This window comes from Maniola jurtina, chromosome 9 (assembly GCF_905333055.1).
Source record: "Maniola jurtina chromosome 9, ilManJurt1.1, whole genome shotgun sequence".
Lineage (NCBI taxonomy): Eukaryota > Metazoa > Arthropoda > Insecta > Lepidoptera > Nymphalidae > Maniola > Maniola jurtina.
In genome coordinates, this window is record NC_060037.1 from 8,118,533 (window position 1) to 8,406,890 (window position 288,358).

A 288,358-nucleotide genomic window follows, 5' to 3' on the forward strand; every position below is an offset into this window, starting at 1 on the left:
TTGACGGTTTTCAACACTTCGATTTGAAGGCATAACTTATAAGAGACCATGATCAACTACTGCAACTTAAAGGGTTAATACGTTATTACAAGAAATTAATAGATATTATATTATTTTATCCTTAATAATAAGAAGTTTAATTATATTTTTATTGATACCTTCCTATTTGAAATTGGCGTAAACCGTAAAAGTTTTTTTATTTATTTAATTATTTTAATTTATTTTTAGTTTTAATTTAGATGTAAGTTTATTTTGTAAAAAATAACTGTTATGTTGCCGTCAATACTCAAATAAAAGTTTAATTGTTATTTATTAGCTGATGCCCGCGATTGCGTCCGCGTGGATTTAGGTTTTTAAAAATCCCGAGGGAATTTTGATTTTCTGGAATAAAATTAGCCTAGGTATGTCATTCTACATTTTACAGGTCTTTGACCATGTACCAACACAAAAAAAAACCGGCCAAGTGCAAGTCCGAAATAACACGTTATAGTCGCAAACAGATGCTTTACTGTTTGCTTTTTTGCATTTATGTTATGGGTGGTGATAGTGCTTGACAGTAGAACTTTGTAGTATTGACAGGAAACAATTGGACGTCAGTTATAATACAACTTAACTTACCTAACATTGAAATTATTTTATTAATATAGTAAAAAATATGTTGATAGGACGTAGGAGTAGCAGTATAGTTGACTATCTATTCCCATAGTTTCCTATCAAGGCTCAGTAAGATAAGCGACTTCCAATAATAATTGATAAATCGGCTTTCATTGCAGCTAAAGACCAGAAAATAAAATTCCTCGCCATATTGCAGCGCTAGTGGCGCCCCCGGAGTAAGTTTTTTAGGGATCCATGTCAAAACTAGTTAACTAACTAGTTTTGACCTGGATCAAAAAATGGTATGGCATCCGGTATTAGAAATATTATCTACCGATTGGCATTGAGAAAAAATGTGACTTGGATGATTGGATCCCTTTTACATGGACCGATTCCATAATATTGCACTCAAAGAGTATGTAATCACTACATTTGCACTCTTATGTTTGTACTTGCTAAAAATTTAGATATTTCGAAATGAACCTTTGAGGTTCTCATTATCGATACTTAAATATCGATATTTTAGCAATATCGATATAATTGACATATCGCCAGACGTGAGACGCCCGGCCATCCCTAGGTAACTCTTTCTTTCAAAAGTTCTGCGATTGACAAGACGTTGTGAGGTTAGAAAATTTATAAATCCATTTTAATCCGTGTGCGAAAGTGCGTATTTTAAATATTCTTTTCTAAATTTTCGTACTACAAACCTTTTCTTTTGAAAGCTAGCAGTTATTTTTGGCGATTTCTTTAAATTATGTCTCATTTACCAAAACATCACTGTCGGCATTATTTACAAAATAGTCGTTCTTTGTTGATGAAACTCGTGTATTTCAGGACGTCATGCCTTTTGAGCGTTACGTAGAACCGGGGCGCGTCGCCCTGGTAGCCGACGGTCCTTTGAAAGGCAAGTTGGTGAGTGTGGTGGATGTCATCAACCAGACAAGGGCTCTCGTCGACGGGCCTGGTAGCGGTGTCCCGCGACAACAGATACGTCTGAACCAGCTTCACCTTACGAAGTTCCGCCTTAAATACTCCTTCACAGCGCCCACACGCGTCGTAAGGAAAGCATGGACAGAGGCGAAACTCAATGAAAAATGGGCTGACAGCCAGTGGGCTAAGAACCTCGCAAAGAAGGAGAAACGTGCGCAAATGACTGACTTCGATAGGTTCAAGCTGACCTCTGCGCGCGTTAAGAGGAATCGCGCCAGAACTGCAGTGTTCAAGAGCATGAAAGCCAAAGCGGCGCGAAGTGGCACTTTCGGCAAGAAGAGGCTTCCCAAGACGCCAGCGAAGAAGGTCCGCACGAAAAAAGCGTCTGCCGCCAAGCCAGCGAAGAAGTAATTCTAATTTTGTGTCAGAATAAAAGTGTAATAAAAGGACAAGTGAAAATAAAGAATTACTTTTTAAGCTACTTTCACTGTTTAATGTTTCATACAAGTTTTTTATAACCTTTGAAGTGATAGCAGGTGAGTTTTTTAATAACACTGGAGCATGGTGTTTTTTCTTTACTCAATTTGTTTTATGTTTCAGATGTGTATAGCTGGCATGTGGGGTTTTGAGGTTATTTAATTTGAGGTAATTTTTCATTTCTTAGTTGATCTCTACGAATTCCTAAATAATGTTAGTTAATTTTGTATGCAACTTGATTAACTCCATTGTCAATTTAAAATGATGATTTATAAAATTAGTCTCGTTCGTATGAATTTTATTGATTACAAAATTACCGAATAAAACTGAACTTACAAATTCAATTTGTTCATATGAATCTTAAGATTATCTTTTTAATTCTAAATATGTATTATTATTTTCTACAGGGTTTGAATGACCAAAAGGTTCAAAACAGCGAGTGATGCAGATGTTAAAAGTTGTGGAAAATAAAAATGTAAGTTATTAAAATTATCTTGATATTAGGAAAATTATTATTTTTTCTTCTAACTGGGCACATTTCCACACTGAAACATTGTCATCTTTTGTGCAGTGCCCCTCCTCATAATGATGATTTATAAAATGTCTCGTTCGTATGAATGTTTTTGATTACAAACATACCAAATATAACTGAATAAATCCATCATGAGTAGTTGTTTTGTAATATTATAACTCAAATTGATGTTAAAACAATCAATTTTTTTCAGATTTGTAGTATCTGAGCTGCTCGAGAAATACTGAGATGTAAGTTACTAGATTTTATTTTCTAGTCTTATTTTACTAAATAGCTGTCGAATAAACTATATTGATGTACCACAGTGCAAAGAAGTTTTATAACAAATAGGTGTATTCTGATGGCAGGCATTGTTTCAAATCAAAATATTATCTATCTTAGGTTGAGATCTAGACTTTTCTTTAGTTAGGGGCTTTTGTAGTTATCTATATGGCAGCCCCATTATAATCTAAATATTTGAAAGAAAAAGAAATTCTTAACCTAACAAACAAGAATAAAATAAAAGTAAAGACTACTTAAACTTAGGATGAGATTGAATAAAACGAGACAGATGTGTAACTCATTCATAAATATCTTGTTTTAACTCAATTTTAAGTCTGAGCAAAGCTAAAGTGTGCCCTTCAGATCTCAACCTGAGGCTGAGATTCATAGAGCATGCCTATTTCGACTTGGCTCAAACTTAAGTTTCAAATAAAAAAGATAGTTTTATTTCTGGGATTTGTTTCTGCCTCAATTTAACAGTGTCTTGAGTCTGAGCAAAATTAAAGTAGGTACACTATAAATCTTAGCCTAGTTTCAGTTAATAAGAGAAAGATATTTGTTTTTGATATAATGCTGTCTTGTTTTAACCCGTCTTAAGTCTGAGAAAAGCTAAACTTTGCTATATAAAGATATTAACCTTAGAGTAATTAACTATTCCTAAGTCTGAGCATTTCAAAGTTTTCTCTATAGAGCTCTGCATTAAGACTATGTTATGTATGTATGTACCCTAAAACAATGTTGCAATGTGGTGCTTGCAAGAAGTATGCTTCCATCTTTACCCTACCAAAGCCGATGTGTGTTCAGACAATCTGACTCACTTGACTCTGGATAGGAACATTATTACACTCCGTGTAAGATGTGCAGGTTATATATGACTGCACTTCCAAGGGTTGAGTGTTACAAACGTATGAAACCTGTTTCTTGTCATCAAAATATCATGTTAAAGTAGATTATGTAAAGTATCAATTCTGTTGTACACAATCCCAACAAAAATGACCTGTCCGTCTGTCTGTTAGGAGTTGATTCTTTTGAACTGTAATAGGTAGAGAGTTGAAATTTTTACAGAATGTGTATTTATTACTATTGCCACTGTAACAACAAAAATGTCAAAAATTGATCGATTTTTATGTTTTTAGTTGAAAAGGGTAGCTATTAGCAATTAGCATCGATTTAGTTTAGCTTGACGATTGTTTACAACTGGAATGGCACCAATGCTCATTTTCATTATGCTAGTTATCTTTAAAAGTTAGTAGTTCATTTTAATTTCAGTGTAAACTCTCTGTAATGGATTTAATGGATTTTCTTTTCATGTAGTGTATAACATTCTATAGGGTCAATTGAAATAGAAAGATTTTTTTTATTCAAAATACTTTTGAATCATGAAATGCATCTACCACTGATTCGGAATACTTTTCTTACTGATAAGAACCATAATCCAAAGTAAACCAACAAAGCTTAAGTAATGTTTATAATTTGAGAAGTTTTTGTTATCATAGAGATGTTCGTTACAGGGACTAGCCTGTATTTTCATAAGAATAAAAAAATATTACAATCATCTTTAACAAATTGATACACGTAACAATAAATACTAGCAAATGTGTCCTTACTTCAAATTGCTGAATATAATATTGTATCTCTCTTGTTACAGGAAATACAAAATGGTTTCAATGAAAAAAATCTAGAAGAAAATTATATGTAAGTATTAACACAAGTTTTTTTGATTCTTAGGACCAATTTTTCATCATCCAATAACTTTTATCTTCTGAGGAATAAATTTGAGGTTTTGACAGATTTCCTATTGAAAAAATGTCAAAACCTCTAATTTATTCTTCAGATAAAAGTTATTTGATAATGAAAAATCAGCCCTTAATTGATTAAAATTTATTATGATGAATTACTTAGTTATCCCTGTCTTACAAAGCCATGGGGAGAATATGGTATGGTAACAACTGAAATATAAAAAAAGTACTCCATTTATTGTTATTTAATTGTGCTTAGTCTGAAGTAAGATTTTCTCTTTCAGTATAAAGTTCTCTATGAAACTTCTTGAGGTGATCGAGTTGATCTAGGCATTGCTGGTAACAGGATTTCTAATCAATTTTATTGAAGGTAGGTTAATTACTACTACCAGTGATTCATAATCATAATGAAACAAATTTCGTAATAAAAATTTCCAAACAGCCGCCATGAAAGTCAGCCATCATACAAGAAATATTATATTTTACTAGCCGATGCCCGCAACTTCGCCCGCATGGATTTAGGTTTTTCAAAATCCAGTGGGAACTCTTTGATTTTAAGGGTTAAAAAGTAGCCTATCTGCTAATCCAGGATATTATCTATCTCCATTCCACACAAACTTTGGCCTTTATAATATTAGTGTAGGGCTGCCATACGTCCTCGTACACTGGGACATGTCCCGGTCTGAAGCGTTCTGTCCCGGTCAGTAAGTTAGTTGTCTGTTTGGTGTTAAGGCGTTTGTCTACTGCCCCTATGAACGAGACGGCAGCGAGAAACAAACAGTGGTTGGGGTCCAAACCCGCTCCGAAATTCCGTACAAAGAGAAATTGGTTCTAAAATGCTTATTAGACTAGTTCTCAAATGTACGAATTTATCAATCTTTTTTAAATATGTATATCAAAAAATCTGAGATAATAGTTATTTGATAGTGAAAAATCAACCCTTAATTAACATTTATTATGATGAATTACTTAGTTATCCCTGTCTTACAAAGCCATGGGGAGAATATGGTATGGTAACAACTGAAAAATAAAAAAAAGTACTCCATTTATTGTTTATTTAATTGTCTGAAGTAAGATTTTCTCTTTCAGTATAAAGTTTCTACGAAACTTCTTGAGGTGATCGAGTTGATCTAGTCATTGCTGGTAACAGGATTTCTAATCAATTTTATTGAAGGTATGTTAATTACAACTACCAGTTATTCATAATCATTTGCTTGATAAATTTGTTACACAACCCTACCAAAGCCGATGTGTGCACAGATGATAACTGGCATGCTTGACTCTGGATAGGAACATTAACACACTCTGTGTAGGATGTTTAGCTTCTATAGATAAATATCCAAGGGATAGACTGTGACATTTCATCTTTATAATGATTGTATTTTAAAATTAGTATCCTAGTTTATCCCTAGACTAAATCTTCTTATATTTTTTCTAGATACTGATGCAACAACTCCAAAATGAAGATATTTATGTAAATTGTAAGTACATAAAATAGTGATAACTCATAGAGATCATCCTATGCCTACACCAATGTTTTAAATGTGAAAGTGTGTTGCTCTGCTACTATTTCATGGCTCAACTGCTGGACTGATCTTGATAACAGGAACCGAGTTATTTTGAATCCAGAAGTTATACATCATAATCATCATCATGATCAACCTATCTACTTACGAGCGAGCGAGCTTACTACAAAGCTTGGGTCTCCTCTCAAAATGAGAAGGGTTTTGGCCAACTGTGGATTGGTAGACTTAACAAAGCTTTGAGAACATCATAGTGAACTCTCAGGCAAGCAGGTTCTTCACTGTTAAAGCAAGTGATATTTAATTGCTTAAAATGCACATAACTCAAAGGATTTGCCAGGTATTGAATCCCCAGCCTGATTAGGAGGTGAACCTCATAACCACTAGGCTATCACCGCTATCCTGTATGACATATCTGGCTGTGACAGTGAATATGCCTTGTTGTATATTAGATATGTCCCAGAAAACTAAGAGTTTGGGATTTTTATACAAACTATATTCGCACCAACCATTCGGGTTAGTGTGAATGTGTGGAATACGATTGCCTCTGGCCGCACAATTCGGGATATCACGAATCACTTGCCGAATACAGAAAGTGGAGCCATACCACAATAGCATTTCAATGATGATTTTTTATCGCCCCAGTCTGAAATCAAATGATGAGCGATTCTCTGAAGAAATATTATTTATAAAAAAATGTAGTTATTTTTATATTTATACTATGTTAACTAGATCACAAATTGTTGCAGATTTTCCTGAGCCTCTAGACATGACTCATGTTGTACTAGTACATAATGTAAGTAAAATATCATAACTTATTAACCTTATCCATACATAACTTCTTTCAGTTGTTTTTATTAGTATATAATAATCTATGTAACAAGTACAGTTCACTAAATGATGATCTTATAGACAAGCATATATCTTAATTTTTTTGAAGACAATTTATTTACTGATAAACCCAGGTTTCATATAAAATGACAACAAGACTGAACTGTCTATATCAATTGAACTATATTTTTATTTCAGGTCAATTTGAAGACGGCAGACTGCAGATAGCTCAATATTATGAAGTATACTGAACTAATATAGGTAATAAATCACAACATATCCTTTATTAGATACTTTATGGTATAAGTAGAAAATCTTCCCATCCCACTGGAATTTTATCAATATGAAACGAAGTTGCAGTCATCCGATAATAATACTTTTGTTTTAGTGTTCTACTGAATTTTTCTACTTAGACTGATAAAAAGGTTTCTAAAAAAAACTACATTGATCAATCCTAGTCTCAGTCTACCTGCCTGTGAAAATCCTATTAAAAAGTTTGTCTTGTAGAAAGATCCCACTAACAGCTAATAAATAATTTTATTTATTTACAGTACAGAATATAGATAGTCACAATATGATGTTCATTGTATCGCCCCTAGCTGATAGTTGATGATTGATAATACTGATTGTTTAATATAATAGGTATACTATTTACATATATTGAAAGTTGTACTGTACATACTAATAACGTTCAATGTTATTTGTCTCTGCAGGTGCAAATTGGATTACCAAATGGCTGTTGAATAACTCACCTTAGATTGGGGATTGATAGGTCCTAAGTTCTAATATCATCAAAATCTAATATCATCCTAAATTCTAATATCTAATATCATCCTAAATTCTAATATCTAATATCAGCAAAAATATTTGGAAGCGAAAGGGGAGCAGTAATTCTGGTTCATGGCTGACAAATCAAGTAAGTTTGGGTAGTCAATTCTTAATATTATGAAAACTACTGCTTATAATGAGAGCCCTACTATCGGGATTCGGCAAATGATCTAATTTGTGTTTTTATCATAATAGTTCAGCATTCCCAAATCAAAATCAACTGGCCACACTTTTGGGTTACAGTAATTGTGTTTGACGAATCTCTATACTAATAAATAAAATTGGAGTGTCTGTCTGTAATTTCGAAATAACTACCTCATATTAAGAGCCCTAAACGCCGCCATCCGATGTCGATGGTAGGTATCATAGCGCGAGTAGGTAACAACCGGCTCGCTCCCCTATTATTTTATGAAAGCACAGTGGGCCGCCGCGCCGATTTAATCGACTATGACAAAATTTTCAATTTTCGAGTTTATAATAAAATAATTTATTTGCTTTTGTGATATAAACCAGGGGTAAGTATATATTATAGATAATTATCTATATTAAAATTATAAAAAGGTAAAGTGTGTAAGTTTGGTTGTAGAGAGTAATCTCTGGAACTACTGAACCGATTTTGAATTTTTTTTCACCAATAGAAAACTACATTAATCCTGAGTGACATAAGCTATTATCTAATTTCAAAAAAAATAGAGATCCTTACGAAAACTTTGATAAGCTACCCGTGCGAAGCCGGGTGGATTGCTATCACACTAATATTATAAAGGCGAAAGTTTGTATGTGTGTGTGTGTGTGTGTGTGTGTGTGTTTGTTACTCCTTCACGCAAAAACTACTGGACGGATTTGGCTGAAATTTGGAATGGAGATAGATAATATCCTGGATTAGCACATAGGCTACTTTTTATCCCGGAAAATCAAAGAGTTCCCACGCGATTTCGAAAAACCTAAATCCACGCGGGCGAAGTCGCGGGCATCGGCTAGTCTATGATAAAACTATAAGATTCGTAGAAAAAACTAGATGGTACCTCGTAAAATAAGTTTAATACCGTCCACACGTCATGGTATACTATGGCAGTTCTTATTAGGTTCACGTGAAGGTGATAATGTTACAAAAAACTTTATCGTAGCACGTGGTCAAACAAAGTAGACGTTCCGTCATAAATAAGATGTAATCTGCATGAAAATGCACTTCACGTAAACAAATTTAACGGTAGCACTCAACTAATACGTTTGTGAACCTACAAGAATTTTTTAAATATTTTATAACTGGTTGACGTCCGCAACTTCATCCGCGTGGATTTAGGTTTTTCAAAATCCCGTAGGAACTATTTGATTTTAAGGGTATAATCTATACATGGCTGTAGGCAGGGGGTTTGTACTCCCAACCCCTCCACCCCCTGAAATCCCAGACAACAGGAAATTGTTATTAAAATGCATAATAAATTGTTCTGCGATTTTGTGCTCGCTTCACTCGCGCTGCAATCTGTCTCTGAATAGAATCAAATTTTGGGTAAGAAGATGATCCCTGAAAGGTACTTTCGCTAATATTAATATAGATTTTTTGTAAAAATATAAAAAAGTAGGCTCGCTTCGCTCGCGCGTTTATTGCGCATTACTTGATACCCGGACCTTCACTCACATGGATTTACGTTTTTGCCAATCCAAATAACAAAAATTTCAAAATGGCCACCATGCTAATTAATAAAAATATTAAAAGTTGGTACCTAGGTAAACAGTGTTATATCGTGTACCAAGATACAGAACCCTTCGTGTGTGAGTCCGACTCGCACTTAGTTAGTTTTTTGACCGACCTCCGAAAAACACTCAAGTTAGAAAGAAAAACCCAGTCAAGTGCTAGTCAGACTAGCAAACGAAGGGCTCCGTACCATCGTAAAAGATAAAAACTTTATATACTTTTTGAGGAGGCTCAGTAGTGGGTCAGGAAAGGGGTGATCATGATGACGATGATGTATTTTTAATTTTAGCGAAGGCTTAGGGTTCCATTGACATTCTTTGGCTGCAGAACCATAAAAATGCCAAAATTTATCTTAGTAAATAAGTAGTTTCGATCTAAATACGTTATAATTTTATCAAGTAAATTTTTATTTATTTCTCGTTTTTGCTCCAATGTGCAAAAACACGGCGAGTCGATCTAAATTTCGCGGGAAATCCTGACGGGGCGACGAGCGGCGTGCGCCTGCTCCGAGAGCCCTTGGCGGAATGAAATTCTAAGCCAGGCCGTGTCTGTATTATATCAGTGACAAAGATCCCATACGATTTTGTATGGGGAATTTTTGTGGAAATATTTAGAATGTTAGAATATTTTTCATTAAATAATGAAAGGACTCAAGTAAAAAATAAGAACGCTAATTCTACTTCATTTTCTTACATTAGTAAAAACGATTTTTGTTTCGTGTTTATTGCAGTAGGCAAATCATATTTACGGAAACTTTACAATGCGTTTTGGTTGATTTTTCGTGATTTTAGCAATGTGTCACATTTTTTCTTTGGATAAATATGGTATTTTCGTCAAATCCGAAAGACTAAAAGAAGATCACCTTTTCAACTTACTACACTATTTTTTGTTTCTCAAAACGTTGCTGTTTAATACATTAAATAAGGATAATTCGTGAGCATGTTTAGTGTATAGGACCGTTAAGCTCATAGCAGAGTAACATAGGCTACTTTTATCCTGGCAAATCAAAGAGTTCCCACGGGATTTTTAAAAATCTAAATCCACGGGGACGAAGTCGCGGGCATCAGCTAATTTTTGAATATTCTGGCAAATCAGCCAGCCGGCAGATGTGACATTCTGTGATAGCGAATAGTCTTCCTTATTATTAGATATTTATTCTGAAAAAACAGAGTTCCAGCGGAATTTTCAAAGTGGAGCTTGTACCATTTCAATGATGATTTTTTATCGCCCCAGTCTGAAATCAAATGATGAGCGATTCTCTGAAGAAATATTAGTAATAAAAAATTGAGTTGGTTATTTTATAAGTACTTACTATGTTATTTAGATTACAAATTGTTGCAGATTTTCCTGAGCACCTTTGGAGATGTCTTATGTCTACATAATGTAAGTAAAATACCATCATTTATAACTTTGGGATCAATATAAGAATAACATTAACCATTACATACTTATTTTGACAGCTATTCTGTATTGGTTATATGTATATAGGTTTTATGTAACAAGTACCTATTCAGTTCACTAAATGATGATCTTATAGACAAGCATATATCTTAATTTATTTGAAGACAATTATTATTTACTGATAAAACCTAATTTAAATATAAAGAAATAATTAACAACAAGAAATTATCCATTTTAATTTATGGTATTTTTATTTCAGGCCCATATGAAGACTGCTGTTTTTTTATGAAGTATCCTGAACTAATAGGTAATAAATTGTATTTCCTCTTTATAACAGCCAGCGTCTTCAGCAGAAATGAAATAAAAATCAATAAACAGTAGAGATTATGCGATTTAAAACAGTAGTGCTTTTCAGTACCAAACTTGTTGTTGCTTGTGCTACTAGATAAGCCTTGCTAGATGGCTCAAAGTTTTATAGTTCAACTAGGGACCCGCCCTTGCTTCGTACGGGTAGCTTATTACAATTTTCATAGGGATCTCTAATTTTGTTGAAAATAAAATAAAGCCTATGTATGTCACTCAGGAATAATGTAGCTTTCTACTGGTAAAAGAATTTTCAAAATCGGTTGGGTAGGAGATTACTACCTACAAACAAACTTACTAACTTTTCCTCTTTATAATATTAGTAGGTACCTATGTATTCTTATTTCACACAAAATGAGGAATTACTGTTGTCCCGGTCTCACTAAATCCTGGGGAAACTATGGTATGGTAACATCTGAATACTAAAGTCAAACAGAACTTTGCTTTGTATGAGAAGCTGTTGTTTATTTTAAAATTTTATTTTGTTACAGGTAAAATCGAGGGACGTAAATGTGTTCTAAAAGTGAATATTAATTATTATTATTTTCAGTCTTAAAATTATATTTTAAATTCTAAAAAATCTATTATGTAATTTATACTTTAATGTTGAATTTTTTGACAAGCATATTATATCTCGAATTTATTTGAAGAATCATTTATCCTGATAAATATTTAAATGATTTTGTATTGATATATTAAAAGTTGTAAATATTATTTGCTTAAATATGGTTTTGTTAATTTTCAGCTGAAGTTGTGTTGGAAGTTTTATTATGAATCAATAAAATATAATAGACTAAAAAACTTTTTCTTTCATTTTACTGATAAATCTTCCCCATAAGTATGTTATTCTTAAGAAGTTGATAATAAAATTGACTAAAAATTGTAATCACTTTTCAATTGCTCAGAATACATTATTATAGTACCAATCCTTGATGTGTGAGCGACGCGACGATTGTGTTTGCTTGCAGTACAAATCCACACTCCGGTAAAAAAACGATGGCTAGAAAGCATGAAAGTTAATGTGATGATCAAAATCCCCTTTGGTTAGTTTTAGAAACTAAATGTATTGCTGCCTCTATTATAATACTTCCCGCGGAAAAGGATAGCAATAGTTTTATGTATGACAGCTATTGAGTGCCACAGAATAGAACCCAGGATTCAGCTCGACTCGAACGACGATGATACTAAAAGCTATGAATGAAGCCACACGGGGTACCTACATAATATTACGGATGACGTGTTATCAATAGTAGCGATATATTATATTGATATCGTTTGCCATGCGAATAGGAATAATTTTCGGATGTGGTCTTTGCGATAAAATAATAATTATCACATGGCCTCATTAGTTCATGAAAAATGTTTCAGCATTTTGCACAAATGCATATCACAAACTTGCTTTGCGAAACGCGAGCAATCATATTATCATCGTGAGTGCTGTGTTACCAACGTCAGTTAAATAAATTCCTACTTTTTGTATGAAAGATGCATTATATTAGTGTTACCGAATTACTATCACCGGCAGAAAACCCAGTGTGTAAAATTCAGGTAAATACTCATATAGCTCTTTACCTACTAGTTATGTCAGATACCTTCTTCATGCATGTGCCGACAATAATAACTACAAAATTTCAACTCAACTGTTATTATAACTAGTTACTTTTTTATTCATTATCTTAGGGCCTGCCTTCAACAGATCTTAATACTTTGGAATCATGTTTTTTGGATCTTCATCTAACATGCAAAAATCTTGAAAACTTCATTGAAGTAGATTTTTCTGGTGTTGATGTTCTGAATATACTTTGCGGCTTAGATTTTCGGTAAGTGTTATAGAAAATCTTCTAGTTTATTTAGGATTTGGTAGGTACTTTATAATAATATTAAGTAACCTAACGTTTGCCCTTATAACTTACTAGCAGATGCTCGCGACATCGCATGGATTTAAGTTTTTTAAACTCCCTGGGAACTCTGATTTTCCGGGATTAAAAGTACCCATGTCATTCTCCAGGTCCTTAACTAGTATATCCAAGCAAAAAATCACGCCGATCGGTTGAAGGACAAACAAACAAACAAACATACTTTCACATTTATAATATTAGAAGTGATATTTAATAGGTATGATTAACTATTCTATTAGGTAGTTGCCTAACTATGGAATTAGTTACAGAGTTGTAAGTCAGTGTATGGCAATCGAAGTCACTGCGATTGGAGGAAGGACAATGAAAATTCAAAAGATTTTTTGGACAATGGCTAAGGAATGAATAGTACCTAAATGATAAGATCCATTTACTACATAAAATTACATTTATTGAATAAAATAAAGATCTTCAAAAAATTAGTTTTCGTTTTCTATCGTTAGTTCACTCTTGCAGTCACTTGGCACCCTATCTGTAAATAGTTCTGGAATCTGTAAATAAACATTTTTTTTAGTTCTTGCCTATTAGTATTTTAAACGAATAATTTTCAACACAGGAAACTAGTTTTATACAAACCTGAGGTGTATAAGCCTCCACTCTATCAAGCAATGAATCTGAATAACCCGGAGAATAGTACCTAGAAGAAAAAAAGCGGGAGCTAGTATCCATAAATGATACTTACTTAAGTTATAGCTTTTATGTAAATACCTAGTTACTTAATCTTTTTTGTATTTTAACAATTTATTTAGTTTTTCTAAAATGGAGCTGGCAACCCTAACAATCACTTCTTTTATAATTTATTCAGTTCATTTCTGATTTTGTCATGCGCTATCAGCTCTGAGTACCAGTGCCTATTATATTTTTGGCTTATTTTTCACTGTTACCTGCCGGGCGTTTCAGAACACTCGATTCGGTAAGTTATCGTTCGATATTTTCAATGAAAAACTGATAACTTACCGAATCGAGTGTTCTGAATCGCCCGGTTGACAATAATGGGATAAGCATTTATTATTTTTGAAACATATGTAAGTACCGTACTATTTCTTCAGGAAAACAGCTGTTTATTATGTTAATATATTCTTTCAATGATGTCCCTGGGACGGTGTCTATTTCTTGTACTCTTTTAAGTGCACCTGTAGTTACAAATAGTCTTCGAGCTCTGGCATCATTTGGTAATATCTGCATATTAAATTAACCTTTTATTTTTATATAACGACATAGCAAAATATTAATGAGACTAGTTACCTAGGTACTTCACTCTAAAATCTTTTAAAGATTGATATGGTTTTTACAATTACCATCAAAATGTTTACTTAAAAATAAGTAAATAATTAATACATTTTATTATCCATTTAGGTACTACGTTTCCCGACGGGTTACAAGACCTAATTTTTTTTTAAATTTGCCGCTATTTCTCGCAGCTTTCACTAGCTAATAGATAGCTAGCTAATAGCTCCATACAGACTAATAAAAAGGACTTGTATCCAAGGCCGTAAATAAAAAAAATATGGTGATTATATATTCTGTGCTTTGTCTACGTCTGTGGTTATTATTGCTAGAACCCAGAGCCGTAGAGCCAGTTGGAAAAAATGCAGTTGTTATTTGTCATTTCAAAGACAGATGCTAGATGTTTTGATGACTTTGACACATTTTTAAATTTTAAAATCAATAGGTTTAAACAAGAAATCAAGTTTAAGTTTCATGAAAGTATTATTGTTGAAAGAAGTATGGCAGGTAGAGGTAGAGGTAGAGGCAGTACATCGTCTCTAACTCATGAACAGTTACAAGCACTAGGAATAGCCCGCGGGGACAACACGACGCAAGTCCTCGCGCCACCGCCTCTGTTCCCGAAACTCGAGGCTAAACCTCTACCGTTGATTTGCGACGCCGCGACCGACTACATGGTGATTGTGAGAGACCAGTTCATAGAATATTTACATGAGTCCCCCGCGTTTGTCAAAGCTAACACACGCACTGACGGTATCGAACGGTACTCCGATAAGTATAAGCTTCTTGCTCTTGACGCGAAGAAGGGTAAGATATTAAATTGTATATGGGACAATATGCCGCTAGAACTGAGGCCACACGCGGGCCGAGTACGTACTACGGCGCGGAAAAGAAAACTAGATGACCCAAGCGAAATAGCAAAGAGGTTACAAACTTTGGAAAAGAAAGAATCGCAAGAAGGTGATGTCATGGACGTAGATGCGACTGAAAGTAATATAAAAAAAGAAAATGAGGACAATGACGAAGAACTGGAGGATGAACAGGAGCAAGAGGAAGAAATTGATGATGGGACAGATTATGCTAACAACTACTTTGATAATGGGGAAGATTATGAGGACGAGGAGGGGGATGATGATGGGCCAGTCTATTAGCTGCAATATAAACACAAGCTACTGTTACAAATCTGTGATATTAATATTAAAACTGAGTAACATGAAAACTTGTTATTTTCCATTTTCTATTTCAACCAGTTCAGAAAATAGTAATTGTAAAAAATTTCAATATAATTTACTTTGTACTCAAAGAGCTTGTAATTTTTTTTAAGTAGTTGGTCAGTAAAATCTCTGATTACCTTTACTATCTTTATATTTGAAGAATTGAAGCTGTCTTTACTACTTTCTTAATTAAAGTAGCAGGTACAATAATAAAATACCTTGGCATATTGTGCAAGTACATATTTGAGGATACAAGCTGGGGCAGCGTGCAGCAAAGGCTCCAGTGCAGGTCGGTGTAAGCAGCATTGTAGGGATTGCTTCAGTGCACAGGATGCTCGGGCTCTGACCTCACTTGATGACTTTGGATTTGTGTATAGCTATATTATATAGTATAATTGAAAAAAATGACTACCAATATAAATTCATTCTAATATCAAATCAAATGGAATTAATAAGACTATTACTCTATCCAGGGAGAGAAGTTAGTATTAAGCTCTCTGTTATGTTATCCCATACAAATGACAGACAAAAAAGTCAGTGAATGTTAACCATTTTGATGAATGGTATACTTGTATCCGAATTACACAGTGCATTTTGACAGCTCCGACTTATAATACTGTTAAAATGAGACAGTGTGATATCTCTGACATAAAGTCTAATTTTAACCAATATGTCTGAGCGAAGTCAAAGTACGCTCTTTTCTGGAGAGGCGTCGCGTTTCGTCGTGCGTATAGATCGCAGCCTAAGGTCTCATTCGAACGAGAGCTTTTTTAACGACCCTTAAAAATGCGTTCAAATAGAACAAATGCATTCCCAAGTATCTGTTCACACCTTGTACTTTTAGCGCAACGCCGGGTTTTAACGCAACGCTTTTGTAACGCTCGCGCTAATTCGGGCTTAGAATTGTACAAAAATGTGCGCATTTGGTATGCAGAAGAAGGCTTAATTCCTAACTTGCAACAGTCTGGGCAGAGCATTAGCCACGGCGACGGCGAGGCTGTGCTGCGGCGAGTGCTTGGCGACGTGGCCGAGCGTCCACGCGGCGGCGCACAGCTCCGCGTCCTCACTGTCGCTGTTCTGCAGTATGTTCACCAGTACTACCACCGCCTGCAACCATTAAGAAAGTACGCTGCTTCTACACTTGAGATGGCAATCGGGGTACGAGGCGAGGGGGGACGCTCCGCACACCCACGCCCGCATCGAGTTAGCGCGGGGGGTGTGCGGGGCGTTCCCTCCCCGATTGCCATTTCAACCTGTCGCGTACTATGGTTATTAATCACAATTTTTTTCTGCGCGCGTGCCATGCGGCCCAATCGGAAACCAACTGAAACCATAACCAGTACCTACTGAAAATCACTACCACAGCATTATATATCAGGTTTATGTTGAATTATATATTTAAAACTCCTACTCCTCTTTATGAAAATAAACAGGAGGAGTTCCATTGAGATATTAATTGAGTGTCTCTCTCATTGAACTATGTCTAGGCAGGAGTCAAGGGCATAAAACTATATGGTATTAGGCTGAAGGCAGCCCTATGTTCCATGGAGAAATAAAATATGACGCCACGGTCGGGTCTAGCCCATGTACGAGTGTAATCAATACCCTAGTGCCCTCTTAGTGCCCTTTAATAGCTTCTTGAGGGCAATCAAAATGGAAAAATTAGTTCTACAAGAAAACCGAATTGCTGATCTCACTGGTGGAAATATCTGGTGATCGGAAATTTAGCTGCAGCAAACGGGGTACTCAGTTATAAGATGTTCGGTTGGGAAGCAATAACCAAAACAGCAATACCTACTTCGCTTGCGGTCTTTGAGAACGCTACGAGCGACGCATACCTATTCTTTGGAGGCATCACGAGTGGCACTAGTCGCGCCTGTGCGCTGCACATCTTACACCATAGGTAAAACCGGCACTGAACTGGATCGTCATTATCATGAAAATAATAACCTTGGCTTCTATAACAGCCATCGCCAGCTGGTCCGACTGTCCGGCGATGTAGCCCAGAGCCATGCATGCCGGCACGCGCGCGCCTCCCGCGCCTTCCGACAATAGCTCCACTAGGGGCCCGCAGCCACCCGTATTTACCACCAACTGCGCTAACTGGAATGTTACGATTAGGCACTAAGATAAGGTTGAGATTTATAGAGCGCACTTTGACTTTGCTCAGAGATTTAAGACACTGTTAATTGAGAAGCGATAGACCGCTGATATAGGTACATCTGTCTCGTTAAAACTGAAACTTAAGTCCAAGAAAAGACAAAGCTCGCTTTAGATATCAGCCTTGAGCGCTATGTGCCGTGGCGTTGCAGCCGAGATAGCTCGTACATTGGGGAAGCCGCTAAGTATAGGTATATATTATTACCTTCACGATGGTCGTAAAAAAACTAAACTTTCTCCTTTTCACGAAAATGTAGTTTGCGAATTGGCAGACTTCACACAAAAACATCATGCCAAATTCCCAGGCATGCAGGTTTCCCCGAAATGTTCTGTTTCGCTGTTAAAGCATGTGATAATATTGAATTGCTTAAAACGCACATACCTACTTACTTAACACTAAAAAGTTTGAGGTGCAAACTCGGGATCGAACCCACTCCTCAAGTAGGTAGAAGGTTGACATCACCACTATTTTTGTTAAAAACGTGGTTAGGTTATAATTAGAATAAGAGCATTAGGTGACATATTTACATCAACGGAATGTTTGACAATGTCACGCAGCAGACAGGCCGCCGCGCGCCGCACGGGCGCCGAGTCGTGGCCGGCGTGCAGCAGCGCGGGCGGCAGCGCTCCGCCGGCCACCGTCGCCTCCGCCAGCTCCGCGCGCGCGCCGGCCACCGCCCCGAGCGCGCACAGGGTGCTGCGCTGTACATATACCTACTATTTTGCTCAACCATTCTTTCTTTTAGGATTCCATACCCGAAAGGTGCCAACGGAACCCTATTACAAGTCTCCGTTGTCCGTCCATCTGTCTGTCTATCAGCGGGCTGTATCATCTAATGAACTTAACATTTAGGTAGAGAATCGATTGAAATTTTCAGAGATTGTCTATGGCCGACAAATAATACCTAATAACAATTTTAAAATGGCCGCCATGTGAATTAAAAAAGAAAGTAAGTACTTAGATAGATACCTACATGGTGCTTGTATGATGGTGTGCAACACTTGTGCTACGCGCACTTGATCGGTTTCAATTATTTTCAACATTTTATTGTGATAATTGAAAATATGGATCACAAAATCCCTGAAAAGCCGGCAACCGGAAAATCGGCAGTTTCACTGGTGTCGTAGGTAAATGTTCAGAAGCGATGACCACTTAACATTCATTGGTTCGCCTGTTCGTTTGCCCGCATTTTATTTTATTAAATAAATTTCTATAGCCTAATTAAATTGATTAACTTAGTCAGAACTCTGAAGTCTATACCAATTTCCAATATAGGTAGAAAGTACATGGTACAAGTTATTAGGGTTAAACATCAATTCACGGAAGGATTTCCTTTAATGGAAAAAACTCGAACCGACCTTCAACTTGGGATCCTGATTGTCTAGACCTCGCACTAGGTGGCAGATGGCTCCCGCGTCAACTACAGCTTCAGGTTTGTGCTGAGCCAAATCCACGAGCGCTCCAGCAGCAATCTGTTACATTTTTAACCGACTTCAAAAAAGGAGAAGGTTCTCAATTCGTCGGAATCTTTTTTTTTTAATTATGTATGTTTCCTCTCTCTCAAGGTCTCTTGTAAGGACGCCTGAATCCAGCGGCTCCCTGCGGGTAGCTTGGTGTGGTTGCATAGTCACGCTTACCGCCAGTGCCGGCGGTAAGCGTGCGGGACACGAGCCTGATAGTTCTTATACATCGTTTATTATATCGTTATGTATATCGTTTCATAGTGAAATTGACCCGCGGCCCGCGCTGATAGTAAACCGCGCGCGATTCGTCCATCACGAATGTCCAAGCCGGCAAACCGCGCGATACTAAACACGTTTCATAGGTTTGCGCGGGTCATCAGCGCGATTACGAGCCGCGCTTGCCGCCCGCGCTGGCGATAAGCGTGACTATGCATAATGCAACCACCCTTAATGTCGTCTGTCACCTAAAGAGGGAGTCTGTCAACACTGCGCTTTCCTGTCGCGGTATTAATTACGTACTTACGTTATCATTATTTAGTTAGCAACGCTGAAGCTACGCAGCTTTGGGGCTCCAGCATTGGAGGGGTCTCCCAACGCTGCGTTTTCCGATGCGAAAGGGCCATTCTAGCACCGTACCTGGGGGACCCCAACATCTATCGGCTTTTCGAGCTATGTATGTACCCTACCCAGGCAGTTTAGGGAAAAGTATACTGGTATCTAATGAGATACCATCTATGTATACTTTCCCCTAACCCGTTGAACTATGTCGATTAGCTAGGATTACTCAACTTCTCCAGTATGATCACCCGCAGTGATTATGAGCAGCCATCAGAGGTTACATTCATTTAATAGGTAGGTAGGTACCTAAATACCTACCTGTTTTAAACTGATTTCGGGTTCTTGAAAAGCCAACACTAATAAGGGCAGCGTCCCCGCGTCAACTACCAATCCAGCTAAATGCTCGCTGTGCTTCGCTATATATCCTAATGCCCAGGCTGCATTTTCTTTCACCTATAATAAGTAATTATGAAAATATAAAATATTACTTACCTACTGTAGGTACCTACCTACGCATCACCAAAGTTGAAAATGCCAATACCTACTTACTCAAAAGGTATCTACTTACAGGTTGTCTAATCATGTGCCATAAAAGCAGGTATACGACTTTATCCTGGGTAAGTATAATTTTTAATTCAGATATAAGTTAGCCCTAGACTGCGATTTCACTTTGTGGTAAGTGATGATACAGTCTAAGATGGAAGCGGGCTAACCTAGAAGGGGTATGGCAGTTCTAATTAAACCCATACCCCTTTGGTTTCTACATGGCATCATACTAGAACGCTAAATCGCTTGGCGGGACGGCTTAGCCGGTAGGGTGGTAACTAGCCACGGCCGAACCTCTCACCAGACCAAAATTCCATATGTTGGTGAAATTAGCTCTAAGTAGTTATGGATAGTAAGCTGTAAAAGGGGTAGATAATTCACATAAATACATGCCTGTGTATCGAAATCTTCTAAACACGAAACAATATGTTCCAACGCACCGAGCCGGACAATGGCTGACGCTAATTCCTCATTGTGCCTGAATAAATTTTATTATTGAAGCGGTGTTTTAAAAGTACCGTAATGGATGTAGGTACTTACTTATAGTAAATTTAAAAGTTTAAAACCGGCCAAGTACGAGTCAGACTCGCGCACCGAGGGTTCCGTACTACAATTTTGCAAGGTAAATCAAAAAGTATTTGAGCATAAACATAAATAAAAATCTGTTTCAGAATGTACAGGCCTGCACCCTTTCATATGATACCCAACTTGGTATAGTAATCTTACTTTGAAAGTTGAAAATACTAATTATTTTTTCATCACAACATTTTAATTTTTTTTTTGTGATGTAACCACAAATTCAAGGTTTTCGGATTTTTCCTCTTATCTGTGCTATAAGACCTAGCTACCTGCCAAATATGATTCTAGGTCAACGGAGTATCGTATTAGGTTTCTTGACAGACATGACAGACAGACAGCGAAGTGACCCTATAAGGGTTCTTTTTTTTCTTTTCTTACGGAACCCTAAAAACTAGTTGGGTGACAGGTAATGATTTTTTTTTCTTACTTTGCAACCGCCCTCATTAGATACAAAGCTGACCGCTTGTAGTAAACCTGTATGAAAGCATATCTTAATTAATAAACACGAAAAAATCTGTCACGTAACCTGTGGCTATAAGAAATTTGAAAGTAACTAGGCTACATTAATTTGTTTCCAAGTTTAAAGTTATTATCTAGGTCATGCTTGATAGACGCAAAAAACAATAAAAACTTCCGCGAGCCAATAGATAGGTACTTAGTACCTACTTAGGTATTAAAATCTATACTACTAATAAATAAAATTGAAGTGCCTGTCTGTTTGAACGGGCTAATCATCGGAATGGCTGAACCTATTTTGACGGGACTTTCACAGACAAGTAGAGGATTAACCAAGGAGTAACATAGGCTAAGTACTTCTTTAATCAATCGACTTTAACAAGTGTAAATTAAAAATTTATTACACCCCCGATAAGTGAAGGTTACAGTAACTAGAAAAAAGCTGACAACTTTCAAACGGCTGAACCGATTTTCTTGGATGATAGCTAAGAACACTCTCGATCAAGCCACCTTTCAAACAAAAAAAACTAAATTAAAATCGGTTCATTCGTTTAGGCGCTACGATGCCACAGACAGATACACAGATACACACGTCAAACTTATAACACCCCTCTTTTTGGGTCGGGGGTTAAAAAATGGAGGAATTGTCCTACCTAAGTACACTGGATATCTCCGAGATTTCTGAACTGATTTGCGTAATCCATACAGGAACTTTGCGACATAGTTCCATAAAAAAATTGGATTAAGCAACTCCTCAATCCGGATGCTGCAAGTGATCTGACCAACCCACGCGGACGAAAGCCTGATTAGTTTCGAACCCATCCGGGGTTCTTTTTAACCCCCGACCCAAAAAGAGGTGTGTTAAAAATTTGACGTGTGTATCTGTGTGTTTGTGTTATCTCTCTGTGGCATCGTAGCTCCTAAACAAATGAACCGATTTTAATTTAGTTTTTTTTGTTTGAAAGTTGGCTTGATCGTTTGAATGAATGAATGAATAATTTATTCAATAAAATGAAGGTACAAAGTCGAAGTTGTAGGTTGAAAGTTATAAGCTCTTTTCTAGTTTTCTTATTAGACCTGTCATTACTATCCGAAAAATACAATACAAATTAGTGTCCAGCCAAATTCTAATAGAAATGTGTCGGGTGTTTTTAAATTTTGAAAATTTTGTTATTCATAGGGACTCAGCTCGCTGCGCGTCGCGATTGAGACTGCTTATGTATCATTTCCAGTAGTAGGGACCTATCAGAAAATCACTTAACACCCTGGCTATATAGCAAAGGCTAAACTTAATGATTAAAGGATACGTGAATAAAATGAAATTACGTTGAATTTGTTGAGGTTCTCAAGAGTGGCGGTGAGCATGCCGCTGTTGAGCAACTGTCGGGCGATACCCTCCTCGTGTTCGGCGAGTCTCGCGGCCGCCACCACGGCGCACTGGCGCACGGTGCTGCACGGGTCCGACAGCAGAGGACGGAGGAAATCTGCAACGTACGTTGGGCTCATTCCCACAGCCATGCAAGAACATCTTTTTATCTATTGTTAGCACCCATTGAGTAGGTACCTAAGCACCGAGGAAATAGTCTCTGTACCGAAGCCTCCGCTGTTCGTCCGTCTTTTCATCAGATCAGAGGGTTGTATCTCGTGAACCGCGATAGGTGAGAGGTGAAATTTTCGTAGAATGTGTATTTCTGATGCCGCTGTTCCTACCAACAAATAATAAAAAGAACGAAATGGCCGTCAAAAAAAATTTAAGTGTTATTTCTTGTACGATGGTACGGAACCCTCCGAGTGCGAGTCCGACTCGCATTTGACCGAGTTTTTTCCTATTGGGAGGATTCGGGCGCGCAACTTTAACTTTTTGAATGTCACATGCGGCGTTGGAAGGTGGAACCTCATCAGGTAAACGAACGAGTCGGAGGGAGCCGCTGGACTAAGGCGGCGTCGCAAGACCGTGATAGAAATCCCTACAACAGACCTATGCCCAGCAAGATGATGAACCGTGAATGCAGACATGAATGAAAACATAGTAGGTAAGGAAACCTGTGGGTCTCTATAATGTTTTCAAAGTTCTGTGTAGCCTGCGAATTAGCACTTGGTCCGCGTAATGGAATACGTCTATAATTTAAACTGTAAACCCTTCGTTTTCTGTGTACTAAACCTGTGCTCAGTCATAGTGTGCCCGCGATGGGTCGAGATGATGACGATGATCCATAACACCTATTAGTATATGAAGATGTCAGGATATCAACTTACCCAACACTCCAGCACTCTCCAAACATTTCACATTGCTGGCACGAGTGGCCAGTTCAGCCATTGTCTGAACGAACAGCAACCGCGCCTTCTCATAAGTCTCGAACACTATCCAAAGGTTAATTAAGAGTAGGAAGGTATGTGTTCTAGGCAGATACCAGGTTAAATGTATAAGGCTCATTCATCAGACAATTGTACCTACATTTTATTGAATAAACCATTCATTCATTCAGGCCAGGCAACCTACCTAGATATGTAATACCTGGACACGAACCTTATATTTAGAAGACTTATGTAAGATCCTACAGCGATTAGTAACATAAATAGAAGTGGAGCCAGGGGTGTCCCCTGAGTGGTACACCTTACATCTCCCTAATAAAATAAAAATGTTTTGAACAAAGTAGGATTAACTAGAACGAAAACAGGGTGGGATACCTACCTAGGTACCTATATTGCGTTTTACGATTCTATTTCTATTAAAATATAGAAGATGTATTTTATTTTAGATCCAAATACATAGGTAGAATTATTGTGAGCACTAACATTTACCTAGTTGAATATTCCGAGGACTGCTCATAGAGTGACTCATGATTAATAATTATAAACAGTTATTCAACTGAAATAATGATACAAAATATCGAATGTTATTGTAATTTTTTTTTGATATTTCATCAAGACAGAAGTCATTGATCTGCCATTGCTGCCTTGTCTGTCAACAGATGATCAACAGCCAACATTGTGGAGTTTTAATATACCTACCTAAATATCTATTAACTACTAATCGGTATAAAATATGTAAATATATTATAGGTAACTAAGTAGGTATACATACTTACATAAATATGTACCTCTATAAGTATTTATGCCTAGGTAGTTAGTATAATATGTACCTTGGTAGGTACCTACTTACCTTTTAAATCTGAGGTACTTACGCTACGGTAGATACTTTGTTAAATCCCGTAAATTCGAAAAATGCATTTTAAAAGAAGGGACCTACTATAGCGAAATCTTTTTCACGCAATAGGTCCCTACTTGGCACGGTGTGACGGTGGTTACATAACTACATTGCAATTTCTGCATTGCCATAAATAAATTTAACATTCAATATTGCATAACTCGGGCTTCCCCGTAAAGCATTATCTAAGTATACCTACCTAGCTATGAATAGTAACACAATAACGCTGTGATGACAAATCATGATATAGTTCCGCTGGTTTAACATTACCTATTACTTGGCAGGTAAAGATACTTAGGTAATATTCTATAGTTGATGGTAGGTAGTTGTTCTATAGTTGGTACCTTAATGCGCCATGCGCGGACGCAGGTCGTGCAAGCACCTGTGAAGGCCATGTGACGTGTGACGTCAGGACCTCCACACACGCATTGTATTCATACTGTGAGGCTCGTACCTGGACCGCACACATAGACAGCCATTGTGAAGCGCGGACCACGTCGGCGGTACTAACCTGGCAAAGTTCACTCACACAAGAGTGTACAACCTGTCGCGGCCGCGATCGCCGCGTGCTCACATTTTCCTTTCAAACGCCCGAAGATTATTATAACAATGAGCTCAGTTAATCGGTGATGAAAATTTTTTAACACCTTAAACAATTCCTAAGCTGGTTCAACCGGCTAAGTCAGTAGTGTTTGTGTGATTGAAAAATTAATTATGCCTTATATCATGGTGATGGGCAGCCTGAGCGCACCTCATCTGTCCAAGGATGAAGGTGCTACTGTGTATGGGCTGAAACGTGATGAACGAGCTACGCTTGTAAGGGTAGGTTTACATGATTGTACTTATACTAAAAAATAAGGATCTCTAAAAATAAATTAATCTGACCTTTCACGAAATACATATTATATTTATGTATACGTTTCAGCTACGTACTAAATAGCAAGATTGTTACTATAGTCGTGAAAATATTGTTAGGACTGAAACATGCATTCACTAGTACCTAAATTAAAAATGCCCAATAGAGATACATAATATCACGTCTTTTCAAGTTGATGCTGTTGAATATATTAAAGCAAGTACCTAAATTAATATAAAAACTTTTAAGTTACTTAAGCAGTGTTATTTTGACCGGCTACCTAAAATTAAGATAGGTAATTAATTAAAAATACAATTACATTTTTTGTCTGTTGTTTTTACCTTAGTCATTCATGACTGTACACAGAATACTTATACTCCTAGTGTGACTGTACATCTACGAGTAGGTACCTACTTGGAATAAACAGGCACTTACGAGGAAACAGGTCACTTTTTTCTAAAATTTTGTTACATAAGTAGGTATTTAGGTAGTACAAAGCTAATCTAATATTTCTAATAGGTGATCAGTACGCAGGGTTCCGTACCTCAAAGGAAAAATGGAACCGTTATAGGATCACTTTGTTGTTTGTCTGTCTGTCTGTCCGCCCGTCCGTCCGTCCGTTCGTGTCTGTCAAGAAAACCTATCTAGGGTACTTCCCGTTGATCTAGAATCATGAAATTTGGCAGGTAGGTAGGTCTTATAACACAAGTAAAGGAATAAATCTGAAAACCGTGAATTTGTGGTTACATCATTTAAAAAAAAATTAAAATGTGTTTAAATTTTCAAAGTAAGATAATTATACCAAGTGGGGTATCATATGAAAGGGCTTTACCTGTACATTCTAAAACAGAGTATTTATTTATTTTTATGTACCTATACCTAATAGTTTTTGATGTATCGTGCAAAATGTCGGAAAAAATACCCGAGTACGGAACCCTAGGTGCGCGAGTCTGACTCGCACTTGGTCGGTTTTATTTCATATGATACTAACTATTACATAACCCTTCATTTCAGGAACTGAATTCGTCCTTCGGCATGTCGGTAGCAACGGCAAACGAATCGGAAAGAACAGTTCGCGTCACCCAAAAAGGTCTGACTCTAGTCGTTGTCAACCGGATCCACGGCCTGCTGGGATACGACGTGGTGTCACACGCAATGGCCATGACCAACGCCAACCGGGAACTGATCTCCTTCACCATGTATAAGAAGACGAGCGCGAACTCCCACGGCCAGGCACATGGGCAAACACACGGGCAGAAACACGGTCAGACACACGGTCAGTCACACGGTCAGACACACGGTCAGTCACACGGTCAGACACACGGTCACGGACACAGCAGCTCGCACAACAAAAGTCACGCACACAGCAGCGTTGTCACTCTTTGACGGACCTTATTAGAAAATAAGTAGCTATGTACTTAGATTTGAAGACCACTCGGGAAAGAACAAGGAATGTCAGTTAATCATAAAGAATAAACTGCAATCCAAAGTACAAAAGTAAACTATATGAAATTTCAATATTTACCTTATAACGATGTGAATAAAATTTAATTTTCTACGAATAAAATAAATAATTAAAAGCGTCATAGCCACTAACAGCGAGTTGCTAATAAAGCGACGACGATAGGATGAAAAGTATTCTCAAAAGCTATTAGATGGCATTGTTAACTCAATTTATGATTTTAACTGACTTTCCTTGTTTTTCCCGCGCGGTCTTCATTTTATAGGCGCAACTGTAGATGCATACCTACTTAGAAATTTGTTTTTTTTTTTTAATAAATCTTTTATTGGAATTTTGTTCAGTACTTACTCAACTTAAAGTTGTGCTGTGTGACACACTCTTACAATGTTTAAAATCTGTGTAAATAATCCAAGAGAATTTGAGATGATTTTATATTGTAAAAAAATTTATCTCATTTGTAAATTCCAGAAAGAAAATATTTTAGTGGTTCGAAAATGTACTAAAGCAAAAATGTGCAAAAGTTACTCTTAGTCTTAACCTATTATTAGCTGATGCCCGCGACTTCGTCCGCGTGGGTTAAAGTTTTCAAAAATCCATAGGTAAGTATCTAAACAAGGAATAAAGCGGGATTTGTCAAAATTATCCCAGGATAAAGAGGGATAAGTGACCCTTGAAAATTGCGACATAGATTATTTTTATTAAGTAAATTGTGTATGTAGGTACGTTTGTAAATGTTATTATAGTTGAAATAAAAAATGTATAATGCTTACGTCATGTTTAAATTTTATTTTATAATCCTCATACAAAAGTGCATAAATACAAAACAAGTTTATCTCAGTCTTCAAATATAATATGGAATGGATGAGTTTTTAGTTAACTTAATAACTAATTATTTATAGTTATTTTGACTGCAAAGCTAACTACAAAGTAGATAGGTCTAGTCATTTGTATAGTCATAGCATCGCTAGTTAATAATCTAGTAACATTGGCAAATTAGTAAGCTGACGAAAAAAGTATCGTAAGCGGACAATAAAATATTGTTAATCGATTACAAATAGTACAATGATCGCAAAACAAGTCGTCCAATCTGAATTTGCAATATGGCGGTCTGCGCTGGTCATAGGCTGAAATCTACAGAGCGCACTTTGACGTTGCTCAGATTTAAGACACTGTTAAAACGAGACAGCGAGACGAGTTATATAGCTGGCATAAATCTGTCTCGATTTAATTGAAACTTAAGTCTGAGCGTAGTCCAAGTCGCTCTATAGATTTTAGCCATAGTCTGGGGATCAAATACACAGGCCCACCTAGGTATCTGTTTTTGTACAATGCGCAGTTATACACCTCGTGCCCAGATTTGTCTACTTGTTTAGCATTTTAGCATGCACTAAATCAATTCCATAATGCCTCGTTGGTCTAGTACTTAGTTTCGATTACGGAAGACGAGGTCCTGGATTCGACTCTCAGGTTAGGCCAAAAATAGGTAAGCATTGGGTTTTTCGGTCACGGAATTCTCCTAGCAGCCCGTAGTTGAGAATTTGGCAGTGTTCCGTGCTTCGGAGAACATCTAATTCTAATCTCTCTCCGGTCGTGTCGGATTACCGACCCATTGGACTAAAGGAAAAGACTTAAGAGAAAAGTAAGGCAATAAGTGCACCTGTTTGCATACATTACTTGTACAATGTAATATCTCGAGCAAAAACGGTAAATCTCTGTAGAGGTAGGCCGCCGTGGCCGAAATTCGGTCGAAAGGACATTATCAGTTCCATACAACTAAGGTTCGTCCCTACCAAACTTGTGTCTCTCTTCTGCCAACTTCTTCAAGGCAGCAGCATACTGTCTTTGCACGTCCATGAGTCTAGAATATTCTGCGTGTAGCGCTGCTTTCTGTTCCTTTTCATGTTTGTACTTTTGTTCGACTTTCTTGACTGTTTGGTTCACCCATTCCACTATTGACTCAAACTGGACCATGAACTCTTCCCTCTTCCGTGCCGATGACATCACCCTAAAATTAAACTATTATTGAAGGTATAACTTTTTTTTAACTTATAGACTAGTGCTTGGCTGCAATCAGACCTGCTAGAAAGTGATGATGCAGCCAAAGATGGAGCGCGCTTGCCTAGAAGTTTCCTATTCACTCTTGACTTGAAGGTACCCATATTAAAAGTGGAAGGGAAAGCTGATGCCGGAAAGGCGTTCCATATCCTAGCAGTTCGGATTAGAAACGAGGAAGCAAATCGCGTTGGGCGATTTCGAGGTCGCGTCACCGACATACTAATGTTAATAGTGCTCGGAGTGCCGATAGATTTAAAAACTGAACTTATGTTAATGGTGTTAATTTACAAATTATAAAGTTTTAGATCACGGTGGACATGACATCATGAGGATTGACGATTTAAAACTCGAAATTTAATGACGACTATATCTTTCCAAAATATCAGTTCACATTTGACAGGTTTCTATTCTTCACAGCTTAAATCTACAGTACTCTTTCAGCATCAGCGTTGAGGAGTGGGAGTTTACACAAGATTGTATTGGTTTGGGAACAAAATTCGAATATGAAGTTTCGAAGAATCGTTTCAATAGAAGTCATTAAAACTCTGTCGGAACATTTGAAACAAATATCAATACGAAAGTAAAACTATGATAAAACAGTTTAAAAATCTACTTACTCATCATAATTATCTAAGATAGAATTCAACAGACTCAGCTCTTTGGAGGTATAGAGTTTAACTTCGTACAGAGTGTTATAGAATATGTAGTATTGCTTGGTTTCCTTATGCTTTGACGCAACTGCAACAAATGCAATGTAATAATAAAATTGCTTATTATGCATAAAAAAAAACCTATTTTAGAAAATACAGGCAAAGCTCTTTCATATGATACTCCACTTGATATAGTTATCTTACTTTGAAAATTGAAACACATTTTAATTATTTTTCTGTGATGTAAGCACAAATTTCTGGTTTTGGAATTTATTTCTTTACTTGTGGTATAAGATTTACCTACCTGCCAAATTTTATGATTCTAGGTCAACGGGAAGTACCCTATAGGTTTTCTTGACAGACACGACGCGATGGATGGACAGACAGACAGACGGACAACAAAGTGATCCTATAAGGGTTCCGTTTTCCCTTTTGAGATAGGGGACCCTAATTATAAAAATAATGGTGTAACTGACCTTGGTTGTAAAGCTCCACGAACCTCTTCTCGTACTGCAGCAGCTCCGCCGTGCCCGGGACCTCGTCTATAGCCACCGAGTAACGCAACACTTGTCTGTTCAAGTGCCCCAGCTCCACTCGCACACCACTGATGTAATCTTTCAACTTTTTCTCTCTGTCTTGGAACTCTTTCAATTCTTCAGGAGTTAATGGTTGCTCTTCCACAACCATGTCGGGTTCTTTGGCAGTTCTAAAAAAGCAAGATGGCTAAGAATCATACCATACTTTTTTGCAGGAAACATTATGTAAAGGATGGTAATATAACACCATAGATAAGTTAATCTAGAGTTGAAATATTTTAATTTTTTTTAAATAGATTTTGTCTATAGATTTCTATTAACACCCATAACACACATATAATATACTAGCGACCCGCCCCGGCTTCGCACGGGTGGACATTTATTTTTTCTTTTTTCCGGGATAAAATATAGCCTATACAGATTCGGAAGAATCCCTCTAAGTAATGGTAAAAGAAATTTTGAAATCGGTCCAGTAGTTTTTGAGCCTATTCAATACAAACATACAAAAATACAAAGTTTTCCTCTTTATAATATTAGTATAGAAAGGTATCACCATATAAAATAACATGATTGCATTACAGAATGTAGTAAGAAAATGGTCAAAATAGTAATACTTAGTCTAAAAAGTAATAAACAAACACAGACAAACGCTGATTTTGCAACATATATCAAACTATTTTAGAGAAGAAACGTCAAAATCTTACCTCAATAGCTCTTCCAATTTCCTATGTTCCTTTTCTCTGTGTTCAATTAATTTTAACAGTTCATTTCTCTCCTTCGCTAGTTCTTTCAATGACTTATAAATATCTTTAACATTTTTATCACTGAAATAAAAAACACTTAACATTTAGTAAGACTATAACTGAAAAAAAATTCTACCGCGCGGAAGTCCACGATTAGTTTATTATTCGGCTTTTGTTTCGCGCTATGCAGAGATAGCAATCAAGGGCTAGTCTGTCATAACATAACAATAAATAAAATAACTGTGTGGTTTTGACTGGCGTTTTAAACATTTTGGAAATTAATAAATTTACATACCTATAATCATCAGTTTTCATTAACTTTTTAGTTATTGTCTGCAAACTATTTATAATATCCGCATATTGCGCCTTAGCACTATCCATTCTTGCCTCATGGTCTTTACGAACTACATCTATATCCATCTCCATAGTCTCAATAATTTTAGTTAATCTCTCAATGTCTTGGGAATATTTGTTCTTCTCTTTCTGCTCTAACTCTTTGGGGACGTCTCCAGTTAGTTCTGAATGTAGAACTGCATAATGGATTTTTGTATTGGCTATGTCTTTGTTCTCTTTGTCCTCAGAAAACATGTCAGTCTAAAATTTTAGATATTATTAATAAGGCATAATAAAAGGATCATGTACACGAATTAAAACATCAATTTTATCAAGCTTGTTTTGTGTTGTATTGAGTGAAGCAAAAAACGAAAAATGCCATTTTTGCATATAATATAAATACTCTCTTTTTTAAATACTTAATTATGTTATAATTATTTAGAATGTTCATCAACTTACTTCTGTTGTCATATCAGAAGGATCAGCCAGACTTTTTTCATAATCATACTGAAAAATAAACAAACGATATTAATAGCAATAATGCTAATTCTGTTGTAATCAAATCTCTAAACTTTAATGGGGGTCAATTTTCATATATTTTCTATTTTATTTTATTTTTATTTTTATTAATTAGGTTCACTTACAGCTACTTACATTAAATATTAAAAATAGTACATAATCTAAACTTATTTGCTAAATGTAGTCGCTATTTACAAGTGAACACAACATTACAAAAAAAAAAAATATTAATAGGTACAACGATGATAATTAAGTGGATAAAGATAAACAAAAAAGAAAGAATGAATGAAGTGTATCTAATAGTGTAAACTTATGGCTAAACGTAAAGTGTGGTTCTAAAAATATAACTTTAAAACTTTATTCTAAAATTGTAAGTCCTCACAACAAGCCCTTTGATTTGATACATGACATGGTACAGTTTGCAAATTTTTTTTTAAATATTTTAATTTGATCAAAAATCAAAATTCATTAATTTACTTGCATGTTCATGTTTGAGTCACATAATTACAAATGTGCACCCAATTTCAATTTGATTGGACACGTAAATTCTGAGCAAATAGGCTCTGACAGACAGACACACATGATCCTATAAGGGTTCAGTTTTTTCATTCAGATGTATGGAGCCCTAAAAATAGTAAGTTCACTCACCAGGAAATCAAGCCCCTCATCCTGTTTCTCCTTATCCTTGTGGTTAGACACATGCATCAACATCCGTTGGTCGTACTCGGACAACACTCCATTCACTTGCTCCAACTCATTGGTAGGGAAGGCGCCTTTCCGTTTCCTCACTCTACATGGTTTGTATAAGTTCTAGAATAAGTCCCAGATCTAAGAAAATGTTTGTATAATTTTATAAAATCGGAAATTATATGAATTCTTATTTAGCAAACTCAACAAAAAAATGGTATGAAAAGTGTCTCTGTCAATATCAATACCTCACAAACACCACAAGAAATGAGGAGATCCATATAGGAGAACCAAAGTAAGCAAGATATCTCAACGGGTTGCCAAGCTGGATTTGCAAACCAATATAGAGTCCCAAGGAGCGAGGATGGTGGCCTTGGACCAGAAAGCGCAGTGTTGGAAATAGATATACACTTTCATGAAGTTAGAACTGCATACTTTTTCATCCATGCCACTTCACTTTAGACAATCTTTATAATAGTTTTATCTATATGTACTATAGAGATTTTTTTTTCTCTCTCTCGCCTGGCTTTACACAGATTAGTCAATGTCAAGTTTGTAGTTATTTATAAGTTAGGGAAACTATACAAGTATGGACTTGGATGGATCGTCTGTGCCAGCGCTTCCCAGTCAGTTCCACCACCAAAAAACACCAGCAAAACATAAAAACCAGCCACTTCCAACAAAAAAAAACACTCCCAAAAAGGCACCGCACGCGCGCCAGTAAATGCCAACCAAAGATAAAGTTTGTAAGTTTGTTTGGAGGTAGGTCTGGAACTACTGAACCGATTAGGAAAATTCTTTCACATTAGCGTGCAATTCTGATAAGGGCATTCAGCGTGAACTTGTACCGACCCTTAAACTTATAAATTTAGTTTAGAGATAGCGTAAAACAGAATTAACCACATGGTAATATTTTAAATCAATAAAGCTATAATACCTGAACAATAACAAGATTCCTCAATAGCTTTTCATTTTGGATGTAACTAGCACGATCAGATTCAAATATATGATCTTTTTCATATTGCATCACAGCAAACTTTCGCAGCTCATCTTCTTTAGCTTCTCTGAATTCACTTGAGTATTTTATCAACCACTGGATCAGTGGGAAGATGTTGATAAAATCTAATCCTTGTATTTGATGTGGTTCAATAATGTAAGGGCATTTCATACTTGGTAGAATTTTTACTATTTTCTCTGTTAATGCTCTGCAAAAAAATTAAGGATCAAGTCTCAACTCAATCTAAATAAAAAAAACTCTATGGAAAGAGTTTGCAAGGTAATATTATAAGGCCTTTGGACAAATCTTGAAATAAATTTTGGTCAAAGTAGGTATTTTCATTAATGTTTAGACTTTAGAGTAACCCCTCATATTATAGGAGATGATTCAAAGAAACATTGGAAACTACCAAGTACACATTACAAAAATTTATATTAGGTTTTAGGTGATAAATTAATATTGTGTTCAGGAATACTTACATCTTTTTCCCAATGGTAAGATTCTCCTCAAACAATAAACTAATATCAACATCTATATCACACAGTTCAATACACCATGTGATACCACCAACTATTTTATCAAAAGATGACAAGCCCTGTAATTGGGCCCTATAGTACCCGGCAGCTACTAGTGCATCTGATATTTCATGCCATTTAACAAGCTGCTCTGCATCTTCACGTACTTCCACCTGGAAGATTAGTATTTTGGTATATCTATTCATACTAATATTATATTAGAATGTGCTAGACCCAGATTTTTTTTAAATTCCTTACTAGGAAATAGGGAATTTAAAAAACTAATAATGCACATCAAGTCGCCGGCGGCGTTAACTAATCCTGCTCTATGGCGTTAATTAAATAAAACATGCTATCTAATACATATTAAAAAAAGAATAAGATGATATACTTACCTCTTTGCCTTCCTGATCCACTCCACTGTAAATGTTCATCAAAGGTTTACTTCTAGTAAAAATATTCTTCTGTTTAGTGGCCATGGTCAATTATTTAAGTAATTTATTATATCGCAATAATGTTGATAGTTTAATAGCTTGCACAAGTACTTATTCTCAAGTAGAACTACTTTAATAATATGATTCTTATATCGTAGTTTAAAAGATAATACCTTCAAAGCCTTTAAAATTAAATAAAATCAAGGCATTTTGATTTTGAAATTGACAGACAGCTCAGAGCACCAAAGAATAAATAAATATAGACACTAGACAGCACCTTATCAAAGAGCAAAGAGCCTAGAGGACTTCGTTTGTGTTGGTGTTTGCTGGCGCGCGTGCTCTGCCTTTTTGGAGTGTTTTTTTTTTTGTTGAAAGTGGTCGGGCTTCGGGCACAAACAAAGTCCATAATTATCACTTTATATAGTTCCCCTAACTTGTTTCTACAAACTCGACATTGGCTAATCTTTGTAAAGCCAGACGAGAGAGAAAAAAAAAGAAAAAAGTACTCTGTGGGTGGTTTCCTGGGTTTGCTAGGTACTTTTCACTATGTTTTCACTTTTGCTAGTTATTTATCTGTGGTTTGCATTTGTGAAATAAGAACTTGCATTTTCCAATAGGTACATTTCTTTTATGAAAATTGATGCCTATTTAAATCAACTTATCTATATAACAAACTGGATTCCCGAAAAAATTTGAAAAGAGTTTTGAGTTTGCAAAAAGCGCAAAGCTTTTTTGCAATCGTTCCTTTGAAACTTGGAGCTGGAATAATTTGCCATGAATAAAATTCCAAGGGCTTTAAATTGTAAGTACCTATGTCATGCAAAAATTCTAATTTGTAATATAAATCTAAATACATCATCATCATCATACATCTAATTTGTTTCCATATTTTTAAATAACCGAATCACTGTAAAATAAAAATATAATAAATAAATGTTCTTTATTTCAGGCAATTTTACTTGTAAAACTGTTTTTTTTTTCTTTTTATAGTGGCATCATTTTTAATCAGTTTAAAATAATATGGAAATAAATAGGTACTTAATATTATTAATGTGGACAAGTAAAGATTGTACATCCAAACTAGAAAAAAATAATATTTACAACTAGTAATGTTTTTACAGTATCGATACTTAATTTCAGAGGTCAAAGTTCGGAATTACAAGCTTACTTTCCACACCTCATCATGGAACAAACTGTAGATGTTGTGGATTTTGTTTCTTCGCTACTGGATTCTGGCAAATATAAGGAAGCTCTCACTGTGCCCATTGAGGATAAATATGCTAATAGCTTTAAAGATAACTGTTGGGACTTGATATCAGTTATAGTAGGCAAGATTCAAAATGAAACAATGGTTATTAAACCCTCGCTTTATAGTGCTTGCGAGGAATTGTTAGCCATAATTGTGCAGTCAGCCACTCCTGAAGAAGCTCTTTTGGAGTTTATTGAACAGATAGAAGTAGCTAAGAATGATGCCCAATTTGCCATCATCTTAGAACCACTACAACAGCTTCTACTGAAACTGTCTGCTAAACGAGGAAGATCTCTGGAATGGTGTCTTAACTCTATAGCAACATACATTGATGCCATACCAATCCCTGAACATAAATTAGAAGGGCAAGAACGTCTCTTGATGGATTCTGATCCTAATATTAGAAGGATCATTAAAGTTTACTCACTGTTACCACCGTTTTACAGTCCATTTGTTATAGAAATGGCAGCAGTTGATGCAAAAGTCAGAACAAAAGAAATTATATCAGCATTTCTAATAAGTTTGCTTGGCAAGCCTTTAATCTATGTAGACTTAGATCCAGATTCAAACAAAAGTAGTGAAGCTAGGCTTTGTTGTATTAATATTATTCAAGATATAAGTACTTTGGTGAAAAATGTAATGAAGCTATTACCATATGTGGAAGTACATCACAAAGAAAGTGGCAAAACTAAGTCCAATAAAGCTGTTACTGATAATGAAGAAGAATTGTCTCCATTTGAGCACAAAGAAAAAATCAATCTTACTACATTATCAGGATTATATTATTCAATCTTTTCTGCACATTTCCCTGTGCCAGACTTAGCACTCCCACTTGTATACTCAAATGAATATGTGGTCCACATAATGTTGCTATGTGTTATACATTTTCTAAGCTTTGTTGAATATGGACCTCAAGCAAAGGGTATATCTTTATGTAAAGAAATATTAAAAAAGTACCCCAATAATGTTTCCTACAAAATACTTAAATTACCAGTTCATTACAATCTATGTAAAAGCTTAATAAATACTTCTATATACAGTAATTATGAGTCAATGCGCAAAGAGTCTGTTAAAATAATATCTGATCATATAAATAAGTTTGAATATAAGGGTAGATCTTTACTGATCAAGTACATTTTAAGTGTGGCTAATCATTCTGGTATGATAGGCTATGCTATCACATTATATAAAAATTCCCTGGATGAAGCTTTTAAAGAATCTGAGTTGCCAGATTGTTTTACTGGTGCAGAACTACAGGATATGGTTAATAAAATTTGTTATTTGCCTCATGGTGCAGAATCTGATCTAGTAGAATTAGCAGATCAAATAATCACTTCATTAAATTTTCTACGTTACCTTGCACTGAAAGATGTTTGTAACAGGACTGGTATTAGAGAATGCTTCTCATTTATTCAATCAGATTATTTAGAAAAGTTGAGGACTGGCTTAAATATGTCTAAAGCTCATTACGAAGTTAAATTAAAGGATATTGAAGAGGCCCAGAAAACTAAGAAAATTGATGAAGAAGTGGATATTGCAATAAATGTAGCAGGAAACATGTTAGACAAGATACCTACAGAGAGCAAAAAGCAAATACTGCGCTCAGGACTAAATGCTTTTCATTTGATAGAATGTTTGCTAGCAAGATTATCTGAATGCATATCATTGAATAAATCCCAGGAAATGTGATTGTTGATACTTTTTAAATAAAATCTTAAAAACATTACCTAGTTCTGTTTTTTAACCCCCGACCCAAAAAGAGGGGTGCTATAAGTTTGACGTATCTGTCTGTGGCATCATAGCTCCTAAACTAAGAAACCGAGTTTAATTTAGTTTTTTTTTGTTTAAAAGGTGGCTTGATCGAGTGTTCTTAGCTATAATCCAAGAAAATCGGTTCAGCCTTTTGAAAGTTATCTGCTCTTTTCTAGTTACTGTAAATCTTCACTTGTTGGGGGTGTTATAAATTTTTGATTTACACTTGTTATATTTATTTATTTGGCCATTACTCATTATTTTAATTCAACTACATTATAGATCTACAAAGGCTGTTAATGAAGCTGCCTGTTGAGCTGTGCTTAATGACTTCTAAAATATGTTTATACTCTTAAGTAATTACATATTATTAATGGATTTTGATAAAATTTTGTTAACAGCCATGAGGAATAGTCGTAGACTATTTATTTCTCTTCGACTCACAACTAATGCATTAAATGACACACAAAAGATCGTTCGAAGCTATTGTCAAGGAGTAAAAAAAGAAATTGTGGTGCCAGCTACTTTAGATCAGGATGACCATCAATATGAAGAGGATGTTAAAAAACGCATTTTAGCAAAAGCTTTAGACTTCGTCACAAAAAGTGGTTGGTCAGTTGACTCTCTAGCCCAAGGAGCTGAGGCTGCTGGCTATCCTGGTGTTAGTCATGGCTTATTTCCAAATGGAGGGGGAGATCTTGTACATTATTTCAACATAACATGCAACGAAAAACTTGTTGAGGAAATGAAATCTGTGAGTAATTCTCAGATATCCCTTGATTGCAGTTTTTTATATATTTGTTAAATCTATATACCTAAATCTGTAATTTTTTTCACTAGTGGCCAAAAGAGGAGTTAAAGGAATCGAAAGTACCAGCTCAACAAATAGAAAATGCAATAATGACAAGACTGTTGATGATTGAACCATTCAAGTATGTACTCACACTAATATTATAAAGGAGAAAGTTTGTGTGTGTGTGTGTGTGTGTGTGTGTGTGTATGTTTGTTACTCCTTCAGGCAAAAACTACTGGACGGATTGGGCTGAAATTTAGAATGGAGATAGATTAGCACAGGCTACTTTTTATCCCGGAAAATCAAAGAGTTCCCACGGGAATTTTTAAAAACCTACATCCACGCGAACGAAGTCGCGGGTATCAGCTAGTATTTAATATAATTATTTATTTATTCAACTCTTAGCATACTATTCGATTGACATTGTACCTGAAGAGTGTGAGAGAGTGAAAGTAACTTAAAATAAAAAAATATTCTGAGCAAAAAAGTTGGTCAGTAGGTAAAAGATTGTTGTGTACCAAGAAAGAGATGCCAATAATGACTATAATGTGAACCGAAAATCAATTAACATTTTTTTTGGGAATTTTAATAAAAAGAAATATTTTTATTTTAGGAGCACATGGCCAAAGGCAATGGCGATACAAACTCTTCCAAATAATGTTCCAAACTGTCTAGCCACTCTCCTCTCTCTAGTTGATGATATTTGTTATCATACAGGTGATCGTAGTGTGGATGTAAGTTCTATTTATTATTGAATTTCTATTTTTTTAATAAGAAGTTCTTGTTATTAATAATTTATTGTAATTAACTATTGTTATGTTTTAGTTCAACTGGTACATTCGCCGAGTGGGCTTAGCTGGAATTTATAAAGCATCAGAGTTGTTCTACCTGACAGACAGTAGCCAAAACAGTAATGCTACGAGAAGTTTTGTTAAATCACGTATACGAGATGCAGAATTGATTCAAATAGCCCTCAACATGAATCCTGTAACTGTTGCTCCTCAAACCTTGACCGCAGCATTTGTTACGGTAAATAAAAAAACTGTGTCTTCCTAAAGATTTTCACCAAAATTAATCATATGGGAAAGATCATCAAAATCAGTTAGGAATTTATCAAGGATTACTGCCAAAAAATTGCCTTTTTCTTCTATTAATTGAATAAAATGAAGCTTTGCTGATGAATTGTATCCAGAAAGCGCAGCTTTGGAAGACCCTTGCACAAGTTGGACAGACATCAAACAAGTCGCAAGGAGCTGCTAGATTGAAGTGGCTCAAGACTTGCATGTGGAAGTCCCTACAAGAGACCAGGCAGTGCAGTCCTATCAGTTGACAATGATGATAAATTGCAATCTTAATTTACAAGTAGACAACCTGCAACTTTCTTTTGGCAGTATAGTTATAATAGATGTAATTTTTCAGACCAGCACAAGTTAAAAGATATTAATAATTAATATAATAAATAATTTTTATTATTGTACTTTCAGGCAAAAAACATGTTGGGAATAAATAGTTTGAAGTAGAAGTATGTTCATGATGCTTTAGAAGAAAAACGCTTGCAGTATTCTTATATTTTTCATTATTAATAATAAATAAAAAGGTTTATGTTTTCAATCAGGTTTTTTCTTACCTTTGTTAGATATTAAGAAAACTGCTTATATAATCACAGTACAATCATTTATTTCTCTTTAACAAAGATTTGTATAAAATTTATAAACATTTTACATAGTCAATTGTAATAAGTATAGGATATGTCTTAGATTAATAATGGATTAAACATACCATAAGTGCATTGAAGATTTAAGGCACAAAGCATTTTTCTTTTCTGTATGTCTATAAAGGGGCAATGTAATCACTGCCAAGTGACACATAAGATATAAGATTGGTTGGTAGTGGCAATTTATTCCATAAATTTTCTGAAACTGTTTGCCTTATCACAAATCTGCAGATCTTTTGCAAGGAATCTAACTTTGCAAATCTGAAACAACAAAATTTTACAATTTAATATTATAGCTGAAGTAGTAATAGGCAAGGCACATAGTTTGAAAATATATAAATATTTAGCATGTAGTTTATAAATATTGGGGTTCCAATGCACTCTAAAGGGCAGCTAACCTAACCCCACCACCATGTGGATGGAAAAGATCAAACAAGTCTCAGGGAGCAGCTGCAACAGAGCTGCTACAGAAGTCCCTACAAGTGACCTATGTCTAACAGTGTACATCTGTCAGCTGATAATGACATATATGAATATTCCACAGAGGTTTCTTAATACCTGTTCAAGGGTCTGGCTAATTTTACGGGCATTTCAAACAATTTTGATTTAACGGCAACAGTAGCACAATGTTCAGATATTCTGTTTGCTGGCACATAAGTTTCATTATTCAAAGAAAACAGTCCATTGGCATGTCTAAGTCGCGCATGTAGGGTGCGTCCCACACAGCGGAAAGAAACACAAAGGATGTGCCTTGAGTCATATGAATCTCGCACCAAGAAAACATTGTCATGTTGTCCAGCAAGAAGCTTTTCTGCCTCACTTGAGGTTATTCCACCCCAGTACCACCCATGTCTGAAAACAAATACAATCAATTTAGAATTACATTTTGAAGAGAAGTAAGAAGTATTTCTAAAATAATTTTATCTGAATATATTAAAGGATGACCGACTGGCTGATCTATCAATGCACAGCTCAAACTAGTGGACATATCAGGCTGTTTGGCATGCAGATAGCTATATTGTGATGTAGAAGAATGAACAAAGCTAAGAAAGGATTTTTGAAAATTCAACCCCTAAGAGGTTTAAATAGGGGTTGGATAATTGTGTTCGCAACAAAGTCATGGGCATAAGCTAGTAACTATAAAATCACTTTATTCACAAACTTTTCAATAGATTGAGACAAAAATATAACAGTTCAAAGCTATTGACTTAAATTCTGTTTTAAGTCTGAATCAGTTGAATATCCATTCAACTGATTCTTAAGACAGAATGCTAGTGATATTTTTTTATAAATTATATACATATATTACAAATATGCGTCATGCTTTAATATCTTTGCTTGCAATATTATAAGCTATAGAATAGAATAAAAAGTTCAGTGTGGTTAATGTCTCTAAACTTACTTGGAAAGTTGACAGTATATAGCGCAACTCTCAACTGACGCGTGCTGGTGATGACCTCTGAGTACTGAGTGACCATCAGCATGCTGACACTTGATATTCGACTTCTCAAGTTCCAGATCCTTCTTTAAGTCATATTTAGTAACCATATGCTTCTCCGTCGAAGTTGAGGGTTCGTTTGTCTTACGATAATTACATAAATGCTCACCACCACTATTTTTATTTCCAAAATATCTCTGTAATGATTGAACACTGCCAGTAATGAAAAGTTTATTCTTCCAAAACCTAACGAACTTATTCGTATTGACAGGGGGCTTACGATCAGGCAAATAAACACGATTGACTATATCTGTGTTATTAAAGTCCCTTTTGCTGTCTACAGTTCGTTGAAAATGTTTACATTCCATCGGTTTCAACCATTTTCGAAGGCATCCAGTGGCAAGCCATTTGCGTCGGTTGCAGTGTGTGCATCTTTCGTAGTTTTTATTCATTTTTCAAACTGCTTGAATATTATATTGTAACTTGTAAAAGATAATTATTATAGAAGTGATCATAAAATGCACAAATGTTTTTATTTGCTAAATTCGTCACACAAAAAATTCGATCAACCACAAAGTCCACAAACACAAACCACCACCACAATCACCACAGACCACAGACCAATAACATATAGGATAATATCTTTTTTTTTCCCCTCTCTCGTCTGGCTTTACAAAGATTAACCAATGTCAAGTTTGTAGTTATTTGTAACAAGTTAGTTAAACTATACAAGTATGGACCCCGTCTGTGCTGGCGCTCGCCGACATATGTACGGCATCCCCTTAGAGCGCTTTCCAGTCAGTTTTAACAAAAAAAAAAAAAAAACACTCCAAAAAGGCAGAGCCCGCGCGCCAGCTAACACCAACACAGACGAAGTCCAGGATAACATCTGGATAATATGTATTGGTCTGTGGTGACAATCACACCACCATAAATAGAATATACTTTTCTTTTATATACTTACTTTTCACGGCTCTGGAATCTGGATTATGGATAGGGATAGGTAGCTAGTAATTTATGGTCTGCGCTCAAACGAAGAGCCATGGAGTATGTATTATAGAAGGCAGATGGGGTGGGATCCATAAATTTAGTATGTACTAGATGAACAATGACAGATTACCGGTGTTACAAAAAATGAAACGTAAATGTGTGCGTGAAATAGAGTTGTCTTGACTGTAGCATTGTATTATCGATAGTCTTACTGGCGAAATCATAGGACACTAATGAGTTAGTTTAACGACGTGAAGTAAACAGTATCTTATAATCTTAAAAAATCAAATGGTGTCAGGACATAGATTTTACGTTTTAATCGTAAAATTATTTAGTAAATGCAAAAAATCACCTCGACTTGGAAGAGGCCGAACTCTTACGGACCGATACTCACGTAAACAATGACTTATCGGCATCTTGTTTCGCTATCCCGCTTTCGCTCGTGGCAGTTGGTCTTATCTAACTACTCTCGCTCCCTCGCTTTGTCAGTCTTTGAGCGAAGCGAAAAATCGTAGGTCTATGGTGGGATCAAGATATGGTCATTTATTTTATACCAACTACGTTAGAAGGCTAGATAACTTTGATTGATTTTTGACTGATTTGATGACCCTTTGACGGGCATTGACATTGACGTATTAGAGTACTACTATAGTGCGATTCATCCGGTTTCATCGAATATCACCTATGGCGTTATGTTGGCTTCGATATCTGTCCAAGTCATTGGCACCATATTTGCATAAGAAGACGAAGATTTTGTTTATTTTCATTTGATTTTCCTGAATGAATGAAATGAAAATCAAATGAAAATATACAAAATCTGCGTCTTCTTATGCCAATATGGTGCCAATGACCATCCAACAGACAGGGGAGCCAACATAACGCCATAGGTACTATTCGATGAAACGCACTATACTACCTATATCTATTAAAAATCATTGGGCATTGATTTCTTTCTTCTTTGGAGGAGGCGGTTATATTGGTAGCCATATATTATGTGGAAATCATAGAACCCTTGTCTATGGGGAAAATTGTGTGTGGACTATCCTATATATTATTAGTCTGTGGTGTGGACTATATAATAATTGATTACATACTCTTTGGTGGACTATAATGGGCGTTGTTCATCTGTGATTGGTTATGTTATATACTCTTTGATTTGTGTAAAAAAAAGTTACGGCTGAGCTACCGACACAAGGAGATGTATTGTGGATTTTTTAGTCAATACCAATATTTCTTCAAATAATAAAGTGAAATGTGTATGTTTAGTTTTCGATATGGCTAAATAATTTTATCTCTTTTATATATTGTGCTCTGAGCATGGATGTAGTAGGCCATAAAAAAATATAATTTTCGTAGTAATGACATTAAAGAAAATCCTGAAAATGTCAACAAAATCCCAGATATCCACAGAATTAAATGGTATGTTTTCATTTTCAGCCACTTTACAATTTTCTGAATGATATATTTAGCACAAAATTATGAAATGTTTTGTAAATTACACAAAAATATTAAATATTATTTTATACATTTCTAGAGAGCATCAGCAATGTCCTAGGGAAAAATGTTAGAATTCTTTACAAATCACTTATTCGTATGGAATCGAGAGGAGATAAAGTTGATAATCGTGTCTTGGTAAGTAATTATTTGGTCACTTTGATAAGATATGTTTTTAGATAATTGTTCATTTTTCGTTAAGTAATTAATTACGTCCTAAGCGATAAATAGATCAGGTTACTAAAAATAATTGTTATTTTTATTTAATTTGTTACAACCTTATTTATTTAAAAAGAAACTGATTTTATACAATTTATTTTTCATATATATTTAAACTTATGAAGGAATGGTTAAATTAAATAAACAATACAAAAAGTAACTTAGTTTTTAGTTAGCTAGTACTAATGAGTACCAATTTCCAATGCTCATTGATAAGTTGTAACAACTGTGACTGATTAGATTCTGGACAATGAAATGAGTCACTTAGGTGTGTCTTGTGGTTTATTATGTATTTACTGTTTATGTTTGTCCCTGCACCCACACCCACAGCAACAACCCATTTGAGCTATTTTGAGATAATAGTGGCTCTTGCTTATTGTTATATGATCTTATGTATCCTTTATCAACAGCATATTGTATAGACATTATTATTATAGTATGTGTTTGTATTAATAATTCATATATTGCAGTAATGCATTGTAGTAATATTTGAAATACCACCTATTTCTGTGTGATTTATCTATACTATAATAATATATAATATTATAAAGAAGAAAGATTTCTTTCATTGTAATCAATAAACTCTTAAACTACTGAACTGATTTTAATAATTCTTTCACTATTGGAAAGTTAAGTTATCCAGAAGTAACACAGATTATATATTATGTGATTAAAAAAATCGTTTATTGTATTGATTTTCATAAATTACTTATTCTGTCTTTTGTAATTTCAATAATTAGTTTATAATTATGATATTAATTTCAATAAGATTTTCTAGTAATATTTCATCTTATAAACCTGAAAATGTCAAAATATTGTATTTTTGCAGGTTGTGACATCATTTAGAGTATTTATTACTACAACAAAAGTGCCAACAAGGGTAAGAAAAATATAATCATTTTCTTAAACACATAAAATTCAATAAATTCCTTATGGTATTACACTTTACAGGAAAGCTTACTGAAATTAAATTCCCTGTATCCTCTTTCATGGTTTGTCATACTATCCTAGTTAAAGATATAGTATTGATTAATAATATAATAATTAAAGTTAGACAAATAAACATGCTAATTAGAGTATTTAAACTTGATAATTTAAACTATTATAGCTGTTACTTCATGATTAATATGGGTAGCTAGAATGAAATTCTTTAAACCACTGTTAAAACTTTAAACATTCATTAAAATTGCGATATAAATGAATGTGTCTTGACTTTTCACCACTTCGAAAAAAAATTGCAAATTGAAAGTTTTTCCATTGTAGGTTTTCCATCAATATATTTTATTTAGAAACATATTGACCTTGTTTAGTTTTGAACAAATAAAACAAACTCAAAGAAACAATGTGATTATGCAATCAGTGCAAGACATGTTTATGTTTGGTTAGCAGTTATTGGAAAAGGGTCACTAAACTTGCATTTGTCTGGAAAAAGGTTTTTGCAATGTCTTTTGGAATATTTCGACTTCACTAAGCTCTCTTTTTTTGGTTAGTTAACTAAAAAAAAGATTGATTAAGAACATAAAAAGCAATAGTTATGAGTGCGCCACCAAGCAATTTTAACACACTTTTGTAATCGAGGCGGCTATTTGACCAGCCGTTCATTAAACCGCCCTTGCCTTGCGTGCAGAATGCTTATTATTCAAAAAAATTGATCTATTTTCATACAAAATTTTGCATGTAGCATGGGATTACATGGGAGTTAGGGCAGAGATTTCTTTAAGTATTTCTATAAAACGTACCTCGTAAACGGCGATCGTCAGTTATTTTCTTTTAAATCTAGTAAAGGAAAAAAGATCTCCATCATCGTCATAAATCGATAGAAGGCCAATGCTGGACATAGGTCTCCTGTAGATACCTCTACACGCCACATTCTTGTATGGGATAATAGACTCTAAAAATAATTTAATCAAAAATCGCTCTCGCATCTCCCGATCCGAGAGTTCTGTATGTTCAATACTTTCCTGACCCATTTCTAATAATAATAATAATATGTCACTTTTGTTGTAGATCGACAATGGATTTCACTTGATGGAGATAGAGGCTCTCGAGAGTAAGAAGGCGAATCATTTGTCAATAACTCTCATTCATGAGCACAAGCCAGTGTCTATACTTATAGGTGAGTTATTCATTTGACTACAGGTCGATTTACTTTGTTTGCTAAGTTAAACTACTGGTTATTTTTATATAATAACTCTGGCTTCTGTGTCATGGCCAGTAACTCTTTTGCAAGTTTTGTTTACGTTGTTATTTAGATCGCGATCCTGGATAGTTTAGACGCACAACCCAAAAACGCAAAATGCCAAAGTTAAAATTGTCGCTTTTTGTTTTAACGAAATCGCTGACACAAAAAATACGAAACAAAAATAACGCCAATAACGCACAATACCAAACTCAAAATTTCGTAGTTTAAGTTAAGTGTTTTTAAATACTAAGACTTCTTAAATGTTAAGGGTGTCTTTTTTAAGAACATCACAATATATCAGTCAAAATTTATAATTATCATAATATATATTTAATCAAGTAATTATTATCTATGCGTTTTTAACCCCCGACCCAAAAAGAGGGGTGTTATAAGTTTGACGTGTGTATCTGTCTGTGGCATCGTAGCGCCTAAACGAATGAACCGATTTTAATTTAGTTTTTTTTGTTTGAAAAGTGGCTCTATCGAGAGTGTTCTTAGCTATAATCTAAAAAAATTGGTTCAGCCATTTAAGAGTTATCAGCTCTTTTCTAGTTTTCTTGTAGAAAAGAAGGTTAGATAACCGTTAGGTTCATAATATTATGTCAATAGACAAATGTCAAGCTGTCAAGATGGACGTTGCCTAAATACATAATTATTTATTTGAAAATGATGTTTTGGAAAACTCAAATACTTTGGATCGTCGGGGGTGTTATAAATTTTTAATTTATACTTGTGTTCAGTGTAGTTCAGTGTTGATAGATCTTGGTATTTTCTAAATATATACAGATTCAAATAGATAATATCATTATACTAAGGTTATTATGATTCAAATATCACGATTTGAATTCTGGTAGTGTAGCATACATACGCCTTAAAGGACTTAATAAGACGTGTACACGGTGCATCTGACTGCCTTGAGGTACTTGCGCGAGTTACATATGTATACTATGTGTCAGCACATCACACATATGTACCTACTTGGTTATTGTCAACAGTAGGTATATAACTTTTGGTATTTGGTAGATAAAACTTATGTTTGAAGCATAATTTTATATTTAAACACTAAAGAATTAAGATAGTAACTTGGATTGTTTCAAGGATCTTTAATTTCGCGATTTTACTGATACTATATTGCGTTATTTTATCAACAGATAGGTATAATTCCATATCGTTCTAATCAATACCTACTAATACCTACTAATTTTATGTTATTAATTTGGTTTGAAAACTTACAAAATTTAGGTGAAATAGAATACCCTACATGCATAAAAAATTTTACCAAATGATTTTAAGATTAAAAGATTTTACCAAAATTAATTTGTAACAATTATAAGGTGCTCGCAGAAATGAACTTCGATCTATTTATTTTGCAATTTCTAGATGCAATATAGTTGCACAGTTGCCTGAATTAAAGAAGAAACTATTTTTATTGCACGATTGACAGTGCTACAATTTACGGGCCGTAAGCAAATAGCCGATTTACGGGCCACTTGGTACTTGACATGCCGTGAAATTGATGTTTGAACAGAAGTTTTACGACATTACATAAATTAGGTTGCTATGCTAAGTGTGAAACGAAAGAAAATCCAATGTGCAAGAATCGAAATCAAAAGCGCGGAACGAATGCTCAATTAGGCCTCTTTCAAACGAGATTTAACATATGTAAGCTTGGCCCATATTAATTATCTATAAACGTGTAGAAGTTACTGATTAGATAGTTGGCGCCACTCAAATCATAACAAATCATAACATCATATTAGAAGGCGTCATTGATTGGCTGAAGTTGTTCAACATCTGATCGATAAACGTACTGTATATAAAATTCTTATAGTTTCTAGTTGATGAATTGTAGCATAATAAAGGATAATATATGTAATCAATATATAAGATGAAAACATCTTTATTACTTAGATGATTTGTTAAACGAGCTTGATGATTTGTATATTAGTCACTAAGTTTATTCATTGTACAATTTGGATTGGCCGATAACGATAAGATAAAAAGGGGAGTGGCTAATAAACGTGGAGAGGTTACCTGTAAGAGTGGTTTTAAAACGACGACATTCGAAAATATACTAACGTAAGAGGAACAACATTTATTTGACACAAATGTAAAAGTTAATAAATTTAAATATGAAATAAAAGTGTAATAATTTATCATAAAGATTGTGTTTGTGATTTCGTCAGACCTTACCCAAAAGGTCAGAAGAGGGACATCAAGAAAATATAATATTTTCTTGTCACGCTCACGACTCAGAGAAACAAGTGGAAATATACAGAGGAACGAGAAAGAAGTGGAGGTCTAGTAGAGCACAGACATTTTGGAGCACAAGGCCAATATTTGGGCCTCAATATATCAAAGTACCTAGTCATGGCATCAAAGGATTTCTGGATAAACGGGTAGGATCTTTCCATGATTTTATTTTTATTGATACCTATTAATGGTAATTTTTTTTTTATTTGTGTGGGTTTTCGTTTTGTTTGTTCTACATTTAGTTATCATTTTGTTAAAAAGCTTTGCTCCGAGTTGGAATGGAAATTATATAACGTTATGATACCTAGAATTACCCACATTTTTATAATTCATCTTGTATATTGGTTATACAAATGCGATCGACCTTCAAATTGTGGTTTAAATAACGTTGAGGTATTTAGAAGGCTTATTTTACAATGAAAAATGAAAAATGTTTATTTACAAAATACAGTCTTGTACAATTTTCCTGTGTCTGGTGGTACCCGCACTAGGTTATCCTGTATCGTGGGTACAATGGAATAGATAGTGAACATAGTGTTAAACAATATAAAAAGTGTGGTTTACTTAATGATGGGCGTTATTGTTACTTTTAAATAGTTTTCAGGATGTATCTACTATGTCCTGCCGGGGTTTTTATTTCTCATTAAATGATTTCACAGGTGAATATCTCACGGAACGTGGTATTTCAATCTTCACACTTGTAATCGTGTGCCGAATTAGTTTGGTTAAGAGTTACGATAGGGATTTATTTTCACATAGTGGTTTTGTTTTACGGAAGGTGAATTTCTGGATTTAGGTTCAATCGTTTGCTGCATTCATTGTATAGATAGATGTTTTCCTTTTTCTAGCACACAGTGACGCGATATTATCACACAGCACTCATTGGGCATCTTGAATGTTGTTTTGTGAAATTATTATTTTTTGTAAACCGCTTTGGGATAAGGTAGAAAAAGTTACATGAAATAGCTTTTCGTTTTACGCCTGCCAGTGAAATAATCCGTCTCTACTTGTAATGGTTACTAAATGATTGGGGATATAAAATGTTAATTGATAAAAATGAAGGTGATCCGTTGTAATAAAGTAATAGTGACCAGGGTTAATAAATTGAGCATTTTGAGAAATATAAATCCTAAAATGGGTGTAAAAGTAGATTTATCTTATCTGGTTATTCTTTAACTAAATTTAAAATTATGGTAGGTAGGTAGTCAGATAGTTTTAAATACGGGGTGCATAAATAAGTGTTTTTTTTTTACAAAAGTGAGGAGAAATGTTTTCATTTATCTATTTTTACCACTTGAAACGCGTAATGTTTGAGTTTCAAACATAACTTTGTTGACAACAGCTCACCATGAACAACCCATGGCCGGCCCACTACTGAGCAACAAGTGTCTCCTCACAGAATGAGAAGGGTTTAGGCCGTAGTCTACCACGCTAGATAACAGCTAATTTACTTTTAATACTGACACAATAATTTGAGTACTACGAGTAGTAGGTAGGTATAGTATATGAGCAGCGGGGTTTTTTTTTTACCTGTATTCACGCAATTAACTGTGTACTGCCGCATTTAAATGCAATATGATTTTGTTTTTATTGGATTAACATCGCTTGGCGGGTTAAATTCCTGGCAAATGTTCTATTAAAATTAGAGTAAGTTTTTTTTTAATGGTAATATACCTACAGTACTGCCCTTAGGGCAGGGCGCGATAATAAGTACCTACTACCAAAATACTATTTTCTTTGTTGTACGAAAGAAATTTTAGGCAAATATCTTTGCACTACGCTCGCGTTTGTGGCATGACATTATCCCAGAAATATATTTAAAAAAAAAATTCACGCTCGCTTGACTCGCTTCGCGATAGTTCAGTTTCGATATGCATTTAGTTAACAAAACTCTCAGGAAACCACGTTTGTTGTGCTCTCGAAATTGATCAGTCTGTTTGATAAAATCGAAATGCGGTGCCTTATAAATTTCGCTTAGGAGCGCCGGTAGTATCTCATGATAATAATATGAATATTGATCATAATTATTTTTTTTAGGCTGATTAAGCATTGAAGGTTTTTCGGCTGGTCTGGCATTTCGCCTGATTTTATGTTTTTGCTTATTTAGCGCGTTCAGGAAAGCTTTGACAACGTTTTATAACATGAGTATATATATTTTTTTGTTTTAGTTACCCAAACAGAAAAAAAAAAAGCATTAAAGATGTGGGACCGAGGGATAAATCTAGTGTGATTTTTGGTTGGATTATGAAGTTGTAGTCAGGGTATTTAAAATAGAAAGATTTCAATTGTAGGAAATGATGTAAAACATGTTGAGGATAAGTTGTGTAATAAAGTCGATAATTCACTTGTTAGATGTCACGCGATCTATTGCGAGGAGGAATCTTTTTCTTGTCTTTTTTTTTATAAATACGGTGTTCTGACGGGTTTTTATTTACGTCTCGGATTATTGAATACTTTCGGTGTTTGATTGGACGGTTAGAGGTTGCAAAAGCAATCGCCCTCTAATTAAATTGTTTATTTAGGCATTAGTTCAATTTGGATTAAATCTCGCGAAAAGCCACGGTGGCTGTCTCTCGCGCGTCTTGGAAAGACATTCCTAATGCCTGTTTTTCTGAGGGAGGAATGCATTATCAAGTGAGATGAGCTGCAATGTTTGCGGCTGATTATTTTGGAGGCACAGTGGTTTAAACTGGTTGGTTTGAAAATTTGCAATCGTGGCAAGTGGAGTAAAGTTTGACTAAACTATTTAATGAACTAAGTATATAATGGATTTGGTGAATGGTTATATTATATAACATTTTGATAAATGGATGAATTTGAAGAGTGTATGTATGTGGTTGATGCACATTTGTTTCATATTTTTACTTAAGTTATAAAGTATTACATTTGGTGAGTAGTTATTTATATTTGGTAGGGTAGGTTTGATTAACAGGTAGTTATCTTGATTAATAAATGAGTTATCATTTTATAAATGCGTACTTTAATGTTTGATGAACTGGTATACTTGATAAATGTGCATATTTTCATACTTCAAAGACAAGTTGTACCTATTAGTTTCTTCAAGCTTTTAGTTGCTGATAATTATATTAACATTCTTTAGAGCGCATGTCCTATGGACGAAATCGTTTATACATACTTTCACTGTTTGAAATGTTACAATCATAAAGATAGTTATGACTAGAGGGGGTCATAGCTTGTTGCCGCTCTTGTACATCCATATGTCAACAAGGTATTGTTATCTCAGTATATTTCAGGGAACCTCCGTTCGGGTGAAAGCGATAGCTGTTGGATAAATGCTTGTTGGGTTATCAGAAGACCGTGTAGTCTTCGATGAGGTTACTTGTAAATATTATAGCGAAATAGTAAGTTTAAAAATAGAATGAGGCTAAACTAAAAAAATGAGACAAAGATAAAAATAATAACTTAAAGCATTGAAACAGCATAAAGTGAAATAGTAACTTACAAACTATACATACATATTTACGAATTATGTAGATAGATATAGTATTACTGGATTACGTATATCAAATAAGAATACTGTCAGCTCATGTTTTGTTTTCGGCGTGGTAATTTTACGCTTAAAACTCATAAGAGATATCATGAGGTTCGCTTTCTGTAAAAGTTATTAGCTTTAACAGTTAATTGATTTATTACATTATTTATTTATTATACACTCAACAAGTAAAAGTATTTTGTTTTGACAAAATCCAAAAAAGTACCTATTGGATTAATAAAGCAAGGTACGAAGCATTGGCTGGATTTTACAACATTTAAAGTTTCCTGTTCATTTTTATCATTGAGTTAATTTGAGGCGGAAGGATCCTCTTGAAAATTTTTAAGATTAAGTTATTAGTAAGAAAGTATATTTTGCTTAGGTTAGTTTAAAATGTACAGCCGGTAATTAAAAAAAATATATATATACATTTAATTTTACATAATAGGTGAAGCTGGTTGATGCACCAAAAATCGAATTATCATAGGAATTTAATTAAGCTAACATTTTTATTTATTATCAACTTCAAATATACAGTAGCAAACTGATTAGTTGGAATGCATGCAGTGATTGGAATATTTAAGTTCCGATAGAAGAATCTATATCGTGGCTTGTTCCTTTATGGACAAGAATATTTTTTTTTTGACTCGTGGGACCACTTACACAAAATATCAACGTTCGGTTTGGAGGTCTTCCATGGCTATTCCTACAGTTCCATGACGTATTGAAGAGGTTAACACTTTGTCGCTCATCACATCAACCAGCACGGCATTTGGGTATGATGGATGGATGTAGATAGGTACACATTTGATGGGGGGGGGTTTAGTGGTTTGTATCAATAGGAACCAGGGGTTGAATGAGGAAGGCTGAGGACAGTACGTGTGGTGCTTACTAGGGAAGGTTTATGTTCAACAGTGACCTTATGATGATGACGATGTAGATGACGATGATGATGATGATGGACGTACGAGGATGAATCTTTTACGAAACGAATAAAGGGAAATCGAACAGATGCGGGTCATTACGATTAACATATAAAATAATGTATAAGGTACCTACTTTCTTCTAATCTTTATGATCGATCAGCTTGTGATAGAGATCTTGATGTCGTAGAGAATAGAGATGTATCGAACGGAATATTTATTTCATTTTTTTTCCTGCTATTATGTTGATATCGCTTTTCTCTATGAAAAGGAATTAATGATAAACTAATAGGTATCATTCGGCGGCGAGTCGCGACTGTGTCGTTCCCAGGGTCGAATTTGGTAGTTCTGCTTATGTTACTCGAAACGACAAAGTACGCCATATGGTGCATATTATGGCTAAAATAAAATATATAAGTATCATGTGAAATTATAAATCAAAGATTCTTTTTGCATGTAGATATTATATGGTTAAGAGGCACAAGTGACGCAACTACTGTACCCTGGCGTTTGTTTAACATTGTCCATTAGTACTTCAGAATGTCGATTTTGCTAGAAAAAAAACAATAGGTAATTGTAAGAAATATGGGAAGCGTAATCTGCATTAAAAGAAAAAGTTTGAATTGGAAGCAACCAGGCATAGGATTTTCATACATCCGTAATCACGTTCCTTTCAACTCTCTATCTATCACGGTTCACGATACGCCGTTCGCGGTTCGGGCCGTGACGCACGTGCAGACGGACAGACGGACGGAGAGCAGAGGTTTAGAAAATAGGGTCTCGTAGGCACCCTTCGAGGGGTACGGAACTGGAGAAAACTAAATTATAATAATGATAATAGGTTTTCTAGGTTACCAAGTAAAATTACTTCTCTTAGGTCGGATTGTATTATGATGGATGCTTATGAAACAAAATTAAATGAACGGTCTACTCAAAGTGTTTTATGTTTGCAGGATCCAAGGATGTTGGAAATGAACAAATGAGGGAAAGGAAGACCCAAAACTAGGTATGGGTCAGGGACACAAAGTCCCAAGGAAGGAAAGGATGGAAAAGCCCCGAGGTTACGGGCTATGGACAAAAAGTCCTATAGGAGGAAGGAGGTGGACCCTAGGATAAGGGTCATTAAAAATTTGGATCTGGAGGGAAAGGACCCTAGGATAGGGGTCATTAAAAATTTGGATCTGGAGGGAAATAAGGACAATCATATATGTATCCCGGTAGAAGAGAGACGCGCCAAGGCTCGGAATCCGCGATTTTCCAATAAGAAGGGAAGAAGAAAATATGTGCGTAAAACTATTGCGTTGAAAGTGTATGAAAATGTTTTGTGATTTAAATCGAGAACTGGCGGCGATTAACTTTAAGTTTAGAGAGTTTATTTTATCAAAAGGACAAGAAGTTCACTTACACATATTCATATTAAGAATCGCTCCCGATTCTAAATATAAATATAGAAGAAAACATAATCTTTAAAGGTATGGTGACTATACAATAATATAAAAAGTCAAAAAACGTTATATTCGTTAACAAACTATACCTACATCTAGCTAAGATATCTATGGTGTTTGACACTATTTGATTAAACTTTAAACTTTGTAAAAGATTTTTCCTCCAGTATGAGTTTCGGCAAGTACATTATGTAGTAGAGCTAGGTAGTTTACATACCATAATTAGTCCTAGCTTTATGTAATTGTAGCATAATAGGTATGTTCGTTTTGTGTACCATATTTATGAGATTTAGCTTTAAAGTGATGCGTGTATGTACGGACTTTAATAGTATTTTCCTAACAAATAGACATATTTTGAATTTGTATAATTGACTTATATAATATAGTTCATCAGTTTTCTTATATAATTCTTTAGTGGGAAGGAGAGTCTAGTTGGAACAGAACTTTTAACAATTTATTTTGAGATACTTGAAACCCTTTAAAGTAGTTTTTAGTAATTAGTTTTACATGCTCATCCCCAAATCTCTATTGAGTGTTCCTGTAAAATATTGGCTTGTGAGTTATAATTGATACTTCGGACTTTATGCATGTACCTACCTTCTTTGATTAAATGGAGGCCTCCTTTAGTTGCTACTGGTCTCGCAATTTTTGATATCTTTATGATTTTTGAAAAATTATTTATAAATTTAGAGTGTCTGCATCTTTTTATTTTAATATTAGCGGAAGAGAACAGAAAAATGAATTTTAGATTAAAGGCTAAATTTGAGTGCTACTGTAGACTGGCAGGTAAAGTTGCGAGGGTAAATAGTTTGGAATTGAATTGAGTTTATCTGCTATTTTCTAATTATATCGGATGGAAAGGGTTGCTGCGAGTGCTCTAAAATTAAGTTGCAATCATAATCAATACCAATGTATCAATAAAACTGTATATTCCTTCTAGTTAAGGTTAGCAAGAATATTAATTTAATTAATTACTATCTTAATTTTTTTTGTTTTGTTGAACTAAGTCTTTGTCATTTTGGTTGTGAAGTTTACATGTTACTTAAGTTTTAATTTTTTTTTTAAAAAGCGATGAGACTCGCTTAAAACAGGATGGCCGAGCTGTAAGCTTGGCCCATATTAATTATCTATAAACGTGTAGAAGTTACTGATTAGATAGTTGGCGCCACTCAAATCATAACAAATCATAACATCATATTAGAAGGCGTCATTGATTGGCTGAAGTTGTTCAACATCTGATCGATAAACGTACTGTATATAAAATTCTTATAGTTTCTAGTTGATGAATTGTAGCATAATAAAGGATAATATATGTAATCAATATATAAGATGAAAACATCTTTATTACTTAGATGATTTGTTAAACGAGCTTGATGATTTGTATATTAGTCACTAAGTTTATTCATTGTACAATTTGGATTGGCCGATAACGATAAGATAAAAAGGGGAGTGGCTAATAAACGTGGAGAGGTTACCTGTAAGAGTGGTTTTAAAACGACGACATTCGAAAATATACTAACGTAAGAGGAACAACATTTATTTGACACAAATGTAAAAGTTAATAAATTTAAATATGAAATAAAAGTGTAATAATTTATCATAAAGATTGTGTTTGTGATTTCGTCAGACCTTACCCAAAACATAGCATCGCTTTTTAACCCCCAACTCAAAAAGAGGGGTGTTATAAGTTTGACGTGTGTACCTGTGTATCTGTCTGTGGCATCGTAGCTCCTAAACTAAAGAACCGATTTTTTTTTAATTTTTTTTTTGTTTGAAAGGTGGCTTGATCGAGAGTGTTCTTAGTTCTTCTAAATTAGCAGATGTAAATCTATTGTTATCCTTTTCCCCTTTATTTCTGTCATGTACACCGCTGCTGCAGGTTTCAGATGCTGTAGAAACTATAGTCGTGGTTCGCATAAGTTTAATAACAAGCCTCAATAGCTCAACGGTTATAGAAGCGGACTGAAATCCGAAAGGTCGGCGGTTCAAACCCCTCCCGTTGCACTGTTGTCGTACCCACTTCTATCGCTTAACGCTTAGTTGGAGGCGAAAGGAGAATGTTAGTGACGATTAAAATGACTAATATTCTTTAAAAAAACATTAGTTTATTTTACTTATAATATCTAGCGTAGTTCTCTATATACATGACCTTTGTTGCAAGAAATAATCTTCGATTTATTTATCTAAGAATGCTCGTGCGAACATGGTTTAACAGAATGCTCAATTAGGCAAATATTACGTTTGCTTTCAGGCGAGGAGGGGTCTGCGGAAGGCGTTATAAATGCCATTCACGCGCTGATTGCTGCGTTTGATGACTTATTTCCTAACGTGGCTATGGAGGACATTGTGTCCAAGGTACGAAATACGACCACAGGCTGCTTTATTGATTTTAGTGTCAAAGTATCACTTGCCCGCACCTTCGCTGCCGCAAATTTAAAACTATTACACTTTTAAACAAACTATATACTTAATTTAACGAGTATAATATAGACGGCTTTGATTGACGGTAATTTTTGAAACCTAAGAGCGTGCTTCAAAACGTGCTTTAAATAATTGCGATTATGAGTTATGACCTACACTTACTTAATCTAAGTAATTATTCATCGAACAGACTCCGTTCAAATCAATCTTGCTTAGCGACATTCGCCGCTATGACAGATAGATCCTCCACTCTGCTTTTATAAAACGAATAGATGAGGGCCGTAACCAGACTTCGTCCGCGTGAACTTAGGTTTTTTAAAATTCCAGTGGATTCTAACAAAGGCGGGATTACACTTGATCGCTTTCCAGTACTTGACATCAGCTTTCTTTCTTACTGTCTTGCTTCTTCCTGGGCAGGTTTCCGTACTTAAACGTTTCCGTCTATTGTGCGTGCATTGGCCTTCCCCGTCAGAGTCTTCACTCCAGCCATCCAAGCTCGCTCCAGAAACCGAGTAGATTGACTTGACATCTTAATTTCAGCGACCAAGTGTATGCAAATTAAGGATGTCAAGTTTAATCCTAAGTTAAGTTAAGCCCTAGCCCCAATTCCACAAGCATCCGAACCCGGGTGAACGACCAAATGTAGGTCCGCCACTAAACTTTAGGTACTGTAGATAGGTATAATATGACTGTTAAGCCCGTGAAATGCGTCAACCATATTTTTTATTTGCTTAATTACTTCGTTAAGTCCGCTTCCATCGCGATTATTTTAATTGAGATTGACTACGGTAGGTCACTGGCGTGCGGTAATGATCGCTGTATTGTTCCTATTGTACTTGAGTAAAAGTTATTCCTTTGTTCAATTACTGCAGGATTTTTCGGGAATACCATTACAAAGCTCTGAATTGTTTTTAGGCACCTAGGTACTGGAATAAAGAAATTAATCATGTTATTCAATGAGATAGTACGCAAAAAATTAAGATATTTGAATAACACTAGCGCATGCAAAACCAGTAGACAGTATTTCAGTAGATTTCCTAAACCAGTAAGAAGATTGAGACTAAAATAGGTTACATACTTAGTAAAAAAATCGTATCTAGATTTTGTAGAATCAGTAGATTGAGAAAAAGGTGTCTAAAACATGTTGCATAATAAAAAAGATTTTTTGGAACCAGTAGATGGTTGAGAAAGAAGCCGAGAAAAATATGTTTCAATAGTAATTCGTAAATGATATCACCACCTGCGGTTAGTACAAGTTTTAAATAGGAGGATAAAGCTTATGTTATCCTCAATATTGCCGATCGTGCTTATCTATGTGCCTATATTGTGGTTGTTATTAGATTGTATAGGAAAGTAATAGAAAATCTATGAGTTCCGTAGGTATGTTCGTCATCTACTATTAGTACCTATTGTAGTAATTATGTATTGGTAGTAGAATATGGAGTTTCACTTTCATACGAATCGACGACTCATGAATCATGATATCCAAATTGTACAAATACGTGACTGTTTTATAAGTGAGAGTAGGGTAGCCATATTTAAATTTTGTGAAGGACATAGGGGAATATTCTTTGTGAAAAAATAGAACTTTGTGATGTAGCAACTATTTGTTTCCACTAGCGCTACATAATAAATACTATAGTTATTTTACTTTAAGCCACCTATCGGGTAACAAGCGTATTAATATTACTAACGTGAAAGTGTGTCTGTCTGTCAACTTTAACGGCCCATCCATTTAACCAATTTTTACGAAATGAAAGTTATTTTGCTAGTGATTCTCTCAAATTGTTATGGTTTTTAGTTTGATGTTTTATTGTGTAAAACGATAAAGCTGGCATTGGAGGTCACCTGTAAAAACTTTTTGAAGTAATAACATTAAAAAATGATTTAGACAAAGGTACGGAAATAGAAAATCGAAGATTTCCCACGGGATTTTTAAAAACTCAGTATTTAATTTGAAAGATTAAAACCACAGGACCATTCAAAATCAGATCTGTTTTAGGAATTCAAAACGGTTGGTCTCTCTAGTCTTAAACAAAGCGTATTTTTTATTGATTTACGAGTAGTCTAACTATCTGACAATAGTGTTTTGATGATAGGTATTCTTTGTGCGGAGGTAATAAATTTCATTTTTTTAGTAACGCCTAATCAAAACGAAAAAATAAGGTCAATAAATTTACATTGTTATACCTACCTAAAGCAATGTTTAAATCATTAGTAGGTATGTCTAGAGTCGATTTCACCAACGTAAAATAAGCCTTAACAGAGAGTTAAGATATTTTGGCAGGTTTTCAATACAAAAACTGTCTTTACGCCCAATTTATTCCTCAGTTAAACGTCACCCGACATTGGTGAAATCGGCACTTAGGCTGAGATCTATAGAGCTCACTTTGACTTTGCTTAGACTTAAGACACTGTTAAAACGAGACAGCGTTATACCGCTGGCATAAATCTGTCTCGTTTTAACTGAAACTTAAATCTAAGCAAAGTCAAAGTGCGCTCTATATTCTACTAGGTTATGCCCGCGACTTTCTCCGCGTGGACTACACAAATTTCAACCCCCTATTATTTTACCCCTTTAGTACAAATTATTATGCATTTAAAGCAATATTACTTAAAATTGCAGGTTCATCTACCATTCCAACTCCAACCGGTTAGCGGTACAAGAAAACATTCCACTTGTGGCGATTTTTCCAATCAGTATGCAGCTATGTGTGACCTTTATCAAACACCTTTCAGGTAAACCAGTTCATTATATTCTTAGCCCACGACGCAAAAAGAGGGGTGTTATAAGTTTAACGTGTGTATCTGTGTGTCTGTCTGTAGCGTCGTAAATAGCGCTCAAACGGCTCAAACTATTTGAAAGTAGTTTCTTTTGTTCAAAAGTTTCTGTCTACTCCTTTAATTGGTGAGCTTTTGAGGATTATCTGATGTGCTAGAGGTCTCAGTCACCTTATTGATAGTTATATTACTTGCACTTGTCTTATGGAGTCAATGCTACAATCCAATATTATGGTAATGTTTATTTTTAATTTACACTTGTGGATAAGTATTTTGAACTAAATATTTCAAAATTGCCCTTACGTTTCTAGAGCTGAAGTCGCATGGGATATTGACACAATTTATTTGGCGCACGACATTAGAATGCTTCATTTGAAAGACTTTGACCACCTGGACCAGAGGTAAGTACCTACGTAACATTTGTTTGCTAGGAAAATTCCAAAAGTAGATTATCCAAATTTGAGTGTGATCCGTCTGTCTGTGTCAAGCCCCTTTTCTCAAGGACAAAAGGAAAAAGAAAACTATGATTTTCATAAAGTGTTGTGCGGAATTGGATAATCTACTTTTGGATTTGTCTTAGCAAAGAAAATAAGGGTTCCTTTTTCCCTTTGAGAATGGAACACGTCATATCGTTTCTTGTTGTCTAGGGATCTAATCCCGCTGGTGATGGCGCTGCAACACAACACGTGGTTTAGCGGAGTGTGCGGCGACGGCGTGCGCGTCGGCGGCGAGGCGTGGGAGGCCGTCGCCCGACTGTTGCGCTCCGCCTCGCCGCCGCCGCAGCAGCTCAGCTGGCGAGCCGCCACGCTGAGACACGACCATGCCGCCAAGCTTGGTCATGCGCTAGTGCGAGCGAGACAGCCGCCTGCGATGCACACGATAGACTTGTCGCAGAACCACATTGAAGACAAAGGTTTGTTACTTGGGTTCAGTTATACTGCCATGCCGCCGAAGAAACTCGTATACAGAGGTCAACGCAGCCCAGGGACATAATCCCGCGATCATCAAGATGATTTACCCCATGCCTTGACAGACGGACAGACAGACAACGAAATGATCATATGAGGGTTCCTTTTTTCTTTTTGAGGTACGGAACCCTAAAAAAGAGTAGTAGTTGGATTTTGGTTTGTGAACTTTCCTCTCTCTCTCTCTCTCTTTTCTTAGTCTCTATGTATATTCGTCGTTTTCCCAGGCGCCATCAGCATACTAACAGGGCTAGCGAACAACCCAGATGGCATGCGTCACATCGCGCTGTCGCAGTGCGGGCTGACAGGCAAGGCGGTGGCGCACCTCGCGGCCATGCTCAACGACAGCCCCTGCCACTTGTCCACGCTGTCGCACTTGGACCTCTCGCACAATAACCTAAAAGATGACGTACACGTAAGTTTGCTGACTTACATTTTATGCCATCCTTTTACTAAAAAGTGGCCCCGCATAATATCAATCAATCATCAAACAATAATTTATTTATTTGCTCAAATGCAGGTTAGCAATAGATTTTACAATTCATTTTAGTATCACTACACTTGCCATGTAATGGCGTGCAAATATTTAAAAATTAATAAATTTACTAATTTACTAAATTTACTAATATTGAATTCAATTGAATAATTATTTATTTGTAACTAGCGCCTTACCCCGATTCGCTTTTGAACACATTTTAAAAGTAAAGTTTGCTTTAGAGCCGTTAGTTTTGTGATTTCGTAGTTTTTACATAAAAAGAGTTTAGCTTATAAAATATAATTGTTATCATTGTTTCAGAATCTATACAATTTTCTAGCTCAGCCCAACGTATTGACACATTTAAATTTGATCAACACAGAGACTACATTAGAAAACGTAAGTAAGACATGCCTTTGTCCTTCTTTCTGTATAAATCGAACCTTATAAATCGAATGTTATAAATGGAATTGCATAATAGATTTTGTGCAATTGTTAACAATAACTAGATATAAGTTAGAAACGTTGTTTTCGTAACAATCTATTATATTCTTATCTTTCAGTGCTAGTTAGGTCAATTTGTCTCTAAAAGTAGTTCAGTCATTCAGATTACGGTAAGGGAGTCAAGGATTATGTTTGACAAAATGGGCTATATTTGGCTCAGAGTTCAGACCCATTAAAAATGATTTCACATATTGCAACTGTCGTTTCTGCAAATTGGTACTAACGACCGGATGAATCTAATACACAAAACAATTTGAATGTGATTTCTTGGTTATATAGTAAGCTGTTACAATAAGTGTTATTTTTAATATCCGTTATGGTCTGGGATTTATCTTTAAAACTGTACTGCAAATTATGTTTAATTTAGATAATAATTGAAAATAACTCAACGCGCGCATTGTCGTCTCTTCACAACTGCCCAAAAAAGGAGTGTAATGTTATCAGGGTTCTTGAAGGTATAGTACGCGACAGGTTGAGATTGCCATCGGGGTATGAGGCGGGGGGACGCTCCGCACACCCGCACCGGGTCATATACATACGTATAGACCTGTCGTGTACTATGTGTGAGTTTCTTTATCTTACCTTAATTTGTGCTTGAACAAATTTGGATGTGTGGGGATCTTTACAATTCTTATATCGTCCCAAGTGACACTTTTTTAAGTTTTTTTATCACATCTTAGTGCACCCAAAAATAGATGGCGCACTTAACTCAAATTATGAAAAAAACAATTGACTTTGATCCTTCTTTCCCTTCAAGAAAAATAAAGCGAAGCACAATAAACAATATAATTTAGGATTAATAATAAATAATAATAATTAATTTCAAAAGTCAATATCATTTTTGGGACAGTTTACTTACTGCTATTTAATTTTATTTTTGTGCTCTAAAAATTCTTTTTTTTTCTCTCTCGTCTGGCTTTTACAAAGATTAGCCAATGTCAAGTTTGTAGTTATTTTGTAACAAGTTAGTTAAACTATACAAGTACGGACCCCGTCTGTGCCGGCGCTCGCCGACATACGCACGGCACCCCCTTAGAGCGCTTTCCAGTCAGTTTTAACAAAAAAAAAAACACTCCAAAAAGGCAGATCACGCCCGCCAGCTAACACCAACACAGACGAAGTCCCTAAAAATTCTTTGACTGAATAAAACTCATGATTTGGAAGCCATTTTCTTAGTGAAGTCTTATAACAAAATAATCCAATGATCCTGATATACCACTAGGTGGCGCCGAATAATTTTAAGCTTGCGCTAAATTTTGGACGTTTGAAATGTACATTATCATTTCACTACAGTCTGATGTCGACGGACGGATAAGGACGGATAGCTAACTTGTTGGCATCCTGACAAGAAATTAAATTTTTGAAAGTATCTTTCGAGATACGCGATATATAGAGAACTCATAATAATATCATAAGTCATAATAATCTGTGTAGTGTAATAATAAATCAAAAGGGATAATAAATGATAACTACTGTGCCCTGAAGTCTGAACCTAGTGTGTATTGTTTATTATAATAAGATTATGTAGTGAAATTCGCGCGTTTTTAGGTTTCAATGCCTGAAGGGTGCCAACAGGACCCTAATACTAAGCCTGCGTTGTCTGTCCATCCGTCTGTTTGTCGGCGGGCTGTATCTCGTGAACCGTAATAGGGAGAGAATTGAAATTTTCACACAAAATGTATGTCTATTGCCGCTATAACGACGAATAATAAAAAGTGGCCACCATGAAAATTAAAAAGTGTTGTTTTATGTACTTACGCACTCGATCGATTTTTACTTGTTCATTTTTTTCATACAAAGTTCATTACCTCTAGCGCTGCCAAGGGTCACTGCTAGAGATCTCTTATAGAGATAAGTGCTTCCCTGTCCACTTTTTCTCTTTATTGTTACAACTTTCTGGTACAAAAAAAAAAGTGTGTTAAAGATTCTAACAAGTTGTTATAGTTTTAGCTTATTTAGTATGTAATGATGGGGCCGGCCACCTATGAAAAACCCCTTTTAAAAAAACATGAACATTATCAGATGTGGGGCGCGCTACTACGCGGCTGTGCGGCGCGGCTGTCTACGTTGCTGGTGGGGCGGAACCCGTGGTCACCGGCGCGAAGGCCCAAAGATCCTCCACCATCCTTCCGACAGTTCTTCACGGCCTGCCTTGCCCTCACAGATCTCGACTTCTCTTACTGTAAAATGCCGCCCGACGCACTCAAGTAAGTGAACTTACACTGAGTTTCTTGCCAGCTCTTCTCGGTAGAGTTTTCTTTCTGAATCGTAAAGTTATCTTGCACAGTCAAAGGCCGTCAGTCGTTTAGCACCTTGAAGATCATATTCGCGTGGCAAGATTATGTACAAGCTTTAGGTGTATATGGCGTGTTTATAGAAAAAGGTCATAAATGCGACAGTTTTTTGATGCAATAGTTTCGCGGAATTGCTACTCGAATTCTGAGCCCGACCGTACATGTCACGTATGTTGAAACTCGAGCGTCAGAGTAAAATGGACCTTTATTCAAAATTATGCACTCAATACTCCGATTTTCATTTAGAAAGGTTTCTATCTCACTCTAGTATGTCAAGCCCGTAAATGTTGTTTGGAACAGCGTGCGCTCATGATTGACGACAAGGAGAGCACTTCTAAACATTTTAATTTATAAGCCTAGGTTAAAGTTAAACTACTTATTAGTCATAAATTAGACTAGATCGTAGTACAATTGAGTAGCTCATTAACACTCATAATAAAATAAAAAAACTCCTAAATATTTCCAATGAACTTGCAGGAGTCTCCTGCTAGGCCTGGCGTGTAACGAGAGCGCGACGGGTGTTAAGCTCAGCCTGTCGGGCGTACTGTCATCTTCGCAGGCGGCGCACGTGCTTGAGTCATGCGTGCACGGCGTAAGATGCTTACAGTCTCTGGACCTTTCCGATAATAGTAAGTGTCTTATTTTATCTTTTTCTCTTTTTTGTTAGCCCTTATTTATTCATTGGGTGACATAGGGTCACGTGCACGCTATTCTTGTCGGTGTTGCGCGAAATCTATGGAACGCACTTTGAATTTGCTCAGACTTAAGACACTATTAAAACGAGACAGCGTTATACCGCTGGCATAAATCTATCTCGTGTTAATCGAAAGTCTAAGCAAAGTCAAAGTGCGCTCTATAGATTTCAACCTAAGTCTAATGTCCTCGGTTAGCAAACAATACCGCTCAACTCAAAAGACGGATCCGTCATTTGAATATCACTGGATGCAATTTTTCTTAATTTGTTTTTTTTTTTTAAATTATAATGCAATAACAATAGTTAGGTGTATAATTTATTATTTTTAAGTAAGTACATATACATTATACATATTGTAAAATTGCTTGTACATTTACAGGTATGGAATTCGAATTATCCGGCATAGTGAGAGCAATAGGAAAAAATCATTCAATAACACATTTATCACTCAGCAAATTGACTGGCAAAAGATCGTATGCACCTCCTTTAATACAGGTAAAAAATGATTTATAAAATAATTAATTTAGTACTGATGTTAAATGTGTGTTCAGTAAAATGTTCTCTTAAAATATAGTAAAAATGTATTGTTGTTTCAGGCTTTAGTCCACGTTTTACAAGAACCTGACACAGCTTTGACTTCATTAGACCTTAGTGATTGTAAACTAAAGGTACGATATTTTTGTTACATTACAAAGGGTTATATACTATCGCTTTTGCATTTTATATTCACTATCTAGTAGGTGCTCTTGTGAACAAGTTCTGTGTTACCAAGGAAACTGTGTGATTACGATATTCTCACGGCAATAAGTAGTTTAGATTTCTCCTTGTAAAGTCGTTTGTCCCGACAAAATCAGCTAAATCCATACTAATATTATAAATGCGAATGTCTCTCTGCCTGATACCGTTTAATAGGCCATCCGTTTAACCGATATTGACGAAATTTAGCACAGATATAGCTTGCACCCCGGGAACTGATATAGACTACTTTTTATCCCAGAAAATTAAAGTGTTCCCATGGGATAATTTTATATTACAGAGTGATTTGTACGGGCTTTTAAACGCCCTGGGTGGTGCGCGAAGGCTGCGCACGCTAGACGTGGGTGGCAACCTGGCGGGAGATGCGGGCGCGCGGCTTCTGGCTAAGGCGTTGCAGTGCAATTGTACGCTACACACGCTGTATATAGACCGCAACGCGTTCAGTTTGCAAGGTTAGTGTTAAACCGTAGGAGAATAAGATGATGAGTAGTGACATTATCATTCAATAGGTATTAGCGAGAGACAGGGACCGCTGCATGCCATCCCGCTGATGAGCTGAGCACAAGCGCGCTCATCTCGCGTATTGGCTGGTGGCAGGTAAAGCACAAAGCTTCTTGTACCGGCAGGTGCAACTTCAAAGCGATCAAGAAGTATTTCATTTTATATCATTTTATTTATTTACACAGTTTACAGTTTACACCAAACTTTGTAGACCGAAGCACTAGATAAAAACTGAGACTGGTGTTTGCAATTTGCAGTCCAAATAGACCGTAGTCTGTGCTGACAAAAATCATCGGCGTCACCAATTCATTATTAACACATTTATTATTATATATCGGTTCGTTATTTAACTCATAATTTCTAAATCTTGGCTCTCATAAATCTTAAATCTCATTTTTTCCTATTTTCGTGTGTTTATATGTTAGATTACTTTCGGATTCATAACAGTATTTTATCACAACTACAGGCATTTTATCGCAAGAACATAATCTTGTATAATAACAACTATCCATTTTATTATCTGTGTGTTGTTTTTTTAAACTGTTTTCTGAGCTCTGTGTTTTGAGCCTGGTAGTTTCTATGTGTGTTGTAACTTGTAGGTTTGACGGACATAGCGACGGCGCTGCGCAGGTCGGTGAGCGTGCGGCGCGTGGAGTTCCCCGGCTGCGACGCCGCCGCGGGAGGGCGCGGGGCGTCGGAGAGGGTCGCGACACTATGGAGGGAGTTACATGAAAGGTAAACTACACCAGTCGCCATTGTTGACGGCTGAGAAATTAATCTCTAGCGCCTCGTAATGGCAGCCATATTTGGAAGTTTTGAGACGCAATAGTGCAACGGATTGGGTTTGAACCGCCGAAGTATGGGAATTCAGTCCGCTCCTCAAATATTGAACTATTGAGGTTCAACAGAAACTCAGGAGGATAAACTGTTCAATTTCATCATATCAACCCATCAGCGGCTCACTTGTGAGCATGTGTTTCTTTTTAGAATGAGGGTTTAGCCATACTCTACCACGATAGCTGAGTGCGGTTTGGCAAACTTCACACTCTTTTGACACTATACTGTGTTTGACATTGGAATTCTATCAAGGTTGTTGACATGTAAAGCCTCATACTAGGCGCACTGATTCTGTGGCTTTACGGTGGTCTGTATATCGTGTCGTATTGTCGGGCAGATTGTCGAGCAACAACAGCACGGGTCAGTGCGGGCGGGTGCGCGCGCTGGCGCTGGAGCGCGCGTGGGCGGGCGGCGAGGCGGCCGCAGCGCTGGCGGCTCAGGCGGCCGCGGCGCTGCCCCCGCCGCCGCTACCCGCCGCCACGGAGCGCGCCGCCGCCGCCGCGCACCATCTGCTGCACCAGTACTTACAGGCGAGTTACACTTTACTAAACTTATTACACGTTAATAGACCCCGTACATCTTCCTGGCTGTTCGCTAATTTCTGTGCCACGTCTAACTTTAGGTGTCAAACGGGAGTTAAATTTGGATTGCATTACGTATGCTGATTTCTTAATATAATTTTATGCATTTATCTTAGAGATTAGATGCAAATTTTGACCCATTTCGATCAGCTTCACCATTAGTGGTTTGCAGATTAATGAAATAAGTAAATAATGAGCTTATTACAACAAAATAATGTTGTTGCAGAGGTGCAGCGAAGTGTTCGCGGCGATGGGCGGCAGCGGTGGCGGCGGCGAGCTGGTGTCGCTGCAGGCCGTGCGCGACGCCATGGCGCCCTGCAACACCACGCTGCAAGACTTGCTCAAGTTAGTTTGTTTCATTATCAACCGTCACCCGAACAAAAACCTAATTGGTAAATACCAAAAGTATAAAACTAGACGTTTACTGAACTAACTGTTTCATTATTATTAACTAGATGATGCCCGCCACTTGATCCGCGTGGATTGAGGTTTTTTAAAATCCCGGCGGAACTCTTTGCTTTTCCGGAATAAAAAGTTGCCTCTGTCAATTACCGGGACGCAGACTACCTCTGTACCAAATTTCATATAAATTGGTTAAACGGATGAGCTTTTAAGAATCCCGTGGGAACTGTTTGATTTCCTAGGATGAAAAGCAACCTTATATGTATGTCCTTCTGTTATATAAATACAAAAATTAAAAATACGCATGTGTGAGTGTGTGGATGAGTGTTTGTGTGCATGTCGTGTGTATTATAATATATGACGTGTTATATTACAGTGAAGCAGTAGAGCGGTTAGCGCTGTCCGCGTGCGAGAGTGTAGAGGGCGACAGTGATCGCGGGCCAATCGTCGACCCCGACATGCCTGACTTGCTCTCGCCTATATCACACTCCGGGGTAAGAGGCTCTCTTCTACTTCTTCTAGTTGGTTTGGTGGCTATGCAGGGCATTTCAGACCCTGTATCGCTTTGATCGTTGTCGATCTATTGCGATCGCCAACTTTTTATAGTTCTCGCCCAATACTAATTGCCGCTAGGAACAGCAGCAGCTTCTGACCGAGATGTTTTCGCCTCCTCCGGGTGCAGTATGTGTTTCCCTAGGTGGAAAGTATGTTTATGCATTATTGCTTGACATTGACAGATGATGTGTAGGGGCGTTTCCACATCCTCTTTACAGAGCCCACTCATATCCGTGTCATTGTCAAGGTTTAACATATATCTGATCAATCCAAAATAGAGACTCTCTTACTTTCTCTCACTGTCACTTGGCTTTTAATTACTTCTGGTTATCGTTGGCGTATGCCCGACAACTTGTCACATTTTGCACCTACTATCTTATAGCTAAGAATTCTAGCCGGCCATACACTGACACAAACCAGACATAAGTAATAGTCAAATTTTTATCTAAACTAATATTATAAAGAAGAAAGATTTGTTTGTTTGTTTGCTTGTAATGGATAATCTCAAAAACGTAGTCAGAGTGTGATACATTGCTTTTCTTATATTTTCATGCTAACAGAAATTGGATTACTTAAATTTGGTAAGAACATATTCTATAATAGCATAACTACGGATTCCTACGAGAATAATCTTCAGTTTAAAATAGCTTGATGTCAAAAACGCGTGCTCAATATTTATTTGAGATTTTTATAGGATTTAAGAAAGCGTAGTTTGATTTGCTGTCTCAGTATAACAGGTATAAATTCCCCCTTTTCACCATTTTACCACCGTACCGCAAGATGTCGGGTGAGTATCCATCCTTACGTCGTCGACATTTAATCTACACGCACGAAACGTTTTGCGTTATCATTGCTCATACGCATGACTAAGGTTTGACCACTCTTCCACAATGTGTGTTTCCTACCAATTACAATCCAGGTATCTTTAAAACAAGAGTGCGTCCCATCTTAGGTCACATCATCACTTTCCATCAGGTGTAATTGTGGTCAAGCTCTTGCCTATAAAATGAATAAAAAAATACCCAACATGCATTTTTTTGTATGCGAAACAGTTGTGCATAATCTAAGTTAGAAACTGCGTCGTAGGCGACGCCGTTGGGGTGCCGGCGGCGCGAGCGCGGGCGGCGCGTGCGGCCCAAGTCCGTGGCGGAGCAGCAGCAGTGCAGCAGCAACGAGATGCTGTCGCTGCCGCCGCTGCACGGAGAAGCCGCCGATGCTCTTGCTGAATTGCCCGCGCATACCTTGCGACACCTTGTTAAAGGTACGCCTTTTAGACAATATTATACAGGATGTAACCAGAACGCTAGCAAAAACGAAGACAGATGATAGTACCGATGATTACTGATAAGATACCATAAGAAAACTACGAATTTCCCAATATATGCAAATAAAACATCTGACTGACGCTAGAGGTCAACGAACGTTCCGTAAATAGGCCACTTGAAGTCAATGCCTCGTCGTAGGTGGGGTATTGACCCGACTTTTGCAAGTTGTACAATGCGGGTTTGAAAAATACTAAATCTACAAGATAAGGCAAATGATTAATTGGCATTGGATTGCGTTAAGGTAGTACCACAAACCATTAATTTTATTTTTGTTATTAATTTTTAACAGATTGTTGTATTCCAAAAACCTGTTGAGAGTAATAAGTCTCAAAAAATTTAAGGAACTAATGTGTAATTTGGTGATAAATTTTAAAGATGCAAAGAAATTTTGAGTTTTTACTGTATATTGTTATTTTGACTAACAAAACTTCAACACTTTGTCATTTTCGTATGGTAAAAATTTTGTTAAAATCATCGCTCAAATCAGAAGTATTGCTGCATTTTAGTTTCAGAATGCACATTTAATTTCAGGTCGACCGAGGAGAGTGAAAACAAGAGCGCCGACACGACCCGTCACGGATCAGTCTCAGGATATAGACGAAGGTAACTGTATGTCATATTTAAAGATCCTATTTGATTGTTCAAATTCTTAAATAGGTGTGTAATTAAAATTTGATATTCCTTGCAGGGCTGGACGAGTTTTGGCGAACGTGTCGAACTCCGCCCGGCAGTGAAGAGGCATTGTCACTGTCGGCGCGCACGCCGCTCACGTCGCGCTCGCTGCACTCGCTGTCCTCGCTCGCCTCGGCGTCGCCCGCCTCGCCGGCTTCGCCCTCGCCCGCCAGGCACTCCCCGACGCTGCGCAGGGATGACACCATGTGAGTGTCACTAGCGTAGTTAGCAGATAGATTGAAAACTTTATTGCACACAAAACACGAAATAACTAAGACAAAACAAAGAAACTAAAATCTAAAAACAATTGTATGCAAAGGCAGCCTCATCACTCAAAGCAATCTCCACCATGCAACCTTTGGTGAGCAGAGTGAAGACTCCCCTATACTGCCGACTGTAAAAGACGTTTTTCGTTTTAAATTTTCACATAGCTAAATTTATTTTATACTTTTTAGTCCGTTTTAAAAACGCGGTATTAAGAAAAATTAATAGTGTTTCACATAAAAATTTACATCAGCATAATATTAAAATTTTCTCTTTCAGGTATAGTGTGACGTCAGGCGAAAGCACGCCCGTGCTTTTAGAATGCGGTAAGTTTAATGAACAGTATATTTTACAATGTTTTAGATTAGGTGATAGATAGGTAGGTAGATTTTTTATAAATTGTGTGAAAAAAAATTTACAAATGCAGAGACTGAAACGAATGTTTGCGTCAGACGTGAAACGTTATTTTTTTCTTAATTCGGTAGTATTGAGTATTTCAATTTCCTTCTAGTTTGGGCAAAAAACGAGTGCACTCGGCCGGTTTTTTTGTGTAAGAGCCTAAAGGTTGTACTAAAGAAATGCATTGATTTCCAAGTTTAAAAAAAATGCTATGAATTTTGTGTCATGTATTATTTTTCATCTAACAGAAGTATCTCGATGCAAGTCTTCCGACAACGTGGGAACTAGGGCGGCGCCAAACACACCGCCCCCTTCTCGCTCGTCAGACAATGTTAATACTATGGGTAAGATGCTTTATACTCTGGCTTAGATCTATAGAGCGTGCTTCGACTTTCCACAGACTTAAGTTTCAATTAAAACGAGACACATTTATGCTAGCAATGTAATGCTGTCTCGTTTTAACAGTGTCTTAAGCTTGCATAAAGGCAGTGCGCTGTATAGGTCTCAACCTTACTTCCCGTGTGAAAAGAAGCTAGAGTGGTTGTCCGACACTGCCGAAGTGTGCTAATCACTGCTTATGTTCCGCCTGAGATCGTAAATTAATATGGGTCGCGCTATATTTGCTAGTTCGCTTTGAACTAGAGACGAGTGGCATTGCTTTTATAATATTCAACAAAAAAAAGTGAATTGCTAGCTGTAAATAAGTAAGTAAGTAAGACCGGAATGAAAACTGTTGAAACTATACTGTAGTTGTACAGTTTGAACGAAATCACAAACTTAAGATTCCGTTAAGTTGGTGCACCATTTGATATAATCGGTAAAATGTACAAATTCCCCTTAGAAGTGCTTGTAGTCGGCTTTTATCTTCCAAATACGTATTTTTATGTAAAATAACCGGGGGATGACCTTTGATTATCATGATATTCCGCTTGGCTATTTATTGACGTAACCTATCGGGACACACGTTATCGCATACAGTACAATTTTTACAATAAAATTGAGTTAATTATGCTTGTCATGGAAATATTATAGGAATTGCAAATAAATAATTCGCAATATTATAGCTTATCTGATAAATTAAACGTATTTGAAGTTTATTGAACATATATCAATTTATAGTTTAGGATTTATATGGGATACGGATTGCAATTTTGACTTAGGGACGCTAAACGGCCACGCAATGTTTTATAGTCATAAACTGCGCGAGCTCTCTTCGAGACTTGCAACAACCTGAATTCACAATAATTGATTAGTTCAATAGACGCTTTGCAGCGCAAAATACCGATTCGTGGAAAATTAATTTAGGCAGCAAGACTCTTTGCGGCGCAAAAGTGAGTAGCGTAGTTTGTTTTAGCGATTTTGAGCAATGTCTTTAGACATTCTTCTTCTTCCTGTCCTTATCCCACGCTATGTGTGGTCGGCACAACTTTCCATTATACCTACCATTTGTTAGCGATGTTAGGTAGGTTCTACAAGATACGGTATGCGTGCGTGTGTCCCGACGGGCGCGTGAGTGGGCTGTGCTAACGCGCGTGTGGTGTGGTAGGCAACGGCTGCGCGCGCGCGGGCGGCAAGGCGCGGCCGTGGTCCGTGGCCGGCGTGAACGCGGACAGCGCGGCGCTCTGCACCACAGGTACACCGCGTCTACACGCATGCTCATTGTTTTGCACTCACATCACACGTATCCATTAGGATCGAAACGCACGGGCGGGCACGCTACTATTTGACCCGCTGGTTATTTCATCGTGTGTTTCGCAACTTATTCTATTAAGGTCCCTTATTTTCTTTTCCATACACACGAATTACGCTGATTAACTCTATTTACTTTTCTTCTTAAACTTAGTCATATATCTATTTATGTTTTCATTATCTGGTTCCGACAACAATAGTTTTTAATATAATCAAATACATTTATTATCTAAAGAAATCAATTTCTGTTTTAAGGAAAATTTTGAAGAAAATTAGTGTTAATAAACTATACAAGAAAAGAGGGACAACATGTTATTATGTGTGACTATGAATGTATGTGTGTGAGTTTTTATATATCTGTCGCTCCTTAGGCGCGGCCAAAAAATTACACACAGGCTATAACCTATTTAATTTTGTTATCGAATAAAATACTTGTAAGTGTAACACCCGAGACGATTCGATACCACGCACGCGTGTTGAGTGTAGCCAAATTACAGTATTTTCTATGACCTTCCACATTACATACAAACTAACGATAGTGTGAATCTGGCCATAGAAAATGCTGGGATTTGATTTCAATGAACATGCATCGCGTGCTATCAGGTTGGGTTGCGTGTTTTAAGTAAAAATAATGCATCATATTTTTTATTTTATTTAGAAATATCATCTTATAATAATTCTTAAAAAAAGTTTTCTACTTTGTACAGTAGGTATCTACAATCCAGTGAATAACATGATTATTAATATTATTTTGCACAAAATCAACAGAAGCGCAAGAAAACTATAATCGTGTCATTTCATGATCATAAAGTATCATTTGAAAAGTAGTCAAAATAGTCATCATTATCGTCAGAGTATTATTATCATAAAAACATTTGAGTTTCTAATTATATGGTTGAAGTGATGTTGATTGCATCTTAGGTTAAAATCTATTGAGTCCTGTTTGACTTTGCCTAGACTTAAGTTTCAGTTAAAACGAGACAGACTTATGTCAAAGCTATAACGCTATCTCGTTTTGAGTGTCTTAAGTCTGAGCAAAGTCAAAGTGCGCTCACCTTGATAAAGATTTCAGCCTTACTGGCTCGAGCTGCTAATGTGTAATCAGTCCGCAAATTACAGACACCAATCGGAAAAGAGGGGTATTGTACTCATCATTGTTTAAATAACTAGACGATACCCGTGGCTTCTTCGAGCTAGATTGACGTTTTCAAAAATCCTCTTGGAACTCCGTTGGTTTTTCCAGAATGGAAACTATTGTATGCCCATCTTAGTGGTGCGAGCTACCTCTATGCAAAATTTTGTCAAAATTGGTTGAATGGATGTCTTGTGAAGAGGTAATAGGCAGTCATGCTTTTGTATTTATCTTAGTATGGATTTTTACTTTGGAAAAACCTTTAAGTTTTAAATAATTTAAAAATATTATGCTCTGTACACTTTGTTGAGTGTTATATTGACATTTTTTGTATGGAAGAGTATCTCAGGGTTGGTCTCATACTTAAAGTTGTCACGATGAGACAGTGTATTCCACTTTTCCCCCTAAAGTAAGGGGGTAAGGAAACCTTTTCTTAATGACTGTACTGTAAATTTTGCATCACACTACATCAATGGTATTTGGTAGATAAATGTAGGAAAGATCGCGTTTATATTAAGGTCTAAAACATGGGTTATATTTGTAATATGAATTGATACCATTCTTTGTTTCCCAAAAACAAGTTGTGAAAATAGTGTATACCTACAAGTGTATACAAAACTTGCAAAAAATATAAATCTAGTTGTTAACACAAAAGAGACAAAATAATATGTTTTTCAAATACAAGTTTATCATATTTGGACGAGTTTTGTCGAAAACTAGTGTCACAAGTTGTTTGTTGGTGTAAACATGGCGTCATGTATGGGCGGTATAGTTTTGTTGCGCTAACGTTGAGCGGTGGTGGTCTACAGAGGGCGTGGAGGCGTGCGTGGGCGGCAGCATCGTGGGCATCACCCCCGGCGCCGCACTAACCAGTAACATTTCACACGCTATACTTTACTGAACACATGTGTCGTCCGCTTTTAGGTACGCTTCTCGCTTTACGTGTGCGCTGAGGTCTAGTTTATATCGCAAGAGTTGCTGAGCAGTTGAACTCTTAGGGACCGTTCAGATAGACCGGTGCGGAGAGCAGAGCTTTTGATCATATTTTAAAATTTAGTTGGAACATTACAGGGTGTAACCATAACGCTAGCTAAAACTTAGCGTTGTTATTATTATTATAATTTTTCACAATCCAATGCCAATAACCATTTGCCGTATCTTGCAGTTTTAGTGATTTAGTGTTTTTCAAACCCGCATTGTATAGTGTGCAAAACTCGGGTCAATGCCCCACCTACGACGCGGCATTGACTTCGAGTGACCTATTTACGGAACGTTCCTTGAATTCTAGCATCAGTCAGATGTTTTATTTGCGATATATTATAAGTTGTAAAAATACAGGTTTAAATTTTTTTTCGTAGTTTTTGTTATGGTATCAGTAATAATCAGTACTATTACCTGTCTTCGTTTTTGGTAGCGTTCTGGTTAAATCCTGTATAAAGTTAACTACATTCATTTTCTTTATTGATAAAAGGATGCTCGAGTACCCTCTTGTCAATGTAAAAATAAATGTTAGAATGAAATGATAAAGTGTGTAAGGTAAACCTTATTTCAGCAGCCTAAATCACATTTTTTTTTAAATATGATCATTTCTATTGCTTTCCGCGCGGTTCTATCTGAACGGATCCTTAGAGCGCTTTAAACCATTTAAAGGGTCTGCAATCATTTGCGCATACGGTTAATATTGTACTTGATAAAATTATTTAAAAGAACAACCACTGATTCTCTCGGATTCCGTTCGGAATGAAGAGTATTCCAATGAGTGGTAAATTTACTAGTCTATTCCAAAGCGTTTTGTGTAAAAAAAGTTGATTTAAATGACAGACCAGTGGTCCAGTGGTTCAAAGTCTTTACTACTCAAATTACTTTGTATTTTAAGCAAATATTACTATTACTATTGGCCTTACAATACTCGATATTAACTAGACCTAATGAGCCTTTGATACATTAGCGTTTAAATTTTAAAGCAGAAGAGTTTTTAAATATACTGTGTACATCTACTGACCCAAATTAATCTATCTGTAATCTACCGATAAGTTACTAGCAACATTGTTATTTGTCAGAAAAGACCATCAAATTTTTGACAAATTACAACGTAAGTAACTTGTCGAGAGATTAAAGAAAGATTGATTGTTAATTTCGGCCATAACTGGGCAACTAATGGGACTTATTGGGACTTTACTAACTGGAACTTTGCTGACTAGTAAAATTTTTAGTGGTGCCTCGTCAATTACAATATTCTCGGGACTTATTTTCTACTGGTACAGTTATGGTGTATGTAGTTTTTAAAGGTATACACGCTAATGAATCCTTGGCTATATTATATAGATTAATGATATTAGGCTATTATAAAAAACGGTGTAAAAAATTACATTTTTAAAATCCCTTAGTGCACCCCACGAATTCGACTATTTATATTATTATCATGTAAACAGCACCTAAATTAATTAAAACTATTATTTTTATTTATTTCTAATCGAAACGTTGATGAGGACTACAAATTATAAATATGTATCTGATAAAATTGTGTAAGTTTTATCGATTGACATTTTTGTTCCTAATTAGCAGCCATAGCCACGGCTACTGACATAAGTATTTAGTCTATGTTGCCGATTTCCTTATAATGCTTCTTTCAGTTTAAATACGCTGTACATAGTGTTTTGTAGATAAATTAAAAGCCGAAGCTATGCTTGAGCGAAGCAAAGCTAACATTAGGTACCTGTCGTAAATTGTAATTAGTTTTAAAACTAACATATGTACCTAAATGCATGGTAACGTACAAATGTAATTATTAGATTATCATGCATGAATACTTAGGTATAAAGATATAATCTCCCTTATTTATTCCTCAACTAAGTTCATACAAAAGTGTATCTAATCTTGTAAACAAAGTGCCTATTCAGTTGAGCATACTTATCTAGTCTAAGGTGAAGTCTACTATAGTGCTTCCTTTTTCGCAGGGAACATTATGAAAAGCCTAAAAGCATTGCATCAATCTTAGTTAATTTAGTCTAAGTTTTGTGTACAACTACTACATAGTTATACACAAATCTCTAAATTAGAAGTATTATGCATCATAGCATGTTAGCTTAATTTTTTTCGTTTTGAATTTTCCATATCGATAAAAAATTAAGTACTTATTAGTTTAATATATTATTTGTTCACGTTGCAGGCTCAATGATGCGAGATCATCCTTTGACTCCTGGTTAGTACCTGAGTAGATTTTATTCAACCCTAACTCCCAAGACCTGAAAAGCATTTTTTAATACAGTTGCTCAAAAAGTGGCGTATTGCAGGGACGTATAGCATTCGGGATGTGGGCTATTACATACTCGTGCTTTTTCTTTACCTTTCCCGCACTCGTGCTTTTTCTTTCCCAACTGTCAAAATATTAAAAAGAAAAACCAACCATGAAGTTTTTACTAAAAAAATTCATAGAAGTTTTTATGATTCATGCAAATACGTATCTATACTAATAAATAAAATTGGAGTGTCTGTCTGTAATTTCGAAATAACTACCTCATATTATCTATACTAATAAATAAAATTGGAGTGTCTGTCTGTAATTTCGAAATAACTACCTCATATTAAGCTCATATGGTTATTTGAACGATACCATAACTGAATCACACGTTTTTAAAATTTTTGTCTGTCTGTCTGTCTGTCTGTCTGTCTGTCTGTCTGTCTGTCTGTCTGTCTGTTTGAAAAGGCTAATCTTTGGAACGGCTGAACCGATTTTGACGGGACTTTCACAGGCAAGTAGAGGATTGACCAGGGCGTAAAATAGGCTACTTTTTTAACCGACTTTTAAAAAGGGAGTTGTGTTTTTCTACCTATGTACACCGAAATCTCCGAGATTTCTGAACCGATTTGCGTCATTTCTTTTTTAATCGATAGAGGAACTTTGCGACATTGTTTCATAAAAAATATGGAGTCCAACTCCTCAATCCTGATGCTGCAGGGGATCTGACCAATCCACGCGGGCGAAGCTGCGGGCATCAGCTAGTTTCTAATAAGAAGCTACTAATTTGTTTCAATATCAGATTTAATGATTTGATTGAATGAGTTTGGTTAGGTTTCATTTCATTTCATCTCATTAAATTTCATTTTCATTTCATATCAATAAAAAACTTCTACTGAAGACTTGGCTGTATGGGCATAGTTCCCTTTGCCTACCAGAATGGGTGAAGAAAAAAAAAACTCTGCTTATATTCTACGGTTGGCGCCATTTTTCAGAAATTTTCTTTGCGAGTTTAGTTGTTGGTTGCCTAAAATGAGTAATTTCGACCCTAGTTTTTTATATCTATTAACAATAAAGTTGTTTTAAATTAAATTAAGTTAGTTGGTTTATTGTGTTTTTATTATTTTATTAAATTGCTTCATTTTTTCGCAACTGTATTAAAAATAGTCGTTCAGTACACGTGCGGAACCGTCATTGCAACTCGTTCCGACTGTCAACCCTCGCCTTCAGCTACGCCTCGGCTCGGGTAGACATTTGTCGGAACTCTTTGCAATGACAGCCTTTCCGCACTTGTAATGAAATATACTATTAAAAGTAACGATGATCTTTACACCTACTTTTTCGCATTTTTTCTTTGCAATAAATTATTTAAAATCTAGTGCAATAAATAATTAATTTAAAAAGTCCGAAAACCGTGAAAACATCACAAAAATGATTAAAATGTGTTATTAACAAATAGTTCACTTAAATCACATGTAGATGGCGCTGTCTGTCATTAACTTGCTGTGTTGCACATAAAAGTGTTATATGTTGTACAATGGTACGGAACCCTGCGTGTGTGAGTCCGACTCGTACTTGAACGGTTTTTAGGGTTCCATACCCAAAAGGTAAAAACGGAACCCTATTAATGTCACTCTGCTGTCTGTCTGTCCGCAGACAAAATGAATTACAAGCCTGAAATTTTGGTATTTGGTGTATAACGTCGACCCGAACCCAAATATTGAATTAAATTAAATTATTTTTTGTTTCTCGTTTCAGAGGGCGGCACGGAGGCCTGAGCGAAGCGCTGGGCGACGTGAGCGCTACCGTGATAAGTTGAGCAGGGTTAACATGACACGGACTTTATCTCCGATGCTCACTATTGTGCCAGTTAGAATAACCGTAGACAGTAGAATACCCTTTTCCCTACGCGATATTATAGTTATTGCATTTCATGAGTGCGCATAGCTTACGTACCGTGCGAACGGGACGGGACAATTTCTTGACATCTTCATTTCTTGACAAAATATTATACGGAACGAGAACCAGACAGGAAGGTAAGTATCGTAAAATATAGTGACAAAATTGTCGCTATATTTTTATATGCAACGGTATCTAAAAATCGTCCCGTTCCGTCTGACACGAGGAAAAACACGTTACGTATGATATGACCCTAAGTCATATACCGATATGTGTGTGCCATGTGTAAATTGGAGTAAGTGTGTGTGTTCACACACACTTACGTAATGTACATGTATACGACGTAACCACAATAAAGTTCACGTGCGCTAGTGAATTGTAAGAACTATACATGTTTTAGTCATTTACTGATAGTCTTCTGATGACAAATAGCCATTTTTTGACCCAGCTTGTATAAAGTCTCGAAAGAATAACTAAACAACAATCTAATTGAGGCGAATTCCGCGCGGGAAGCGATTAAAATGTGTTATTAACAAATAGTTCACTTAAATCACATTAGATTGCGCTGTCCGTCATTAACTTGCAGTGTTGCACATAAAAGTGTTAGTTATATCTTGTACAGAACCCTTCGTGTGTGAGTCCGACTCGCACTTGAACAGTTTTTAGGGTTCCATACCCAAAGGGTAAAAATGGAACCCTATTAATGTCACTCTGCTGTCAGTCTGTATGTCTGTCCAACTGTCTGTCCGCGTGTCACAGCTCGCAGCGATCCGTTCGCACTCATTGCTTCGACAAAATTTTATGGGTAATTAGACATATTCAAATTGGAGTGAAACGTAGCTTGCATCCATACGTTTTGACAACCTCCCTGGCGTAGTGAGCGCTTTGGTCTTCAGAATAAGCGGGTGGTTCGGGCCTTAGATTCCCAACAGGGGCAGTTTGCTGTTTGCATTTTTAAGCTGTCTCTGATCTGTCTGGTGGGGGCCTTCGGTCGTGCCTAGTTTATTACCCTACCGGTAAAGCCGTGCCGCCAAGAGATTTAGCATTCTGGTACGATGGTGCGTAGAAACCGATGAGGGGTATAGGTTTAATGAAACTTCCCTTCCATCTCAGTCCGCTTCCATCTTAGATACTGCTAGGCGAGATCGCATTGAAGGGCCAACTTGTAACGGAATAATTAAAAAAAAAAACGTTTCGTGCTAATTCGCGTCTCGCATGTCTCACGGAATTCGCCTCAATTTGACTGTTGCTTTATAAAATTAAACTTATTATAATGTTCGATTGTATCAGATTATTTTATAAAACTCGTTCTTCGTAAACCATTTTTCAAAGTGAAGATTACGTTACAATTATTTTCGACTTGGTTTTCAGCATTTTGACCATACAATAAATGTTAAACGGACATGTTTAAGAAACTTAAAACCTAAGGGACAGAGACAGTCACTTTCAAACAAAACGGCCTAAAACTGTACTGCAATTGAGTTCAAGTTCATGATTTTGATCACTATATACAAACTTGAACTCATTTCCAAGCAAAACATCTACAATTATGCTAAAATTAATTGAGTCCAAAGCGGTACAATTACAGTCAAGTTTTGCTCCTGTGATATTTTATTTCGTGTATTTACACCGTTTTGTTAGTTTATCACCTCAATTTATAGTTAGTTAAAGTGGGTCAAAGGCTCGAAGTAGAAAAAGTGACAACGTTGAATCAATTTTTTGAACGAAGTATAGAAAGTGTAATAAGTCTCGAAGGGTCTAAAGCTAGTTCTAATCTTGTAGCGACATCCACCATTGTACTATACAACACAATTTCATTTATTATCTGCTGCATATTCATAGGTTTTAACTATTGGTAATATTAGTTTTACTGTAATAATTCCAAGTTAACAAGTAAGTGAGGTATTGAAACCATATTATTTTGTTTTATAACTGTGATGAGTTAGTATTATTTAGTTCCCGTAGAGTAGAGTACGTATATATATATATATTTAAATTGATTTTAAATTTATATTTTCACTGCTTGTTTTTATAGGTAATGCTTCTAATTTGTTCTCAGATGTGATGTATACATATTGTGTTCAATATAATATGTTATCTACAGGCATAACGCATTCCTGCGGTAGTGGGGCGGTGGGTGAGGGATGTGTATGTATGTATGTATGTATGTATATACTTTATTGCACCACAAAACACAAATGACAGATATGAATGATGATGTGATGACGTGACGCGAGAGCCCACTGAACTGATTCTAACTGACTGAGCTGATTCGTCAACTTGTGATAAATGTCTCCCCTCCCGCACCGCTCCACCACCGCAGGAGCCTACTCAGGTATGCGTTATACTTACCTGTATATAATTCTTGTTATTTTTTTTATACTCTCTATCGAATGACACATTATTTTACCTTGCGTCCGCACAGAATCGCTGGCCGTCTCCGTGTGAGAGCAAGAGTTATGGAGATAGGTGAAAGATTGGGTTACATTCGTTATTATTGGTTTATCTACATCTATTTCTAGAGACGTTTTTTTTTTGTTTTTAATGTAACACCGTTTACACCAAAGTCTAAAACAAACGGCTTCCCACTACTAAACATGCAGAAAAAGCAAGCAATATGCTCAAAGTAATAACACACCACACAGATCTTCTAGAACGCGCTCAACGTACGTTTCACTCTGATATCGAAGCATCCTTAGATTCCACACATACTCTAAAATGCACTAAGTATTGCAAATTGCAGCTGTGTCAATTGTGCATTGCAGAGTCTACATCTGAGGATGCTCTGATTTGTGTGGTGTTGTGGTAGTGGTGCATATTGCTTGCTTGCTTTTCCTGCATGCGAAGTAGTGGTAAGGCGGGCGGCACATATCGCATGCTATATGTCGTACCATGTACGTTTTGGGGAATTTAGCGAAATCAGCTTGTGTATCATGGACTTCAACACCTACTTACAACAGACGTCAATAGCCTACGCCGTGTGCCGTGGGACGGTGGCTTTACGTCGCAGTGTGGTCATGTTATGTTTTAGTACCTAGTACCTATATAATGTTATTATGTTCCTCAAACTAAATAGGTACCTACTGCGATTTTTTTCGAATTTTTAATAGTCTTCAATTCAAAAATTATAGTAATTATTGTATACTGGTATCACGGGAATGTGTGCCATATTGTTTATTTTATTGGATTATAACTTTAGCCAATAAATTAATTGGTCTTACTAGTCATATTAATTGAAGGCCTACAAAATACGCACAATTTGTTTTATAATTTATAAATATTATACCTATTTGTAGTGATACGATACGAATACTTCTTCAAAACTTTTCATGATATCTTCCAATTTTTACATTCCTTATGTCTACATTTTGCGATGGACAAATTCAAAAAATTTCGAATAATTATTCAAGTGTGATTTTAAATGAAGTTCAAAAGGAGATTATGGATTTAATAATACGGTTTGCATTCAAATAAGGTTCACTTTTACGATATTTTATAGTGAGTATAGACTCGCCCCCGTAAATTTTAAGTGTTCATTAGAGTAATTAATTATAAAATCAATTATTATTCATTTATCTTTTGAATATAAGGCTGTATTTTATTGAATTTTCATGTACGTAAAATTTATTGATTGAAAGTAGGTGTATAGTATGTATACTAATCCTAAATTATTTCATAGTATTTTTATATTCATTCCAATTTATTTGACGTCGTATGGCTCTTTGGTACCAGACTGATTTTAGGTACTTTTATTTTATGGTGCAATTTATGTCTAGAGCGTTGTGATAATCTGTTTTAAATTACAATATAATATTATACAACAACTATATTATCTTTTATTTGCAACCTTAAGACCCATTACGCACGGTCGACTAGTCGCCTGGCGACCATTAGAATAATTTAATATGGAAGTCGCCGTGTGTATACGCACGCAGTCGCCGCAACTTCGTGCGCATATACCTTACGAATTCCATATAAATTATTATAGATTTTAACTACCGAGTCTTACAAGTCACAACAAATTCTAGGAGTCTCATCTCAAACTGCAGACACAATACAGCTGTATTGTAATGCTTCAACACAATCTGTTGCGGTCATCAATCAATCGGAGAGCGCTACGAAATGCTACTTACTGTGTGCAATTGTCTTCAAATAAAATGTAAGTATGATACAGATCGCCGTGTAGCAGATAGGCCAGCACACAACCACTACCACAAAATAGATTTTTTTGCGCCACTAAACTAAACAGCGGGCGTGCAAGTCATAGGGTGAGATCCATACAGTGCACTCTGAACGAGACAGATGCATATCCCTCACGTAAATCTGTCTCGTTTTAACTCAACCAAAGTCAAAGTGCACTCTATAAATCTAACCCATAGAGAGGCATAAAATTACGGTTTATTTAATAGAGGTAGAAATGGCCCGTTACGCATTTTTCATTATGGCCTGCCATTAAATACGCAACTAACGGTGCGTTTCCGCCCACAAAAGCGGAGTGCAGGTCACATATCTTAACTCTAGCTCATTTTTTTGGTTTTTCAGTCAAAGCTCAAACCATTCGAATGATAAACCATAAGACGTGCTGCACAGTGCACACTACGTTTGTGGTAATGTGTCACGATCCTTGCCGTATGCAAGCTGCGAAGAGTAGGTATAAGTGAAAAACTTGTGCAATCTGTACACAAGTCTGACTGCGCATTGTACAAGAACATCACAGCCGGGCTTGTGTATTAATTTAATCTTTAACTAAAACCTGCGCAAACCGCCATATTGCAACTGTAGATTGGACTAAGTATTTGCATTGCGCACTTTGGGATACTTATCTATACTAATAAATAAAATTGGAGTGTCTGTCTGTAATTTCGAAATAACTACCGCATATTAAGGTCATATGGTTATTTGAACGATACTATAACTGAATCACACGTTTTTAAAATTTTTGTCTGTCTGTCTGTTTGAAAAGGCGAATTGACCAGGGAGTAACATTGGCTACTTTTTTAACAGACTTTCAAAAAGGGAGTTGTGTTTTTCTACCTATGTACACCGAAATCTCCGAGATTTCTGAACCGATTTGCGTCATTTTATTTTTAATCGATAGAGGAACTTTGCGACATTGTTTCCTAAAAAATTTGGAGTCCAACTTCTCAATCCTGATGCTGCAGGGGATCTGACCAATCCACGCGGGCGAAGCTGCGGGCATCAGCTAGTTACAAATAAAACAATAATATTCGGACACATTATGTATTCAACAAATAAAAATATAATATTTACAGTCTTATCTAATCCTGTTCCATATGAACAGTTGTTTCGTTCAACACAGAAACGAACATCACATAGCTTGTGATACAAAATAAACAGCACACGATTAGGGTGCGTTTCCACTAAAGTGGAGCGGAGTAGATACGTGTTTGTGGCGACTCTTAGTTTTAAGATTATCTGTATGATTGTCGGCTTGTCGAAATCCCTAGAAATCGTACGATTCGTTGTTACGTACCTAGGACGTTTCTATAAAAATAGTTGTACTTGTTTTTTCCATAGTCGATTCACCATCGATCGCCTTGAAACGATTCACGTTGCGTTCTATAGGAACGGATCGCGTTATTTAATGGTTGGGATCTCTTTATAGACAAGATTATAATTGTATCCCGTCGATGCTGAAAACACATCTCCGCTTCAATGGAAACGCACCCTAATTGCGAGTCAAACCTGCCATGATAATAATAGTCAAATAAAATTAGTCTAGTTACTTAGTCTAGTTACTTACTCTAGAAAAGTTTGTAGCATCAATTTGTCTTAGGAAACATTTTAAATGTTTGTGCACATCATTGCCAGCGTCACAAGGATCAACGGATTATCACATTACAAAGTAGATGAGAAATAAACCGTTTGTCGAAAAATAAAGGCAGCATAAATAAATTTGTCTAAGGCAGCTGACGAGTTTAACAAAACAAAAAATGATAAATAAATTTTGACATACTCCATTTATTTATTAGGAATCCGATTATGTTCAGTTAATTTATGTCCTATATTGTAAAAATAAGACCTATATAATCTAACATTAATTAATAACTACTTAGCAAATAAAGACTAAAATAGAAAGATCAGATAAAGACACTACAAATAACAATATCTAAGAAAATGTAACTCTCATACAATACAGCTTTAAAGGAACCATAACACGAACCAACACCAGCAATAAATAAAATATTAAACATTTACTCTTTCAACGTAAATTATTTTGGATAAGGGCTTTCGAGACATCAAGCACGTAGATTTTTGCTTGAGCCAAGCATTTTGACCGTTTACAATTTGCTTAGTGCTTGAGTCAAGCATTTACGTGCTTGACGGTCATTGATACGATTTTATATTTTTGCTTGACGGGCGCATCAAGTTGCTTGTTCAAGCGAAACAAAACTACGTGCTTGACCGTCTCGGAAGCCCATGACATCAAGGTCGGATTTCAGGGTCAAATTGGCATCGCAGGGCGAACTGTCAAGCGCTGCGTGGTGTAATTTTTCCGCCTACCACAGTAAGTTGTACGTGGTGCCATTTTTGAGCTTTAGTATTGTTATTCGTAGGATAAAGAGCTTTGCAAAGATTCAAAGAAATTAGGTTACTTTCACTTTATTAACTCGCTTTTTAAAAAATGGATTAATGATTTAAGAACGAATGATATAAATGCACGAATACGTATGCCAGGCTATCGAAGCACATGGCTCTGCTCAAAATGAGCAAAATAATGGTAATTATGTAAATCCTCTATAACGAATTGCTTTTGCAAATAATAAAAAAAAAAACAAAAAGTTTCATTTAAGTATATCCACTTTTTTCCACTCAACTCAGTCCACTAACCCAGTATTCAATGACAGTCACGAAGCTCATTTGCCATTTATTTTTAATTAATTGAAGGTTTCTTCGGAAAATCATTTTATTGTCACTCGGTGAAGCAGGAATGTAGAACCAACCAATGTCAAATGAGCTGTGGCCATCATTCATCGTTGTACAGTGAGTTAGCGAATCATCTAGCAGTAGAATGTAATCGCGCAGGGTGCGAACCGTGACGTCACCGTCATCCCATCTTTTGTATTAATTTTAATTTTTTGCCTAACTTAAAAATCAAAAGCGCATACTTCTTACTATTCAAAAAAAAAAATTTTTTTTTTTGGTTGATCCTCATTGTCTTCTGCGAACGCTCACAGTAAAAAAATATACAAGCTCACAGATACAAAAACTTGAGATCGCGTAATCCACTTAATAAAAACTTAAATTATTACTATTGTTGTATAAAACAACAGGTACATACCACATAACAGGATATTCATTTAAGGGCATACGTAGTGTTTTTCTCGTACCGGACTGGACGCACGGGAGGATTTCTTGAACTACTATCGGATAACTAAAACGTCCCGTCTGTTTTTTCACGTACATTTTGTCGCCATACTTTTAAATGTAGTATAGCGTGTGGTTGGGCGGATTATAGCAAATTAAGCTTTTGGTTTCTTGTATGTCAAAGATGTCAAGAAATCGTCCCGTTCCGTCCGGTATGAGAAAAAAATCACATTACGTATGCAGCGACCTTAATATTTTCTATATCGAATAAACCCAGCTGCGTGGATCGCGGTTACGACGGGTCTTTGTTACAGACCGAAATCTCCACAAACCATTACCCGTTCTCTTATACAATATATGTATTATGTCGTAAACCCACGAATAAATCTAAAATTATTATTTTTATATACTTACGATATTTAATTACGAAATTGGTGCCAATTTGTTTGCACAGAAATCTCAAGTGTAAATTAGTAGGCCTAAGGTCATAGGTAAAAGTACCACTATCATGTTTATTGATTCTAGAATTAGTGCAATTATAGCACTACCATTCTGCTGTACACAATCTCTAACTAACTTATTGATAGCCCCGTTATCGTAAAATGACTGGTGTGGCCATCACAAACACCTCTAATTGGCCGACACTCCCTTATTTAGCAAAATGCATTGTTATTTATTACAGTAAAAATTCAGCCAATCGCAATGGAGATTGTAGCACTGATTGATGCAGCTTTTCCGTAATCGACTAGCAGGTCTAAATGTATTGTTGTCTCTTTTGAAATGCTTCCTGCGGAAGAAGACAACACTGGATATAGATCTGATCAATTTAGAGAGCAATCTGAATTAGCCACATTAACTTGTCAATTAAGTTTAAGGGATTTTTGTACAACCGAATTAGCATCATAATTACTTAATGATGTAACTTCATTACAGGATTGTATTTTGTAAAAAATATTATTTATTTACAAGAATTTAAAAACCTTACTTTTTATTACAAAATATTACCATACTATCTAAAAATCGTGTCTTTCTAATCAATACTTGGGATCTTGTTCGCTGACATTCAAATTGTATAACGTCTAATTTGACACCTCTTCATACAAGAACAACTTTCAGTAAGGAATCGATTTTTGACTATCTTTATTGACGCTCGATATGCTGTTTGACGATAATCTTCTCTGACAGATTTAATCGATTTTATCGATCGTTACTGACGCAGGTTGATGATCAATTATTTTGTAGTATAATTACATGGCATATCGATTTGTAGTACGACTTAGGCTGAAATCTATCTTTGACTTTGCTCAGAACCTTTTAAATGTGTTTAAGTTAATTTTCCTGTCTTTTCTTATCGACCCTGGAATAAACTTGTCAAAAAGTGACAGCATTACAAAATTTTACGTGTAAGTGGGCCAACGTCTCCCGCGCATTGGGCGACCACGACTGCGACCATGGTGTCAGTCAACCAAGCGACCACCAAATTAGAAAACGTGGGTCGCTGCGACCATCGACGCGGTCGTGGTCGCCCAGTGCGCGGGAAACGAAAAAGAGATTTATGTAAATAATATCTATCTTGTTTTAATATACCAGCATGTTAAAACAAGATATATTTCAGCCTAAGTGGTAGGACCACGAACTATTGAGCTCCGCGGATACCAGTCCATCGTCTGTGGTCGCCCTTCTAGTATCTATTCAGATGACACCACAGGCTCAGAGCCGGCCGGTGGTTTCGCCGATTACGTCAGTCAGTTTACCGCACGGATCAGGCGTTAGATGTCACTTCTTTCTTTGGTTCTTCCATATTGCTCACGCTTTTCACGTCGTCCTTTGCGTCCTCAGCTAAAAAAAAATTAAACGCTATAAGAATTACTAAAAGTAGATAAATAGTACCACACATGCAATTTAAAAAAAATCTGCCGACAGGGGGTACGCACGGCAGAAGCGAAATTTCTATGCATTTTTCGGTTAGAGTAATTTTGATCACACTGGACAGAGCTTCTAATCGTCAGATTTGAACCGATCCAATCCAAATTCAATTAGACAGGTACGAAAAAGTCCCTTAGCAGTAAGAAAAGTGATATGTAAAGATAGAGAGGGAGAGGGATATAGAGGGGGAGGGATAGAGGGGGAGGGGGAGGGGGAGAGGGAGGGGGAGAGGGAGAGGGAGAGGCAGAGGGTGGAGAGAAAGAGTACCTTTGACGTCGTCTTTAGGCGCAGCGTCCTTGTCGAGGCGCGGCCGCTTGCGCTGCGGCGCGCGGTACGAACGGTTGTCGCGCCGCGCGTCGCCTTCATCCTCCGACTCCGACAGCTCGCCATCGCCCGTTATGCGCTTATCCTGAAATGCATACAATCATGCATTAGTGCTCAATTAGGCCCTTTTCACATGCGCAGTCACCGTGCAGTGTTAAGTAGTAAGGAATGAGCTATTACGAGTTACAACAGCTTTCACAAAGTACTGTGACCGTCCTTATCTACTATAAAATTGGGATAATGACTATGTCAAAAATAAATTATTTCTTAGGAATTATTGAATAGAGGGTCTTCCAAAATTCGTAAAATCCACGTCCGCTGTTAGTTCTAAGTTTGCTAACCATTTTTAACTATCGATTTAACTAAAAAAGTACGTCAAATGTTTATGACGTCACATCTGTGAATTTCATACAAGCTCCCTTACTAAGCAAGCGTTTTGACGTTTGATAAAAAGTCACTGATTTGACTAGTAAGGCTTTGACTAGGCTCGGATAAGTGTGCGTTCACCTTTACGGTTTCGATGCGGCAACCATCGCTAAACGCTTTTGATATCTTTTACTTGAATATGGGCATGGTGAGCGCAGGAATTTGTAGCCGACATGATTTTTAAAAAAATTACAGGAAAACTATATACTTCGCCTAATACTAAATAGCTCAATGATATGATGTACAAAATTGTATTCACCTTTTCACTTTGCGGTAGTCGCTCGTCTTTGTCTATTTTATCTTCGTCTTCAGACTCGTCGTTTACCGCATCTTCTGGGATGGCTTGTACCTGTAAAGCGTATTTTTTTACATTTTGCCTGAATGGCGTAGCGCTGTTGTCGGAGAGTGCGGAAAAGAAAGAAAAAGACTGAATAGCGTAAACCGCGATATGGTTTTTTAAAATATATTGCTTACCAAAATCGATCACTCATCAAACAACTATGGTATTCAAATAGCTATAGCCTACAGTTAAGCTGTAAAAATCAATCTATTACTGTAATATTGCTTTTAAATCTGGCCAAGTGGTGTTAGAACATACATAAGGTAGGTTTCCCATGCTAGTTAGCTCTAATAGTTGCTAAAAACTTTGACGGCTATTATTTCTTAAACAGTTGATCTTTCCAAAAACTGTCTATGAAACCTAATAACGATTTTAAAATACCACTTTAACGATACCCTTCGACTAAAAGGGTAACAGTAAGTAAACCAATTATTTTTTTCAAATCACGTCTTGTCATGTTGGAAAAAATTCTTTTTTTTTTTCAATATTAATTAGCTTCTGTATAGTGGTAAAAAGTTTCTGTAACTGTGCTACATTTCAACTTTACAGCTCCAGTTTTTTTTAATGGTTCTGATACACAGACAGACAAACACTAAAAATAGTCTCTAATGTAGTTACCTGTACACCGGGCGCATGCGGCAACATCCGCAGATTTTCAAACAGTCTATTCTTGATCTTCTCCAAATACTCTGGCGTGTTCTGATTGGACATATTGCTGGGCGATATGTGCAGCTTGAAGTCCGGCCCGAAGTATTCAAAGTAGTCGTTATAGGGCAACTCATTGGCTATCTCTACTCCGAGAGCTACTGACGTTTCATACGTCCAGCATCGAGATACATTGCGGATTGTGTAGCTGTTAATATAAAAAAATATAATGAATTAAGAAACTGGCAGACAAAATAGTGTAATGTGCAATTACGTAAAATACAATTTTACAGAAGCAGCAGTAAACAGAATGAAAACTATTGGACTTTACTGTAATGGTACTGTTTTGATCGAAATGGCTAATTTTGGACTCAGCATAGCATTTTAGCATAGTTTTAGGCCATTTTGCTTGAAGATGAGTTCAAGTTTGTGATCAAAATCATGAACTTTGGACACAATTTCAGTATAATTTTAGGCCAGGTTCATCCATTTAGGTGACCAGAGACAATCAGACGATTTTTTTAATTTTAAACAATAGATTAAGTAATTTTAATAATGATATTGCATGTCTGATTCATTGAACTATAAATATTTCTGCAAATAAAGAATTTGAAATGATAATAAATACGCACCCTCCTCCTCCAACAAGTAGGAACGGCAGGCCGAATCTCTTCACCAGCTCCACACAGCGGCCGTGCCCGCGTACTGTCAAATTGAAGCATCCCAACCTGTCGCCTATAAACATAATACAAGCTGTACCCAACCCATATCAAAAGTGGAAGGGAAAACTAATGCTGGAAGGTTAGAAATGATGTGAAAATATACCAAGAAAATAATGAGCCTTGTAGCATGATACCCGTGGGAGAAAGGACTGCACCTTCACTTACCACCAAGTGAGATCCTAGTCAAGGGCTAACTTTGTATACGAATAAAAAAATAAAAATAAAGTTTAGGCCATAGTCCACCATGCTGGCCAAGAGTTTGGTTCTTGTTGCCATAGTAACACTAAAATTGTAAAGAGTTAAGTTTACAAGTTTGAATGTAGTGGTGGGTAATCTCCAGAACTAATAAAGAATCCTAGTCTGAAAATTCTTCCACTGAAAGACAGCTACATTATCCCCAAGTGCTATACCTATACTAATATTATAAAGAGGTTAAGTTTGTAAGTTTGATTGTAGGGTGTAATCTCTGGAACTACTGAACCAATTTTGAAAATTATTTCACCATTAGAAAGCTACATTATTCCTGAGTAACATAGGCTTATATTTTATTTTCAAAAAAATTGGAGATCCCTATGAAAATTGTAATAAGCTACCCGTGCCTAGTAGGCTGTAAATTATGTGAACGAACTGGACAAAAGCCAATAGGAAATAAAATACTAATAATAAGCGTCTTTTTTTTGAGCTTTCATTTGAGATACATTTGAAGTCTGTTGGAATTATGATAATTTTGACCAATCATTCTTTGGATTTGATAATAATCTTACCTGTAAGCGAGTCTGCGCCGCACTGCAGCACAACAGCACTAGGCTGGAAGGTTTCCATCACTTTGGATATAATGGGCACGAAGATAGACTCGTAGGATTCGTCGTCCATGCCGTCGCGTAAGGGGATGTTCACTGCGTAGTATTTGCCTTTCCCCGCGCCGATGTCTCGGAGATCACCTTTTTACACATGAAGGCTTATTAATAAGAGTTTTGGGTTTTGGCAATATTATTTAAAAAAAAAAGACAATAATGTCTTTTCAGTTTATTGTGTCTGGTATGATTCAATTATGGGTAAGTTGAGGCCTCCAGAATTTTAGGGCAGACTTAAGACAATCTAACTCTATTTTAACCTTTGTTTTTATCAGTGAACGAATTGATCTAAGACTAGCTTTTGCCTGAAATGAAATGATTCTTTATTTTGCGAAATGTGAGTAACAATGATGGTAGGTATATTGACAGCTCCTTGGTCCTTCACATTTTGCCATTTGTGTATGGCGTGCAAAATATATAGTTAGTACCACTTAAGTAATGAAAGAATTATTTTAATCTACTTTCAGAATTTATCAATTGCAAACAAACAAATTTTTTCCTCTTTGTAAATATTATCTTTATTGAAGTAACATTATGTTTAATCTATCTACAGTGTTATCTAATTCTAAACTGCAAATTTTACAAGAAAAAAAAAAGGATGATTAACACTTACCCGTCCCTGGGAAATATTCTCCATATTTATGGAAAGACACAGTCATAACCCTGTCGGTAGTGTAGAACGCTTCTTCCACTCCGTCCCCGTGATGCACGTCAATATCTATGTATAACACCCTCTGGTGGTACTTCAGTAGCTCCAGAATCCCCAACACAATGTCATTCACGTAACAGAAACCTGATGCTTCAGATTTCTTTGCATGGTGGAGACCACCACCCCAATTTATGCAGATTTCCGATGCCTGAAAATTATTTGCTATTTATACTTCTAGGTAGCTATTACTCTCAAGGTGTCATTCTCTTGCATTCTTCAATTTATGAAATCGAACAATGCAGACGGAAAAATCCGAAATTCTGAGGCATATAAGCAGTGATGCCTAGTGGTTAACAATAAGACTTCAGCCTGTTATTCAGGAGGTTCAGGGTTCAATCATGAGCATGCCACCCCTAACTTTTCAGAGTTATATGCTTTGTTATGCAATTAAATATTACTTGCTCTAACTTTCGAAAACACTGGGACGAAACCTAGAGTTCCCCATAATGTTCTCAAAGGTGTGTGAAGTCCAATCTGCACTTGGCCAAAAAATGATTTATCACCTGTTTATTTAATTTAACAGCTGCAGCCACTGATCCTCCCGCTGAAAGCTGACAGAACTCATATAATCCATCAAACACTGGGCAATCTTCACCAACATTAACTGAAAAAATATAATGAATTGATTAATTGTTAATTTCATCATTTTGGATCAACCTGGTTGTTTAGTGGGGAAATGCAACTGGTATTCAAAGGCACACGCACACATCCACACACGCATTACAGTGGACCCCCAGTAATCTGACAAACGCTTTGAATTTGTTGGCTAATAGAGTACTGCCATTTGCCAAAGACCTCCTAATAGTCCAGAATTTTTTTTCAAAAGAGTACCTTGTAATCTGACAAACAACAGGTCCATTAATAAGATTCTATAATATGTTATACTCTGAAGTACAAATCATACTTCATTACATTAGCGAACATTGTCAAAAAAAAACAATAATATATGAATTTAATGTAATAGATATGTCGGATTACAAGGGGTGCCGGATTAGACATGGGCCAGAATACTGGGGGTCCACTATATGTAATTAAATAACGCTAGCTTTAAGTTTTATTTTAACATTTTTCATTAGAAAAAAAGGAGAAAATAGTTACTAAATTGGACTCATTGGACTCAAGATTTATGATATTTCATTTCATTAAAATAGGTACATATGTATTACAAAATAGTTACAAAGTAGTAAATATATTACACAGGTCAGTTATAAGACTTACATCTTTGCATTTGCTTATTGTATTCAGACATATTGTCAGGCCTGATGGACCTCAAGAAACGAATATAATCATCTGAATGAAACTTTGTCATCTCGTCAGCAGTTGCCTTGTGAGGTCTCTGAAAATTGAATAAAAATATTACTTTGTAATATTATTTTGTTTTAGATAAATGATATGATTTGAGAAATGATTATTGTATAATCTGTTACGACTCCAAACTTCTCTAAAATTTAGAAAATAAAACATATTTTTACTCACGTAAATTTCCATTTTTCTATATAAACCATAATTTAACAGCAAGTTATGAGTCATACGTATACGATGAGGCTTCATAGGATGACCTTGTCCGTAGTAATAATTGCCTATATCACCTAAAAATTAAGTTATTAGTAAATTCCAAAACTACATTATTATTTTTAACTTCATATACAATTATTACTTAGTTCATTTCCAAGCTTGACATATTTTAGTCTGTACTTAACACAAAAAGAAGAGTACAAAAACATTCTAACCAATAGCAACGCGGATTGGGGTACAGACGCCTTGAAATGACATGTCACACAATTCCATAAAAATGTTAATACGATTACGAATCTCAGGAAGCAATAAAAAATGTAAAAGAACATATTCTTATCAAATAACTTTGAAGAAATGAACATAATTGTGTATCAAAAGTTATAAAAATAACAATTTTATTACAGAGATCGATTTGTTGGCGGGTAACAAACTTTGTTGTACTTACTGTCGTAATAATAGCACACTCTTTTTTTACTATGAGGTTGCATAGCCATTGATGTGATTGAACAATCCAATTTTTAAATATTAAATTAGTTTTTGTACAAATTTAATTATAAAACCTAAAAAATACAGCGAGCATTTACTTTCTTGTGCCACAAACTCGAATAACTTCAACTTCACTTCATAAAATTCATTCAGTAGACGCACACTGTTCACTCTGGTAGGCGGATAATGACATGCATAGGTATGCGACTTCATTTCATTCAGGAAAGAGTGAGACTTCCCAGTAAGTAGGTACCTACTTGAGTGCACTAGAGTGAGATGGACTAGTTATGATTTTGGTAATTTTGCGCATTCCTTGAATGTTGAAATGTCGATGGTTGAATAGAATGGTGATCGAATGAATAATACGCCCAGAGCACAGATCTGTGGCATGAGCGATAGTGTGACCAGATTTAAATTGATGATTCTGCTAGCTACTGGACTAAAAACTGTAAGTTAACAAAATAAGTCATACTTTGTCGGGAAACATAAAATTAAAACTCTCAATTAATTATTTAATTTTTTAATCGTTAAAAAAAAAAAATTATATTCAGCGATTAAAAAAATATTTTTAGGGTCCCATACCTCAAAAGGGAAAACGGAAACCTTATAGGATCACTTTGTTGTCTGTCTGTCTGTCTGCCTGTCTGTCCGTCCGTCCGTCTTCCCGTCGTGTCTGTCAAGAAACCTATTAGGGTACTTCCCGTTGACCTAGAAAATCATGAAATTTGGCAGGTAGGTAGATCTTATAGCACAAGTACAGGAATAAATCTGAAAACCGCAAATTTGTGGTCACATCATTAAAAAAGGTATATGTTTCAAAATTTCTTAATTAATTTCTAGTTTTTCTTAATTTGTTCACTTGGCTACTCACCTGTCACCTGCAAAAAGTAATCTTCTAATATAAAAGGAAAAGCTGACTGACTCATCTAATAACGCACAGCTCAAACTTATAGACGGGTTAGGCTATTTAGCACGGAGATAGCTATTATAACGTAGGCATCCGCTAAGGGTAAAATAGGGGTTTATTCACGAGGGCAAAGTAACAAGCATAAGCTAGTTTTAAAATAAAAATAAAAGCACTCTTTGTAGAAGTTATCCACAAAAGAAATGAAAACATTCGATATTTTATAATTAGTAGTAATTTAGTAGAATTAATTGACCTGTAAATTTGATCGTATAATATGGCCATCGTTATCTGTGCATAGAATTACTAGTTTAGATTAGATTATTAGATTTAGTGCAGTAGTCTAAATCGCTAGGTCTTCCTATAAATCGGGAGCTTCTGCAACGATTACAACACTGTTCAATATTACATAGACAAAATTATTCATTCTAGGTCATGTATCTCATTCATTTCATTCAATAGAATGAAATATCATCAAAAAGAACGGAACAGAATCGAAGCTAGAAGGTCGGACGCCATTTTGTCTTTCTTTTAGAAGCAGTGGTCGAGGTAAGACGTGTGTAATTTTGTTTTAATTATTAAATTGATAATTCAGTTTTAAGTTTTAAACTTTTCACTTTAATTTGAATTTCGATGATCTACATCAGTTTCTCAATTCATAAACTTAAAAATTAACGACAATTCAAGTACGTTGTGTAATGTAAACTGGTGATTTCAGAAAGACCCTGCTTGAATAGGAAAAGGAACATCCTTGATAATCAAGACCATCATACAGACACATTCAAAAATTCACAATGTAAGTACTTCAACTTTATGTATGCTACCGTATTTGATTTATATTTTCATACAACTGTAAAGTTGTAAATTGCATCTTTGTCCTGAAAGTAAAATCGATACCACCTCGACCGTGTACCTACTTACGTTTCCTCGTGTGACGTGTTTATATAGTAACCAGTATTTACCAACTGTAATGTCAATTTATGAATCATTGAATGAATAATTATTGTCTTTTTTCCCCGCTAACTTAGTCAATCATGAGGGACCCCCTTTTCCTTTTACTAACGCTCTAATAACCTACAGCTGCGCCATTTTGTCGTGTCCGCGGAAAGTAGCAGAAAGTACAATTATGCTTTACGGTCTAGTTGTTGCATATTTAGATCATTTGTACTTACGAAAATTTGTTTCTTAAAATTTATTTTGAATGAAATTTACCTATTCTGTAAAAACCCTAGGTACCTACCTACGTAGGATGTCGAAATCGACCGCAACGCGCATGACTCAAACCTTAGAAATTTAATCGATATTTCCTCAGCCTTGTCATAATATCTATGCCATGGATACCTATTTCATTTTCTATCTGAATTTTATCAACTTAACATGCGTTTTGAAAGCACATTAATTAGTTTGGGTCATACCTCGATAGGTACCACTAAAGCGTTCATAATTATTTCTACTAATTTTTTTTGTTATTAGGTCTGGTAATTGGAACAATAGCCGTGGTGGGAGTGGTGGCTCCAAGTTTGGTGGTGGGGGATCCAGATTTGGAGGAGGAGGAGGTGGTGGTGGTGGTTATGGCAATAAAAAAGAGTTCTCAGGAGGCCAAAACATGAGACGACCAAACTGGGATTCTCTTTCTCTACAGCCATTTAACAAAGATTTCTACAATCCACCTCCATCTGTGCTGAATAGATCTCCATATGAAGTAGAGCAGTTTAGAAATGAACATGAGATAACAGTGAGTGGAGCTCACATCCCCAATCCTATTCAGCACTTTGAAGAGGGAAATTTCCCTGACTATGTCATGCAAACAATAAAGAGCTCCGGATACAATGATCCAACACCTATTCAGGCACAGGGCTGGCCAATGGCTATGTCTGGGAAGAATTTAGTTGGAATTGCTCAGACTGGCTCTGGAAAAACTTTGGCCTATATATTACCTGCTATTGTACACATAAACAACCAACCACCTGTGCGGAGAGGTGATGGGCCTATTGCCCTTGTCTTAGCACCTACGAGAGAGTTAGCACAACAGATTCAGCAAGTTGCCACTGACTTTGGCAATGCAGCCTATGTGCGAAACACTTGCATATTTGGTGGAGCACCAAAAAGAGAACAAGCTCGGGACTTGGAAAGAGGGGTGGAAATTGTTATTGCCACACCAGGAAGATTGATAGATTTTTTGGAAAAGGGAACAACCAATCTACAACGTTGCACCTATTTAGTATTAGACGAAGCTGACCGTATGTTGGACATGGGTTTTGAACCCCAAATAAGGAAAATTATAGAACAAATTCGTCCTGACAGACAAACTTTGATGTGGTCTGCAACATGGCCCAAAGAAGTTAAAAAATTGGCTGAAGACTACCTGGGAGATTATTTGCAAATTAATATTGGATCCATGCAGTTGTCTGCTAACCACAATATTCTACAAATTATTGATATATGCCAAGAACATGAAAAGGAAAACAAGTATGTATTTTCAACTAACAGTCACTTGTGTTTTTTTTACATAATATTCATGTGATGATATATTTAAGTAATGATATGTCTTGATTTTAATATAAATTTTTATCCTCTAAGAAGATCTGACTATGCTTATAACGTCTAACAGTTGTCAATATTTGGATTACTCATATTAACAATAATTTTGTTTTAGGCTAAATGTACTACTTCAAGAAATTGGACAAAATCAAGAACCGGGAGCAAAGACACTTATATTTGTGGAGACCAAGAGAAAAGTAGAAAATATAACTAGAAATATAAGACGCTATGGCTGGCCAGCTGTATGCATGCATGGTGACAAGACTCAGCAAGAGCGAGATGATGTTCTGTACCAATTCAAGCAAGGCAGAGCAAGCATTCTTGTTGCCACTGATGTTGCAGCAAGAGGACTGGGTAAGTTCAGTGAACATGTATTTTTTTCTCTAATTAAATTGTATAGATGATCTACTTGATAATAAATATACAGTGTTGTTATGTTTTGTACTTTCAGAGGCACTGGCGGAAAGTTATTGTGTTCTATCTGATTACTATTACAAGTTACTGCACTGGATTTGTAGATAAGATTAGTCTGATGCAGTGGTTATTTTCTTGGAGAATGCAATAACTCGTCATATAATGGTGCCTCAATGTGCCTTTCACTGTGACTGGACCCGCGGCCGGAAAACTGGAAAGTATGTCCGTAAATTCGGATACACTTGAAAGTGTGGAAAACCTGGTGATGCACTACAAGTTTAATGATTACTGATATAAAGAAACATGTGCATTGTTGAAAAACTTGACCACAAGTTGAACCATCGGCAAGAGGTCAAGGGTTTTCTGTTTCGGCCATATTGGAGTTTTCAAGAGGGCAAAGAGAATTATTTAAATATGAATCAACTTTAAATTCCGCCCATTGCAAGACTCCAGGGTTCTTAGTGAGAGGCAATATTTATTTTGCTACATATCTGTGTAACTCGATTCATGTAAGTAATGCAGTTGAGTTACCTTTTTATGTAAGACTTACATTTTGCAGATTTTAATGTCTTGAATTTTGGTGAAAAGATTTTTGTTCTTTATCTAACCAATTTTCTCTTCCATTTTTTGAAATATCATAATAATAATAATATTATTTGTATCTGATTTTAATATTTTTGTAGATGTGGATGGGATCAAATATGTTATTAACTTTGATTATCCTAACTCATCTGAAGACTACATTCACCGAATCGGAAGAACAGGTCGCTCTAAATCAAAAGGAACCTCTTATGCCTTTTTCACACCTTCCAACTGTCGTCAGGCCAAAGATCTTGTATCAGTACTACAAGAAGCCAATCAGGTTAGTAAAAAATCATAATATAATTTGGAGTTGTTTCCTCATACCTTTGGCATGGGTACGTTCATTGATAGCGTGACATGAATGCAAGTATGAGGTACATAAATGCAGCTACATGCCTTCGGTGTCCATGTATAATTTTATCTGGATCCCATCCTCAGATGCTGAGACATTTAATAAAACTTACATAATTAGTACTTGTCGGTAATTTTTTAAACATTGATCTAAATGGCAAACTTATTAAACCTATGTTGGTTTGTATTTCAAAGTATACAAAGATTAGTTAAAATTATATTATGTTCTAAATAATTTTCCCTATTTGGCCAACCCATATATCAGGTTTATTTATAATTATTATTTTGTAACAGGTTGTGTGTCCTCAACTTCAAACCATGGCTGACCGATCTGGTGGTGGTGGCGGTGGATGGAACAGGAACAGGTATGGCGGTGGACGTGGAGGTGGCTCCTTCAAAAGAGGATCATCAAACTTCGGCAGAGGCAATGGACATGGTGGTGGAGGTGGCCACAAAAGATTTAATGAATATTGAAGTAATTAAGAAATAGTGATTAAGTGAATCCTCAGAAATAAAATAAGTGTATGAATGGTGTTTAGCGAATGTACCTAAATGTACTTGTTTGGTGTTTCAACCTTTTCACTTTCTAATAGATTTTTTTATTTTTTGTGATTTATCAAAACTAGCAAATGAGAACATGAGTAAATATTTAAGTTTTTCTGTGATAATATAATATTAGTGAGGATTCTGTCTTAAATTATAAACTTCTAATATAAGTTATTATTTGTCTATTGTTCCACTGCAGGTGTATCATCCATTTATATCTATCCACACTGTTTCAACAGAATTATGATCCACAAAATGTCATTCCAATAGTTACGATCAGTCTATCGAGTATCGATATTGGTTTTAAATAAACTAGTTTAATTCAAAATGTGTTTAATTTCAGTATAAGTACATACCAACGACTTCCAAAACCACTACAAAGTAAAAAAATTTTGTTTCTACGCGTGTACTGTACGTATGAAGGTGAACGTCAGGATAGCCGGTGTAGTGCTAGAAAACTGATGAAATATCTAAGTGGCGAGTTTCACGCTTAGATTTCTCTAGTATCTTATGCTCGCCCGACTGCATACACGTAGAAATAAATTATTTTTTACTTTGTAGTGGTTTTGGAAGTTGTTTTTTAATATTTTTACGGTTCCGTACCTAAAAGGAAAAACGTCCGTCCGTCGTGTCTGTCAAGAAAACCTATAGGGTAGATAGGTACTTTCCAACGACCTAGATTCTAGAATCATGAAATTCGGCAGGTAGGTAGGGTAGGTTCACAAATCACACTAATATTATAAAGGAGAAAGTTTGTATGTGTGTGTCTGTGTGTATGTTTGTTACTCCTTCACGCAAAAACTACTGAACGGATTGGGCTGAAATTTAGAATGGAGACTAGCTGATGCCCGCAGCTTCGCCCGCGTGGATTTAGGTTTTTTGAAATCCCGTGGGAACTCTTTGATTTTCCGGGATAAAAAGTAGCCTATGTGCTAATCCAGTATATTATCTATCTCCATTCCTTTCAGCCAAGTCGTCCAGTAGTTTTTGCGTGAAGGAGTAACAAACATATACACACACACACACATACAAACTTTCGCCTTTATAATATTAGTGTGAAGTGTGATAGATTATACCCTGGATTAGCACACAGGCTACTTTTATCCCGGAAAATCAAAGAGTTCCCACGGGAATTTAAAAAAACCTACATCCACGCGAACGAAGTCGCGGGTATCAGCTAGTAAAAGAATAAATCGGAAAACCGTGAATTTGTGTTTACATTATTAAAAAACAACCAAACCAAACCACCTAACTATACCAAGTTAAACTATACTAAGTGGGGTGTCATATGAAAGGGCTTTAGCTTTACCTGTACCTACATTCTAAAACAGATTTTTATTTATTTTTATGCATAATAGTTTTTGATTGTACAAAATGCCGAAAAAAATACCCGAGACCCGAGTACGGAACCCTCAGTCCGTGAGTCCGACGGACAGACAGACAAAGTGATCCTATAAGGGTTCCGTTGACTTTATCTGTGGCGGCGTTTGCTGGCGCGTGTGTTGTACCTTTTTGGAGTGTTTTGTGTTCTGCTGTTGTTTATTGGTGGTGGAACTGACTGGGAAGCGCTCTAAAGGGGGCGCCGCGCGTATGTCGGCAGGCGCCGACACAGATGAAGTCCATAGCCATAATTATACATAATATAGTTTCCCTAACTTGTAAATAATTACAAACTTGACATTGGCTAGTGGCTAATCAGTGTAAAGCCAGACGAGAGAGAGAAAAAAATCTAAATTTCACTGTTTTTTTTTTAAATAGAGTCATTCCATATTCGTGATATATTCTGATAATAAATAATTAATACAGCATAAATGTGTCTGCATCTTATAGATATATTTAGCACTAGGTAGGTAAGTATAGTATTTAAGCAGGTAAACATATGATATGACACGTTGCAAGTCCCTGGCCTATCAGTGGTTTTATGATTCTTTCAAGTGCCAAGAAAGCCTTGTCGGACTGTTCGTAAGGCTGCTTTAAGGTGGGGTCCCACGGTCCGTGTTATCCGGCCAGGCCGGATTGTGCCACACCTATGGAATTATGGATGCCTGTGCGGCTGAATGCGTCTCACGCCCTGCCGTTCCCAAGGTGTGGTGTGTGTCGGCCTGTGCCAGCCTGTCGTTACTACCAGTCCAACAGTTAAGTGATACGGAGCGTATGGCTGCAGTGCAACTACTGTGGTTTTATTCAATGATAGGTATAGTCTCTCGTTTTAAGGGGCCTGCCCGCGAAATTCAAATTTAATTAGGTTTTACGCAATTTGTAAACTAATACGACAACGTAGGCTTATGGAATTTAATTGCAACAATGGCAGTATCATCTTCACAGGTTTATTTAAAAATCTTTACTTGAAAGGGTCCAGTTAATTCTAGTATCGACTAATTTGTGAGAATAGTCGATACTAGAATTTCAAGTAAAGATTTTTATATAAACCTGTGAGGATACCCAGTACAATATTGTAGTCTTTGCACGCGAAGCGGCAGGGGAAATGAATGAGAACGACGCGGACACACCCGTGCCCCAAACAGGCCACGGCAGGCACCGTCGCACCGCGCCTTTGAACTTACTGACTCCAGACCTGTGTGGTCTGTGTTCCAGACGGATCGGACGGGTGACAACAGGCTTCATCGGGTGCGACGGTCTGGCCTGTTATTACACGGGCTGTGAGACCTCACCTTAAGAAATGGGCCCTGGAACAGGCTGGAAACTTCCTCAATGTTCACTATAACTTGGCCCTTGACGTTATATTGGCACCATTGCAAATCGCACAATAATAAACCCTAAGTAATTTTAGAATAAAGCAAATAGCAATATGGCCAACATGACGGCAGGGGTCAAGTTATAGTGAACGTATATGCATGTTTTTCATTCGCTGATTTTTAAATCCGTCAAATACATTGACTCAAGTCAAAAGAGTCAAAATGTCAAAACTCAAAACTCAAATGTGTCTTTGATAGTTTTTATCCTCTACTCTAAATACCTATTGTTTATTAATTTTATTTGGTATCACAAGTTCACCTCTTATTCATCGAATTGAATAACCACGTTCATGCCGAATGCAAAGCTCAGTGATGGCACTGAATATTGCAAAAAAATTTATGCGACGAAATGATTTAGTAAAACTGTAAGTTGATTTTGTTTCAGATTTATAGGTTATACTTTATTAAGGTTATTATACCATGATTAACTAACTTATTTGTGATTGTGTTAATTAAGATCCATTTTTCTTTTAGACTCTATCAAAATGGTAAACAGCTTCTGCATAGTAAAACTTGTTTATTTACCATAAACCATGAGAGTTTTTATTCTACACTTGCTCGAATACATTTTGAAAAGCAATTTAAATTTGGGAGACGAATTTTAAACAGTCATTTTTACTCCGTAAAAACTGCACACGAGAGCGACGCTGAATACCATAAAGAACATAATATTACTATTGTTGGAGATGATGTACCTAGCCCATACAAAGACATAGATAACAGTTACTTTCCAGATTACATAAAAGAGTTTTTGAATGCACAAGGCTTTACAAAACCGACAGTTATACAGGCTCAAGGCTGGCCAATTGCCATTGCTGGTAAAAACTTTGTTGGTATTGCACAGACTGGAACTGGCAAAACTCTTGCATACTTGTTACCTGCGGTTATTCAGCTTAAAGAGAAGGCAGCACGAAAAGGAAGAGGTCCGAGGGTTTTAGTTCTTGCACCTACAAGAGAGCTAGCCAGACAAATTGAAGAAGTGGCAAAGGAATTTCAAACACTGTTCAATATAAGATGTTTGTGTATATATGGTGGTGTGAGCAGAATTCCACAGATGGAAGCACTGAGAAATGGAGTAGATATACTTATAGCTACGCCCGGTAGGTTGAATGATTTCCTTGACAGCAAAGTTACAAATCTGAGTCGATGTGGCTATGTAGTATTGGATGAAGCTGACAGAATGTTGGATATGGGCTTTGAACCACAAATCAGACAGGCCTTGGAAGGTGTACCACTTGAGAGACAAATCTTAATGTTCTCAGCTACCTGGCCTAAAGAAGTGCAACACTTGGCGAAGGATTATCTTGGGGATTTTGTGCAAGTTAATGTTGGATCAACAGAGTTGTCAGCTAATCATAATATTAAGCAGCATATTCATGTTTGTGAACAGGAAGAAAAAATGGACAAGTAAATATGCTTTTGATAAATATTACTTAATTTTTTTAAATCAATATTTAGTTATGTTACTAATATTTACATTTTCCCTATGATAAAGGGCAAATTTTGTCAAGTAAAGTTGAATATTGATTGTGGAGAGTTGAATTTTTGTATTTAGTAGAATCTCACTAACCCGGGACTTCAATAGATTGACACATCAAATTATCTGGCACCTATGAGGTCCTACTTAAGGACAAGTTCCACAAAAATAAACTCAGTTAATGATTGTTTTAAAACTATGTAATAAGTATTCCCTTTATGAAATGCTTTATTTTATTTATTATGAATTTTTGCATACAATCCAATAATCTGAACATTACAATAATCCGGCAACCTTTGGTTTTTAATAGTGCTAAATTAGTGAGATTCTACTGTGCACATCAATACACAAAATTCAAAAATGTCAACACAGTAAACACAGTACAGTACAGTCAACTGCTGGAACTGATGGGTAGTCATCCATTTTTTTTAAATTGTTGGGCTTAGTTATAGCTCTAGTTTTCTATGTGATTATGTGTTATTTCAAAAGTAGACTTTTTTACACATGTGCATTCTGTCCTGCCTGTCTGTCCATCAGCGGGCTGTATCTCATGAACTGTAATAGGTAAAATTTAAATTTTCAGTGCTTATTTCTATTGCTGCTATAACAACAAATAATACAGATTTCAAAATGGCCAACATGTAAATTAAAAGATTTAATAAGTACATAATCTTCTAGGATGTTATGGACATATACAGTGGTGGTCATATAATTAAGAACGATTTGTAGTTCCAGTCTTTCTTTATCAATATCCATGTTTTATGTAGCTTTGTGTTCCTTCTTAGAAGTAGTTAATTATGTTTTGACTTGGCCATATAAATCGGCAAACTGGATCAGGAATAGGAGATATGAAATCACCAAATATTTTTTAATAAATTTCATTTACTTCCAATAGTAACGAATTCAAACACGAATGTAGCTGGACAAATAATTAAGAACGAATATTAAACTGGTTTGAGAATTATTAAAGATGAAACTTAGATTAAATAAATTACATAAATATGAAAAAATAATCCTTTTAAACTAAAATTGATAGTTAGTGGCATGTCCAAAGTTTTAAATTACTACTTTTCAGCGGCGAGGCATTAACTCTATCAATTTTTGTCATTTTTCAAGAGAAATAGAGCTCCATTATTCTAACAATACGTCGTAATGCTCTTCAAATTGCCACACTGTCGTTTGATTACACTTTTCTTGGCTTTACACTAAAGATTTTCAATTGGATTTAGATCTGGACTTTAGCTGGCTAGTCTAACACAGAAACAGACTGTGTTATGCAGAATTTCTTAACGGTGTATGCTTCGAAGTTCGGATCATTGTCGTTCTGGAATATCCAAATAACTGAAAGGACTTCATCAGCTTACCGTAACATTGTTTCTTCCAGTATGATTTTGTATTTGAATTGATCCATGCTTAGACATCAGTCTAACAAGTCCAACTCTATGCCCAGAAAAGCACCCCCAAATTTTCGTGTTTCCTTCGTCATGCTTTAATGTCAGTTTTGTATACTTGGAGTCGAATGCTTTATTCGGAGGTCATCGTACGTATCGTTTTCCATACGAACACACTCTGTTTATTTTTGTTTCATCAGAAAAAATAACATTTTTCCACTGTCTGACAGTCTAGGTTTTCATACGTCCTCGCAAATGTAAGACTGGCTTACCTATGACAACGTTTCAACATGGGTACCTTCCTTGCTTTCCTTCCATACAACTTCTTTTTTACCAAACGCCTTTGAATAATGTGTGACGAGATCGCTGAAGGGTTGTTTTCACCAAAATATTCTTATCTTAGCTCGCTAGATCCTTTGAAAAGATTTTGGAACGATATTCGTATCATCTCGGCGAAATTTCTTTCTCAATTTAGGTAAGCGCGGAATATTTGACGTCGTTTCATACGTGTTAAAATGCTTCATAGCATTGAAAACTATTGTTTTCGAGCATTGGAAATGATCAGCTATCTTTTTATGCGACTAATTCTTCTCAAAATGTTTTATTATGACTTCACTTGTAGATTTATCACAAGTTTTACTTGTACTCATTATTTTTATAAAATAATCAAGTTTTATGCTTTCACAGCATCAAATGGCGCCAAAAATCATACGAAAAGAGACCTAACCACTGAGGTTCTCTATTTAAACTTGAATTAAAAAATGAACAGTTCAGCGTTCTTAATTATGTGACCAGCCATTCAGTAGGAGCACAAGATTCAGATCTAATGTAATAAATGTTTCTGTTTATTTATTAAATAATAATGTATATAAATGAATACACTAATAATATGGAAAAGTTTTGTGATACCAAGAGATATGAAAAATAATACATGCATTGAGTTATACTAGTTTATTGAAAAAATAATCATCTTTAAAAAATCGTTCTTAATTATATGACCACAACTGTATGTGTGAGTCAGAGTTGTAATTCTCCGGTTTTTACTCCTTGCATTATCTTTCAAATCATTGTATGTTTTGTGTTTTCAGGTTCAAATCAATAATGCATGAAATCTCAGGTGAAGGTTTTGGGAAAGTGTTAGTATTTACAAACACAAAGAGATTTGTGGACAGTTTGACACTATCACTCAAGAGAAATGGCTGGCCAGCGGTGGGCATTCACGGTGACAAGTCACAACTTCAGCGAGACATAACAATAAATAAATTTAGAAGTGGCGCTACTAATGTTCTTGTTGCTACTGATGTTGCAGCCAGAGGGTTAGGTATGCGTTTTTCTTTAATTATCTACTAGATGATGTCTGTAGATTTAGATTTTAAAATCTAGGAACTCCGATTTCCCGGGATGTTAGTTTATGACCTATGGGACGTCTCCAGGATACAAGCTATCTCTGCCAAGTGTATTTAGGTTATATAAATCCCTTGGGATCGCTTTGATTTTCCGGGACACATTTGCACTTATAATATTAATATGATTAGTATGAAGTAATTATTATGTAATCTCTAAACATTTGGGTTGTGAAATTTTATTTAATTATGAGTAACTAGCTGATGCCCGCGACTTCGTTCGCGTGGATGTAGATTTTTTAAAATCCCGTGGGAACTCTTAAATTTTCCGGAATAGCAAGTAGCTTATGTTCTTTTCCATGTCAAAGGCTACATGCATGCCCAAATTTCATCCAAATCCGTTCAGCCGTTTTTGCGTGATTGAGTAACAAACATCCACACTTTCACATTTATAATTTTAAGTAGGATTATGTCACAGAGAAATGATATAAAATTGACGAAATCGATTGATTGAATTGAGAAAAGAGATATAATATCTGTAATGTTAATCCTGAAAACGTGGTTTTAGATGTTGATGGTGTCACTCACGTAATTAACTACGATTTTCCGAACACATCCGAAGATTACATACACAGAATCGGAAGGACAGGTCGTCTGCAGAACAAAGGTGTCGCCCATACTATACTTACCACCGAAGATGCACGGCAAGCTAAAAGCCTGATAGCTGTTTTAAAAGAAGCAAAACAGGTTTGGAATAATTTTTCACTACTCTTTCATCATCATCATCTCAACCTATCACCGGCCCACTACTGAGCATGGATCTCCTCTCAGAAAAAAAAGAAGACCAGAGCCCTGCAATGCTGGCCAAGTGGGAACTCTTTGATTTTACGGGATAAAAATACGCAAGTCCGAGACCCAAGCTACCTCTGTACTCAATTTCATTTAATGAGTTCAATGGATGGGTCTTTAAGAATCCCTTGGCAACTCTTTGGTTTTCCGGGATAAAAAGTAGTCTATGTCCATTGCCCATCCCCGGGATGTAAGCTTAATATACTTACTGAATTTCATTAAAATCAGTTGAACTGTTGGGCCATGAAAAGCTAGCAGACAGACAGACCTACTCACTTTTGCATTTATAATATTAGTAGGAACTTGATGACGCAAGCAGATTTTTTTGCGTGGATTTAGGTTTTTAAACTGTGGGAACTTTTTGATTTTCTGGAAATATAAATTAGTCTTTACTAGTCAAAGACATTCTGTCTGTGTGATGTAAACTATCTCTGTATCAAATTTCATCAACATTGATTAGAGTATGGGCCATGAAAAGTTAGTATACAGACACACTTTCGTATTCATAGTATGGATTGAAACTTAATCAATTTTATTGTTTGTACTGTTATTTATTGAATTTTGAGCGGATGTATTTTTTTTTACTGATGACGTAATTTATTTACAGGAAATTCCAAAAGAGCTGGAAGATTTGGCTAATGATTACAAAAGCCTGAAAATAAACGAAAGACAATCAAGATTCTCACAAAAGAAGCCATGGGCCCCCAAGAAATGGAATAAATTCCGTAGTAATAGTTATAACAGATACTAGCTATGCTAGCTTTTAGCTGCTGCCTGATGTAGGGATGATATTTTACATTAGATTTGGCGTGACTTAAAAAGAGCTCTGACCCTCAACCTGTGCAGTGGACGATTTATCGATCTATTTGTTGGGAAGAAAAGAGTTACAGTTTCCTTCCCTTCTTCTTTTCTGTCTTCTAGAGTTAATTTTACCTGAAATTAATTGGATTAGTCTAGTTAATTTCAGGTAAAATTAGCTCTCGAAGTCCCGTAAATTCACTTTCTATCTAATATATGAATTGATGGTACAATGGCGTCGATTCTGATGTTTGTCTCTAAACTAAATATCTGTATCTTTTTCTTTCTAATATTGCCAAAAAGGACGGACGATGGATTTTAAATTAAAGACTAAAGGCTAGTTCAGACTACATTAGTATTTTAGTCGAGTAGCGACTAATTTAGTAACTAAAGGTGTCTGTACACGAAAAAATTTACTCTACTCTACCAAATTTTCGATGTTCAGACACTTTTAGTTACCTACTAAACTACTCGCTACTCGACTAAAATACCTACGAATGTAGTAGTCCGAACTAGCCTTAGATTTTAGTGCACTGCTATACACACGACTGGCACGAGGTTTGATAGTTCTAAATTCAAAACTGCCAATCTGTGTCTGTTCTTTTCAAATTACATTGGTAAGAAAAAGATGTGAATACTTTAAAATTAAGTTGTAATCAGAATCAGTACCATAGTGTAACAATTTATTTAAGATAATCTAGTTCAAGTAATATGTTTATGTATATGTGATAGAAATAAATTTTTTAGAAGGTTAAAATTTTCTTTCTTTCATTAAAAAAAACACTGAGAAGTTCGTCTCCTTCATATTCATGTCTTTCATGTAATCCAATTTCAACCATAATATTCTTAAGTAAATAAAGCTGAATTCCAATAATAATTGATATGTAAATAGCTATTTTTACTCCACTCTGCAAGTTTAGTAAGTCTTCAGATGGTTACCAGAATTTAGGTAGGTACATATATAGAAATGCTCGGCCCATAAAGGCTGGCACATCAATAGCTGAAAAGGCAGGTCCTTGACCGCTGTAAAGCTAAAACCTAGGTCCAGGATATAGATAAAGTCCATGTCACGTCTTCCTCTTCTTTATTTAATTAAGTCCTAGAGTAAGTATAACCGTAAAGTTCGAGATAAGTATATTTCGCTCTTACAAATCTAAATAATCAAATATTAATAATTATTAATTCTCAAGAATTATGATCTGGTTTGTATTTAGTAGCGCGGCTGCACTGCACCGTTACAAACCAACCCAAACCGATGGTTCCCTGTTATGGAACCATCGGTGGGCAAGTCTGAATCACCTATTTACCTACTACTTAGCGGGTTTTTTAAAATAAAATTTGAATTTTACATACACCCTGCGTGCTACCTCACCATAGATTACAAAAGTACAAAAAAAGGAAAAAAAGCTCAATGCTCAGGCTCAGCCATACAGATTCTGTTTGAAGCATTGAAGTTTCTGTTTCTATCATAGATTAAGGAGGTTTCTATAGTTACAGTCTGACATTTACAAATGTTGGTGTTTACGATAGCAAATAATTACAGTTGTTTACAGTCGATATTTAATAGTAATAAGTAACTTAGAAATAAATATGTGAATCACAATTATGGCATTTTTGCCAGATTTGGACACCAGAACCGTTCTCAATGTTGTAGAGGAGAACTTTGAGCGAATTGGTTTGGTTAGTAGATACAGAGTATTAATTATTCGTCCAAGTCATATCGATGGTCCAAGTAGATACAACCGTAAAGTATCACTCCTTCGAAGTGCCAGAGTGAACTATGATAATATGCTCGGATTTCGTGAACCTCTTCAAATGAAACTATTATTGGTACATTCTTGTGGTACGAATAAACAGTGTAAGAATAAATAGACCTCTGTGAAAATTTCAACTCTACTTATTACGGTTCTTGAGATATAGCCCGCTGACAGACAGACAGACGGACAGCGGAGGCTTAGTAATAGGGCCCCGTTGGCACCCTTTGGCCTTCTGGTACGGAACCCTAAAAACCGCTTTTTACCAAGCACTTCCTCAAAACTATCAGCGGCCTCATGGGCTATGTAAGTATTATTCCATTTTTACAGAAAGCATACGCAATTCGCATGATATACACTGGCGAACATGCTTTAAACAAAGAAGAAACGATAAAACTCTTCCAAGAAACGGTAAACGGTGTAAATTCTAGCTATTGTGATATAAGTGTTCGTGGATTGCTTTTGGTTTACGACAGCTACTTCGTACACGTTGTCGAGGTTAGTCTATGCTTTAGTACAGGAACGGCACAGCCACACCTAGGTATACCCACTTCACTTGCTTCACACGCTGAAATGCGTGAGGCGCACTGTACGTGTGCCCCATACGACCTTGTTAGCTTTTTACCGCGAACTGACAATAAAATAAATCATGATACGAGTGAAAACTCCAGAAGGCCTAAAGCGTCAGGCAAACACTTTACTTAAGTACGCGTTTCTTCGAGAAGGTTTCTGTGATTTACCTATTTATCTTAGTTTATAGATAGACTAGGAATGATGCTCGCGACTTCGTCCGCGTAGATACCGAATGATGTCAGGAGCACGTCTCGACTGCATGATGTGTCGGATCCGCCAAATAAATGCAAGTGACATTGAACGTACACGTACCTATACCTACCTATTACATGAGGGAGTAGGTAGGTAAGTAGTAAGTACCTACTGATAACATTCGCATTTTCATTACCCACTGAAAAACCTGTAAGAGGTTAAGTTTTACAGTAGATAGGTAGGTACTAAATTCTGGAACTTCTTGAAAGAAGTCATGAATCTTGACTTACGCAATGAGGGTCCATGTCACTGTCAGCGATTTCGCAAAGCGATCCTTGATAGCAACAAAATACTGCAGTGGATCTCTATTCTCTAGGCTCTACCAAGTGGAAGGTACTTAGCGATAAAATAATTACGTACATAAATAGATTTTTTAGGGTTCAGAAGACACTGTACATAGACATTTAAGATTCCTTTTTGAGGCTGAACGTAAACGGATAGAAGAGAAATTCAAAGACGAGGAGAAATCTTGTGAAGCATCTGAAGGCGTCGCTAAATTGTTAGACGAGGAACACACGGAACAACCTGAGAAAAAGATATTTAAACGCGCCAAGCTGTTGATGGTCTATCATTCAATACAAACAGTAGGTATCATGATATCGTCGCATTTAATATGCCTAGTTCACATGATTTTTTGCATGGATATAGATAAAAAACCTGGAGAGTTCTATGGGCTGTTTAATATTTATCCCGAAAAGTTGAGGAGTTCCCACGGGATTCTTGCACATATTAAGTCCACGTGGACGAAGTCACGGGCATGCATTATCTAGTAGGTAGATCCATGTAGTCAAAAAAATAGAACTCTCTGATCATAATAAACCTACCGACGCGTTCTATTTGGTGGTACGAAGAAAAGCGTGAGGGGCGCGGACGGTGGTACCTGACCCGCCTTGCATTGGTTCCCCTGTCAACTTATTGCTTAGCGCTCTGTAGAAAAGAACAGTAGAACCTACCATTGCGTAGACATCGCCGCCAATGTCGTCCCGAGGACTTTGCGACGGCGACGCCCCAACTGTATTACACTGGTCATAGAACATAGCATCGAAACTAAATTGCCGATACTGTTAACAGAGCTAGGTATTTATCGGCCGTATCTAAAGATGAGCCAATTTAGAAATGATACGTACCTACCCATCGATGTATCTTCTTCTTCTCTCTGGGCTGGTTTCCGCACTTAAACGTTTCCGTCTGTTGTGCGTGTGTTGCCCCTCCCCGCCGAAGTCTTCACTCCAGCCATCCAAGCTCCCTCCAGAAGCCAAGTAGACCGCCCAGGTTGCCGAGGACTTCATGGAGTGAGGTTGGGGAACCCAAATGGCGTTCTCGTTGTTCTGCCACGACCATGCACTCCAGGAGCACGTGCGTCGGCGTTTCATCGACCTCCATGCAGGCCCTGCACAGAGGACTGTCGGTAACACCTATAACGAAAAGGTGTTTGTTTAGTGGGCTGTGCCCTGTTATGAGTCCCACCACCTTCCTAAGTTTACCTTTGTCCAGGCGGAGTAGTTTGTTAGTTTGTCGTTGATCTATATTAGGGAAAGCCTCTTTGGCTTGCCTGCAGTCAGTTGCGCTTGCCCATAATCGGGAATGCTCTTTAAGTGTTAGTTCATGCAACCAAGTTTTATACTCACTGAAGGGTATGGGTACAATAGGCTGTGGCCCTGTCACCTTCAGCGTCGTAGCCTTGCGTGCTAATGCGTCCGCTGCCTCGTTTCCCTGGTCCCCATCATGTTCTTTGACCCACCGTAGGGTGATGTCATTCGACATGGCGAGTGTTTCCAGAGCCTTATGGCAGTCTTGTATGAGTTCGGAGGTTGTCGAGAATTTAGCCAAAGCTTTGAGAACAGCTTGGCTATCTGAGTTAATGTTAATCTTAAAGTTTTTTACCTGTCGATTTGCCATTGCTATGGCTGCGGTTGTAATGCCTACACACTCTGCTTGGAAGACAGAGTTGTCCTTACCGAGTGCGTGACTTATTCTCATGTTTAGTTCTTGGCAGTAAGCTCCTGCTCCTGTGCCAGTTTTTGTTTTGGATCCATCGGTGTACACTTCTATTGCATCTCGTGTTGACTTCGGATCTATGTTTATCTCTGGATATATTTTGTATGGTTTGTCCAGTATGTGTTGTTTCTTGGTTCTGTCGCATTTCCACTCCAGGCGTGGTTCTTTGGTTATGCTTTGCACTAGAATTTTAGTGTGCCTTGTGTTCTGTTCTTCCATCGATGTATATACGTACCTATCTTTTTAGATATTGCCACCCAGCTGAAAATCGAACTTGGGACAAAGTAAGCGACAAAGCACAATGCTGCTGGCTGCTGCACTACTGGTCCCGTCTTTAGCAATAGATTACAGAATAAAATAATATCGTTTGCTGTCAATTTTGTTTCTTAGTTCTTGTTGGAAGATTGGCGAGCATTCACCGCACGACCACCTTCTCTTATTGGAAAGCTGGATGTCCACGGACCGTTGTCAGAACACATGGAACAGCTAAGGATATGCCTTGATAAGATTAAAAGGATCTGTGCGTACGCAAAAGCAGACGAAAATGTGAGTACCTTACAACTTTCCTATCGACTTATTTTCTAACGACGTAACTGAGTGTAGCTGCAACTTATGTAGTTTGTAAAGCTTGGAATCCGAACCTACGACATTTCGGATGTCAGTACAATTACTGTAGTCTTTGATTTCAGTCTGCCCCAAGGGTCAACGTTGTCACACGTTGGGCTCAATAGCCCAACGACTCTAATGAGTTTATTTTATTAAAAAGCCCTTTACCTGTCTGCCTTAATGATTTTTGATATTTTTGACTGGGATACTCGTATTCTCTGCGATCTGCCATATCAATGTCCCGCTTAACAGATGGGTCAGGAAACTTGAGATTTGAGTAGGTAGGATTGGTCTATAAAGTAAACCCCTGCTAAGAAAGAGTGCAGAATTTCCACCTCGAGTGTAGCGGAGGCGAGTTACCTAGTATAACTCGGTCGCTCTAAGTTTGCACCTCGCTGGAATGCGTTGCCTCTCCCACTTCGCCGCTCACCTCCCCGCGGTTGTCTTGTCGCGTCAGTACGGTTCGCATACCGTACCTAAGCGTCAGTGTGACGTAATCGACGCGAGGTGCAAACTTAGCTTGACCGAGCAGTAATGTTTAAAGATTATTGAGGTGTCTGTGTACTTATCGACAGTTATCGTTCGAAGGCTTGAGCGCCGTGGACCCCAAGATGGAAGCATTGCCCGAAGTGGCTCTAATTGACTACCTCTTGCAGTCACAGTACATTCTAGACCTTCGCCATGTCGCTCATTTGCATCGACGTGTTGATGACTACGCTTTCTATTATGGTATGTCCCTATTAAATTGTATTTACCTCTTTTTTATTATCTACTAGCTGACGCCCGCGACTTCGTCCGCGTGGATTTAGGTTTTTTGAAATCCCGTGGGAACTCTTTGGTTTTCCGGGATAAAAAGTAGCCTATGTGCTAATCCAGGATATTATCTATCTCCATTCCGAATTTCAGCCAAATCCGTCCAGTAGTTTTTGCGTGAAGGAGTAACAAACATACACACACACACACACACACACACACATACAAACTTTCGCCTTTATAATATTAGTGTGATTAGATTTCACAAGGATGGTCTATTTTAGCAACGTTGACGAATAATATGCGCTTGTATTATTTTCTATGTGGAAGCAAGTAGGTAGGTATTTCAGTTTGTGTCTGACACAATTTTTGTCAAAAATTTCTGTTCTGATTTTGGTGTGGTTTTCACATTATTCGGTGGTGGTGGTGGGCATTTAGAGCTGCAGGTTATGTAGGATAATGGCTGAGATCTACTATGATTTTGCTCAAATATTTGCTCAAGACTAAGACGTATAATCTGAGCAAAGTCAAAGTACCTATACTATACTTAGATAGTAAAGTCAAAGTACGCTCTTTAAAATATCTCAGACTTAGACAACCAGAGCACGCTGATGACGCCACTGTGGTTCGAAGTGGCAGTACAGTTTACTAATTCAACCCTTTTCTTCACAGAACATGTATGGCCACTTAAAACTCACTTCACGCCGAGACAACTTTATAAGCTGAAAATAGACGACTGCTTTGTGGAGCCCCTGCCTGTGATGCCATGGGAGTTGGTGAAAAAAGAGGTCGAGGACGAGGAAAAAGAGGACCGGCAAAGTGGCAGTGATTCTACTGATTGAAACGTTTACACAATCATGTTTAATAGTAAAATATTGTAGTAGGTACTTAAGGTTGTAATATATTATATTATCTAGTCATTGGCCCTAAAGTACTTGGTTTGATTGCAATCACTTCAACTCTAACACCCTGGTGGGTACATACCCGGGTCGAGTTTTAGTAGAGTAGATATACAAAGTACCAACAGTAGCAGCGTTTTGTATAGGAAGCTAAAGTTATGTTTTTATATTATGTGAATAGTTAGTTTCTATAGTGATATTGAACAAATTGACCCACCTTCTACATCACTATAGTAACGTGATAATGGATACGTGGTAGGTGTGCGAGTTCAAAACAGAATAGTTTCAAGTGTCCGTGTGTTGATATCTTAAATAAAATGGAAAAAAAATTGGTAAAAAAATTGTCTAAAAAAGAATTTGGTGCTATAAAACTACCTCCCATTGAGCAAAGTAGTGATTGTGATATCAAAACAATTTTAGATGTCGATCCTCATTTCTATTCATTAGTAGAAGGAAGACCGATTAGAACTAATAAGTCAATCAGCAAGTACAAAAAAAATATTAGAGATATAGCTCTAAAACGGACACTGCATGGGTTCTTGAAAGATGAAATTTTAAGAATTACGAGGGAAATTGATACGGAAAAGAAGATTTACAACACTGCTTCGAAACATTTTGACGAATATCAACATAGTTTCGACAAATTTTTAGCACACGATAATAATAAAACGATAGCGATAATGCGAAAATCTGATAACTTAGCTAAGGAATTAAATAATCAAACGGAAGAGCATAAACAGGCTAATTTTGAGTTAGCCACGCTGAAGTCTAAGTTACAGTATATAGACGAGACTTTCCAAATTTTGGTGTCTTTTCAAAATTTCCTTCATAAAGCTGCGCCAATTTTATGGCAAGAGAAAAATAATGTAAATCTAAATATAGAGTACTTGGAAATTATTACTATGGAGTCAGACATTTATAGCGAAATTAACAAGAGTCAAGTAAAAGAACGTTTAAGCAAATATCCTCCTCCTCGTCTTTATTTTGAAAGTCCTGAACAATTACTTCATGTCTTTGATCTTCTAGAAAAGCAAAATTTAAACTACCTTTTGGTGACGGAGGAACTTAATACTGAAAAGAATAAATTTTTAAAATCGCTCGGATTTCTAAAGAATATGATACACAAAGAATTGGATTTTATACAAGAAAAGGTTTAAAAATATCATAAATTTCATTTAAAAGTTAATTAACATAACATTATAGTATTTAATTTTTTTATATTTTGCAGGTTGATGAAACATATGAAATAATATCCTTGAATGAGCAACATGCAGTAGAGCTAAAAGAGGCGTTTTTTCGAATATTAGACAATGAAATACGCTATTTGGTGTCGTCTGAAATGGTTTTGCAAATTTTCAATTACGTTGAGTTTGCCTATGAAAAAGTAGTAGCACCGAATGACGCAAATCTAAGTTCTTTGGATATGACGATGTCTCTTGAAAGAGAATACAATGATTTAATGTTGGATTTGTCGGCATTTGATTTAGATCTTATAAAAGCGATAGAAAAAGAAACCTATGAGAATGGAGTCAAAGAAATGAAACAAGCAACAGATGCTAGCAAATTATTAAAGGATGTTGATAAGTTAAGCAAACGATTGAAGTCTTCCCATGAACCTACGGGGCGAAAGAAGAATGAATAATAAAGTAATAACACGCATTTCTATAGTGTAGTCTGTGTCTACAGATATGTACATATTAAAGTACAATAGATGAGCAAGATGGCAAGTCCAGCTTTCTTTTATTAGTAGAGTTTAGTGAGAGAATCAAAAAAAAAGTAAGGTAATACCTTGTAGAATCAATTTCATATTTTTAATTTTATAAATTTAGAGAGCAGAAAGAAAAAACAAGTCTTTGACAGTGACAAAATCAAGAATTTGTCAAGAATGGAACATTTTGGGGCAATTTTATAAGTCTTTATTATTGCAGTTAATTTTAGATTATCATAATATATCAGCAGATCAACAATGTCTTGCTTGAAAGAGGAACGTAAACCAATGGTTCCTTTAAAAACTTTAGATATTATTTTCCGTCGTCGCTATGTGCAAAATACTCAGCACTATTTCGCCAATAGAAAACATACAGTGGTCGATGATAAGAAAGTGAAAAAAGTTTCGCGACCGTTTCGCGTACCAAGGACAGAAAAATTACTTTCATTTATTAAATACAGTGATCGTAAAGAAAAACTTATGAGCAGAAATAGATGGTCGCAACCATTACATTTAAAAGATAATCTTAGAATAGCAGCAACTAGAGATATTTCCGAAAGACTTTTTATTGAAGAACCAGCGGATGATGTAAGAGCAGTGGTAGAAATTCAACCCGAGTTTTATACAGTTATTGAAGGACGCCCTTTACGTTGCTTTGACGATATTAAAGTTTACATTAATAATATTCGAAGTTATGCAATGAATCGTCAACAAATAGGATACCGAAGAGATCTGATTCTGAAAATTGACCAAAACCTAGCCACAGAAAGTACCGAGCATGATAAAATTGCAGCTAACTTAAAACAACATATAAAAAATTTCCAAAGATTCCTTACGGAAGACTACAAGAGATCATGTATTATGGTTTCTAAAGCTGAGAAAGCGTACACAGAGTTAGTTGCAAAAAATTCTGAATTTCTTGGATATGTAACAGAGCTAACGATATTAAATAACAAATTGTTTAAACTCGATGCCATTCGCAATGTTTTGAAGACTTATAGGAGTTACTTGATATTTGTCGCACCCCTGTCTTGGCGTCAATTGCATGATGAAAAATTGAAAAATAAAGTTCATTCGATAGAATTTGAAAGTGAGGAATTCGTGACGGACAACGATTTAGTCGAAACACTAGATATAGATAGGATGGTAGAGGTAGCTAAACAGGAGCTGCAAAACCCCTATCCGCCAAATATGTATTTTAATCGTCCTGAACAAATGCTATATTTATTTCGAACCATGGAATTACAAAGTAGAGAGTATTTAACACAACTTTCCAAAACAGGCTCTCCTTATAGACTTTTACAAGATCGAATTAAACATTTAAAAAACGTGACTAAACAAGAACTGGATTATTTTCAATTTTACATTGACAGCATTAATAATGAAATAGCTAGAGAAAGCTACAATGAAAACAATTTACAAGGAAAGTTTTTCCGGATTCTCAATACAACATTTTATAACAGTGTAGCTAGTCCGAGTACATTAAAGTTAAAAATTTGTATAGAATACGTTTATGAACAAGTATTCGGTAAATGTGAGGAAGGTCATCAAAACTTGCAAGAGCCTATGAAAATTTTAGAAGTCATGTATGAGGATTACAATTTACGTCTTGATTCATTAGATTTCAAGATTGTTAATCAAGCTCGAAACGATTTCTATGCTCAGGACTTAAGAACAATGAAAAATGCTTTCTTAGCTCAGCGTGAACTAAGAGCGTTCCGTGAAATGACTGTAGCCATGAATAAAGCTTTCTTACCTCCAGCACAGTATAAGAGACCAGTTCTGACGAAATTCCTTAATAGCAAAAGCAGAGCGGCATTAGCAATTGCAGAACGACGAAAGTCACAAATGGATAATGGTGAACGGATGCAGCCTCAAAAATATAAAATAAATCAAGAGGAAAGAGATGGCTTACTACTATTTACAGAATGGTGTGAAGGAATGAATCCAGCACCATATTTGGCTGAATATTATAAATTTGTAAAACCTGCTTTTGAATGGATACCACGAAAATCTATAATGCCTTAAGAGTACGATTATTTATATTATAAAATACTTTTGCTTTTATATTTTATACTTTTGTATAAGTACTTTTTGTAATGAGTGCATTATGAAATTCTGGATGTGTATTTATTCGTATGTGATTATTTAATAATAATTATCATTATTAGTCTCCATTAAAGTATGTGCGTATCAAACTTTAATTGATTCTGTTTGAAATATATCGAATTAAAAGCCTAATCTAGATGGTTTAATTGTTTTTTTTGACATTAGTTATTTTTGATACCTTTTTGTATAGAAAATGCTGAACGAGGATAACAAATCCGTTATCATTAATATACCCAAAAAACGAATTTATTCTGATAAATTGTTTGTCTCGTCAATAAATAAGAAACAAAACGAAGCAACGAGGAAATGTAGAAGAGAATTATCTGATGTCGAATTGAAGAGATATAATTTACCGGAAGAAGTATCTTTGCCTATAATTAAACTGAAGCAATGTGAAATTATTTTACCTTTTAAACATTACCGTAAGCAAAAAGATAAAAATCGTTTCAAGCAAAGCTTGAGTATCAGTATTTATGACAAATATAAAATCATAAGCACTGATTTGCAAAAGCGTTTACATGTAGATCGTCCGTTAAATGATATTTACTCAGTGATCGATGTGGACACGGAATATTATAGCTATTTAGGAGGTCGAGCGTTGCAATTCGGTAATCCAGTTTATAAATCTCTTCAAGAATCAATTAATAAGATATTGCAACTTAAACATAACACAGGAATAAAGAAGGATTGCATTTTAAACATAGAAACAAATTACCGTAATGAACTAGATATTTACGCTTTATCAGTAAAAAGGCTAACTGATCAAGCGAAATACTTTGACACATTTATATCAGAAGATTATGAGAAATCCATGGGCTTCCTTTCGAAATGGGATAAAGTTAAATACCAATTAGATTGGAAGATAAAGGAGTTACAAAATTTGGGGATTGAAAAATTTACTTTGCAGTCTAGGCTTATTAGCTTAGAATATAAGTACGGTATTCAGCTTAAATATGGAAGATTTTTGTATTATTTATCACCCCCAACATGGCGTCTTAATAATAGGGAATTCGCCAGATCTGTTGAAATTGAAGCAAAGGGGTTTGACTATGGAAATTCTCAGGAAGACGATACATTTGCAATAATATTTGAGAAATTGCGCAAGATATGTTATGGAACACCAATCAGACCTGTACTTTATTTTACGCAGCCTAAAGATCTCATAGATGTGTTCGATGCAATGGAAAACCAGCAACTTCATTATTATACTCATGTTAATCATTTGACTCCTCACACAAAGATACTTAAAGAAGGGATAAAAAAACTTAAAGAAGTTATTTTTCAAGAGTATGCGGTAGTCACTAATGTAATTAAGATTTATGAAAATCTTTTAAAGTTTAGTGAAGACAGGTGTGCTCAGTTGGAGCTTAAATTTCATAAAATACTATTTGGATTGTTCTACAATAGTATCGGAGTACCGGATGTCTTAAAATTGATTTCACATTTAGAATTTTTTGCCATGAATTATATTTCAGAATAGATTGCCCAAAAGAAGTTAAAAATGATTTCATATTACACGTGATTACACGGATAAGTAGGTACAAAGTACCTAGTTAAAAGGCTTACTTTACTATCTGATTATTATTATTAGTATAATAATAATCAAATAGAAACAAAAGGATCAAAAGGAAGTTATATCATAAAGTTTTAAAAGATTTGCATTTTGCTTAAAATTCATTCCATGTTTTATCGTTGTTGATATAGTGATTTGATTCCCCATGTATTGTAAGAACTTAACTAAAGAAACTCAGTTGTAACTATGTACTACTATTGTTAAAGTGTTTTTGTAACCAGAGAACCAGCGGATGATGTAAGAGCAGTGGTAGAAATTCAACCCGAGTTTTATACAGTTATTGAAGGACGCCCTTTACGTTGCTTTGACGATATTAAAGTTTACATTAATAATATTCGAAGTTATGCAATGAATCGTCAACAAATAGGATACCGAAGAGATCTGATTCTGAAAATTGACCAAAACCTAGCCACAGAAAGTACCGAGCATGATAAAATTGCAGCTAACTTAAAACAACATATAAAAAATTTCCAAAGATTCCTTACGGAAGACTACAAGAGATCATGTATTATGGTTTCTAAAGCTGAGAAAGCGTACACAGAGTTAGTTGCAAAAAATTCTGAATTTCTTGGATATGTAACAGAGCTAACGATATTAAATAACAAATTGTTTAAACTCGATGCCATTCGCAATGTTTTGAAGACTTATAGGAGTTACTTGATATTTGTCGCACCCCTGTCTTGGCGTCAATTGCATGATGAAAAATTGAAAAATAAAGTTCATTCGATAGAATTTGAAAGTGAGGAATTCGTGACGGACAACGATTTAGTCGAAACACTAGATATAGATAGGATGGTAGAGGTAGCTAAACAGGAGCTGCAAAACCCCTATCCGCCAAATATGTATTTTAATCGTCCTGAACAAATGCTATATTTATTTCGAACCATGGAATTACAAAGTAGAGAGTATTTAACACAACTTTCCAAAACAGGCTCTCCTTATAGACTTTTACAAGATCGAATTAAACATTTAAAAAACGTGACTAAACAAGAACTGGATTATTTTCAATTTTACATTGACAGCATTAATAATGAAATAGCTAGAGAAAGCTACAATGAAAACAATTTACAAGGAAAGTTTTTCCGGATTCTCAATACAACATTTTATAACAGTGTAGCTAGTCCGAGTACATTAAAGTTAAAAATTTGTATAGAATACGTTTATGAACAAGTATTCGGTAAATGTGAGGAAGGTCATCAAAACTTGCAAGAGCCTATGAAAATTTTAGAAGTCATGTATGAGGATTACAATTTACGTCTTGATTCATTAGATTTCAAGATTGTTAATCAAGCTCGAAACGATTTCTATGCTCAGGACTTAAGAACAATGAAAAATGCTTTCTTAGCTCAGCGTGAACTAAGAGCGTTCCGTGAAATGACTGTAGCCATGAATAAAGCTTTCTTACCTCCAGCACAGTATAAGAGACCAGTTCTGACGAAATTCCTTAATAGCAAAAGCAGAGCGGCATTAGCAATTGCAGAACGACGAAAGTCACAAATGGATAATGGTGAACGGATGCAGCCTCAAAAATATAAAATAAATCAAGAGGAAAGAGATGGCTTACTACTATTTACAGAATGGTGTGAAGGAATGAATCCAGCACCATATTTGGCTGAATATTATAAATTTGTAAAACCTGCTTTTGAATGGATACCACGAAAATCTATAATGCCTTAAGAGTACGATTATTTATATTATAAAATACTTTTGCTTTTATATTTTATACTTTTGTATAAGTACTTTTTGTAATGAGTGCATTATGAAATTCTGGATGTGTATTTATTCGTATGTGATTATTTAATAATAATTATCATTATTAGTCTCCATTAAAGTATGTGCGTATCAAACTTTAATTGATTCTGTTTGAAATATATCGAATTAAAAGCCTAATCTAGATGGTTTAATTGTTTTTTTTGACATTAGTTATTTTTGATACCTTTTTGTATAGAAAATGCTGAACGAGGATAACAAATCCGTTATCATTAATATACCCAAAAAACGAATTTATTCTGATAAATTGTTTGTCTCGTCAATAAATAAGAAACAAAACGAAGCAACGAGGAAATGTAGAAGAGAATTATCTGATGTCGAATTGAAGAGATATAATTTACCGGAAGAAGTATCTTTGCCTATAATTAAACTGAAGCAATGTGAAATTATTTTACCTTTTAAACATTACCGTAAGCAAAAAGATAAAAATCGTTTCAAGCAAAGCTTGAGTATCAGTATTTATGACAAATATAAAATCATAAGCACTGATTTGCAAAAGCGTTTACATGTAGATCGTCCGTTAAATGATATTTACTCAGTGATCGATGTGGACACGGAATATTATAGCTATTTAGGAGGTCGAGCGTTGCAATTCGGTAATCCAGTTTATAAATCTCTTCAAGAATCAATTAATAAGATATTGCAACTTAAACATAACACAGGAATAAAGAAGGATTGCATTTTAAACATAGAAACAAATTACCGTAATGAACTAGATATTTACGCTTTATCAGTAAAAAGGCTAACTGATCAAGCGAAATACTTTGACACATTTATATCAGAAGATTATGAGAAATCCATGGGCTTCCTTTCGAAATGGGATAAAGTTAAATACCAATTAGATTGGAAGATAAAGGAGTTACAAAATTTGGGGATTGAAAAATTTACTTTGCAGTCTAGGCTTATTAGCTTAGAATATAAGTACGGTATTCAGCTTAAATATGGAAGATTTTTGTATTATTTATCACCCCCAACATGGCGTCTTAATAATAGGGAATTCGCCAGATCTGTTGAAATTGAAGCAAAGGGGTTTGACTATGGAAATTCTCAGGAAGACGATACATTTGCAATAATATTTGAGAAATTGCGCAAGATATGTTATGGAACACCAATCAGACCTGTACTTTATTTTACGCAGCCTAAAGATCTCATAGATGTGTTCGATGCAATGGAAAACCAGCAACTTCATTATTATACTCATGTTAATCATTTGACTCCTCACACAAAGATACTTAAAGAAGGGATAAAAAAACTTAAAGAAGTTATTTTTCAAGAGTATGCGGTAGTCACTAATGTAATTAAGATTTATGAAAATCTTTTAAAGTTTAGTGAAGACAGGTGTGCTCAGTTGGAGCTTAAATTTCATAAAATACTATTTGGATTGTTCTACAATAGTATCGGAGTACCGGATGTCTTAAAATTGATTTCACATTTAGAATTTTGTTACGAAAAAGTATTTCTTGAGAAACCAATAAATTTAGACATAACTCTAGTAGCAAAGTCTATTGAAATATTCTACATGGATTATACTAAACGATTAGATGAAATACAGAGTAATACCGTCAGACGTGCAGTGTTAAAATGCGTGGAGTCGGAACGTTTGAAATCTAAAAAAGCTAAAAATGCTGCTAAGGAATTACGTTTATTTCATAGATTAGAGCGGACGTTGCTAAAGGCTTATGGAATTGATGCTAAAAATCTAGACATACCAATTAAAAAAGATGCTGATAAAATTAAAATTATTTCTGATAGAAATAAAAGTACTAAAAGACATAATTCTTTACGTAAAGTAATAACTGAAAGTAAAGAAAGGATAACCTTAACAGAATTTGAAAAGGAGTATTTGTTGCTTTTCACTGACTGGACTGAAAACGAAGACCCAGCCAATTATCTCAAGTCTTACCTTCAATGAATGTAAAGATGAGGGCAAACCTAAATATTGTAGTTTTAAATAAATCAACGTACTTATATATTGAAAACAGACTTTATTACGGGGATTCATTAAAAATAACATTTATGGATCACCATTAAACACAATACAATTACAATAGCGTTAATGATTTTATTAAAACAAATATAATAACAAAAGGTAAATAGTTTACCTACTCATATAAATGTTTGGTATCTTGGTATTGACGAATAACTACACATTTGGAATTTACATATTTACAAGGTAAGTAACATAAACATTCTGGTAAAAGCTTAATTAGTTCAATACATTGGTTATATTTATTCTAAGTTATATCTACGAGTAAATAAATAAATACCTAATTATTAATTTATCGCTATCAATAAACATGAAACGATAATGTATCGTGTACTTTCGGCCGTGATGTTTCATATTTTCTCTTTTTTCATTTATACTGAAGAAAATGTAATATCAAATGCAATTCTTTAATAAGAAATTTTCATTTTTTAGAAGTAGGTAGAGTAATTTCCAATGCAATAGACAGAATCCAGAATTTTTTAAGTAATTACAGGTACTAAAATATATTTACAGTGGTTATATACAAGGAGTCGGAGTTAGGAAAAAAGTACATTTATTATGTTTCATTTTATGCCATGAATTATATTTCAGAATAGATTGCCCAAAAGAAGTTAAAAATGATTTCATATTACACGTGATTACACGGATAAGTAGGTACAAAGTACCTAGTTAAAAGGCTTACTTTACTATCTGATTATTATTATTAGTATAATAATAATCAAATAGAAACAAAAGGATCAAAAGGAAGTTATATCATAAAGTTTTAAAAGATTTGCATTTTGCTTAAAATTCATTCCATGTTTTATCGTTGTTGATATAGTGATTTGATTCCCCATGTATTGTAAGAACTTAACTAAAGAAACTCAGTTGTAACTATGTACTACTATTGTTAAAGTGTTTTTGTAACATAGCGTCGTCATTGTTAATATTTCATCCTCTAGCTATTTTCAAAAGAAAATGACTAGCGGTAAAACCAATTTATCAAAATATTAGTTTCCTTCAAAATGTAAATTTGAGCAACACTATGATGGAATATCTTCATAAGACGTTATAAACCTATATTAAAAACAATATTTGGTGTTCGATCGAGGACTCTACTAATATCCATCCCATGAGCATTATTTTTATTTTACTCTCTTACGTCTCCTGACTAATATTTATCATTTAGATTATGACGTAGAGTCATTTATCTCACTCGTTTTTTCTGCAGCTTGGCTAGTTTTCTCCTCTTAAGTATCATCTCGTACAGTGCTTCGAGGCCCTCGTGCAATCCTTCCCCGGTAATGGCACAAGCAGGTTGCACATGCCACGAGTGTGCGTCACGGGACCCGTGCGGCGACGAGACTAGTTCATGTAAACCTAACAGCTTCTCCAATTCTCGCGGTTCCTTTGCGCCTGGCAAATCTTGTTTATTTGCGAGTACCAGAATTGGAACGCCTGTATTGTCTGGTGATTTAGCTGTACGTATCAGCTCCATTTTAGCTTCTTCCATTCTCTCGATGTCAACGGAATCTAGAACAAAAATTATGCCATCCGTGCATCGCGTGTATGATTTCCATAGCGGCCGGAGCTTTTCCTGTCCGCCGACATCCCACACAAGGAAATTGACACCCTTAGACTTTCCGATTGTGCCTTTGACCTTCTCACAATTAAAGCCTATAGTCGGGACGGTGTTCAGGTATTGGTCAAACTTGAGCCTGTAGAGCGCCGTGGTTTTGCCGGCTGAGTCCAGGCCGAGCATGACGACGTGGAGTGTGCCCTGGGTGGAGGGCAGCGCGTCGAGCAGGCTCGAGTTCTTGCCCATATTTGCACCCATGCTGCGTTGCAACCGGCCGACTATCTGATGCTTTCGTCTGGCCGCAACATGATGAGCATAAGGTGAAACCTGCAAGTAAGAGAGAAAAAATTCATTAAAATTATGTAAACACACATCTATGTACCTTTTTTAGGTAATTCATTCGTTAAATTATAACAAAAATGGTGGTGAGCAAGAACATGAGACCTTATAAATACAAAGTGTCAGTGAGCTTGCAATTGTTAACATAATTCAGTGCCAACTTTAGCACCTCTCTTCTATACCTCTAATTGGAGGCTCCAATGCAAAAAGTTGATTAGTCACAAATCCTTAATATTTAAAAGTAAAACAATGTTAAATACAACAGAGTTAAATGCATTGAAAATATGAAATGGATAAAAAAGATAAAGCTTATTGTAGAACTTATCTATTGCAATATTCATAAATGTTTGTAAAAATGGACTCAAGACTTTTTGCATTAGGCCTCCAATTACTTAATCCAAGCAAGTTTTTAAATAATCCAAACAGGTTTGATTGATTGTGAGGTGTAAGATACTACTTTATTGATGACGTGTTTGGGCACACACTTGTGCTGTATAGGTAATATCCCTTGCGCAACTTGTTACTAGTCTCATAGTCTCGAAATTCAATCGGGAGGAATATTACGAGTGTATGCGAAGGTATAGCTGAGGAAGAGACATGATGGTCAAATTTCGAGACAGACGTGTTAAAGGTCATCTTGCTAATGACAACCCAGGATAGAAAATCCTGACGCGTATTTACCTACCGATCCCTCCTAGCAGGCCCGATCCTAAATGAAACAGGCCAAGGACAAGAGAAAGAAGAAGAAGATATTGAGTATAAGCATATCTCTCGTGCATTGAGAAACTATCGTGTAAAGAGACAATTTATAACTATGTACTTGTTTGTTTATTAGCTATTACGCAACATAACGATTCAAAGACGAGCTTGCCCGACGTCGACAGGTGATAAAGCAGGTAGAATGCAATAACGGTATTTGTAATCTTAACGGTCTGGGAGGGCAGACGAGACAAGATGTCGCCTAGACGCCCTTTATAGTAATTTCTCACAAGATACTTTCTCTAACAACTCTTACAGACGAATTGCTTGATCGCGATTTACATTATAACAGTAGGTAACTACGACTACAATTATTATTACAAAGTTTTTGAGCACCCTCAGGCGGGCTCAGACCGAGCAGGCTTGACTTGATTCAGGCTGCTTTTTTGTGTATAAATAGCGAACAAATACGTGCATCATTTGATATTAAGTGATTCTTGCAGTCTATGAACATTTCCAGCACCAGAGGGACCGCCAATGCGTTACGGACATTCAGGAATTTATTGATTTGATCCCCGTTGTTCTCCTCTCCTCAACTCCATGTTGAAATCTAGTATGATTCGGTTCCAAAATTTGCATGTGCATGATTATGATTAAAATCTCAAATCTATTGCGGCTGGTTAAACTAAAAGAATATAGACTGTCTAAAATAGTCCGCAAATGTACGTTGGAACATAATATAATTCAGTGCTCAAGACGTATTGAAAAAATATGATTCAGTGTCAACTAAATTGAAAAAATATGATTCAGTGTCTCAGACTGAAACAACGTTTACCCTTGAACTGCTTGTAGAGTCTCATCATCATCATCATCAATCTCTCGCCGGCTCACTACTGAGCACGAACCTCTTCTCAGAATGACAAGGGTTTTGCTATAGTCGATACGATGCTGGCTAAGTGCGGTAGGGCAGACTTCTCTAAGAACATTTACATTTATGGATAATTCTCAGACATGCAGGTTTCCTAACGATGTCTTCCTTCACCGTTAGGGCAAGTGATATTAAGTAATTTGCCTTAAACGCACATATAACTCCGAAAACTTAGAGATGCGATCGAGTCCACGATTTCCCGAATAGGTTGCCGACGTGTTACCACTAGGCTATCATCGCTCTTAGTCGCTCTATTAGATGTGAAACCTAAGTAGATATAAATATGGGTAATGCGTACTCGTATAAGTTTATTCGTGTAGCACTAGACAGTTCGACGACTTTTTGCACTAACTGCGCTCAGGCTGAAAGTCTGCTTGTTATTTTTGTTACTGCAGGTCAGCGCCCTCAGCATAATACGCACGTTAGTTTTATTTCGTTAGTGAGGTTCTATAAATGAGTTTGTACCTAGTACTCTACCCGAATACCCTATAACCTCGAATGAATCTTCACCCGCTTAGGTTTTCAGACTTTTTAATTGGACATTCGTAAAAATAACATTATAATAATACAGTTTGTATCGACCTAATAACTGCTGTACCTACTTGTTATTAAAGACGCACCTAGGTACTTCATAGGCTGCGACGGCAGGTCAAGTGCGGTCATAGATTTTAGTGGACCATGTCACACAGATTAAAGAACACCAGGGCTTCGATTCGATACTCTCATGTTTCATGCAAAATCTAAATAGATTTATACAAAATTTTCGTCAACTTTCGAAATTTTTGTACCTAGTGCTTTAGTTATGAATTCCTTGTAAATAGAAATACAACAAAAATAACTAGTCTTACTATAAAAGTTTAGGCACACTCGTATACAACGTCAGTTTAACTTCTCTCAAGTGTTCGTAGTAAGACCGAGTATCTAACAATTATACCTAAGTTACTAGCTGGGATAAAAAATATTTTATGTTCTTCTTGGATGCAAGCTTTCGTCAAGATTGGTTCAGCGGTAGAGCCGTAAAAACGTAACAAACGCACAGACAGACAGAGTTACTTTCCGTTTACTACTATGGATAACAAACTTTACGTTAAAACTATACCAATGCTTTAAATCCGCACTGAAGAAAACGAGTATTGAAACAGGTTGTCCATCAGAGTTTCTAAATTAAAATTCGAGGTCATATTATAAATCGCAAATGGGATCCGACATTGGGGGCCTTCGACCTACCTATCTTGTAAAACTTGTAATGCAACTTTTGTTTTTATTTGACCGATATTATTATTCGCGCGCTTCAGTATCAGATCAGGCAACAATAAGTTCGCTTAGTTTCTTATAAGATTTTTATGAGCACTCGAGTGGCATGTACTGAGCGGCAGACCCATGTGTAGGGCCCACGCTATATTGGATTTATCTAGCTGCCTCCTAAATCGGCCCTGCCGTAGTGTCGTGATTATAATTAATTGTATAGCTACAGTCTAAAAACTAATTTATTACCTTCCAGAGGTAAACTAAAGGATGCCCGCGACTTCGTCCGCGTGGATTTAGGTTTTCAAAGATCCAGTGGGAACTGTTTGATTTTCCGGGATAAAATGCTATGTCAATTACAGGGACGCAAGCTACCTCGGTACCTTTCATACAAATCGGTTAAGCGGATGGGTTTTTAGGAATCCCGTTGGAACTCTTTGATTTTCTGGGATAAAAAGGAGCCTGTGTCCGTCCCTGGGATATAAGTTTACCCTGTACCAAATATCGTCAATATCGGTTAAACTCAAAAGTTTAACCCATACATACTTTTAACGGCCCAACGGCCGTGAAAAGGTAGCAGACAGACAGACACATTTTCGCATTTATAATATTAGTATCGATTAAGCTTCCCTAATAATGTCATCGAGGTCAGTGGAGTCGAGAGAAAGCACGCGATGGATGCTGGGAGCCCTTTAACTTTCTCTGTCTGCCTTTACGAGAAATAACCTTTTTACTGTTTCCGTCACGAATTTTAATTGATTACAACGTACTTATTTGTAACTTTGTATTCTTAAAAATAGTACTTATCTAATCTGTTTCGTTGTTCAGCTTTCTGTCTTAAACCTACTTATTTTAATTTCTAACTCGTTGATGATTTAGGTTTCGATAAATTCCATGGAAACTTTTTGATTTACCGGGATAAAAGTAGCCTATTACACTCTCCAGCCCGGCTAGCATGGGCAGTAGATAAAAATTATATCCCCCGATTATCCACTGATGTCATAGAAATCAGTGGATATAAATCGGGGATATAATTTTTATCTACTGCCCATGCTAGCCGGGCTGGTCTTTAATTATATCTATCCATGCAAAAAAATCGCATGAATCCGTTGTGCCGTTGCGGAGTGATTGAAGGACAAACCAATAAACAAATAAATTTCCACATTTATAATATGAGTAGGGTATTTGTTAAGCAGTTGTGAACATACAATGGCACAAACATAGGTAATATAATAGGTATGTTACACATATATTAACAAACGCTTTCTATGCGTAAGATAATGCTAAATATCTATGTAGAGATGCAATGCCAAGAAAAAAGAATCTATACTTTGAGTACCTAGACGTCCGCGTCGTTATAAGATGCCTCAATAAAAGCAAAATGCCTGTTAAATTAAAAAATGTATTTGTATACCCTAATAACAATATAGCCGCTTTCAACACGATATTAATGTATTATTTAGGTACCAAATAAAGTATGGGACTATTTCTGACAAATAATCCTCATTTATGAGGAGAATTTCTTTGAAAAAGCAATCATTTACAATTCTCGAAGCGAAAGTAAGTAGGATTAAATTACGAACTGGTACTTGGTAGATACTACGCTTAATTTATCAAATGAGATTATTTTTGTTCATTTGACCTGGGATCGATCGGTCTGTGATCCGAAATTCAATCTCATTTGTATGAATATTTGGCATTATTATAATGATGTAGGTTATAGAAAAGATCTTCGTCACTGCGGGAGAAAGTAAAACCTGATCAAAACATAAGAAAGTATTTAGTATCATTTGTGTTGCCATAAATACGAAAGTCGCGGTAGGTAGGGCACCGTTGCTTTTAAGTGAAAATAGAAATTCCGCACTACAAGATACATATAAAAACATAGGATATGTGTTTCCTTAGATCTTCAAAAAGCAATATCGCAAGTGTTAATAGTTTGTCAATAGATCATAAACAATATTGAGCCAAATTATTGGGCTCTAGTGAACCTATTTTGTTCAAAGATAGAGCAATTTAAATTCAACTTTGGTGAAAGATAGTAAATTATATACCGAGATGTCAGCGAAGCTAACAGTTTCCAATAGATTCTTATATTAATAAAGTTTCATATCTCCAGTGGTAAAGGGACCCTTATAGGATCACTTCGTATCGGTCTGTCTATCATGTCTGTCAAGACCCGAAGAGAATCAAAACCCATAATAGGTAGATTAATGATGATTAACTGGCGGGGAGTGGCTGAAAGGCTGAGGACCGAGTGTGGTGGCGCTCTGTAGGGAAGGCATATGTCCAACAGTGGATGTCCACAGGCTGATGATGATGAGGAATGAGTTGTGTGAGTTTGGAGTTTTATTTCAGTACGGCTCACATTAGAGATAATCCCTGTTGGAAGATTGTAATTGCCGTCTGCGGATGGTGTTCACTCATCCGTATGCGTCGCGTGCGCGACCTGTCGGTACGGAACGCGTGACCCAGCCCCAGATAGGCTTACGAGCATAACCTACTGTCAAGTGCGTGTTCCGCTACCAATTGGAGTCTTCCGTTTAAAAGTGTACTTACTGGACTTATGGGTGTAAGTAGATAAATTTTATTTTTTATCTAAATGACTGCCTGTCTGTCTGTCTGTTTGATCGGGCTAATCTTCGGAATGGCTGAACCTATTTTGACAGGACTTTCACAGACAAGTAGAGGATTAACCAAAGATACAGAGTTAGCTTGCATTCCGGGAAAGGGCTATTTTTATCCCGGAAAGTCAAAGTCCCATGGGAGTTTTAAAAACCTAAATCCATGCGGATGAAGTGCATCATCTAGTTAAACTATATGAAAAATGTGTACCTACAGTTGTATGACCCAAACCACTATTAAATTAGGTTGAACTAGGGCAGAGCAGATACAATTCTCTCGACACTCACCCCTCTAGGTACGACCTAATATCACTTAATAACTCGACAATTACCTACCTGCCAAGCCAACCCTATGTAATTGAATTCGATTACAAAAGCAATTAAAGTCGATTGCTTTTAGCATCACTTGAATTGGTGCATCGAACGGTGAACTCGGTCAGTGCATATCAAATCGAGACCACCGTTAAATGCATGCTGGCCAAGTCCGACGCGTGCGTAACGGCACGGTCTAAGATAAAGGCTCGGTCAGACACAAGTGGTGGCAGCGCGTGACCAAGTCCATAGCCGACTGCAGGCAGCAGCAGACGTATCGCAGCGACACTACTAGTTTCTATGAAATACCTTCCAGACTATCGTTCCAGATTTGCAAAGTGGTGATAGTAAAAAAAAGAATACTCGGCTGAGATTGTTGTGGGCTCTTCTCAGACTTGGGCGCATTTGGAACCCTCTTAGCTTTTGTTTTAAGTTAACGTATTTAATTAGTTTGACAATCAGAAAGTGTACAATGGTCCCAATTTGAATAAATGACTTTGACTTTGTCGCTGTATGTCGCTATTTCATAGAAATATGAAATTACCTACATAGAAACTAGTAGTAGGTAGGTACATTTCAGTGTAGTGGCGTGTGGTAGTGGTACGGCGATACGTCGCCTGTACAGTCGGCTATGGACTTCTACCTCAACGATAGCAGCACCGCAGGACCGCAAGCGAAATTGTCATTAGGGTTATAGCATCGATCGTCTACGCAAGGCGTTTCGAGTAGGTATACCTAATACTTACGCTTTTCTAACAAGATTCCGAAAAAGTTCCCAGATTTGCTGTTTTACAGCATATCATTTTGATAAGTCAAGGTGGACAAATAATTATGTGGAGAAATAAAAATAAGTAAGGGAGAAGTAGCGGCGTAACTGTAACGTTTCGCCTGATACATTAATTATTCTTGTCTTGCAACTTTTGGGGCGATATTAGACACTTCACCTAATCGTCGCTGCGATCACCAGTAGTGTCTGTACAGGCCTTAAAATATAAGTTGTGCTTTACAGAATGCCTTGTATGATCGATGTCGGTTTTATTATGCAAATTGTATGGCTAGAAAATATTTACAGTAAAAGTTTCGCTCCATTTACACTTAAGACTTAGACACACACATCGCGACGATATCGTATAATCGTAATACGATAACGGTACCTAGTCCTTTGTTGATTTCTCCTGTTACACCAGTTAGTTATAGTAGGGGGCTTAGATTGTGTCAAAAGTTAGAAGCTTTCGAAATGTAGATATAGGTATAGAAGAATGTTGAGAATTTCTTGGGTAAGTACGGTGTGTCAAGAATGCAACTGTACTACAAATGCTAATTCAAATCCTGAAAACGTGGGGAGTACTTTGGCCATAATAAGAGAAACAGCAAATACGACCTCCTTCAGCTCATAATTCAGGAGAAAATAGCCGGCAGAAAACGACCTGCGGGGTGATTCACTAACTCAGTGTCTAACACTGAATCATAGCCATCGAGCTCATTTTTTTGTTTGCTACGAAAAAATATTCAAAAATCACCCAGTGAAGCAGCAATGTATTAGAACAAATCAACCTCAGGGTATCATTTAGTGTTAGACACTGAGTTAGTGAATCAACTAGCTGGCCGAAGAAGAACATCGTGGCTCAAGAATTTACGTCAATATTAGGTAAGGGAAGAGTAGGTACTAGGTACCTATCACTCGCTCTTCATTCCACGCAGCAGCGTCCAAGGTACTGATAGTCCTAATGGTTGCCAAGAAGACGGCATTTTTAGAAGAAAAAGAGGGGGGTTTAAGGATGAAAGGGTAGGTAATTATAATAATACTTAGTTATGCTAACGAGGTAATACTTACGTCTTAAAAGAAAACAGTAGTTTCTTAGTCCGCGTAGTTGTAGGTAGGTCCGTGTTTTTCCGACTCGTCTACATCAGCAACATAATATATGTTATCTGAAACAATAAAAAAAAAAAATTACAGTAAAGTATTGAATTCTCACATTTATAGGTGTTTAATCGGATTTCTAATTTTTGATATTGATTTAAATACGTATACCATCTATGCAAGGAATGGTATTGTTAGAAAGTGCAGGCTTTTTTCAGTAGAAACTGCCTTGCGTTTGGTAGAGTCTTGACAATAGCAGTAGGTACAGTAGTATAATATTTTAAAGAGCTAGAGTCTAGACTATGTGGAATCTATTCGGTGGGAGACATATCATAAAAAAAAATGTACTCGTCATGTCCAAAGTGAAGTCATACATTTTTGTACAGTCGGTAGTCAATTTACAATATAAATAACCAAAATCGGCAGCTTAGTTACTTTCAAGCGTCTTTCAACCACATATTGCGTAAAATATTATTATTAGAAAGTGATGTGATTTATTAGTTTACTTTTAACACTGACGATGTCATGGTGTGTGATCCATGCTTTGTATTATCAACAATCAAGGAAAATGTATGTAACCAAGCGGATGTCTACATCCGTTTTTCTCGCATACTCTGAAGATGCGGATTTCCACTTTCCTGTTCATTTCTTCCATTGTAATTTTCTTATCAAATACCTACTCATTACACAGCGTCATCGCCATTTTAATGATGTAGTATTTACAGCTACTTTTTGACGTGTGTATCTGTGACATCGTAGCTCCTAAACTAATGAACCGATATTAATTTATTTATTTTTAGTTTCAAAGGTGGCTTGATCGAGAGTGTTCTATAATCCAAGAAATCGGTTCAGCCGTTTTAAAGTTATCAGCTCTTTTCTAGTTTTTACTGTAACCTTCACTTGTCGGGGGTGTTATAAATTTTTAATTTACACTTGTTTACGTTAGGATATGATGCTATGGCACGTTATTATCAAAATTAATGTCTAAATGAAGATTACTTTAATTGATCTTTATTAAATCTTAAGCTTGAATATACGTATTAATCTAGTGTGGATGAGAAAGCCACCCTTTTTTACCCGACTACGGCAAAGCCGAAAGGAAGTGTTAAGATTTTAGCAGTCTATTTAGGGTACCGTTTTACACTCAACTTCATTGAAGAGTCTTCACAATTTTAATAAATAAAAGGTCTTTGAAGAGAAGAGAGCTAAAAACCTAAAAAAGGGCCAATTAGTCATCGTCAGTAGATACGTAGAGAGATACGTTACTACACAACCAATCTTTTGAGTTTGCTTTTGAGTAAGGTTTATATTAAGGACATGCCAGACGGAGAATAATTGATTGAATTGTGCGCAGTATATTTTATAATTGAGAGCCCGCATGATCTCTGCAGAAGATCAGAGGCTCAATTATTATTATTATCAGTTTAAGGCCTTTAAAGCTAATAAGCATTGATTTATTATAATCAAAGAAAATAAAAAACAAAATTCACTTAATTGAGGATAATTCTATTATCCTTCTCCTTGCGTCGCGGTTCTCTTATTACTTATCGTAACTCCTAAGTATTTGATATTACCATTTTGCCAATGTTTTTCCAGCTCTGCTGTGTTGAAAAGGCAACATGAATGGAAGAATTTTATAGAACTATGCATAGTATAAAGGTGAGTGTTTGTCTATTGTTTAACTGGTTAGTCCTGCAATCAAATCTGTCTTTGGATGTAGACGAAGTCATCAGTTAGTGAATTCATAAATAGAGATAGTAGAAATGAATGTATACTTAGTATGTACCTACTGTAGAATAAATTTTGCGACAATATTGTAAATGACAATTAAATGTTCATCGCGTCCATACCTTTGTGAAAATGTGAAAATGAAAAGTCTTTGAAGTATTTCTTAGAAACGAAAGCTTATTATGCGTAAGCAAATACTAGTAAAGAGAAAATGCTAAGCAAAAGTTGTGATTTCTGTTCAGTAAATAGGAGATTATATCGCAAAATGATGTAAATGTCGTTACAAAGTCGTGCTATGTCATGTCAATTTGTCTTGGACGGTGAGAAATGTAAGGAAATCGCTGGATGAAGCAGAGATAATGCTGTGACTCGTGAGATAGCTTTAATAGACGCCATAATATTTGTATGCTAAGGAAGTAGATGTTATACATGAACGGAAATGAAAATATCTTAGTTAAAATCAGGATTAGTTTTTGTCAGTGACTTCGCTTGCGTGTGTTCACGTATGTTATAGGCACTTGGGAATAATGTAGCTACCTATCAGTGTAAGAATTTTATCATTACTTCCGGAGATTACCCCTTATACCAAACTTACAAACTTTACCCCTTTTATAATATTAGTATAGGTAGTGTAGAAGTGTGTAAAAAGCAAGACTCAAGACATAGTAATAGAGAACACAAAAAAATTACTGACCAAAATGAAAGAATTGAACTAACATATTAAAGACTAGCTGTGCCCGCGACTTCGTTCGCGTGGAATAGTGACCGCGCTTTATATAGCCACGGACGCTCAGGCGCGAGGCGTGTAGTACGTACTCTGTACGTTAAAAATGTTCGCCGTGATTCTTTAAATTGACATAACTTTTTTATTTATGAACCGATTGACATGAAATAAACACTAAATGTTAAGTGAAGCCTACTACAATATATTAATGAAAACCGTATCTAAATCGAATAAGCCGTTTCTGATATTAGCGTGCACAAACACACAGACAAACAAAAACAGACCAAAAAAAAAATTAATTACAATTTCGGGTTCGGCATCGATATAATAACAACCCCTACTACTTTTTTTTAATTTATTTCCATTGTACAGACACCACTTTTCTACAATTTTATTATATGTATAGATAAGAGCTTATCATACATAACATAATATTATTATATTTATATTTATTTTCGACAAAAAAAGAACACAATATTTGTTTATTCGTACTCGTAAGCGCTTGACGGTTTGTCTGAGCACTGCACAATTAATCCAGCTTGGTTCAAACCAAGCTGAATGATAAAAGGTCAAGTGTTCAATAAAGTTCTTAAAATATCCAATGAATGCATTCAAATGAGGTCGAAACAAGAGTACACAGTGGCTAACGGATTTCATTTCATTTTCCACAAACATCTGGCATCGAGCTGTGCTGCGTGTTAGATTGATACAAGTGTAAATTAAAAAATTATAACGACCCCGACAAGTGGTTACAGTAACTGGAAAAGAGCTGATAACTTTCAAACGGCTGAACTGATTTTCTTGGATTATAGTTAAGAACACTCTCGATCAAGCCACCTTTCAAACAAAAAGACTAGTGTGGTCTTTTTTTGTTTACAGTCTTTATTCACTGCTGTGAAGACTGTGATCTTTCCTTAATGATTTCCTTAATTTAGTGGCATTACTAGCCGATGCCCGCGACTTCGCCCGCGTGGATTTAGGTTTTTTGAAATCCCGTGGGAACTATTTGATTTTCCGGGATAAAAAGTAGCCTATGTGTTAATCCAGGATATTATCTATCTCCATTCCAAATTTCAGCCAAATCCGTCCAGTAGTTTTTGCGTGAAGGAGTAACAAACACACACACACACACACACACACACACACACACACACACACACACACACACACACACACACACACACACACACACACACACGCATACAAACTTTCGCCTTTATAATATTAGTGTGATTAATTTTACCTAATACTTATGTTTTTAATGTTGTTTGATCTAACATCTCTACTTATGGGTAACTAGCTGTTGTCTACGACTTCATCTGTGTGGGATTAGGTTTCTGTGATTTTCTGGTATAAAAAGTAGTTATTATACTTATCACTTTTTCACGTCTTTTCTTTCACGCAAAAAATCACATCTTCATCATACGTTCGTCCGTTGCAGCTTAACTGCTAAAATCAAACCAATCAACTAACGAACAAACATATTATTTTCGCTTAAATATAATACGGGTAGGTTTAGTTGTAACCCATCTTTGAACGTATCATGTATCTTTGAACGTATCGCAAGCGTAAATTATTTATGAGGATGCTTACAAAGATACGTCAGAGTGGATAGTAGACTAATTTAGAGTGAGCTAAGTATTGCGTTAGTAATTTAGTACACGTGCCGCGTGCGAGATGCGTTGGGGGCGTTCTTTCTTTTGGATAGCAGACATGGCGTAACAGACGGTCACGGTTAAACGGTTTACTGTAAAGCTGCGAAGATTACGTTTTCCGCATCTCATATGTGTATCTATTTATGAAAGTAATCCATTCTGAAAATCAAAATGATAGGTAGATAATATTAAATTAAAAGTTTACATTTTGTTGCAGTCTTAGCTACGTAGGCAAGACGGAGCGTGTAGACTGTAGAGTATTTGACGTGGACACACACACTAAACTGCGTGAAACGAAATTGAGGTGCTATAAATGCATTATTTTTTTCAAAAGCACTTCCATGTATAATTTGAATGCTAATGCCTACATTTTTATTATAATAAGGGTATAATTTGTCTGTAGAAACGGAGGATCAGTTTTATGGTATGATGTAAAAGTTAAAATATGTATCTAACAACAAAGAAGTGGCAACGTATGGGAAGTAACCGTTTTGTATCATTTGTCGGAGGTGTTTATGTATTGTATGCTAATTTAAACGAGTTTATGGTCATAATGGGCGTGGGAGATGCTGGAGACGTCGTCGTCATATTGTTGTTATTATAAGCAGCTATAAAACGTAGCTAGGTACAGTTCATTATGGTGCTTGTTGATTTCTTTAATTATGTTTTATTAGCTTACACATCTGCTATTCTGCCCGCGTAACTATGATGTAGATTTTTAATCTAATTCTACGTTGGCTCATAATAATACGGAGGAACCTTGATACTAGAGATGTTTTCAGCTATAAAATTAGCTTAACTGTACATGTACAAGTTTTAATCAGAGATTCACCTATACCTACGGGTAGCAATGCAAGTAAAACGGAGCATGTATGTTCAGGAAACTTGTATTCATTTTACCTTCAAGATCTATCAGGTAGATTGAAAGGTTTTTATTTAAATAAACCTTTGTAAAGTGCCCTTCCCAGTGAAAACAATTACTTAGCAAGAAACTCTTTACCAACAATTAACAGCTAGCAAGAAACTTTTAGAATCACCTTTGCAGTGTAAACTGTGACTAAACATAAGTTACCATGAACATTGTCAAGCTCAAAAAGAAAACTGTACCAATAGATAAATAAAGGCTTCGCTCAATCAAGAGCGTTAAGTATTTAGATATCAGATAAGACTCAAGTTAATTATTAGAACCATAAAGAAATCCCTTTATTGATAGCGGATATAAGAATGGCACCTAAGTACTTATAACCAATCAGATCGGTACATCACATGGGGTAGAGTTCACACGATTAGGCAATAATTCAAATAAACGTTGTTACGGGCTCACTATCTCCAGCAATTTGCTCTTCGGTTATTGTTATGACATTCGTTTCTCATATTTATGTCCGTTGAACCCAAGTCGTGGTTCGGATCTGAGGCGTGACTTTATCGCGTTCTTCGTGATGATATGTATTCCGTTTTTGTAGACATCATCGTTATAATATTATAGTTGCGTTATTTTGTAACGTATTACGCTACAGTTATTCGTAAACGGTATGTTTCGATTTTCATAGTTCAGTTACTTAATTTTGGGTCATGATTGTGATGCTTCTATAACAGTATTATAAAATAGAGTTTTGCTTTGTTCTTATGATCATCGTCATCAACCCATTGCTGGCTTATTACGGAGCACGGGTCTCCCCTCAGAATGCGAATAGAGTTATAGTCTATACCCGGTGGCCAAGTGCGGATTATTGTAGTAAACTTCACACACTTTTGAGAAAATTATGAAGAACTCTAAGGTGTGGACAGTGATTAATAATATTAAAGATAAGTTAGGTATTCAAATTGTTATTCGAATAGTAAACTAACTTTTGATAAGTCTGCAACTGTAACAAGTAGATGAATACCAACGGGCGGAACGACTAACTTTTCCGATAAAGTTAAGTTAAACTTTCTAGACAGTAAAATCTCACAAGAACAGGTAATAACCACTGAAGTTATCTATGGTGATAACGGAGGCGTCTTAATCGGCTGTTCGCTCTGTGACAACCTCTCATTTGTATTGAGTTGAGTATAAAATTGCTAGGAAAATATACAGGGCGAGATACATAGCCTACTTTCACTGAAAGTCGATAAGTCAGTAGATTTCACGATGTGTTACATGAGATCGCTCTTAAAGAAGTATTTATGGGCATGTTTGGGGTAGGAAAATCCCAGTGAAGCCTGATTACTGATTAGAGTTGTCGATAAAATATTTGGAGAAACTCTGATTTATGGTTTCTTATTCCCACGGTGGAAAAACTTTACTTATTATGAAAAATGTTGAAGGATTGATAAATTCAAATTGTGCCTGCAATTTAAGTTGTAACACAGTTGTAACACAGAGTAATTTAACTCAGTAGTTGTTACACTCAGTAAGTAATAGGTACCCGCATTAGAATAGCGTATTTATTTGAAATAACTGACTGCGTTTCTGAAACCAGTGATAATCTATGTATGGCTTGGCAATAGTTGATGATGTTTCACAAACCGACCAGACAACCTATCATTTTGACTAAAAATAATAATGTGAGACTTTTATTCGTTAGTGTTTTCCTATTGATTTCTATATATCTGTTACGTTTCAAAGGTCGTATTTTTCATTAGGTACATTATTACATACTGAAAATATGTGTGAACTGTGAAGTCATCAGCAAGATCGGCCATATTGGACGCATCAAAAAAAAAAAATCTGACGGAAGAAATTATCTACCTTCTGTTTGTCCTGCGTTGACGTCTTGCCGTCTGAATAATCTTAGCACAGATTTTGCATTTTGTCGTTGTGTCAGCATTGAAATGTGCTTAGAAAATATTCCACTGCAGACTTCTGCGGACCAATATACGATGTCACAATACGGTATGGGATTGAGGTCGGCGTACCACAGAAACGACGTCAATTTCATTGGATATCCGCTTTCCATTCGCGCTTCTATTCAAATATAACGTTTAATTGCACAGATCAAAAGTATTGATTACGCTTCATCACTGATTCCTATCGTTTATTAAAGCATTTTTAAAATATACCGTATAGCTATCGTAGCTACAATGTTATATCGACGTTTAGGAGTGTCCATAGAATCGACAAGCTGATTTTAACAAAATCTACAGGCAAGCAAAAGCTAAAATAAATAAATAGATATTTGGGTCAGTATTCGGTTTTTTTTCAATAGAGGAAATTGTAACCAACGTGTCTCTATATCAAGAGTTTAGGTTAAAGATAAAGAAAGCATATTATAGAAAATATATTAAAGTTATGTAATTTCTAGTTTTGAAACAAAAAGTGGCAAAATCTTGCATATGAGTTAATCTTATCTTGACTTAGGTAATATCGCTGGATCTAGAAACTTGAGATTTTGCATGTCGAATTTATCTAAAGGTACTTTCCTACTTAGATTCCTCATCAAAAAGAATTATCAGAAATTGTACCCGAGCGAAACCAGAGCACTGGTCAGCTACTTAGTTTATTCCAATGTAACCAATGTTACCGTACAAAATATAGTTGTATATCTATATTGTATAGCATCTTGTGCCAACAGCCAGTAATTAATTTCAAACGTGTACATATACTTACTTACAATAAGTAAATATTTCAAGGTACGAGTATCATCTAAGTTTATCACACAAATAAGTAACTGCAAGCTATAGGTATTGTTCCTCAGTGTATTGTCAGTGTAATACTGTAATTGCTAAATTATAGGTGTAGGTACCTAACTACCAGGCTACGGTTGTTGACTGTGTAAAGACCTTGAATGAATTGAATACAAGAACACATCAAGAACAACTTTTTTTTTTACCTCTACGTGCCTCTATCAAACAATTGCAAACTTTTGAGTGTTTTTTTTTTCGGACGCATCTTTGCCAATCAAATTATATATTAATACATATATTTTATGTTGGTGTGATTCTGCACTTTATTAATGTGTTTCTATATCTACACATTTAATACGTTTTATCAATCGAATTGCATGTTGATAAGAGTTTTTGAAGAAAGATTTTGAATTTGTCTTTGAAATTTTGAAGAAAGGAAAAAGATTTTGGAAGAAGGAACAGTAAAGGGCACCAGAGCACGTGGTAGCTCGTCATTGAGATGAACAGACCAAGTGAAGGCTGCGATGGACGTCCACTTACATGAGAGTGACGACCACGACCGCTCTGTCAAGAGCGTAACGACTAACGACAGACAGAGAAGAAGAGAGAATTTTTGAAATAGTTTTATCGAAATTGGCTTCGACACACGACCGTGTGTCTTGATTATTTTTAAGAATCCACTGTCATGGTAATTTTCTGTGAATTTGAATGTGAATTTTCTCATTAATCAGTCATTTTATCTGAAGGCAATTTTTCACCTCTTTAGGGAACGAAGCAATTTATTTTCGCAATAACTAATTATTTAAATCCTTGAAGGTCTTATAATTAAAAACTGTTCCTTTTGCTAGCACTAACAGCACTCACTCTCAGGCATCCAGGAACATTTAGAATTGAATTTAAGTAAATAAGTAGTTTTGAAAATCGTATTCATTCAATCAAATGGACTCAGACCTTATTGCTTATTGCTAAGCATGATTTCTAAACTGGGTATGTAAATTCATTTCAGTTAGGAAAGTGAGAAGAAAAAGAGCATAGAAATTGGAAGTGGACAAGAGAAATCTCAAGTTGATCAAGAAATTGTAGATCTTAAATGAAACCTCGTACTAAACGTTCTTTTATCCGATGTTCAGTTGAAGTTAAACTTCTGTAACGAAGCTGCCTGCAAACTAGCTCCGTAAGTCCGTGCTAAAACTAGAAATGAATCCAAGTAAAATAAATGAGAGCTAAATATAAACTTGCTTCATCAGGATAAAACTTGACACTGCGGTACCTACGGCCTGAACGATCCATCAGGCGGGTAGCGTGTTCAAGGCAACGATTTTATACAAAGAATTTACATTTTGCAAACGTAAATCTTTACAGGAATATTACGGCTTGTTGGATACTTTTGGTGTTTATAATTTACTAAAGAACTTTGTTTGCATGTTTTTGTAACACGGTCAGGTATTTCACTGTCGTCGGATAGAATCTTTTTTTTTAACCCCCGACCCAAAAAGAGAGGTGTTATAAGTTTGACGTGTGTATCTGTGTATCTGTGTATCTGTCTGTGGCATCGTAGCGCCTAAACGAATGAACCGATTTTAATTTAGTTTTTTTTTGTTTGAAAGGTGGCTTGATCGAGAGTGGTCTTAGCTATCATCCAAGAAAATCGGTTCAGCCGTTTGAAAGTTATCAGCTTTTTTCTAGTTACTGTAACTTCACTAGTCGGGGGTTTTATAAATTTTTAATTTACACTTGTTGTAAAAATAGAATGAAGAAATCTCCATTTGTCTTTCATTTATTTACAATATATCTACTCATTACCACAATTAAAGACGGAATTGTTGACATATATGTATTATGTTTTTGCGTGCCATCTTCCTGGAGAGCCCCCCAGGCTCAGGCATATTGTCTCTTGAATATCTAATCTTCTAGTCTAATAATCTTGATAGGAAAATTTTTCATTTGTGCCTATTATTCAATTGGCTACTTCATGTTTTACTGGCTTTAATAAGCAAGTGCCTGTTTTGCTTGGTCTATAAAATTTTTGTTGTAGTGTAAAGAGTCAAGTATCAAAACAATTTCACGATCCGTAGGTAAGTAGTAATAACTTACATTATTATTAAACTTTATATTAAAACCACAAGCTACGGCATAGTCAGTCGAAATTAAAGCTTCGTTTCGTAGTATATAAATTATATTTACTATTTACTTACTAACTTTGCAGTCTTCAACAAGATTTCGAGTTCTTATGGTATGAGTAATTGGGCGCTGTTCGATGGATACAATTCGATCTACGATTTCGAATAATTGCACCTCTCTTACAACGCGATAGATATGGCCTGGCATGTTTTTGATAGGTATTTATATATTGATAAAGCAAACCGCATAGTTTGTAAATAAAAATAATAAGGAAATTTTTTCCAGCGCGGAAATGCAGCAAGCTTTTTGATACTACGCGGAAATATAATTTATGTCAGACAAATAATATACACCTATAAAAATAAGCAAGTTTAATAACTTGTAGTCATTACGTTGGGACAAACTGGTCCCTAATAGCTTGAACCTACCGGCAATCTAGACTTCAGTGCATCTGCCTTCAGGGAAAACCATTCAGAAGGCGTTGACCGCGTATCATTTCCAACAGCTTACATCGCGATTATGCTGCCTTCATGAATAGTGATCAGGTGAATAATAAACGACCGATTCACGGACATTTTATTTTGCAATGGCAAATGCTTATTTTTTCCGTGGTTTATGCACTATTGATTTTACAATTTCTTTAATGAAAACGTTGCATGGTAGCAAATAGCAATCTGCTTCGCATTCAGAGTTGTTGGAAAATGTTGACATTATCTGAAGAGTTTCTTTTTTGGTTTTCCATGTATTTTACCTATACAAGCTTTCATTCTAAGGGCGCGCTTTAAAGTATAATAAAGAGCTGATCATTTGATAAGGATGGCAACGTCCTTATTTGTTTCTTGATATCCACCATATTGGATTGTCATACGCAGAATGCTGTTGATGAAACTAACGGCACTACATAACATATATTAAAGTACCTTTTTTTTTTGCTCTCTCGTCTGGCTTTACAAAGATTAGCCAATGTCAAGTTTGTAGTTATTTGTAACAAGTTAGGGAAACTATACAAGTATGGACCCCGTCTGTGCCGGCGCTCGCCGACATACGCACGGCACCCCCTTAGAGCGCTTTCCAGTCCGTTTTAACAAAAAAAAACACTTCAAAAAGGCAGAGCACGCCTGCCAGCTAACACCAACACAGACGAAGTTCATTAAAGTACCTATATCGTTAGTATGAGTACATCGAAGGAATAGAATGTGTAGGTTCAGGTCGTTGATTCTAGGTTCAAAATAAGTTTCACTTTACAGTCTCGAGTTCATTTAGGTTTATAATTATATCGAATGTCAAAGAAATAAGATAGTTGTAGGTATGCTCCAGAAACATTATACGTTAAGCTAGAAATGTTCAGATATTATTATGTTACAAGCAGAAAAAAAAAATGTTTTTGTATCAAGAGGAGTAGAAAATTGCATTTGCACCAAACGTGGCATTTTATTTATTGGCTTTTAAAATTTCAAACCAAAAATAATAAATGTTCCATACTTACTAATATTTACCATATTACTAAGCGCAAATTTTATTAGCAAAATGAAAATCGTAGTCTGCCTTTTATTGAGACTTGTGAAAACATGGAAGAATAAACATTCAAGTACACAGACTTTTCTGTTCATTTTCCCCGAATAAAATTTTTACAAAGGCCCTGGAGTCAAAGGATGTGAGAATATGGTATTCAGGAATTTCCATAAAATCTCGCATTCAGCAAGGACCCCGCATAAAATGCAAATAAAAGTGATATTTTAGCGATCCGCTGAATAATATGTGTGTCAGTCGTTTAACGCTATTTCTTAAGCTAGTTACAGACTAGGTACCGTAAGGTACTTAAGAATTTCTAGAGTCATAAGATTTAAGAAGTAGCCGCAGGCATTGCATTGTTAGTACTGTAAGTGCGAAAGATGTCAACGCCTCAAGTCGGAAGTAGAGTCTGCCGAGGATGACCTGTGCCAAAGAAATGCAGATTAAGTCAGTAGAGGTTGGAGCATTCTCTGAAGCCGTCATTATTTGCAATTTCTGGGAAATTCGTTGCATACAGCTCTAACACTTCTTTCAGATGTAGCGCCTCTTACAGCCTTACTTGTAAGTTGTAATAGACGGATATATTGTATGGGATAAGCTTAATATTTATTGTATCATTCACGGAAACAGGTGTTCGGTGCGATTAAAGAAGATCAGTTTCTGTGGAAGGTTTCTCGTTTGCAAATGACTCTTGACTATCGAACAGGTTTCGTTTTGCGGTCGCCGACTTGAGAAGTTGCATGAGTTCCTCTGGTCATTTGTTAACATTTCACGCCATTTTTCCGGTTTGTACAAAGCTATAATCTATGTCATTAGTTGGAAGCATTAGAAAACATACGCAATATTAGATAGTAACCTAGAAACCTACTGTAAGTAGGTATAAATAGTTTGGTATCGTTATGTTGTGAACTGCATTAAAAATGTATAACTTGGATACAGGATAGTTAGATCGAGGGTCTGTTTTTTAACCCCAGACCCAAAAAGAGGGGTGTTATAAGTTTGACGTGTGTATCTGTGTATCTGTTTATCTGTCTGTGGCATCGTAGCGCCTAACCGACCGATTTTAATTTAGTTTTTTTTTGTTTGAAAGGTGGCTTGATCGAGAGTGTTCTTAGCTATAACCCAAGAAAATCGGTTCAGCCGTTTGAAAGTTATCAGCTCTTTTCTAGTTACTGTAACCTTCACTTGTCGGGGGTGCTATAAATTTTCAATTTACACTTGTTGTATTATAATATATTGTTGCCTTCAAAAGAGCACAATTTGAGAACTACTGTATTTTGTTTAGTTTTAGAAAAAAATATATTGCTTAAAAACGTATGTAGAGTAAAAGTTGTGTGAAAATAAGGATGGGTGACGTTGAATCGCGATGTGATTTGCTTTTGCTCTTTGTTGTTTGAATGTTGCATTGTTTCCCTTTCTGTTGCTAGCTCACTAGCGGTATATTGAGTTGGAAACTTACGCTGTGCTTTTTGCGGCGACATAACCGCGTATTTTCGGCGAAACAAAACGGTTTTTATAAATGTTTGTCGTTTGTTGACTTTGAAGGATAAACTGTGCATGTTTTTTTAGTTTTTACGAAGGAAAATAAATAAGGATAATTTTGGTTTGGCTAAATAATTATTTGGAAATAATTAATTACGGTTTAATTTTTTAAAGCTTACCTACTGATGGGTTGGTAGTTGGTACCACCCGGTGTGAAATTTCTGGATATTGAATTATGTTGACATTCTAGAATAAAGCTAAGAATTTCACTGCATGCTAACTTTTTCCTTTGTTGTTTCGTATAAGGTAGAGTAGGAATAGGAATGCTAAAATTATAATGTTTGTTGTTTTATGCGTATGTTTCTATCGAGGCAGTGAGCACAAAGGCACGCTGTTGAACTTTAGGATTTTGCTGATGATGTAATAAGTAGGTAAGTACCTACCTAATACATGAACAAAGCTGTACAGGTAATTTTTACACTATCAAAGCATTAATAATTTATTTGGTTTGGTGCGGAGAATGGAGAAATCATCTTCAATTATAAAATGAGTAAGTACCTATAATGTTTTCAGGGTTCATGTTTGTTTGTATTATATGTATATGTATATAAGTTTCTTGTTCCACCATAACTTCTAAATTGCCTAACAGATTTGGATATAAAAGGTATCGTTAGAATCACATCATTGTTAGTGACAATGGCTATAAATTAAAAAAAAATGGTAAAGCAGTCGTGTTTTTTTAAAATTCTATTTGTTTGTATTAAATTACATATTTCCTAATACATATTAATCTTTTCTAGAAAAATGTATTTAATGTTAAATATAACGAAGCCGCGGTTTTGTAGATTTGGGACACCCTACCCACTTTTATGTGTTCTATAAGCTGTAGAAACTATTTATAGCTATGTATTTAGAGCTGTCATCACAATACTGATAGCGACGTAAACCAATTAACGAAATTGCCGCTAAAATGATAATCCAACGTTTGTAAAGGCCTTGCAAATCGAATTCACCTTCAGGGCAATTGTACAAAAAAGTATTACTGGCTTATGAAGCCAAGGTCCAAAGCGACCGTGCGGTAATAGTGTTTGAATTGTACAGGTGTGTTCAACGTACCTCGAAGACGAGACGGCAATCTTAAAATACTTATTACAGATAATGGAGCTATAATAAGAAATTCAGTGAAGGATAAAAACCAGAATAATGAGCTTTTTTATATTTTTTTCAGAGGTTTTGATCGAACCTGTCCGTTTGTAATATTTCGGGCAGAAAATTAGCCTTTTTGGCGATATTATATCAGATTTAGTCGATCTTTCCTGGGAATACTCGCCTCATGATCAAAAGGTCTCGGGATTTCCCAGTTGGGGTATATTTAGGAAATGGAAAAGTATTTTTTCTAAATTAGCTCATGTTTGTCGTGTGATTTTGTGCCTGTGTTTCGGGCTCACGGGCGACTGAGAGAGGTATGCTTTGCGATTCTCTACGTAATCAGATCAGATACGAGGAGATCCAGTATAACCGATGCAACTTAGCGCATTGTGAAGCTGAAGTAGTAGTTCGAAAAACCAAGTGCTGCAATGGCGACCTATCACTGGAAAGCGCCACGTTTCAAGAGCTCCTCTAGGGGATGAGACGACATCAAACAAGTTGCAGGGAGCAGCTGAATTCAGGCGACGCAAGATTGTCACATGTGGAAGTCTCTACAAGAGACCTATGCCCAGTAGTGGATGTCTATCGGTTGATATTGATGATGATAATCACTTTAGGGTCGGCCGTACGATAAAAGCTTATCGTCAGGCAAAACCCCTAGACATTCGATTGTTCCACAATGTGACAAGGAAAATAATACGCGTTGTCTTGTCTGTGTTTACATGCAGGCTGTTATCAGCTTTACTGCACGCGGCTTCCAGCTCATAGTAGCTAAGATAACCTTGCCGTCTGACTTGTAACATTTCCGACATATGATACAGTATCTTAAAATAACGTAATCATTTGTTGGTTTTCTAGTAAACAAAGATTCTTGAAACTAGGTTGACAGAATACATGGCATATCGCTGGCGGCAGCGTATGACCATAGATTATAGAATGCCCTGATGACATGTTTGCTATGCTATGTCCAGCAGTGGATATCTATTGATTGAAACGACGACGACGATTAAAAAACCTCATTTCTGAAAAGCTAGGAAGGAACGACATGTGTTTGCTATTATTGTAGCACTAGCTTCCTATCCAAAGTTTGATTAAAATCTGACAGTTCTTTTAAAATTATATAGGTCTAAAGCCTCACAATTAAGCGAAATAGGTATCTAGAATATAGGTATCTAATACAGATGCTTATTATGCCGATACCCACTTAGATTTACATAGAAGTATAATAAATAGAGCAAATGAGACATTTATCGACCAACTAGAAACTATTCTCCTCGTAAATAGGGGGAAGAAAGTAAATATTATTTATGAAAGTGTTTACACTATCTAACGGTATCAAAGTCAACGGTTGACCTACTAATGTTATTTTCCATCTGTATTAATTGGTTTTCATAGCATTTTATGATTGCTATTAGCGAAACTAATGCGTGTCATTTCCATTTGCCTATGTGGCCCTATACTATGCTGTAACTTTTTAAGTTAACCAACTTTGGTAAGGACATTGTGAGGTTCTAGTGTAACTTTTCTAACTGTACGTAAATCAGACTCTATCATTTAGTAAGGATGGGAAAGGGGCAGAAAACTTATCCGGCTCTTTTCCGTCCATACAAAATGACAGCATACCTACGCATAGTTTACGTTAACTTCAAAAGTTATACTTAGTCCTTCTGAACTTCTGAGGCTCTTGTGTACCTAACTTTTGAAGTTAAGAGCTCCTTAACACAGGCTGCGTAAGCGTAGACGTAGCGCGTACATTGCGTTGAAATGTATGGAACTGTATGAAACATGACATACCGCTTGCGTGGCGTGAACGTTTACAACCAGCAAACTCGCTCGCTCGCCAACAAACTGGCCCACCAGTTTGGCGACCGATAATATTATAAATCCTTTGTTAAATTATTTTGATTAAATAAATTAAAAAAAAAAAAACGTAGACGTAATGCGTGCAGTTACGTCTACGGGTTTACGCGCATTACTACGCACGTGTCACGTTTACGTGCTGCATACGCAATTGTTGTGAGTCGGCCATTAAGGTTTACTGTGGAAAAATCTGTCATATAGGTCCAGTTGAGACGGTTAGGTAAAGTTACGGCCAAAATCAATAATCAATCTATTTCTAATCTGTCAATACGTATCTTAGCATCGTTGTTTTTTATTAATAATTGTATGGTGTATTGTTAAGTAATTATAATAGATAGACAGATAGATTAAGTATTAATTTTGGCCGTAAGTACGTTAAAACTTCGACCGTTAAAAAAGCAAGGCGGGTTGGACAAGCAGGGTAGATTGAACAGTATTCATGCCTCCATGATTAAGGTCAAAGGTAAAATTCTGGCCCAAAGTTGACCAACCCTGATTTGTTGACCAACCTTGTTTATTGACTGTCACAGTTTAATAGTAACTATAGCTTAACTTTAACCACTTGTCATGCCCCTAGATCACCTAGATCTTACTTTGGAGATGTCAAATCATGAATTTTTCCAAAAGACAGTTTATGCACAGTAAGAATTAAATTGAATGTTCATACATCTTTATAGCCTCGGACAAACATAAAATAATAGAAACAATTACTAAATACCTACCTACCTTACTTATATTATTTTATTAAGTATGTAAACCAGATTTTAAATGGCATGGGCATTATACATAGTAATTTCAAAATTATTATAGTTTTATTAGCACTACGTGACGTAAAAAATCGCCTATTAAAGTTTAAAGTAATGTCAACATCCTCTATGTTTAGTTAAATGAGCTTATGTATATTACAACGTGCAACTGTTTTTAACCCGTACCCAAAAAGAGGGGTGTTATGAGTTTGACGGGTGTATCTGTGTATCTGTCTGTGGCATCGTAGCTCCTAAACTAATGAACCGATTTTAATTTGGTTTTTTTGTTTGAAAGGTGGCTTGATCGAGAGTGTTCTTAGCCATAATCCAAGAAAATCGGTTCAGCCGTTTGAAAGTTATCAGCTCTTTTCTAGTTATTACTGTAACCTTCACTTGTCGGGGGTGTTATAATTTTTTAATTTACACTTGTTAAGGTTTGTATCTCCAGAGAAAAATAGGAACCCTAGAATCACTTCGTTGTCTGTCTGTAAGAAGAGAAGTAGGGTAGGGACCCTACTTCTCGTTTACCTAGAACCATACGATTTGGCAGGCAGCATTGTCTTACAGCACAAATAAAGGGGGAAATCCAAAAACCGTGAATTTGTGTTTACATCTGCAAAAAATATTAAAAGTGTTATTTCTTGTACCTACGACGATACGGAATCCTTCGTGTGCGAGCCCTACTCGCACTTGACCTCTTTCTAGTTTCACTTAGATTTGAATTTGAATTATGAAAGGCAGTTAGGTACTTGCCAAAATAAGTGTAGCGCGTAGTTACACATCGTACTTATACGATGACGATTATTATTAAAGTAATGCATGTCGGTGACGCGATATAAAAGTTTTCCCGCATCCCAATATCGCCCAACGTGCCTAAATAAGTTTACACCTTAAAAATATTAAAGTCAGATGTTACCTTTCAATCCAAGGTTTTCAAGGTGAGATTGCAGTCAAGCGCTAACTTGTATCTGAATAAAAAAATTGGTTGTCTGTAAAGTCGGTTTACTGACGATAGTTGAACGTGACAACAAAGGCCGATTGTGCTTCTTTGTCGCTCGTTCCGCGCTCTCGCTTGCACTTCAAGCCTTACATGGAACGCCTCAGAGCGAGGTAACGCCGCATGAGTCATGTTTTTTCGTGCGTGCAGCCGGCTCTATCGAATTATAAGACGTTGTCACGTCAAAAAAAAAAACTTTAAAAATCCGATTATTCGAAAGCGACTTTCATGAGATTATTCAATTTCAACAATAGTTACTTGACATAAAGACAACGTGAAATGAAAAACAATCAAATTCGCAACATTTCGCAAACATTCACCCGGGCTTATTTTCGGATACTCGGTCGAAATGTGTATAGCTCCAGTTTAAAATTCTGATCACGTAACGTAGAAATGAAAAGAAATGCTAATTTTATTCAGTACTAGATGATACCCGCGACTTCGTCCGCGTGGATTTGGGTTTATGAAAAATCCATTGGAAACTCTGTGATTTTTTTCCAGGACGCAAGCTATCTCTGTATCACACATACAAATCGGTTAAACGGATGAGCCTTTAAAAATCCCGTGGGAACTCTTCGATTTTCCGGGAAAAAAAGTAACCTAACTCTGTACCTTTCATCAAAATCGGTTAAACAGTTGGGCCGTGAAAAGCTAGCAGACAGACAGACACACTTTCGCATTTATAATATTAGTATGGACTGGATTGTTTTCAACATTAAAATATACATGAGATATAACATCTTTATGATGTTTTTGTTTAAAGATGAAAGTTACTGATTAAAGTTGTTCACTTTACACAATAACAAAATCATTTAGTTTGAGAGAAAAATATTTTTTGTGGAAAATAAATTAGAAAAGGATGGTGCTATTGCTGAGAGTAGAAAAATCAATTTGATTCAGTTTGGGAATGCGTACAATAAAAGCACGACTGATAGACAAAATCGTTCTTGTTTTTAAGCATCAAAAAAAAAGGAGATTAAGTAGAAATAAAAAATTACATTGATATTGATTATCTACATCTGTGTGTGTTACATTCATTGGGGGACCTGTGTCACGCATAAATTATTCAATTCCATTAGGGATCCTGATCCATAACTGACAACGTTTGCAGTGCTGTCCCAGTTGGCCGTTATTATTCCTCTCCCTTAACACCTGACCTACATATTTCTACTTATTTAGCATCACTCAATGCTAGATTTAGTTGATTTTATTTTTTGTATCGATCATTTTATAAACCTTAATAACTCAGGACTGAAATCGGAAAGGTTCAATTCGAATCCCATCTGAGCATCTGCTCTATTATTGCCGTATCTATCTACTACTTGTACTGGTAGCAAAAACTGTTTAGAGTGTAGAAAAAGGTCATGTTTACCTATTAATCGTATATTAGATCCTTTCATTCGTGTATATCAGTTTATTATTTTATAAAATTATTTATTGTTTCTTTAATGATATTCCAGCATAATTTAATCTACCCTTTTCACCGTTGCAGTTCCTGTCGCCTCATAACTGACCTATTTCTTTGAATTCAAATCAATAAATTCATTATCCTGCGTATGATGATATGAATAACGCAACGTATGAGCTTGTGGACCTCGTAAGCTTGAATCATATTATGGTTGAGGTTCTCATAATATGATTTTTAACTACTGGTCTGTTCGATTACAACCTTGGTCTACATTATACATAAAAAGCTCAGTTACATGTCGGTTGTACGTTAATATGCCCGTTCTTTTTAACTATTTGCCCGCAAATTCGTCCGCATGATATAATTTATAGCCTAGCATTCTGGGATAATGTAGCTATTCTACCTATCTACCTAAAATAATAGGAAAAATTGGATCATTAGTTACGGAGATTACGCCCTACATTTAGATTTACAAACTTTACATCTATATAATTATTATATTAATATAGATGTACGAGTATCGCCACCCATATTAGGTAAAAATGCCAAAGTGAGTTTGTTTGTCCTTCAATCACGTCGCAACGAAACAACGAATCGACGCGACGTGATTTTTTGCATGGGTAAGTAGGCATAGGTAGTTAAAGACCTGGCGAGCATAGTGTTTCTTTTTATACTAGAAAAACAAAGAATTCCCTCGCGATTTAAAAAAAGCCACGCGGACGAAGTCACAGGCGGCTAGTTACCTAGTAGATAGATATTTTAGTATCTACACTTTTAGCTACTTATTAAAGCGCGTGTATCGTTCATAAATTAATTTCCTCGAAGCGTTACGATCTATAGAGAAAGATTGTATTAGATTAGTGTGACCCAGTTGGCTGGGCACATTCCGTTCCCCCAGCATCCAACCTACTCATCCCAGCCATCCCACATCACTCAGTGCAACAAGCTAATAAAGTTGATATTATGTTAGGGTGGGATATAATTCCAGTAATTGTGAAAAATGATTATTCTTATGGCAATTTATGGGGTTATTTACAAGATTAGGGAAAAGGAAATGTTTGTATAATATTCTTGTGAAGTTTTTCCTAGATTTTTCAAATTAGTATACCTAAATTTTTCAATTTAAGTAGAACTTTTCATAATTATACGTACCTACCTACTTATAGTTTCGTTCTTCAAAGTCTACATGTTGCGTTATTTATTTGTAATCTAACATTTTAACAACGACGTCCCGTCTTTGCACGGTTGCAATTTACTATATAAGTGATTGAGATTTTTATACAAAAATTCCACCCAATTTGCCGTCATTATCGGCCGGTAGATTTCCCAGACTTTCATATAAATCTTATCCAGACAATAATTACGAACACAACAAAAAAGATCAACCAAATCGGTCAAGCAGTTTTCATTAGTGATATAAGTACTCGTATCTTTTATGTTAATACGGCAATTTATTTTATATTATACTTAATAATATTATATTTTTCACTTACGATAATTTGGCTTTACTCATTTCTCTTTTATAATATCCCACGGAAAGTAGGTTATTCCGGAAAAAATGCTCTATCAGCCATTGCAAGGAGCTAATAATGGAGATAATGTGTTAGAGATGGAAATTCTAGTCCATAATAGCGTAGTAAATAGGAAATGGCTTCTCTCCCTATTCTCGTATATCACAAGTATGTTATGTATGATCTACTAAACTGTGTGAGTTATAACATGGATATATAGCACATAAATGGATATATGAATGAAGGTACTTCTAAGTTAAAATTGATTTAAAATGATTCCGAGCGATAAAATCTAGCATACGAGGTAGGTATACATACATATTTTATTATTATAAATGTTTGATAATATTTTAAAAAGCTCGTTTAACTTTATTTATTATTGTAAAGTAAGTATCATAAAACATTTATCTGCAACTTCGCAATTAAATAGGTGCCTTGTGATTTGAATGCACAGATTTTTTATAAAATAAAATGACATTCGTACTTATATTGAAAAGTATAGTGATGACAAAATGTTAAAAGAACATGTACATGGATTTTTGGAATAGAGGATGAAAGTTTGTATGAATGTCTGCCATTTTTAAAAAGTTATACCCCTAAATATTGGTATTTAGGCTTTCGGTCAACAAATTAAAAAAAATGAATGTTCCAGGAATTGAATCCCCGTGGTTATTCTATCCTCTCACTGATTTCACTGGTCAGCAAGTTAAAAAAAAATCCTACTTTTAGTAGTATTAATAATAGGAATGTGGTAAAAATGTAACACCTAATTGAATTTGACCAACCACAGACGAATCGATTGACATCTTATTCATCAAAATCGACCTAGTAGTTTAGGCGCTACGCCTACGGTGGAACACACAGAATCTGGATACAAACATACATACATAGTGCTAAAATCATAACCCTTCCTTTTGGCTTTGCCGCAGTCGGGTTAAAAAAAGGGTTGGTGCCTTGGTAGCCAAGGGATAGATAGGTATACTTATTTGAGATTACAAATGCAAATTGAATAAACCGCGTTGTCCAAAGCCAATTAGGCCACATCCATAACCAAATTTTTTCCAATAGGTATTGTATTGTTTCAAATTGAAAACCGAAAATTAAATTACTTAGTAGATTTTTATTTTGTAGCAGTTTTAAATTTTTCACCACTGAATAATGGCCACTTTGTGTAAACTAAGAATACAGTTTTATTTAGGTAGAGAAAGTGGGTAAGCACAAGGTCGTCAATATTTCGGCACATGTGATCTTTTATTGTCTACGCGAGTGTGGGTGTCAGATGACGAACAGTGTGTGAACACAGCTGACTCTAACATAACGTGCGAGTATAAAAACTTCTTTATAGCGATTAAAAATAGCTGCTACGGTCTACCTGTTCTATGTTGGGATATTTATTTTGTAAACCCCCGACCCAAAAAGAGGGGTGTTATAAGTTTGACGTGTGTATCTGTGTATCTGTCTGTGGCACCATAGCTCCTAAACTAATGAACCGATTTTAATTTAGTTTTTTTTTTTGTTTGAAAGGTGGCTTGGCTTGATCGAGAGTGTTCTTAGCTATAATCCAAGAAAATCGGTACAGCCGTTCAAAAGTTATCAGCTCTTTTTAGTTATTACTGTAACCTTCACTTCATTTCTCTTCTCAGTAGAATTTTCTTTCCGATTATATGGTAGAGTCTTGCCATATTATCATAATGGCAGAAGTTGACCTACATAAAATAAATATTCAATTTCATTTCATTTGATGAAAATCGTTGCTTATTATCAAAGTTAGAACAGCAATTCTCAACTGCAAAAGATTTGTTTCAGTACGGACATTGTATAGAAATACGAATGTACAGAAATACGAATTACAAACAGACGTACTTTTACAATTTTATACCTACTTAATTAATATTAGAGATCGGAATATCCATTGTTTTAAATCACCTTTTGATTGAAATGAAAAGTTATATATGTAACAAAAAACAATAGTAGAAAAGTTTCACACTTTAAAAGAAGAACGAATGTCTCGAGATCGTCGCTGGCCCAGTTCGCCTTTGTTTGCTGTGAGGCGGCATTTCAAGCGTGTATCCACTATCCAGCAAGTCCTTTTGTCTAAGGACTCCATTGTGTATTCTACACATTATGAAACTGATGCCCACGCGCCGGCTGAATGGAGAATGACGAATACTTCAGATCATACATCTTGCATGCGGAAATTGGATGCGGTGTTTTATGTACGTTGTTCATTGAATATTTTATGAAAAAAGCTTGGCAGAGAGAACAGCTTTTATCTAACAGTGTGTAGGAAAGTTTTATTCTATTTTGAGATAACGGAACCTGCAAAAAATAACATGGACGTATTGGATATCAAAAAAAAAACGAAAATATGACAGAACAAAATTAAAGCATAACAATTGTACTTTATCTACTCGCATGTATAATAGGTATAACAAGTGTAAATTAAAAATTTATAACACCCCCGACGATCCAAAGTATCTGAGTTTTCCAAAACATCATTTTCAAATAAATAATTATGTATTTAGGCAACGTCCATCTTGACAGCTTGACATTTGTCTATTGACATAATATTATGAACCTAACGGTTATCTAACCTTCTTTTCTACAAGAAAACTAGAAAAGAGCTGATAACTCTTAAACGGCTGAACCAATTTTTTTAGATTATACCTAAGAACACTCTCGATCAAGACACCTTTCAAACAAAAAAAACTAAATTAAAATCGGTTCATTCGTTTAGGCGCTACGATGCCACAGACAGATACACAGATACACAGATACACAGATACACAGACACACAGATACACAGATACACACGTCAAACTTATAACACCCCTCTTTTTGGGTCGGGGGTTAAAAACAGAGTGTGTCATTATAAGATTTTGGCTAAATACGATGAGACTTCTAAAAAGTTTCGTTCTATATTTACGACATAATTTTATTGATTCAAAATAACGACATAGTGGTAACGATAAACGACTAACGATATACTATGGAAATATTTCACTACGAAAATATGTCTATTAATTTATTCAAGTCCAAACCGCAAGATAATATACGTATAGGACAATTCGACGGAACTGGGAGGAATTTTACAATAAGCAGTAATGAAACAATTCATATCAGTTTTTGCCATGTTTCTCAGAAGAATCCACGTTCCGAATAAACTCAGCACGATATAATATTAGATTTATTACCAACAGCCAGATATGTGACGCCCCAAAAGATCTTGTAAAGCTTATTTGAAATAAAGTATAATTTTGAATTAGAATTTATCGCCTCTGAAAATGTTCCCACAGTCCAACAGCTGCACCTTAATGCATGAGTGCAAGTTCCCACACATGTGTAGTGTGCGCTATGAGTGAATCCGTGCCACTTTGTACGCACTCTGTACTCCGGATATGCAAACAACGCTGACGGATACACCTTGTACAGCTGATATTGCACCGTGCTTTGAGTGCTTCTAAGCATAGTGCAGCTTACACTTTGATCTGAATAGAATACTACTTAACCCTTAACTACACTCGTGGCCCGTGGGGGAGTATATAGGATCCCTCAATGGCCATGTTTTTGTTCAAGTCTTTATTCTGTTGAACGCGATATATATTATTGTAACTTCCAGTTCCAAAAACCTTCCAGGAGATAGATTTTTCACCAGGCTGTTACTTATATAGTTCAGGAGGTATGAGCTGCTGGGAGATCGAGGTTCTCCACGAGACTAGACCGACTGAATTTAATGAGTGTCAAAGTCAAAGTAAAGGGTTAACAGTTAGCACCATACTATCTCTAGATCCTAAATTTAAGTCCAAAAATCAAATTCATCTGTCGCAGTACATTAGTATACAGTATGTTTTTAACTAGGATAGTATGGAGAAATTCAAAATCATAGGAGGTACCTACAGGGAAATCGTCTTAGGAAACTTCAGGTCTTTTTTTGTGGAAACAATTTTGGCATAGTCAATTTTTCGCCCCAGCGTAAGTTATTCATAATAAATAATCAATGAAATTGACTAAAAGTTTTTAAATGCCAATCGACTCAGTTACAATGTGACATATAGATGTTAGGAAACCACCATATCAGTGTGAGCAAAATGCTGAAGAAACATTCTGCATGCGTTTTCTTTCCACGGTATTCCAACAAAGTACCTGGAGTTGGTCCGGTCACAATAGGAACGTTTTAAGCGCCACTCAAACCGCTTACGCGTTCCTGTGAAGTAACCTGTGGTTTAATGCTAAGAAAAAAAAAATACTTTTTATTGTTAGGTGTAATTGCCAGTCTTTTGCGAGTTTTCATTTCACAATGAGGTCGATGTTTGTTCGATAATAATATGTATTTTTTTTAATCGACTCCGAAAAGGAATTTTGACAGTTCCTCCATTGGAAATAGGCCAAAATGTCTTTATTCATCGGTTAAAGTTTCTTGGTGATTAAAATACAGTCTTTAGATTTATATGATTCCTATAACGTAGTGATAACATACTCTTTGATCATTCCCATGTAAGAAAAAAACTAACAAATAGAAGTAATTAAGATTCTCACCTTTCATTGCCAATTAAGGGCTTCAGAAGCTATTATTGTAACTAGTAATCGTCTTTAATGACCGTGAAACGTTGCGAATTAATAAAAATGCCGTTTTTATGTCTCAACAGTTGAGTGATATGTGGAAAGAGTCGTATGATTTCTCACATAAATTTATATATTTTCCCACAGGTTCTCAATGGCTGTGAATATTATTCATTAATTAATTATTTATTATTATTTTAAAATTTTGTCTTTACTTTTAATACCTATTAGATAAGCATAAGCTGCATATAAGCTTTGATAGAAACTCAACGGTAAAAATACATTAAAATATATGTTTGTGTGTTGGTTTGTTATCGCATTTACGATTTACGTATCGTTCATGTTATTGCCACTTGTGTGAAGGTTTCTCATTATGAGTAATTTTCAATCAAGACGATTATACTATTTAGTTCAATTAAGAATATTAAAGTGTTTATTGACTTACCAATATTAGGTCGTTATTTGTGGAGATCTGCAAAGAATAAAATAATATTAATATTTATGTACATATACTTGATTGATATTTCAATGAGATTTAATATTGATATTAATTGTAATCATGAGATTTTTATTGGATTTTCAATAGATCCTTTTTGTCCAACGTTTTTCAAGAAATCAGTGGGCACAACGTGTTTTGCTGAGCTAACTAGATTTTTAATTTGAAGCCGGCAAAGTTACAAAGGAAAAAAAATTGAGTTAAGGACCTCTCCATAGCTGTGTCCTATTTTAGGTTGGCAGGTTTCTAACTTCCAAGACACTTCTAAGTCCTCACAACAGAAAGCCAGAAGTGCTTGCCCTAGATTTGGACTCGTGGTTACAATTTGTATGTAATATTATACAGAATACACCACGAATTTGATACCTAACTTTATTGTTACTATGGCCCTTATATCTACGAAAATAAATATGAAAGAACGGTTTAGGGTGTATTATTTTAAAGCTCCTTATAATTGCATTTGGCGCTTTATTCGAAACTTTATGTGAGGTTCTATTTCTATCCAAACCCTTCCCTTTTTAGGACATGATAAAGAAGGTAACATGTAAATCATATTTAAATTCAGCATCGTCTTCTGACGAACTGTCTTGTAAATTAAATAACAACATACGCGATTTCTTTTCAGTAAAAAAAGAAAACACCCTGTATAAAAGATTTTAACTTTGTACCTACATCGTTCAAAGTCTGAATAGAATAGAATAGAATAGATTTTTATTCAAATAAACTTTTACAAGTGCTTTTGAGTCGTCAAATAATTTACCACTGGTTCGGAATGCCGTTCCTACCGAGAAGAACCAGTAAGAAACTCGTCGGTTGCTCTTTTCAATTGTTTAATTTACAATAATATTCTAATTATAATATTCTAATAATATTCTGATAGCTGAATGTATGTTTATACTAAAGTTTACAAAATGTAATTTCATAGGTAATAATATTATTTGCCCCGTTTGTTTTTGAAAACCCATATGAGAAAAAGTTCGACTCTGAATGCTAAAGCTAATCTCTACTGAAAAGCCTACAATGTTACAATACCGTGTCGGACGAACAAAGCGATTTGCTTCCTCGTTTCTAATATGAACCGCTAGGATATGGAACGCCCTTCCAACATCAGTTTTCCCTTCCCCTTTTAATATGGGTACCTTCAAGTCAAGAGTGAATAGGCAACTTCTAGGCAAGCGCGCTCCATCTTAAGCTGCATCATCACTTGCTAGCAAAAAAAAACCTAGTCAAATTATAAACGCATCATGGATCATGGATACGATAGGTACGTACTATACAGCACGATTAATATTATGTAGACTGTATGAGGCAGGAGCTTCCACAACCTACAATAATCCGATTAATCTCCATTCATCCCTCTAGATATACGAGTACCTCTAAAGGTCGTGGGCAGAATAATGTGGCTATTGAATGATATCTTTTGACTAACATAGTGTTATGAAATGCGATTGAGTTGCTTTATGTACGAGGTTTTATCTATCAACTCCCTGAATTCAACTAAATCTAGGTTTTAAAATGACCGGTTATATTCCAGCAGCAGCTGTTCAGTTCAGCGATTTAACCCAGCACCATATTGCTTTTAACAAGTTTTATTATAATTAACAAAAACACGACTACCCCGCCATTTTGAATTTTCCTTCTTTATGGCCAGTGTCACTCGGAATGACATTAGGATTCAAACAATAGGTACCTCATTCATCCAAGCCTGTTCACGGGTTGAGAAGTTATGATGGAATAAAGAAAATTACATAAACAATAAAACATGAACCCTGAAAACATTACATTCTCTTTTTGGACTGTCGTGTAATTAAAGACCTTTTTCAGTCCAGTAATGGAGGCCTACTTTTTAATGAAGCTCGCTTAATCCAAGGCCATTGTCTGGAATCTGGATGTACAATCTAATATCCGCAGAACCAAAATTTGGCATCTACAATGTGACGATCGCAATAACTTCCGATTGTCTGAAACTGTCGGTTATTGGCTAAAATACACAGTTTTGGCAAGCGCCAGCAACAAAATCAGCCAACAATTCAGATGATGGCACTGTGATGGATAACCACTTTAGTTCAACAGTCACAAAAAAAACTTTGAAAAAACATTTTGAGTTTGTGTTTGATAACATCGTGGTGAGGAAACCTGCAGACCTGAGAATTTCCCATAATTTTTTCAAAGGTGTGTGTATTCTGCCAATCCGCACTTGGCCCTGCTGGGCGATTCAGAACACTTCGATAACATAACGAATCGATTCGATTCGGTATCGATCTCGAATCGAACAAATTTTATCGTGCAATTCAGAACGTTCGACAAAAGGATTCGATTCGATTTCGATTACGATACCGTTTTCGATAAGAAACATTGCGATTACATGTGCATTTATAAAGTATGTTATGTTACCAAAATTTTACTTGTTTTTAAATTCAAGTTAAACATTAAAAAATAACTTTTATTCATCTTGAAGGTAATTTAAGTCATTACTTAAAATGATAGCTTATTAAATTATTGATTTCGAGAGAAAAACATCGAAATGTACTAGTGAAGTTTTATTAAAGCTATCCTCGTAAATACAACACAAATGTCAAACATCAATTACGTCTGTCAATCAATGGCAAGTTTGGTTTTTTTTATTAACTGGTTTTACGGCTCTGGGTTCTAGCTTTTTTAAGCTCGGTGTTGTGATTTTTGTCCGCTGGTTTTAGGGTTTTGTACCCGAAGGGCACCAATGGGACCCTATTACTAAGACTCCGCTGTCCGTCTGTCTGTCAGCGGGCTGTATCTCGTGAAGAGTAATAGGTAGAGAGTTGAAATTTTCACAAAATGTGTATTTCTTGCCGCTATAACAACAAATAATATTAAATTTCAAAGTTTCAAAACTGTTGTTTCTTGTACGATGGTACGAAACTAGGTAAACAAAAAGATATCGAATGCCCTATAGCTTTCGATAAGTAAACATCAAAAATTATCGGACGTTCGACAAATATTATTCGGTTAGGTTGTTGTGAATAGCGTTTGATAGTTGTAATCGAACGATATCTACGTCTGTTCGATTCGGTTTCGGTTTCGACAATTTCACTGTCGATTCGGTTATTCTGAATTGAAAATACATTTTATCGAACGACAACTTGCCGAATCGATCGACAATTATGTTATCGAAGGGTTCTGAATCGGCCTGCTGGTGGACTATTGCCTGTACCCTCTGGGGAAGACCCGTGCTTATTGTTCGTGGATTGAGATGATGATGATGATGATGGGTCTTGATTGAAAAATGCTTGCAATATTATTGCAATCATCTGTCATCATCATCAAACGATTGGACAGCGTTAGAAAAAACTACACTATCTAGCGACTAGAAAAATATAACAATAAGTGGGTCTATAGGTAAGTAGGCATTTTATTTTTGCAGAGTGCCTATCTGACGCAAGCAATTTTTCGCTTGCGGTTTGCTGTCAGCGGTAAAGCCACAGTAAAGCAGATTTAAAGTTAAACAAAACGGAACTTTTCTGGGTAAATGTGCCTTTGAATAAAAGCTTTTTTTTTTGCAAAAAAAATGATTCCTGAAACTGGGTCATATTTATCATGCATGCGATAATTTTCATGTTTCAGCGAACAATGTACATAAAGGTAAACAAACGTATCGAAAAGCGTGCAGTATTCACATGGATTTTGTTCTATTTAATCCGCCCCGGCTTTGCACGGGTGGTAAAAGTGTTTGATGAGGTTGAGATTTATAGGGCGTGTTTTGACTTGGCTCAGATTAAGTTTCAGTTAAAACCAGACAGATTTATGCCTGAGCGATACAGCTAACACTGCTCGTTTTAGAACAAAGTCAATGTCCACTCTATACATGTCAACCTTCATACGAGTATTGAGGACTGAGAGGAAGAATTAAATTCGACCAGCACTTTTTAAGGTAAGAGTTTTCAGGCATTTTCAAGAATTATTACAAATGATAGTAAGTATAATATGTTTACTATGTAGTTATTTTCTTATCATTAGGTTAAAACTTAAAACACACATAGGTTTATTACTATTAAAAGCTTTTAAAAATAAGGGTTATGAAATAAATGATTTAGAAAACAAATAAAAAATAGCATTTTAGGCGGTTTTGTGTACACGCCTGCGCCATGTTGAACCAAGTGCCATCTGGGTAGATCCCATAAAACATTTTTCCTTATTCAAAAACGCTGATGACGTAAAGCTTGCGGGCAATTTATAAAACGAAACTAACATTTTGTCGTTTAGCTGCTAAGCTATTTTGAACTTTGACTCGGTTCTTATAAGGCCGTAATAGATTTTTTCATTAGAAGACAAAAACAAGCTGGCATGATTACCATCGAAACTACGCTAGTCAAAAGCTAGGTAAATCTAAAGAGAATCTTCGGAGATTTAGAGATTACGTTTCTTTGTTTTCAGATTTAATTCCCAGCTTTAACAGGGCTCTCTCCGTCACTCGTTTCCACTCGTTTCATAGAATCGTAGTTCCAATTTCATTTGAATGTTAAGCAACCAAAGTCCATGAAATTTTGCAGACATATTCTAGAAACTAATATCTGTGTCTGTGGTGTTTTAGATTTTTCCAAAAATATGTAGTTTTAAAATTACAGGGGCTCGAAGATTTGTATGAAAATTTTAAGACCGCGTAACTTTGAAACAGAATATTTTAACAGAAATCTGGAAAACCATAGACATAGATATTAGTTTCTAGAATATATGTGCAAAATTTCATGGACTTTGGTTGCTTAATATTCAAATGAAATTGGAACTACGATTGTATGAAACGAGTGACGGAGAGAGCCCTCTTAAGAACGAAATTATTAGTGTAGTAAGTAGTTAGGAGTACATACAAGTTTATTATGTATCTATAAGTTAAGAAGTAGGCAAAATAAGATTTTTTATTGTTACCTAGGAATGTACGCAGAGCTAGAAAAGTTAGGTATACTACTGCAGTGCTCGGACGCTGATGACATTTGCAAAACGTACTTATGCTGCCAGTGTTCGCAAAATGGGGAGAGCTGTTTTTCACTATTCGGAGGCTGTGGTCAACGACAATGCATCATCAGTAAGAAAGTTGGTTCTTTAAGTGCACCCGGAGATTACTAGACATTACTCTGTGGTTTGCGGCTAAGGTATAATATACCTAGCTATGCAGAACCGAATTAGCATCATTTATAATGAAATATAACTTATACTTTTTATGTAAATGAAACAAAATCCAGATGTGATGTTGTTACCATTTCGTTAAATAACTAACTAAGCAGAAGTCTGAAGTGATAATGCATCAGTCGGTATAAGATGTTAAAAGGACAATTTTCTTCTAAGCAAGCATTAAGTTTTGGACATAGCATAGAAAGGAAAACAGAGAAATTCAACGTTTTAATATATCAATGAGCAAAATGATTATTATTGAAAGAGATTACACAAAACATAAGTGGATGCAAAGTTAGTGCATAGCACAGACATGCAATACAACCTATTCAAATGAATAAAGGACGCAATCTATTAAAGTCAACTATACGTCTGTCGCGACGCTTATTAAATGAATGGGTATACAACACAGTCTGCTTACAGGCAGTCTCAGACTTCATTCTATTACACGGATCTTTGTCTTTGTTGGATACGATACTGATTTCATTTCTGCCTTAGTTATAAAGAGTAATAAATAACTACAGGAATATATAGCTTGCATCCTGAAGACGTATATATAGGAAACTTTTATCACGAAGAATTAAAGATTTCCTACATTAAAAACCTAAACATAATATTATATTTAAGGACAAAATCGCGAGCATCAGCTACCTACTTTAAAAAATTAAGTAGGTACTTAATTTAAGATTTACCCAATTGCTAGTTGTAAGTTACTTTTAATTTAGATATTTTAATTAGTTAATTATATTAATTTAATTATTATTCAATTACCTAGTTTAATTAGTTTGTTACTTTTAATTTAATCATAAAAGTTGCAAGCGCTGATAGCTCAACTATTCAAAACCTTTCAAAATCTCTCCAAACTTATCTAAATATAGAATCAAAGAGCTTTTAGCGTTCGTCAAAAGATTTATCACGGTAGATTCATGGCTGGACAAATATAGCAATCCTTTGAGGGATCGAATCCGACGGCGTTTAACGAGATCAATCAGGCCAATGCCATCCGATCAATGCGACCGGATATTTTTAACCCCCGACCAAAAAGAGGGGTGTTATAAGTTTGACGTGTGTATCTGTGTATCTGTGTGTCTGTGTATCTGTGTATCTGTGTATCTGTCTGTGGCATCGTAGCGCCTTAACTAATGAACCGATTTGAATTTAGTTTTTTTTTGTTTGAAAGGTGGTTGAATCGAGAGTGTTCTTAGCTATAATCCAAGAAAATCGGTTCAGCCGTTTGAAAGTTATCAGCTCTTTTCTAGTTACTGTAACCTTCACTTGTCGGGGGTGTTATAAATTTTTAATTTACACTTGTGTGTTGTAGTTGTTTCATCACCTGACAAAGAGCAGCGAAAGTCAGATGTTATCACTTATCAGTGGTGGATACGTATATTAAAACATAAGGTACTTACATAGGTTTGGTTTTCTTTATAATTTTTTTTACTAAACCTTGTTATGTGAAGAATTGGTAGATATATCTCATTTATTTTAGGTCGGTTTTAAACGTATGTTATACTTTACGTCTGTTTTAATGTAAAAATTATTTATTTCATATGCATTCAAAATTTTGAAGATATTAAAGCCAGATATATTTTTTGCTTACTTAGGTTACTACGAATAGTTCTAATTATCAAGGAAAGCCAAAAATACGCTTTCGTAAAAAGAGATATAATCGAGTATTAATTTACCTCACTACTCGTGGGCACCTCTTGCTTTAGGGGGTTATGTGCATTTTAAGCTATTACTTAACTAAATATCCGTAGCTTGAATGGTAATGGAAAACATTGGCAGAAGCCTGAGTGTTCTCCATGATGTTCTTAAAGATGTGTAAAGTCTGCCAACCCACACTGGGCCAGCGTGGCAGACTATGGCCTAAACCGTTCTCATTCTGAAAGGAGACCTGCTCAGTAGTGAGCTGGCGATAATGATGGTTAATGAGCGGTTGATGATGGTAATGATGATAATGAAAAAAATATTTCAATAATACAACTAAAGTCAACAGAAATGCGTTAATGATAGCTTTAACAATGCATTCACAGTGAAGCTTCGTGAAGCGGTGAAAGGACTTTCATAGAGCAGGAATAAAAGGCTGGATAGCGCAAATGGTACGATGCAGGTACATCTAGAACGCTGTTTTAATTTACGCCATGAAGTGCCGTCGCTCTTGTCTTTTCAATGGCAGATGTAGGCTTGTGATTGCGTTGCGATTTTTAATAGGACACAATTATATAACGGAGCTTTAAAAATGTTTTATAGACTATCTTTTGTAAGTTGCATTTTGGTTTCTAACGTGAATGTTTTCAGTATTTGGCCAGTGGCTTGTTATTTTTCTCTGTATGAAATGCCTAGGTACTTCTACATTATTAGTTATTGTGGAATAAAGAAATTCACATACTATAGGGGCATAAATCCTGAAAACATTATACCTACTCCTTTTTTGGCAGTCATATTAAAATCTGAGAAGAAGGTGTATAGATTTTTAGATGATTAAATGATTAATGTTAACTTTATGTCTGGTAATAATGCAACGGGAAGCCGATTATAGTTCGTGCTCTGGTTGCAAACTATCAATACTCTTTGGAATATTTTGTAAAGGTCTAAGTAAGACTTTTACGCAAAAATAATTGAGTTGCTCACCCAGAACTGAAACCCGTAACAAGTAATTACGTAGAATGTAGAGGTCAAAACAATTTTCAATTTTTTCTGTGGTTACCTATACTTATCTCAAACCTCACAAATAAAAGTGTGGATGGCACAAATGGTACATGTGTCAGTATTCCAACTGGAGCGCAGTTTTAATTTACTCTGTGAAGTGTCGCCTCTTGCAGTTTTAATGGCGGAGCGTTGGTTGATGTTTACGTAATAATTTCTAACAGGGTAGGCGAGTATTTTTATTATTACAGGACACGTTTCGGTGGCATCGTTAGCTTTACAATGTAGAATCACATTTTTCGCTGGATAATTCTTGCATCTTACGAGAATTTTCGCAAAGTGGGTAAATAAGAAAACGATGACGACGCAAGACGTCATAACAAAAGCGCGCGTACGATTTTGAATACAAGGGAAATACCTACACTATAACAGTAGAAATTACAATTGCTGTTGCCAATTCCATTCCCCGTAAAGTTCCACAGTACTATCTACAATATTAAAGCCGGTAACTGATAAAAGCTCGTACCATGTACGAAGGTACTAGGTATGCACCAGAGAGATACTCAAATCCGGAACAAAAATCGTGTTCTATGAAATCAAGTTAGCAAAAGCGAGTTGCAATTACTTACAGTCCGCATAATTTATTTTTGTCTTGCCTGCCTTCTATCAGTTCTTTTACGATGGTTAGGAGCAGGTGGCGTACTGTTTAGTTCAGCCTCCAGCAATCAGAGTGCTATTTGTTGTATTTCAAAACTTATATACCCGGTAGTGTTGGTTAAAGACCTACCTGAGTGTTACCTATAGTTATTATATGGTGAAATTCATAGTGATCCATAAACTCGTAGGTACATGTAATTGCGTCAGTCAATGGTGTTTCAACAATGTTACATTCACAGTGGTGCAGTCAACGGAACACGAGAACAAAGGGAGCTTTCATAGAGCGGTATAGAGGGTAGATGACACAGATGAGAAAGATATCGCGCACGTACTCTGGGATGTGGTTTACGTCATTAAAAGACTGATTTTTTTCTCTCATCTTTACCCCGTGGGAATTATTTGATTTTCTAGAGGATATCAATGTATTTTTCTGGGATGCAAGTTAGGAATATCTGCTATCTTATGGTAACAGGCAGACAGAGACACTAATTTCGTATTTATATTATTATGTAGGGATTGTAGTAGTTGTCTGTTAGAATTTTCTCAGAATTACTATTTGCGGCTCTATCTCTAACTTAGAATTAGTGCGTTTGAACCTGAGAGAACAGCTTGATCTGAATTACATGCCACTGAGCGGAGTGTTCTGGCATAGTTAATTTATAGGGATTTTTACACGCCATAGTCCTGCACCGCCTGAATCCAACAGCTCTCCGTCCACCTGGAGGGGCGGTCTTCCAACGCTTCGATTTCCAGTGCGAGGTAGCCATTGTTTCTTTGACCATTTTATTTTAAAACATCTGACCTAAAGATATTACGATATTAGAACTGTTGTATAGAAGCAGGCGTTATTTTGGATATTATTCAGGAAGTCCATGATATACAAGGGATCAAAAGCTTAATTTGCTAAAACCTGCTAAACCAGGCAGATTTATATTATGGTACCACGCAGCACCATACAGAACCCACAACCACTCCACGTACGTTTCGCCCCGACACCGGAGCATCCTCAGGAGATGTAGATCTTACAATGCAACCTTTGGGCCTTTGCAAATAGGCATTATAAGGTCTACATCTTCTTTTGGTTTCTTGTAGATATTAGAACTGTAAGTGAGGTCTAACTTATTATTACGTGTATTCAAGTTACGTAACAAAAACAATTTAGCGTTACACAACGCAGTTTTTATCTTGACTATGCGGATCCAATCTCTGTCGTGTTGCGGTCGCGATAAGATAGCATACAGACTTCAGAATGGAAATCTTATCGGGCACACATGTTATTATATTAACTACTTACTCACTGCTGAAAATTGACTTTAGTTTATATTGGCTTGTGATTCTTTGTTATAGGTATTGTAAGAATGAAATTTTCAGACCTCATGGCTATTATTTAACTTACTAGTTTGGTATTTTGCATTCTGGTACTCGTATATATGCTATGTGGAGTGTAGCAAATGAGTAGGCGGAGAGGGTCTTAAATTCTAATTTTGGGCGTTTTAAATAAAACACTTTGATATTTTTGAGCCGTGGCGCCCGGCTCAAAGAATGTATGTCGGTTGAAACCATATTATTAGGATTTCTGTGGTTGAAACCAAGTAAATTATTTGGTTGAAAGTTGAATCATTCTGAATTAAAATAACATCTTTTTTCTTTGTGAACATGAAAATCGATAAGCCTGCGTAACGATTTAAAGTCTTGGCATCAAAACGAGAGGGCGTACCTATCATTGTATTTGCATAGTAATTGAAAGCCACCGGCTGTAGGTAAGGTAGGTGTTTATGGAAAAAGCACTAATTCGCACGAGCGTTAAAAAAGCGTTGCGTTAAAACCCGGCGTTGCGCTGGAAATACAAAGTGCGAGTTAAAAAAGTGTTGACGTATGAACAGATAGGTACTTGGGAATGCATTTTGTTCTATTTGAACGCTTTTTTAACGGACGTTAAAAAGCGCTCGTGCGAATGAGGCCTTAGGACACGGAAGCGCAATTTTAATCACTGCTATTGTAGTGTACGATCTGACGGTCTGATTCTTCCATGACGGCCGCACGTGCCTAGCTTCCGGCCGGTCGATCATTGTGAAGAGTCCGGAAGTGATGCTATCTTTGTATGTACGAGTATACATACACACGTATAGGCTACAAACGCTCATACATATTAGGTATGGGAAAAGGGGTCGTATAGAACACGTTTACATTGTCACGGACCGACAAAATTTGTATTGACTTATATCGACGACATTGTTTAAAATCGACTAACATGCACTAAGATGTTCAGATGGATTATGTATATTATGTAATCGAATTTTATGAGTGTTGTATCTTGCGACTGATATTAAAAAGTAGGTAATTGTGATTACAATAGAGTCTGCTATTTAGATTTAAAAAAAAAATCTGTTCCGAAGATATAGTGTACTATCGACTACCTATTTCTTTCGTTTGCGAGTTAATTAAGAGTTTACACAATTTAAAATTCCTGCTTAAGTTTATTTGTAATTAAATCGGAAATTAATTTCAGTTTTACATATTTGGCATAACGCAGAAATGTAATAGCTTTTTGAGTAATACGAAACGGCGCGTTATTATGTGAACGAGCTCTTAAAATGTTTTTAAATATTAACGTGTCTATGTGTTTGAGCAAAAATGTATTGTAGGGTTAATGTCATAGGGGTGAATTTCCTATGACTTTTACATAACTAGGGGATTCGTTAGTAGAGTAGGTAGTGCTCGTTCATGTAACTAATGATATCGGTATTGCGTGGATGCAGGAGTATGTGCGAGTTACAGTACAGGTACCTACTACTCGAAGCTCCTTTAAGCTCACGAGTAAATTATTTATTTATGGGTAGATAAATTCATTTTAAAAAACTATTGCGTTTACCTACTTCCGTAAAACGACGTTTGTATTAACTGCATTATATTGAAACGAATGATTGACTGATAATAATGATTTATAGACTCCTGCCAACGCTTATTTCTTACTAAATACGAGTAGATCGATAAATTCTCCACTGCGCAGGTTCAATTCTAAAGGTGCATAATTATTGGCAAAATTCAAAAATTAATTGTTGTAGATGCAAAAACACAGATCAACAAAAATTAAAACCGTTTCCCATTAAAACTAAAAAATCTAGATATTTGCAGCAATTTTCAGATATTTTTTCGAGGTACCTACCTACAATTATACGTTTCCATTTCATAGGAATTTAGATTAAAGACCAAAAATCATGAAACATTAACAATGAAGTTCAAGTTTTGAGATAAAAAGCTTACAAAAGTCGCAACTTTTGGTATGGGCCATGAATTCTAATAAATTCAAATATCATAAATATCTACATAATTACTTACGAACGAATGTCTACCTTCTTTTATATAGTACGCGACAGGTCGAGATGGCAATCGGGGTATGAGGCGGGGGACACCCCGCGCACCTGCCCGTCACCCGCACTATTCCGCACCGGGTTAGCGCGCGGGCTGTGTAGCTTCGCCACCCCGATTGCCATCTCGACCTGTCACGTTCTATTAGGTCTATCAGTAAGGTAAATTATTTCCGACGAGATTTACGAATTACTGAGTCCACATTGCTTCACCTATTGTTTGATTTGAACACAATACTCTATTCGTACGCATACCTAATGTTTATGTAAAGAAGTACTTATAGGTATAGGCTTTATTAAAGTTTTTTCAACCATTGTATCATTTCTGTGGTTTTTGCTATTGTCGGTGACGGTGTTCACGAAACAATGATATTGGATGGCACGTGTATAATTAAATTATCAGAGCGTTATACCTACATATTTTTATTTAATTTTGTGGTTTGTATGTACATACCGTATTTCATCGTTCACGATTTCTATTGGACTAAAAGCCATGTCTCATGACAGAATGCAACTATACGGTCATAAAATAAGAATCGTATCTAACGACGCCCCTAGCTGGTCGATTTCGGAAAAGCTGCATCAATGATTATTACATGAGACAAGATAGGGTGAAGAACAAAACAAGAAGACGTCTCTCAAGTTACAAAGTCTCACAAACACACACACACACACGCGCACTTACACACACACACACACACACACACACACACACACACACACACACACACACACAAACTTTCGCCTTTATTGTGCCACGGGCCACGGCCGAAATTTTACTATAACTAAGCACGAAATTTTATTATAACTATTTTTTACACAACGTACCTACCTACTTACTGGTGATTTATATAATTGCATAAACGCGGATAATAAAATCTTTCCGAGTATCATCATCGAAATTGGAGTATGCAAATGTATACAAATAAGGAAGTAGCGTTTCTTATATTGCGCGAGTCAATAACCTCATTACATAAGCATTAAGCTTGTATTTACCTAATAAGACATTGTGAGTGACCTCACTGAGTTACATGAATCGACAGAAGGTAATTCCCGCCTAGGCGTGTTATTCTTTGTTGTCTATCCAATAAAAAAAAAGATTCCGACGAATTGAGAACCTCCTCCTTTTTTTGTAGTCGGGTAATAAACAGTATACTATAAACGTGGACTTGTACTACTGCACACACCTACTGAGTAAGTATACCCGTACAATAATTTATCAACAGTGACTAGGTATAAGATACGCAATAGGCTAATTAATTATTATGTATTTTACAAAATTAATAATTAACTTAAATTTATCTGGTTAAGTAGGTAAATAATATTATAATAAAAAGTATGTTTTATATTACAATATCTTTGATAAAAGGATTACCTTACCGACTGACATACATACCAACAGCTTAAACCGCTGGACTTAGAACTTTTGCATAATAGGTACCCAGTACATAGGTTTTCTTTATCAAGTAGACCCATTAAGAAAGCATTTTCAGAAATTCCTTGTTCCGGGCGGATGAAAAGAGTTAATTTAAAAAACCAAGAGCATAAGACGGCATTTGTTTTTATTACTTCATTATGACTTATCTTCATGATGTTATCCATTGATTTTAGAAGAGCCACGATGTTAACAGTAATTTATTCTTTTAAATCAAGGGCCGGTAGCTGAACTATCATAATACTTAGTTATTGGGTCCAAGGCTACCTATATTTTGTCTTCTGGCACAATTACAAAACTGTATAAATAACAAATATTTAACAAAAAATGTTTAACCGAATTACGAAGTAATTTGTAACATAAATGTATAAGAAATCAATAAACATTGACATCGAAAGTGGGTTGTATTTGAAAGTAGGTCAGGGCGGGATGAAAATGCTTTATGGCGTCGGATTAAGGGTACCTCTACCTATTTAGATGTGTTTGAATTAACGGAAGGTGAGCGCGGATGTTTGGAGGGCCGAAGCTGAAGGGAAAGTGATTGGCTGTAATATCCTGTTATACATGTAAATAGCTTCTATCGGCATTCTACCCAATGAACGTAGATTATACCTGTGAAAATACGTAGACAGAATGATAGTTCTCCAGCAAAGATATTATAAAACTCCAGATAAAGTTCATACATTATTGTATTTTAAGTTTTTACAAGTAGTAATAAAAAAATTAAAAAACAAGTCTGCTCTGCCATATTGTTTTTTTTTCACAAAACTAATACATATACCTATTTAGTTAGTGTCACTCGTGGTGATGTAACGATTATTAACAATATCTCATATTCCCAAATCTATTCAGGCATTTAGAAGTTACGGTGGAACAAAGAAACTCATATACGTAGGTACAACATGAACCATGAAAACATTACTTTCACTTTTTTATTGAGCAGTCGTGTAAAAAGTGAAGTAAGGTAAGGCATCGTTCAAACGCATTTCTTCAAGAAGTTGTCTGCGATTTATTGACTTAAAAAAAAGACTTTGAAAAAGGTTTATACATTAAAGATTAAGGAAAATACTTGCTTTCTACACTCCAAAATTGTATTCAAAAGCATCAAAGAACATGAGAACAACCAATAAGTAGAGACGAAAAGTTTGGTCCTTACGTAAAACGTGCCCAAGTAATTTTGTACTCGTATCTCTTTTAGGCATAAAGAGACTTTGTCTTTGTAGAAATAAAGTCTAATTTTCAAATATACGAGTGAAGTCCTTTTGTGCAATTTTTTCACATTTTATTTCAATGGGAGGCTTAAGTTTTTGCTTGAGTGCGGTCACCGTCATGATGAATCCTATCCAAAAATAGAAACCATTATATAAAGTTTGACCTATATTCCATAGTGCTATAAGTCAGATTTTGTTATAAATAGTTGAAACACCACAATTATATGCCATCATTATAGTAAGTACATAAGAGAAGTATCTAGCCCTAGCGCATTCTCCAGCCTTTCCATAGCCTTACATTATTATGTAGTTTGTTTTATGTGCAAATATTTACTCAATGTAATTTTTAAACTACTTATATATAAATCCATTTTTATGGAAATTTGAAAGATCACAGAGAAATTTTTGTTTGTAAAACGTGTCTACAACATTTCATTGAGTTTTATTGGTAGATATTCAAATGAGAAGGGAATGGAAAGCGCTGGAGAGTGCATAGGGTTACTCTTCTCATAGTAGACACTCGTTATCTCGTATGCAATTTTTTTTTCAGAGATCATCGCGTTGCCTTAACGTGCACACAACGTGTACAACGTTATTTTAACTAGCGGATCACACCGACTAACTCTGCAATTACCGACCACTTTCGTCTTCATTGTAACTAAGTACTCAGTTGGAACCGTTTGGCCGATTTACTAATTTGATCAATAAAGATGTTTTCAGAAATTCCCGTAGTAAGTTGGTAAATACCTAAGTAAAATATCAAATATCTAGTCTATGCAAAATAAACTATGAATATCCAATATTAGGATTGCGCGCTGCAGTTTTTATAGACTATCGCGAATGAATCTATCTGATTTCTTCAACATAGCGTGATGATTGATCAAGTTATCCATGACTAATTGCACTCTTCGCGCGTGCCAAGTGTTGATACCAACGTAACGATTACGTTGAGAATCTCTCTTCAAGGAACGTAGAGCAATCTCACGCTATTACGCGATTCCATGGCAGAAACACCTATGCCGTACGGAGAACGTTATAAATCTTAGCATTATCATGCCAATTTGATTCTTCTCAGCACAGTATTAAAGTCTTTTTTGATCTGGGTCACGCTATAAGGAAGCTCCACAACTGTTAAGCCCTTTTATTACCGGCGCTCGTAATTGTATACATTATTGGTTGCTACAAGCTACAAGCAATATTGAGCAAATAAGCCTACCTGTTATAATTGCAAATGCAAATTCATGTATTGCCGCAAAGGAAATTTTTAATTGTATTAAAATTGCATATTTTTTTATTTTTGCAGGATGTTTACAAATCCAGCCTAATTAGGTACCTATGTGTACGGCATTCGTAGAATAAATAAATTAATATGGATATGGGGCTATTTACTATTCACGTACCTACTCTATTAAAAAAGTTTTCGATCTCCGTCCAGTAATGGATGATGACTGATTGATTAACTAAGTATTTTTTATGAAGGTGTAACATCCAAGTAATATACGCAACTTGATGTAGATTTGTAAAAGATAGATAGATAGATAGATGTCTTTATTGCACACAAAAACATTTAAAGGAACACAACATAGAAGACAGAAAACAGAAAAAACAATTGTGTGCAAAGGCGGCCTTATTGCTTAGAGCAATCTCTACCAGGCAACCTTTCAGGCAGGAAAAAAGAGGAGCTTTCATTGAAAATATTGAAATCTTCCGTATTTTTTATAAACTCTACATAGTCTAAGTACTGCGTTATGTCGCATTACCCCTTTGCGTTTCCTTTGAAACTAGTAGGATGCCTATATATTTCTAATCTTCTGATATTTCATTGGGTAGGTATAGAACACCCAAATTCTTGGCCAGTTGTCGTAACAGCTTAGGTAATAAAAATTAAATTAAAAATTTAAAAAACCCCCGACACATAAACCTCTAAAAAGTAAAAAAATAAAAGGAAAGTATGTATGGGCCCTTTAAGAATAGTATAAATAGTAAAGTTTTTATCCAAGCGCTCGTTGCGCCAGGGGACCGCTACCTATCATAAACTATGAAAGTCATGTGTTGTAGAAAGAATAGTCTTTCGCGGTCCCCCGACGCAACGAACGCTTGGATAAAAACTTTACTATTTATACTATTCTTAAAGGGCCCATACATACTTTCCTTTTATTTTTTTACTTTTTAGAGGTTTATGTGTCGGGGGTTTTTTAAATTTTTAATTTAATTTTTATTTCACGCTTTTTAAACTTTTATTCATAAATTACCGTTTATTTGTGCCATTCTAAAACCCAATTTCTAAATAATATAAATCCAATAAGGCAGCTAATATCTCTTCAAAAGTAACATCAATGTTATGTTAATTATACCACCGTTCCATGAAATATTTTTGACCGAACATCACTAAATCAAGAATTATCTGAATGACTCACATAGTTTAACATGACCAAAACGAAATATCTCTTTCGAACATGTCGTTGCTTTAAAAATGTACCCATTTTACGTAGTCGTATAATAGTTCGCTTTTCAAGATATACCTACGATTAAATTGAAATCGACTTTCACCCGATGAAATAAGGAATAAAGTGGCTTGTATTTCATTTTGTTTGTTATTGCATGTCAAATTTTTATTTGACATAACTTTCAAAAACCGGTCAAGTGCGAGTCTGCCTCACACATGAAGAGTTCCGTACAAGTTTTTTTTTTATGTAATGACAATTCAGTTGTCGGATTTTTCTGTTTACTTGGGCCACAGGAGTAGAGTGCTTGGGCTATAAGATATTGCTACCTGCCTTTCATGATTCTACGTAAACGGGAAGTACCCAATTTATAAGTTTTGATTCTCTTGAAAGATGACACACAGACAGACAACGAAGTGGTGAAGGAAAACATCGTCAGGAAACCTGCATGCTTAAGAGTTGGCCATAATGCTCCCTCAAAGGTGCGTGAGGTGTGCCAATACGTGCTTGGCCAGTGTGGTAGCTTCTCATTCTGAGAGGAGACTTGTGCTCAGTAGTGAACCGGCGATGGGTTGATTCTGATGATGATGAATTTTAAACGTATTTTGTCAAAGTAAATAAGCTGAGTTCAAGCAGATAAAATATAAAGAAGGTGCGCCTAATGCATCATCCAAACCTGCGCGACAAAGCGACTACGATGCGGAAACCTCAGCCGCGCGGAGGGTCATCGCCTCCTACGATATTTAATGGTGCCATGCACACCTACGCGACTACATCTTTTTTTTTTCTACAGATACGTACTGAACCCTAAAAATAGTTTGACTATGGTTTGGGTTTGGGTTGATTGTTCGTGGCCTTTGGTTGACTGTTGGATATTATAATGGAATTGATGTTTTCTCGTTTAACTGTGATTATAATATTTTATAAATTAGAAACTCCGCGCCTACGATCCAAAGTATCGGAGTTTTCCAAAACATTATTTTCAAATAAATAATTATGTATCTAAGCAACGTCCATCTTGACAGCTTGACATTTGCCAATTGACATAATATTATGAACCTCTGTTACAATAGTGAAAGATCCCAGGGCCACCAGCCGTCACGTATTTTCTGACGAACGAAATGTGGACGATTGAGTAGTGTTAGTATGTACTAAGAACGCATGCCTACAGACCTGCTAGCTTGCTTTGACGGCCAATTTTCAGGTATCAGGTAATCAAGGTACATAAAAACATTACTTACCTCACGTAAATTCTCCATTTTTTTTAATTTTTAGCTGTTTTTTTTTTATATTAATAATTAATTGACATAAGTAAACTATAAGAGAGTGAGAGAGAAGTCAATATATCCTAATACATGTCTTACTCAGTCTCATGCGCGTAGATAATGATGCCCTCGCGCTCAAACCCACAGAGGCATTAAAATTGAATTTAGGGGATGATTGGATCTGGATCGGTCTGTCTTCTTGTAAAAGGTTTTAAAATAGTTGTCTGGTGGACATATATAAAAATGGAGCATCAGAATTTACGTGCAGTTAAGTAATTACTTATTTTGGGAGCTTTAAAGCGTCTGCAAAGCAATACGGCCGACGCGGGAAGTGTCTGGGAGTATTGGCGACATATTTTTAAGGATATTGCCTAAAATATACGTAAAAATCAGTTTGGAGAATTTACGTGAGGTAAGTAATGGTTTTATGTACCTTGATTATCAGATACCTGAAAATTGGCCGTCTAAGCAAGCTAGCACGTAGGCTAGGCATGCTTTCTTAGTACTTACTAACACTACTCAATCGTACATATTTCCTGTGTCAGAAAATACGTAACCTCTGGTGGTCCTGGGATAAAAGTAATAAGAAAACCAGAAAAGAGCTGATAACTTCCAAACGGCTGAACCAATTTTTTTGGATTATAGCTAAGAACACTCTCGATCAAGCCACCTTTCAAACAAAAAAAACTAAATTAAAATCGGTTCATTCGTTTAGGCGCTACGAGGCCACAGACAGATACACAGATACACAGATACACAGATACACAGATACACAGATACACAGATACACAGATACACACGTCAAACTTATAACACCCCTCTTTTTGGGTCGGGGGTTAAAAAGCCACGCAAAACTGTCAACGAAATCTAAAGATCTCGGGCATGTCACATGACGCAAATTCCTTCAGGCCAAATCACTCATACTCTGAAAATCTTTTCACGATAGGCTGAAAGCGACGCTGCGTCGTTTTGCGGTGAGCGTAACTTTATAAATATCTACCCTCGTCGATCTGGATTCAAACAAGCTCAATGTCACAGATTCATTGCCTGAGCTATTTTTATCCAAGAACGTAGGTAGAGGTAACATGTGTGTCGTAAATTTTGGGCAACAACCAAGAGATGCTTTCGTTTTCAGGGTCCGTACGTCTAAAGATCTAAAACTTTTTCATGTCTCTTGTGTCCTTATTCATTTTCATGCAAACCATGAGACGTAGTTTGCAATTTTGTAGGAAGTAATAATGTACCCAAATATCTTTAATATGTACCTATTTCGCAACGTTGTTGGAGTCTGTAAGCTGTAAACAATGTAATAAAAATTGTATTCCGTCGTTCCTGCTCTATAGCGTCATAGAACTTGCAATGATGTTGTTTAATTTCTGCTCTTTGCCTTTTAATTCCAATTCTTCTTAACCCCCCCGACGACCCAAGAAGAGGGGTGTTATAAGTTTGACGTGTGTATTTGTGTATCTGTCTGTGGCATCGTAGCTCCTGAACTATAATGAACCGATTTTAATTTAGTTTTTTTTTGTTTGAAAGGTGGCTTGATCGAGAGTGTTCTTAGCTATAATTCAAGAAAAGCGGTTCAGCCGTTTGAAGGTTATCAGCTCTTTTCTAGTTACTGTAACCTTCACTTGTTGGGGGTGTTATACATTTTTAATTTACACTTGTATCTTTAGAAAGTGACACAATACACACATTTAGCTAATGCATCATCAGAGAGTACTACCAAGAATTGTGCAATGAAAGCATTAGCTTTAAATAGCGCTGCACTGCATGGCCGAATTTTACACGTAGTCAGTGGAATATAAATAGCATTGTATTTAGCGTCTTTCGTCTAGATTGCATGGTGTGAGTTTGAAGTCAACTCCTCTCAGGTAGTTAATTTAGTTACTCTAACTATACGACCATTACATGTCTTATGATGTCCTGTCCTATATGATTATAGCTGGCGTCCATGCTCTCACTATAGAGTATCGACTATAGACTATGCTTTCATTTATTAGTCTCTTTCGATTACATAGACATTCAAATATTTTTAATGAAATTTACACCTAAGTACCTCTCTTTATAAATGCTAATCAGAGAACCTAGATAATTAACTTGGTTAGGAACCTGTACCTGTAAGTCAAGGTTAATGAATAAGAGTTCAGTTGAACAGTAGGTTGGAACGGTGCAGTTACTTTCACCGAATAGTAATATTTAGCACTATCAGGTTAGTAAACTCGTGTAAGTAGCTGTTGAATGTCAGGTCAGGAACTAGCATCGTGTACAGCATCCCTTACATTGCTATTAAACGCTTTGGCATCACTTGAACACGTTCAGCGTACTTCAGCCTCCTAACTCGGTCGTTTAAGACAATGCCAGGAGGAAAGCTTTTATATTTTTAGATCAATAACCTCTCGTTGCGAGGCAAGCCGTTGACACATGAATGGGTGGAGCGTGGCGTCGGTTTCCCTCATGAATTCCATTATCGGCTTTTCACTAAGCTATTGTGTTGGGATGATATCTTCTGCACGGATTTAGAAATATTGTCTCATGATATTTATATTAAACGAGCGCTTGTCTTTGACCTCGTCTACGGTATAATTTAGGAGGTTCAAAGTATGACTTCTTAAAATATGAAATTAGTAGTTACCGCTTTTGCACACTATTCTAAAAATCTTAACGTAACTATGTTTCTAGTAACTGGCTTATGTAACAAGAGAATTTGATATTTTTGGACAAGGACAGGTCCAACATGTTTGTTTAAATATTTTCAAAAGAGTTTTTCTCATGAAAAGAATATTCTTGCTAAAATATCCATTATTCAGTGGTTCGTGTAAAATAATTAAGGTCGGTGTAAAATATTTCAAATTAGTAAAATTATTAAGGCAGCCACAAACAAGGCGTCAAAATTTACATACCTGAAGTGATTTAATTAAAGGGTTAAATTTTGGCCAGGAATTTTGGACGAAAATTTAATATTTCACTAGTGGCTTCGTCAGAGAGTTAACTTCTACCCTACCCTCTTTCTAGGGATCTAGGGGTTAGTATCTTTGATATAACAAGACTAAGGCAGTTTTTGATCAGTGTGTGTTGCCACTTGTCAGTGATGCTGGTGATAAAGTAACCGCAAGGTTTCAACGAGTTACGAAGTAAAAGTTCGAGTCAGACTCCCGCACCGAAGGTTCCAAATTCGGATATTTTCTCCGACATTTTGTATGATAAATCAAAAACTATCTACATACTATGCATAAAAATAAATAAAAATCTGATTTAGAATGTACAAGTAAAGCCCTTTTATATGATATCCCATTTGGTATAGTTATCTTACTTTGAAAATTGAAAATACTAATTATTATTTGTTCATGCAAACATAACAATTTTTTTTAGTTATGTAACCACAAATTAACGGTTTTCGAATATTTTTCTCCTTTACTTACTACTTGCCAAATTTGATTATTCTAGGTAAACGGGAAGTAGGTACCCTATAGATTTTCTTGACAGACACGACAGACGGACAGACAGACATACAGATAGACAACAAAGTGATCCTATATAAGGGTTCCGTTTTTCCTTTTGAGGTAAGCTCTAAAAATTCCCAGTTACGGGCCTCCATTTGTTGGGACGGTGACGACGACCAAGTTTTACAATACTGAAAAACGCCAAGAATTAGAAAAAAATTCTCAATAAACGTTTACATAATTTACGTAACGTTTGATTTTTACTAGCAAAACCCACTCAAGGAAAGTTTATAGGTAAGTGTATAATTGCCGCTTACAACTGGAATGTTGATGGTTTAAGCAATTATTAGGAACGTGCTCGCCCAAGATCGTAAAGGACTTTACTCAAGAATTTTTAGTAGTCACGACGTTTATGACGAGAAAACAACGGTAATCTTTTATGTCCTTGAAAATTTGTGTTAAAGAAAAGGGTTTTACTACTTAAGAGTAAACAAGGACTTTACCACAGTTTACAAGAGTTAGGGAACTTCTAAGAAAACGTCGTGGCTTCGACGTCACCGACAGGCGTCAAATGTTAGTAAGTAATTTGACGTAGGTAGCCCTAAAGTAGCCTTTTTTTTTTACGTCTCCATAGTATATCGTCCACACAAACCGAGAGTTCACTCACTCTGGCTCACTCTGACTCTACTATGTGCTACGTGTGCGTGAAATTTGAAGACAAAAGTGTAAATAAAAAATTTATAACACCTCCGACAAGTGAAGGTTACCTACAGTAACTAGAAAAAAGCTGATAACTTTCAAACGGCTGAACCGATTTTCTTGGATTAGGTATAGCTAAGAACACTCTCGATAGCGAAATATCACTCACTGACTTCAGGAACTATGAAGCCTACCAAAGTGTCGGAAGCACGTCGGAAGATTGTATGAGAGTCGTGCCTATAGGTATGACAGCTGATGAAATACATATTCATAAGGTTCCGTACTAGGTATTTGGTAAAAAAAGGAACTCTTACATGACCTTTTACAGCAGGAAAATTACTCAATCTCGTAGGAAATTAAAAATTGTACGCAGACGAAGTCGCGGGCAACTGCTAATACCTAGAAAATTGTATAATAATAAATAATAATAAATAATAAAAACGTTTATTTGCAAAAAAGATTTACAAGTTATGCATGGACCCCTAACTCCCAAAAAAGTATAGACTGTGTTATGGGAGTTAGTGCCTTCCCTGTTGCATTTGCTCTAATTTAACTTAAAGTAAGGTACGAATAATTAAAAGTAAAGAAATTAAAATTAAGTTAATATAAATGAATAAAAGTATTTGTGTAGTATGGTGTGTGTGTGTGTGTGTGTGTGTGTGTGTGTGTGTGTGTGTGTGGGTGTGGGTGTGTGTGTGTATGTGTGTGTGTGTGGGTTGGTATGCCTAGGTTACACTAATTTACAGAATTATTTCGGAATCTTTAAAAGTTCTTCTGTACCTTCATAGCTAAGGTTTTTGAGACAGGAAGTTAATTTTGTTTTTGCGGTGTACTTGTTACTTTTATTGATTGGAGTTTTCCTATCAATCGCTTTATAAAGAAGAGGTGCTAGAAAATCAAAGTGCCGTTGAGCCAGGGCAGTTTTCACTGCTGGTGTTGGGTATCTAGCAACTCTTTTATCGTTGTTTGCTGGTAGTGATGGAACAATCTTGTTGTGATATCTCATGATGCATTTGTATATGAACAATTTTCTAACACTAAGCACCTCGGCTTCTTCGTAAAGTAAATGAGTTGGGTATCTATATGGAAGTTTTAACGCTACCTTAAGGATAGCCCGTTGCGCTCGTTCTACAAGAAGGAAATATGATTTAGACGCACCTCCCCATGATGTTATACAGTAGGTTAATACGCATTCACAAAGAGTTTTGTAAATTTGTATCAACCGTTTTTTGTCCAATATTGACCTTAAGTTTTTGAAGATTACAATCAATTTCCTTACTCTGAGTGCTGTGGCCATGAGATGAGGCGTCCACGTGAGTTGATCGTCTATGACAACTCCAAGATATTTTGTAGTTGTAACTCTGGTAAGGTTGGGACATGCGCAGGAATTCGTCATAAGGCGGTTATTGAGACTACTGCAAGATATATTGTGTATTTGGATGTTAAATGTCGTGGCCGCAGCGCCAGGTCTGCTATTACTAAAACAAATGTATGAGCTTTTTTGTGTATTTAGTGTTAGTAGGTGGTCTTCCAGCCAGGAGCCTATTGAACACAGTCCTTTCTCAGTTGTCTCTTGTACACTCTCCCAGGAGGTGTCATGGAACAATATTACAGTGTCGTCTGCATACATCATTAAATCAGCGTTCGGTATACTACTCATACAAAGTTCGTTGATGTAGATTAAAAAGAGTAACGGTCCTAATGTACTGCCCTGTGGGACCCCAAAATCACATACTGAGTGTTCACTTAGGTGCTCTCCTACTCGTACACGTTGTACCCTATTTGATAGATAGCTAGTAAACCACTGTAGTGGGACACCACGTATTCCGATTTTTTCTAAGCAAGTTAGTAGAATAGGAATTGATACTGTGTCGAATGCTTTTTGGAGGTCAAGGAAAACGCCTACACACTTTTCACCTTTGTCCAGGTATGATGTAATTAAAGATGTGATTTTTAATACTGCGTCTTCTGTTGAGTGTTGTGGCCTAAACCCGAATTGGTTATCAGCTAATATGTTGTTTTTATTTAAGTATGAGAACATTCTTTTATGGACTATTTTTTCTAATATTTTGGATATCGCTGATAATAGAGAAATCGGCCTGTAGTTAGAGGGCAACGATTTGTCTCCACTTTTGTGTATCGGCGTAACTATTGCTTGCTTAAGAATGTTCGGAAATATTCCTGTTACTAGTGATAAATTACAAAGATGAGTGATTGGTTCGAATAGGTAGTTCCAATACTTTTTCAAAATAATTGTAGTAATGTTATCAAAACCTGGAGCTCCATTTTTTAGCGAGTTGATTATATTCTTAACCTCAATACAATCGGTAAGGAAAAAGGAAAAAGAATGAAGAAAGGACCGAGTTGAATTTGTATTAGGGGAAGATCTACTTTGACGTTGCGATATTTTATTGTAAACTATATTAGCCAAATCTCTGCCAATACTTGTAAAGTATTTGTTTACAAAGTTAAGTGACTGTTGTGGTGATTCTTTTATATTTAATAATTCCTGTGATACATTTTTATTTTTGTTATAGTATCCTATTTCTTTTATGATATTCCATGTGTTTTTAGTGTTATGTGAATTTAGTTCTAATTGAGTTCGGTAGTATTCATTTTTAAGTTTTTTAATTAAATAGTTACATTTATTGCGATAAGTTAAGTAATTTTGTTTTAATTCTATGTTCTCAGGTTGTTGTTTATGATTTTGGTACAATTTGTTGCGTTTCCTTATTGAATTTAATATTCCTTTTGTAACCCATGGTTTAATTATTTGATATTTTTTTGGAATACGCTTTATTGTTTTATTCTGGTCTACTATTTTTTCTACAGTTTTACATAAAACATCAGCTGCCTCATTTGTATCATTAATAGCATAGTAATCATCCCAATTAACTTTTTTAAGGTCTTCTCCTATACCGTCATAATTTAATTTTAGTTTGTTAAGAGAAGATGTTAGGTCTACTTTTGATGCACCTTCTACTATTAGAAAAATGGGAGAGTGATCCGTTAATTCATTAAAAATAAATGTGTGTGATTTATTTAGTGTTCTGATCATAAAGTGATCGATACATGTACATAATCTAGTTGGTTGATCGACCCCTTGCTGTAATCCATAAGTTGCCATTAGATTTAAGTAGTTCTCTGTATATAACTTATTGCTGCTATCCGACAGTATATTTATGTTTATGTCCCCAGTAAATATAATATTCTTGCTGTTTTTTACGTTGCGTAATATATCATCTAACGAGTTAATGTAATTAGTTGGGTTGCGAAAACAAGGAGGTCTGTACGAACATATTATAGTACTGCTTATATTTACTATATCTAAAATTAGACAGTTCCCTTCCAGAAGTGTGGGTTCCCGGCAATAAACATTGAATTTATCTTTTACATATGCAATAATTCCATCGTTCTGATTTATGTATATATTATTATATCCGTTTTTATACCAATGTAAAAAAAATACCGCATGTTTGTGAATGGAAATTTATAAGCTAGTCTAGTCGCGTCGGCCGTAAGTGGACGCGCGGTGTGTGCATCAGAATTTTAATTAACTTTTACGATTATACTAGCGGACGTTACTCCGGGCCGTTTGCGTTTTTATGCGGAATAAACTTGATTATAAAACTTTTATAGGCTTTAGTTACGAATATTAAGATGAATATACCGAAGTGCTCGATAAGTGCAATGCCATCAGTGGCATCGAATATTGATGCACGTATTAAAATTTAACGTCAGTTTTAATTTTCATTGACTAGATAATGTGGCTAATTCTGTTGTAATAATTAAATACGATACTATCCCTACGGAAAAGGATACCTAGTATTTGATTAGACCAGCTAATTTAGTTGTTTACAACAGACTTAACTACTATTTATTATTAAGTATCAACAATTTTCGAAATAGTTATTATTTAAGGCATTTTTATCAACTATTTGGCGTATAGTTGGTAGTTAATAAGTTTCGTTAATCTAAATAATAAGTACCTACTTAAGTTGTAATACGTAATTAGCTCATAGCGGAAATTGTCCACCAAAGTACTTAGTATTAGCTAGCTCTACTAATCCAAAATCGGCTAAATCATACAACCAACCTGTAGGTATAGTTAGTACACACTACACATCTATCCTTTGTCACATTTCAACAAAATCGTTTAGCCACTTTTAGTAGGAGTTAGGCAATATTAGTGAAAGAATAGAATTAGAATTTTCACATTATGTTGATTGCTCATACATACATATTATTATGCAGACATCGCCATCTAAAATTAATGAGCTGGACAAGTTAATGAACAGATATCCTTATATAGTCCTCCCGGACTTATTAGACTGTCAGTCACGTCTGCGCATGGGAGGGATAGGTAATTAATAAAAGTTAACTGTGTTTCGGGCGTTCACTCCTGTGGGCGTAGATTTTTGAACTCGCTTACCTTAACCGACTCGCACATATAAATCTAGCCATAATTATATACAGAACGAGGAAATGAGGGAATGATTTATCAACGTAGCTTAAACCGCTCGGTCTAGAATCTTGAGGTTTTGTATGTAAGAGTCCCTATACACTAGCGTTTCTTCAGCGTAGGCGTTCGACAGAACGTATGTACCTATGCGCAGACGTCGCGTCGGGCTGCGACAACGCGACGCATGCGGCGCGTATGAACCCCCACGCTATACGGTCTTTAGTTCTGTAAGTGTAGTTAGGTCTGTAAATATTTATATTTATAATGCCAACTTACCTCTACTCGTCTACCGTTCAGCTTATACTTAGGTAATCATTGTAAGGTCTCCACGATACAGGTGTAGTGTGGAGGCCAAAGGCAAAATGACTATAACATTTCCTTGTCTATAAAGTTTTTTTTTTAATTATTATTTTTAGTTCTCTCTTTGTATAACTATTACATCCCCGCTAAGAACAGATTTTCAGAAATTCCAGCCAAGCGAAGCTGGGTCGGGTCAGCTAGTCTAAAACTGTTGGACTAGATTATTTATGTGAGTTTTAAAATTTTTGTAAATTCTTGTTTATGCCTGATAGTGCATTGCGAGATCAACCGCAAGATATCATATTAAGTCTTAGTTCTTTGAATGATAATGCACTCCTACTAAAATCTACAATGTTAAATCATAAAGTATTTTGTATCAACTAACTAAGCAAATTAATTTAATGTGATCAATAGAAAATGAGACGTTTAATCTAACTTTAAGAAACTTTTTAACAAGGCATAGTTGCCTGCTAAGGAATGGAAAATAACAAAGTCGATTGTTAGACAAAGATCGATGAAGATGACTTGTGTTTGTATTTTTCCCATTAATTTTACGGAAGACAATTAACTGCTGTTAAATATTATTCTTTTTCACAAGTTTAATGTGGTGTAAAGATGAAGGAAAGTGGCAGAAAGTTCATTTGCAAAAATAGAACAAAGTATAATAATGAAACTAACTAACATGACAGGTATGACAACGAAAACATTACCCTCCGTGCAGTCGGGTAAAAAGGCCTTTTCTCCAACAAGGAATATAGCAGAGTAAAAGATTAACATTTATTGTCCGTTGACCACTACCACTAGGTAGAATTGACTTAAAATTCAGTGGACTTTACTCATGTACAATGATATTCATTTTTTTAAGTAGGTATAAATGTTTTGAACAAAAATTCAGAAGGCTCGTCTCAAGTCTGCAGAAAAAAATTAGTAAAAAATGTAAATCACGGTTAAATTACGTTGTTTATCTAGGAGAAAGTTGTGACATTACAGCTTAGGTACCGTTTTCTTTCCGAGCAGGGCTAAAAAAACAATAGGTTACATAGCAGTTGCTATGTTATTGCATGTTGACATTATTACACTCATGATCTGAGTATGGAAGAACGAACGATATCGTTATCTGTATAATAATAGGCGTATCGTGGAATAAGTGATGATTATTATTATGATAATATTATTATAACCTCATTGCTTCAGTTTTGTGAAAAATAATCCCTTTTGCAATATTCATAATCAAGATTCAAGTCAAGATTATGAATATGCTGATGATGATGTTATCTTTATTACTGAAATTTGTGTTACACTTATTATACTGTATAATGAATTCTTTTGTAGTCTCTACCCAGAGTTTTTTGTGGTTCTAGTGCACAAAAAAATATGTATTCCAGGGTTCGATCTCAGGTATGCACTTCTAACTTTTCGGGATCATGCGCGTTTTACTATTAAGCACATAAATTTAATATAACGCCTTAGCGGCGAAGGAAAATATCGTGAGTTAACAGGGCTCTCTCCGTCACTCGTTTCATACAATCGCAGTTCCAATTTCATTTGAATATTAAGCAACCAAAGTCCATGAAACTTTGCAGACATATTCTAGAAACTAATATCTGTGTCTGTGGTGTTTTAGATTTTTCTAAAAATATGTAGTTTTAAAATTACAGGGCTCAAAGATTTGTATGAAAATTTTTAAGACCGCGTAGCTTTAAAACCGAATATTTTAACAGAAATTTGGAAAACCACAGACATAGATATTAGTTTCTAGAATATGTCTGCAAAATTTCATGGACTTTGGTTGCTTAATATTGAAATGAAATTGGAACTACGATTGTATGAAACGAGTGACGGAGAGAGCCTTCTTAACATGCATGCTTGAGAGTTCTTCATTCTCAAAGATGTGTGAAGTCTGGCAATCCGCACTTGGCCAGCGTTGCGGACTATGGCTTAAATCTTTCTCATTCTAAAACGAGACCTGTGCTAAGTAGTGAGTTGGGACTTGGGATGATGATCATAATGATATAGTAATATTCGAAATCAGAGTTGAATTTTATTTTATGACTTTTCAGCAGCAATATCAAATTTTCCTTAGTCTTTTCCACGTTTCACATGTCGTGCTCTAGTTTTTGCAAAAAGCGGTCTCGATATCAAATGTAAGCTCACAGGTATATCTGGTTTCATTGAACCTTAGATTAATAGAGTGAAAGAGATAGAGTTACAAATATAGGTGTCAGTACATACAAGCTTTAGCCAATTATAACGAATATAATTATATTATGTGCTTTAGCTACAAAAAATATTTTATATCGACATTCGTAAGGGTAGATGTAACATCTGAACTACGTCTGAACATGGCCTGAACCCAGAATACATCGTGAATACATTATATTACTTTGCTCATGTCTGATCTCTACATACCTAATATGAATTAACATGGGCAGCAGTCAATATTTTATAGACTACCGCGACGCTACCTTAATCAATAAATTACGAAGCACATAGAAATAGTTGCCTGATTGTTCTTCGCCCTTTGTTTGTTCTTTAGTGGTTACCTGGGAAACTTTTTTCAAAAAGTCGAAGGGAGTTTATTAGTGTTTGATATTTTAATATTTAAAAATCCCCAACACAAAACTCTCAAAAAGTAAATAACTTTCAAACGGCTGAACTGATTTTCTTGGATTATAGCTAAGAACACTCTCGATCAAGCCACCTTTCAAACAAAAAAATAACTAAATTAAAATCGGTTCATTCGTTTAGGAGCTACGATGCCACAGACAGATACACAAAAACACACATACACACGTCAAACTTATAACACCCCTCTTTTTGGGTCGGGGGTTAAAAACCAGAAATGGGTGTACTTAATTAAAACAGCAGTCCAAGACGTATAATGCGTCAGAGCAAAAAGCTTTCTCGCAGCTCTTTCAACGAAAAATAATATTATGTCACAACAATTGTGCTAGCACTGCAATAATCAGATTACTTTAATTATTGTACTAAATTTAGTTAAGCATTTGTTTTAGTTTCAGCCCAATGTTTCAATAAAATAAGCCTCAATAGCTCAACCGGTAAAGGAGTGGACTGAAAACCGAAAGGTCGACGGTCCAAACCCCGCCCGTTGCACTATTGTCGTACCTACTCCTAGCACAAACCTGACGCTTAGTTGGAGAGAAAAGGGGAATATTAGTCATTTAACATGGCTAATATTCTTTAAAAAAAAAAAAATTTTTTTTGTCCATCACATTTTTCAGTTGATTGTGCAAGCAAAAAGCTGGTATCACACATAACGTAGCCATATCGACAGGTTTACATGTTTTACCAATCAGTGCCTGGGAGAAAAAGGACCTCTAGAAGCAGCCCCAATAGTATGGGTCGGTCATGAATAAATAGGTATGCTTCAATACTCCACAGTTTCGGATTAATCATTCTGATGTTTCGGCTCGGAAAATTGACTATTCCAACCTATATATTTTCTATAACCTCCTAAGGTAGGGTTGTACAGTTTTGTAAAATTTTAAGGCTGTCTTTATTTTAATCTGATATTTTTTGGAGGATTTTTAAGGTGATCTATAACACCAGCCCCGTCGTTACAAACTAAATTAAAATCAAACTATAGATATATAACAAATTTAAGCCTCAATAGCTCAACGGTTATAGGAGTGGACTGAATTCCTAAAGTTCGGCGGTTCAAACCCCAGCCGTTGCACTATTGTCGTACCCACAAGCTTTCACGCTTAGTTGGAGGGGAAAGGGGAATGTTAGTCATGATTAAAATGGCTAATATTCTTTAAAAAAAAAATTGAGTCGAAAATACCTAACATTATTCATACAATTTAGTTTAGTTCATACGTTAGTGTTTCTCTCAAATTGTGGTTGCAAACACATGCCAATAGCAAGTGTGAAACATTATTGACGTTACCACATACATCACAATAATTGGGAGAGTCCCTTTTCTTCATCTAAAATTACTTAAATAAGCCTCTAGTTTTGAATAGGTACAGCATTTGTCATGCCCATTATTTACCAGCAAGTACCAGCTTAAAAGGTCGTAAAACCTCATTTCGTGAATGTGAAATACTTTCGAGAAAAACTAGTAAAGAGCGTACGTTTTACATTCATAGTGTTATCGTTCCCAATACGTGACCAATTGAACTAATACTGTTACACAGCTTTATTGTATTTACGAATTTACTGTTGACTTATAACTGTGTCAAACGAAATTAACTTTCATATAAGTAGTTATATGCATGTGAAATCGATAAGTTCTATTAAACACGAAGGATATTTTATTATTGCGATTAGAATTTAGGTCACCGTATAACAAAGCCAATTTTCTAAAGCTTGGCCCCACGAGGAATATGTTCAACGATCAAGTTTCATTTAGGGGTTCCGGGTGGAGAGACCTCAGGGTCGCAAGCGTTTGAAGTGGGGTCTCCACTATCCAGCTATTCACTTTACTATCTCGTATGCGACTTCGGGAAGATGTCAGCTTGCTGTGCCAAGCTGCCATAACTTATGGCGAGATGCGAGGCAGGGGATTATTTTGCCTATGACGAGCAATAGGCGGCAAGGGTAGCATTGATGTGTTCGTGAAAGATCTTGGAGTCTCCCAATATGCACTGAGCGTGGCCACCGAGGTGATTTTAGTAGGTAAAAATCCTACATAACCCGATGTCTTTCCCTGACGAAAATTTGCGAATTTACTTGAATGAACTTAAAATCCTCTAGAATATTGGCATTCTTGACTCTACCTGAAGATCCATCAAAGCCAAACTTAAAGTTTAAGTTGCTTTTGTTCCATGTTTAACCGCCATATCGTGCCGCTAAACGCCTCCATTGCATGCCCTAATGACCTACCTTACCTACCTATTAAATAAGTAAGCTAAAGTGCTATTTCAACCTTACAAGAAAGCGTTTTATTATTCCCAGACATACCTAAGCACTTTATAACTCTGACTTTGGCCAAGCCTTTATCACTCAGGGAGATGAGCCGTGCTCAGTAGTGATCCGATGATGGGTTGATGATGATGCCATTTTAACTATTGTAAGTAGGTATAGAACGCGACAGCTTAAGATGGCAATTGGGATGGGGACCTAAATTCTAATAGACGAAGTCGCGGGCATCATCATAGTAATATTATTAATGAGATTCCATCATAAATCAGAAATTCTTGTTTTATATGAGATTTGCGTTATCCTGCTTGAGGGTTGCAGCTGCAACCTTGTAAGAATATGGCAAGAATCAAACTCCATGAAGGCGAAATAATAGTGTGTCGTTAGTCACAGATAATAATTTAAACTTTACTCGTAAATAAATAATTGTAGCCATAAGACAGTTCTAACCAGTAGCTCTGGTACTTATTAGTACATCACAGGCGTGGGCTCCAAGTGCGTGGGAAAGCGACCCAATTGGTAACACTTACTTTGCATCCGGTTGTGTTATGTTACAGGACATAGAATTATTTTAGTTTTATCCTTTGACTCGTGACTTATATTTTCTTCAAGCAATCACACTAATCTCAATAGAGCTCTAAGTACTGCGTATTCTCTTACACCCATTCCACTCATTATATTATAATAATAATAGGTATAATGAAATACTACAGGCAAAGCTGCAAGCTAATGTCAGGCATCCAATAACTTTACTGACACATGTGTAAATTAAAAATTTATAGCACCCCCGACAATTGAAGGTTACAGTAACTAGAAAAGAGCTGATAACTTTCAAACGGCTGAACCGATTTTCTTGAATTATAGCTAAGAACACTCTCGATCAAGCCACCTTTCAAACAAAAAAAAACTAAATTAAAATCGGTTCATTAGTTTAGGAGCTACGATGCCACAGACAGATACACAGATACACACGTCAAACTTATAACACCCCTCTTTTTGGGTCGGGGGTTAAAAATACAATACACATAGATGTTTGATAGAGACGGAATTTATAAGTTTGTGAAAATGGTCCCTACAATTAATTATGGGCATGTTTTCAAAAATAGGTAGGTAAGTAAAGATACAATTTTATCAACAAACGCAGTTTTTACTGTACCGCTATTGTACATACATATCTCCGCTAAGTGAACATAGCATATTGACGGTAAATGTTAACTGTAACCATTTTAAGATAAATAACAAGTGTAAATTAAAAATTTATAACACCCCCGACGATCCAAAGTATTTGAGTTTTCCAAAACATCATTTTCAAATAATTAATTATGTATTTAGGCAACGTCCATCCTTGACATTTGTCTATTGACATAATATTATGAACCTAACGGTTATCTAACCTTCTTTTCTACAAGAAAACTAGAAAAGAGCTGATAACTCTTAAACGGCTGAACCAATTTTTTTAGATTATAGCTAAGAACACTCTCGATCAAGCCACCTTTCAAACAAAAAGAACTAAATTAAAATCGGTTCATTCGTTTAGGCGCTACGATGCCACAGACAGATACACAGATACACAGGTACACAGATACACAGATACACAGACACACAGATACACAGATACACACGTCAAACTTATAACACCCCTCTTTTTGGGTCGGGGGTTAAAAACTTAAAGTAGGATTCAAAGAAGTGACATCATATTGTATTTAGAATGTTCATTACGGAAATCTATCAATAGGAAGCTTAACAAGTTTAGTTCTTTATAAAACCATTTTTAACCGACTTCAAAAAAGGAGGAGGTTCTCAATTCGTCGGAATCTTTTTTATTTTATAACCCCCGACCCAAAAAGAGGGGTGTTTTAAGTTTGACGTATGTATATGTGTATGTGTCTGTGGCATGGTAGCTCCTAAACTAATGAACCGATTTTAATTTAGTTTTTTTTTTGTTTAAAAGGTGGCTTGATCGAGAGTGTTCTTAGCTATAATCCAAGAAAATAGGTTCAGCCGTTTGAAAGTTATCAGCTCTTTTCTAGTTACTGTAGCCTTCACTTGTCGGGGGTGTTATAATTTTTTAACTTACACTTGTTTACATCTCATTTTAATGCGTTAGGTATAACCATGACGAGAGGCATTATCTATACTAATAAATATATACTAATAAATAAAATTGGAGTGTCTGTCTGTAATTTCGAAATAACTACCGCATATTAAGGTCATATGGTTATTTGAACGATACTATAACAGAATCACACGTTTTTAAAATTTTTGTCTGTCTGTCTGTCTGTCTGTCTGTCTGTCTGTCTGTCTGTCTGTCTGTCTGTCTGTCTGTCTGTCTGTCTGTTTGAAAAGGCTAATCTTCGGAACGGTTGAACCGATTTTGACGGGATTTTCACAGACAAGTAGAGGATTGACCAGGGAGTAACATAGGCTACTTTTTTAACCGACTTTCAAAAAGGGAGTTGTGTTTTTCTACCTATGTACACCGAAATCTCCGAGATTTCTGAACCGATTTGCGTCATTTCTTTTTTAATCGATAGAGGAACTTTGCGACATTGTTTCATAAAAAATTTGGATTCCAACTCCTCAATCCTGATGCTGCAGGGGATCTGACCAATCCACGCGGGCGAAGCTGCGGGCATCAGCTAGTTTTATATAATTAGGAAAACCTTGCACAAGAAACCAGAAGTTTAAATGCGTTTGCATCATACAATTTTAAAAATAGCAAATCTAGAGCAAATTAGTTTAAGGTCGCAGATAACGTAAATCTTTTAAATGTAACATAACCGACAAAGTTAATGAGCACGGCCGCCAACGTAATGCTATGTTAATTTGATATTGTGTTGATATATGGTCGTTAAATAAAGATTATAAAAATAAAGAAGCTACTTAGTTTGCTTGGAATATGGATATTTAAGACAATATTATTTTTTAAAGATTTATATAATACTAGCGACCCGCCCCGGCTTCGCACGGGTGTTCCGGGATAAAATATAGCCTATACGGGTTCGGAAGAATCCCTCTAAGTAATGGTAAAAGAAATTTTGAAATCGGTCCAGTAGTTTTTGAGCCTATTCAATACAAACATACAAAAATACAAAGGTTTCCTCTTTATAATATTAGTATGGAAGTACTTAAATGCAAATAAATTTAAATTTAAGTGCTGCGTAATTAATATTAACCACACCACCACACCACGTGCATGTGTAAAACAGTAGTTATTGTGCTAAAGTTTAATTTTAATAAGGGTCGTTAAGATTGTAATGATATCAGAAATGAAATATCAACTACAAATTGTTGAAATGAAAAAAATGATGAATCAACTACTCTGGAATTTCCGACCACAAAGCAAACCCTTTTTGAGGGTCGAAGTGGTCCAAACAACTGGGATGATTCAGGGTAAAGATATGTAAACGTTAAGATGTTTTTGAATTCAAATAACAAATAATGCATTCCGACTTTTTTTTAACGAATTGATCTTTAATATTGTAATTATTGTAAAAAAAAACAATGCCATTTGAAATACAGTAAATAATATCATACTAACACATACTTAATTGTTTGGCTTTTGGGAGTTTAGAGAGGAAGATATTGGCAATTGAGTTTGACATTTTGTATTTACGATAAACGCTTTTGTAGTTAATTTCACTATTTCATGATTTTAGCAATTCTAGCAATTCTATTATTGTTTGAGACTATCTTAATAAGCTTTTTCAATATTTGCTTGCTAAATACTTAAATAGTTGTAGTTACCTACTCGTAGATTGTATTTTTATCAAAAATCTGATTTACAATATTATCTAATTATTTAGCAAAGGGTCAGGAGTCAGGACTTTTTATTTTGATTTAAGAATATTGATCATGAAATTTTCAAATTTGTAATATCGATAGTAAGTAGATTCACTATATGCTACTGATAACAACGATTTCCAATATATATATATCAATATAGTTTATTGATAACAGCCAAATTCATACTTCCTACTAACACCGATGATAATAGTAATATTTTTGTAAGTCATTGAAAAACTTTCACATGAATTGGAAGAGAGTATTGATGTGTTGTCGTTTATCATCTTTCAGTTCATGTATAAAGTATAAATATGGATTAAGACAATGGAATATCGTCGAGCTGGCTGTCGTGGTCCGATTGTATGAAAATGTAGTGGTAATTTATACACTGTCTCATAAGAGCTATAATTATAGATCGTAATCAATTACTTATTCGATCGCACTTTCTTCTCACATACTGAGATCAACATTTTGTATAATTTAACTCGAAATCTCGTAAATATTTTAGATGATGCAGTTTTCATAAGATGCTTTGTTTGTCATATGAATAGGGAAAATAGAATCTTGTAAGTTATTTCGGTGTCATTAGCAAACATCTAGTTATTGAAATGACATCACCTGCTATGACAGCAAAGATGAATCTATGAAAAGGTTCCCTAATACTTATATTTATTCAAAAAAAAAACCATCAAATATAATAAATATAAAATATATTTTCATCTAAAGAAACTACTCAGTTACTTACTTTACCTATTGACAGAAAATATGCACTTCAAAATGAAAGAAATTCGATAAACTAAGACGCCCTTGCACAAAGACAGTTAAACTGATTTGGAGCCTATTTCACAAATGCTAGATAAACATTATCAAATGAATAAATTTAACATTTTGACAGATTCCTAGTTCAAAAACTGTCACAACGTCAGAAATCGTTAGATAAAGTTTATCCGGCGATTGTGAAACAGGCCTAAAATCAGTTTAACGCATTATATTCTTGCCAAAAAGTGACAGCATTACAAGATGGACCCTAATATAATAGGTATATAGTTCACGACAGGTTGAGATGGCAATCAGGGTATGAGGCGAGGGGCCGCCCCGCACACCCGCACGTCACTCGCGCTCGCCCGCATCGGGTTAGTGCGGGGGCTGTGCGAGTGTGCGGGGCGTTCTCTCTCCGATTGTTATTTCAACCTGTCGCTTACTATATGTGCTATTGTGCCTAACACAAAACTTTCTTAGTCGAAATCTCTTAGTATTAACAAACACTTACTAATTGCCTTACAAAATAGTAAATCCCCGAAAACATAATAGGTAGAAGGTATAACGCGTGTTAAGTTTCCTGATCAATAGCTAAAAGGAAAGGAAGTATTTGCATCTGTAGAGTCGCTTTCAGCAACAAATCTTGATTTTGCAGCGTATGTGTGCGGCCAGGTGGCGAAACTGGTTACCTCGTCTCTGCGGTCAGGTGGGTTTAGCAACTGCGCTTCCAGATTTCTTACACAATACAGTATAAAGAAGGGGTTAACATACAATAAGGGTATACCAAACAATTACACATCTGATTTAAGTAAGTTGTATGAATGAGAACTACAGGAGAGCAAGCTTTTTGTCAGCGATAGGACTCTAACCTCTATCAGGTAAAAAAAAAAAATTGATGGTAAAAATAAATCTACTAAACACACTATCTTAATCAGAACTTATTTCTAAAATAAGCTTATCTTATTAGATATACTCATAGTAAATATTGAAACAAAATTAGAAAGTGAAATCAAGACTCCGAAGTTTAAAATATCTTGCTTGAGGCGAAATATAGAATAAGTAGTTGTTGCAACAAACGAAATATCCGCAATGATCCAATTTTTTTCTCGAAAATATAAATTGCAATGTCGTAACATAACTATTTGATATATGAGTGAGAATTTACCAAATATACAGAACTTTTCAATGCTAGAAATTAGGCATACTATTAGGTATATAGGCATTATTTTAGTGTTTCGAGGAAATCAATTAAATATTATGTTTTCTGTATTTAAGTTCAACATTCCACAATTTACATGTTTTACTTATAGCATAGCAATTTTACTAAAAGCAAAGGTCAATTTCATCAAATGTTTATATTTTTATGAACGCTAACGTTACTTTAATGTAGATTTGCTTAGATCATAATTTAATGTCGACTATAACCATAAACCTTCATAACCTGCATCACCGTCTCGGTTATAATTCCATTTCGGTTAATTACTAATGCCAATCGTCCTATTGAGCAGGTAGTCAAATCCTCGGCCAAATCGTTTAAACTTAATTTTTGACCAGTTTTTCTGAGCATGAGTTTGATTGCAGATCATAAAATCTCACATGCAACAAAGTTGAGATCATTATGTTTAAACAAGTTTTTATTATGAGTAGCCATTAGCCTTTTGGATAATGATCTTTGCTCTTCTCAGTTTTTTTCTCCAGCTGTTCAGCAATCATAAACGCTTAACAAAATCAAATTAATCTTTAACTTCTGTCTGATATCAGTAACAATCATCTTATAATTACTATTCTAATTGACGATATCCTTATCATATTTATTGGCAAACTATGGGATCACGATGTAAAAGATAACTATTGATTATTCCCGAATTCCCATTAGCTAACATTAGCTGCTATTTGTCACAGGGATTGATAATATTAATGGTCTAATTTGAATTGCAAATGCTTTGAATGATGTGTACAATGCTCTTCAAAACTTTAGTATAAATTATAATATGTTAATGATTAAATTTTTAGGAGATTTCTTTTAATCAAAAAAACATGAAACAATTTAAACATTCTTCAATATAAACGTTGTTCAATAAACAATGCTAGGATTCTTTCTTTTGCGATTATGTAATTTTTGCGTAATTACCATAATGAAGAAGCAGTTTGTTAATAATCCTTTGTTCAATATCTTTTTCGCTATTTGTACTTCATAATCCTTATAATACCTCGACATAAATCTATGCACAAGGTCAGAGTAAACGAGGTCACGTAATGTTGACCCGGAAAGAAAATTGAGGGAAGCATCATGAAACTTGAGGTACCTAAATGTCGGGCTTTTTTGTAGTGGGCCCATAATGTTAATTATATGATTTATCATTATTTTCTTTTAGCAGCAGTTGCTTTTATCGTAATTTTCATTACAGGGATTCTTTTTCTAATTGAATTGCTGATCACTCATTCAGGTCATACCTCATAGCCAATGTAGGATATATAGATAACTACAACAGGATTAGGTACCTACTGTTTTATTTGCTCAATGTCAGGGCAGTTCAATAACATTGTTCTGGTCGTCAATATTCTTGGTCGTAATAAATTGCCATTTCGTTTAACTTTCAGCTCACAATAATTGTTTTCGTTTGCTTTTGGTTATGAGTATTTTCCGGAGTTCTTAATAGTATATTAGTGCAACGTCTGCATAATGTGCATAAGCTTTGTTAATCTGTTTACTGTTGTCACTCCAAATTGGTCCTTCTGTTTACTTACCGTAATGGGACGACAGTTTCCAGAGATCCCGGTTGGACCAATCAATATGCAACCGTGTTATAAGCCACACGGCAAGAGCTCTTTGCTGCTCGCAGTTGGGCATCCACTTGATTATTGATTTGCATGCTACTCTTACAGCAGAGATCACTACACTATATTTATGGTCCAATAACAAAACACAAACGACACCGTCCTATATGAATGGGACGATCAAGAGTTTCACTTGTCAATAAGCCACCGAGTTCTTATCTGTGAAGATAAGACCTTTATTGTCGTTGCACGTTTCAGCACTATCTTGATGAATAATGCAGCCCGTCGTATTCCACTGAAATATCGTATTGATTGCAGTCGGATGGAATAAAACAATGGTGTACACAGCCAAAACAATGAAGCGAGGCGTGCACCGCACGTGCCGCCTCGCCCGCGGACACCTCTGTACTGACGGCCGCGCCGGGGTGACGGGGACGAACGGACCGACTTGAGTGAGATTGCCGTTCGGGTGCATTCGCATACGACCCGATGATTTCGGTCGTCTGAGCAATTGAGCAAGGTAACCACTATGGTTTTATTTTGAAGACGCCCGTGTGTCAATGCACTGGGTGCACCTTGGACTGGTTTAACATTTATAACCCATGTACGTACGACTACGTGCATGATATCAGATATGAATTGTAATTAAAGGTGAGCATTTGGTACTTGTATCTCCATAATATAAATTCTTTGCTTCATTAGTAAAACTGGTTGAGAAGATCTGTTCACATGAAGAAAAACTCTAAGCTAAAAATACCTGACAAGATTCAAAAGCTTTCAGATTGTGATAGATGGTTAAGTAGGTAGGTATATTTACTGACATCTAAATATAAGGTGCTAGGTAAGCTTTATGGCCGGCGCATATATGGCGCAGCGCAGCGCAGAGAATGCCCGCGAAGTTTTCTAATCGCGTGACATATTACGCGAATCTACCAGAGAATGCGCGAGCACGCGCGGGACTACGCGCGGATGCGCGAGTATCCGCACGGATGAACAATTGATTTTAGATATTATTTCAATGAGGACAATGTCGATATTACATATTTTGACTGTGAAAAATGCTCTGCGCTGCGCTCCGCCATGTGTGCGCCGGCCCTTAGGGTAATTTTGACAGGAATTTCTATGATATGATTGGATATATTTTGAACCTGGAGGCAACTAGGTTGCGTTCATTACGAAATATTGTAGAAAAAACAGTTTTTTCTATATTAGCTCTACGTGGCTCTACTCTACAACCATCACTAGTTCGCTTTGGTTTGTTCTTCAATCACGGCGCAACGGAGCAACCAATCGGCGGGATTTTTGATGGTTATAGTTAAAGACCTGGAGAGCGTCATAGGCTACCTACTCTTTATCCCGGAAAATCAAAAAGTTTTCTTGGGATTTTTAAAAACTACATCCACGCGAATGAAATCGCGGGCATCAGCTAGTAGTCTATAACGTAAAGCTGTAAATATTGACTAAGCTAAGCAAATAAGTATTACAGAAAACACAGACAAGTGTCACCTTGGCTCAGAATTCCCAATTTCTTTATCTACAATCTTTGACCGTTAGGTCATCAAGCTTTTTTGCATCTATTCCACTGACCTCTATAATGAACCGTTCATAATCCAACCAGATAGTTTTCTAGTTAATGATGCGCAAATAGAAGCATTTAAGGCGTTAACAGATTATTAAAGTCCGAGAGTAATTCCACGGTAACCACAGACGCGTAACCACGAACGCGCACGTACGGGTGTACGTTATAATTTGTCTGGTTGCAAGTTGCAATACAAGAAAGAGTGAAACATTGACACTGGCTACGGTGAAGGAATCAATAAGGTCATCATAAGGCCTATGTGCCCGAGAGTTCTTCATAAGGTTCTCGTGTGTCAACTACCAATCTGCACTCTGGCCAAGTGCGGATTAGCAGACTTCAAGAGACTTGAGAACATTATGGAGAACTCTTAGGTACCTGATACCTATGCAGGTTTCCTCACGATGTTTTCCTTTACCGTTAAAGCAAGTGATAGTGAAATTGCTTAACACATTGAATGCCAGCTACGCAATATTGCGTAGGGGTATAGTAATGCAGGGGCCAAATACGTAATACAACGTAGCACTTTCTTACAATTTAAATGGGTATTTGCATTATTTGGCCTCCTGGAAAGGACGTTATTAGGTTCGTTGGCATCTCAAATAAAACATGACATGGAAAAAAAGTAACTTTATTATTTTTAAACTATTCTAAACACAACATTTATAAGGCACTAAGAAGGCCCAAATTACAGTATTATTATGAGATCAAAAATTGTTTTATAACATAAGAGATCGATAACTAACGATATAAAAAAAACAGGAACATGTGAGAACATCAACAGAATTTTTATCTAAAATTATACAAAACGAGGATCAGTGTGGTAGGTGTAAAAACAGTTTACAACACACAAGGCAGGCTTTTCCGGACAAGTAGCACATACAAAAGATGACTCCTTGCGTTTTTTATTTTTAGTGCAGACACGACAAGGCTTCGCTGGAACAGACTTCTTAGTAGGTGGGAGCTTTTCTAAGAAATGGAATTCTCTCAAGGGAACACGACTTTTACGAACGGCCGGCGATGCAGGTGGTACAGAGGGCCCAGGCAGAAACGGCGATGGGTCTGCTTGAACTTGTGCAGGGCCAGGCTGTACTGGGGGTATTTGTGGTCCAGGTGCTTCTGCAGCTGTTGGAGTAGTATCGCCACAGTTCAGCCCCAGTAGATATTTGATAAAATCTTCCCGAAACTTCAAGAGCCGTATTTTGGATGTCCGGTCTTTCAAACGTAGCAACCTATGCGCGTTTTGTACGTAAACCTCAAAAATGTGCAGTGCTAATTTTTTGTGCCATCTGAGTGTCTTTCTGAGGCAAGAATAATATGAGACCATCTGGTCCCCTCTGTCAACACCAGACGTGCCTATATTATAATCCGCAACAATGTTAGGTTTTAGTGAGACTTTTCCGTTTCTGTTCCTAACGTTCACAAGCTGAAGTTGGTGCTTATTTGAAATCACCAGAACGTCACGTTTGTCCTTCCATTTACAAACAGTGATATCGTTACAACTTTTCGCAGCTAACTCTCCACGCTTCAGCTTGGCGTTGGTAACATCCTTAGGAAGATTCTTGCGCATTTTTCGAAGTGTCCCACATATATATGTCTTTCTTTCGCTAAGACGCCTCGTCAAATCCGGAGAGTTATAAAAATTGTCCGCGTATATTGTGTGGCCTTTTTCTAAATATCCTTCCATTAGATCTAGAATAACTTCCGTGCTGTGCAGAACGCCAGGTGGCGGTCTTTCACTTTTCCCTTTATAAACTCGAATTTTCATGACTGTCCCTGAAGACTCGCATAGTTCATATAATTTTACGCCGTACTTGTGTTTTTTATTTTTGATATACTGCCGGAAAACTGAAATGGTCATCTACGTAGTACTACGTATTCCGGCACCACACATACAATTTTTAAGCGGGGTGCCGAGTACGTAGTGTTACGTAGATGACCATTTGTATGGTGGAAACCAATAACGACCTGAAAATATATCTGGCACTCAATGTGTTAAAACGTGGGCTATGAACAGATTCCTTTTAATTTTGAGATGAGACGTATACTCACTAGTGGGACAGTGATGGACGAGAGTTTGAGATTATGACGACGACGGCACACTGTAGCGCAGAGGAAGTTCAGAAGCGCGATTCGTACTCTGGCTTCACAGTGGAAACGCCTTCACACAGTTACTTGTATTACCAACCCACAGCGTCTAGGAGCCGCGTTGGACATGTTACCGACGCGCGTTGTGTGTGCTTCACTCTTTATTCCAGTCGTTATCTTCGGTCGTCGCGCCACTCTGACGTCTGGACTCTGGACTATCTGTAATGGCGACACTCCAATAAGTTTCTTTAAAGAAATCCTAAAAGCGGTCTGAAAATATAACCTTGAGTCGTTTCAAGATTCTTTTATTCGTTTAGTAAATAAACACAGCAGCCAAGTGGGGTAGTATATGAAAGGGCTTTACCTGTAAATTCTAAAACAGATTTTTATTTATTTTTATGCCTAATAGTTTTTGATTTCTTGTGCAAAATGTTGGAAAAAATACCCGAACACGGAACCCTCAGTGCGCGACTGACTCGCACTTGATCGGTTTTTTAATTTTAAAATCTTTTAAAATATTTGGCGTTGTTCCACTAAAGCAGTTTATGAAAACAAAAGACTTCTAAATTGGTTTAATTTATGCTACAATACTCTTCCCACAAGATTCTAATATAGCTAGAGCCATTCAAGTAATTAAAAGTATTTATTTGTCACTATCACAGAGATGAGACGAGTGGTATTCAATCTTGTTGCCTAAGGCCACTAAAGCTCAAATAGGGAGGTGTATTCATTCGGTATAACAGGGCTCTCTCCGTCACTTACTCCATACAATCGTAGTCCCAATTTCATTTGAATATTAAGCAACCAAAGGCCATGAAATTTTGCAAACATATTCTAGAAACTAATATCTGTGCCTGAGGTGTTTTAAAAAATTTTTCTAAAAATATGTAGTTTTAAAATTACAGGGACTAAAAGATGTGTATGTGAATTTTTAAGACCGCGTAACTTTGAAACCGAATATGTATTTTAACGGAAATCTGGAAAACCGCAGGCATAGATATTAGTTCCCGGACTACAAAATTCCATTGAGTATGATTGGTTAGTATTCCAATGAGAGATGAACTACGTTTGTATGGAGCGAGTGACAGAGAGACCCCTCTTAAGAGGGCTCTCTCCGTCACTCGTTTCATACAATCGTAGTTCCAATTTCATTTGAATATTAAGCAACCAAAGTCCATGAAATTTTGCAAACATATTCTAGAAACTAATATCTATGTCTGTGGTTTTCCAGATTTCTGTTAAAATATTCGGTTTCAAAGTTACGCGGTCTTAAAAATTTTCATACAAATCTTTGAGCCCCTGTAATTTTAAAACTACATATTTTTAGAAAAATCTAAAACACCACAGACACAGATATTAGTTTCTAGAATATGTCTGCAAAATTTCAAGGACTTTGGTTGCTTAATATTCAAATGAAATTGGAACTACGATTGTGTGAAGCGAGTGACGGAGAGAGCCCTGTTAAGCATGAAAACATTCTTATAATTCTAAGACGTTGATGTATTAACCTCTTAAGAGTGTCTGCCTATGAACTTTAATCTGACTTTATTGTAGTAACATTTTATCAAACTCTCTGATGCACCGACTCGAACTTAATTAACGAAGAAATAAATAATCTGCTATCATTTCTATATACTTATAATAAAACTGTAATTGGACCATTTCTGTAGATATAATATATACCTACTTACGAGTATAATTTAAATTTTAATCGGAAAAACAGTTACTTGTTTCTAATTTTTGTCTGTGCCTTTGTCTATGCGCACTTAACACTAAAACTACTGGATAGATTTGAATGCAAATTCGTATACTTCTGGCTGAGACTCTGGATCAATTATATCACTGCCCTTTTTTATAAATACCTGCTACACTATTTATAAATGCGAAATTTTGTTTGTGTGTTAGTTTGTCCTTCTATCACGTCGCAACGGAGCAACGGATCGGCGTGATTTTTTTGTATGGATATAGATAAAGACTTCAAAAATCAAAAAGTTCCCACGGGATTCTAAAAATCTAAATTCAAGCGCTTGGAGTCGCGGGCATCAACTAGTTTAGAATAATTTTTATCTAGGGGCGTTCGGAGTAGGGAATAAAAATATGTCAATGTTACTCCATAATTCCGTCAAATCTAAAATAATTTGGGTCAATTTTTTTAGGGTTTCCAGGTTGGTTGTACTTACTATACTTACCTATAAAAAATCCTTGAAAAATAAGTTGTACAAACCTGTGTATCAAGTTCAGTTAAGTTCTTACATTGTATTTTGAGTAGGTATAGAGCAATCCACAAACGCATTTATCTCTGCCACGGAACCCTAGTTCTCACTAAAAGTTATTTTTGTAAGTTCGATGTCATTACAAGCTAATAGTAGACGAGGGTGAAACTTAACCGCTAAATCATTAGGTTTCATTATTAACGAGACGGAGGGTGGAATGGTATTTAAATGGCAATATGTTGTGGCGTGGTTGAGGCTTAACTTACACATATATAAATGATATTTTTATATTCTTGATATATGTGCTAACAGTATCAAGCTACGTAAAAAATGGGTGCCATTTTTCATATAGAACAAATTTTACCAAATTACTATTAGGTATTCGCCTCGATTTATCTCATCAGCATTGGGATAATTTATCTATTCCATATTGATTCCATTTCTTTCCATAGACACCATTTCCACATTTTCGACTTTCGTGAGAAGTTTTCGTTTCATTTCTTTAGGTGTATTTACAAAAAACGTAACCAAAAAGGTATCCACTTTTTCTTAGGTAGAGAATATTTTATTTGTGGTTTTATTTATTTATTTATACACAAAAACATTTTTTTAAAATTTTTCTTACATATTATAATTCTATCATTTCTTTAAAATATAAATGCAAACAGTCATGGAACAGAATCAGCTTTGTTCGGCGGCATTCCCTTAAGGTAATTGCTATTTGACAAATCGCAAAAATGCTGTACTTTGAAGTAAATTGTTTATTTTTCTAAAGCATTAACAGCTATTAAATACATGCAATTAAAAACTTCAGTTTGTGAAGATTATAAGGGCCTCTTTTAATTTAGTATACATTATCCCAATAAATAAAAAAAACAAGTTGAAAACATTGCTGTTCGCAACTTGTTCTGTAAAAATTTTCTTTAACATCTTGATACTTTGAAGCCAACCTCCAGAAAATGATATGTTTAGGTTTAGCAATCAATTTGAACTGTTAGTTTTATACTAAATGTTTTTCATTTCTTAAATAATCTAAAACTAACCAAAAAACTTCCTGTGCTATTTATTTTCTTGCAGGCGCTCTATGGAATTCAGTGTCCACTGGACTGTCATGGCGGAAGGACTGTGCGCGTCATTTCGTCGCAAAATATTATTTAAAATGAATTTAAGCTTATTATTTTTGAATGAAAGTTGTGTTTATAATCGTTGAAAAATAAAATAGGGATTTTTTCATTTCTAAATGAAGCCTGCTTATATACTAAAATTTATTCTAAAGTTACGGTTTTACCAGGTAAATACTCGGAGGTTGTCATAGATTATGATGACAGATAGTAAGTGTTCTAAATAGGTATTATACCTATGTTTTTTAGGAGATAGCGCGCCTCGTTTCGGGCGCCGTGTTCCGAAATGGATTTCGTAGTAGTGCAAGTTTGGTGCAAGCCCCACATGACGGAGGTGTATGCGTCAGGCATTTCCTGTGTACAAAAAAAGACCTATATTTCGGATCCATTTTTCATCACTGACATCATGCACTATTCAAAGACGGGTCTTCAAGCATTGAGGAATTTTGGACGAGAGACATCTCGAAGGTTCCCGAAGGCTGCCTAACTGAGTTAGATTTGTCGGCTAGCTAGCTTTTATTGAAATTGGACCTACTTAGCTGGATTGTGTGTTAGAGATTTCTTATGAGATATTATATGTACATAATATAACCATCATAAGAAAGCTCAGATTCATGCTGCGGGCAATGGGGAGAGCCTAAAGGTTGGAACGCCATTTCGGCGGCCGTGTTTCATAATAAAGAATACGATGCGGAGAGAGATGTCACTCTCAAGGTCTTTAAATGTATCCATGCAAAAAACCACGTCGACTGGTTGCTCCGTTGCAGCGTGATTGAATATTAAACCAACAAACACACTTTCGCATTTGAAATATGGCCAGTGATTATAAGAAACAGTTTAAATCTCTCTCTGCTCTCCGAGAGACGTTAGGCAAAGTGAACACGAATTATGACACTTCTGTGTTCTTATACAAGCTTAGGTCTCTCAATTTTGTCAATTAATGTCAAATTTCTTTCTCAGATCAAAACCTAGTAAGTGGTTTAAATTCAAGAGAAGTTTAGGAACAAACCTTTGAGAACATGAAAAACTTGCAGGTATGCAGGTTTCCTCACGATGTTTTCCTTCGCCGTTAAAGCAAGTGATATTAAATTGCTTAAAACGCACATAACTGAAAAGTTAGTAGTGCGTGATTCCGGGATCGAACCCCCGACCTTCGATTAGGAGGCGGACGTTCTAACCACTAGGCTATGACAGTTTTTAAATTAAAGGGGTTTAAATATTTTAGTGTGAAGACTGGCCTACACATTTATTCATTACATGTGCATCATTTTCTTTTTTAGGGTTCCGTACCTCAAAATGAAAAACGGAGCTCTTAAAGGATCACTTTGTTGTCTGTCCATTTGTCCGTCTGTCCGTCAAGAAAACCTATACAGTACTTCCCGTTGATCTAGAATCACGAAATTTGTTCTCGGATTTATTCCTTTACTTGGGCTATGGGAGTTGAGACCTATCTACCTGCCCATAATTCTAGGTTAACGGGAAATACCCTATCGGTTTTCTTGACAGACACGACAGACGGACAGACGGACAGAAAGACAGACATCAAAGTGATCCTATAAGGGTCCCGTGTTTCCTTTTGAGATATGGAACCCTAAAAACATTATGTAAGTATGCAAAGTATTTCCCTTGCAAACCATATTTAACAGTTGACATGTAGAGGTCATTGACTTTTCCTATCTTACTTTTAAGTTTTAATGCATTATTAAGTATTTACTGTTTTGACATGGTATTTAGATAATGGGTGATATTTATTTTATTTAATCTAATTCCTTTGAAAAACTTAGTAAGGCGCATTAATCTATAAAAAACCTAGCGAGTTCATAGACTTACTATGTTTTAAAATGGTCAAAGCGACTTACTAGCTTTTAATTTTACTTTAATGTGGGTGTCCTTACAATACAACGGGACATACTATGAAAGTTAGGCTTATGACATAAAACGATTTTCGGAAAAATGACATTTACTTTGTTTTGATATGGGGCGGTCGATATAATTAGGTACTAGGGTAAAGGCTCAAGTAAATTAACAGATTGGACGTTTTTACATGTATTAAGAGCTGGAATAAAAAACCGGCTGATATACCTTTTTTAAATATTTTCTTACAAATTCTTACACTTTTTTCAATTTCAATTTCAAAACCGTGTTCCGTTCAAACCGTTCAAAAGTGCGTGTGCGTGCGTCCATGTGTGTGTGAGAGTATATACTTGTCTGTATGTTTGTACGAGCGTTTGTGAGTGTGGTATTGCGTTGTATAACCACATGAGTAGCGAACAGAGTCAAAGCTTCATACAAGCGCGCTACGATAGGTACACTACTACAAGCTTGAGGCGCGTGTGTGCGTGAGCGCAGGCGCTACGTCGCGTACGGAGAGAAATCGGTTTATACCGGCTCGGCCTGTGCTCAAGCTCAGGGGCTGCAGTACACGTCGCGCGTCGTGTTTTCATTTAATTTAATGTTAATGATAATAATTTAAATAGTGTTTAAAATCTATTTTCTTGAACTGTCATAGATTTTGTTCAAAATCAATATCTGAGGATCCCTAGGATCACAAAACAGGAAATTGTTACCAAAACTTAAAACAGTTGGCACCATTTTGTAATTCTTTGTTAATTGACCGATTTCGTTCAAAATCGATATTTAGAGCTCCCTGGGATCACAAAATAAGAAACTGTTACCAAAATTTAAAAAAGTCGACGCCATTTTGAAATTCTTTGTTAATTGACCGATTTCGTTCAAAATCGATATTTAGAGCTCCCTGGGATCACAAAAAAGGAAACTGTTACCAAAATTTAAAAAAGTCGACGCCATTTTGAAATTCTTTGTTAATTGACCGATTTCGTTCAAAATCGATATTTAGAGCTCCCTGGGATCACAAAATAAGAAACTGTTACCAAAATTTAAAAAAGTCGACGCCATTTTGAAATTCTTTGTTAATTGACAGATTTCGTTCAAAATCGATATTTAGAGCTCCCTGGGATCACAAAATAAGAAACTGTTACCAAAATTTAAAAAAGTCGACGCCATTTTGAAATTCTTTGTTGATTGACCGATTTCGTTCAAAATCGATATTTAGAGCTCCCTGGGATCACAAAAAAGGAAACTGTTACCAAAATTTAAAAAAGTCGACGCCATTTTGAAATTCTTTGTTAATTGACCGATTTCGTTCAAAATCGATATTTAGAGCTCCCTGGGATCACAAAAAAGGAAACTGTTACCAAAATTTAAAAAAGTCGACGCCATTTTGAAATTCTTTGTTAATTGACCGATTTCGTTCAAAATCGATATTTAGAGCTCCCTGGGATCACAAAATAAGAAACTGTTACCAAAATTTAAAAAAGTCGACGCCATTTTGAAATTCTTTGTTAATTGACAGATTTCGTTCAAAATCGATATTTAGAGCTCCCTGGGATCACAAAATAAGAAACTGTTACCAAAATTTAAAAAAGTCGACGCCATTTTGTAATTCTTTGTTAATTGACCGATTTCGTTCAAAATCGATATTTAGAGCTCCCTGGGATCACAAAATAAGAAACTGTTACCAAAATTTAAAAAAGTCGACGCCATTTTGAAATTCTTTGTTAATTGACCGATTTCGTTCAAAATCGATATTTAGAGCTCCCTGGGATCACAAAAAAGGAAACTGTTACCAAAATTTAAAACAGTCGACGCCATTTTGAAATTCTTTGTTAATTGACCGATTTCGTTCAAAATCGATATTTAGAGCTCCCTGGGATCACAAAATAAGAAACTGTTACCAAAATTTAAAAAAGTCGACGCCATTTTGAAATTCTTTGTTGATTGACCGATTTCGTTCAAAATCGATATTTAGAGCTCCCTGGGATCACAAAAAAGGAAACTGTTACCAAAATTTAAAAAAGTCGACGCCATTTTGAAATTCTTTGTTAATTGACCGATTTCGTTCAAAATCGATATTTAGAGCTCCCTGGGATCACAAAATAAGAAACTGTTACCAAAATTTAAAAAAGTCGACGCCATTTTGAAATTCTTTGTTAATTGACCGATTTCGTTCAAAATCGATATTTAGAGCTCCCTGGGATCACAAAATAAGAAACTGTTACCAAAATTTAAAAAAGTCGACGCCATTTTGAAATTCTTTGTTGATTGACCGATTTCGTTCAAAATCGATATTTAGAGTTCCCTGGGATCACAAAAAAGGAAACTGTTACCAGAATTTAAAAAAGTCGACGCCATTTTGAAATTCTTTATTAATTGACCGATTTCGTTCAAAATCGATATTTAGAGCTCCCTGGCATCACAAAAAAGGAAACTGTTACCAAAATTTAAAAAATATTTTTAACCGACTTCAAAAAAAGGAAGAGGTTCTGAATTCCTCGTTATCTTTTTTTTTTAATGTATGTTCCCCGATTACTCAAAGACGCCTGGACCAATTTGGATTTTTTTTCATTTGGATTTGGATCAGACAAGTAATTTCCAAAATTTATCGAGGTGTTAACATCAAGAAGAACATCTGCAAGTTATTCCAATCATTTTTGTACCATTTGGTGGCGAGTACGTATTAAAGAATGTCGTGCAAGTGTGTCCAACTTTGTAAAACAAGCATACTCGGGCTACTTTGAGAACCTATTAGCAGCTAACAGCAAGGCCTGGACTCCAAATTTTTATATGTGGAAGCTGTATTTCCTCATTGCGTTTATGAGCAAATAAGAATAGACCCTACTTTTACTAAAAAAAAGTATTATAATTTGGCGCGAACCATCTAAACACCATGATGATTATTATTTCTGCATTGTGAATATAACCAGAAGAAACAGCAAAAAAATTGTTCCAAGCGACTCTATTGTAACTTGCAGTCTACAATTAGAACGATTCTGACTTCTGGTGATAAATCTGTACCTCAGCCCCAACCCAGTACCTCCAATCTACTTCAAGAACTTTCAGAAGGTAGTGACGATGTAGTGACTTTTACATCTCAACTTAGACTATTCAATCAAAATGCTTTGGACCACTTAATGAGAGATCTTAGATTGTCTAAAAAGCATCAGAACATGTGGCTTCTCGGCTCAAAGGAACAAATCTGATAACATGTGTTACGGTATATTGTTCTCACTACTCTCAAAACATTCAGCAGCTGATGTTGCACTTCCAGCGACTTGGGTGCAACATGGGCATTAAGTTTCATTTTCTCTATTATACAGAAAGGGCTCTATTATACATTCTAAAACAGGTTTTATTTATTATTATTATGTAAAATAGTTTTTGATTTATCGCGCAAAATGTAGAAAAAATATACAATAAGTCAAAAACTGTGAAAATCTGACAATTTTTTTTGAATTCCAAGCCGAAAATATATTTAAGAATTTATTTATTAATAGGAATCAAGAGTTTATGCACTAGATAGAGTTCGTTCATTCACTGAAATTCCCAGTTCATTTACTGGCAATTTATCCTTTTGTTAAACAAAATAATTTATAATAATTAATACCACGCATTTTATTTGATTTTTTGATATTTAAATAATTTAAGAGTGTATACCTACTGTGTACAGACACACAAAATATAAAAATTATATATAGAACGATTCTCATATACCTTAATTTTAGGTCAATGTCAGGGTAGTCCTTATTCGTTCATGTACTGGATCTTTTACCCTCCTACGTCAAAATACTAAAAGTCCGCGTAAATTTCGCAGATTGAAATGTCTGCTTGATTAATTGTCAATAGAGGGTCATGACATGTCAAAATTGCTAGTTTGAAGGTGAAATCGTCTATGTCATTCGCATTGGCTTTCCTCTTAATACTTGTTTCAAATATTTAGTAAGTAGGTATGCCCTTATTCAAGGTGCAAACTTGGTGCAAATTAAAAAAATCCTCAATTCATCTGATGCTGCAAAAGCTTATTTTATGTGGTCAACTGCTGGTTTGTTGAAAACATATATCTATCACAAAATTCAAAGATATCATTTTTGTTACATTACTTATAATAAATCTGTATTAATAATTTTTGAGAGACTCAGTTTCTTCATTTTTTTTTAATATTTTAATGGACCTATAAAATCTACTCCTTAGTAGTAGTAACTACTCCTTTTTACACAAATAAAAGAAACAATTTGTAGTGTAATTATTACTATAATGTACTTGAGGGTATTTTGATAATAAATTAGTTGTTGGTCGCCCTGCCTTGTTTCATTACATGGTGGCAGCGTGCGATAGTGAAAAAGGATAAAATAAAGGATAATTATGATGTTATATTGAAATAATAAGTCATAATAGTATTAATAGTAAAGTGATAATTAAAAAATAGTAAGAATGGAGCACGCTCGACCGCCACCCGAGCTCAACATTGAAGGAAGTCCGGCCGCACGGGCCGATGCATGGTCAAAATGGTGGAAGCAATTTGAAATATTCCTCAAAGCATCAGGGATAATAAAGGAAACTCAGGATGTGCAGGCCAGCTTGATGGTAAACCTCATCGGGCCAGACGGTTACGAAATTTATTCTACATTCACGTACAGTAAGGGTGAAAGTGCAGACGACCTGAAATGTTTAAAAAGTAAATTTGATGACTTTTTTGGAACCAAAAAGGCTAACGTGACGATGTTAAGATTTAAATTTTTTACAAGAAATCAAAGCGAAGGTGAGCCTATAGGTAAATATGTAACCGCCCTCAGATTACTAAGCCAAGATTGCAAATTCGAGCAGCTCACGGATGATTTAATAAAAGATCGGATCGTATGCGGTATATCTAATAATGTCGTGAGAGATCGCCTGTTGAGGACGGATGATCTAAATCTGGCGAAGGCGGTGCAAATTTGCGAGGCTGATGAGGCATCCAGACATGAAAGCCGTCAAATACAGGAGGCAAGTACGAGCATACAGGTGGATGGAGTGGCCGGTCGGAGCGCTCGCGAGGCTGGACGAGGCAGGGATCGAGGCGACGGGTCGGGGCCGAGGCGCGCGCGCGGCTCCTGGCGCGACGGGGCGCGCGGCGAGGAGCGCCGGCTGGCGCGGCCCGTGCACCGGGAGTGCCGTGCGTGTGATCGATGCGGCCAGGATTTTTGTGACGGGCAGCGTTGCCCAGCTATTCAAGCTATTTGTTTTACGTGTAAATCCCGGGGCCATTTTGCCCGGAGGTGTAAATCAGTGGGAAAACGGGTTCACAAAATAAGTGAGTGTAGTAAATCGGACAGATCCGATGATGAGTTAATTTATGTGAATGTGATCGGTGAGGGCAAGCCGAAGGAATGGACTACGTTTTTGGACTTTATTGGTAAGCGATTAGAATTCAAATTAGATACAGGATCGATGATAAATATTCTGTCAAAATTCGATTATGAGGAATTAGGCCTTTATGTTAAAAATTTAAGTCCCTACAGTGGCCGTGTGCATTCTTACACGGGTAATATTGTGCCGATAATAGGACAGTGTTATGTATTAGTTAAGTATAAGCAAGTAGAATATAACCTAAAGTTTGTAGTGTGTAACATGAAATGTCAAAATATTTTAGGACTAAGTGCTTGTGTGAAGCTAGGCTTGATACAACGGGTAGATGCATTAGATATTGATAAGGATTATACGGATTTATTTAAGGGCATAGGGAAATTACCGGGAGTACACAGATTAACTATAGATGAAACGGCGCAACCGAGCATATGCCCAGCTCGTAAGGTTCCACTAGGGCTTAAGGATAAACTTTATAGTGAGTTGCAGCGTATGGAGGAATTGGAGGTGATTCGTAAAGTACAGCGTCCAACTGAATGGGTTAATGCGATTGTGATAACAGCGAAAAAGAACGGAGATATACGTGTATGCTTAGACCCGCGACCGTTAAATCGTGCTATTAAGCGTGCGCATTTTACTCTGCCGACGGTGACTGATCTAGCGACGCGACTTCGCGGGGCGCGGTTCTTTAGCGTACTCGATGCTCGCTGTGGGTTTTGGATGCTGCAGCTGGACGAGGTTAGCGCCGACCTGTGTACCTTCAGCACACCATTCGGCAGATACCAGTTCCTGCGGTTACCATACGGAATAAGCTGCGCGCCAGAATTATTTCATTCGAGGGTGCGACAACATCTGGAGGACCTGGAAGGAGTCGATTCCTTTATCGATGATATAGTAGTCTGGGGTAGAACTCGCGAAGAGCATGATGTACGTTTAAAACGATTACTTGAGAGGGCACGGGATATAGGTATGAGATTTAATAAGGATAAGTGTAAATTCGGAGTTAAAGAAATAACGTACTTGGGCCATATTTTCGATGAACGCGGTATGAGACCGGACGTTAATAAAGTTAAAGCTATTTTGGAAATGCCTGAGCCTAAGGATAGAAAATCGTTGGAGCGGTTTCTAGGTATGATTAATTATTTATCGAAGTTCGTTCCTAATTACTCGCAGTCCGTAGCTGTCCTTAGGCATCTTTTAAAGAAAAACGCGGAATGGGTCTGGGATTCGGTGCACTCGGAGGCGGTGAAGTTATTAAAAAACAAAATCGCAACGGCTCCGGTACTAGCGTTGTATTCCGGCGAGCTGCCGGTGGTGCTGTCGGTGGACGCGAGCTCGGAGGCGCTGGGCGCGGTGCTGCTGCAGGGGGGCCGCCCGGTCGAGTTCGCCTCGCTCACGCTCACCGACACGCAGCGACGGTACGCGCAAATAGAAAAAGAAATGTTAGCCATCGTCTTTGCGTGTGAACGTTTTCATCAATATATATTTGGAAGATGCGATGTTACGGTACAGAGTGATCATAAACCACTCGAAGCTATTTTTGCAAAACCGCTTTCCTCGGTTCCCGCGAGGCTACAACGCATGTTGCTAAGGATTCAAAGATATGATTTTAAGGTCACCTATACTCCGGGAAAGTATATGTATATAGCGGACACGTTATCTCGTGCGCCGTTATCGGACTGTATGTATGAAAAATTTAATGAAAGTTTAGAGGCTCAGACTTGTTTTATGATTAATAATTTACAGTTCAGCAATCAAAAGTTGATGCTGATAAAAAATCATATAGAAAAGGATAAAGAATGCCAAGAAATACTTAAGTATATAGTAGAAGGATGGCCTAGAAATAAATACGACGTAAAAGGGGATCTTAGAGTTTTTTGGCCTTATAGGGAAAGTTTTCAATATGTAGATGGTTTAATATTAAAGGATTATTTGTTGTATATTCCAGCAGCCTTACGAGGAGATATGTTACAGAGAATCCACGAGGGGCATCTTGGTATTGACCGGTGCAAGCGGCGCGCGCGTCAAGTAATGTTCTGGGTAGGCATGTCGCGCGACATCGAACGCGCGGTGCGCGAGTGTGCGACGTGCGAACGGTATGCGCCGGCGCCGCGCCGCGAGCCGATGTTGCCGCACGATATTCCGGATGTACCCTGGTTCAAACTGGGCTCGGATATATTTGAGTATAGAAAGAAGTACTTCCTCATTTTAGTGGATTATTTTTCTAACTTTGTTGAAGTTACCGAGTTAAATTCTATAAATAGTAAGTCTATAATAAAGGCTATGAAAGAACAATTCGCGCGACATGGAATTCCAAACGAATTACTGACAGATAATTTTTCGGCGTATGTATCTAGTGAATTTCAGGCCTTCCTTCGTGCGTGGGACATCAAACATGTCACATCTTCTCCCTTATATGCACAGAGCAATGGCAAAAGCGAACGGAGTGTCCGTACGGTGAAAAATTTACTAAAGAAATGTTGCGACTCAGGCGAAGATTATTATATAGGGTTGTTAAATTTGAGAACCACGCCACGCGAAAATATCGATTCGCCCGCGCAAATTCTGATGGGTAGGAGATTAAATACGCGGTTGCCGACATATCACAAACTTTTTGATGAAACGGTTGATCGTAAAAGAAACTACAGCGCTATATTGAAGCATCAACAAAAACAAAAAGTATACTATGATAGGTCAGCGAAAACCCTTCCACCGCTTCACACGAATGATAAGGTTGTGATAGTAGACGGCAAGGAACGCAAGCTCGCAAAAGTGGTTCAGCAGACTGCGGAACCTAGGTCTTATGTTGTAGAGGATCAAACCAGGCGTAAATATCGGCGCAATAGGCGACACCTGGTAAATAGACAGGGCGAACAGGCGTCCGAGGGAAGGCACAATGAATGCGAGACACGTGCAACGGAAAATAGTACAAATGCAGGTGAGTCCGGTACGGGTACAGATACAGATCCCATGAGTGCGGGCTCAGCCGGAGCACCGTCGAAAGACGCTGTTCCACCGCAGGATTTTGCCTTGCCTCGTCGCACGAGAAGGGCTTGCCGTTTATATGATAAAAATAATTCAGAATAGTGTTGTTGCGTAGGTTGTTAGTGTACACCATTGTTATTTTATCTTATTTTATTTTACTCAATGATGAATTTTACAAATGAATTATTTTAATTTAGTATAAGTACTACTAATAATGTTATTTTGTGTTGTGCATTTTTACTTTATATTGGATATGTAATAGAATGGTTTTATACAGTAACAGATTTTGTAATATGATGAGATGAATAGAGATATTAAAGGATATTAATTTTTATGCATGTCTCACACACACATCAATTGTTTTTCAGTATAGAAAAAGGAAGATGTAGTGTAATTATTACTATAATGTACTTGAGGGTATTTTGATAATAAATTAGTTGTTGGTCGCCCTGCCTTGTTTCATTACACAATTATTATTACAGGCAAAGCGCAGTGTAAAAGTTTATCATTATTCATTGTTTACGATTAGTCATAGACACGAATTGTTAGAAGGGAAACAATCGTTGTTACTGATTAGTTACACCGGAAGTGCGTGGTGTTGTAAAGGGCTTATTTCCCTTCGCTAGGCTATAATTAGGTATACTCAGGCAATATAGGCAATAGAAGGGCTGAAACCAGAAGCGCACTTTATTTACAATTTAAGGTCAATTAATTCTAAAAATATTTTTTAAGTGAATATCTTACAAGTATTGACATAGCTAACTATGATTTAAATAAAAAAAAATAGAACTATTAAAGCTGTTAAAGCAACTCATTTCCCAGCGTTTTTACACTACCATTTAAAATATAATCTTTAATATTGTCGTGAGACTTTTTAAATAAGTTTACGTTTTATAAATACTTTGAGAGACATCTCTAATGTCTAGATAATACTTAGATAAGAAGTATCAGAAATCATGTCATGCATTGCCAGACAGTATCGTGGCAACCCCCTGTCAGACACCTGTTAAATAAACTATATACTAAACAACTTTTAAATAACTTATAGGTATAATATATCTGATAAAATATTTAGGGTGAGGCAAGAGGAAGCGAAGAATGCTGTCTTTTTCTTAAAACTTACAAACAAAAAAAAAACTAAATCAAAATCGGTTCATACCACAAATAAGTACATATAATATAGAGACACACAGATACACACATGAAACTTATAACACCCCCCTTTGTGGGTCGGGGGGACCCTTTTGAGTTGAGTTTACACACATCTTCTACACGCATGAAACGTTTTGCGTCATCATACGCATGGCTAAGGTTTGGAATACTCTTCCGCGATCTGTGTTTCCTACCAATTGCAATCCGGGTATCTGTAAAACAAAAGTGGATAGGCATCTTCTAGAATCTAGATAAACGCGTCCCATCTTAGGCCACATCATCACTTTCCATCAGGTGTGATTGTGGTCAAGCGCTTGCCTATAATGAATAAAAAAAAGAGTTTTGCTTTGGAGAACTAATTCCGCGGAATACGAAATTGTAAACGAGATATTTGAATTAATTGCCACATTGCTGTTGTTGCGTTAATATTTTACTCTTTGCAAGCACTTTTATCGCGAACACCATCCTGCACTCCTCGTACACAAAACAAGATGCACGCGTTCGTTGTATTTTAGATCTTATTATAAAGGCATAAGGATCACAAACGTGATTGTTTCACGTTTAAGTACACTTAACGCTTACTGTATTTCAGACCCTTTGTTGTTACAATAGTAGCTATAGTAACGATCCTCGGATTGCGATTCGTACCGCCTTTAATTTATTAATTCAGTGTTCTTGCGTGTAATTAATGTTAAGCTAGAATTTCTTGGGAACTTTCAGACTACATTTTGTTATCTTGTAGGCTTACGTAAGTTTTTTGTTTGTAACACATAAGCATAATCTAAATATGATTCGCCTACTGTAAAGGATGTTTTAATTATAAGAAGCACTCTTAAAGATTAAAAATTAAAGACTCTAAAATCTTGTATGCAGAGTCAAATGACGACGTTTTTTAGTTAATGGTAGATATACGGTAACGCACATGGTACGTTATTTTACTTGAATTCTGTAACAATAGGGCCTTCGGTCAGTCTGTAAAACTTCTTAAACAACGATACAGTACAGGAAAACTATCTTTGGCGACCTTCACCTATTTTCGAGACCTTCACCTATTTTTTTGAGATTTTGTTTCGACGGATTGAAGTTATAAATAGGTACCTACAACTGAAAGTTATGCCCATATACCTACTCAGGTAGGTAAATGCTAAACCGTTTTGCGGCACGGCTTTGCCGGTAGAGTAATAAATAGCCACGGCCAAAGCCTTACACCAGATGAGGTCTGACTCAATTTAGAAATTATAAATTTCGTGAATCGAATCTGGTACCCCTCACATAAAAGACTAACCACGTTTACCATTACGCTCATTACTGTTTCAAATAAATTAAATTAATTAACTTTAGGCACTGCTATGCAGACGCAGCAATCTCAAAGATCTCCAATTTTTGGCAGTTGGCAACCCTGCCTGTGACGATTTTCACAAGTGTAAATTAAAAATTTATAACACCCCCGACAGCTGAAGGTTACAGTAACTAGAAAAGAAGGGGTAACTTTCAAACGGCTGAACCGATTTTCTTGGATTATAGCTAAGAACACTCTCAATCAAGCCACCTTTCAAACAAAAAAAAACTTAATAAAAATCGCTTTATTAGTTTAGGAGCTACAATGCCACAGACAGATACACAGGAACACAGATACACACGTCAAACTTATAACACCTCTTTTTTGGGTCGGGGGTTAATAATAAAATTAGAAACTTCGCAAATACAGTAAGTAACCTTATAGATACGAGTTTCGTTATTGATAACTAGGGGTGGCGCTTGCAACATCAATGTTGACAACAACAACTAACAACCATTATAAACTGAACTAAAAGATTTAAAAAGTTGACAGTTGCTTCAATTAAAGTTGCTACGTCTGAACTGAACTTTATAAATTTTATTAGAGTCTGACTTTATACTTTTGAACTGAATTTTTTTTCCTAATCGATGTACTGTTTTTTGCGAGATGTGCTTATAAATAAACAAATAAATGGACAAACAATTTAGTTGCATATTACAATTTTATTTTATTTAGTAGGTACAGCTGTAAGTATATATTGATAGTTAAATTATTATGGTCACCTTATCGATAACTAAAAATGGTTACCTACTTCTAGCATAGGTACTTGCGGGTGGGCTACCTTTGCCTCGATTGCTGCGTCGATATAATAAAACTACTTAACATCCCTTTATGTAGTTATTTCTGTACTGACATCCGATCTTGGACAAAACACGCCATCTCATCTTTAGGGAAAGGAAATGTCCAAAAGATTAGTACATTTTGAAGTCGTATTACAGTTAATGGAATAATGAGAACCGTCTTGGTGACCCAAATTCAGTTAATGATAAGGTAAAAGGGTCACGCGCACACTCATCAATAAAAAGTAAATGACTTTCATTACTTACTTCCTGAAAGAGAAGTTTAAGTGCTTAAAATAATCTTGTAAGATTGTATAACCAACAGCGAATAAAAAAGATATCTGAATAATACCTAACAATAAGGCTTAGAAAAAGATAACAGTTACTTTATAGAGGGAATACAGAAGTGTATGGAACAGCAAAAAAAAGGCACTGCGTACCTATTCTATGTATGAACTTTATACTAGATAATAATAATAGCAAGGTACCCATTATTAGTTTCCTATCATTTCTAGAGGTTTGGGGTGGGTTCTGTGGTTCTGACTCACTCACTCATTTCCTCATCAACGCCCAGTCCAAACCTTTGGACACGGAAAGCTGACAGAGGTTTTTTCTATGATGTAGACAAGGTATAAGGTCGGGAACAAAACCGCACAGTTGCTAGTAGGTGTACCTAATCTAAAATCTAAATATCACTGTAGCTAGGTAAATACGTGAAGAGTCTCACACGGCATCATATTCCTTGTGCGATTCTCGGCGATGTTAAACTTAGGTGTTTAGCATAAAGCGTTTAACTCCTCACCTAATATAGGTCACAGGCCAATTTGGTATTCAAATATATGGAAACAAGGCAATGCGGTAACGAAGTAATCGTTATGCGAACACTATGATGTTTTAGTGTTTATGAAATAATAATGGAAATTACTCGTTGATAGTATTTGCGATTTCGTCCACATGGAGTTAGGTTGTTTTTCGGATGAAAATAGCATTTAATTGACGATCTTCGGGATACAAGCTATATTTGTACCGGTTTAAAGAGTTTATTATCTCTAAAAGAATAAAGTTGACCCATATGAGAACAATAATTCTAGATATAAATATAGTAAAAAACAATTTTTTAAAGGTACGGTGACTTTATACAATAATAATATTTCAAAACGCGTTATATCCTAAGTTAACAAACGAATTAACATACTTATAAGGTATAACGGAAGAACCTTGGAAAATACCGTGCGAACTCTGATTTTTCAGGATAAAAATAGCCTGCTTGTACCAAACGTTGAATTTATATTAGTGTGGTAGTAAACTATGTGCTAATAAGCTATAATTTTACCAGTTGCTTAGCTGGTCAAAAAAATTGTCAAGGGATGAGGCGAATTTTTGCAGACAGGGGCGAAGGCAAAATCTAGTAGGTGTTTCACTAATAACTTGCCCAGTAAGTGTAAGCTCAAGTATATTTACACAAGTAACTCGCAGAGGTCTACGGCAACTATGGTTTCTAGGGTACAGAAGTTGATACTATTTATTTATCTTACTTGGGTCGTTCTTTCTTTAAGATTCCATATCAAGAAATCATTGAAATGTGTGTAATTTAATTAAAACGGAAAAAATAGCAGCTGTTGAATTCCACGATAGTCGATTTGTTTCATAAGGATGTAGTACGTTGAAAGTGTCCTTATATGAGCATCGTTAGGAAGTTCGCAATTAAAATAATGTTTACAACTTCTTAAAATGGAGGGTTAGGTGAGCACAAATATTTCAAAAATATTATTCACTAGCACACTCGTTAATGTAGTTCTATGCCTAATAATTTTTTTTGTAGTCGGTGCCAATGAGGTTCAAATGTGCAGTCACAAAACAATATGTAGAGTAGACGGTTCGTGCGGCTAATTTTGGTAACGGAGCCAAAATATATTATTCAAAACTACAATAACATTACAATAACACTTGTATACGTATATTCGGTAATAAATTTAATTATTTTTACTTATTAGTGTTTGTCGTCGGTTTTTGCTTTTTTTTGCTTTCAAATTAAATTTAATTCTTATGTCTTAACTTTTCATCGCGTAAACAAAAATAAGCGTAGGTTGATAAGTTGGATAGTACGTAAAAAGCTTTTAATTTTGTTGAAGTTAAACACCCTGTCTAGAATGTGAAGATTAAGGGCGAAAGGTCGAGGGTGCAGACGAATGTCTTAACTCCCACCTAGCCAGTCAGTTTCACTACTTATCAGCCTTGAATTTGTAAAATATTTTCACCTGAAATTGGATTTTTAGGGTTCCGTACCTCAAAAGGAAAAACGGAACCCTTATTGGATCACTTTGTTGTCTGTCTGTCTGTCCGTCTGTTCGTCTATCATGTCTGTCAAGAAAACCTATAGGGCACTTCCCCTTGATCTAGAATTATGATTTGGTAGGTAGGTAGGTCTTATAGTACAAGTAAAGAAATAAATCCGAAAACCGTGAATTTGTGGTTACATCACAGAAAAAAAATTAAAATGTGTTTCAATTTTCAAATTGATAACTATTCCAAGTGTGGTATCAATTATCATATAAAAGGGCTTTACTTGTAAATTCTAAAACAGATTTTTATTTATTTTTAAGTATAATAGTTTTTGATTTATCGTGCAAAATGTCGGAAAAAATACCCGAGTCTGACTCGCACTTGGCCGGTTTTTTATTATTCAAGGAGAATATAAAATATTCGTTATTCAAAGCACCCGTCATTTTATTTTGTACTGCACCGAAGTAAATTCAATTGAACTTTGAATTGCTCGGTTTGGCTCCTCTACGAAGCACATAAAAATTAAGATTGTACTTAACGATATTTTAATATTGCTTGCTAGCTTTGAAAAGACAAGAAAGGCTGAATCACCTCTTATTGGCCTATAACCATTTAATATCGGGTAAAACTACAGTTTCCTAAGAAAGTAGTACTGTAATGTAGTTTTCACCGTCATATATGTATACAGATATTTATATAATCAGGTGAATTCTACATTACAGCCGCTGTATTATGCAATGTAGTATGCAAAGTAAGAACTTTATTTGTAGTGACCTATGCAATTCGAAAAACTGCATCACAATCAGTCCAGTAATTTTGAGAAAAATGGTACGAGAGTCTGACTCGACCTTGGCGGTTTTTATGTGTCTAAATGTAAATTATAGCTATAACAGCCTTTAAGTACCATTATTTTGCACCTCCAAGGTTCGCCTAACAGCTATACTTACCTCAAGCTATTTTATATTTCACGACCAGGCGTCAGATCACTTTAAAATCAATGCGAGACAAGCAATTAATCACTTTTGGCGAGTTTTGTCATACCTGCCCCTCCAAATTTGGCTCGCCTCGAAAGCAAAGCACAGGGACCCGTTTCGAGCTTGGCTTTAGCGGAAACCGAATATGGTTCTGATACCGAGATTTTTTGCACTGCGAAGTCATAAATAGAGCACAAATGTATTTTGGCTTAACATACAACAAAATACATACACCTACATGTATTTGATTCGGACCAATATAATATTATGTGTGTGTGTGTTTGTGTGTGTGTGTACATGTTTGTTACTCCTTCACGCAAAAACCGCTGGACGGATTTGGCTGAAATTCAGAATGGAGATAGATAATATCCTGGATTAGCACATAGTAAATTTTTTTTTGTAAACTTTCATTCATGATTGAACCTATCTACCTATAGGTTAAGGGTCTAGGCATCCTCAACAACGTAACAATCTCTGGTGGAAAGACACATTATTATAGCGTAAGTTTTCAAGCGCATGTTTTAATTTTAAATTAAGAACATGGTGACTAAATAAATTGCACATCTGTTTCGTCCAGATGGTGTGCACGAAAGATTAGCGCGTGCTAACTGCCAATATATGAAGTCGATCTTTTTATTGCAGATTCCTTTTTAACCCCCGACCCAAAAAGAGGGGTGTTATAAGTTTGACGTGTGTATCTGTGTATCTGTGTATCTGTGTGTCTGTGTATCTGTGTATCTGTGTATCTGTGTATCTGTGTATCTGTCTGTGGCATCGTAGCGCCTAAACGAATGAACCGATTTTAATTTAGTTTTTTTTGTTTGAAAGGTGGCTTGATCGAGAGTGTTCTTAGCTATAATCCAAAAAAATTGGTGCAGCCGTTTAAGAGTTATCAGCTCTTTTCTAGTTTTCTTGTAGAAAAGAAGGTTACATAACCGTTAGGTTCATAATTTTATGTCAATTGACAAATGTCAAGCTGTCAAGATGGACGTTGCCTAAATACATAATTATTTATTTGAAAATGTTGTTTTGGAAAACTCAAATACTTTGTCGGGGGTGTTATAAATTTTTAATTTACACTTGTTTATGGCATCTGTTCTTCTCCAGTTACTGCCATGTGGCTTGTTATAATTTTTAACCCCTGACCCAAAAAGAGGGGTGTTATAAGTTTGACGTGTGTATCTGTGTATCTATCTGTGGCATCGTAGCTCTTAAACTAATGAACCGATTTTAATTTAGTTTGTTTTTGTTTGAAAGGTGGCTTGATCGAGAGTGTTCTTAGCTATAATCCAAGAAAATCGGTTCAGCCGTTTGAAATTTATCAGCTCCTTTCTAGTTACTGTAACCTTCACTTATCGGGGGGGTTATAAATTTTTAATTTACACTTGTTTTTTATTCTGTCATTGTAAAGAAGTCATCATGTTAGTGAAGTCATGTTACCTAATGCCATAATCTATCCATGGTCAAATAGATCATTCATATCACTTTATGCACTTATATTGGCATCATCATTGTCTCAACAACAAGTGGGTAGGTACTTAAGTCGGTACATAACACGCTAGTGCGTAACTACGCAAGTCATGATCAATTGTTATCATTACATGCAAAATACAGTACCAAGATCGAGTTTCTTCTGAGAACAATCAATTGATCCCTCTTGTTTGCAATAAGTGCATTCAGTCGGCGAGACACTGACGACAGCAATTTATAAATCAATTTTAATAACTATAAGATTTTGCTTGATCGAAGAAGATCAAAGAATAATTTCTTTTCAATGCGAAATTTTCAGACGTTGACTGACGCGATCATTCCGATGATAGGTAGGTATTTAAAGTTTTCAGGAATTGTTTGGCATTTCGTTTATTTATAATCATTAACTTAACTTTATTATAGTTTTGGTTTAATAACCAAATTAATATTTTTAGCCATTATCATCTTTATCAACCGATAACCGTGACCACATACCACGGTCTTGCGCCTCCTGAAACCAGCAGCATATTCTTTCTTTCTTTTTTCTGGGCTGTTGTGCGTGCGTTGCCCCTCTCCGCCGAAGTCTTCACTCCAGTCATCCAAGCTCGCTCCAGAAGCCGAGTATACCGCCCGGGTTGCCGAGGGCTTCATGAAGTGAGGTTGGCGATCCCAAATGGATGTTCTCCAAAACCAGCGGCATACTTGTAGTAATTTACAATGATTGTTTTACGCTTTGTATTTCACTTCCTACGTCTTCTACCTTTCGTTTACAATTGAACGTCACTTTATCTATTTTCGTAATCATTTTGTAAACAACTGCCACGTTTCCACACCCTGCACGGTAAATGTAACTTTTTTAGATAAACACAATGCGTTTACTTAAGGCGTCTTAGCAGACAATTCTAATACTAATTTAGGAATGAAATAAGATATAAAGTAAGATATTTTTACGATCTTGAACTCTAAGGCACATCGCACACACGTTTAATAAAAGCGATGAAGCGGTGCATCTCTATCGAAAATATGCTAACAACTACGAGTAAATCGAGGCGGTATCGAGGTCGACTCCTATGCAATATTTATTTCGGACGAGCAACGACATGTTGAAAAAGTGTAACAATATACAACCACAGAATTCCAGACACCACCAGGTCAGGTAAACTTGGTCACGTGGACCGAGAAATATAAGTACTGCGGCAAAGCCCCTTTCACAACTGTCTTGAGAGTTTACGCGATAGAAAGAGAGACGTCTGTTTAATTTTAGACCGCAATACTGTGCGAGCTGAAATTAACTTTATTACGTTGTAACAAGAGTCACTATATTTTTAAATCTCTTTACGGAGTGAGTCTCTTCTATGTATCTTCCTTCTAACCTTCTACAACTTAGTCGCCTATGCCTCGACTCTTTGTTTGCTACAGCTAAACTGGCATGGTCAGCCACTGTGCTTTTGTGCCGCCTCGTCTACGTCTCGATTTTACAGTGAGCGATGTGCCTAAGGAATTTACGTCTAAAAATACGCAGCCAGTTCATAGTTGTAGTAGTAGGTATTCTGTGGCTTTGAACTCGCTAAGTGGCAACGACGTCGCAATACCGATCTGTCTAGAGTCTAGACATGGAGATGGCTAAGCTGTATTAATTTTTATATATGGCTGTATAAATAAATGATGCTTCGAGTTAAAATCTTCTATATATGAGCCACACACACTATTGTGATCAAAACTGTTTCATTTGAAAACCCCATTGAAATCCAGTAACAACTTGAGTATCTACTTGAAGTTTCGTGATCAAATCATAAATGAGGAGATCCATGGGCGAACCAGAGTAATAGGTACTAACATAGCCCAACGGGTTGCGAAGCTTAGTGTCAATAGGCAGAGCACACTATATTATGTATGGGTGTCCTAAGGTCCCCAGGCTCTATTCTAAATACATTAGTAATTAGATGATGCCAGTGACTTCGTCTACGTGGATTTAGATTTTCAAAAATCCCGTGGGAACTCTTTGACTTTTCGGGCCAATTACGGATGGACCGTGAAAAGGTAGCAGATAGACAGATAATATTATGTACTTTCGTATTTATAATTTTATTTATTTTATTTTAATTACCAATCCTATAGAAATTACTAGGTTTCAGTGCCACAAAAACCACAGTCGATTTTACCGGGCACTCTGCACTGCGTTAACTTATTATTATTAGTTTTATATAATCAAACTATTAGTATGGATTAAAAAGACAATCGCAAATGGTGATTTTATTTTATACCTAATTACTAATAGGAAATAGATATTTTTTGATAACATTGGTGTGCATAATATGTAGGTAGATACCTACTTACTCAATATGAAGCGATTTCAAAATGAGTATTTTTGAAATAAATATTATAACTAAGTTAGCAAGCAAGGAATACTTACAATATTATGATTTCTGTAGGCTTGTAGGGATTACGATTGTTATTTTACAGAGTAGTATTACAAACTTCTCGTTTGGAGGGTTTGATTCTTACCTGAACCATACAGACTTAAACGTGCCTTGCATACTCAAATACATTCTAATCTAAAGAGAGATGTATCATAAACCTTAAGTTCTAAGGTATAAAAGCTATTTTCCGACCAACGTAGATGCAAGGCTTTATGAAAACCAGTGAAACTTTGAAAGGAAGACTCCATGTAAACGTTCCGTTGAAAATCACCTCTCTTGTGTTTGAGCTTTATTTAAGAGTGTATCAAAGCGCAAACTTTAAAACATTATATACCTATCTACTTACGACAGGCTTATAAATAATTATTGTTCATTAGGAAAATCTTTTTCTAACGAGAGGAAAATCTTGATGTACATTATGTTACAGTAAGAGCCTGAACTTCGGTAAATCCTAAGATTTTACTAAGTCCTGATGGTAAAATTCTGAAAATAATTATCTATGGTAATAATAATTATTATCAATCGTTAATTTCGGGATTTTACCGGTATTTACTGAGTAAATCGGAATTCACCGTATTTCCTGCTTTTATAGCAACACAATATACCACAGTGTTTAATAGTACCTTAGATATACAAAAAAAAAACTTTCATAATCATATAATTTTTTTATCACAAATACCTACCAAATATTTAGGTCGTCTGTGTAACACATCTTGCTCACGTTGGCCCAACGCGTAGGCACAACGCGTATCGGCCAACATGTGAGAGCTTGGGAATTGCACCAAGATCCTTACTTTGATGTGCAGTAGGTAACAAGACTTAACAACAAAATAATGACCCTGCATAATACATTCGCTCAACGTGTTCGACCAACGAACGTACCTATATCTACAAGGAGCTTCAGGTGAAAGGTCCAGTTTTTACTTAAGTATAGGTATTTTTGAAAAGAGGGGTGTTATAAGTTTGACGTGTGTATCTGTGTATCTGTTTATCTGTATATCTGTCTGTGGCATCGTAGCTCCTAAACTAATGAACCGATTTTAATTTAGTTTTTTTGTTTGAAAGGTGGCTTGATCGAGAGTGTTCTTAGCTATAATCCAACAAAATCGGTTCAGCCGTTTGAAAGTTATTAGCTCTTTTCTACACTAGCGGCACGCTATGATGGCCGGTTTGACACATTACAATAGTGATGTGGAATGTCAATTTATTCTCGAACAAAAAACAATTAAGTTTTGTTTTTGTACCTGATTAAATAGGTTTAATAAAACAAAAATGTATATGTTTATTTAATTTATTTGAACGAACTGAATATTTGAACGAAAATGAATATACATACTTTAATTTTACAATTTAATAAATAAATTTTGAGTCCTAAACCTAAAACTACATTCGATAAAATTTATGAATCTCTGCACATCACTATCGTCAATAAAGTAATACAATTATTTCCTTCAAAGTCGTTATCAATTAATACGGAACTTCATGAGCGGACAAACGTCAAACCGGCCATCATAGCGTGCCGCTAGTTTAGTTACTGTAACCTTCACTTGTCGGGGGAGTTATAAATTTTTAATTTACACTTGTATAGAAAGCGATTGTGACTAAGAGATCGTTGATCGTTAATAAAAGCTAATGCACCACTATTCAGTGTATTTATGAAGTCCCTAAGAAGAGCGACAATTATTCTTTTTAATTGGGTTTTTGAAGTAATGAATCGGCTTCGTCAAAGTATCATTCCGCGAACAATACCCACACAATTACGAACACGCATTATTAAAGCTGTGTATTGCGTAGCCCATTGTCCTCATAAGGTTTCCATCTCAGTACTGGTCGTCTGTCTCGTTTGTATGGGAACCAGTACGTTTTCTATGAATAGTTCGCCGCTTGTGCGAAAGTTACGAAGCTAACTTGGCCAAGGTCGTTTATATGGAAATACTACTTACATTCGATGTAATTAATGAGAATTGAGAATGGAAGATTTTTAAGAGAACAGATAAAGCAAATTTTAGTTAACAAATAGCTGTCTGCCATTAGCCATGGTGTATGCAAATCCCTAAAAATGCTGAACGAACTTTTTTTTACTCCATTACAAGCCTTGGCCTTTGACTGCTAACGCATCTGGTGGTAAGTAATGATGTAGCATATAATAGTAGCGGGCTAACTTGGAAGGCATATGGCAGTTTTTTATTAAACGGATTCTACTCCATAAGCGGTTTCTAAACGTCATCATACGGGAACGCTAAATCGCTTGGTGGCACGAAAATGCTGGCACGGTGGTAACTAGCCACGGCCTTAGCTTCCCGCCAGACCCGATCAGACTACAGTCCGACAAGGCTCTTTTAGCGCGTAGCCAATATCGGAACTAAAGCCACCATATAAATTAGCTGCATTTGTTGATAGTTCGGTGTGTCGGCATAAAGCGACAACTGCGCCCTCACTCAAGTGCCAAAAGAGCCTTGTCGGACTGTATTAATTAATAAAATTGAAATTCGCATATACAACTATTAGCGCCATCTGTCCTATTGTTCTGTCCTTCGATGACACGGTGTAAAGGTTCCCATGACAAAGAGGAATATTGCCAGACCCGGTTTGTTAATCATCAAGGTCATGGATTTGGGTTTGGAATTTGGAACTGTAACCACCATCTTTGAATTTCTCTTGTCCAAAATTAAAAAAAAATAACTTAAAATCAACGCCATCTTGAAATAAATGACAAAATCTTTTCATTTGTTTCATTGTTTCAATAAACTGATATGGCTGATTGCCAGTTGCGTATTTCGAACCCAGCCTGAAAACGCAACATGAAAAAACGCCACTCAGTGGTTATGTCCTGAGTCGTGCGCTTCTATGAAAATGCTGCAGACTGTACATAAGAATGATTATTTCCTAGATAGCCATGTGGTACAACGCGAAGCGAAAAATCATAGGTCTATGGGTACAACCAATTGAAAACTCCATCTATTATTCTCTTCAGGTAGCTGTTCATGCAGTTTCCTTGCAAATGAGATGTAGGGCGGGCGTAAAGTGAGATGTTTCCGCGGCCATGCTCACTTAGTATCCGAAAGCTTTACTAGATGTCGCTATTACGGTTCTTATAATCATGTCAGATATTGTAGAACCATGGAGACAAAGATCGCGTAGATAGTAGAGCTATTGAGAAAGAAGCTTGTTGAGATAAAAATAAAGATTTTATCACCTATTTCGTGAATCGTGAATTCTTATTTATATAGAAAACAATTTTTTCTTAAACCCATTAAATGGGCAAATTTATATAATTAGCATAAACGTAGTGATTATATTCTCTTTGACAAGCACTTATTTGTGGTAAAGATTGAAATATATAGCGCGGCTAATCATTTAGCCAAAAAATAACAATCATGAATCCAAGAAAATTTATGGATTTTTTTTTGTGAATGGCGAACGATTTAATTTTAATTTATTGGATCTTGCTATGACATAACATAAAATACTCTATGAAACTTAAATAAAGATTCAGCAAATAAAATTTCAAACAACTCAGCAAGCTGTCGGCAATTTCACAGTGCATTGTCTGAGATAAAAGCTTTCCTGTGTCATAACTCCTCCTCGTACAGTCAGACAGGCTGTAGGTAGGTACCTACATAAAATATTGGATTACACAGTGTATGTTTCCAGTTTTCTTACAATTTACGAGATTGCTATCAAATGTGCAAGATTGTCAGCAGAAAACTATGTGTGACATCTAACATTGTAGCTACTGAGTTTTTATTTATTTTTTACTAGCTGATGCCTATATTCAATAGGTTTAAAACTCCCGTAGGAACTCTTTAATTTTCCGGGATGAAAAGTAGCCTATGTATTAATTTAGGGTATAATCTAACTCCTTTCTAAATTTCAGCCAAATCCGCCCAGTATAGTTTTTAGGTGAAAGAGTAACAAACATAGTATACACATTACACATACACAAATAAACACATTCTGTACTACAATCGAAGTATTTCCCATCATTTTTTGTGGGTTTCTTTCACGGTTTATTGGGATGTTCTTATTCGGAAAAGAATTATTTCATACACCCAAAATATGATCTTCATAATACATAATTATCTACGGAACCTAAAAGAGCGAGGCCTGACTCGCACTTGACCGGTTCTTTCAGTTAAGCGCAGGTATAGAATGGCAAAAATGTATCTATATACATTACTTAGCAAGCATTTCCTGCCCGCCCTCCCGCTACTACAAATGCATGAAAAGCAAGCAAGCAAGGGCGGGCGGTGCATAATGCATGGTGCAAGTTGCACCATACAGATACGAGTATTTCTGGTTTAGCAAATTAGAGCAAAAATGATTGTTATTCTTTTCTATCGTACACAGTTCCCCGAACTGGTTACCCCGATTTAAAATCACGAACGGAAATGAAATATCCCGCAGAAAACTCAGCGTCGTTTCTAACCGTAACGAAGGTAATCTGGTTTACTTTTTAACGAGCGCTCTCATTGGGATGAAGACGCCCTTTTTTCTAAAGAAGCTTATTGCACCGTTTAAATTATTTTAATTTTTTAAAATCTTATCCCTACACCAGTTCTGTCCACTTGTTCCTAGCCCGCTTGCCTAGTTTGTCCCGGTTTACGCCTGGGTCAGCTTTCTTGGTAAGACGCTTCCACTTTGCACGATCAATGTCTATGGCATCCTCTAAGACCGCCGTTGGCACTGCACTGGTTCTATAGGAACCTAAGCCTAAACCTAAATCTAAGCGAAATAGCGTTTTTCCATTGGACGACGTCAGCTCTGACACCGGAACCACAACAGCCATTACATTACATATTAAAGTCATAGAAAAAAAGGTGCATCAATTATTATTTTCACAGATTTGAACCGTTACCGTACCGCACCGATGCTGTGTCGTTTAGTTCATCCATTTTCATCGGGAAATTCTTTTCCTCACTTTAGTTTAAGTTATCGCTAAGTGATCGCGTTTTTTCAATCTCCGATCAACTTATCTAACCTTGAAAAGATTTTTAAAAATTGCAGAAGCTCATCACTCCATATAGATCCAAAGTTTGTTTTAATTACTTTAATCGCAATCAAACAATTTCTATAGGAAGAATTTAAATAAGTTATATCTAAAAGTTTAGATCATCATCATCATTGTTATCCTTGTCAACCAATAGACAGTTTCTGTTGCACATAGATTTTTTATAGAGACTTCACACGCCACGGTCTTGCGCCGTCTGAGTCCAGCGGCTTTCTGGGACTTGCTTGATGTCGTCTGCCCACCTAGTGTGGGTTCTGCTATTGCTGCGATTTCCAGTGCGATCCTCCTTCCATCTTCCTTTCCTTCCTCCTTTTCTCCTCCCTCCTTTCCTCTTTCCTCCTTCCTCCCTTCCTCCTTTCCTAGCACCTTTTGTGCATTTTTACTTTGGTTCTTTTTTGTACCTTGGGATCCCAACGTAAAGCTTAGGTATTCACAACAAAAAATTATACATATTTTTTTTAAGCATGCTTATTATATCAAGGGACGATTCCCTTAGATTTTCATACAGCATTATTTATTTATTCCATGAAACCCCGCGCCAGCTTTTTGTTTTCGTGCGTAATCGCATGAACACGGCATTAATCAGCTTTGTGTTGATGATGTGGATAGTAATCCATTTTAAATCGCGTTTCAGGGAGTGGGATGCCGACGCGGTTGAATTAATGCAAGCGATTGAGTGGTGTACGTACAGACACGCTCAATATTTTACTATTCAAAATCAAATTCTTCTTCATCTCTCTTATTTAGAAAAAAATCTTTAGTGCAGAGTTGTCGTTTCTTTTCAATAGTCAATAGATCGATTACGAGAAGGTGTATAGAAATAAGGACAGGTGATGGTTGCTTACGTCAACTTAAAACTAAAGATACGAGGATTCTAAGCGCGCCCTGGAATTCCTGTGTTGGAATTTTAAGCCAGTGTGTAAAAATATTGAATAAATGGTGTAAAACTGCTCTTCACAGCTTTTTTTCCGATATAAAGTTCCGGTTGAAAAGTTGAGGTGTAGAGAAGTAATAAACAAACAAATATAGGTTAGGAATAACCATATTATTAACAAATTAGGTATCAATAATCGCGAAATAATTAGATTACCACAAGATTGCCAGAATCTTTAAAATAGATTAACTAGTACATACCTACCTTACTCATGAAACATACGAGAACCGAGAACAACAAAAATCTAGTTAAATCATTTTAATATTCTGAGTATTTCACGCTGGTTAGGGCAGAAAAAACAAGTTTTCAGAAAATTCAGCCACATGCATAAAACGAAAACATTGTTGACTGAAAAACTGTTCAAGTTTCCGAATAGTAAAAACGGGGTCAGCGTGCCTCGTTACTTTGCACATAAATTGTCGGACAACGCTGGCTAACAGTTAGAATACATTGCTTCAATTATACTAGGAGAATAGTGTTGCCTGCACAAGATGTTCCATACAACAAAGACTGTACTTGGAGAAACAGATAAATGATACTGCTCAAAAATCACTTTTGAACTTTGAAATGGAGAACGATTTCATAAAGCCATAAAATTATACTTTTGTGTGACTAATATTGTGACATGTATGTGTTTGTCAGTTCATCAAGTCACACTAATATTATAAAGGTGAAAGTTTGTGGTTATGTTGTGTGTGTGTGTATGTTTGTTACTCCGTCACGCAAAAACTACTAGACGGATTAGGCTGAAATTTCGAATGGAGATTATATCCTCCATGTATATGTGCATTTATAAGCAATTAAATATCACTTGCTTTAACGGTGAAGGAAAACATCGTGAGGAAACCTGCATGCCTGAGAGTTCTCCATGTTCTCTTGTGTGTGAATTCTGTTGCCGCATTGGGCCAGCGTGGCAGACTATGGCTTAAACCCTTTTCACTCTGAGAAGAGACCCGTGCTCAGTAGTGGACCGGCAATGGGTTGATTATAAGACTGGACGTCCATCGTATAGTAACTTATGATGAGATGAGTGATAGAGGAGCTGTAGCCTAGCTGACAAAGGCTCTCCGAGCGCAATGCTTAGAGAGACCGGTACCGTAATTTTTGATAATGTGTATAAAAAATATTCAGAAAAATTTCTTAAAGTATGGGTAAAACCTACAGTAAAATTACAAGTGTAAATTAAAAATTTATAACACCCCCGACAAGTGAAGGTTACAGTAACTAGAAAAGAACTGATAGCTTTCAAACGTCTGAACCGATTTTCTTGGATGATAGCTAAGAACACTCTCGATCAAGCCACCTTTCAAACAAAAAAAAAACTAAATTAAAATCGGTTCATTAGTTTAGGAGCTACGATGCCACAGACAGATACACAGATACACACGTCAAACTTATAACACCCCTCTTTTTGGGTCGGGGGTTAAAAATAGCATCAGTGATAGGTTTCCGCTTGAAAACGATTTCAACTGATAGTACTGAACAGTGATGATACGGTTTGGAAACTCGCTAACATGGAAGGGGTGTGGCAGTTTATAAAGACCCATGGCCTTAATCTGTTTCCACGTAGCATCGCATTTCCGGAAGGCTGAATCGTATTGCTGGGTGGCGAAGTAATTAGCCACAACTAGAACTTAAACCACACTAGACCTGAGCCAGTTTAACAGGGCTCTCTCCGTCACTCGTTTTATACCATTTCATACAATCGTAGTTCCAATTTCATTTGAATATTAAGCAACCAACGTCCATGAAATTTTGCAGACATATTCTAAAAACTAATATCTGTGTCTGTGGTTTTCCAGATTTCTGTTAAAATATTCGGTTTCAAAGTTACGCGGTCTTAAAAATTTACATACAAATCTTTGAGTCCCTGTAATTTTAAAACTACAAATTTTTAGAAAAATCTAAAACACCACAGACAACAGATATATTAGTTTCTAGAATATGTCTGCAAAATTTCATGGACTTTGGTTGCTTAGTATTCAAATGAAATTGGAACTACGATCGTATGAAATGGTATGAAACGAGTGACGGAGAGAGCCCTCTTAAGCCTGAAACATACACAACGCGCGACGGAACGTGGCTCTTAGAATATAATACAAGGAACTGTGTGCTTAGTTTTAGATTTTACATCTCACGAACGTTAGAAATCAAGCATCGAAACATAATAACGTCAGAATACAATGAAATTAAAAAGATTAATAATTCTGTTGTTCTGGTCTGTTCCGTTTTCGTTGGAGCGTTGACTATAGCTGTATGGATGAACCTGAAAACACATAATATAAAATCTATGTTTCTATATATTATGATATATATTATGTTTTAACGCTAAAATGTTTCCACACTCTCCTCAACGTTGGTTAAATATAAAATCTTATACTAATCCTTCTGGTCTTGCAGTCGCGCACTGATGTATTCATACAGAGTTCCTTTTATTACAAAATATCATACACAAGTACGCGCGCCTTCAGTGTGATGTCTACTGCGCGCTTGTAATCGGGACGTGAATCTGGAGCATCTTGTCAAGAAGATGTAAGTGACTAAACCTACATCTTCTACTATGAACGTATGAAATTCTCGATCATTTATTGAAATTAGGTACAAGTAGGTATATACAATTCTTTTAGGTAACAACTTCCAGTTTTCCCGATTTATTGGTTCAGTCTATAAAAAGACTATAAAAGGTATTGATTTGGTGTTTGCTTACATTGGAGTTTTGTTGACGTTAGGTATTGTGATGATTGCACGAACGCTTTTGTAGGAAACCCTTTCCAATATTATTATTTACGAACAAATACATTAGCGACGAGTGTTTTTACGGAAAACGATAATTTATCCGTATATGATCAGAAAGATATTGCCATATCAAAAACAAGTAGGTACATAATATTAAAATGTCTGAGTTTTATAATATGGACAGATGATTATTAGATGAATTATCTCTGTACCAAACTTCATCAAAATCGATTAGGTATGAATGTGGAAGGTAACTGACAGACCGACGGAAAGACAGACTCCAATTGATAAAAGATAACTGCCTTGTTAATACAGTAGGTGCGTCGATTTGCCTTATTATTAAATAATAATAATACTTAATAAGTTACTTGCAGCCGTGGCCACCGGAAAATGTATGAGTACTTTGAGTTTATATTACCTAGTAATAAAATACTTTTTATTTTATAATATTTCAACAGTTTTAATATTAAGTTTATGTTTCTACCCTTTTCCATGCCAATACAAAAAGCTTTTGTTCCTATTGTTTAGAGAAAAATGTTATTTTTAAGAATAAAAATGGAAATTTTATATTGAAGCTTGTTTTGATTCTTCTAAAGAATATAATGAGAAATTTTATTTGAACATTTATAAAAATAAGTTAAAAACGTAATTTTTCGGTAGCTTAATTTTCATTAGGTGTAATAATATGACCAAAAAATTCGATCTTAATCTAAACTCTATTTAACCTTACTTAAAAAGTAATTTTTATTTGTTATATGAATTATTTAAATTACTAGATGATACCTGTGATTTCGTCCGCGTGTATACTTATAGGTTTTATCAAAATTTCACAGGTAATGATACTTACTTTGATTTTCAATGAGCTATGTTAATTCAAGGTATAATCTCTCTCCATTCTCAGCTAAATCGGTTTAGTCATAACGGAGGAAACAACTTCCAAACTTTCAATTGCACTAATATTATAAACTCGAAAGTTTGTATGTGTGTGTACGTTTAATAAGTAGGTATTCTTTCACGCAAAAACTACTGACGGATTCGGCTGAATTTTGAAATAAAGATAGATTATACTTCAAATTAACACATAGACTAGTTTTTATCCCGTAAAAATCCATGGTTTCCTCGGTATTTCTAAAACATACCTATATCCACGCGAATAAAGTCGCGGGCGTCATCAAGTTTATAATATTATCAGGATTAGGATTAGGATGTGTCATGCTCTAATATAAGACATGGTGATTAAATTCTTTGTCGAAAATAATGAAATATCGCAGTCGGAGGCATCGTGAAACATTTCCAATAAATAACGGAAAACTTTTTCAATTTCGCGTTGCGGTGCGTGTATTGAATTTTATGTTTAGACCTTCAACACAGCGTTTTTTATTAGCATCGGCTTATAAAGAATATTAAGTAGGGGTTTTAAAAACATAATAAACTAAATATTGCTAGTTAGCTCTGATATAAAGGTTAGACATATTTTATAAGTTGTGGAAAATATTTATGTACCAATTGATTATTATCTTTAGTAAAAAGAAGTTTTGTGTCTTGGTTTTTATGTGAAAGATGATAGAGTCCGACCATGTTGGACTCAACACAAAATACACGAAAACTCAGCCAGAATGAAAAACTCTTGAACAGTATTATAGGTACCCCACTATTTCGAAGCTGTGAAAATGATGAAAAATAGAAAATGGGCGTGACGTATGAGTATGAAGTCAAAGGATTTTTGACTTTTGTTCGCCTGGTCGATTTACGGGACTTAGTAGACTAGTTATCAATTAGACACTAGATAAACAAATGACATCAGGGAGCCGCTGGATTCAGACAGCGCAAGACCGTGGCGTGTGGAAGTCCATACAAGCAACCATTGATTTTGGAGCGGCAACCAATGCCCAGCAGTGGACATCTATCGGTTTGTAATGATGATGAATGATTTTCAAGATTGCCCACAAAATATTCAGATTCCTCAGATACTTGCTCTATTTAGGTATGATGTTAAATTACGACCGATATTTTTTTCTTTGATACAACAATAGCTGGGAACACGTAGCACCCTCTCGTAATCCCTTCAATGCCAAATCGAGTTTCAGTTGCTCAACAGAGTTAATAAAGAGGGTCTGGACGTGTCGCGAATAAAACATCTATGTAGTTCTTACTGAGATGTACGTCAAAAGAACCTGCTATAAATATTGAAATTTAGTTGCGGAGCGCTTGATGAAATTCTTTGAATTTATTAAGTTAGCTTATTTTCATATAGCGATGACCTAGCTTATTTATTAATGGACTCTTAGTTCGCGTAGAATGTTGCTACTTGAGGTAGCAGCTTTGAATCTAGCATTCTTCTTTTCTTCGTCATTATCAGCAACTGATAACCAGTTAAGTCCGCCTCCTATTCGGAAGATCGGTGCTTCGATCCCGGGCACGCACCTCTAACTTTTCGGAGTTATATGCGTTTTTAAACAATTAAATATCACTTGTTTTAACAGTGAAGGAAACATCGTGAGGAAACCTGCATGCTTGACAGTTCTCCGTAATGTTCTCAAAGGCGTGTGAAGTCTGGCAAACCGCATTGGGCCAGCGTGGTAGACTATGGCTTAAGGCCTTCTCGTTCTGATAGGGGATCCGGGTTTAATAGTGGGCCGGCAACGGGTTGATCATGATGATAGATGTTCACCGTTGGACACAGGTCTTTTGATAGGGATTTCTGTAGTCCACACGCTGGAATTTTGCATCACATTAATCCAGAGACTGACTGCGATTCGTTTGATGGCGTCTGCCTAGTGGTGGGTCTTTTCACGATGAGCTTTCTAGTGCGAGGTTGCCATTCGAACATCTGGGGAAGTGGGGACCCAAATGTTCGGTTTTTCGGACTATACGTCCTGCCTGTCGTCACTTCTGCTTCGGAACCTATTAAGCTATGTGGGTTACTGTGGTTCTCCTACGGATCTCCTCATTTCTGATTTGATGACGTAGAATCTTTGCCAACAACTTTTCCATAGCCAAGCACACAACCAGTACCACAACGGAATTATAATTGTCTAGCAGTCGCCGTTTCCATCAAGTGGAAAGCGCGTCATTTTCATTTATATGCTATCTTCTCTTTACCCTACCACTGCGTCTAGGTAATGCTCGCCGTGCCAGTGTGGAAGAAATGTGCCCATTGGCTTCTTGATTGATAAAACTAAAGCTCGTTCTACTACAAGCTACTATGTCTTAGTAATTTCATTTCTACATAATCAAGATCGATATAGTACCATTAGCTTTCAAATTGTCTGTCATAAGAACAGAGCATATTTTGATTTGATTTAGACAAAATAAGGAAACAAAAAAGAAATGTCAGGAAAGTTCCTGTTTTCCCCTGTCCTATTTTCCCCGTCAGATCTATCACGGTTCCCCAAAAATCAAATAAAAGTACTCACTTTTACACAATATTGGCGTCGATTCTGATGTGTTTCGCTAAACTTTCGCTAAATTCATTTAAAATATATTTTTATTTTTTACATTGCTAAAAGAATGACGTAAAAGGAATTTTACAATAAATTAACAACTTAAAATTTTAGTGCCGTTCTACAAAAACACTATGCTCAAGATTTGCACCTAAAGTCACGAAGTTTGACAGTTTTAAACAAAAAAAAGATTCCGACGAATTTAAAACCTCCTCCTTTTTTCGAAGTCGGTTAATAAGTTTGTCGGTCCTTTCGTTATTACGTCGGTCAGAAAAAGAAACGAATACTCTATTACTACTCTAAATTGTAATAACACTTCAGCATAATACTGAGGAAGGTTTGTATTTTCTGACTCTTAATTTTAGGCTTAGTTTTAATTTTGTAGTTCGTTGTATTTTTCCGTGAGTTAAAAAACCCCTTTATTTATTTAGTTGCCACCAGAATCAGTACAATGCATTTCATAACAGGCTTTATCAGCGAGCTGTGACAGGGTATAGCAAAGGCACTGTTGGAGTCGAACCAAACGCTTGTCGCCCTCAGTTTCCGTTGGTCGTAATTTTTAAAACAACATGGCACTGATCCAGTCTGCTACATGTTGGGATATCGCATACGTTTATAGTTTTGCTGTCAGAAGCTTTTAACTACAATGCTTTATAGCAGTATGGATTGGAAGCATTGGAAGTGCGAAAAATATCCCATTTTTACTAGGATTTAGTGTGTGGTGTTTTTAGTATATATCTTGCAATTGAATTTTAGGCCATTTACCACCAACCAATTGAGCTAGGAACACATGTGTAATTTCAATATCAATGCAACAATAATATGATGCCATAAATGTGGTCTTATGATTGTAGCCGAAATGGGCCATAGAAACTCCTCAATTTCTCAACATAACTCCGTCGTGTTTGGCTTTGGGCTTGTTAGATTTATCTTGATAAGTGAACACCTGTCATCAGTGCAAGTAAATTATGTCCTGTCCTGAGTAAATTATGTATAATAAGACCTAAATTATGTCCAGGGTCTTATTATAGAACAGTGAGGTCTTCAAGTACCTACCCATCATAACTTCGCCGTGTTTGGGCTCGTTGGGGTTTTTTTTACATGTAAGTTTTAATAAAAGTTTATTAATAAAAAAGTTTTTTAATCGAGGATTTTTTTACATGTAAGTGTAAGTATATTTTATCAAGGATCCATTTACGGTAGAGATTATGAACTATGTAAAAAGTAGATGAGAGTTAAACAAAGTCTTTACAACAAATTGAAAGAAAAAATATTCTTCAAAACATGAAATAATAAGGCGGCCTAATCGTATTACTCACACCGACTGAACTTTAGCTTTCTGTTTTCATACGTAATCGTCTGAATACGGAATTAATCTGCATGTATGTTGATATGGATACTAATCCATTTTAAATCCCATTTCGTCCGGAAAAGCCTGCGGGTGGCATTCATACGAGCGCTAGGACGATTTACTCTCATTATCTTATATTAATGAGCTACACAAGCGTATGTAATGTATTGTGTGTTTGTCTGCTTGTTACCTTTTAACGACTTAACTACTATAAACTGATCTTGACTTTGACGCAGAGATAGCTTGGGGATGGAGGCAGGGTAGATTTTATCTCAGAATTCCAACGGGATTTTTAAAAACCTGAATGCACATGGACGAAGTTGCGTATTGCTTCCATCAAGTGTACCTATACCTACCGATCAGATCGGTATTATTAGTTCAGTACTCTATTGCTATTTTAATTCTGTAAAGATTTTAATCGATCTATTCCTCCCTAACGAAAGTGAATCAGCAAATGTACATTTAATCTAACTCCACTAGCATTCCCAATACTTAATTTCCGTCTGCTTATCGGCCCCCGGTCAGCCCGCATTGAAACTTCGTGCGGTCACTGCGGAACCCAAATAAAACTACGAAGCTACGAAGCAAACCAACCGTTACGAAATCCCGCGTAGAATGCTTTTCACTGACTGGTTCTACGAGATAGAACTATTCTAAAAACCTTAAATTAAAAGCAGACTGGATTAATTTAACCTGGCGTATCAATAACATCGTAAACTATATCTATAACTCAATATTAAAAAAAAACCCTGACACAAAGAGCTGATAACTTTAAACGGCTGAACCGATTTTCTTGGATTATAGCTAAGAACAGTCTCGATCAAGCCAAGCCACCTTTCAAATAAAAAAAAAACAAAAAAAAATTGGTTCATTAGTTTAGGAGCTACGATGCCACAGACAGATACACAGATACACAGGTCAAAAACAACGATATAATTTTGTACGGTTAAAAAGCTAGTTGGTTAGTAAAACTATACAAATATTATGACTCTTCTTTCAGAATTTTGCTATTACAAATCAATTTACGCAACGATCATTTTGTATTTACTGTAAGAAAATCTAGTTATTTTTCTTGGGCGGAAGAAAAGTTTTGGGCGTAAAGCTCTGGCTATACGATTCGCCTTACCTGAGAGCTTACCTGCCTTTGTACAGTTAAGTTCGTGCGTGTAGACTAAGCTAAAAAACTATCAAAAGCTGGTAAAGATTGGACTGCGCAGTCCAATCTCTCGGTCCAGTTCTCGGTCTTGCCTGTGTGCGTGTGGACTAAGCTAAAAAACTAACAAAAGCTGGTAAAGATTGGACTGCGCAGTTCTCGGTCTGCCTGTGTATTTTAACTGCATAGACAAGACGGAGCGTGTAGCCGGAGCGATATACATTAGCGGGTAATGCCTTCTTGGGTTGACACACTGTCATCTTGAATCATAGCGAGATTATCACACTTAATATTATAAAGGCGAAAGTATGTGTGTGTGTGTGTGTGTATGTTTGTTACTCCTTCACGCAAAAAACATTGGACGGATTTGGCTGAAATTCGAAATGGAGATAGAAAATATCCTGGATTAGCACATAGGCTACTTTTTATCCCGGACAATCAAAGATTTCTAACGGGATTTCGAAAAACCTAAATCCACGCGGACGAAGTCGCGGGCGTCAGCTAGTTCATTCTTAAATTCATCTCTAATCTCATCTACGTTGTAATGCTACAACATTCTTTCACATATAATATTCTCTATATCTCCGTATGTTTCATAAATGGTTTTATCAGTGGAGTGTCATAGAGCGTAGCGCGAGCACTTTTGGAGCTGTACCAAACGCCTGTCACGCGCTGTAATTTTTTAAAGAACGTGGCACTTCAACGTGTAACTTGTCCAGTTGGGAGATACATTCATGGATTTATGGTCAAGCGGTATTGGTCGTAAATGACCGTTTTATGTCACACAGATTAATCTCTATGTGCATCATCAATTGCGCTAAGCTGCAGCCTTTTACATTTAGTTTTCAGTAGGTCTACCGAATTCAACCCTATGTCGAATGTCATAAAGTTGAACTTAAATTGTTATCAACAAAATTCACTTCCACTCCACTCTGTATGTATCAGCCCTTATTTGTTTTCTTTTAAATAATTTTATTAATCTTAAGGATAAGCTGGACCGCAACTCGCACGAACGTCTCCATACTCAAAAAACTGAAAAAAAAGGTTAATTTCTGGAACTACTGGTGCAGTAGTTGTAGAGATTAATTTCTACAAACAAACTTACAAACCTTACCTCTTTATACCATTAGTATAGATAGGTATATGTAGAATTGATTAAATACTAATGATTCAGTTTTGTGTTCAACGGAAAAAAATCTTAAGTCCTTCTTGTTTACAGCGACGCGACGGCGCACTGAAATAAAAAAGGCAAATCAGTGAAGTGTCCACTATTCGGATTATGCTATGCCCTAATTTTCCACAACACTGCACAGCCGGCGCCTAATGAACGCGCAGTTCGGCACGATTCCAAAATAAATCACATTCTTCCTCCACTGAACTCTAGGTATTAATCCCGGAAAATATTTTTGGTCGTTCCACACGTTCAACCATTTCGGAAATAAGCTTGCAATAACATAAGCCACAAAATATTAAGATAATTGGTACTAGATTTCTAAGCAATGTAAAGAGCGGTGACGGCCCTTTACTTCCCAGTCGTGGGGTCCAGTGTTCGATCTCGGACACGCACCGTTAACTTTTTTGAATTATGTCCGTTTTAAGTAATTAAAATAATATCACTTTAACGACAAACAAAAACATCGTGAGGTAACTTGCATGTCTGACAGTTCTCTATACCTAATGTTCGCAAAGATGTGGGTCTGCCAATCTGTCCTTGGCTAACTTGGTAGATCTTTCTCATTTTGAGAGGAGACTTGTGTTCAATAGTATGCGATCAATCATGATGATGATGATGGTGTCAATAATAAAATATGCTAGATATAGAACTAAATGTTTAAACTTCTCTTAGACCAAACGAGGTACCAACTGATAAACGGAAGATTTATATTTATCATCACAATGCAAAACAATTGTTGAATAAAGGGGAGTTTTATCTTATACAAAATCTTTGTAGATTTCCATTTCAAGACGACTAAAGCGCCGCTATCTTATTAATTATCGCGAAGGAGAGAGTATCGGTGTATCTCTCATTAAATGCAAAGTGTAATTAATTTAGTAGTACGCTTTGCTCGCCCTTCATCGCTGTCGCTTTGTGTCTCAAAGCAAGTTTGTAGTCGAGTAGCAATTTGTTTGCAATCAACTATTATGTAACTCTGAATAGTTATTAATTTGAATTTCAATTTATGCTCCTTTTCTAATATGCATGCTTTATTTTTCTTATAGGCAGTTTTGCTAAAATACTTGTTAAACTTATTATCGGGTTTTATAAAAAGATAATAATAACGATTTAATTTGATATAAACTTGTTCTTCGGTTCTTTATTTTAGCCAGCATTATGATTTTGAGACTGTTTCTCGCTAATACTGGAATCGAAAAGTATATTTGTTAAAATACTTATGCCCCTATGCCTATGGTTCAAACCCACGTTATCAATTACGACATACTGCGAAGATAAAAGTGTATTTATGTTACTACCTTGTTATGGGAATGAGAACATCTCAAAGGAACCAGGTAGGTTACCCGGTAATTATAATATGTATTTCAAAGGATTCACATACCTACGGAACATGTAATATGATATTAGTTAACAAAGCCTAATAAATAATGTAAAAGCCTTTTATCATTTGCGTGTTATAGCTTTATATTTGTAAATAAATTCTCCTCCCCCTCCTCCCCTCCCCCCTCTAAATAAAAAAGTGCGTGAAGTCTGCCAATCCGCACTTAGCCAGCGTGGTAGACTATGGCCAAACCCTTCTCATTCTGAAAGGAGACTCGTGTTCAGTAGTGGGCCGGCGATGGGTTGATCAAGCTTTCAGTTTCGTTTGAAGTGAGGTATTGAATATTAATCAATAAAAGTCGCCATTTGGAGTCCGCTGGCATTCGGAATCAAAAAATACCTTACCGTTCCAATTCCTATAGCAGATTGTATTTAGGATCCAAATAAAATTCCTACGCTTGCAGTAGTTAGCCGTTAGTAAAAAGTTGGGCTAAAATTTTCGAACGCCTGAATTTCCTTGACAGTTTTTAGGATTTCCCAGCCTTAACTACAGATTGATATAAACTGAACTGATGATAGGTATATTCAGAATTAGAGGTGGCCAGTAAATATTGTTGGCAGATATAGTATTATCAATCATTATAATTTAACCCTGAGAAAGTGTTTTGGTGGATTTAAGCCTGTTAAAAGTTAAAATAATAAGTAAAAAAAATTTTTAAAATCACCAACTGTATTTAAATCTATAAAGTATCTGTCTGCAACGTCCATCTCCATCATTAGACTATAATTGTCGTTGTGTTTTTGGAAAGTACTCATGAAATCAAAGCAAATGAGTCCAAATTAAATTGACATGCCACATGTCATCAGAGAGTTCCAATGTCCACCTCCTCAGAGATGAACGCACAATAAACATGTAATGTCATCCCAACCACACTTGTTTGTAACACTCAATCGAACAATTTGAAGTACTTAACCGAATAATCTTTTACCAATTTCGATTGAATGAATACGAACAAGTCAACCTAATGTAAATCTTTTAAAATACGATTTAGATTTTTTTTTTATTAAGTCAAACTATCACTACGTGATAAGATTACATCATAAGATTAGAAGAATCATGGTCGTTATCTCAACAGATAAACATGTTCACTCCTGCAGCTAATCCTGCCTTTGACTAGATTTCGTCACTCATGATGTCATGTTGCATTGTTCAGCATATTTCTGCCTCTGCTATATTGATTGGTTTGGTGTCCGCCCACCTAGAATGAGAAAAGAAATTATAAAAAAAAACACTTATAATTTCTGTACTATGTAACACAGGTGTAAATTAAAAAATTTATAACACCCCCGACAAGTGAAAGTTACAGTAACTAGAAAAGAGCTGATAACTTTCAAACGGCTGAACCGATCTCCTTGGATTATAGCTAAGGACACTCTCGATCAAGCCAAGCCACCTTTCAAACAAAAAAAACTAAATTAAAATCGGTTCATTAGTTTAGGAGCTACGATGCCACAGACAGATACACAGATACACACGTCTTTATATCACCCCTCTTTTTGGGTCGGGGTTTAAAAATTGTATTACTTGATATACTGTAAGCTACTATTTGGTAAACATGTAACGATACTCCTGAGGCGCCTATAGAGTGCAGAATAAAGAGGTACGAGTACATATTAGTCCCATGGCGATTACCTACATAAGTCAGTCCTAGTGGCTTATTAGAGCCGACGTTTTCACTAACATTTTCACTAACGTTGAATAAATAACTACCCCTAAAACCTATAGATCTGTTCTAATAAAAAAATTTCTTTTAGTGTTTCAAAAATGGTTCCAAGATATTTATTTATTTCCTGGATGGACGTGGCAATAAAATAATTACAACTTTAATAAAAATGTGTAGGTATTTGCTAAAATTTTAAATAAAATATATTCTGGTTTATTCGTGCAGTTAAATGGTTAATTAGCGAAAATTCTTGTCATTTTCATACATTAATGCGGCGGAGCAACCCATGAAAACATGTTTTTATAATTTAAATATTCATTTTTAATTACGTACGCTGGTATTTCAGAGTTCATGAAGTTGGTAATTGCCTTAATTTACTCGTTGAATCGTATGTTCAAATTGTGTTATGGTATTTAATTTTTTTGGTGTTTTATTTTATTTTTATTATATTGCAAGAATATATCACTACCCATATAATAAATTCGAAAGTGTGTTTGTTCATTGGTTTGTCCTTCAATCAATTCGTAACGGAGCAACATAATTTTTAGCATGATTGGGTATGATATACCTACCAAAATGCCACCTAGATAGATTTAATCTAGCCAATTTTTCAAAATTGCCATGGAAGCCGTGTATTTATACAAAACCATGCAATAGAAACTAAACAATGGTTAACTAACTACTTATTTAGCAATATAGCACGACTATGCTTCGATCTTAATTCAACCTTTTTATCCAAAGGCAAGTTTGCGGTCAAATCTCTAAAAATTTCATAAAGACGAACATGACACTATCACACTTCACACTAATATTATAAAAGGGAAAGTTTGTGTGTATGTATGTGTTTGTTACTCCTTCACGCAAAAACTACTGAACGGATTGGGCTGTTTGGAATGGAGATACATTGTAGTCTGGAATCTGGATAGATTATATTTCGGAAAATCAAAGAGTTCCCACAGGATTTTTAATAAACCTACATCCACGCGAACGAAATCACGGGCATCAGCTAGTTCGAAAATTTTACGCTACTTTAGTTTGACTCTATGCCCTTAAATTATTATTTTTGAACTGCATATTAGTATGGAAAAGTTTGAAAAGAAAATTTTGACCCAGTATCTCATGTTCATCAGCAGTGAATAATACAACCTCCTTTTTGTAACGGTGGGATAAAAGACCTGGCGTTTTCAACCTCGCTCGCCATGCGTTAATGATGTTTACTCTCACTAAAAGCCTACCATATAAACGTCTCTATCAAACATTTTTTGCGTGTAATAGAAAGTTTGTCAATATATTGTATTCTTAAGAGTGTTTTTAACCCCCGACCCAAAAAGAAGGGTGTTATAAGTTTGACGTGTGTATCTGTGTATCTGTCTGTGGCATTGTAGCTCCTAAACTAATAAACCAATTTTAATTTAGTTTTTTCTGTTTGAGAGGTGGCTTAATCGAGAGTGTTCTTAGGCATAATCCAAGAAAATCGGTTTAGCCGTTTGAAAGTTATCAGCTCTTTTCTAGTTACTGTAACCTTCACTTGTCGGGGGTGTTATAAATTTTTAATTTACACTTGTACTTACACAGTAGGTATTATACATTCTAGAAGAGATATTGTAAACAAATTCACTACAGAATGCCAAGCAAGGTTGACGACGTCACCTACTTGTAGCGTCGGTTGCTAGTGTAAACCTTAGGGTACACGTCCATTGAAGCGAAGCGGAGTGGACATATTTTCAACAGGCTAATCAAAATGATTATTGACAAAAGACATAATTTTTTTAAAACATCATGCGTCATCTCTCAACAATCTGGTCTGCTGGATACTTCTTCACTCCGCTTCAATGGACAGGCACTCTGAATTCTGACCAAACAAGACTAGGTGGAGATATATTTAATGTCAACATCTATCAGTTATTTGATTGGTCTGCTGCACATATCTACGCTGCGCTCCGCTTAAGTGGATATCAGGCCTAGCCCTTAACATGGACTGTATCATTTCTCATACGGTCAAAAGGTACTTATACTTATCATCACTTTTTAACAAAATGAAAATTAAATTACTTAGTTTGGTTAGGAAACATGTTTTGCAAGTATTTTAACGTCAGCTTCGTAAGCATTTCTAGAATATGAATAGAACCAACGTTTGTATCTACCCATATTTTTCATCAATAATCCAAGTTTATGTCTAGTATCTATTTACCAGGTATATAGGTAATGAGTTTCGTTACGAAAATGAAATTATAATTTCATGAGGTGCTTATATCGTTACTCGACGTACGAGAAATGGGAATACGCCAAACTTTGATGCCATCCTCCATTGTAATCTCTATATCGCATTAGAAGAGCAGAGTTACTCAAAATGAAGCCATGTTTACACTTTAGGTAGTAACTTGTAAACTGTACGAGATATTTTTCTTTCTAAGAGACCTCTTTATTAATATGATAGTCAAGTGATGACTCACAAAAGAAAATAATGATTAAAAGTATTGAAGGTGTACTCTGTACATGCACAAACGTTACATTAGTTTTTCGTCAGATAGAGACTGCTGCCTAAACTGAGCTTTGACGGGACCGCAAAAAGCATTTTGCATTTTTAATTTAAAAATAATAATAATTGCAAGTTACCTACAAATAAGTACAAAAGTGTGTGTGTGTGTGTGTGTGTGTGTGTGTGTGTGTGTGTGTGTGTGTGTGTGTGTGTGTGTGTGTGTGTTGTGCAAATTGTTTTCAGTAAAAATAAAAAGGAGCCCTTAATTTTATTCCTTTTCTATTAACTGGATGCTTGTTTCTATATTACTTATACTTAAATGATAATAATAAAAATATTATAAGTGAGTATGTTAAATACCAGAAGCGCCTGTTTCAATACCGGGAATGAAGTACACAAAGAAAGAAAAATTATTATAAAGCAATAATTTAAAGCGTAAACGTTACAAAAGTGAAAGAGTCGAAAGAAAGTTTTTAATGAGTTTTCCCGCCCGGAATTTGCCATTTCTTTGCATACAATTTTTTAGGTCTTTATTTATGAAAAGTAGACGTTTATTTAGAAAACGTAAGACAGTGACGAACTTTTTTGTACGAATTAGAATACATTATTTTATTATTTAGAACGACTAACGCAAATTAGAACCAATCCGCATCATTTTTATTTAAGACGTGTGACGAAAACAATTGTTTGTTATTTTTACTATCAACTAGTACAATAATGTGAAAAAAAAAAACCAGCCAAGTACGAGTCGGACTCGCACACGAAAGGTTCCGCACCATCGTCCAAATGATAACTATTTTATTTTTTGGTGATATGGCAAAAAATCATGGCTTTCGGATTTTTTCCTTTACTTGTGCTATAAAACCTACTTATCTGCCAAATTTTATGATTCTAGGTCAATGGGGAGTACGCTATAGGTAACCTTGACAGACAGACAGACAGACAAACAACAAAGTGATTCTATTAGAGTTCTTTTTTTCTTTTCGGGTGTGGTAATAGTACAGTGTTATAAAAATAAGGGAAATTACAGTCTATCATTTTCTGGTTTTTCTTTAATTGTTATTGCTTGGTTTTATCATTTTCACTTTTGTATGGTTTTTTAAATAGAACAATATACTTATCTTGTACCTACTTATTAAATTTCAGACTTATTACACTTTGGAACTGAGGTATCGATATGTAAATTGGGCGTGTAAAAATTAGAGTCCAATGTTATTAGGAATTTAAAACACAGCCCCTAGCCATGTCAAAGTTGTAAAATCCTCAAAAATTCTACATGTGTATTGTTTGTGTCACTTTGTTCCTTGTTAATTGTTGTACACATTTTAATACAGATCCAGCCAGAATAAAAGCTCTGAAAGTAAAATTACTGTTCGAGTCATGTATCACAAAAGTTTTGGTTCGAAAAGTTCTAAATTGAATAAATGAAGGCCTTTGTTTCAGTTTTACACAAAATATTATTTGCTTTGTACTCCAACATCAAACGTAGTAGGCAAAGGAATGGCAATGACATTATCAAGGGACGACATTTTGCTTGTATTGAACAATGTAAAAATGTACCAAAAATATAACAAACTCCATTGCATAATCTGCTTTGACATACTAGTTATATGGAACGCCTTCAAATAAAAAATATTACTTCTTACACCCATGGGATCGCCAAAAGTATAGGTATAACCTTTGAAGTAAGAAAGTTTTAACTGATAATCTGGCAAAATTTTTTCACTTAAATAAATCATCAATTAAGTAAAACTAATGCATATAGGATTAGTAATTCAAATGTGGCCTAGAACGAAATCGGTGTATCCCTGTCTAACAAGTGTAAATAAATTAAAAATTTATAACACCCCCGACAAGTGAAGGTTACAGTAACTAGAAAAGAGCTGATAACTTTCAAACAGCTGGACCGATTTTCTTGAACTATTCCGCGCCTACGATCCAAATAAGTATCTGAGTTTTCCAAAACATCATTTTCAAATAAATAATTATGTATCTAGGCAACGTCCATCTCAAGGATTAATAACACAAGTTACTCAAGCGATCGCTTTCAACTAAATGATGTCCTATAAATAGTTATATTATTCTGTTTTGTTACTACGATTATTCAGTACATTACAATGCGCATAACCACAAAATCTAAATATATAAATGGAACAAGTGTAAATTAAAAATTTATAACACCCCCGACAAGTGAAGGTTACAGTAATTAGAAAAGCGCTGATAACTTTCAAACGGCTGAACCGATTTTCTTGGATTATAGCTAAGAACACTCTCGATCAAGCCACCTTTCAAACAAAAAAAACTAAATTAAAATCGGTTCATTAGATAAGGCGCTACGGTGCCACAGACAGATACACAGACACACAGATACACATGCCAAACTTATAACACCCCTCTTTTGGGTCGGGGGTTAAAAACGTGCAACTGTAAAAACTAGTTTATTATGAAAACTGATGAAAACCCAGGCTTAGAGCTAATATAACACATTCAACTTTATATTAGAGGAGATCAGCCACAAACTGTTGGGAGGGAACAACAACTATTACCAAACCCTTGTCCAAACTATTTATTGAGAGTTATTCGTGTTACTGTTTCCGTTGAAACGGACCTTTTTCCGAATATTCGGCCGAGTGAAAGCAATAAAAGTCAAATTACTGGGCGAGTCATGCATCACCAAAGTTTTGGGTTCGAGAGTTACAAATTGAATAAAATTAAGATCAGTTGCTGCCCCATGTGCCATGTTATTGTGGACAAAGACATTGTGTCCAGTGAGCCATTGTCGTAGTCGTCTTTCAACCAATAGCTGATGATCACTTTCCATACTTATCAAAAACATAAGGAACCCTTAGGTCAAAACTGTTTCAAAGCAAAAATCTTTTGGCGAAGTAGCTAGTAGGTATAGAATTATCATCAAGGCAATTATTCACCTGTTAGGAGGGGGGATTTTTAAATTTTTATGGAATCGGATGGACAGCGGAAGCTTAGTAATAGGGTCAAATAAAGCCAAATAGGCGGTCCCTGACAACGAGTGGATTCGGTATTGATTTGGCACTTAGGTACATCATATCCGCATACAAAAGCTATATTAAAATTTTGAACATACGAAAAAGGGGAAGCGAGGAAATATGAGATATTTACCTTAAACAAAGTAATTTCCGCGCCAGAGTTACAAGATTGCGTTGTTGCGAGTAATTTTGAGTAACAAAGAATGTGAGCTTCGCCGGAAATTAAATTATAATTTCATGAGTATAATACTTTATACATTGAATCAGAACTTCTTAGCTGCCTTGGTCTAGTGATTAGCATGTTCGACTGCGGAAGACGAGATCCTGGATTTGAGTCCCGGGTTGGGGAAAATATAAGAGTTGTACCTATTGAGTCAATAACTTTCAGTAAACCTTCTAGCCCGAAATCAGGAAGTTTTTGACGACCTACCTGGCACAGTGGTGAGTGCTGTGGTATTATAAGTGGGAGGTGCCGGGAGCGATTCCCGGCAGAAGTAATTTGGAAATTTATAATATCTAAATTGTCTAGCGTCTGGTCTGGTGGGAAGCTACAGCCGGCCGTGGCATTCGATGCGGTGTAGAAACTGGGGTTCCTTTGAGTTCAATGAAAACTTCCACCCCCATTCCAAGTCAGCCCGCTTCCACCTTAGACTGCTTCATCACTTACCACCAGGTGAGTTCCAAGTCAAGGGCTAACTTGTATTGGAATTAAAAAAATTGAAGGTGCTTCACTTCCTTGTCTCGGAGCACGTAATGTGATTCGTTTTAAATGCGAACATCAATACCACAAGACGATCTAATTGAAGTAAGGGAGGGAAGGCAAATTCGCGTATTATAATAATTAAACACATAATATTCTCAAATATTTGTCTTTGAATATCTGTACTTACCTACATGGAAATTCTATTAACAATTTAATTATGTTGACTTTGTACTTAATTCGAGTTTGCAAAATTTTTGCCATACCGTTAATGTTTTCTGCTAGTATAATATTATTAAGTGTATTACACACATTTCACGTTTTTTCCTTAGCATTTGACGCACTTTTGCATTAATAATATTCGTAGCGATAGATAAGATAGCTACTAGGTACTTTGTCCAGTAGAAATATATTACTCAGATAAATGAACATACTATCAGGTCTGTTACGTAGTAAGCCCATTTGATAAATGCCTGTGTTGTATGGAAACTGTACATAGACCGAACCCTAACTGAGATAACAAAAGCCAGAGAAATACCTATACCAGAGAAGTAAGCACCTACACACTACGAGTATATCAACCCCTAGATCAAAACTGTTTCAACTCAATAACCTTGTGTTTTGATATAACCTCAGTCTCTGATCCCTGACTCCGAATATCTATCTGTACTGTATAGTAACTATGCTTTATGTAATATGTAAAGCACAAGAATCCTTTATTCTTCTTTACAATTTAAACAATATCTTCTGTAGATTTTAAAAAAATATGGTTTTTTAAACTGTCAGATATCACTGAGATCTCTTTTTAACCCCCGATCCAAAAAGAGGGGTGTTATAAGTTTGACGTGTGTAGATCTTAAACAAATGAACCGATTTTAGTTAATTTTTTTGTCTAAAAGGTGGCTGTATTGAGAGTGTTCTTAGCTATAATCGAAGAAAATCGGTTCAGCCGTTTGAAAGTTATCAGCTCTTTTCTAGTTTTCTTCTATAAAGGTTTTTTTAAATTTTGAGTTATAACGGAAGCTTTTGTGGTTGTGATTTCTGTCTCTCTATTAAGATGACACCTACATAATTGTTTGTCCACACAAACATAATATTGACAAAATGCACACATAGTTATAAGCCGCTAATCTATTCACAACGTTAATTCAATCGTGTGCTATCAGTAGACTAAACGCTAACATGTAATTATAATAGACTTGTTTGTTTCCCTTCTCTGGATTAATTCAGCACATTGTAATTTGTAATACGATGAATGTAAAATCATATTGATAATAATCTATTGATCTATTTAAAAAATTATATAGGTACGAGCCTGCTATTAAAAGTCTAGCGTTTAAGACGTTGGCCTCCTATTCGGGAGTTCATTTTTTTTCTTTATTGCACACACAACCATATACATATACAAAGAAACATAGAAGAAACTATAATGAGGATGCAAAGGTGGCTTTAATCCTAAAGTAATCATTTACAAGCAACCTTTGCACAAAGAAAAATTAATAAACTTATGAGTAGTACCTACTTACATCTTACAAAGATACTTATACTTATAACAATTATTTATTGTTCGATCCCGGGCACGCACCTCTAATTTTTCGGAGTTATATTATGTGCTTTTTAAGCATTCAATATGAGTGAAATTGAATGCGGTTTAACGGTGAAGGATAACATCGTGAGGAAACCTGCAGGCCTCAAAGTTCTTCATAATGTATTCACAGGTGGGTACAGTCTGCCAAACCGCACTTGGTTACCGTGGTAGACTATGGCCAAAACCCTTCTCATTTTGAGAGGAGACCCGCTAGTAGAGAATCGACCTGGAGGCTCAGTAGTGACTGTGAGCAGGATATGGGTCGAATGATAATGATGATGATGATATGAAGCTTTTTATCTAGTCGTGAATTAAGCTTGTTGTTCCTTATGGATCATGGATTTCAGCAAAGTAACGCCAGCTGTTATGCAAAAAGAAAGATTAAACTATTATGGACGTAGATTTCAAAATTTCACTTTAATCACCCGGTGTCCATAATAACTAAAATGGACATAATATACAAGTACGCTAGAAAAGGTGTGCGATACAAAATAAGTGACTTTTTGTGCCGACTCAAAGTGCCTCGCCGACATTCCCGCCGAGCTTGTACCGTGAATTAAAATTGACACTTATATAAATAGTCGTTGTGTTGACAGCTGTCTCATCCCTTACATTTAGTTCCTAGTGCGCTCACATGACAAAATGGCGAAAATTAGGTTGGTTCAAAAACTGGTCCGAGTGATCATTCATAGAGCATTTGAGGGATGGCTGAAATTACTTGAATTATGGGGGTATCGATTTTATTCCTGTTACAAATAACCTATATCACAATGATATAACATTGTCTGTCAAAAGTTAGTCTCCGCACATCACTGGCATCAATCAAATCGACTTAGCGCGTCGCGTGTTCGGTTGTACGTTCATTTTTATCTAGGAAAATAGAAAAACAGACTTTCAGTTCAAATAACGGATATGTATTTCAAATAAAATGTACCTACCAACTATTACTTATTTTATTAGGCACTATCTTTTAATGTTATTGTCATGTTAGTTAATCCATACTAATATTATAAATGCGAAAGTGTGTCTGTCTGTCTGTCTGCTACCTTTTCACGGGCCAATAGTTTAGCCGATTCTGACGGGTACAGGGTTAGCTTATATCCCGAGGACGGACATAGGCTACTTTTTATCCCGGAAAATCAAAGAGTTCCCACGGGATTCCTAAAAACCCACCCGCTTAAGCGATTTGTATGAAATTTGGTAAGTACCGAGGTAGCTTGCATCCCTGTAATTGACATAGGCATTTTATCTCGGAAAATTAAGCAGCTCCCACGGGATGTTTAAAAACCTAAATTCACGCGGACGAAGTCGCGGGCATCCTCTAGTAAAATAAATAAACAGATACTTAATCGATCTAATGATAAAAAGGTCAGTACGTAATCGCCCAAACGAACCATGACCAGCTTCAATCAGAAAGATGGCGAGCTAACTTACCTAGGTATACCAAGATTCACGTGTTTTTGTAAATCAATCATTATTTAAAATCTATATCTCACTTATATATACTTGCATTTTCTGTTTAAGAATATTTGAAGTTACTTATCTGTGGTTAAGAGCATACACCACCAGTACCTACACCACTATTTGGAGCAAACGTCCGTATCGTTAGGCTTCCGACCTCGGAAATTCCAACGAAAATAGCCACGGTTCGGATAAGCTAGTCAATACAAAACTTTACTAAAGAAACTAGCTCTGGAAAGTCCAAGGGTTTTTAAATGAACCAGGTTTAACTTTAGATTTGTTTGGTATTTTTTTTATTTAGTTTTTGGCTTGTTTTTATGTCAGATCCTGCCAATTCAGACGTTTTTGATTAAAAAATACTTTTTTTAATAGTTAACAGAGCTCTCTCCGTCACTTACTCCATACAATCGTAGTTCCCATTTCATTTGAATATTAAGCAACCAAAGTCCATGAAATTTTGCAGACATAGTCTAGAAACTAATATCTGTGTCTGTGGTGTTTTAGATTTTTCTAAAAATATGTAGTTTTAAAATTACAGGGGCTCAAAGATTTGTATTTTTCTTTAAAAAAAGGCCCAACTTTGTGCTCGTTTTTCTAGACAACGAAGCAATTTAATGAAATTTGGAAAAACCACAAACCTAGAAAATTTAATGAATATTATGTAGTAAAAAAATTATCGTTATATATTTTATATTGTTATAATTATGTGGGAACTACGAAAACCAGAAATTACACCCAGAAATCTTGAAAATTTCGTGCTGTCTCGATTTGTGCAAGCGGGGTGGTGAAGTGCGGGGGACGACACGTGAAACTGACAGAAACTGACAGTCTAAACACACGGGCCACATTTAGACTGCACCCAACTCCAAACTTGTCGATAGGTCTAACTAAATACACTGGTACATTTCAACTTGCGTTAGACGTATGCGTTACACACCGTTATGCGTAGACGTTGCCTGTAGATAAAAATATGTCTCATGTTTGCTGGCAATAGCGCATGCATCAAACCCTGCAAGTTGCAACTCTCTTGCAACCTATTCCTCACGCAATACGCACAGCTTTAATATTATAATTTTTGACAATGTATACTATATGTAATGCCATATCACAGGTCACTCTCTGATTTATTGCTAACAATTTACTTCCAAATGCAAAGAAATCTAAGTGTGTTGAATTCACACTGCCCAATACCAGGACCTTAAATGACATAAATTCATTGATAAATAATCATATGTTGAAAATAAAGGAGAACCCCGTGTTTCTCGGTACAATGTTAGATGCAAAGCTTCTATGGAACACCCACATATCAACACTTGATGGTAAACTCAGCTCTGCTGCTTACACTGTTAGAAAAATTCGACAGGTACTGACGTGGAAACTGCAAAAATTGTATATTTTGCTTATTTTCACTGTATTATGTCTTACGGACTCTTGCTATGAGATAAAGCGGTAGATATTGAGAAAAAAATGTATTACAGAAAAGGACAGGACGTGCAATTTATAATTTAAAACCGCGCGCTGCCATACAATAAAAATATAAGGAAATAAGTACCTTATCTATTATCTTATAGTAGCTTCTAAATATATTAACAACTAGCTAATGCCCGCAGCTTCGCTCGCGTGGATTTAGGTTTTTAAAAATCCCGATCCTTTCATTTCCCAGAACAAAAGTTGCCTCTCCGTAATAGCCCGTCCCCGGGATGCAACTTGTTTCTGTATCACGTAAGAATATTTAAACGGATGATCCTTTTCAAATCCCGAGGGATCACCAGGATTTAGGAATGCAATTTCTTACAGCATCAGGGTTGAGGTCAACGACAAAGTGTTTACTTGGTATAGATACCTTCAATATCAATTAATAATCGACACTTTTTAAATCCCATTAGCTTTAGTAGTCAGGTCCCCTGCAACATCAGGGTTGAGGAGTTGGAATCCAAATTTTTTATTGAACAATGTCGCAAACTTTCTTTATCGATTAAAAAAACTACCTAAAATTACGCAGTTAGGTTACCTGCCAAATTTCATGGTTTTGAGTCAACGGGAAGTACCCTAGAGGTTTTCTTGACACACACGACAGACAGAGAGATATACAACAAAGTGATCCTATAAGAGTTCCGTTTTTCATTTTGAGGCACGAAACCCTAGAAAACGTAGGATCGGCATTCCGAACCAGTGGTAAATTTTTCTGACCATCCAAAAACACTTTGAAGTTTACCTAAAAGTTTACAGGAATAAAAATTTATCATTGTATTCCATTCCATTTCATTCTATTCCATTCTGTTCAAAGATAAATAGATAATAAAAATATTTGTCACCGAAACAATAATTTACGATAGATCGACCAATATCAATTTTACTGATGACAATCTGACTATTACCAAAGTGAACGACTACTATAATATCTATTATATACGACTAACATAATATGTATTATAAATTGTGTGCCGTTTGCATTCTCACTAGGTTCTCATTAAGTTTGTTTTATTTGGTTAAACTTTCTGGCATTTATATTGTTATGACGTTTAATTGGCAAACAGTCTGTTTATTGGCTGAAACTCAAAAATTCAGCCAATCACAACAAAGAAAACATTGTAATAATCATTGATGCAGCTTTCTGTAATTGAAAACAAAATATTTGACATTAACTTGAATGTGACAGTGTTTTCCGAATAGGGTTGCCAGAGGCCCCGTATTTTACTGGTTACCCCGTATTTCAGGATACAGAAACCTGTAATTATGAAAATAAAATACGGGGCAAATAAAACTAAATATTTTTAGGGTTCCGTAACTCAAAAGCAAAAAAGAACTCTTATAGGATCACTTCGTTGTCTGTCAGTCTATCAGTCTTTCCGTCTGTCCGTCTGTCCATCTGTCCTTCTATCCGTCTGTCATGTGTTCATGAACAAATATTAGTATTTTCAATTTTCAAAGTAAGATAACTACATATATCAAGTGGGTTATCATATGAAAGGGCTTTACCTGTTCATTCTAAAACAGATTTTTATTTATTTTTATGCATATTTTTTTAATGCATAACAGTTTTTCATTTCTCGAGTAAAATGTCGGAAAAAATACCCGAATACGGAACCCTCGGTGCGTGGGTCTGACTCGCACTTGGCCGGTTTTTTACAAATTCAGCAGGAGCTGGCTGGTTTGAGGATGTAAGCCTTTTTTTATACAAGTTAGCCCGTGACTTTAATCTTTTCTAGTGGTAAGTGATGATGCAGTCTAATTTCTTGGCCGTTAGGGCCATACTAACCATATAACTAGCCATGACCGAAGCCTCCCACCAGACCAGAAATTTCGAAATGGCGACTGCGCCTGGGAAGCCGTCAAAAACCTAAGCCTAAAATAATACTTACACTATTTCTTGCATTTGCTTACCAATTTTTTTTTTGGAAATATATCAAATATTTCGCGCTCACTTCACTCGCGCTTTGAATTTCTATTACTTGGTGTAAACCCCGCAATTTCGTTTGCATGAATTTAGATTTTTAAAAATTCCGTGGGGGATTTTCCGGACTAAAAAGCCGCCTAAAAAAAATGTCTGGGATGCAAGTTACCTCTGAATAGTAAGTACCAAAATTTTGGTAAAGAAGATGGGCCGTGAAAGGGTAACAAATAGATAGGCAAATAGATATACTGTCGTATTCGTAATATTAGTATGGATAGGAAGCTTTAAAAATAAAATCTTGCTATGGCTACACTCGTTTCCCTTTCATTTTAATTTTTTCTGTATTGAACCAAAAACACTTACGCTCACTGCGCTCGCGCTTTTTTATTGTTGTATTTTATCTCACTGTCAAATTGAAAGGCGAAATTCCACTAACCAGGTAATTAGCCCATAAAGTTGAGCGAATGTTTTTTGCCTCATGACAGGATTCAGTTCCGGCCCTAATAAAACCTCTGCCGCAATCGATTCCTGGCTACGGCCATAGTATTGATACTGTGAAGGTGGAATTACAAATTAAATGTAATTTTAAGTTGAAATGAGAAGATTGTATGCATGAAATGTATAACATTTTGCTTTACAACACTAAGAGTTTTTAAAAGCTATTTAAATAAATAAATCTTTTATTTAAAACCACATTGCAAACACAGTTCACCAATCAAGATACGGCAACATACAGAGAAAAAATACAAAACTTATAAATAAACTGAAATATCTAAATAGGCTTTCCATGCATTTCAGAGAGAAACACCGCCTATATATATATTCTTCAAATACTTCAAAATTTCAAATTTCTTCAAATCTAAACCCCGTATTTTTGATGGTGGTAGCCTGTAAATCAAAAAGAGCCAGGTGGCAACCCTACTTCGACCTAGACAGAATGAAAAATTGTTTTCATTACTCGGTATGCCTACTGCCATAGTGTGACAGAAAGTGTGACGGTAGTTGTGACCTCTGATTGGCCGACTCTCTTTCACTATTTGCTAAAATTGATGATTGCAACAACAATTTTTTCTTTTTTGTAATCGAAAACAGAACACGGACGTCAAACAGGTTGACTAATTGCAATCATTTCTGACCGGCTAACATTGTTCCGCTAGTGGCTCAAACTCACTGTCGCAGCAAGAACATGGTAAATTCAGCCAATCACAGCAATTTGAAATTTGGTTATCACAAATGTACCGATCTAGGAACCGAGAATGCACGAACCAGGGCAGATAGAGATAAGAACAATAATATCATACGTAGGAAATCGACGGGGGATCGTTGGCAACGATAGCCTTAATGCCCGGCATGCATTGTGATTCGGCTCGCCTACCACCACATGTAGGACGTTGATGTTACTATGTCTAAAACCTTTACGCAAGTCCCAACAACAACTCTACAAAATTTCAACACAATAGGTTGAACAAAATAAATTCTTATGGGACTACTTCACTGTTTGTTTGTCTGTCTGACAAGATCCGTCAAGGAAATTAGAACCTATGAAGTTAATTAGGCATAAAACCGTAAAATGAATCTAAAAACTAATTTTTCTTTCATTGCTGATTTTGTCGTCATGTCTCGTTGTTCACTCAAAACGTTTCACTTGACGAACCGTCTAGCTACAATTTTTTTTTTCACAACAGAATAATTGTGAATGCAATTATTAGCTAAAGGTTAAATATTCTTTCAACGTTAAACTTCAAAACAGTAACTTAAGACATATCTTAAAGTTATATGATTTAACATGAAACAAAATTATCAGAGCATTCTAATTAAGAACTTTCTTCTCCGAAGTAAGACAGAAGTAAAAGCACACTCCTGGTGCAATTAAGAGCATTTGAACCAAACTTTCGCAACGTTATTTTCTGTATTATGAAATAAACTTTCTGCAAAATAAATAAAGTTTTATAGACGGTATAAGTTTCTATGCTGAAAATTTACTCTTGCTTCAGGTAGGTATTTAATTAATAATTCGTATACTCTGACAGAAGTTCATTGGCCCAAAATTAATTTAGCTAAAGTTCAAACTTTGTTAGTAAATTCACGAACACAAGTTAAAGATCTTTTCAGGACTGTTCAAGATGAATAAATAACTTTTGGAGTCATCATCTTTTATAATATTCAGAAGAAAATAACCAGATTTTAATGGTATTTACCTATTTACTTACCTAGAAAACTGGAACATTTAGTGGTAAAAAGCAAATGAAATAACTAAGTACCTATGTTTATAATTAAGGAATTTTAAATGCAAGAATAATTATGAATTTATCTTGACATAAAAACGCCTACATTTAATTTATGTGACACAAAAACCTGCATAATTTTGTCTCGTTATTCATTTCACATGAAACAGAAATTCCAATTTGTAATTTATTTTATGAAATTCTTCTGCATTGTATGCTTAATGAATGTGGAATTTGTTCCAACTGCGAATGAATATTATTTATGATTTTCGATGTATTTCTTTATTGAATTACTTGCGAGTTTGATTTTAATTTTTATTTCAATACAAAGTGTAAAGTAATTTAAACAGTAGGTATATCCGAAATACTAGAAAGTATTCTTAGATGCTAGAAGAACAAAAAATACAGAAATAGCAAGTAGGTATTAGCACCTCTTATAATATTTCGTACAGAAGAAATACAAGAGACTGTGTTTAATAATTATCTAATTATTGTGATACTGCAATAAATATAATTAAGTATTTTCCATTTCTCTTATCTATGCCTAGAAACGGTGTGAGAACGGAAACAGCTCGATGGAAGCGTGGACCAGTTTTAACTTTGTATATCTCGTAGTTCAAACCTGTCAGAAAATAAGGTATTAGTGAGCTATCACGACGGTTAAAAAGAGGTTTCATTATTTACTCAATAAATGCATTGAATTAGTTTCAACGCAACATGATGCCATTGATGACTTTATCAATACAATGGGTAGGTACGTCCGCATTATACCTACTTTGTGCGACGATACAAAATTTTCACTGCACATGACGCAAAATGCAATAACTTTCAGAGATGCCAATGTAGAGATGCTCCAAATATAAGAACTTCATTCGCTGCGGAGAGTAAAAAATTCATCGAAAATTCATCGATTCAGAGTCGCAATAGTAGATCATTTTAGGGCTGATTTTTCAAGCCATGATTTCAATTGAAGAATTTCTACATTTGCATAGTTTTGATTTCCATTGTAAAAACAGTCAAAACGTTAAATTTATTCCTCAGCGGCAATTGAAAAATCGTCTCGAAAACAACTATCTTACTGATTTTTAGAGTTCCTTATCTCAAAAGGAAAAACGGAACCCTTATAGGATCACATTCTTGTCTATCTGTCTGTCTGTCTGTCTGTCCGTCTGTCCGCCTGTCGTGTCTCTCAAGAAAACCTATAGGATACTTTGCGTTGACCCTGAATCATGAAAGGCAAGTAGCAAAAAGCTAGGTCTTATCACAAGCAAAAGGAATTTGTGTTTATATAATACAAAAAAAAAAAAATAGAAAGTGTTTGCGAAAAATTATTTTCCGAATTAAATTAAACCGTTAACTTGCAGAGTTCTAGATAAAGGTCTGTGTATCTTGTATAATGGTACGGACTCCTTCGTTTTTCAAAAAAAATATCACCCTGAATGAACTCACATTTCCTTTTTTTCCGATTCGAGACACGTTCTTGTAACATGACGCGAATATCTTGAGGTCAGTGCGATCTTATCGTGTAATTGATTGAACCGTCTACGGTACTCTAGTACCTTTCCTTTGACTGGCGAAAAGATTCGTAATGGTATTTTAATCTCTTGGACATGTTTAATTTTTCTAACGATTTTGCACGTTAGGGAATTGACGAAGTCAATTGGCTTAAAGCACATTATCTGATTTACCAACGAGTTGGGACCTCAATTGTTATATACTAGCTGATACCCGCAACTTCGTCCGCGTGGATTTAGGGTTTTATAATTCCCATTGGAACTGCCTGATTTTCCGAAATAAAATGTAGCCTAAGTCGCTCATCAGGACTTAACTATACCAATGCAAAAAATTACGTCGGCCCGTTTCTTCTCCATTGTGAAAATGCCAGCTCTTTGGCAATTACGGTTTATGAAATACAATCCATTGACAGACAGACAGACAGATGGACAAACCGATGGACTGTTGACGCACCCTTCGGAGACGGTACCTTAAAAAAGAAGCAAAAATCTATACAAAAAAAGAATTCCTAAAAAATATAGGGTATACAATGTACCTACTTACTAGTAACAAAAAAAAAAGGTTAATGTAAAAGTATTAAAAAGTTTGTTTCTCTAAAATCATTTCTACATTTACTTAGGTATCAGCTGCGGCATACTATTTGAGGCGAAGGTGAACGTCCATATCGGGACGGATATCCGGTGCCGGGTATTTTACCGAAAATTTCCACGGTCCAGATAAGCCTGTCAATACATATAAAAATTTGATAAAGAAACAAGTTAAAAGGGGTAGGGGTACAATGTTATTTAAAACTTATTTTCTTGTTTTATCTTTTAACAAGTTGTATATTCTTTTAGCTTTTTCTTAAATTAGCTTAACATTATTCCTTTAGCTGGAATATTTATGAATGGAGGCTATGGCCAATTTTATAGATATTAGATTCTAGTAGATACAGTGAGGTAAGCTAGACGTAATCGCTGGAAGTTTCTAGGCCAATGGCCGGGTCTAAAATTAACTTTGTATTTATTATACCCATAAATTATTACTACTAATGCCATATTAATATTACTATACGACCCATTACGGTTATAATGGGTACCATTAATTGAGAAAAATTTAGGTGAAGGCATGTGAAATGAGTAAGTAGCCAGCAATTTTATTAGAATTATTTACTTTTAAATAATTTATGACCGATTTTTTATAAATATTAGAGGACAGGGCACACAATTCCACCCGGAACATCGACTTCATAAAAATCATGTTTGATGAAGCTGTAAAAATTTGTATGCCACTGAATATTAAGTTACAAGCAAAAAAAAAAAATGTTGCAGGCCTAAAAGTTTTTTTCATAATGACTCGTCTAGTGCGTAGTACTAGATAGAGGTCGTTGGACTTATACAAGGAGTTAACTTACGAAATTGAACTGAATGACTATGACTATGACTATGACAATTCGATTGACTTGAAACAACTTTTTAAATATGTTTAGGTGTATGTCTGCCAAACAACTTCGACCTGAAGCAGCGTAGTGGGACAAAGTTGGCGAATACGGGAAGCGAAAATTGACATATCAACCAATCGCGTGCAGTCGCGCCCACTGATCAACCAATTGCGTGCACCCGCCACTCTGCAGCCAATCCCGTCAATGCTCAAGTTTGCCGGGCACTATACCGATGTTAAATTTTCTATCCCTGGTTTTTTCTTCTGAAGCCTGGAATAAACTTAACAAAAAGTGACAGCATTACGAAATTTAACTAAACCAGATTAAGAGGGGTCTCTCCGTCACTCGCTTCATACAAACGTAGTTCCAATTTCATTTGAATGTTAAGCAACCAAAGTCCATGAAATTTTGCAGACATATTCTAGAAACTAATACCTATGTTTGTGGTTTTCCAGATTTCTGTTAAAATATTCAATTTCAAAGTTACGCGGTCTTAAAACTTTACATACAAATCTTTGAGCCCCTGTAATTTTAAAACTACATATTTTTAGAAAAATCTAAAACACCACAGACACAGATATTAGTTTCTAGAATATGTCTGCAAAATTTCATGGACTTTGGTTGCTTAATATTCAAATGAAATTGGAACTACGATTGTATGAAGCGAGTGACGGAGAGAGCCCTGTTAAGTAGTGCAAGTGGACCTTATTTTATGTGAGTATATACTGCCACATACGAGTAGATACAGCAAAGCCGGGTAGGATACGAACAATAGAAACAATAATTGCACTGCTCATTTTCTGGCGCGCTGCCGCTGAATGGCGACTTGCTAACTACGGGTGATTACTGTTGCCTTGCCACTGTGTGCCTAAATACGCTATGGCCTATGTACGCAACAGAACAAAGGTCCTAGATGTGCGTACAGCTGGTAATTGTAGCGAATTCATTGCCTTTTGCTTTGGGAAATGTATCTGCCCATAGGAGTAGATTGAACTGTGTTACCGAACGTCCAAAAAAGTTATTAGGTACTAAAAAGATATTTAAAAAATGAAAACCTGTTAGAGTTTATTGTGGGCTTTTATTCAGACAAGGGTGCGTTATACTTTTACTTTTTAAGTACCCACCTACCTCTTTTATTACCATCACCAAAGATCACTATAATTTTTTAAATTAATAATAATCTTCATCCTCTACTAGCCGATGCTCGCGACTTCGCCCGCGTGAATTTAGGTTTTTCAAAATTCCGTGGGAACTCTTTGATTTTCCGGGATGAAAAGTAGCCTATGTGCTAATCCAGGATATTATCTATCTCCATTCCAAATTTCAGCCAAATCCGTCAAGTAGTTTTTGCGTGAAGCAGTAACAAACACACATACACATACACAAACTTTCGCCTTTATAATATTACAGTGATAGTGTGATTAGTGTGATTATCATCATAACATACTGGCTGATGACCGAGACTTCATTCGCGTGGATCAAGATTTTTTAAAATTCCGTGGGACTTCATTGATAAGTATGGATTATTATTTTAAAATATGTTTTTGATTTTTGTTGGATTTTTCTTTTTATTTACTTAGGTACATACAATGAATTAGTGCATTTTCCTTAAAAAAAATAACTATAAATCACGTGAAATTATCGTTTAACTTTAAAGTGTAGGTATAGTACCTACACTTTAAAGCAGGTTTAAATATTTTAGTGAAATGAAAATATTAATTAGAACCGTTTCACAAACAACGAGTTCCAGACACAATTATTATGAAACCTACGTACGGCACGAATCCCAATTTTAATTAGAACTCACCTACGCAATCGTAGAAGTACAATCTAACTAGGTGTTACATAATATTTTATAACGTGAGTTTCAGAAGCCTACAAGAATAAAGTAAAGCAATATTTTGGAGCCTTTGAGTAATATCGAAAGGTAGAATTTTACATTAATGGTAAACTTAAAAGCAAACATTAATATTTTGTTTACGTTATATTAATAGCTAGAAAGAAAGAAAAAGTTTATTTAGAAATTGTACCTTTTTTTTCTTTTTTTTTGTGTGGAGGAGGAAAATCCTCATGGATACTGTCTGGCATGCCCGACTCCACTGCAGGAGAAATTTTATCTACCACACATAACCTTAACCAGTTTGACCTAAAGATGCGCCTTCACCGGTACGTATCCCGGCGCCTCCACTACTTGGGTGTTTAAGCTAATGCCCCAAGCATAAGAAGCGCCAGAATAAGCAGTGTCATGTGTGGCACAACCTGAAAAACACAGTCGCAGTTCAACATGTTACATATTCCAACGTAGATATAGGTGAAATCACTTGCGCAGCAAATCAGCTTCGAAGGCTATGCCACTAGGTCATGAGCCCAGCGCACTGTCAGCAAGATGTCACCTCGTCCATCACACATGACTTTTACCTATCTACGTTTCTACGATCTACGTTTTCACAGGGCTCTCTCCGTCACTCGCTTCATACAATCGTAGTTCCAATTTCATTTGAATATTAAGCAACCAAAGTCCATGAAATTTTGCAGACATATTCTAGAAACTAATATATCTGTTGTCTGTGGTGTTTTAGATTTTTCAAAAAATTTGTAGTTTTAAAATTACAGGGGCTCAAAGATTTGTATGTAAATTTTTAAGACCGCGTAACTTTGAAACCGAATATTTTAACAGAAATCTGGAAAACCACAGACATAGATATTAGTTTCTAGAATATGTCTGAAAAATTTCATGGACTTTGGTTGCTTAATATTCAAATGAAATTGGAACTACGTTTGTATAAAGCGAGTGACGGAGAGACCCCTCTTAATGTTATTTAGGGTATAAAAACTGTGTGAGAGATGTGAAGGGGGCATTCTGTCTTCACACCTCGACGCTGTTTCTTGCTTAGGTATAGGTAGATTGGTTAGCTTTAGGTCACCATAATGTAAAACTCTGCATCTAACATTGATGCAGACGTTAGGTTAGTTTGTAAAATGTAAGAATCCTAGAATAAATTTAGTAAAATAAATTAATAGTTTATGTTATTTTAGTAAAATATTATTTGAGAGTCAAATATTATTTTCAATCATGGACTAACAATAAAATGGAATAACCTAGCAAAAATTATTTATTATTAGCACATATCTGGAAAATATATAATTCTTTGCTTAAATACCCTAACGGGTGAACAATTACCATTTTTGCATATTCATAAGCAATAAATTAAATTTTCATTGGAGGTTTGTGTTTAGCGAATTGAAAAGCCTTTTCAACCATTAAGCCTCGAGGTCAGAGAGGAATTGACTCGCAGGGGTTGCTGAATTTGCTTTACCATTGAAGATTTTTATTAAAATAATGTTCTCTTGCCTATATTTCGGCCTCAACAGCCAATCTCAAAGGAGCAATCTCAAAGTGGATTAGCCAATTACTCATGAAATGTGCGTTCTTATGCACAGATGCACTCTGCACTCTCCAATTTAGTCGGTTGGGACAACAATCCGACATGACCGGAAAGAGACTAGGCGTAAAACCAACAGCTCTACGTGCTGCTCGAAGCTTGCGGGTCTTTTGGGTGTAACACCACCAACTTTAAAAGTTCAGGCAGTACTGCGAATTCGTTGGCATAAACAACTAAATTTTATTTTGACCCGACCTGGAATCTCTAAAATCTGTAGCCGAATATGCTAGCTATTAGACCAATGAGGTGCAGAATCAACCTTTGTTCGTGCTGTTCGAAGTTTGCGGGTGTAACATCGCCAATTTCCCAAGTCTGCTTTTTTGGTCTGATCCTTGACCTCTTTGATCTCCAGCTGAATAACCAAGCTAAGCCACTAGACCAATGAGGCAGTCGATGATACTTTTTAAGTACCTATCACAATAGGTACTTAAAAAGTGAAGCACAGATCCAGGTTCTGTGTTTCTATCCAGAGTGCTTTACTATCTTCAGGGTTGGACTCCAGAATAAACAGAATTTGAAAACAGAAGCTTTGAAATATAATTTTCAACGATTTGATCTATTTTTAAACTTTAAATGCATTGGATTGTGTACCGTAGCAAAAAAAAAACCTTTAAAATTAACCAGTGCGCAGACGAAACAAAAGAATGGGCAAGCAAGGCTTAGAAGCTGAACAAAGATATTTTGTCTAGTTTTACATTGAGCATCTTATTATCAACCTTATTCAAAGGAGACAAGGTGCTAAATGGCGGTACATGACAGAAGTTACAGTCAGGCTGTTGCGGAAATCCGGAGCTGGATGCGTCGCTACGAAGTCAATTAACTGACTGTGAAATATGCAAATGAAACAGACTTTTTGCTTTGTGTATCGACGCCTGTTTTCTTCCTTTGTAACGTTGTACGACACTTAGCGAAAATTGTCTTTATGATAATACTTTAAAATGAGATGGTCCGGTACTAAAATTGTTTTCCTTTTGCCGCGGTAGAAAATGTTTTAACTGCGCTCTTAACTCATTATACAAGGAAGACGAGTTTTACTAGTACGATGAAAAATATCAGGGGGCACGGCAGTGCCCCCGCCAAGACGAGCCAAACGGCGGCCGGGGCGCTACGTACCTTTTTCTCGAAGTGTTTCGCCGTATTTTCGACCCGTCATAACTTCGGTCTGGATGACGCTAGAAAGCTGAAATTTTCAGTATAAGGTGTCCTCAGCAAATTTACCAAATATACCAAGTATCAAATATCTAGCTTTTATGGTTACAGATTTATTGATACCTAAAATACGCCGATTTCGTCCCTCACTGATGATCATCAAAACCTCTACTCAAAACCTCTAAGGTACTTCCCGAAGTCCTAGAAGACTGAAATTTGGTATGTAGACTAAAAATTGACTACAAACTACAGGAAAATTAAGAAATTGGAAATGCCCCCCCTCTACGCCTCTTATGGGTGAAGCAAATCTGTAAATTCTGTCGCTAGAATGCTGATATTTTCAGGATAAGATGTCCTGGGCAGATTTATTAAACGCATCGAGTATCAATTGTCTAGCTTTTATAGTTTCAGATTTATTGACAGTCAAAACTTCTAGTCTGTAATTCTAGGGTACTTCCCGAAGTCCTAGAAGACTGAAATTTGGTGTGTACACTAGAAATTGCATACAAACTACAGGAAAATTAAGAAATTCAAAATTTTCCCCCTCCACTCCCACGTATGGGGGAAGCAAATTATTTGTAAAGTCTATCGCTAGAATGCTGATATTTTCAGGATAATATGTCCTTGACAGACTTATCAAACGTACCAAGTATCAATTGTCTACCTGTTATGGTTTCAGATTTATTGCCATTCAAAACCCCTCTAGTCAAAAGTTCTAAAGTACTTCCCTAAGTCTTAGAAGACTGAAATTTGGTATGTAGGCTAGGGATTTCGTTCAAACAACAGGAAAAAAAACTTTTCCCAGTCTGTACATTTAAAAAATGTGTTTCCTGAAGTCCTAAAAGACTGAAATTTGATATATCTGCTTTAAAATTGAGTTGCAAGATTCCACCCAAACAAACATAGTTACATACATTGCAAGTGGAATAAAAGCTTTTAAAAAAAGAGGTAACGATAGAGAGCGGGCCATGAAAATGATGTAGGTACCTACAAAAAATAGATCCAAAAAAAAAAATCTAGGGCACCTGCCAAAAAGAAATGAAATCCCACCAAAAACATTTCATGTAAAATGTTGCCAAGACTCACAAGTTCATAATGCTTTCACTGTTAAAAAGTTATGAGATCTCTAGTAGAGCCAAGCCCCTAGCTGAGCTTAGAATTGCGCTGCCCATGGGACCTATCCCAATTCCAAAGTATATAGCTCTTAAATGCTCTTGAGTATATCACATTTATAACAATAAAGAACAAATAACTCTACTTACAAGCTCTGATTTTACAAACCCTAAATCTTGGTTAAAAAAGGACGGCTTGGCCGTTTTATGTTCGTGGTACTTTTATCTGATATGACATTTAAGCCCGGAATAGCTTGTGCGACAATCATGAAGTATAATAAAAATTAGTGATTGTCGAACAAACTATTCCTTATGACCTTAACACGTTAAACGCCATGGGGGTCACCGGTGACCCCACCCTTCCTCTATCATAGCGCCATGGGGGTCACCGGTGACCTCAACGTATAGTCATATTCAAACTACTTTTTCTCGCCGCCGGCCATACTGACTGTTACTTTATTCGTACTCCGTGACCGGCACGGCGCTGTAGAACTATACTGCGCAGTGGGACAAACATACCTTGTAAGGAATTGAAAAAAAAATGAAAGATAGCGAAAAAAGTAACCAAAATAAAAATTCAGGATATATAATTCAAATTAGTCTTTATTATTTAAACGAAAATTAGCAGTCTTTATTTTTTAACATAGACAGCTAAGATAGTAGGAACGTAATTGATCTAGTAACACACAATCTATCACCGTAAGCGCGAGCGCACTACTGGTGTAGCGGGTGGCCGGCGGGGTGGCCGGCGCGGCGCCGGGTACCGGAAAATATATTTTCTGTATTTGTGCGCCATGGGGTGCACCGGTGACCTCAGCTATGTATTTGACTGTAACTATGTAACCCATGTACAGAATTGAATAAAACTTATTTTCTATACGTATCGTAACATAATAAACAAATTACGACCAAAAGTATTTTTACGATTTTTATTTTTTTCTATCGGCGTTTAACGTGTTAATATAATATGTTATGTCATGTAATAGATTCACGAACATTAAACGGCCAAGCCGTACTTTTTTAACCAAGATTTAGGGTTAGTAAAATCAGAGCTTGTAAGTAAAGTTATTTGTTCTTTATTGTTATAAATGTGATATACTCAAGAGCATTTAAGAGCTATATACTTTGGAATTGGGATAGGTCCCATGGGCAGCGCAATTCTAAGCTCAGCTAGGGGCTTGGCTCTACTAGAGATCTCATAACTTTTTAACAGTGAAAGCATTATGAACTTGTGAGTCTTGGCAACATTTTACATGAAATGTTTTTGGTGGGATTAGGTTTACAGTTAATAATACACAGTTAAAGAACGTTTCACTTTAACTATTTCATTTATTTCATTTATTTATTTCATTGCTGTCATGTACATTTTTTAGTTAAATTAAAGCTAAATAAAGGTACATGACGCCCTGCCAGGGCATCGCAATTTACAACACATTACATTTATTATAACACAATCATTAAATTATTATCTACGACAATAATAATAATCATTATAAATTAAGATTAATTTTAATGTTAAATTATATAACTATAATATGTATATTGTATACGTCTGGAAAATATAATGTTGCTTGTTTTCATTATACCTACTCGTAAGTTGTCTTGATGTGCAGAGATATAAACGTCACCACGGAATTCCGCTTTGCGAAAATCTTTTAGCCGGCTACAACTCAGGGTTGAGGTAGCCGCGACAGGGTGAGATGGCAATAGGAATGGGGACTGCCCGCAACCCGCACAGCCCCCGCGCTAACCCGCTGGGTGACGTGCGGGTGTGCGGGGCGTCCCCCCGCCTCATACCCCGATTGCCATCTCAACCTGTCGCGTACTATAGGTCGGCTCGCAGCAATCGGTTAAACTTAGGTGTATTCTATTTCTTAATGGCTAAAATTATGTCTAGCTGGTTAATTCGATTTAGTTACGTAAGCTTAAAACTAAAGCTACGAGGGTTCCAAACGCGCCCTGGTCCGAGTAGGTACGCGCACGAGTAGTTCATTTGCCGTTTCACGTCGCTACCATCGTATTGACTTTCCTTTCACTGTCTCCAACCTGAAAAAATAAAAACTTTGAAAGTAGGTTTATGCGATACCAATATCACATGCTTAGGATTTAATGCCCCTAAGTAGTATTAAGAATTAGTACCGCACATTTTCCTTTATTGCGGGGTGCGTTCCAGCGTTTCCTATTGCCCCATATAAATATCCGACAGCGTAGGGGTCAACGCGATCTTATCATGTAATTGATTGGCCCTTTTAGTGCTATCGGCCTTTATCTAAAAATGTCGAAGGGAATTCACAAATGGCCCCTCGATCTGTTTTACGTGTTCTTTTTTCTATTTTTTTTTGTGTATATGAGAACTATTTTGATAGTTTGTGGTACGAAACATACCTAAATTGGGGTTTGCTGTCGCTTAAGTTTGCAGGAAATTCAAGACTTTTGGCGCAGGTAGCCCTATTTTTAGGGTTCCGTACCTCAAAAGGAAAAACGGAACCCTTATAGGATCACTTTGCTGTCTGTCTGTCTGTCTGCCCGCCTGCCCACCTGCCCGTCCGCCCGCCTGTCCGCCGGCCCGCCCGCCCGCCAGCCCGCCCGCACGTCTGTCTGTCTGTCTGTCTGTAAGTTCATTTTTAGGGTTCCGTACCTCAAAAGGAAAAACGGAACCCTTATAGGATCACTTTGCTGTCTCTATCTCTGTCCGTCGTGTCTGTGAAGATACCTATAGGGTACTTCCCGTTGACCTAGAATCATGAAATTTGGTAGGTAGGTAGGTCTTATAGCACAAGTATAGGAATAAGTAGAATGGTGCCAAAATACTGACTGCATTTCTCTGCGAAACAGCTAGGCTGATGCTTTGCGCAAAACGAGCCAGCTCTTCTGTCACTATAGGACTTGCACTCGCCTCGATACTGATATACACCTGCACTCGCACTAATCAAAGTGTAAACTAGCCTTAAAGAGCTGCCAATAAGGTAATAGTGGTCAAATGTGGGGTAAGAATATTGTCAGACTTGAATTACTTCTCAGAATTTGGTTGCGTGGAATAAACATACGAGTTCTACTCGTAGAATACAACAATGTTATTGTGCAACAAAGCTCTGTCTGTTTCACTGGTAGACTCGCCGCTGCTGGTCATTTACATTCTATTCGATACATTTACATACCCTCAGCGATATAAATGTTCCATAGATGCGGTGTTTCATAGAGCAACATGTTCCAACGAACATCGGTGCCCGCACTCCTGTGATCATAATTCGTTTTAGACACGGTCCGTTGTAAGAGACTTATAGGTACTAAAGCTAACTATACCTAAGTACTCAAATAGTAAAAAAAAATTGGTTGTCTGTAAAGTCGGTTTACTGACGATGCGATAGTTGAACGTGACAACAAAGGCCGATTGTGCTTCTTTGTCGCTCGTTCCGCGCTCACGCTTGCACTTCAAGCCTTACATGGAACGCCTCAGAGCGAGGTAACGCCGCATGAGTCATGTTTTTTCGTGCGTGCAGCCGGCTCTATCGAATTATAAGACGTTGTCACGTCAAAAACATGAACTCCTAACATAATTATTCATTGAGTTATCGTGTAAATAAATTTTTCAAACGGACTGTGTCTAAAGCCGATAAGTATTGACAGGAGAGCGGGCACCGATGTTCGTTGGAACATGTTGTTATACTATGAAGCGCCACATCTAGAAGAAAATTTACATCGCTGCATATCCTTCGTTTAAGCTCGTGAGAATAATATCTTGCGAATGCAAAACTAACACTGTAAATGCACTGTAAAGGGTATTTAAGGGACAGCTTAGCATTTGTACAATCTTATTTCTAGTTCAAAATTCAAATAAAAATACTCGAAAACACTGTGCGAGGGGACCCTTATGTGATGGATATCCAACCATAAGGAATAAACGTTTTTCGTCCCCTTCCCTGAATCGTGAAGGTAAGCTATATAGGCGGTATATCTACCGCTAAGGTGCGGTAATCTTTTGTCATTTAGATTTCCTGTAACTTCTCTGAGGAATACTTTTGAACCAAAAAAGCGCTTCGGCGGCTATGTTCGAAAAGTAATGCTTTGATGACGTTACCCAAGCACAGTCATCTGGAATATATTTTTTTTGTTGAATAATTGAAGAATACCATTCTATCAAGAGCGGTGATAGCGGTTAAGGTCTATTTACCTCTGTTTTTGGAGTTTTGTGCGTTTTAAGCAATTGAATATCACATGCTTTAACGGTAAACGAAAACATCGTGAGGAAATATAGTACGGGACAGGCCGAGATGGCAATCGGGGTGGAGATGCTCCGCACACCCACTCCGCACACTCACTCCGCACACCCACATAGCCCTCGCGCTAACCCAATGCGGGATAGCGCGGGTGACGTGCGTGTGTGCAGGGCATACCCGCGTCTCATTCCCCAAATGCCACCTCGAACTGCCGATATGACTGAGAGTTCTACATGATGTTCTCAAAGTTGTGTGAAGTCTACCATCGTAGTGGACTACGCTTTTCATTCTGCTCAGTAAGTAGTGACTGGATGGGCGACGGGTTGATTTATGATGATGATGAAACAGCCCTTCTTGATCAAGAAGACGTGAAATATAAAGCATCTTTGTGCATTCACATTCATTTTTTTAAATGAGAAGGAGTAATAATCCCACAGTTTGGCAGTGTTGCAAATGGGACCAATGTAGCATGCACGTTAATTACATGTTAACAAAGTTTATTCGTGCCCACTGCATAATTGGATTATGTGCACTGAATAAATTAGCGGCCAGAGCAACGCGTGCTCTGTCAATACCTTTGATATTTTGTATTGATTTGTCCATTTATGCTGACGCTTATATTCTATTCCATGTGATCTAGGGGCGATTATTCAATTGCACTAAATATGTACAAACAAGATGATGCCAGCGATTCGTACGCATCTCGTGGGAATTTTTATTTCTTGGGCACAGATTTCCTGGGATATATACCTGAAGTTTCTCCTACGTCCATGCAAAAATCGTCGATCCGTTGCTCCGTTGCGGCATGATTGAACAACAAACCAACAATCAAACACAATTTCGCATATTTTATAATATCAATAATTGATGACAAAGTGTTTTTGTTTAGTCTTGATGTTCATTTAATTTTTTGACACATAATTCTCTGACACCTACTACAACAACCTTTCAAACAAAAAAAAACTAAATTAAAATAGGTTCATTAGTTTAGGAGCTACGATGCCACAGACAGATACACAGATACACACGTCAAACTTATAACACCCCTCTTTTTGGGTCGGGCGATAAAAATTAATAAATATGAAGGCAACTACTTCATCGTGTTTATTTCTATAGTAGTTTACCTACTCGTAGTTCGGCTCTACTTCATAACAAAGTTAGTTTGTTTGAAAGCACCACCCCTGAAAAGCAAGTGCAGTTTAGTAAATTAATTAACGCTTTCCAACACGAACTATAAGTGGGCTGATATCTCCTTGGAGGTAGCGAGATACCGTCAGATTTAATCGGCTTAGACTAAGATGTTATGAGTAGCTACTTCCAAAGTTTATATTAGTTTGCTAAATTAGTTCGTTATCTGTTATACAAATAACAAGTGTAAATTAAAAATTTATAACACTCCCGACAAGTGAAGCTTACCGTAACTAGAAAAAAGATGATAACTTTCAAACGGCTGAACTGATTTTCTTGGATGATAGCTAAGAACACTCTCGATCAAGCCGCCTTTCAAACAAAAAAAAAACTAAATTAAAATCGGTTCATTCGTTTAGGCGCTACGATGCCACAGACAGATACACAGATACACACGTCAAACTTATAACACCCCTCTTTTTGGGTCGGGGGTTAAAAACGAGACTGGTTAAACGCATAAGGTAGGGTTGCATAGCCATTAGCCACGCATTGGCATCGCTGTGACACAGCGTCCGACTGTGTGACATGTGAAAATTGAGAAAAGAAAAAATATCGTTTTCCCCCACAAGTGATTATAATAATAATTATTAGGCTTCGTATACAATTCTTGAAAAAAAGCTACCGTTTAAGAAACAATGACCGCCAAAGTTTGAAGCAACTGCCATGAATACGGAACCCTATCTTATGCGTGTTTTGACACCCTTGGCCAGTTTTTGAGAATAAACTGTCACCACGTATCAGTATTCAAATTATAATTTTCTTTTAATCTGAGGCAATATATTTTTTTCTATCTATCAATCTATAAACAACATAAATGAATTATAGTGACTTGTTATTTATTTGTTACTATCTCTTTGATGACGAAAGAAAAGATTTGATATAATAAGTAAATATACCAGAATATTATAACACAAAATGTAAACATACAATATTAAATTGCACACTGTCGTATTCTGTTTGCGAGACACATCAAATCCGAGCTTCGACCTTTTATTATTGAGTTAGTTTAACTCTTTGATTGTGCTTCCGATCTATTTACTTTATTCTGTTAGTTTATTCTTACTATTATTCCTGAAATATCAATATAATAAAAATACTTATATTGTGAGCCATTCCAAAACCTGAACCTATACATGTTGTAAGTAAAACGCTAGCAAAAATGAAGACAGAAAAGCAAGAATGATAGTAGGGATAGTCAGAGATTTAAAAAAACCCTATATTTTTTAAAAGCTCGTAATGTATTGCAAATAAAACATCTGACTGAAACTAGAGGTCAAAGAGCGTTGCGTAGTTAGGTGCTGCAAGCAAATACCGCGTCATAGGTCAAGTTTTGCACGCTATAAATGATTTGATGCAAACAAATGATTGATTGATTGATATACATTGCAAGTTTGTAAAATACTAACTCACTACAAGTATAAAGCAATTAGTTATTGATAGTTGTTTGTATTTAGGTACCTAGTATAATAATAGCGCTAATTTTTTGCTAGCGTTCTAAAAGTAGGCACCTTTTCAAAAAGCAATAAATAAAATAAAAGTACATGAGTACCAAGAAAAAGGGAATAAATGCATAAACCTCAAATGAAAGACGATTCTAATGCTAATGAATATGCAAAATCCGTTAGGTATTGTTTCTCAACAAGCGGCTGGCTTCATTAAGATGATATTGTTTTCCCCTCCTTGTTTTCCGTTCTGGTGATACTTTTTTTGATACAATATAACTACAGCTTCGACATAGAATTGTCATTTTACTAGAGTAGCAATGCCCCGCAAAATAAACTCAATACAGTCAGGTTTGGTTAGGGTATATTGTACAAGTTCAAAAAATGTTTTTTTTTGCTGTTCCATGGTAACTCAGTCAACGATATTCAATATCACTTACCCTTACTTATTTCCCGATTTAGGGCGTAGAAATTAAAAAAAAAATCCGCTGATTTTTAAAGCTTAAATCTTAGTGGGAGAAGTTGCGGATATTATTATTAGATATTAATTTAATACAGATCCCGCATCCCGGAGACGGACATAGGCTACTTTTTATTCCAAAGAATTAGGGTTCGCTAGGGATTTTTAAAAAACCTAAATCCCCGCAAATAAACCGTGGGCATCATCTAGTAGTGTAATAAATAGAGAACTTATCATGACAGGCTTTTCGTTTTAAACTTTGTTAAATAAGTAAGTAGGTACGAATATGTGAACAAAACCAGCTATGGTACTTGGAGTAAATTAGGACGTACAGTTTTGTTGAGAGCGCAAAAACGGTTTGAAAAGGGTCTAAAGGTTAGGTTTGAATGGACTAAATAATGTAAATACGAGTAAATTTCATGTAAATTAAATTAAACTTTAGCAGGAAATTATTAGATGGCATGAAATTAGAGTAAGGGCAACTTAAGAGGGATCTCTCCGTCACTCGCTTCATATAAACGTAGTTCCAATTTCATTTGAATATTAAGCAACCAAAGTCCATGAAATTTTGCAGACATATTCTAGAAACTAATATCTATGTCTGTGGTTTTCCAGATTTCCGTTAAAATATTCGGTTTCAAAGTTACGCGGTCTTAAAAATTCACATACAAATATTTGAGCCCCTGTAATTTTAAAACTACATATTTTTAGATAAATCTAAAACACCACAGGCACAGATATTAGTTTCTAGAATATGTCTGCAAAATTTCATGAACTGTGGTTGCTTAATATTCAAATGAAATTGGGACTACGACTGTATAGAGTATGTGACGGAGAGAGCCCTGTTAATAGATCACATTTTGCCATTTGTCATAAATAATATTGTGTGGCCTCTCGCACACTTTACATACCTTTGAGAACTCAGTATGCATTATGAAGAACACTTAGGCATGCAGGTTTCCTCACGATGTTTTTCTTCACCGTTAAAGCAAAGATATTTAATTGCTTAAATCGCACATATCTCTGAAAACTTAGAAATGGCTGCCCAGTGCCCAGGACCGAACCCTGAGGTCCTTATTATTTTGAACAAATCCTTGTTTTGCTGCGAAGGTCATTAAATACGTTGGCATGTCAACCTTTTTGTAAGAGCCCTTGGGATATTATATTTGTTCAGAAATATATTTGGTACAAATACACAAGTGCTTGGGGCGGAATAAATCTCGGCGTGAAATGACTTCAGATACTTACATGTTTTTTTAAGCCATAAGCCATATCCTGTATCAACAATAACTAGTCGCGAAAAACAAGCTACGATAACAATAAGATCAACACTTTTAACGTTAATATTATAAACTTGCAAGTGTAAGTTATGTTTGTTACTTCTTTACGCCTCAACCCTCAACTGCTCAATCAGTTTCCACAATGCTTGAACAATACCTGGAGAATAGAAATAGAATATAGATAACTTCATGGCAGAAAAATATAACAATCCAACAGAATAATTAACAAGTGTAAATTAAAATTTATAGCACCCCCGACAAGTGAAGATTACAGTAAATAGAAAAAAGCTGATAACTTTCAAACGGCTAAACCGATTTTCTTTAATTATAGCTAAGAATACTCTCGATCAAGCCACCATTCAAACAAAAAAAAAACTAAATTTAAATCGGTTCATTAGTTTAGGAGCTACGATGCCACAGACAGATACACAGATACACATGTCAAACTTATAACACCCCTCTTTTTGGGTCGGGGGTTAAAAAGAAATGTCTACGCGGAAGAATTTAGGATTGTGGAAAATAGCATTTGACATAGACGATAAACTGAACAATTTTTTTCAAAAATCAAAATTATTGTATTGAAAAGTTATACGAGTAGCGATCTACTTATTTTTGCAAAAAAAAAAAACTAATAAATCGTGCCCTCATTTGAAAAATAAAATGGTTTGAAAAAAATAAAAATTAATACCAGCAAGCAATATGTTTGAAATTTGAATAGCCTGTAAAGTTTCGGTTGTTTGAAAAAAAATAATTGAAATACCTATTGCGTGTTTGTAAAATATAAATTAATGGACAAAAAACTTTTACAGGTTTTTTGTTTAGTTTGCAGTAGACGGGCGTGGAATAAAAAAGTGGCAGTAGACTGTGGAACTGAAATACGTGAAGCGATGTTGTTTAATGTGCAAAAACAGCTTGAAAAGGGTCTAAACCTGGCCGTAAATGACCTAAATAAAACGCGCAACTCACACAGTATATATAGAGACACAGTAGTCCGACAACTTTGATCTCATGATAAATCCAACACTACGATCCTTCAAAATAGGGCCTTAACTACGTAGGCCAGTTCGGGTCGCTCCTTCGTTCCGCAATTACAGCATGATTGCTTTGCCTAGACGGCTTCGTTCAACCTCTAAGTATGTACTAATATCATATCCTTACTCTATGCCGGAAGAGTAAAGTAGAGCCTAGGCGCTACATCTTTAGTGATAAAAGCTGCAAACTAAACTTTATCTACTTTGCAATAAAGGCCATTGCGGTCTGCGGATTGTCCAGACTTCTTGTCAGACAGTTTTTTTTTTTTTTTTTTAATCTTTATTTATTTTAAAGAACTTGACAGATTGTCTTCGGAGTCTTCTTCATGTTTTATTTTCAATATACGACCTATTTCCGATGGCCACCGCAAAAACCGAGTTAAAAGCTCTTTTCCCGAGTGGAAAATCTGTATGCGCTGGTCTTTAGTGCGTGTTCACCTCAAAAGCGACCCCGCCATCGCTTCCACGTCCACTCTTTCAACGTGACAGGAACTAAGGGTCAGCGCACACGGAATAACACTTGACTACAAACATCGTACTAAACATAGCACTTGTTGAATGGCATGCTTAGTCCGATATTCGCATGTGTAATAAAATGATTTAAATAGAGTTGTATATGCCGCATGGAGTTTGACGTGCGGTGCAGCGGACGGCAGCCGCATGCGTGTTCGAGTACATTAGATATAACCTAGGTATCCTAGGTAAATATTCACAACATTATTAAAATGGACAAGATAAAATATTATTTCAATCACGCGCTGGTAAAAATATTTTGATTTATCCCAACTTTTAGTATTCACAGCAGTTTTCCCCGACAGAAGTGTACTGAATTGCTAATGAAACAGAAGAGAATAATAACAGCGATGCAGGCGAAATAAAAAATGGATAAGCAATGCCTATGCGACGCTTTAGCCTGTATAAACTGCTCAGTTACTTAGGTCTTAGTTCAAAGGCATAAGGTACATATTAGCGTTTGCAAATTCAAAATATTCCACCCGGTTGTCACGGAAATCCGGCGCTGGATGTGTCGCTACGAAGTCAATTAACTAACTGTGAAATATGCAAATGGAACAGTCTTTTTGCTTTGTGTGTACTGTATTGACGCTTGTTTTCTTCCTTTGTTACATATTCCACGGTACTTAGTAGTGAAACGACGTTATGACGAGGTTTCATTATGAAATATTTGGTCTTCTAAGTCCAAAGGGTAAGCCCGCACTGCGAAATTTCACCGTGCGATATTTTCCGCAGAATTCTGTTACATGGAAATTTTTCGCGAGTACATGTGCATGCAATTTCCATACAATTGCGCGAAGAAAATTCGAAGACTGGTAAAAATACAACGCGGGGCGGCAAATAAGGATGCGTAGTATAACGCGGGTAGCGTGTGCATCATTAACGAGGGAGAGTGTGCAAGACAGTGTGTGCATTATTGCGTGCACCACCACAGGGTTTGATGAATGCGCTATTACCAACGAGCACGAGGCATGTACACATGCATCATATAAGTAGTTAGCGCATGACTAACGCAAGCTGAAACGTACAAGCTGAAAACTAACCAGTGTAGTTAGACCTTATAGCCGTCACGCATTGTTTGTGCCCACGCCTTGAGAAACAGAGCCGTATTTAGAATAATATTAGCAGAGTAAATGCGAAAGTGTGATTGTGTACTATTTTGCAGAGTTCAAACTACAGTCAAACCGCAGTGGAGAAATGGATTGACGTAATTTTTTTTTTGTATGGATTCAAGTAGTTAGATCTGCGGGGTAAACAGGCTTCTTTTTATCCCGGGAAAGCAAAGAGTTCCCACAGAATTTAAAAAAAACTTTCGTGGACGGCTATCATCTAGGCGTTAAATATAGCACGTTATTATCTTATTTTCTCTCTCTCGTCTGGCTTTACAAAGATTAGCCAATGTCAAGTTTGTAGTAATTTGTAACAAGATAATTAAACTATACAAGTATGGACTCCGTCTGTGCCGGTGCTCGCCGACATACGCACGGCACCCCCTTAGAGCGCTTTCCAGTCAGTTTTAACAAAAAAAACACACCAAAAAGACCAACACAGACGAAGTCCCCGTTATTGAGTATTGAAAATATTGGAATAAGCCAAGTTTTCTTAGATTATCCCGAGCTCACCTACCGAACAATGTAAGCTAATATTATAATACTAAAATGATATTATGCTATGTTTTCGCGAACAAGGCTCCATTTTTATAGGCAATGGCGTAAAATAAGTCACGCAGTGGACCTATATATTTTATATGATGACATTAAGTGAAACATGAAACGCTTTTACGATAAATGGGTAACCCAGCCAAGTCGATAAACATAAAAGCATCGATACCTACGTTGACGAAATTTTGTATTATAATAAAGTATCTACCTACTTGGGTAGATTATAGAATCGATTACCAAGTTGTGATTAGTCAAACAAAAATTACCTTATAAACAAGTGTAAATTAAAAATTTATAACACCCCCGACGATCCAAAGTATTTGAGTTTTCCAAAACATCATTTTCAAATAAATAATTATGTATTTAGGCAACGTCCATCTTGACAGCTTGACATTTGTCAATTGACATAATATTAAGAACCTAACGGTTATCTAACCTTCTTTTATACAAGAAAACTAGAAAAGAGCTGATAACTCTTAAACGGCTGAACCAATTTTTTTGGATTATAGCTAAGAACACTCTCGATCAAGCCACCTTTCAAACAAAAAAAACTAAATTAAAATCGGTTCATTCGTTTAGGCGCTACGATGCCACAGACAGATACACAGATACACAGATACACAGATACACAGATACACAGATACACAGATACACAGATACACAGATACACAGATACACAGACACACAGATACACAGATACACACGTCAAACTTATAACACCCCTCTTTTTGGGTCGGGGGTTAAAAATAAATTGAAATTTGTATTATTTTGTTGTTATAGCGGCAAAAGATATACATTTTCTGTGAAAATTTCTTCTCTCTATCCATTATGGTTCACGAGCAGCCCGCTGACAGACAGACGAACAGACGGACGCACGGACAGACGGATGGACGGATGGACGAACGGACAGTGAAGGCTTATGGGGTCCCGTTGGCACCTATCGGGTACGGAACCTTATCTCTTTGTCATATTAAATGGATAAATTATAATATGGGTAAGAAGTATACGAGTAAACTTGAAGAGAAAACGAGCTAATTCCTCAGATTAAACATTCCTACGTGGAGAAGCGGAGCTTTTGCTGTTCTTACGAAGCGAATTTGAAATTGCTACACCGCATAATTTATCGAAGTTTGGTGCATTCATCAACTCAGGTTTAATGCTCCCAGTATTACAGTTCTAGTTAAATGAGAGATAAGTAAAATACTACGTACTCGTAGATACCTATGTAGTATGTAATATATGCGTTGCCTATTAATAATAAATTAATCACTACCTACCTATATTATAAATGCGAAAGTGTTTGTTTCTTGGTGTGTTGGTTCATTCTTCATGCCATACTGGAACGACGGATCTACGTGATTTTTTGCATGTACTCAATATAATAAATAGTACAGCCGGAGAGTGACATAGGCTACTTTTATCTCGTGAAATCATAGTTTCCATGGGATTTAAAAAAAACTTAAATTTAAGGGGACAAAAAAAATTACAATTTTTCAGTAAAAGTATTTTTAGGGTTCCGTACCTTAAAAGAAAAAAGGACCCTTATAGGATCACTTTGTTGTGTGTCTGTCTGTCTACCCGTCTGTTTTTCTGTCGTGTCTGTCAAGCAAACCTATAGGGTACTTCTCATTGACCTAGAATCATGAAATTTGGTAGGTAGATTTTATAGCACAAATAAAGGAAAATAACCCAAGATCGTGAATTTGTAGTCACATCACGAAAAATATTAAAATGTGTTCAATGATCTAATAATAATAATAAATAATTAGGTATAAAAAGGTATTTTCATCTTTCAAAGTTAGTAAGAGATAACTATACTACGTGGGGTATCATATTATGAAAGGGCTTTACCTGTACATTCTAAAACAGATTTTTATTTATTTTTATGCGTAATAATTTTTATATATCGTGAAAAATTACGAAAAAATACCCGAAAACGGAACCCTTGGTACGCGAGTTTGACTCGCACTTGACCGGTTTTTTTAAATGAATTTACATACAGCAGTTATAATAAATAAGTAAAGACTTTTATTTTTATTTTTAGTAATGAAAAAAGACAAGTGTAAATTAAAAATTTATAACACCCCCGACGATCCAAAGTATTTGAGTTTTCCAAAACATCATTTTCAAATAAATAATTATGTATTTAGGCAACGTCCATCTTGACAGCTTGACATTTGTCCATTGACATAATATTATGAACCTAACGGTTATCTAACCTTCTTTTCTACAAGAAAACTAGAAAAGAGCTGATAACTCTTAAACGGCTGAACCAATTTTTTTAGATTATAGCTAAGAACACTCTCGATCAAGCCACCTTTCAAACAAAAAAAACTAAATTAAAATCGGTTCATTCGTTTAGGCGCTACGATGCCACAGACAGATACACAGACACACAGATACACAGATACACACGTCAAACTTATAACACCCCTCTTTTTGGGTCGGGGGTTAAAAAATGATACGAAGTGGACAGAAAGCACTATTTATAAGAGATCTCTACAAGTAACCCTTGGTAATGGGAAAGTTTGTAAAGGTAGAAGAATAGACTGTACAGTTGTTAAAAAGATAGAACTCGGGACTTATGTTAATAAGTATTTAAATAAATATGTAAATTAAAGTGATTAAAATGGAGTGGCTACTGAAAACAAAACAGAACATTATTAGTAGATATTTCTCAAAGGAATGTTTGTAATAAATTAAACTAATTTAGCAAAGGGAATAATTTATTTCCATTCTTTAATCTTAAACTTACTTTTTCCTTTAGGACTCAATTTACTCCGTCTTAACAGGGCTCTCTCCCTCACTTACTCCATACAATCGTAGTCCCAATTTCATTTGAATATTAAGCAACCAAAGTCCATGAAATTTTGCAGACATATTCTAGAAACTAATGTCTGTGCCTGTGGTGTTTTAGATTTTTCTAAAAATATGTAGTTTTAAAATTACACGGCCTAAAAGATTTGTATGTGAATTTTTAAGACCGCGTAACTTTGAAACCGAATATTTTAACGAAAATCTGGAAAACCACAGGCATAGATATGTCCCCGGAACGTTTCTACAAAATTCCATTGAGTATGATTGGTTAGTATTCCAATGAGAGACGAACTACGTTTGTATGGAGCCGGTGACGGAGAGACCCCTCTAAAAATACGAAACTAAACGCTGGTGTCGCGTTGTCACGTCAAACTAGTTCATAAATCATAATATAACATTTCTCATGAATAGGAATTGCAAATTAAGGCAACTTGTTAAAACTTTTCCACTAAAAATGTACCTACCGGAAGATTTCTTAGTCATTAAAACTTCTTTCGTTATTTTAGTTTAGCTTACTAGATGACGCCCACAATTTCACTCGCGTGGATTTAGATTTTTCACCGTGGTTTTGTGGTTTGTGGTTACAATTCCGTTTGAGCCTCAATAGCTCAACCGGTAAAGGAGTGGACTGAAAACCGAAAGGTCGACGGTTCAAACCCCGCCCGTTGCACTATTGTCGTGCCTACTCCTAGCACAAACCTGGGTGTCTATTTTAAAGAATTTATTAATTTATGTAGGAAGACAGGTATAGGTAGCTTTTCAGTGCGACAACAATATCTCGGAGCTTTTCGCAATTTTGTCGATGCAAAAACTGCAAGAAAGTCGCGAGAATGCGTTGTGGCACAGATGTTCTTGAGTTGCTGAGGTTTTCTAGAGTCTTCTTCTTCTTCCTAGCGTTTGTTCCGGTTTTCGCCAACGTCCACTTTCCTGCTAAGTCGTTTTGATGATCTATGCATCCTCTCTTCAACAAGTGTAAATTAAAAATTTATAACACCCCCGACAAGTGAAGGTTACAGTAACTAGAAAAGCGCTGATAACTTTCAAACGGCTGAACCGATTTTTTGGATTATATCTAAGAACACTCTCGATCAGGTCACCTTTCAAACAAAAAAAAACTACATTAAAATCGGTTCATTAGTTACGATGCCACAGACAGATACACAGATACACAGGTCAAACTTATAACACCCCTCTTTTTGGGTCGGGGGTTAAAAACCATTTGCACGTGCATCTGCTTGTGCGATGTTAAATGATAAATCCACCGTTTCTTCGGCCGGCCTTGGGACTGCTAACCAGTGCCAGGCAGTTTAAGGGACATGTGACCCACGTAGTTTTGAAGACGGTGCAGTAGGTGACTGAAATAGTGCAAACTAGACTCTTGATCTTTGTCTGTGACGTCTCTCACGCTGGATGTGCTCGTTACGGATTTTGCCCGACGCCGCACATCCACCTGAGCATCTTCATTTCTATGGAGTGGAGATTGCGAATATGTTTCGTCAGCGCAACTCTAGCCAGGCCTCGCTGCCACAGAGCATCAAGCTTATGATGCTCTTGTAAACCGGACGTTGTCCTTTTAGGTTTTTTGAGGCTTTCTAAAGTTTCTATAGTAAAACAAAATAATATTTCTGCGTGATTTCTGCTTATAACATAAATAAACTGTTTTGTATTAGATGCAATCAGCGAAAATATTTTTACGATTCCACCTATAATCAGTTTAGTAAACAATCAGCCATTTTGTACAAGTAAATGGATCATAAATCCATCCAGTTTTACATATCCATCAACAATAAATTCATTTCCAATTAGCGGTATTTGTTCTCCGTGTTCAATGCCCATTTTGTTTTATTTGTCAATTATATTTGAACGCGAGTAATATTGAAATTTGATTTTTATAACAATCAAATGTACCTATAATAATTTGAAAATTTGCATGCTAGTTTTGGACGTGTGGTTTATTAATTTGTCGTTTTAGAATTCAATATGGGAGTTAAAGTTAATTACTAGTCATTCGTTCAATTTTTGATTTGGGGATGACCAAGGAGTGGCGAAGGTCTTTAGAGTAGGTAATGTAAGCATTGAGAATACCTCTTTGTTAGAATGTTTATGTACTTTCTCAAGTTGATAAATTTGCGCTCTCTCCCGGCTTTTGCATATAAATGACTAGCCAATGCCCGCGACTTCACCCGCGTGGAATTAGGTTTTTCGAAATCCCGTGGGAAGTAGCCTATGTGCTAATCCAGGATATTATCTATCACCATTCCAAATTTCAGCCAAATCCGTCCAGTAGTTCTTGCGTGAAAGAGTAACAAACATACAAACACACACACACACTCATACACACACATACACACAAACTTTCACCTTTATAATATTAGTGTGATGCAAATCCCGCAAGAAATAGTTATCGCAATGGTTGCTCTTGGCCTGATGATATGGATTCGTCACTTGATTCTATTGTACATCCAAGCTCTTTGTTGTGACAAAACATGATCACCATGCCTAAACTTGTACACTATAAATACATGACATGAAAAGGTAATGCTTGCGAATGATAATAAAAGGTAACATGACCCATCTTCTGAGACTCATATTACTTTTATGATACTTGGGATGACAGGTAAGTATGAAGGTATCCATAATGAATATAAAAATGGGATGGGATTTTTGCTGTTACATGAATATTTACACATTGCTCTTTAATAAGATCTTAATTTATCTTCAGTCAGTAGATACTTAGGCACTGCGATTTAAAATGTTTAATAGCCTAACTTTCTGAAAATGTTATATCATTATTAGTTCCAAATTTTTATCAGTTCACAAGTTTTGAAGCCGAAGCTAGTTAGTATTCATCGTGCGAAATGTAAACTCGGCAAACTCGCGAAGTCTGAACTAACTTTGACAATAATTAACTGTGGAGAAAATCAGCTTAACTTTTAACTAACGAAATTCGGATGGATAGGAATTTAATGGAAATGATTCATTAAAAACCAACTTAATATTTCCCATCATTATAACAATGAAAAAATCGGTCAAGTCAAGAAATAACACTTTTCTAATTTTTTTGGATTTTCATGGCGGCCATTTTGAAATTTTTAGTATATGTTGTTATAGCGGCAATAGAAAATAGGTGAAAATTTCAACTCTCTATCTATTATGGTTCACGAGATACAGCCCACTGGCAGACAGACAGACGGATGGTCAATATTATCAAAAATATTGATATCTTTACCAAAATTTTGCTAACTGCTGTGGCTAAGTCTGACGTCGCGTCGGTACACTATCTCTAAATTAAAAAGTCAGTTCTAAATCTATTGTATTTCATATTATATGTCTCCTTTATATTGCTTCCCGTTAAACCTACCAATTTAATTTAGTTAAGATTGTATACGACAGAATTAGTCAGATTCTCGAAATGAAACTTTCGTATGACATCGCCTTTATTCCCTAGAAAGATTTTAGCAAATCCGTTGAACACTGTTAAAAAGCCGCATCATAGCATCTAAGACGTAAAATTATTTCTCAGTAAAATGTTTACTTCACCACCCTTTAGAGCTCCTTCTCACTAAGTCGCAAGCAAGGCGGCAGTAGCAGCGCGACTGTCGCGCGACAGTCGCGCTGTTCAGAAGCGGCAGACTTCCATACTAAAATGAGCAGCGCGACAGCCGCACGACACGTGATTGACATAGCGGCCGGCAGCGCGGCAGCCGCGCGCGATCAGTCGGCTTCCAACCAGTGTTGCAAGCGCACGTGTATACAATCATTATTGATTATGATTATGTATGATGATTATGATTATGACGATTATGTATACAATTATTGTATTCAAGAAGACGTAACAATTCACCGAAAGACTTTTTTGACATTCGAACGTAATTTTTTTATTTATTATTACTACTTTTCAGCACTTTGTATACTGTTATATAATCACTATTTATATGCCGATTTCGAAACAAAGGATCAATCCAGTATTTTTATTTTATTATGAACGCGACGTCAATGGCACCGAAGGAGAAGCAACAATAGCAGCAGCAACATGATGTTTCCGTTGGAATCCATTATTGAAATGAAGTGTGCCACCCTAAACTAAACAAGTCGCGCTGCTGTCGCACTGCTTGCGACCTAATAAGAAGGCATCTGCGGCTGTCGCGCTGCTACCGCACTGCTTGCGACCTAATGTGAAGGAGCTCTTATATTAGTTTCACTTGAAGCTGTTAGTAACAAGTTACAGTTGTTAGCAAACACTAACTTTTCTCCCGTAACTCGGCGTCTGAAGGTTTCAGCCAGGTGTGTATTGAATTTATACTGCTTTCTACTCTGCGACTTTTCAAGCACACTTTGGAATAAGCTAACTGATACTTCTAGGCAAATAACTTACAACTTTTTAAGAATGAAGTATTCATGGTTGAGAGTATTTTTAACCCCCGACCCAAAAAGAGGGGTGTTATAAGTTTGACGTGTGTATCTGTGTGTGTCTGTGGCATCGTAGCTCCTAAATCTAAGCCATCTCCATTCCTGTTCAGTAGTTTTTGCGTGAAAGAATAACAAACACACACACACGCGCGCGTAAATAAACTTTCGTCTTTATAATATTAGCGTGATATTATGTTGAATTAAGATACTAAAACGTGTAAAACATATTTGATGTCATGGTTCCTACGCTGGACATGTGTGGCCACTAGTCACACTAGTCACAGTTTTGGACTTTGGATTGTGGGACTGGACGTAACAAGGGCACTGTGACATACTAGACTTTGTTGTAGATATTGTCAACCAGAACCGAGTATTTATACATCCATGCCGGAACCATTTATTTTTACCGATTTAAAAAGAAATTGGTATAGAGATATCTTACATCCCATATATGCTATTTTTTATAGCAAAAAATCAAAGAGATCCCATACAACATTTGGTAAACCTAAAACCACGCGGACGAAGCCACGGACATCATATAGTTTTGAGTAGATTTACTTTGCTAACATTCACTAAAAAAAATTCCGTCCTACTTATATTTTTTTCCACTCACGGATTTTTCCTGCTTCTCTTATCATAATCATTTTATTTTATGCAAAGTGCGTTAGATGGAGCTTTATCCGACGAATATGAAAGCTTTTAGGGGCGCAAACATTATTGACGCATCGCGGGCGTAGGTTAAAAATGCCCGAGCGTTTTTGTTCACCCTTTCAAAGAAGACATGTTTTATCTACTCCTGTATGAATTTCAGTAGAAAACTATGGTTATATTTTCCACATTATATTTTAGAACTAAAAGACTAGCTAATGTTCGCGACTTCATTTGAGAATAGGTATCTTATGAATAGATAACTAATTAATAATTACTTGACTTATCTCAGCTTCGCACCGTTAGAATATCTATTCTGTAGTCTGTAGTCTAAAGAATAGAGATGTTATATAGATATTATAAAACATTATAAATCTTTCTCGAAAAATATTGACAAATGTACTCGTAAGTGCACCATCACTTACGAGTACATTTGTCAATATTTTTCGAAAACGCATTCAAAGGTAAAAGATATACAAGTAAGTTAGACTGCCGTTACGTATGACGCATCTATATAAT

General features: G+C 36.0%; 16 protein-coding genes, 1 long non-coding RNA gene, 1 other non-coding gene and 1 pseudogene across 31 annotated transcripts; 14 read left to right on the plus strand and 5 right to left on the minus strand.

The window, feature by feature from the left end:
• Window positions 1–1,083: 1,083 nt before the first annotated feature.
• LOC123868265 (60S ribosomal protein L14) lies at window positions 1,084–2,009 on the plus strand. 2 transcript variants are annotated; one of them, XM_045910701.1, is made up of 2 exons: window positions 1,084–1,220; window positions 1,432–2,009. In XM_045910701.1, the coding sequence occupies exon 2, from the start codon at window positions 1,438–1,440 to the stop codon at window positions 1,936–1,938; it is 501 nt and encodes a 166-aa protein (XP_045766657.1). In that variant the 5' UTR covers window positions 1,084–1,220; window positions 1,432–1,437; the 3' UTR covers window positions 1,939–2,009. The 2 variants fall into 2 exon arrangements, with proteins under 2 accessions (XP_045766657.1, XP_045766658.1); XM_045910702.1 differs by having other exon boundaries at window positions 1,158–1,260.
• Window positions 2,010–5,738: 3,729 nt separating this feature from the next.
• On the plus strand, window positions 5,739–11,973 carry LOC123868266. The gene is made up of 7 exons (XR_006796624.1): window positions 5,739–6,017; window positions 6,809–6,855; window positions 7,089–7,151; window positions 7,604–7,806; window positions 10,756–10,797; window positions 11,075–11,122; window positions 11,670–11,973. It is a non-coding gene; the product is annotated as an uncharacterized LOC123868266 (long non-coding RNA).
• Window positions 11,974–12,454: 481 nt separating this feature from the next.
• LOC123868250 lies at window positions 12,455–13,516 on the plus strand. 2 transcript variants are annotated; one of them, XM_045910691.1, is made up of 3 exons: window positions 12,455–12,726; window positions 12,859–12,998; window positions 13,346–13,516. In XM_045910691.1, exons 1-3 carry the CDS (start codon window positions 12,664–12,666, stop codon window positions 13,437–13,439), a joined length of 297 nt encoding a protein of 98 aa, XP_045766647.1. In that variant the 5' UTR covers window positions 12,455–12,663; the 3' UTR covers window positions 13,440–13,516. The 2 variants fall into 2 exon arrangements, with proteins under 2 accessions (XP_045766647.1, XP_045766646.1); XM_045910690.1 differs by having other exon boundaries at window positions 12,488–12,726; window positions 13,340–13,516.
• On the minus strand, window positions 13,469–24,248 carry LOC123868239 (sperm-associated antigen 6-like). 3 transcript variants are annotated; one of them, XM_045910674.1, is made up of 14 exons: window positions 24,101–24,246; window positions 23,555–23,659; window positions 22,625–22,782; window positions 21,270–21,316; window positions 20,657–20,741; window positions 20,036–20,170; window positions 19,055–19,168; window positions 18,224–18,397; window positions 17,486–17,638; window positions 16,490–16,642; window positions 15,754–15,912; window positions 14,133–14,273; window positions 13,671–13,731; window positions 13,469–13,585 (listed from the first exon to the last, which is right to left on the minus strand). In XM_045910674.1, the coding sequence occupies exons 1-13, from the start codon at window positions 24,138–24,140 to the stop codon at window positions 13,696–13,698; spliced, it is 1,500 nt and encodes a 499-aa protein (XP_045766630.1). In that variant the 5' UTR covers window positions 24,141–24,246; the 3' UTR covers window positions 13,469–13,585; window positions 13,671–13,695. The 3 variants fall into 3 exon arrangements, with proteins under 3 accessions (XP_045766630.1, XP_045766628.1, XP_045766631.1); XM_045910672.1 differs by having other exon boundaries at window positions 14,128–14,273; window positions 24,101–24,245; XM_045910675.1 differs by lacking the exon at window positions 14,133–14,273 and having other exon boundaries at window positions 24,101–24,248.
• Window positions 14,706–15,540, plus strand: LOC123868246 (DNA-directed RNA polymerase III subunit RPC7-like). The gene has a single exon (XM_045910683.1). The coding sequence runs from the start codon at window positions 14,822–14,824 to the stop codon at window positions 15,470–15,472; it is 651 nt and encodes a 216-aa protein (XP_045766639.1). The 5' UTR covers window positions 14,706–14,821; the 3' UTR covers window positions 15,473–15,540.
• A 622-nt stretch (window positions 24,249–24,870) lies between the features above and the next one.
• LOC123868249 (zinc transporter 7-B-like) lies at window positions 24,871–27,598 on the plus strand. Of its 2 annotated transcripts, XM_045910689.1 has the most exons (3): window positions 24,871–25,328; window positions 26,377–26,632; window positions 26,669–27,598. In XM_045910689.1, the coding sequence occupies exons 1-3, from the start codon at window positions 25,221–25,223 to the stop codon at window positions 26,746–26,748; spliced, it is 444 nt and encodes a 147-aa protein (XP_045766645.1). In that variant the 5' UTR covers window positions 24,871–25,220; the 3' UTR covers window positions 26,749–27,598. The 2 variants fall into 2 exon arrangements, with proteins under 2 accessions (XP_045766645.1, XP_045766644.1); XM_045910688.1 differs by having other exon boundaries at window positions 24,877–25,328; window positions 26,377–27,598.
• On the minus strand, window positions 27,585–34,543 carry LOC123868237 (coiled-coil domain-containing protein 93). The gene is made up of 10 exons (XM_045910670.1): window positions 34,255–34,543; window positions 33,824–34,032; window positions 33,285–33,552; window positions 32,309–32,470; window positions 31,601–31,648; window positions 31,104–31,402; window positions 30,770–30,889; window positions 30,006–30,235; window positions 29,497–29,617; window positions 27,585–28,829 (listed from the first exon to the last, which is right to left on the minus strand). The coding sequence occupies exons 1-10, from the start codon at window positions 34,336–34,338 to the stop codon at window positions 28,598–28,600; spliced, it is 1,773 nt and encodes a 590-aa protein (XP_045766626.1). The 5' UTR covers window positions 34,339–34,543; the 3' UTR covers window positions 27,585–28,597.
• A 238-nt stretch (window positions 34,544–34,781) lies between these two features.
• LOC123868252 (glomulin-like) lies at window positions 34,782–39,698 on the plus strand. The gene is made up of 8 exons (XM_045910692.1): window positions 34,782–34,827; window positions 34,859–35,095; window positions 35,434–37,199; window positions 37,696–38,048; window positions 38,135–38,226; window positions 38,701–38,821; window positions 38,913–39,116; window positions 39,572–39,698. Exons 3-8 carry the CDS (start codon window positions 35,477–35,479, stop codon window positions 39,605–39,607), a joined length of 2,529 nt encoding a protein of 842 aa, XP_045766648.1. The 5' UTR covers window positions 34,782–34,827; window positions 34,859–35,095; window positions 35,434–35,476; the 3' UTR covers window positions 39,608–39,698.
• Window positions 39,699–39,742: 44 nt separating this feature from the next.
• Window positions 39,743–41,846, minus strand: LOC123868245. The gene is made up of 3 exons (XM_045910682.1): window positions 41,204–41,846; window positions 40,360–40,653; window positions 39,743–40,062 (listed from the first exon to the last, which is right to left on the minus strand). The coding sequence occupies exons 1-3, from the start codon at window positions 41,689–41,691 to the stop codon at window positions 39,918–39,920; spliced, it is 927 nt and encodes a 308-aa protein (XP_045766638.1). The 5' UTR covers window positions 41,692–41,846; the 3' UTR covers window positions 39,743–39,917.
• Window positions 41,847–43,400: 1,554 nt separating this feature from the next.
• Window positions 43,401–86,161, plus strand: LOC123868234 (F-actin-uncapping protein LRRC16A). 6 transcript variants are annotated; one of them, XM_045910665.1, is made up of 29 exons: window positions 43,401–43,648; window positions 43,764–43,861; window positions 44,772–44,822; window positions 45,950–46,058; window positions 56,490–56,593; window positions 59,286–59,398; window positions 59,752–59,841; window positions 60,088–60,353; window positions 60,633–60,820; window positions 61,202–61,279; window positions 63,407–63,591; window positions 64,156–64,307; window positions 64,752–64,867; window positions 64,969–65,040; window positions 65,409–65,580; window positions 66,229–66,364; window positions 66,804–66,996; window positions 67,274–67,392; window positions 67,826–67,943; window positions 69,091–69,265; window positions 69,861–69,938; window positions 70,018–70,207; window positions 70,545–70,591; window positions 70,913–71,008; window positions 72,211–72,297; window positions 74,295–74,357; window positions 76,655–76,687; window positions 78,482–78,813; window positions 86,136–86,161. In XM_045910665.1, exons 1-28 carry the CDS (start codon window positions 43,588–43,590, stop codon window positions 78,499–78,501), a joined length of 3,210 nt encoding a protein of 1,069 aa, XP_045766621.1. In that variant the 5' UTR covers window positions 43,401–43,587; the 3' UTR covers window positions 78,502–78,813; window positions 86,136–86,161. The 6 variants fall into 6 exon arrangements, with proteins under 6 accessions (XP_045766621.1, XP_045766623.1, XP_045766622.1 ...); XM_045910667.1 differs by having other exon boundaries at window positions 69,861–69,932; window positions 74,295–74,409; XM_045910666.1 differs by having other exon boundaries at window positions 69,861–69,932.
• LOC123868242 (histone deacetylase HDAC1) lies at window positions 83,850–94,066 on the minus strand. Its single transcript, XM_045910679.1, has 11 exons — window positions 93,858–94,066; window positions 93,374–93,486; window positions 93,116–93,233; window positions 92,401–92,501; window positions 91,802–92,045; window positions 91,099–91,275; window positions 90,245–90,347; window positions 89,586–89,820; window positions 88,887–88,976; window positions 88,145–88,286; window positions 83,850–87,790 (listed from the first exon to the last, which is right to left on the minus strand). Exons 1-11 carry the CDS (start codon window positions 93,904–93,906, stop codon window positions 87,714–87,716), a joined length of 1,449 nt encoding a protein of 482 aa, XP_045766635.1. The 5' UTR covers window positions 93,907–94,066; the 3' UTR covers window positions 83,850–87,713.
• A 1,213-nt stretch (window positions 94,067–95,279) lies between these two features.
• On the plus strand, window positions 95,280–99,564 carry LOC123868240 (ATP-dependent RNA helicase p62-like). Of its 2 annotated transcripts, XM_045910676.1 has the most exons (6): window positions 95,280–95,351; window positions 95,521–95,598; window positions 96,276–97,271; window positions 97,459–97,697; window positions 98,441–98,619; window positions 98,985–99,564. In XM_045910676.1, coding segments are annotated over exons 2-6 (1,596 nt in total). In that variant the 5' UTR covers window positions 95,280–95,351; window positions 95,521–95,596; the 3' UTR covers window positions 99,165–99,564. The 2 variants fall into 2 exon arrangements, with proteins under 2 accessions (XP_045766632.1, XP_045766633.1); XM_045910677.1 differs by lacking the exons at window positions 98,441–98,619; window positions 98,985–99,564 and adding an exon at window positions 97,795–98,197.
• Window positions 98,656–98,791, plus strand: LOC123868589. Its single transcript, XR_006796669.1, has one exon. It is a non-coding gene; the product is annotated as a small nucleolar RNA SNORA57 (small nucleolar RNA).
• A 2,570-nt stretch (window positions 99,565–102,134) lies between the features above and the next one.
• On the plus strand, window positions 102,135–108,602 carry LOC123868241 (ATP-dependent RNA helicase DBP2-like). Its single transcript, XM_045910678.1, has 5 exons — window positions 102,135–102,357; window positions 102,467–103,399; window positions 105,949–106,181; window positions 106,772–106,950; window positions 107,660–108,602. Exons 1-5 carry the CDS (start codon window positions 102,290–102,292, stop codon window positions 107,801–107,803), a joined length of 1,557 nt encoding a protein of 518 aa, XP_045766634.1. The 5' UTR covers window positions 102,135–102,289; the 3' UTR covers window positions 107,804–108,602.
• A 744-nt stretch (window positions 108,603–109,346) lies between these two features.
• LOC123868243 lies at window positions 109,347–114,707 on the plus strand. Of its 2 annotated transcripts, none has more exons than XM_045910680.1 (6): window positions 109,347–109,530; window positions 109,935–110,102; window positions 110,807–111,013; window positions 112,818–112,973; window positions 113,609–113,762; window positions 114,459–114,707. In XM_045910680.1, the coding sequence occupies exons 1-6, from the start codon at window positions 109,456–109,458 to the stop codon at window positions 114,626–114,628; spliced, it is 930 nt and encodes a 309-aa protein (XP_045766636.1). In that variant the 5' UTR covers window positions 109,347–109,455; the 3' UTR covers window positions 114,629–114,707. The 2 variants fall into 2 exon arrangements, with proteins under 2 accessions (XP_045766636.1, XP_045766637.1); XM_045910681.1 differs by having other exon boundaries at window positions 109,935–110,015.
• A 121-nt stretch (window positions 114,708–114,828) lies between these two features.
• On the plus strand, window positions 114,829–118,424 carry LOC123868251 (annotated as a pseudogene).
• A 90-nt stretch (window positions 118,425–118,514) lies between these two features.
• LOC123868479 lies at window positions 118,515–121,755 on the plus strand. The gene is made up of 3 exons (XM_045911019.1): window positions 118,515–119,958; window positions 120,233–120,255; window positions 120,297–121,755. The coding sequence occupies exons 1-3, from the start codon at window positions 118,696–118,698 to the stop codon at window positions 121,750–121,752; spliced, it is 2,742 nt and encodes a 913-aa protein (XP_045766975.1). The 5' UTR covers window positions 118,515–118,695; the 3' UTR covers window positions 121,753–121,755.
• Window positions 121,756–121,857: 102 nt separating this feature from the next.
• Window positions 121,858–124,171, plus strand: LOC123868238. Its single transcript, XM_045910671.1, has one exon. The coding sequence runs from the start codon at window positions 122,027–122,029 to the stop codon at window positions 123,755–123,757; it is 1,731 nt and encodes a 576-aa protein (XP_045766627.1). The 5' UTR covers window positions 121,858–122,026; the 3' UTR covers window positions 123,758–124,171.
• On the minus strand, window positions 123,814–198,663 carry LOC123868247 (ADP-ribosylation factor-like protein 4C). Of its 2 annotated transcripts, XM_045910684.1 has the most exons (4): window positions 198,206–198,663; window positions 158,903–158,929; window positions 133,372–133,466; window positions 123,814–125,717 (listed from the first exon to the last, which is right to left on the minus strand). In XM_045910684.1, exon 4 carries the CDS (start codon window positions 125,646–125,648, stop codon window positions 125,019–125,021), a length of 630 nt encoding a protein of 209 aa, XP_045766640.1. In that variant the 5' UTR covers window positions 125,649–125,717; window positions 133,372–133,466; window positions 158,903–158,929; window positions 198,206–198,663; the 3' UTR covers window positions 123,814–125,018. The 2 variants fall into 2 exon arrangements, with proteins under 2 accessions (XP_045766640.1, XP_045766642.1); XM_045910686.1 differs by lacking the exon at window positions 158,903–158,929.
• Window positions 198,664–288,358: the final 89,695 nt, after the last annotated feature.

Coding starts and splice junctions, on each gene's coding strand:
- LOC123868265 (XM_045910701.1), top strand. CDS start 1,438: ATGCCTTTTGAGCGTTACGTAGAACCGGGGCGCGTCGCCCTGGTAGCC.
- LOC123868250 (XM_045910690.1), top strand. CDS start 12,664: ATGCATTATATTAGTGTTACCGAATTACTATCACCGGCAGAAAACCCA. Junction 12,727..12,858: donor ACCCAGTGTGTAAAATTCAG/GTAAATACTCAT, acceptor TCATTATCTTAG/GGCCTGCCTTCAACAGATCT. Junction 12,999..13,339: donor CTTTGCGGCTTAGATTTTCG/GTAAGTGTTATA, acceptor CTATGGAATTAG/TTACAGAGTTGTAAGTCAGT.
- LOC123868246 (XM_045910683.1), top strand. CDS start 14,822: ATGGCAGGTAGAGGTAGAGGTAGAGGCAGTACATCGTCTCTAACTCAT.
- LOC123868239 (XM_045910672.1), bottom strand. CDS start 24,140: ATGAGTCACTCTATGAGCAGTCCTCGGAATATTCAACTAG. Junction 20,742..21,269: donor CTAATGAGGGCGGTTGCAAA/GTAAGAAAAAAA, acceptor AAATTTATTCAG/GCACAATGAGGAATTAGCGT. Junction 14,274..15,753: donor TACTTGCACAATATGCCAAG/GTATTTTATTAT, acceptor TTTAATATGCAG/ATATTACCAAATGATGCCAG.
- LOC123868249 (XM_045910688.1), top strand. CDS start 25,221: ATGCCTTATATCATGGTGATGGGCAGCCTGAGCGCACCTCATCTGTCC. Junction 25,329..26,376: donor AACGAGCTACGCTTGTAAGG/GTAGGTTTACAT, acceptor CCTTCATTTCAG/GAACTGAATTCGTCCTTCGG.
- LOC123868237 (XM_045910670.1), bottom strand. CDS start 34,338: ATGGCCACTAAACAGAAGAATATTTTTACTAGAAGTAAACCTTTGATG. Junction 32,471..33,284: donor GGAATCTTGTTATTGTTCAG/GTATTATAGCTT, acceptor GACTTATTCTAG/AACTTATACAAACCATGTAG. Junction 28,830..29,496: donor ATCTTAGATAATTATGATGA/GTAAGTAGATTT, acceptor GTTTAATTTTAG/GGTGATGTCATCGGCACGGA.
- LOC123868252 (XM_045910692.1), top strand. CDS start 35,477: ATGGAACAAACTGTAGATGTTGTGGATTTTGTTTCTTCGCTACTGGAT. Junction 37,200..37,695: donor GCTAGCAAGATTATCTGAAT/GCATATCATTGA, acceptor TTTTGTTAACAG/CCATGAGGAATAGTCGTAGA. Junction 38,822..38,912: donor CAGGTGATCGTAGTGTGGAT/GTAAGTTCTATT, acceptor GTTATGTTTTAG/TTCAACTGGTACATTCGCCG.
- LOC123868245 (XM_045910682.1), bottom strand. CDS start 41,691: ATGAATAAAAACTACGAAAGATGCACACACTGCAACCGACGCAAATGG. Junction 40,654..41,203: donor ATATACTGTCAACTTTCCAA/GTAAGTTTAGAG, acceptor ATTTGTTTTCAG/ACATGGGTGGTACTGGGGTG. Junction 40,063..40,359: donor TTAGCCAGACCCTTGAACAG/GTATTAAGAAAC, acceptor TTGTTGTTTCAG/ATTTGCAAAGTTAGATTCCT.
- LOC123868234 (XM_045910664.1), top strand. CDS start 43,588: ATGACATTAAAGAAAATCCTGAAAATGTCAACAAAATCCCAGATATCC. Junction 56,594..59,285: donor TGGAGGACATTGTGTCCAAG/GTACGAAATACG, acceptor TTAAAATTGCAG/GTTCATCTACCATTCCAACT. Junction 72,298..74,294: donor CGCGGCGCTCTGCACCACAG/GTACACCGCGTC, acceptor GGTGGTCTACAG/AGGGCGTGGAGGCGTGCGTG.
- LOC123868242 (XM_045910679.1), bottom strand. CDS start 93,906: ATGGCTATGCAACCTCATAGTAAAAAAAGAGTGTGCTATTATTACGAC. Junction 92,046..92,400: donor CTGTTAAATTAAATAAACAG/GTGATAAATCAT, acceptor AATAATTTTCAG/GCATCGGAAATCTGCATAAA. Junction 89,821..90,244: donor CTACTTGTTGGAGGAGGAGG/GTGCGTATTTAT, acceptor TTATATTAACAG/CTACACAATCCGCAATGTAT.
- LOC123868240 (XM_045910676.1), top strand. Junction 97,272..97,458: donor GAACATGAAAAGGAAAACAA/GTATGTATTTTC, acceptor ATTTTGTTTTAG/GCTAAATGTACTACTTCAAG. Junction 98,620..98,984: donor TACTACAAGAAGCCAATCAG/GTTAGTAAAAAA, acceptor ATTTTGTAACAG/GTTGTGTGTCCTCAACTTCA.
- LOC123868241 (XM_045910678.1), top strand. CDS start 102,290: ATGCAAAGCTCAGTGATGGCACTGAATATTGCAAAAAAATTTATGCGA. Junction 106,182..106,771: donor TGTTGCAGCCAGAGGGTTAG/GTATGCGTTTTT, acceptor ACGTGGTTTTAG/ATGTTGATGGTGTCACTCAC. Junction 106,951..107,659: donor TTTTAAAAGAAGCAAAACAG/GTTTGGAATAAT, acceptor ATTTATTTACAG/GAAATTCCAAAAGAGCTGGA.
- LOC123868243 (XM_045910680.1), top strand. CDS start 109,456: ATGGCATTTTTGCCAGATTTGGACACCAGAACCGTTCTCAATGTTGTA. Junction 110,103..110,806: donor ACTTCGTACACGTTGTCGAG/GTTAGTCTATGC, acceptor TAGATTTTTTAG/GGTTCAGAAGACACTGTACA. Junction 113,763..114,458: donor TGACTACGCTTTCTATTATG/GTATGTCCCTAT, acceptor TTTTCTTCACAG/AACATGTATGGCCACTTAAA.
- LOC123868479 (XM_045911019.1), top strand. CDS start 118,696: ATGCTGAACGAGGATAACAAATCCGTTATCATTAATATACCCAAAAAA. Junction 119,959..120,232: donor TTTCACATTTAGAATTTTTT/GCCATGAATTAT, acceptor ATGTATTGTAAG/AACTTAACTAAAGAAACTCA. Junction 120,256..120,296: donor TTAACTAAAGAAACTCAGTT/GTAACTATGTAC, acceptor TTTTGTAACCAG/AGAACCAGCGGATGATGTAA.
- LOC123868238 (XM_045910671.1), top strand. CDS start 122,027: ATGCTGAACGAGGATAACAAATCCGTTATCATTAATATACCCAAAAAA.
- LOC123868247 (XM_045910686.1), bottom strand. CDS start 125,648: ATGGGTGCAAATATGGGCAAGAACTCGAGCCTGCTCGACGCGCTGCCC.